This window comes from Lissotriton helveticus, chromosome 3_1 (assembly GCF_964261635.1).
Source record: "Lissotriton helveticus chromosome 3_1, aLisHel1.1, whole genome shotgun sequence".
Classification (NCBI taxonomy): domain Eukaryota; kingdom Metazoa; phylum Chordata; class Amphibia; order Caudata; family Salamandridae; genus Lissotriton; species Lissotriton helveticus.
The window spans coordinates 1,642,898,125-1,643,186,482 of NC_136061.1; the positions used below are offsets into that span (position 1 = coordinate 1,642,898,125).

The window sequence follows — 288,358 nt, forward strand, 5'->3', positions numbered from 1 at the left end:
TATTTATTGGTTTTGTTTTGTTGTAATTTTTAATATTTTTTAATTGTTAATTAATTAATTGGTAATTGGTAAATATTTTGTATTAATAGGTAATTATTTGTAATAATTTTTTTGTATTTTTTATTTATTAATTATTATATTATATAAAATTGTTAATTACTTTTAATTAATTTGTATTTGGTATCAATATTTAATTTATTTGTATTCATATATGAAGTATTTACTTTCCCTACTGTTGCACTCTCTGGAGTGGGAATAGTAATTGTTACCCCTCCACTATCCAACGCTTTCCCTACTGTTGCACTCTTTGGAGTGGGAATAGTTATTTTTACCCCTACGCTATCCAATGCTTTCCCTACTGTTGCACTCTTTGGAGTAGGAATAGTAATTTTTACCCCTACGCTATCCAACACTTTCCCTACTGTTGCACTCTGTGGAGTGGGAATAGTAATTTTAATCCTCCAGCTATCCAACGCTTTCCCTACTGTTGCCTTTCTGGATTGGGAATAGTAATTTTAATAAATAAAAATAAAAAACCTGTTGGAGGGGCTCAAGCTCCCCACACACCCCGGGGACTGTCACCTACCCGGATCACTAATATTTAAATTGGGGGGTCCGTGACAGACCCCCCAGCCCCGGGGACCACCACCCCCCGGGGCATTTAACAGGTGGGAGGGTGGGCGCCTGGCACCCCTCCTGGAGCCCTTGATGGCCCTTGGGACCGCCACCCCCCAGGGCAGGCTCCTGCAGTGTCCCGGTGTGCCTACCCCCGGGACACTGCTGTTTGCTATGGTAGGGCAGGAGCCTCGCAGCTCCCGTACTACCATAGCAAACTGCTTTGGTTTTTGAAAGAGAGAGCAGGAAACCTGCTCTCTTTCAAAAATAAAAGTGGATTGCTTTTCTGCATGGGGAGCAGCATGTTAGCTGCTCCCCATGCAGAAAAGCAATGCCGGCTCCCGCAGGATGCGGGGAGCCGGCAGGGACCGTGGGGGGCTTGGGGACCCCTCCATGTTCCCCAACGGAGAGGGCAGGCCCCGGGGGATGGGGTCCCCGGGGCCATAAGTTGCCCAGGAGGGGGGCCACGCAGCCCCCCTCCACTATCAAAAAAATATACTTAAAATAAAAAAGTTTGGCAGGCCCCGGGAGATGGGGTCCCCGGGGCCTCAAAGGGGCATAGGAGGGGGGCTATGCAGCCCCCTCCAGAAAGGCTGCGGCGCACAGACTGTCTGTTTTAGTGCCATGCAGGATGAAACAGGAAGAAAATCCACCGGAGACCGGGAATTGCACTCACCAGAGAGTAAGAATTGTGCAAAGTTGATGTCAAGCCGGCGGAATCCACTGGAGGATGTGATTGTTCAAGTGGCAAAGACTACGAGTCACAGGATAATGCGTGACCCACCAGAGATTGCGTTTCCATCAAGCAACCCACCAAAGGGCGTGTTCCACCTGAGGATATCTAAGAGTTAAAATGCAAGTACTTGTTTTCCCACTTGTTTGCAAGCCTGCTTATATCACATTGTGCCCGTGAGCAAGGAGCATTAGCTCTGAAACGCGTAGGGCTTAACATGTTAACAAATGCTGTGATGTCCGGTTTAAAGAACAATAAATGCTGCTTCAAGGTGCAGTGTTTGCCTGTTTCTTCAAGTGCGTCTTCTCTGGGGGACACCTCGCTTTTGCATTTAATTCGGCCAGTCACGGCCGAGAAGACTGCACTACCACTTAAAATAATGGTGAGCTGTGGCGCACAAACTGTTTGTTTTAGCGTCATGCAGGTTGAAACAGGAAGAAAATCGACTGGAGTTTGGGACATGCACTCACCAGAGAGTAAGAATTGTGCAAAGTTGATGTCAAGCCGGCGGAATCCACTGGAGGATGTGATTGTTCAAGTGGCAAAGACTACGAGTCCCAGGAAACTGCGTGACCCACCAGAGGGTGTGTTTCCATCAAGCAACCCACCAGAGCGCGTGTTCCACCTGAGGATATTTAAGAGTTAAAATGCAAGAACTCGTTTTCCCACTTCTTTCCAAGCCTGCTGATATCGCATTGTGCCCATGAGCAAGGAGCATGAGCTCTGAAACGCGTAGGGCTGAACATGTTAACAAATGCTGTGATGTCCGGTTTAAAGAACAATAAATACTGCTCCAAGATGCAGTGTTTGACTGTTTCTTCAAGTGCGTCTTCATATGTACACACACACACATACATATGTGGATATATATTAGGCCTGCCAGCATTGAGGTGGTCTCCCGCCAAAATTTTCTGCCTCTCCTCCTCCATTTTGCTAGGCTTATTTTTTTTTCCTTAGAAGTTGGTGCCCCTTGCTACTACTAACCAACGCTAAGGTGCTTGTTCTCACTCCCCTCAAACATGGTTACATTGACTTATACCAAATTGCCACTTTTACTTTACTTATAAGTCATTTGTTGAGTGATATACCATATACCCAGGGCCTGTAAATGAAATGCCACCAGTGGGCCTGCAGCACTTATTGTGCCAGCCATTTAAGAAGCAATTTAAAACATGTCCCAGGCCTGCTACTGCCGCCTGAATGCAGTTTTAAACTGCCATGTCGACTTGGTAATAAATTCTCCTTGCAAAGCCTTAAATTCTCTTTTGTATCACATTTATGTGACCCTTAATGCAAGCTCTAAGCAGTCCATGGAGTAGGGTGCCTTGTTATTGAAAGGTTGGACATGTACCTTTAAGTTGTACATGTCCTGGAAGTGAAAAACTCCTTAATTTGTTTTCCACTACTTTGAGGCCTACCCATCACATAGAATAACATTGGAGATTCCTCATTACATTTAATAAGCTGACATTTCCAATTAGTAGCAAGAGCAATATTATATTTAGAGTCTTTGCAATTGTAATGGAAAGCCCTTTTTAATAATAAAGTGGGTTTTTGATTACAAGTTTGAAAATACCACTTTTAGAAAGTTGACATTTTTCTGCCCATTTGTTCCTGTGGCTGTCATGGTAATTCCTCCAAGACAGCCATACAATAGAGGTATTTGGTATGCCAGAATGGGCCATGCACTCTAAAGCCTATGTCTAGAAGCTTCTCCCACCTCCCAGAAGGAAGTCACAAGGGTATAAAAATAGAACCTCAGATGTTAGCTCTTTACTTCACTCCTGAACCTGCAGAAAGACTCTCGGGGCCTGGCTGCTGCTTTCACCCGCTATGCTTCTGTAAAACTGCTTTGCTGTCTCTGGAAGGACTGCTATGCTACCTGGAGTCAGATTAAAACACTCAGGAGCTAGCCCTGCTGTTGAGCCCTGCAACTACACCTGAACCAATGACTGGCGTCAAATTCAGAATTACAGGGAAACAACAGGTTCCTACCACCTTTAACCCACACCTGGACCCAGCCTGACTTATTCCTCGTCCCTTGGTTGTGGTGTACAAGATGCCCCAATGCCCAAATCCCAAAACTGAGTACTTAGAAAATGTTTAGCCAGAAACTGCTCTTAGAACTATGAGAAGACCGGGACCAACCAGCTCACCTGTCTCGCTGAGGTGCATCATCAGTTGGATTGACTTTGCGGTGCCTTCCGCTACGTTCTCTGCAACAGCAAATACTGATCAGCAGTCCTTTGCCAAAGGGGTATCTGAGCTCCTGGTACTGCCTTCAGTTTCAGGTTGAATTGATAACTGTAACTGTATAAAAACTAGGGCTGGCAGGTCCCCGAAGAGTCTACCAATAGGACCTTGCATGATGTTACTGGATTTTTACATATACATTTGTGGGGATAGAGGAAAAACATATAGAAGGCCTTTGGCATAACATCTACTCCTGTGCTGCTTTTGATGGATTTAGTGAGCAGAATTGGGGAAGAAGTGATTTTTCCTCAGTAGCAAAGAGATTTAGCCAGAGCTATTTAACCACAGTGGTTATCATTTGGAACTTATTTGAATATTGGCTCATTGATATCAAGGAAAGGAAGATACTGTCCAAATGATTCACAAGTGTGTTCTCCCTCCCCAGTAGATCAGTAGGTGACAAAGACAGGGGATGGCTCCTTGCACATGAACTATTCTCCGATGCCAGAGCACCTAGCTTCGGTACACTGGTCCCTCCCTGGAAGCTTACATAATCTCTGGCTGCTTTGCTTGTCGTTCCCACTCTTACTTTCTTGATACCACTGGAACTCTTGGCTGATCTGTGGGCATACAGGCCTTTTGATTTTAAAGTCTTATGACTTTGGAGACCACCACTAAAGAAGATGTTGTACTAGAGTTATAAGAAGCAACCTGAAACCACCTCCACACATACTGCTATACCTCCTTAAACATTTAGACACTCCCTGGCAGAATCCTCTGCCTGTGCCAGTAGGTTTTAGGGATTTCTATTTCTGTTTTCTTGGAGACAAAAATTCACTTCTTCCAGATCCATACTGAATACGGATTTAGTGACCTGCAGCTGGTCTTTTGGCACCAAGTGGCACCTCTTTAGATGTATCCTTAAACCATGTGTTTAAGCAATGTTGCGTACTTTCTGAATATCTCTTTCATTAAATAGAAAAAGAGGAGGACCAATTTAGACAATCAACTAGGTACAGTTATCCTACAAAACCTCACCAGTGTAAAACTCCACCAATGGTGCTAATATTTTGGTGAAAACCCTTGGTACTGAGTTGATGCCAAATGGAAGGACCTGCACCTACAAAAGCTCTTCCAGTGCAAGAACCACAGTTTTTTTTGTTTTCACAATCTGAAAAAAATTGTTAATTGTAGACATAAGTTGGATTTTGACTGTGGTGTTGCCATATTGAACATTTGCTGTAGTATAAATGTAGTGAATTTTTTAAAACCAAGAACAGGTAGGTAGTCCCCTGAATGCTTCTGTAAGAAAGTTGGTTATTTCTTCCTTCCACTGGGAGCCAAGCATCTGCTGTAGCACTTGAGTCTCTCTGGGTAGTGAGGCAGAGCAGTCCAGGTCGGACTCAAGGAAGGTGGTGTGGGTTTATACCCCCGTCTATCGGCATGTAGCAGAGAACACCCAATAAATCATTGTCCAGTCTGTGTTTAATAATAACAAAAATGAAAAAAACTTTTTTTATGCACAACCTATTCAAAAGTGTGCATTAATTATGGAAATACCTATTGTAGTATCATCCTTATAGTTCACATCGCTAGCAAGACAGAACCTTGAAACCATGATACACCCCACATATACCAGGCACAATGTATTGGGGTGTTGTTATCAAAAGGCAGTCCTACTGACTTTATCAGGGTGTTACTTCTTTAACAAAGGCAGAAATGTATCATAGTAAACCAATGAAACACCATTAAAATCAATAAAGATAGTACCATCTTACAATAACATTCATTAAGGCATGTACTGATTTACTTTCAACTTTATAATTGTCAATAAAACATTGCATTGACCTTTATTATTACATGTAATGATTCACTGTTAACATTGTCATTGTCTTTTTTCGAATTTTATACATGCCGCAAAGCAGTTTTAAAACATACCAATAGTGGCCCTGTACTCTAGAGCCTTCATGCTAAAAAGCGGTATACAGTCCAAATATCGAGTTTTTAATATCGAGTTACATTAATATCGAGTTAAAAATATAGAATGGACACAATATCGAATGGACAGAATATAGACTACAAAAATATCGAATAGAATAGCATTAATATCGAATCAAAAAGATAGAATGGACAAAATATCGAATGGACAGAATATAGACAACAAAAATATAGAATGACAGAATATAGACAACAAAAATATCGAATGGACAGAATATAGACAACAAAAAAATCGAATTTGAGGTAAGTAAGTTAATATTAATTTTTTTAAGTATATTTTATGTTAGTATATGTGTGAAAAGTGTATATTTATTTTATAATTTATTTTAATTAATTAATTTTATGGTATTTAATTTTTGCGTAATATACTTCTGTAGCGTGTTGTGGGTTTATAGGGGAATAGGGTGGGAAGTAATTTAATTATAATTAATTAAATATGTTTATTTATTGGTATTTATTTTGAATTAATTGTTAATTAATAATGAATTGGTAATTAATTCAAATATAATTGGTAATTATTTTAATTAATTGATTAATTTATAATTATGTTAATTTTATTAATGTATTTTCTGTAGCGAGTTGTGGCTTTATAGGGGAATAGGGTGGAAAGTAATTTAATTATAATTAATTAAATATGTTAAGTTCTTTTTTGGTATTTAGTTTGAATTAGTTGTTAATTAATAATTAATTGGTAATTAATTACAATTTAATTGGTAATTATTTTAATTAATTGATTAATTGATAATTATGTTAATTATGTTAACTTTAATAATGTATTTTCTGTAGCGGGTTGTGGGTTTATAGGGGAATAGGGTGAGAAGTAATTTAAATGTAATTATTTACATTTTTAAATGTATTTATTGGTATTTATTTTGAATTCATTGATATTTAATTTTTTAATTGGTAATTAATAAAATATAATTGGTAATTAATTTTAATTAATTGATTAATCGATAATTATGTACATTTTATTAATGTATTTTCTGTAGTGGGTTGTGGGGTTATAGGGGAATAGGGTGGGAAGTAATTTAATTGTAAGTAATTAAATATTGTTATATATTTATTGGTTTTGTTTTGTTGTAATTTTTAATATTTTTTAATTGTTAATTAATTAATTGGTAATTGGTAAATAATTTGTATTAATAGGTAATTATTTGTAATAATTTTTTTGTATTTTTTATTTATTAATTATTATATTATATAAAATTGTTAATTACTTTTAATTAATTTGTATTTGGTATCAATATTTAATTTATTTTTATTCATATATGAAGTATTTACTTTCCCTACTGTTGCACTCTCTGGAGTGGGAATAGTAATTGTTACCCCTCCACTATCCAACGCTTTCCCTACTGTTGCACTCTTTGGAGTGGGAATAGTTATTTTTACCCCTACGCTATCCAATGCTTTCCCTACTGTTGCACTCTTTGGAGTAGGAATAGTAATTTTTACCCCTACGCTATCCAACACTTTCCCTACTGTTGCACTCTGTGGAGTGGGAATAGTAATTTTAATCCTCCAGCTATCCAACGCTTTCCCTACTGTTGCCTTTCTGGATTGGGAATAGTAATTTTAATAAATAAAAATAAAAAACCTGTTGGAGGGGCTCAAGCTCCCCACACACCCCGGGGACTGTCACCTACCCGGATCACTAATATTTAAATTGGGGGGTCCGTGACAGACCCCCCAGCCCCGGGGACCACCACCCCCCGGGGCATTTAACAGGTGGGAGGGTGGGCGCCTGGCACCCCTCCTGGAGCCCTTGATGGCCCTGGGGACCGCCACCCCCCAGGGCAGGCTCCTGCAGTGTCCCTGTGTGCCTACCCCCGGGACACTGCTGTTTGCTATGGTAGGGCAGGAGCCTCGCAGCTCCCGTACTACCATAGCAAACTGCTTTGGTTTTTGAAAGAGAGAGCAGGAAACCTGCTCTCTTTCAAAAATAAAAGTGGATTGCTTTTCTGCATGGGGAGCAGCATGTTAGCTGCTCCCCATGCAGAAAAGCAATGCCGGCTCCCGCAGGATGCGGGGAGCCGGCAGGGACCGTGGGGGGCTTGGGGACCCCTCCATGTTCCCCAACGGAGAGGGCAGGCCCCGGGGGATGGGGTCCCCGGGGCCATAAGTTGCCCAGGAGGGGGGCCACGCAGCCCCCCTCCACTATCAAAAAAATATACTTAAAATAAAAAAGTTTGGCAGGCCCCGGGAGATGGGGTCCCCGGGGCCTCAAAGGGGCATAGGAGGGGGGCTATGCAGCCCCCTCCAGAAAGACTGCGGCGCACAGACTGTCTGTTTTAGTGCCATGCAGGATGAAACAGGAAGAAAATCCACCGGAGACCGGGAATTGCACTCACCAGAGAGTAAGAATTGTGCAAAGTTGATGTCAAGCCGGCGGAATCCACTGGAGGATGTGATTGTTCAAGTGGCAAAGACTACGAGTCACAGGATAATGCGTGACCCACCAGAGATTGCGTTTCCATCAAGCAACCCACCAAAGGGCGTGTTCCACCTGAGGATATCTAAGAGTTAAAATGCAAGTACTTGTTTTCCCACTTGTTTGCAAGCCTGCTTATATCACATTGTGCCCGTGAGCAAGGAGCATTAGCTCTGAAACGCGTAGGGCTTAACATGTTAACAAATGCTGTGATGTCCGGTTTAAAGAACAATAAATGCTGCTTCAAGGTGCAGTGTTTGCCTGTTTCTTCAAGTGCGTCTTCTCTGGGGGACACCTCGCTTTTGCATTTAATTCGGCCAGTCACGGCCGAGAAGACTGCACTACCACTTAAAATAATGGTGAGCTGTGGCGCACAAACTGTTTGTTTTAGCGTCATGCAGGTTGAAACAGGAAGAAAATCGACTGGAGTTTGGGACATGCACTCACCAGAGAGTAAGAATTGTGCAAAGTTGATGTCAAGCCGGCGGAATCCACTGGAGGATGTGATTGTTCAAGTGGCAAAGACTACGAGTCCCAGGAAACTGCGTGACCCACCAGAGGGTGTGTTTCCATCAAGCAACCCACCAGAGCGCGTGTTCCACCTGAGGATATTTAAGAGTTAAAATGCAAGAACTCGTTTTCCCACTTCTTTCCAAGCCTGCTGATATCGCATTGTGCCCATGAGCAAGGAGCATGAGCTCTGAAACGCGTAGGGCTGAACATGTTAACAAATGCTGTGATGTCCGGTTTAAAGAACAATAAATACTGCTCCAAGATGCAGTGTTTGACTGTTTCTTCAAGTGCGTCTTCATATGTACACACACACACATACATATGTGGATATATATTAGGCCTGCCAGCATTGAGGTGGTCTTCCGCCAAAATTTTCTGCCTCTCCTCCTCCATTTTGCTAGGCTTATTTTTTTTTCCTTAGAAGTTGGTGCCCCTTGCTACTACTAACCAACGCTAAGGTGCTTGTTCTCACTCCCCTCAAACATGGTTACATTGACTTATACCAAATTGCCACATTTACTTTACTTATAAGTCATTTGTTGAGTGATATACCATATACCCAGGGCCTGTAAATGAAATGCCACCAGTGGGCCTGCAGCACTTATTGTGCCAGCCATTTAAGAAGCAATTTAAAACATGTCCCAGGCCTGCTACTGCCGCCTGAATGCAGTTTTAAACTGCCATGTCGACTTGGTAATAAATTCTCCTTGCAAAGCCTTAAATTCTCTTTTGTATCACATTTATGTGACCCTTAATGCAAGCTCTAAGCAGTCCATGGAGTAGGGTGCCTTGTTATTGAAAGGTTGGACATGTACCTTTAAGTTGTACATGTCCTGGAAGTGAAAAACTCCTTAATTTGTTTTCCACTACTTTGAGGCCTACCCATCACATAGGGATTCCTCATTACATTTAATAAGCTGACATTTCCAATTAGTAGCAAGAGCAATATTATATTTAGAGTCTTTGCAATTGTAATGGAAAGCCCTTTTTAATAATAAAGTGGGTTTTTGATTACAAGTTTGAAAATACCACTTTTAGAAAGTTGACATTTTTCTGCCCATTTGTTCCTGTGGCTGTCATGGTAATTCCTCCAAGACAGCCATACAATAGAGGTATTTGGTATCCCAGAATGGGCCATGCACTCTAAAGCCTATGTCTAGAAGCTTCTCCCACCTCCCAGAAGGAAGTCACAAGGGTATAAAAATAGAACCTCAGATGTTAGCTCTTTACTTCACTCCTGAACCTGCAGAAAGACTCTCGGGGCCTGGCTGCTGCTTTCACCCGCTATGCTTCTGTAAAACTGCTTTGCTGTCTCTGGAAGGACTGCTATGCTACCTGGAGTCAGATTAAAACACTCAGGAGCTAGCCCTGCTGTTGAGCCCTGCAACTACACCTGAACCAATGACTGGCGTCAAATTCAGAATTACAGGGAAACAACAGGTTCCTACCACCTTTAACCCACACCTGGACCCAGCCTGACTTATTCCTCGTCCCTTGGTTGTGTTGTACAAGATGCCCCAATGCCCAAATCCCAAAACTGAGTACTTAGAAAATGTTTAGCCAGAAACTGCTCTTAGAACTATGAGAAGACCGGGACCAACCAGCTCACCTGTCTCGCTGAGGTGCATCATCAGTTGGATTGACTTTGCGGTGCCTTCCGCTACGTTCTCTGCAACAGCAAATACTGATCAGCAGTCCTTTGCCAAAGGGGTATCTGAGCTCCTGGTACTGCCTTCAGTTTCAGGTTGAATTGATAACTGTAACTGTATAAAAACTAGGGCTGGCAGGTCCCCGAAGAGTCTACCAATAGGACCTTGCATGATGTTACTGGATTTTTACATATACATTTGTGGGGATAGAGGAAAAACATATAGAAGGCCTTTGGCATAACATCTACTCCTGTGCTGCTTTTGATGGATTTAGTGAGCAGAATTGGGGAAGAAGTGATTTTTCCTCAGTAGCAAAGAGATTTAGCCAGAGCTATTTAACCACAGTGGTTATCATTTGGAACTTATTTGAATATTGGCTCATTGATATCAAGGAAAGGAAGATACTGTCCAAATGATTCACAAGTGTGTTCTCCCTCCCCAGTAGATCAGTAGGTGACAAAGACAGGGGATGGCTCCTTGCACATGAACTATTCTCCGATGCCAGAGCACCTAGCTTCGGTACACTGGTCCCTCCCTGGAAGCTTACATAATCTCTGGCTGCTTTGCTTGTCGTTCCCACTCTTACTTTCTTGATACCACTGGAACTCTTGGCTGATCTGTGGGCATACAGGCCTTTTGATTTTAAAGTCTTATGACTTTGGAGACCACCACTAAAGAAGATGTTGTACTAGAGTTATAAGAAGCAACCTGAAACCACCTCCACACATACTGCTATACCTCCTTAAACATTTAGACACTCCCTGGCAGAATCCTCTGCCTGTGCCAGTAGGTTTTAGGGATTTCTATTTCTGTTTTCTTGGAGACAAAAATTCACTTCTTCCAGATCCATACTGAATACGGATTTAGTGACCTGCAGCTGGTCTTTTGGCACCAAGTGGCACCTCTTTAGATTTATCCTTAAACCATGTGTTTAAGCAATGTTGCGTACTTTCTGAATATCTCTTTCATTAAATAGAAAAAGAGGAGGACCAATTTAGACAATCAACTAGGTACAGTTATCCTACAAAACCTCACCAGTGTAAAACTCCACCAATGGTGCTAATATTTTGGTGAAAACCCTTGGTACTGAGTTGATGCCAAATGGAAGGACCTGCACCTACAAAAGCTCTTCCAGTGCAAGAACCACAGTTTTTTTTGTTTTCACAATCTGAAAAAAATTGTTAATTGTAGACATAAGTTGGATTTTGACTGTGGTGTTGCCATATTGAACATTTGCTGTAGTATAAATGTAGTGAATTTTTTAAAACCATGAACAGGTAGGTAGTCCCCTGAATGCTTCTGTAAGAAAGTTGGTTATTTCTTCCTTCCACTGGGAGCCAAGCATCTGCTGTAGCACTTGAGTCTCTCTGGGTAGTGAGGCAGAGCAGTCCAGGTCGGACTCAAGGAAGGTGGTGTGGGTTTATACCCCCGTCTATCGGCATGTAGCAGAGAACACCCAATAAATCATTGTCCAGTCTGTGTTTAATAATAACAAAATTAAAAATACTTTTTTTATGCAAAAACTATTCAAAAGTGTGCATTAATTATGCAAATACCTATTGTAGTATCATCCTTATAGTTCACATCGCTAGCAAGACAGAACCTTGAAACCATGATACACCCCACATATACCAGGCACAATGTATTGGGGTGTTGTTATCAAAAGGCAGTCCTACTGACTTTATCAGGGTGTTACCTCTTTAACAAAGGCAGAAATGTATCATAGTAAACCAATGAAACACCATTAAAATCAATAAAGATAGTACCATCTTACAATAACATTCATTAAGGCATGTACTGATTTACTTTCAACTTTATAATTGTCAATAAAGCATTGCATTGACCTTTATTATTACATGTAATGATTCACTGTTAACATTGTCATTGTCTTTTTTCGAATTTTATACATGCCGCAAAGCAGTTTTAAAACATACCAATAGTGGCCATGTACTCTAGAGCCTTCATGCTAAAAAGCGGTATACAGTCCAAATATCGAGTTTTTAATATCGAGTTACATTAATATCGAGTTAAAAATATAGAATGGACACAATATCGAATGGACAGAATATAGACTACAAAAATATCGAATAGAATAGCATTAATATCGAATCAAAAAGATAGAATGGACAAAATATCGAATGGACAGAATATAGACAACAAAAATATAGAATGACAGAATATAGACAACAAAAATATAGAATGGACAGAATATAGACAACAAAAATATCGAATTTGAGGTAAGTAAGTTAATATTAATTTTTTTAAGTATTTTTTATGTTAGTATATGTGTGAAAAGTGTATATTTATTTTATAATTTATTTTAATTAATTAATTTTATGGTATTTAATTTCTGCGTAATATACTTCTGTAGCGTGTTGTGGGTTTATAGGGGAATAGGGTGGGAAGTAATTTAATTATAATTAATTAAATATGTTTATTTATTGGTATTTATTTTGAATTAATTGTTAATTAATAATTAATTGGTAATTAATTACAATTTAATTGGTAATTATTTTAATTAATTGATTAATTGATAATTATGTTAATTATGTTAACTTTATTAATGTATTTTCTGTAGCGGGTTGTGGGTTTATAGGGGAATAGGGTGAGAAGTAATTTAAATGTAATTATTTAAATTTTAAAATGTATTTATTGGTATTTATTTTGAATTCATTGATATTTAAATTTTTAATTGGTAATTAATTAAAATATAATTGGTAATTAATTTTAATTAATTGATTAATCGATAATTATGTACATTTTTTTAATGTATTTTCTGTAGTGGGTTGTGGGTTTATAGGGGAATAGGGTGGGAAGTAATTTAATTGTAAGTAATTAAATATTGTTATATATTTATTGGTTTTGTTTTGTTGTAATTTTTAATAATTTTTTAATTGTTAATTAATTAATTGGTAATTGGTAAATAATTTGTATGAATAGGTAATTTGTAATAATTTTTTTGTATTTTTTATTTATTAATTATTATATTATATAAAATTGTTAATCACTTTTAATTAATTTGTATTTGGTATTAATATTTAATTTATTTTTATTCATATATGAAGTATTTACTTTCCCTACTGTTGCCCTCTCTGGAGTGGGAATAGTAATTTCTACCCCTCCACTATCCAACGCTTTCCCTACTGTTGCACCCTTTGGAGTGGGAATAGTTATTTTTACCCCTACGCTATCCAATGCTTTCCCTACTGTTGCACTCTTTGGAGTAGGAATAGTAATTTTTACCCCTACGCTAGCCAACACTTTGCCTACTGTTGCACTCTATGGAGTGGGAATAGTAATTTTAATCCTCCAGCTAGCCAACGCTTTCCCTACTGTTGCACTTTCTGGATTGGGAATAGTAATTTTTACCCCTACGCTATCCAATGCTTTCCCTACTGTTGCACTCTTTGGAGTGGGAATAGTAATTTTTACCCCTACGCTATCCAATGCTTTCCCTACTGTTGTACTCTTTGGAGTGAATATAGTAATTTTTACCCCTACGCTATCCAACGCTTTCTCTACTGTTGCACTCTTTGGAGTGGGAATAGTAATTTTAACTCTCCCGCTATCCAACGCTTTCCCTACTGTTGCACTCTCTGGATTGGGAATAGTAATTTTTACTCCTACGTTATTCAACACTTTCTCTACTGTTGCACTCTATGGAGTGGGAATAGTAATTTTTACCCCTACACTGTCCAACACTTTCCCTACTGTTGCACTCTCTGGAGTGGGAATAGTAATTTTAAACCTCCCGCTATCCAACGCTTTCCCTACTGTTGCACTTTCTGGATTGGGAATAGTAATTTTTACCCCTACTCTATCCAATACTTTGCCTACTGTTGCACTCTTTGGAGTGGGAATAGTAATTTTAACTCTCCCGCTATCCAACGCTTTCCCTACTGTTGCACTCTCTGGAGTGGGAATAGTATTTTTACCCCTACGCTATCCAACGCTTTCCCTACTGTTGCACTCACTGGAGTGGGAATGGTAAGTTTTTACCCCTACGCTCTCCAACGCTTTCCCTACTGTTGCATTCTCTGGAGTGGGAATAGTAATTTTTACCCCTACGCTATCCAACGCTTTCCCCACTGTTGCACTCTTTGGAGTGGGAATAGTAAATTTTACCCTGCCACTATCCAACGCTTTCCCTACTGTTGCACTCTCTGTAGTGGGAATAGTAATTTTTACCCCTACGCTATCCAACGCTTTCCCTACTGTTGCACTCTCTGGAGTGGGAATAGTAATTTTTCCCCTTACGCTATCCAACGCTTTCCCTACTGTTGCACTCACTGGAGTGGTTATAGTAAATTTTACCCTTTCCGCTATCCTACGGTAAAAATATAGTACATTTTTTCTTAATAATGTGTTTATATATATATATGTGTATTAACAAATCAATATGTATTATTTATTTTTTTACTTACATTAATTATTTATTATTTTAAAGTTATTTATGTATTTTAAGTATGTTTAAGTTAATTATATTTATAATTTAATTAATTTTTAATTAATTTAAAGCTTTTTCAAAAATTCGAAATTTTGACTAACTATATTTTTTACATCGATATTTTTGATTCAATATTTTTGTACTTGATTGGAGATAGCAGGTCGATATTTTGGTATTGTATATTTTTACCTCGATATTTTGGTAGGTCGATATTTTGGCATTCTATATTATGTCAGTGATTCCTAAAAAGCTCTAGCTTCAGGAGTGCGTGAGAAAAGAAACAAATTCTACCGGGGTCATCTATGTAAGCCCCTGAAACACTCAAGGTGACAATAGAAAGTTACATTGAAGGATTCAATGGGGTATACTGCACTTCTGGCAGCCCCCAAAGGACATTTCATCAGGTTGGTGGTGCCCCTGGTCACTGTAACAAAAGGAACAATTGATGGACAGAATGCTGAACAATGCAAGCATATACACCCAGTCACAAGGTTGTGGGTTTAATCCATTGTTCCTTTGCTCGCCACACCACCCCAGTTTGGACCTAGCCATATGCAAAAACAGTCTTGACCCTGTTCCCCATGCGATCAGTCCAGCCCGAACTGCTAAGCCAGGTCCTCCCTGGACCAGAAACAAGCATACTGGGACAGGTTTCAGGGCATCAACCCTCACCAGCCAAGCTAGCTTGAATCCAGTGGCTCACTGAGCACGGGACCCACGTCTGGGCATACCCTTCCAATTTAGGGCAACAAAAGGAACAATTGATGGATGGAATGCGGAACAATGCAAACATTCACCCCAGTCGCAAGGATTTGGGTTAAATCCATCACCGTTCTTTAGCCCACTCTGCCACCCCAGTTCAGACATGGCCATATGCAAATCAGTCTGACCCTGTGCCTCATGGGAACAGTCCAGCCCGAACTGCCAAGCCATGCCTTCCCTGGACCGAAATCAAGCTTCCTAGGACCGGTTTCTGGCATTACAGCCGTCTTCAGCCAGGCTTACTTGAATCCAGTGCCAAAGTGAGCAAGGGACTCAACGTCTGAGCATACCCTGCCAACTCATGGCAAACAAAGCGGTACAAAAGGGGGTGGTGATGGACGGAGCATCCGAACCAATCAAACACCCAGTCAACAGATCTGGGTTTAATCCATCACCGTTCTTTAGCCCACTCTGCCACCCCAGTTCAGACATGGCCATATGCAAATCAGTCTGACCCTGTGCCTCATGGGAACAGTCCAGCTCGAACGGCCAAGCAATGCCTTCCCTGGAACGGAATCAAGCTTCCTAGGACCGTTTTCTGGCTTTACAGCCGTCTTCAGCCAGGCCTGATTGAATCCAGTGGCAAAGTGAGCAAGGGACTCAACGTCTGAGCATACCCTGCCAACTCATGGTGAACAAAGCGGTACAAAAGGGAGTGGTGATGGATGGAGCGTCCGAACCAATCAAACACTCACACCCAGTCAACAGATCTGGGTTTAACCCATCACCGTTCTTTAGCCCACTCTGCCACCCCAGTTCAGACATGGCCATATGCAAATTAGTCTGATCCTGTGCCTCATGAGAACAGTCCAGCCCGAACTACCAAGCCATACCTTCCCTGGATAGGAATCAAGCTTCCTAGGACCGGTTTCTGGCATTACAGCTGTCTTCATCCAGGCTTGCTTGAATCCAGTGGCAAAGTGAGCAAGGGACTCAACGTCTGAGCATACCCTGCCAACTCATGGCGAACAAAGCGGTACAAAAGGGGGTGGTGATGGACGGAGCATCCGAACCAATCAAACACTCACACCCAGTCAACAGATCTGGGTTTAATCCATCATCGTTCTTTAGCCCACTCTGCCACCCCAGTTCAGACATGGCCATATGCAGATCAGTCTGACCCTGTGCCTCATGGGAACAGTCCAGCCTGAACTGCCAAGCCATGCCTTCCCTGGACCGGAATCAAGCTTCCTAGGACCGTTTTCTGGCATTACAGCCGTTTTCAGCCAGGCTTGCTTGAATCCAGTGGCAAAGTGTGCAAGGGACTCAACGTCTGAGCATACCCTGCCAACTCATGGCGAACAAAGCGGTACAAAAGGGGGTGGTGATGGATGGAGCATCCGAACCAATCAAACACCCACACCCAGTCAACAGATCTGGGTTTAATCCATTACTGTTCTTTAGCCCACTCTGCCACCCCAGTACAGACATGGCCATATGCAGATCAGTCTGACCCTGTGCCTCATGAGAACAGTCCAGCCCGAACTGCCAAGCCATACCTTCCCTGGATAGGAATCAAGCTTCCTAGGACTGGTTTCTGGCATTACAGCCGTCTTCATCCAGGCTTGCTTGAATCCAGTGGCAAAGTGAGCAAGGGACTCAACGTCTGAGCATACCCTGCCAACTCATGGCGAACAAAGCGGTACAAAAGGGGGTGGTGATGGACGGAGCATCCGAACCAATCAAACACTCACACCCAGTCAACAGATCTGGGTTTAATCCATCACCGTTCTTTAGCCCACTCTGCCACCCCAGTTCAGACATGGCCATATGCAGATCAGTCTGACCCTGTGCCTCATGGGAACAGTCCAGCCTGAACTGCCAAGCCATGCCTTCCCTGGACCGGAATCAAGCTTCCTAGGACCGTTTTCTGGCATTACAGCCGTTTTCAGCCAGGCTTGCTTGAATACAGTGGCAAAGTGAGCAAGGGACTCAACGTCTGAGCATACCCTGCCAACTCATGGCGAACAAAGCGGTACAAAAGGGGGTGGTGATGAATGGAGCATCCGAACCAATCAAACACTCACACCCAGTCAACAGATCTGGGTTTAATCCATCACCGTTCTTTAGCCCACTCTGCCACCCCAGTTCAGACATGGCCATATGCAAATCAGTCTGACCCTGTGCCTCATGAGAACAGTCCAGCCCGAACTGCCAAGCCATACCTTCCCAGGATAGGAATCAAGCTTCCTAGGACCGGTTTCTGGCATTACAGCCGTCTTCAGCAAGGCTTGCTTGAATCCAGTGGCAAAGTGAGCAAGGGACTCAACGTCTGAGCATACCCTGCCAACTCATGGCGAACAAAGCGGTACAAAAGGGGGTGGTGATGGACGGAGCATCCGAGCCAATCAAACACTCACACCCAGTCAACAGATCTGGGTTTAATCCATCACCGTTCTTTAGCCCACTCTGCCACCCCAGTTCAGACATGGCCATATGCAGATCAGTCTGACCCTGTGCCTCATGGGAACAGTCCAGCCTGAACTGCCAAGCCATGCCTTCCCTGGACGGGAATCAAGCTTCCTAGGACCGTTTTCTGGCATTACAGCCGTTTTCAGCCAGGCTTACTTGAATCCAGTGGCAAAGTGAGCAAGGGACTCAACGTCTGAGCATACCCTGCCAACTCATGGCGAACAAAGCGGTACAAAAGGGGGTGGTGATGGATGGAGCATCCGAACCAATCAAACACTCACACCCAGTCAACAGATCTGGGTTTAATCCATCACTGTTCTTTAGCCCACTCTGCCACCCCAGTTCAGACATGGCCATATGCAAATCAATCTGACCCTGTGCCTCATGAGAACAGTCCAGCCCGAACTGCCAAGCCATACCTTCCCAGGATAGGAATCAAGCTTCCTAGGACCGGTTTCTGGCATTACAGCCGTCTTCAGCAAGGCTTGCTTGAATCCAGTGGCAAAGTGAGCAAGGGACTCAACATCTGAGCATACCCTGCCAACTCATGGGGAACAAAGCGGTACAAAAGGGGGTGGTGAAGGACGGAGCATCCGAGCCAATCAAACACTCACACCCAGTCAACAGATCTGGGTTTAATCCATCACCGTTCTTTAGCCCACTCTGCCACCCCAGTTCAGACATGGCCATATGCCACCGTCCATCACCACCCCCTTTTGTACCGCTTATAACAGATGATCAGCCATGGAGGTTTATGCAACAATTATTAGCCTGAGGCCATGCTTTAATCTTTTTTTTTTTACTGAGTGACAGACCCCAAGCAGGCACCGGTGATCTCCCATGCTAGGGGCCAAGGAGTGAGCCCTAATCCCTCATGGCCACCACCGGCTCCTTCTCCCCCAGCCCAATTTCACTGGCTTTGGGTGGGAGCCAGCAGTTTTCTTTCCTCCCACCTGCATGCAGCCTAGATAAGAATAGTTGACTGGGTGATAATCCTGCTGGTCAGCAGAGTAATTAACTTAGCCATGCAGAGGGTCAAAAAAGCCAGGAATCTATGTAGGACTTGAGTCAGAGAAATGTTTCAACTCTAGTGCCAGACAAAAGTGACTAGGAATCTGCACTCAAGATCCATGTTTACCATAGGATTTTTGCTTCCTGCTAGTCTCTAGGCCTTACTATAGCAAAACTGTACTTTGTTACAGATTTCACTCACAATGTGTACTACAGTTAAACACACACCATTTTCATTCAAGCACTATGGATTTACAATATGAATGCCCACACCCATTAAAATGCCTACACCAGATCAGCACCAATCCCTGAAAATTCCCTTGTGAGTCAGGCTAACTGTGTGCAGAAACCAAACTGAGCTGTACAGTACTCCCACTAACTCATCCTACACAGTTGCATGCTCACATGCAGCCAACCCATAGCCTCTTACCCCACCTGTGCATCAGAAGGTTATGTTTGTGGGGGATAGCACTCCAAATCCATTGCTCTCTAAAGTTTCCAGTGAGTGAGACTTACAGTAAAAGTCCCAAAATCTGGAAAGCCAAAAGCAAAAAAATCCAGAGGGTTAAATGAAATGAGCAGCAGTCCAGATCTCTTTCCTCTTCCTGAACCCAAATGATTGCTGTGATTTCTTTTTTCAAAATCAGACTACCCTACCACAGGGCTTAATATCGATGAGCACAGCATGGACCTGGATTGCTATGTAAAGATTCTGCTCGTGGCTCTTGAAACAAGATTGTTTCGGCTGAATTGACTACCTGCAGTTCCTACTTGCCTACTACTGTTGTCTACTACAGTAGAATTCCCCAAAATGGAAAAATATTTTAGGCGACCACCCACTCTCATTGTGTGAGTCCTCGCATTGTCAAGATTTGAATGGAGGAGTGCACTGATTGAAGGAACCTTGCTGAGTTTTGTTGGAGTTTTGTTGGAGAGAGGCCACCTACCTCATGCCCAAAGCTGAGCAGAAGCTGAGCTGGACTACAGAAAAGATTTTTTATACGCAAAATCCTGCTTTTATAGCCGGATAACATATTGGGCTCATAGATTTACGGGCTTTCATTGATTTTTTTAATCGAATTCCTCTCACTGAGATTGAAATCATTTACATCAGGAGAAGGGAAGGTGCATGTTAAGTGCCCTTTGAGATGCATATGATTTCTAGGACTGCATCCACATATGCCACCTTACTGCAGTCAATGCACTACATGTGGTGGTCACAGCATATAATCTATCAAAATAAATATCAGAGAAAATATCCACCTTCTGAACGAGTGGCAGAGCAGGCTGATATCTTCTGTAATTGTTCTGACATGGTCTAAAAATTAATTTAATAATGACTGTACAATGTAGATGGAATGGTATTAGCGCTAATGAAGAGTTTAAACATCAAACAAGAAGTTTTGATTGCCAACCAACTTCAGCTTTTAAAAACCAGGGGTCATATTATCAAGAAAGTGCGATACAGTATCGCCGCTTTTATCGGCAGGAAACTGCCGCTAAAGCGTCGATAATGGGCTTGATAATATGCCCTTGTGAATTCCCATAGAAGCCCAGGTTCGGGTGTTAACCTGGGATCTATGGGAATTTACAAGGGCATATTATCAAGCCCATTATCGCCGCTTAAGTGGCAGTTTCCTGCTGATAAAAGCGGCGATAATGTATCGCCCTTTCTTGATAATATGGCCCCAGGTCTGATAGAAAAGAGCCCACATGAATAATGGCTTTCTGGGGAGAGAAGCCATTTATCAGTGAATTCCTGTTAATTACTGGTGGGAATTCTTCTAGAAAGTGATATAACAGATATCTTTTCAAGAAAAATATAGGGAATGTGGCATTTTTTGACCTCCTTCCACTCTCTGGTTAACAGTGGTGTACAGTCTTAGGTAGTGGTAGATACTAGGAATCTTTTCTTTTCTAGAGTTGAAAAATAATTCCTCTATTTCCTGGGGATTTGTCTAAGGAGATGGAATGATTGCATTAAATGCAGAAGCAGTTAGATCAGTTCTGGTTCTTTTACACATTTTTACACATTTGCCCATGCAGTCTTCTTCCTTTTGCTCATCGCCCTCTTCTATTTGAAAGTGAGTCTCTTGTTTTGAAGCTATTGCTGAAGCTTGTCCACTCATGGATTTTATAAAAGAGGGAGCATAGCCTGAAGAAAGGGGTTCTGCCTGATCTTCAGTGTCTACGTTAGAAAGAGGAGTCTCCTCCAAATAATGCCTTACACAAGATCCCTTGCATGGCTGTATTGTCAGGGGAATTGCAGGAAACGACCACACAACAGCAATACACACAGGAAACTGGCAGTCACTACCTCAACTGCTCCATTTCTAAGGCAATGGTCTAATGTGCCACCTATCGCTCTTGTGATATCCTTCTATGTTTGACTCAGGCAGACTGGCCCGCCCGATGCTTAGTCGTGGGTGAGGAATATTCCAACGCGTTGCTTGCACGTGGTAAAGGGATAATGATGCTTGAATAAATGGGACTGTCCACGAATCCATACCTGTACACCACACACAGCACATGAGACCGGCATCTACTTATATGTATATTGTCTTCGCAACCACTGGGGCAAGAACTTTTAGGGTCTTGTTTCAGCAGCACTGAGCTTGACCATAAACTAAAACAAAAAAACACTCAACTTCATACTTGGAATAAGCAAACCACCTACCAACAGAAGAGAAATACAGGATATATATCCTTTGAAATTATAATTGTTTTGTTTTTGTGTTTGACATACATTTGTGACCATGCTCAGTATTTCTCCTGAACACGACCCTCCAAGAACAAAGCTTATCAAAATATTGTCGCCATCACTGTCTATCCAACCACTAGCTTTGCGTTTAGATTAGGACAGTTGTGCACCTTCTACTTTCGTTATTTCCTAACGCTGCATATTGGTCTTTGATCTTTTGCATTTTTCACATTTTATATCCACACATACTGCACATTGTTGTTCATTTGTCTCGGCATGATCAAGTTTCAGCACCAACCACGATTTATAAATTTCCAAACAACTGATATCCTTAAGTAAATTATCCTATAAGTGATATGTGTTGGCTTCTTTGTGTGTTGATTTAGATACTGAGGGGCATATTATCAACAACTAGCGATATTTATCGCTAAATAGGCTTAGCGACATTATTTTTATCGCCGAGCATCGCCGGATTATATCGCAGAGATAACGTGCTGTTAGCAACGTTTATTATCTCTGAAGCGATAACATTTCCGGCGATAGCGGCGAAATGCATGAATATCGCTGTAAATCCAGCGATATTCAGGCATTATCGCTAACAGGGACTAAGGGGTCGATTAGGATCACGGACGGACTTGAGTCCGTCCGCGACTCCAGAGTAGGAGGGAACGTACGCATGGGCTGCAGCATTCCCTCCGTGCAGATTAGGATGTGACCGCCAGGGTGGCGGTCCCATCCCCTATCTTTAACAGTGCTGCGGGTGCAGCTTCAAGCTGCACCCGCCGCAATGTTAAAAATGCATGCACCGCATTTGCGTGCACAAAGCGGCAGGCATCGCGCATTGCCTGCTGCTTTGTTCATGCAAATGCAGGGGGGTACCATAGGTACCCCCCATGTGCACCCCCCACCCCCCCTTCACCCAGGTCCGTATGCATTTCCACAGCGGAAAAGCCGCCGCGGAAAAGCATACATTTTACGCAATCCTAATATGGCTGGTGGTGTCTGATAGACACCGCCAGCCATGTTAAAGCTTTTCTGCCGGGGTCGGAAGGCGACCGCGGCAGAAAAGCTGCGGACTGAATGCAAGACCCACCAGCCATCCTAATATGGCGGTGGGTCTTTCCAGGCTCCGTGGCGGTTTTCCCGCATCCTCCGGGCCAGCGGTGGCTTCCGCCGGCCCGGAGGATGCGGGAAAACTGCAATCATAATAGGCCCCTTAGTCTGAATATTCACCTCCCATTGGCTATACAGTGTAAGAACTGGTCTGAGCAGGCGTTAGGTTTGGAGATATTCGCGCTTTGCTCGAATATTTCCATCGCTATGCCTGAGTTGATAATAGGCAATAGCGTTGTTAGCGACTGCTTTCAGTCGCTAACAGGTTGGGTACGCCCACTTTGCATGCCATTAGCGATAAATAATGCTGACATGCAAAGCGGGCCCCACACCGCTCGCTATCGCCTACAAGCTGTCGCTAACTGCTGTTAGCGACAGCTTGCTAATAGGGCAATAGAACTATCGCCGCTTAGCGGCCGAAAACAGCCACTAAAGTGGCGATAATCTCTCATCGCCCGCCTTGATAATATGCCCCAACATTAATTAGAAGGGGTGATTTATTTGTCCCAAAAGATACGCTGTGACCGTTATAAATAATTGAATAATAATGCTGCAGTGAAGCAGTGCTGTCTGTTTATTATATACTCTAGGTTCCCGGGAAGCACATAGATTATCCCCTGTTGTGATAAACTACCAATGGGATTTTAGTATCCTATCAATGGTCTGCAACCACTTCGTATGTCACAGACCTTTATTGATATCTTTCCGGGTTCCAATGCTGCATGCCGTCTCTTCTTAGAGATTCGGGAGGCGTCACAAGGTAGTTATTGTATTTGCAGGTCACAGAGACACGTGGGACTTACATTGTCTCTTTTCTACTTTGTGCTTGTTGTTTTTCCACTCCCACAGTTTGCATTTTTTTTGTACTGCAGGCTTAACGAGGGCAAAATCCTTTGTTACCTCTGGTCAAATGTTCTGTGCAGAGCCTCCTCTGCTACTTAAAGCTGGGTAACGCTATAGCACATGAATGAAAAAAATGGTTTCATAAAAACAACTCATTAGGTATTTTGAAATGTGAGAATTTTCAAATTAAGAAAAATGTATGTATCTGTAAGCGCCTTTAATTAAACAGTATATAGTAGAAATAGACAATCACATTATTTCCTTGGTTTTATTTATTAGAACTTTCATATTCAGTTAACATAAAGTTTCACCAAAGCCAAGTGACAGTTCTGTCAAAATGTTTCCCCAGCCTGCTCCTCTGATAATATTCTTTTAAAAGGTAAGCAAAAGTTTAAAAAAATTTACAAACATGTTCACAATTTCAATTGTTACACCTCTCTTCTGGTCTGATTGAAAGTATTGCAATGAAGTCAGAGAAACAATCAATCCAGTGAATACCCTTAAGGTTCAAAACAGGAAAGCCATTGCTTGAACAACAGATATTTTTCTATGCGTAAAGATGATTTATATATTAAGCCACATTTATAAAAGTTGTGGAATATTTACAAAATTGCTGTACAGTATTCTCCCTTAGTGAAAACGATATTTCAGAACATTTCATGAAAACATGCCACTGCGTTTGGTTATAGAGCCAGTTTGCTTTGATGTTTGTTGAAGTTCTCTGGAGTTATTGACTTGTAGGACAAAAAAAATCATCCTGCCGCTAGTATGTCGTCTCCCTGCTTCCAATTGTCATAGAATTCACTGCTTTGCATTCTGGGACCTGTAGTCCGGTTTTATCTCATTACAGATTCCGAAGTACGAGAATGAAAAGCAAAATCTTGGAATGTATGAGCTACTCACACGTGGGCCTGGAAAACTTGAATATTCGGTCACTGTAGGAAATACGTTTTCAATAGCAATTGCGTTTGTATCTTGGACATTCAGGCTGAGCATAATTATGTGGCACACTGGACGCCAGCGTCTTCACTGTGATTACAGTTGTGGTCTCCCAATGGTCTTTTCGGACAATCGAAGATTGATGATTCCTGTCCAGTGCATTTGACATCATCTAACCAGATTTTCCCTGAACCTGTTAATGACGATTATAACAACACATTAAAGATTGTTTTAAAAATGTTTCAAATCACAAAGAAGCCATATTTATGAAAACCATGAATCTGAGAAAAGCATAATTTTCACAAACAGGTGGATGTCTCTGTCTGTGTGAAGAGGGTGTTGTAAATGATCTTTCCACTCGCCATCTTCTCTGACGCTGCTGGCTCAAAGAGGGGTGAGTGAGATGAATTCAGCCTGGATAGAAGGGGTCTGGTGTCAGTGTCTCCATGGGAGTTTGTAATGGGCTTCCCAACTTGGGGATAGTTTACATAGACTGACCTGGTGGTGCTGCATGTTTTTTGTTAAATTACATTTGCAACATTTGGGTCCTTATTTATAGTTTGGTGGATGGACTATTCCATCAAAACATGACAGATAATATTACAAATGCTGATGGTTATAAAGCACATATAGGGGCAGATTTATTAAGCACTAGCGTTGTCATTGCGTCACGCACGTCGACATAAGGCAACCCAAGATCGGAAGTGACATTTGCAAAGCCACGCAAATAGAGTTTTGTATTTCTTTCTGTCACTTTTCAGCCGCAGAGTGACACAAGGCAGCTGCTTGCGCTGCCTTCTGTTATCCTGTGTCAGTTGCGCGTTGTTACATTGGTGGAGCATGTGAGGTCCCTTGAATCCACCCATTTACTATGACACAATCTCAGGTTTACTAAAGTGGGTAAACTTGGGTTTGCGCCAAAATTGTGAGATCTTTTGGATAAACAGCTCTGTGAAGACTTCAAAGTCAAATAATGTACCTAAAAAAAGACTATAGAAATTTATGTCAAGACAGAGGCTCATATTATGTATGTTTAATTAAATAGCAACCACAAAATTTAACATTTTTAAAGCATGAATAAAGCAAAAACTAGAATACTCAGCACTCTCTAGGATAAAACTACCAAATGAAGTGCACAGGTATACCATTAACATCTTGTAAATAGGTGAGTCAGTCTCACTTCTTTCTTGCTACTCCTGCAGTCAGAGAGAGTTGTGTTTTTAAATTTGTTTCTATCACATTACAGTTCATATTGTTGTATTGTGCCTTTTTAGGTTTCACCTGCAGAGCGCTTAGCTGTGCTTGTTAAATCTATTGTTTTTAATATAAACTTAAAAGGGTCTTTCCTTGATTTTCTTTGGTTTTTGTGCTTGCCACTTCCTTTTCCTCTCTATGTATTGGCTGTGAGCATATTTTCATGCATTTACCAATGCTTGTTCCTAATCTGCTTCTCTTAAAGTGTCCCGAAGCCAAAATACTATTTATATCTACTTTGGTGGAACTATTTTTTCCATTAAGTTTGCCACCTTCTGCCTACCGCTTATTTATATAGCTCAATTTGACCACCCGAGAGATTAAGTGATTTTCCTTGGATCACAGGATGTTGCCTTACGGGAGACTCATACCGAGATCCCCAGCTCTGGAGTCAGCAACTGTGGCCTCTGTGCCACCTCCTCTCCACTCTCAGGAAACTTGTTAGGGAGCCCTTTCCTTCGTCCTGGACGGTGATTGATCAAAACAGCTTATTGTTCATCTCATTGGTGAAACCAATGCATTGCCAATGCCTGTTTCATCTGTAACTTTTTCAACAGGGCGCCTGAGCATTCGACTTTCGAGCATCTATGCAGGAGCCTTTCATCGGCTTTTCGTTTCCTGAATTCTTTTAACAGTTTCGTGGAGAGCTTACCTTCTGGTCTACCTAAATTTTAATGTCTATTTCCTCAGAACCTTAGTTCTGGCTCGTTTATATTTATATTGTCTTCAAGGTTCTCATGGCTTAAATGTCAAGAAAGAAAATAGGACTTTCTCTTGTGACAAGCAACTGTGGGGCATATTACCAACAACTAGCGATAATTATCGCTATGTTGGCTTAGCGGCAATATTTTGATCGCCGAGCTGTGGCGATTTTTATCGCTTAGGAACCTTGCTATTATCAAGGTTTATCTCCTAAGCGATAAAAATCGGCCGAAATGCATGAATATCGCTGAAAAGTCAGCGATATTCATGCATTACCGAGCTAATGCTCTTAGCCATGTTATCCACCTACCATTGGATAACATGGCTAAGAACTGATACCATTGGATAACATGGCTAAGAACTGCTCAGGGGCAGGTGTTAGCTTTTGGAGATATTCGCGCTTAGCGCGAATATCTCTAAAAGTTGGTAATAGGAGATAGCGATGTTAGCGACTGTTTCCAGTCGCTAACATCTCGGCACGCCCACTTTGCATGTCATTAGTGATAAATTTCACTGACATGCAAAGCGGGGCCCAAGATGGTAGCTATCTCCTACTAGCTGTCGCTAGCTGGTTTTAGTGACAGCTAGGTAATAGGGAGATAATTTTATCTCCGCTTTCTTGGCTTTTAAAGCCAAAAAAGCGGAGATAAACCCCCTTGATAATATGCCCCTGTATCTTTACTCGTTTCACAACCAGCAGAGGTAATTGGAGTACTTTCTTCGTCATTTGGTTCTACAGTGAGTGTTTTCATGGTCTCACAGTCTAGAGGCAGTAAGGATGATAATGAAGCTTGTTGCCCATTAGCTCTTTTTGTTAAAAGTAGAAGAGATAATGAAAACACTGATCCAGTCTGCTGGTAGTAGCAGTACTCTTGACTACTCTCAGCAAAGTCTCAAATGCTATCATGATGAATATATTGACATTTTCTGGAAAAATATATGCTAACCTAAAAGCCTTCCAATATAATCTGTAAATACAAGCCTCTGTTTTCTGATAGGTGTGGCACAGCAGGCAGAGTGGCTGACTCCTGAGAGTGGTGTTTATGGTTCGATCTCTGCCGCCGGGACAGCTTAGCTCAGCACCATGTGACTCTGGGCAATAGCTCACATAATCTCCCCAACAGCCCCACATGCCTTGAACCCTTACGGGGTATTTTGTTTGTGCTTTACAAATAGGAATTATAGAAGTACCTGTTGTGTTGATTTCCGACGTTATCTGTTCTATGCACGAGAATGCGCAGCTCTGCACAGAAGGTGGCTGTCAGGCAAGCCCAAGATTGTATTCTTATGTATATTTGTTGAGCTGGAACCGTATACAGTACTACTTAGAAATCAGTCGGAGTTTGAGTCAGATATGAATATGTATTCTCTCCTGATTCAGACAGGGACGCTCATGATGGCACAAGTTTAAATTGGTTTTGTCACAATAGATCTAAAGTATAGCATTACAGCATTCTTCCAAAGTTCCTCTATGCGAACTGGCCTCTTTTATATCAATGAAAACTTCAGGATGTGGTGAGTAAACTACTATTCAACACTTCTTTTTACTTTTTAACCATCTTTCGTTGACTACCATACCATTGGAGCTGATTATATCTGGTGATCTGTGAAATTTAGTATATTTTCATTTCATGTGGTCCCTGGCTCATGGAACCAATTCTCTTGAGCCCCAGAAAGTAGAGGTGAACTCCAAGAGTCAGTTGGCTGACTTCTTGTCACATTACCAGAGCCACAAAAGCTGAATGAGCCTGTTCAAGCCACAATCGCCTTTTCACCACTGATCGCAACCAATCGCCGACGGGCAGGCCATTTGACCAAGCCCTGAAGCTCAAAAGTTGCACCCCAGTCTGCTAGACCTGGGAGAGTCATCAGAGTGCAAATTAGTTGCCCAAGACAGACAGTAGCCTTGGCCAAAGATAACTGCTGGTTTTACGGTGACTTGAGACCAGTAGTCTAGTAGACACTGGACTTTTGGTGGAGCAAAGAGGACTTCAAGGGACATCGCCAACTGGGACCAAATTCGCCCCACCTGGACCATGGACCAATGAGTAGCTCCAGGAAGACCCCTGTCGACCGCACAGAATTCTAAGCAACTTACAGCATCTTCAGCATCCTGTAGCTCTGGCATTAGGACCACTCTGTTGAAGTCAACGACGGTTCGTCCATGGAGCCTGGAACTGGACATCAGAATGCCTTGGTGCCAAAGTAACTGCCCCAATGCTGCTCATTTACTCCCCTTCAACCTTCCTCTTGTTGCATTTGGTCATCCAAATGGGACGGAGTAGCCAAACACAACTCTTTAAAAGTTTACGTTTCCAAACTTTGGTGTTACCAATGATTGTTTGCATTTTCAAGTAAAAAGCTGAGATTTGCTTTTTACTGAAAAATCTTTATCTCTGGAACCCTCCAATGGATTTATGCTGTCTAAAAATTTATAAAAATAAGTACTAACTTTAGAACTTAGTATCAGATTTCTTTCATGATGCATGACTTTCTTATTTTGTTGTTTTGATACTTCTAAATATTTTACACTTTATTTTTTATTTAAGCCTTATTGCTTGAAACCCCAGCTACCCAGGGTTGAGATGAGACTGACTGGACACAATTTGGTTCCATCAGTGTATTTAACTGTGAGGTTGCACAACTAAACATTATAATACACCATATTTGTTCACATTCTTGCCTAGTGGGGAGAATAAGAACTCGGGGCCTGACCCAGAAAGGTCCGCCGCATTCGTGGAAAATTCTGCCAAATTCCGCCGAGTACTGCGAGCGGGCGAAGTTTTATAATATTAATTAAAAAAATGTATTTAGTATTTAGTATGTCGCTGTAAAGAAGATTTTCGCACTCTCTTGTTGTATATGTAGCTCATAACATTGCACACTAGATGGCACTGCTTCATTAAATAAATATGACTGCAAAAATCTATGAAGGTATAGGTGATCCCTCCAAGCGGCCTCATTTAAGTATTGTGATTGCTCAGGAAATCTGAGAATGGACGAAATTTGTGAAAGCATGAGGGAGTAGTAAATGCACACAATTGTATAACATGCATGGAGAAATAAGCACCTCTACCATTGTGGTGCATTTATCACCCTTACCTTCATACTGGTGAATGTGTTTCAAATGGTGATTTGCTGAATAAAATGCTTAGGGGCAGATTTACAAGCCCCCCTGGTGGCGCAGGGGGTTCCTCCATATTTACAAGGACAGGAAAAGCCACCCAGCATGACTTTTCCTCTCCTTGTAAATACGGCCCCTTCACACGCAGCACTTTGCGTTGAAGGAGCGTTCCATGGGTGTTCCCACGCAACACCCAGGAAACAAGACGCATCTCCAGATTTATGAGAAATCGTAAATCTGGAGATGTGTCTGAATGCTACGCCACCCTAGAGGCTACGCCACCCTAGAGGTGGCGTAGGGAGGCGCAACGAGGAGAAATGTTTTCATTTCTCCTCGTTTTTTCCTCTTTCAATGTGTGCTGCATTCTACAGCACGCATTGAAAGAGGAAAAAGCCTTTAGTGATTGTTTTTGTGCATGAAGGTGCCCCTTCCTGCACAAAAATAATCTCCCCATGGTGCAGGCATCCTTGCACCATGGTGCAAGGGTGCCTGCTCTGGCGTTTGGCAGCTGTTTGTCTGCCAGCACAGGAATGCGACATTTTCTTGTAAATATATCGCATTCCTGTGCTCTAAGAGTGCAGCCAAAGTGCTTGTAGATCTGCCTCATTCTCTTAAATTAAAAAACTTTCTTAGCAAAAACAGGATAGCATTTCTATGTAACAAAAACAAGCCAAATCTGCACTGAACGAGTAGAAGAAAAAACACTCAAGGGCAGATTTACAAGCCCTTTCACCTCATTTGCGCCGCTGTTGCGTCACTTCTGTGACGTAGTGGCGGTGTAAACCATGCACCACGTTGTGCCCTATTTACAACGTGATGCATCTAGGGAGATGTGTCACGTTGTAAAGCCCTGCACTACATGAAACCTGCGTCAGGTTTCATGTGGGCGTTCCGGTGCAGGGATGGGCGTTCCGGTGCAGGAACGCCTCGGAAAAGTGCTTGAGTGAAATCTACAAGATTTCACTCAGTCACTTTTCCGACACCGCCACGTCAACACCTTGCGCCTGCTTGAAGCAGGCGTGAGGCTTGACGCACCATGTTAGACATGGGCAGGGTTGAAACAGTGCTGGAGTTACGGCGTGCCCGCGGCACAACTCCAGCACTGCGCCAACCTTACACCGGCAGATGCGACACGCATCCTTTTATCCTTGCGCCATGACGCGCCGCATTGTAAATGGGGCGCATCTGTGGTGGCGCAAGGGTAAACTTGCGTGACGTATCTTTTGTGGCGCATCCCTGCTGTTTTGCAGGGATGCGCCAGGAAACGTAAATCTGTCCCTTAGTTAATAACAGAATTGATTCTAAAAGGAGATCTCAGTTGAAGAAATGTTAAACATGTAACTTGAAGTTTCTTTTTTTTTTACTACAGAAATAACTTTTTTCAAAGATTGGTCATTTCAGCAAATTAATTTGCAGTCAGAAAATAAGCACAAGACAGTTGTTTCATTTCACTTTCCCTACATCACTGAATCCATTTCCAATACGCATACCGGACCCTTCTTCCAGCGACCGTTCCTGGCCAGTGCTTAATACAGTGAGTGGGAACTCGGCCACGTTCTTCCTTAAGGTTAGGCAGATGGCTGATGTACTGAAATGCCTCTATTCGCGCCACTCTAAGGGAAAGCGGAACGTAGGCAATTTCCGTAGATCCCTGGGGCTCGAGGCACATGGCTGGTGGACATTTCCTATCGATGCTCCGTGCTCAGAAATGGCCCAGTGCCGACTGTCATTTCTCTCTCCCACCCCTTCTCTGGACCCCTCCTGTGATCAACCAGTGGAGAACAGATGACGTGGAGGCATCCACTGTGCTCCGATAACAGGCTGCACGAGACCTAACAACAGGCCTCGCCTCGCGCTAGTACTCATCCTCATGATAGTGACAGATGAAGGCCCGAACCCTTCAGATGCAGGTGGTACAAACTAGGCCTCATTTATGAGGTTTTGCCGTAGGGAAGCGCGGCAGGCCTTCCTGCTGCGCTGCCAACGGCAAGCATTCCTGTCCCTTTCCCCTGCGCAGGCGCACAATGGGCTGCTGCGCCAGCGCAGGCACCTTTGCACAATGATGCAACGGTGCCGGCCTTACAGGATGATTATTTTTGTACAGGAAGGGAAACGTCTCTGTACAAAAATAATCACAAGAGGCTTTTCCTCTTTCTATGTGCGCTGCAGAATGCAGAACACAAAGAAAAAGGAAAAACGAGGAGAAACCTCCCCATTGTGCCTCCCTTACACCTCCCCTGGGTAGGCGTAAGCTTTTGGCACTGCCTTAGATTCACGATTTCTCGTAAATCTGGGGTAGTGTCAAAAGGCCATGGATGTTGCTGGGAACGCCCCCAGCAACACCCATTGCACGCCCCTTTAACGCAGAACACTGCGTTAAAGGGTCTGATATTTATCAGGCAGCAGTACGCCAAAAAAGTGGCTTAGTGCTGCCTGATAAATATCACACAGGCTTTTGCGCCACGGGACTTCACAAAAAGTGAAGTGCCGATGGCGCAAGGGGCTCATAAATGAGGCCCTAGGGAGTTTATTACCAGCCCCTTGCGCCGCCAGTGTGTCACTTTTAATTTTGGGAAAAAGTGACGTACCGGTGGCACAAGGGGCTTGTAAATAAGCTGAGTGCAGGGTATGTGGTGGAATGGAGAATGAATCACGGAATCCTTGACCCCTCTGACTGCTGCAGCGAGGCTTGCCTTGGGCCTCCTGAAAGGTCTGGAATTGGAGTTTTAAGAAAGGTAGCATGATGAACTAGAACCCCTAGCTACTCAACTGGCAATAATAATCATGCCTGGTATTGCCAGCACATGTTATTTGGCTCTCTTAAGATGGTGTTTTACGTGTAAGAGACAACTCTGATTCAAAGTGGTGTTCCTATGAAGTACAAATCTGCTTTGCTCCCTAACTCGGTGTGGTTGCTCTCACTGCGGGACTTCAGCCTCTGTAACCATGACTTCAAGGCGAGCCTACCTTGGCCTGGCTGCTTCCCTTTCCGTTGCTCAACCTCAATCTGGGGGGGTGTCAGTGGACAGCCTGGAACAGGTCTGGCTGCTGCCTAAAGCCCTACACACCAACCGCTCGGTATAGTCCCTTCTTTTAAGTATTCACTCCCTGCTACAACAACATATAGTTTTATATATATTGCTGTGGACCTGCAGCTTTGAATCACCAAGGCAAAGCAACTGTGAGCATGTGTGTTTGGTCCTTAATGCTGTGGGCATTTAGCTTTTGATACCTGGCTATGTCTGCAAATTCAAGGCACTCTAAATAAATTAATTCTGTATGTGCGCAACGGCCTCCCTGTGTATGCCCGTTTGCGAATGCCTAGCATTGTTTCTACTGATATATTTGTGTACGTAGGGCTTACTGAATGCAATAGGGGCCTGCAGCTTTTAACACTGAGACGAACAGCTTTTCTGTGTATGCGAATACCCTCCATTGCTATATTGATACATATGTGAGTGTGCACATCCGCGACCAGGCTGCTTGGATCCACTGTGGTTAACACGTTTCTACATGTGTAGACTGGAGACTTCTATGTGCACCCATCTTGTGAGTACAACAAATCATTCTTTATATAGCACCTACAGCAAGGACATGTGGCTTTGAAGCACTGTCTAAATCGAGTTTGACGTACGTTTAGTGAGTGCAATGGCTTGTACAAACCCGGGAACAGAAAGGTGATAGTGGTAGGAGGAGATAGGACATGGTTTTAAATTAAATTTCAGCCTTGGGTCTCTGGCAGAGTGGCTGTGAGCCCATCCCCTCCTGGCTTTGAATAAGCCGGGGTGCAGAATGAGGTCAGGCCTGGTCCCAGCAGGGGCCTTGTGTTCTTCATTTGCTTCTACAATTGCTGCACACCTGCTGTACCTGGGAGCAGCCATCAGGTGTGAGTGCAGACGGGCGCACGTATATGTCCTGTCAGGCACATCAGCAGAATATGAATGTCTCTCCACTGCCACACTGTAATGAAACTGTACACTGAAAGCTTAATGTGCAGCCAGGCGTGGCAACTGCAGAAAACATCAGTAACCTGGTGTGAATGACAGCGGTCTGTAAATGTTCAATATGCCACAGTATTTGTCCATTCCACCACTCATCTGATGCACAGTATAAACGCTGTACTCCTTATTTCTTTTCACTTGGGCCTGTTGGCTCGCAGGTGAATGACGGTAAACACTGCCATACGGAGGAGTGGGGGTTTGCCAAACTCCGTGCCCCACTTGGAGTGTGGGGTAGCAAAACTAAGTGTCCCCCACCCGGGGAGTGAAGTTTTCCGCCCAGGCCTAGTATTTTCAAGAAACCCCTATGACCCCAAATTTCCCAAAGGCATTGTTCCTAGATAAGTTGATGGGAACGACATTGGAAAATGGATAGCATCCTATCAAAGGGCTCGAAGGATGGGAGGGGTGGGTGCCCAACACTGTGGCTCCTTGCTATGGGAAATGGTGCCACCAGTGGGGTATGTGACATTTAAGGACGAGGTAGCTGATTCTTATCCACACATGAAGAAGACACTCATTGACCTGTTTGGTCTTACTCCTGAAGAACAGAGGCAAAGATTTATGAACACTCACAAGAGGGCAACACAGACATGGGTGTAGTACTTTGTGGATGCCTCTTTGAGGTTACTGGAGGACTGGATAGAGAGTGGACGATTATAAAGGGCTCTATAATTTAACTGTCATTGAGAAGTTACACCAGCATCTGGAAAATCCCAAGCTATCTAGTCCCAGAGAACTGGGAAAGATGACTGGCGCATGAGACCCACTAGGGGGCCCAAAAAGTATGGTAGTGATCATAAGAACGGAGGACCTTTAGGGAAAATAAGGGGTAAGGATAATAAGTAGAGGTTGGTGGAACTTGCAGAGTTTCACTCTGCAGAAATCCACAAAGTTACATAACAACTCAGTGAGATTCCAAAAAGTTCTGCCAACAGGCAGAGAATATGCAGTTCACACTGCTCATACTGCAATTTAGAGGCAGTAGCGTGAGGCATGCTGAAAATTCAGCATGAACAACACCATGCATTGTGCAAAAGTGTGCACCCGTTGGCTGCTGCTCGAGTAGGAAATCTACTCAAGTGGCAGCAAATCCACTCAAGTGGCAGCCCTCTAACCATGCCCGCTCGCTATAGCCTGTGTTAAAAAATCATGCTCAGATACGCCAGTTCTCATTTTCATTTTCTGGAGCCTCGCAGTCAAAACATTCTACCACGTTGCAATTGCTGGAAATTGGCCAGAACTCCATGATAAAGAGTAAGGCTGTGTGACTGTTAGAAATGGGATCTCTGGTTGGCTAAAGCTTGTGCCAAAGCCAGGTAGAGACCACCACTCTAGTCAGAGCAAGGAGTTACACACCAAGATAACCCTTGCTCACCCCCTTGGTTGCTTGGCACGAGCAGTCAGGCTTATCTTGGAGGCAATGTGTAAAGCGTTTGCGCAACACACACACACAGCAGCAACGTGCTAGGCACACCACGAAAGAACTTCACACAAGGTTATTGTTAGATTTTGGGGTTGGGCTGGTTTCCCCCGCCACTTCTCTCTAAGGCAGGTTCCTGGCACTCCCTCTCAGGCTCCAGGTCCTCTTCAGCACCCCTACTGGCTGCCATTGACCGGGTGGTCACGCACGCCCAGTCAGGCAGATCCACCATCTTCAAGTGAGTACTCTTCTCCACCTTTTCCCAAGGGGAGCTCTCCAAATCGTTCCCCAACAAACAGTCAACCGGCCTGGTGAGCCTCACAGCTACCTGAAGAGTACCAGACACCCTTCCCACTCAAAGGGAACCTGAGCCATTGGACAATGACTCTCTGTGTTGTCGGCGGCAGCAACTGGGCAAAATGCATGTGGGATAATCTGCTCTAGAGAGACCAGGTGACACGTGACAGCTGTCACACTGGCTCCTGTATATCTAAGAGCCTCCACCTTTTGGCCATTGATGGTCACCCACTACCCATATTTCATTGTGTTCCTGGGCAGCTAAGCTTCTGAGACCATCTCACAGTCTCCTAAAGAGACAAGGGTCTTCTGTGCGGGACCCCACCCACCTTGGACATCAATCTCCTCCCCCAAAGCTACACTAGCCATCTGTTGGGGCAGAGCACCAGTGGGAGCAGGTTTTCCAAACAGGCGGCACCTGGTATTATTTGCCTTATGACCCAGGTCACCACACTTGTAACATTTCAGGGTCCTCTGGGGAACAGGACTACCTGTCGGGCCCCTTGCTTTTTCTTAGGAGGAGGCTGGGAACATTTCCCTTGGTTCCCTTGGGGACTACTTTGGGGCCCTTTGCGGAACTTCTTTTGTTTACCCTTGTCCCCCCCACTCTTCTGCTGGGGACCCTGCCCACCTTTGGCTGAGTCTCCCATGTGACCCTTGTGGACCCAGGTGCTGACCCATCGGTCCGCCTCCTCAGCAAGATTCCTAGGGTTAGTCAGCATGCTATCTATCAGAGGCTGACGCAGCTCTGGAAAACAATTATCAGACAAGTGCTCCCATGCAATCAAATCAAAGATACATTGAAAATCGTTAACCTTGCTGCCCTTCACCCAACCATCCAATGCTCTGGAAAAGAAAGTGACATATTCAACCCAGATACTGTTTTCTAACTTTTTGCATTTCCTTAACCTCTGTCTATAGAGTTCAGAGGACAAACCATATCTAGACATCAATGCATCTTTCATGTGGCTGTATGAATTGTGGACTTCAGAAGGCAAGTCTAACTATGTGTCCCGCCCCTCACTAAGGAACCTTCCCAAACAACCCCGCTCCCCAATCTCTCTCAGGGACCCAGTGGGAAGACATGGCTACCTCAGAGGCTCTGAACCACTGACCAATATCATAATGTTTGTAAAACTCCTTCACCACATCTTTGGGAATATACACACTACTTTCCATAGGCACTGAAGGTACGCTGCCACCAGAGGGAGTAACCTCTAAACGTTTGGTTTTAAACTCCAACTCCCTGAAAACTTTTTCATGCTCAAACTGTATTTTATTTTCTTCTATAACTAACCTCCTATTTTCTATCTCCAGTTGCCTATTCACCTTGAACTTGGTCATCTCCATTTCATGACTTCTTGATCTCTCTCTGTCCTCCAACTCCTCTGGTGAGAGACTCTTGCCAGAAGAAATGCTACCTGCGGGGGAAGGTACTTTCTTTCCTCTTGAGCCCAATGACTCTTCCTATTGTAGAACTGCCTGTTCATCCCCCTCCTCAATTTTAGGGGTTTTCCTTGCTTTTGCCCAAGCCCTCAGCACCTTGTAGGATTCTTCCTTCACTCTGAACCCAGAGGTGGAAACTTTGAACTTTCTGCAGAAGTACTTAAGCTGTGAGACTTTGTTGCTTTCCAATTTATCTTATTCCCATTCAAGATCAACAGAGGCTATGGATTCTGCTCTCTCTACTACAACTGAATCAGGCATCTTTCAAAAATAGGAAAAAAATGCAAACAGGAATCCACCAACAAGTATGTGGTTGTATTATGGTCTGCACTCACTAAGTAGTGTTCACCAATCACAGTACATGAGTCACAAATGCAAGTCCAGAATCCTCACCGCTGACCACCAATGTTATATTTGGGGGTCTCTCGTTGGCACAGGTAGGTACTTGCCTCTAGTCAGGATAAGGGGATTACACTCCTAAATAACCCCTGCTTACCCCCTTGGTAGCTTGGCACGAGCAGACAGGCTTATCTCAGAGGCAGTGTGTAACGCATTTGTGACCATATACAGTAACCCAGTGACAACACTACAGACGGACACCACACAAGGTTTTATAAAAAAAAAATAAGTATACTTTATATAGATTTACCACAAGACCATAAATGACTCAAATACATAATACTGTTACTTTAAGATGGTAGATTTAGCTTAGTTCAGTTCCGTTCTTAAGATGCAACACTTTGCGTCAATGTACCTTATGTTGCGTTGCACTTCCACGACAAGCAATGTTGCAGCGAGGGAAATGCGGCAAAGTTCAAGTGCAAAGAAAAAAAGACGTGAAGATCTTCCAGATGCGGCATGCTTCTCCGGGGATGCGAGAAGTTCTCGGTTCGATGCGTGGACTGCAGCGGCGACACCCTTGTTCAGAAGTGCGACGGCAACAGCTTCAGTTGCGACACTCCCACGATGCGTGAAGCTTCCGCACAATGCGACAACTACAGCGGCGACATCCTTGTTCAGAAATGCGACGGGAGCAGCTCCGATGGCGGCGCACTTCTCAGGGATGCGCGGCACTTTCCTCGATGCGGTGCAATGTGACAGTTCCAGCGGCGACACCCTTGTTCAGAAGTGCGACCGCAGGCACAGCGACACGCTTCTACCTCATTGCGAGACTCTTCTCTCGATGCAGTGCTGTGCAACAACTCCAGCGGCGACACCCTTGTTCAGAAGTGCGACGGCAGGCAGCAGCGACAGCGACATGCTTCCTCTTCATTGCGGCACGCTTCTCTCGATGCGGAGCAGTGCGACAACTCCAGCGGCGACACCCTTGTTTAGAAGTTTGACGGCAGCGACGGCGACACACTTTGTTTCGTTGAGTCACGCTTCCAGCTCCTTGCGACACTCGGTCCCACAGAAGGCCCAAAACAGCAGCAGGCACTTCCACAAGGACTCTGGGGAGCTGGGGGTTGAAGTCTGTTGTCCCTAAGACTTCAGCAGGAGCCAAGTTATTTTCCAAACACTTGGAGATCGTTCACAAGTTGAAAGCAAAGTACACAACGTTCCTTACTCCTTCCTTTGGCAGTAAGCCAACCACGCAGTCCAATTCCCCAAGCAGCACTTCAGCTTCGGAAAAGTCTCTCCTCAATTTCTTCAGGTTCCTCTCCTCAGAAAAGGTTTCTTCTTGTAGTCCAAAAGTGATCTAATTTCATGGGATCAGGGTCCCAATATTTATACCCAAAAATCATTTGTTCTCTGAAACCAGTTCCAAACCAGTTCTGAAGCACTCTGTTTACCAGACTTCTCCTTTCCTTTCACAGTGCAGGGCAGAAACATCAGATGCCCCACAGGAGGTGGAGCCAGCGGATCACTGACATAACCTCGACAGACCGAATATCGACTGGACAAAATATCGATGACTAATTATCGACAACAAAATTATCGATTGACTATACTTAAACAACAAACCTCAAAAATATCGAAACCACAATATCGACTACTAAAAACAACGACTACAACAATATCGACTAACAACATTATCGATTTCTAAAACATCGATTATTACATATTTATATGAAAAACAGTCAAAATATCGAATACAAGAATATAGATAACAAATTCATCGATTTTTAAAAATATTGCCATTAATACATCCTAGAATAAATGACTTTATTATTTATAAATTGAGTCATACTAATCATAATTATTCAGGTATTGTTTATATAAATAGATAAAATATATTATATATTTTCCTAACATTTACAACACACAATAAATACAAACATACATTTTATAATACATAAACAATGTTTCGAACCACTAAACATTTCTTACAGCAAATTATATATATTCCTCCACTTTACAAATATCAAGATAACATTACCTATACTAAATAAGGCCTTACACATTAAATAAACGTTAATTGGCGTCACCCATATAAGGAAATCAATTAGCATAACAGATAAAAAAATTCAAATCCACAAATAAAAACAGACTATCAATTTAAACAACCAATCCTATTTCTGAAACAATTAGACTAATACTATATAAACGAGATCACAGCAAACTAAAAATGCAGGATACATCTCCTAACTAAAGGAAGACGAAACTCTGCAGGATTTCTGAAAGAAAACTGATTGACTTCAACATAAAGAGAGCTACACATATCTAAAGTAAGTACTACTACATTATTAGTCAGCGAAAATGTGACTCTCAAACCTCACACCTATGTTTAAAAGCCAAATACCTAAAATATATGTATTTTTTTTACTACTCATCCTACAGACAAAAAGAAAATACAGAAGACCTACACAACACCTGGACATCAAAAGTTACATATAAATAAGTAAGTATATATTTGAAATGTAAATTCGACATTTAATAGATAGGTAGCTAAATAGAAAGTAGCTAAAAACCTCTATCAAAATATCATAAATAGTAATAAAATATTTGTACACATTTTCTCTACTTCCACAGGTACAAAAAGATATACACAGAAAATAACAGTTTGAAGAACATCAACACCTGAAAATAACTACTTGAAATCATCAAAAGATTTACAGGTAAATTAAAAATGTATTACACTGTATAATTTGATTAGAACATTATTTTTTCTAAAAATGTAATGACATTCTCTTTTAATTACCTCCTAGCACTACAATACAATCATGACTGAAGGAGCTAAATTCATTTATTCACAAAAAGGGAAAATGCTTCTTTGTTACATGGGATATGTCTACACTCAAGAGAAACAAAAAGATTTGAAAGTGTTTTGGAAGTGTACGAAATATTATACCAACAAATGTTATGGTAGAGCTATAACTCAGGAAACTACTGTTACTTATACTAAAGAACATAATCACCCACCCAATGTAACAGAAATAGAGATTAGACAAATGCTAGATTCCCTTAAAGAAGCTAGTACTAGAACTGATCAACCAACAACTGCTATTCTGAAACACCATTTAAGTGTACTTCCCCAACATGCTTTTAGCCAATTACCATCTATCGAATCCCTTAAAAGAACTGTAGCTAGACAAAAAAGAGCAACATGCACTACTCCTCCCACACCAAAAACTTTAGAAGAAGTCCAAATTCCCCCTGAACTCTCTGTAACTCACAATAAAGAAAATGTTATACTCTATGACAACAAATCTAAAGATAAAAGAATTATACTGTTTGCCACAGCAAACAACATGACTAAACTTACCCATTGCCAAACTTGGATGATGGACGGTACTTTTTCTGTATGCCCCAAACCTTTTTATCAATTATACACCATCCATGGTCATTTCCAAAATGCAAATATTCCATTCCTTTATGCCCTTCTACCAAACAAACAGCAAGCTACCTATCAAGAAATACTAACTGAAGTCATTCAACATACTAACAACTATTTTCCACAAAAAATTATCATTGACTTTGAAAAAGCAATGATAAACAGCATCCTTAAAACATACCCACACACAGCAATACAAGGTTGCTATTACCACTTTAATCAATGTATCTGGCGACATCTACAAAAATCAACCTTGAGTATCCAATACGCCACTGATAGCACATTTGCTTATCAAATCAAAAAACTCATTGCCCTAGCCTATGTTCCACTAACAGATGTAACTGAGCACTATAACTTATTAATAGACAGCCCCTACTATAAAAGAAACGAAGATAAACTAAGCCCTATGCTTGACTACTTCGAAGACACATGGGTAGGAAGGCTACACAGATCTGGCCATAGAAGACAACCCAAATACCAAATAGCTTGGTGGAATGTCTACCTTAGCACACTAAATAAGGAAGCAAAAACAAACAATGCAGTTGAAGGATGGCACAATGCCTTCCAAGCAACTACAGGCCGAGGAACGCCTACCCTTCACAAATTAATACAATCCTTACAAAAAGAACAGAGTTACCAGGAGCTCCGAATGGAGCAATCAGTAACTTTGATCGGACCTAAACTCACCAAAGAAACTAAACAAATGTATAACACACTCCAAAGTCAAGTTACCCTCTATCCAACTAGCAAAGGACTAGAATATCTATCAATGATTGCAAAAACAATTCTTTAAAACATTACATAACTATACACGTCAAATTAAGCATTTTTTTTCTAAAATCCTTGATTATAACATGTAACAATTTGCAATTAAATTATCAAATACATAATATTAACATATATAAAATGTATTTAGATAATGTATTTACAAAATGTTACATACAACGTAAGTAAAGCAAAATTTAAAACAGTTTCCCCACCCATTAAATGTTCAGAAAATACTTACATTTCTGTTGCAGCTTCAAACGTAATCCAATTCCAAGCAATCCATACGACACCATTGCAAAAACCCATACAATCCATGGAAGCCCAAAAAAAAATGCAAAAATACAAGCAAATCCATAGCGACTCCTTTCCACTTTAATAGACACGAGATACGATAGAAAACCCGAAAAACAGTAATGTAGAAAAAAAACGCTCCAGGAAAACTTGAAATCCCCAAAATTTGTGTGCAAAAATAAGAGTATATAATACTCGTCACACAACTCTGATCAAAAAAGAAGGAACTCCTCAAAAACAGTGAAACGCGACGATAACCTAGAAAAAAAAATACATACCCACCCACACAAAAACACCCATACATATATAAATACACATATTTGTACACCAAACATATTATCTTAGTAACATTTAAACATATTACCTCACCTCACACACCTACAACAAAAACGCGGTAAAAATCAAATATCGTACACTCTACCTAACACCGAACACACAATCTTCTCTTAATAACTCTATCTACATAAACCTAAACACATCACACATACACTAACAATAACTTCATTAACTTGTAAAAAACAATTAAAACAAACTTACCCTCTCTAACGCGAAGCAGCATCCAACCGCGATCTGTTGAAGCACCAAATAAGCCTAAGTAACATTACGCGGTTAAAAAGTAGTCCCTGTATACAGCAAAATCCTCTTTAATTTCTATATTCCAACACTTAAAAAAATACACAGAGTATTATATTAAGTGTAAATAATTATTTAAATTGTATAAAATTATTTCATAAATATTCATTACTTTGAAATAATTATTCAACTGTTATGTGATACTTTAAATAATATTTGATGATTTATAAATACATTTAGAAAATAATGTATATGTAAAAAAAAATTGCATATATAACTTTGTTACAAATAAATTGTTGTTAAAAATTGCAAATATTAGTTTAAACATTATGTATGTATATAAAAAAAAAAAATTGTGTTTATCTATGAAAAAATTAATATTATAAATATGTTCAATATTCATAATAATAATTTTAAAAAAATAACATGACTTGGTAAAAAACAAAAATGTTACTGTTACAAAAGAAATGTACATATTTTTCTATGACAATATATTCAATGTCTATGTGAATAAAATATGTGTTAATAAATAAAAAGTACATATTACCAATTTGTTTCTTTAACTATTTAAATTACAATATATGTAAAAAAACATAAAATTATGTTAATATCATTTATGTGTTAAAAACATATATATGTACTTCATATATTTTTTGGGATAATAAAAACTGTGTATTAAAAAATTTCAGTAGAAATAAAAAATTAATCTCTACTTACAATTTTTTTTTTATATGTTAATAAACTGTTTTTCATTTATTGCATTTAACCCTGTGTATGTTTCCTTCTTTATTATTGTATATAAATATTAATTCCATATGAAATTTTCTTTATAAAAATGCCTTATAAATTTTAATATTTGTAAAAATGTATTAATATTTTAAGTACTACAATAACAATAATTATAATGAGAAAATAAAAGTTCTATGTAATGTAAAAACTTTATTATATTATCCTACCAATAAGAAGTATTTATTTAAAAATTGTTTTCTTATTTCCACTGCACCAATTATAAACTCACAAAACCATACTACACATTAAAACCATACAAATTACAATTCCCATTTCACCAATTGTAAAGTCATGGAAGGTGCTGGACACTGAACCCATACTAATTACTATTCCCACTCCAGTGGGTGCAAGAGTAGGGAAAGTAAATACTTCATATATTAATAAATAAATAAAAAAATAATATCTATATAATATTTTTAACAAATGATTAACTATTTAATTTAACATAATAATTAATATTTTAAAATTACTAATTAACTATCATTATTTATATTACTTACCTATTAATAATAATTTACAACTAATTACCAATAATTTATTAGATAATTAAAAATTTATTTTTCAATTTTTTTCTATTTAATACAATTAAATAAAAGATGTATTAACTTTTAACACATACTTTTACAACGCATACCTTTACAACGAAACTTTAACAAAGCAAATACCATTACACCACATTAATTTACAACAAATATTTTTACAAAGCATATACCTTTACAACGCATAACATTACAACATAACTATTTATAATTATATAATATTGTGTTTAATGTATATTAATAGAAATATTTTTTATTAAATGTATTAAAAATTAACTAATTTAATGAAAATTTAAATTTACCTTATTTGTACCCTGTACCCCTCTAACCTAAAACCCCAAACTGACCCTGAACCCTAAAAACACCCCTTTACCCACAAACTGAAAACTGACCCTGAACCCAAAAAATACCCCTTTAGCCACAAACTCAAAACTGACCCTGAACCCTAAAAATACCCCTTTAGCGACAAACTGAAAACTGACCCAGACCCCTAAAAATACCCCTTTACCCACAAACTGACCCTGACCCCTAAAAATACCCCTTTACCCAAAAACTGAAAACTGACCCTAACCCCTAAAAATACCCCTTTATCCACAAACTGAAAACTGACCCTGAAACCAAAAAATAGCCCTTTACCCAAATACTGAAAACTGACCCTGAACCCTAAAAATACCCCTTTACCCACAAACTGAAAACTGACCCTGACCCCTAAAAATACCCCTTTACCCACAAACAGAAAACTGACCCTGAAACCTAAAAATACCCCTTTACCCAAAAACTGAAAACTGACCCTGAACCCTAAAAATACCCCTTTATCCACAAACTGAAAACTGACCCTGAAACCAAAAAATACCCCTTTACCCAAATACTGAAAACTGACCCTGAACCTTAAAAATACCCCTTTACCCACAAACTGAAAACTGACCCTGACCCCTAAAAATACCCCTTTACCCACAAACAGAAAACTGACCCTGAAACCTAAAAATACCCCTTTACCCAAAAACTGAAAACTGACCCTGAACCCTAAAAATACCCCTTTACCCACAAACCGAAAACTGACCCTGAACCCTAAAAATACCCCTTTACCAAAACACTGAAAACTGACCCTGCACACTACATATACCCCTTAATCCCCAAACTGAAAACTGACCCTGAACACTAAAACGACCCCTTTACCCAAATACTGAAAACTGACCAAGAACAATAAAAATACCCCTTTACCCAACAATCCAAAGCTATAACATTTTTTATTTATTTATATACTTACCAACACTTACGTTGTAATGGTATACAATGTAAAAATACCTGCCTAGTTAAAACATTTAATGTAAATACATTCCTTGCTATGGTTTTAGCGTTGTAAAAGTTTCATTGTAAAGGTAGTGCATTTTAAACGTTGTGTGCTAAACGTTTTATACATTATTTAAATATTAATATTTCCTTATTTATTATTATATTACTTCCCAATCTATTCCCCTCTAAACAAACAACCCACTCCAGAAAAGTACAAATGTAATGTAACATAATTAAGAATTAAACAATTAGATTACATTATTTAGCAAATATATTTTAAATAATGAACATAAATTTTTTAATGAGCAATTAATTAAATATTACTACCAATTAATAAAATTACATATTTAATTGATTATAATTTAATTACTTACCACCCTATTTCCCTATAAACTCACAACCCCCACATAACATAAATTACTTTAAATAACATAAATAGCAATTACTCAATTAAATTATATTATTTACCAATTAAAATTTATATAATTAAAATACATTATTTAATTAACAATTATTATAATATTACGACCAATTATTAATTTAAACTTTTGTAAATAATAATAATAACATTACTTACCACCCGATTCCCCGATAAACCCACAACTCGCTACATGACATTAATTTAATAAAATTACATAATTAGCTATTATTCAATTAAATTAATTACCAATTAAATTTATTAAAAGTAAAATATATGATTTACTGAACAATTATTTAATTTGAAATACCAATTAATACATTTACATATTTAATTATTTACAATTAAATTACTTCCCACCCTATTCCCCTATAAACCCACAACCCACTACATGACATAAAACATTAAATTTTACATTATGAACAATTATTCAATTTAATTAAATAAATTACCAATTAAATTATATATAATTAACATATTTTATTTAATTAACAATTATTGAAATATTAATACCAATTAATTAATTAACATATTTAATTAATTATAATTACATTACTTCCCACCCGATTCCCCTATAAACCCACAACCCGCTACATGACATAAATTATTTAAATGAGCATAATTATCAAATAATCTATTAAATTAAATTATTTACCAATTAAATATTATATATTAAATTAAATTTTAATTTAACAATTAATTAAATATTCATTCCAATTAATATATTTACATATTTAATTAATTATATTTAAAATACTTCCCACCCTATTCCCCTAAAAACCCACTACCCTCTCCTAGAAATTATTATAGTAATTTAATAATTTTTTTAAATTATTAATAATTTTTTCAATTATTTCTATATAAATAAATAAATAAATAAAATATATTTTAACAATAAATGTATTTATAAAACATTAAAACAGTGTACATTTAACTATTAGATATTATTTATATCCATATTAAGAGTCGATATCATGACAGTCGATATCATGACAGTCGATAACACAACTTTCGATATTTTTAAACTACTAAACAAATCGATATTTTTTACTAACGATATTACTTACTCGATATTTTATCTATCGATATTTTTTTACATACATAACAATCGATAAAAATTACATCGATATTACTTACCTCGATATTAATGCCATCTCGATATTCTGTAGTCGATATTATGTCCATTCGAAATAAAAAACTCGATATTAAGACTGTACACCGGAGCCAGCATTGTGGAAGGGAAATACAGTCCTGGAGCACTTTGTTGACAGGACTCCTTCTGTTCTTTCAGTGTGCAGGGCAGAGACATCAGCCGCTCCCCAGGAGCTGGAGTCAGCATTGTGGGAGGCAGCACAGCCCTATTCAAGGTTCAGGTGCAACTCCTCCCTCCCATCTAGATGCAGATCTCTCTAATCACCACTAGGCTGACTCATCCTGTGTCTTGGAATCCCCCAGCCCTGTCACTCACAATACCAGACAAAGGAATACACAACCTAGCAGAGGCAGCCTTGAAAGGTTAGGTAAGCAAATACCTACTTTCTAAAAGTGGTATTTGCAAACACAGAATGTTAAAACCAACTTCACTAAAAGATGTATTTTATCATTCTGAGTTCAGGCATACTAAACCCGAATTTCTACAATGTTCTCTGAGTCAGTTAGGATTATAAAATGTGATATTTCGAACAGCCCATTTTGGCCTACGGAGAACAGGTAGCCTTGCATAGTGAAAAACGAAAATGGCTCTAATCACTATTAGGACTTGACACACACATCGGGGCTGGTCCTACCTTATACTTACAATGCACCCTGCCCTTTGGCCTACCATAGGGGTGACTGATATGAAGAAAAGGGAAGGTTTAGGGACTGGCAAGTGGGTGCACTTGCCCAGTCAGCATGACAGTACCAGACTGCACGTAGGCTCTGCAATGGCAGATCCTAGACACATTTTACAAGGCTGCTTCAGTGGGTGGCACAACCAGTGCTGCATTCCCACCAGCAGCATTTGGATTTACACGCCCTGGGCACTCTCAGTGCACTAGACTAGGGTCTGACAAGTAAACCAAATAGCCAAACATGGAACCACTGATTAATACATCAATTTACAATAGGGAGCACCTGCACTGTGGCACAGGACAGCAGTGGCACAGTGCCCAAAGCATCTAACACCAGCAAAAAACACATGAGGCAACAGCAAAAATTGAAGGGAGACCCACGCCGATGGTGCCAGGTCTAACAGTTATATATAAAAATAGCCTTTGTATTATAATGAACACATTAGATCATATTCACACAATGTACACTGTGCCAACGGGTACCAGCAGTATTTACAGGGGATTATATACACCTGACAGGGCCAATTGGACCACTGTCAGAACCATCATAAGGTGAAATTAGCAAATGTAGAACATATACGAACTGTAGCACACCTTATAGATGTAGAATACAACCAGTAATTGTAGCACAAAGAGTAAAGGTAGAGCACCACCAGTAACTACTGGTGAAATACTGAACTGAGGCCTAGACCCTGCAACATAAATCACACTATGCAATAATCATCACATTAGGTATAAAGCACAAGATGTGCCAACCTCCTAAACACTAAATCACATTAGGCATAGGTATCACCAGTCTAGACACATTACGCAGTAATCAGTGCCTCACACCCTGAACCGGACCCCAGGCCAACTGGCCTCTCACAGTGGGTTCAAATGCCCAATGTCCAGAATGTCAGGGCTGGCTGCAAAAGCAGCTAAGCAAAGTGCGCAGTTGACTTGCCTAAATGTAGCAGCTCACGCACACAACAAACAATGAGAGTAGGGTCTGAGGGCGAGTTTACCGACCGACCAGGTGCATGCCCCAAAATACAGTATTATCACAACAAAATACACCTGGGGGTCACAAAAAAAGAGTCAAAACAGAGTGGATCACAACACCAATGCTACACAAAAGACACCAGTGAGGACATCATCCGTGTTAATAAAATGCAGGCCACGTTGAGGCTCAAGAGCATATGGAGAAATAGTTCCCATCAGAAGCCACACTGTACCGCCCTCTTTCTCATCATTTGGATTCTCCTCACCCAGGAGACAAAACGGCCGGTCAGATGTTACCGTGACCGATATGTGTGAGATAAGGGGTGGTGTATATAGTACAAAAAATTGGACGTGGCTACTGTAAAGGCAGTGTTAAAGTGGTAAGAGTGTTAAGTGAGGGAAAATGTAAAATTAGGTGATCAGGTGGACAAACAACATTTATTAGTGTCTCCCAATCCCTAAGGTTTAAAAAGCAAGTGTAAGTGCGGGTTTTAAATAATCACCGTACTCAATAGTGGTCAACATGTTTCTGCATTATATTGAACATAGTTTCAAAATGCATTCTTCAGGACCGAAAAAATAAAAACACTGCTGCTTAGATTAAAGAAAATAAGAACAATATCACCTGACCTTCAGGTACATACTCAACCGTATACTGTTGCATCACACGGTATTAGATCCACACGGCAAGACAGACAAAATAGAAAAAAAGAACATGAATATGTCATATTCCTATGAATTATATACTGTGATGAGTACACATTCACATGTATAAAGACAAACATTGCCAATTGGCAGACTCACCCAAATATGATGGTTGAGAGGCTCTCAACCATCATATTTGGGTGAGTCTGCCAATTGGCAATGTTTGTCTTTATACATGTGAATGTGTACTCATCACAGTATATAATTCATAGGAATATGACATATTCATGTTCTTTTTTTCTATTTTGTCTGTCTTGCCGTGTGGATCTAATACCGTGTGATGCAACAGTATACGGTTGAGTATGTACCTGAAGGTCAGGTGATATTGTTCTTATTTTCTTTAATCTAAGCAGCAGTGTTTTTATTTTTTCGGTCCTGAAGAATGCATTTTGAAACTATGTTCAATATAATGCAGAAACATGTTGACCACTATTGAGTACGGTGATTATTTAAAACCCGCACTTACACTTGATTTTTAAACCTTAGGGATTGGGAGACACTAATAAATGTTGTTTGTCCACCTGATCACCTAATTTTACATTTTCCCTCACTTAACACTCTTACCACTTTAACACTGCCTTTACAGTAGCCACGTCCAATTTTTTGTACTATATACACCACCCCTTATCTCACACATATCGGTCACGGTAACATCTGACCGGCCGTTTTGTCTCCTGGGTGAGGAGAATCCAAATGATGAGAAAGAGGGCGGTACAGTGTGGCTTCTGATGGGAACTATTTCTCCATATGCTCTTGAGCCTCAACGTGGCCTGCATTTTATTAACACGGATGATGTCCTCACTGGTGTCTTTTGTGTAGCATTGGTGTTGTGATCCACTCTGTTTTGACTCTTTTTTTGTGACCCCCAGGTGTATTTTGTTGTGATTATATAAATGTAGCAGCTGCCCACTAATTGTTGGGCAGCTGTGAAATCAAAGAAAAGGCATGGCCTGGCCCTCTGAACCCATGTCCAGAACGGTGCAGCTGACCTCTGTCTGGCGGGCCTGCTGGGAGTATGCAAATAGGCCCAGGCACACCTGTGCCCTCTGGGCCTCACTGGCGCTCTCAAATTAACTATGCCCCCTCGTTGGGAGTGGCCCGCAATGGCGGGACCGCTTAGGCACCGTCAATGTGCCTCGGTGGAGCCCACTCCGGGACTCTCAACATACTTTGCGCCCACAGGAAATGGCGCTGGCACTACCAGGCCGTGAGTCGCCCACTGGGACTCTTGAAGAACAAATGCTACCCCAAGTTGCAGTGGCCCGCTCTCCTGCGGGGCCGCTAAAAGACACAGGCACTGCCACCACTGTGCCTTATGGGCACTGAGAATACACCAGTTCTGCCCCCCCCCCCTCACCGGGGTTTAGCGGGACTCCTCTCGCTGCTCTCCCTCTCACTTGGGTTGTGTCACTGGAGCGCAGGGTAGGCTCCCTTCTGATTCCTCTGAACCCCGCCAACGAGCCTTCGTCCAGCCTCACCTCACTTCACCCGGGCCCCCTCCTGGGACCCGTGACTTTGCAATGGGAGCCCGTGAGGCTCCCGGACTTCCTCCTTAGGCCCCGCCCACAACCAGGCAAGGCCGCCGTTACCCGCATCGCAGCTGCGATGCTTTGTCTTCCCCGGCTGCGGCGGTGATTTCTGTGCAGATCGGGGCAATGCGGGGCCAATACGGGATAGGCTCCCATTTTTAGGTAATTACAAAAGCGGTGTGGGCAACCGATAAGTTTATTAAAAAAAAACAACAAGGCAGAGATGTGGGGTTTAATTTCATGCATAAAGCGGGGTGGGCTCCTGCCAAAGAGCACCACAATGCGGTGTGGGCACCCGCTTTTAATAATCAATCCCAAAGGTGGCAACAACGGATGCAACTGGTTTAGGGGAGCTTTGGAGAACTTTGTTTTGCTCAGCTCCTCTCTCCTTTGTCAGGTGGGGGTTCAGGGATCAGACGCACCACAGGGGGCAGAGCCAGCATTGTGGAGAGAAGGCACAGCCCTATTTAAGTCCCAGGTGCAACTCCTCCCTCCCATCTAGATGCAGATCTCTCTATTCACCACTGGGCTGAGTCATCCTGGCTCCTGGAGCCACCCACACCACCCAGCACCTGTCAACCACAAGCCAGACATGCAATCAGACCAGGCAGGCAGACACACAGCACACAGAAATGCCAACTTCTAAAAGTGGCATTTCTCCACCAGTCACCATACATCTGCACACACCATTGCACAGCATTTATTCTAACTAGTTCACATACTAAACTCGCCCCTTCCCTCCTCTCATTCCAGGAATTTCCATGGACACACATATCCCCCATGCGTTCCTATGGGCGAGCAGGCCAATCTCACCACACACACACTTTACACTGGGCCATAGTGCTAAAGTGTGCAGAGGCCAAAAAACTACTAATATCAGGTCACAGAAAAGGCTAAAAGCTTTAAGGGTGAACCTGCCAAAAGGGCCAAATCCAACAGTAACCAAAATTCCATCAATTCTGCAGGTGGAGTAAAACATTCCGCCCACTCCTAATAAAAAGAAAGAGTCTCCCAAAGAGTACCCAAACAATGCCTAAGCGGGGAGCCCAGAGCCACATTCCATTCAAAGGGTGGGGAGTCCTGGGAAATTATTTTGCTGGTGTGTGCTATGATTGAAACAGCTAGGGCATAAGAGGGAAGATGCTGTGTGCACCAAGAATTCACACACTGGAGACCATCCCAAAAGGCATTGTTAGTCTAGGGATGTCGTGGAAGTTCTACCTAGGAAATGCAAAGGGTAAACGGAGGCTACCTTAGTTTCCTGTCTACGGAGGAAGTTAAATTCTTGGCGCACTGGCCTCCAAGTACGGAGAAATATAGGCAGTGGCCAAAAATCAATTGGGTTGAAGTACAGGCCCTGAGAGATACAGGTGCTATCATAACCATGGATATGTACCAGCTGGTTTCTCCAGACCAAATACTCTCCGATGAAGGATACCGGATTGTCAACTCTGACAATGTTACAAAGTCACATCCCTTAGTATAGTAGAGAGTTGTTGGGAGGGACCTCTGGCCAAAAGAAGGTTGCTGTGTTTGCTGCCATCTAAATGCAATGTCATCTTGGATATTACTTTGAGACTTCCTCATGGGCAAAGGTGGAGGGAAGAACCCATGCAGAGATTCTGGGGCTTCCTGAATGGGCATGTGTCTCCACAAGAGTACAAAAGACCTCAGAGGGAAAATCAAGGGGTCCAGGAGCCAAGTGTCAAGAGAAAGGGAAGAAAGACTGGGGAGCCAACTTCCAAAAGTCATAAGGCCCAGAAGGAGCCTAACCCTGAGGGGGAAGGCCTGGTGCCCAAAGAAAAGGCTTCTTGAGTAAACCTTTCAGAGTTGGCAACACCCCAACCCCTTCTGATCCTTCAGCTAGCAAAGGGAGAACTGTGCTTGTGGTGTCTGGCATGTGGAAAAGTCTCTCCAAAGCCCCAGACAGAAGAGGTGGACTCCAAGATTCAGTTGGCTGACTTTGTGTTACAGCATCAGGACCACAAAAGCTACAGAAGCCCATTCTCTCCAGTCACTAGCCTCAATCAACTAATCAACACTGACTGCTGACATGCAGCCTGGATAACCATTACTCAAATTTCAAAGGATGCATCTGAGTCTGCTGGTTATGGAAGGGTTGCTGCAGTGCAGTTTGGTAACCCAAGACAGACACTAGGCGTCACCAATGGGAATCACTGGTTTTGCTGTGACCAGAAACCAGTAGTCTAATGGAAACTAGATTTTTGCTGGAACACAGAAGACTCAGAAGGACATCGACCCTTGTGGCAAAGTCACCCCACCTGGACCTTGGACCAAGGAGGACCCTGAGGAAGACCCACTGTCGACCGCTTAGCATCATTGATATCTTCAGCTCACTGTATCTCTTGAATCAGACCACTTTATTGAAGTCAATGGCAGTTCACCCATGGAGCCTAGACCTACAATTGAGACGGATTTAGTGGCTAGGTAAGTGTCCCACTACTCCTCATTGGCACCCAGACTTTCCCTCCTAGGTTTGATCGCCCAAGGTGGGGCGGAGTACTCAAAAACAACTCTTTAAAACTTTTACAAAGTTTCTAAACTTTACAGTCACCAATAATTGGTTGTGTTTTCAAGCGAAAAGCTGTGATGTACATTATATTTAATAGTATGTATATCCCAAATGCTCCAGTGGATTTTGTTAATTTTGGTGTCTAAAATTCATAATAAAAAATCTATTTTTATAAATTGGTGTTAGATTTCTTTTGTGTTGCATGACTTTCTTATATTGTTGTATTGGTACTGTTAAATGCTTTAAACTTGTTCCGTTGCTTAAGCCTGACTGCTCAAAACCACAGCTACCCAAAGTTAAGCTAAGGTTTAGCAAATGAGCCTGATTGGACCCAGGTTAGTTTCATGAGTGTATTCCAATGTGAGGTCGCACAACCACATTATACAATACATCACATTTACTCACATGGGCCTTCTTGGTTCTTCAATCCATGCTTTTCTTCCCTGCCCTCTCCACTATTAGCACCAGATAGAAGAGGAGAACTCTAAAAGTCAGTTGGTTGACTTCCTATTACAACAGCATGGCCACAAAAGTTGAAGAAGCCCATTCTGACTGACTGCTGATATGCAGCCCGGAAGGTCAAGATTGCAAAAACTGAAGATTCACCACCTGAGTCATGTGCTCAGTTGTTCTAATCTACTTCCTATATAGTCCTGGAAACAAATTAGTCTACATGATGTCTACATCATCTCCAGGCCTGGAACTAAAGGGAAATCTTCAATGGTGTCCTAAATCTACTATTAAAATTCAAATACCAATTTGCCTGGACAGGAGGGGTGGGGGGTGGGGTGCATGGCAGCCAGTTCTCAACTGGAGGTGTGTTTTCAGATAAGGAGTTTTCTCTGTACATTAAGGGGCATATTTACAAGGAAATGGTGGAGCGTGGCATTAGACACCTTGGCTTAACACCACTCTCTGGAATTTCTAAAGTGCAGGGCTGCACCATATATACACAACAATATGGTGCAGCCTGCATTTCCCCCTGTGCTGGTGCTAAATTTAGGAGCCTAGTGCCAATGCAGGCACCCTTGTACCATAGAGAAAGGGTGTCTGTGTTGAGGGGAAGATTGTTTATGTGCAGATAGGTGTCCCTAAATAAACATAAACAATATTTAAATTGTGTTTTGTAATGTCTGTGTGTGCTGCATAATGCAGCACACATAGAAGTGGCAAAATGTCACCTTCCTGCACTAAACAATCAATGGTATTGTGCTGTTTCTATGTGTGCTGCACAATGCAGAACACATGGTAAGAGCAAAAATGAGGAGAAATAAAGCATTTCTCCTTGTTTCAACTGTTTAAGACCAGGTTTAATTTTGGCGCTGCCTCCTAGTTATGTCACCCTTGTAAATAGGGGCAGTGTCCAAATCAATCGGCATTGCGGTGGAACTCCCATCCCTTTCACGCTAAGTATAGAGTGAAAGAACGCCTTATTTACAAGGCAGCGTTGAGCCACGTTAAGTGGCTTAAACCTGCCTTGTAAATAAGGCAAAGCACACATAGGGGCTCATAAACTTGCCCCTAAATGTGTAGAGCATCTTAGAGAGTCTTTTTCTCTCAAGGTCTTCACCACAATTCATGCCCGTTGCTCTATTTTATAATTAACGGACAATCCGATAACAGGAAAATGCATCAACAATTTTAGGGGCATTCATTACAAGGGTCTTTCAAGCCTGACCAAAACATTTAGGTAGTATTGTCTACACCACACATCTCAGTGACAGCAGAGTGTTTTCCAGGCCAACTCAACACAGTGGCAGCCATTCACATCATCTATGCAATTAAAGCAACAGGAAACTAATAAACAAGCAGGTTTTCCTCTATTTCACGAACATTTGGGTCCCATTTTCAGTAGCCCTATTTCTTCCAGACTCAAGAACCAACTTCCTGTTTTCTTAATTTGGAGACAGAGGGCCAGATGTAGGTAATTCTAATTTACCGATTCATAAATACCGAATTTTACCGATTCGGTATTTATGAATCGGTAAATAAGAAGGTGGGAGTTGTAGGTAAATTTTTATTTACATTTACCGAATCGGAAACATTAGTTATTTACCGATTCGGTAAATACCGAATCGGTATTGCCCATTGATTCCTATGGGCTGTGAAGCCCATAGGAATCAATGGGAAATACCGATTCGGTATTTACCGAATCGGTAAATACCGAATCCTGCAAGGGTGCTGGGGGTGTCACTTTGACACCCTCTAGCACCCAGACTACAGGCATGTGTGACATGTGGCACACAGACATGCCCTAAGGGCATGTCTGTGTGTCACATGGCACAGGTGTGCATGCACAGATGTGCATGCACACCTGAATTCGGTATTTTACCACACAATAGGATTGGGTGGTAAAATACCGACTCTTAAGGGCCTGTGGCACTTTTAGGAGTGTCACCTACATTTGGATTTACCGAATCGGTAAAAATACAGATTCAGTATTTTACAGAATCAGTAAATTTACCGAATCGGTAAATTTACTGATTCTGTAAAATAATGGCCCCTACATGCCGATTCCTAACTACCGGTCGGTAACGGCCGAATTCGGCCGTTACCGACCGGTATTTCCTCTCCTACATCTGGCCCCAGGTCTGCTAGCCCAGTCAATGAAGGAGTTTCTTCCACCGTGGAACCTGTGTCTTCTTTATGTCTTCCCACCTTTCATTGTTATCTCTTTTTGAATTTCAAAAATCAAAATGCACTTAACATCCCAGGTGACAGCGGCTCTGATATGTCCCTCTTAAATCTTGTATCCAGATCTCTGACATATGGCAGTGGATGTCTCAGTCTCACAGGTTGCTTCCACAACCATGGTTCTCTCAAGCAAGTTCTGCCTACTGGCTTGGATATTGCAAGTGCAAGGCCGTCTCAGAACTTTCATCACCTTTATGAGACTCATTGAAAGACAGGTCAACACACTTAAACGTCAAACATTTTACTGCAAATCTATATTACACGTTTCTGCAATAAATACGCTGTAAAACTGCATAATATGAGCCTCAAATCTTAAGATATAATGCCGATTTTTTAATGCATTAATGTAGGGAAGATTCAATGTTTTAAATGCATTGAGGCACGTATTATTCCACCTCTGCAATAATATCTCTTGGACCCCTTTCACTTCATATACCCTGATATGGATTGTACACATATATTTCTTGCCTTGGTTTCAGTTTCTACAATTGTCAGTGCCAAGGAGAGGACATCAGTAATTGTTCTCATTGGGGTATGTCATTTCTTCATCCTTTATCTGTTTCTGCATAAGCTCAGATTAATAGTTATATCAATAAAGAGAAGAGACTGACAATGACTCGCTTATTTATAAGACATTGATGATTCAAGGTCATTTGATAGTTCTATCCCAAATAGTGATGGGCATTGTAGCTTTTCTTTGTTCATACTTTCAAAATGTTATATTTTCCGTGCTGCTATTTCATTAAGTAGCAAGAAAGTAATAAATAAAACTGACCTCAACATCCCTAATAAAATTAGGACTTTCCTACATTAACAACTTGGAAAATCTGCATTTAAAACTGGGCTAAAACATTATGCAGCATGCAGTTAAATCCTGGAATATTCTCCTCCATAATGTCATCTGATTGAGCGCTCTTCCTAATTATGTCTATTGTAGCTGTTTTTTTTACTATTGCAGGATTTACTTTCAGTATTTTGGATGCCTGTTTGCAAGTCTTACAATGAATATTAAAACCAAGCACATGAAAAAAGTATACAGATGTAAGTCGCATCTGCCACATGTGTGCTTTAAGGAAAGCATTTGATTTAGAAATAGGCTTGTTTAAAGTGTTTTGAGACCTGTTGTATGTTACTTGTTTTTCATCATAATGTGCAGTGAGTTGCCATGAGATGAGTTTCTTCGGACAATATTCCTGCTTCTATGAAAACCTTTGAACATTTTTATTTTTTAGGGATTTACTAAGTACAGCAAACAGCAAGTTCAAAGGAGTGATTTTCTTTTACTCTATCCAAAATTAGCAGCAGAAACATGTATGGGTCTTAATTTACTTTGTACCTCGATATAGCCTTTTTAAAATGAGTTTTATCACCGTCTCTGGGTGGGGGACTAGCTTAATGGCTCTTAACTGACAGCCCCACAAACATGACCCAAGTTGAAGGCTTATATAATGTGGGGAAGTACAAAGACTCCACCCACAATCACTCATCTTTCGTATTCCAGATTTTAGTGAGGGATACATAAAGATGCATTGGAAAAATCATGATCCAAAGAGAAATGCTATAGTGTCCAGTTTATTTTTAAGAATGGAGTCTTTTAAAATTCTCAACTTACCCGGTTGTGCAACAAATGTTGAAACTGCTCTGGAAAATCCAAGCATTCTGCAAACTACTGTTCCATCATTGATATCCCACTCATCATCACAGATGGTTCCCCATTCATCATTGTAGTTTACTTCTACACGGCCACGATTTGAAGACCCAATAATTCTCACAACAGGGGGTTGAAACACTGTTTGAAGAAAGATAAAATGTAACACATACAAAAATGTTACGCAAATTGTAATGTCAGATCAGATCAAGATCAAGTCACTTTATTCAATTCATCATAATAAATTATAAAAGCAAATACAATAAATAGGTATTGAAAACAACAGAGATCAATAATTTTTTATAAACTGGAGGAGTTGAAAACTCCCGCTAAAAACCATGAGATATTAAAACATACTGTATGACTCTAAAAAATGGTTGATAAAGTAATCACACGTTGAAATATCAATTGAACTGATTGCTTGTTTCATCAATGTATCAAACATATCTGTGGGATTTGAAAGGACTCCATGAGTATTCTTTATTTGCTTTCTTTTTAGATCTAGCCTAGAGTTTAAATTGCCTCATGTTAAAAAAAAAACTAATTGTAAAAATACATACTTCAATGCATACATTCAGAAAAGCCCTTATCATCCATTTGTCAGTTCACATGTCATTTACATTTTAAGTCTGCCTAACATAACCTACAACACCGGGCAATGGGTCCTGCTACTTTAGCCATTGGCTTCTTGCATTGTGAGTGATAGCATCTTTCTGATCACTGTGAACAGCTGCCTAAAAAAGGAGTGTACTTCTTTACCATCTCTGGAGTTCCTGAACAACTAGGCCAAGCTTTAATTATTAAATATTTATTTTTATAGGTTTCTGTATTTGCTGCATGTTTGTTACTTATTTGCAAAATATACATGTTAGCAAAAACGACAACAATTAAAAAACACTGCACTCTTGCCAAGGTCAGACTTGTTTGCTTTGTCAATGTTTATTTCCATTGGGGGAACAATTAACCATTACAATAACATATAGATGTAAAAGAGAGACATAAGAACAATACATATTCTTGACTACAAGGAGGAACATATAAAACAGTTCCAGTGCTAAACCAAGCATGACACTCTGCACAAAGTATCAGCATATCTTCAAGTTTCATTCAATCTCCCTCTATCTATATATGTATTTGTGTGTGCATGTGCAAAGAAAAAGTTTAAAGTACAGTTATGGTAAGCTTTGATTATAACACCTCAATATATGTTTAAAAAAAAACTCAGAATCTTTGTCAAAAAGCCATTGTTAAAGTGGAGTTATATTTACGAAATAAAGCTGAAAACCCACTTAAATTCACTATGTGGTTAAGACCACAATTAATAATGCTATAATTTGAACGACAGCTACACAAATAATGATTTACAAACCAAATGCAAGGCTAGCAATCTCCTCCTTGATGCAAAAGATGTATTTGCAAATGACAAAAATAATCTTACAGATGAGATTATGCACAGACTTACAAATAGTAAATCTGTACTTACCAATTTAAACTAACCTGATTATATAGTTGTTGATATTTTTGCTATGATCCTAATAGGCGCTAGGGACCCCAACCCCAAGACCAAAAACATTCTCCCCGCAACACAGGCACCCTTGCACTATGGTGCAAGGGTTCATGAGTCGGCTCATGGCAGCCAATTGTGCACCCAGGCAGGGGAGCACAGGGATCCGTCATATCATTGTAGGTATGGCGCATCCCTGTGCTTTGAAAATGATTCAGTGCGGCACAGCAAAATGGCTTGCAGCACCGCGCTGAGTCACTTTCTCTTAGATAAGGCCCAAAGTCTTTGACTAATAATTGCTCAAAACTACTGAATGGCTGAATGGATTTAGACAAAATCACAAAAAGCACTCTTTTTGGTTAATGATTGAGCTTTCTGCTAATAAATGGAGAAAGCATGTTTTGGGGCCCTCCCATTGTATCGTTCCCACTTGATGGATCACCCCGAAACTTTCCGGGATGGAGCTGAGGTGAATCTCTTTTTTTTTTTTAGAACTAACTCCAAGGTGCTGATGCTCCTGCTAATATAGGGAGGCAGGTCTGCAATTAGTCATATCCTATTCACAATATCTCTGGGGATCATTTTTATCTTTTTCAATTACAGCAACAGCTAAGGTTGAGTTTGGGAGATATGTCAACTTGGTATAACAATTGACTACCAAGTTTCCTATAAATGCACGATTGGACAGACTCTAACTTTCTCAGTCTCAATGAGAATAAGAATTATTTCATGGTAATGGGCCAAGATTCCCATGGGAAATCCAATAAACAGACATCAACCAATTTCAATGTCAGCAACAGAGCAATAATCTCAGGGGACAGGTTTAAAATTGGAAGAGTAATATTCATTAAGAAGATTTCTGTGGCTCATCCAACCAACTAGTGATATCATCTATTAGTTGCAATCAATCTCAAATGAAAATAAACATTAAACAAGTCAAATCCCTCCTAAAGGAAAATCACAGTCCTACTGTATTAAGAGATACCTAGCATTAAGACATTGCAGGTTCTATATAGTACAACAATTGGCACTGTGACAGACCTTTCTTCCAGAAGACATGTCTCCTCTTTCTAGAGCGTGGTATATCCGTGGCCAGTGCATCAAAGGACCCATTATAAATCTGTCGTACTGTTGCAGAAAACTGGTCATGGCACAGCAACAAACTATTCGAAACATATATGTAAAATGGATCACCTGTATAAAAGGCGTTAGCTCAAGAGGATTCCAAAAAAGACAGAGGTTACATAATTCAAAATTGGGGGCAAAAGTTTCTTTACTTGTATCCTAATTAGCTCCCTTCTAGGCAAGTATTGTGTCATTAGACTGCACCAAGATAAAGTGGAGGCCCTATTATAGCAGGATCTCCCCATATGTGAACACAAAGATTTAGAGGACCATCAACTACCAGACATACATCACGACTGCATGAGAGCATCCCTACGTCATGTATGGGGCTCTGCTATTGGATTTTGTCTCTCTTGGCTGGAGAAGTGGCGATAACAAAAGGTATAGGAAGTCAGCTCATTTTCCCTCTGAAACAAAGAAAAAATTACCTCCTATTCTCAGTCCTCCACCACCGAACAATAGCACAAACCAGGCCCCACATGGCTGGTGTCTCCCATGCAGCCAACTACCATAGCAGGACATGCAGTGGAATTGTAGTAGAAGTTGGGAGAAGAGGGAGTTGCCCTCTTTCCCCACACCTTTTACTAAACCTCATCTGAGATGGGTCTTATATTGATGCCCTCAAGGGCCTCAATTGTTTACCTAGCTGTTTTTCCAGATATTCTCTACTGCCAATGATAGCAGTGATATTTGTGTTTTTGTCTATCTCATGGAAAACCTCCATGTCAGCATGCGGGTCACTATGTATATTGTTAGGATTTTGCCCTCTACAGTCCTCTTTCTCTTGCCATGTACACAGAGCCCATGTGACGCTAGGTGGGGTTAAAAGGCTGAATTTCCCTGTTTCCGGTGCTCGTTATCTAGCATTGTGGTTCCTGGTTCTTGCTGGGAGCTATATTAGTACTTTTGGGAATACTGATTTATTTCACGGGCTCGTGATATTTCCCTGTATTGTGTTCTTGACTCTATTTCCCCTTTTGGATTCCCCTGGTCTTGTCCCTTTGTGTTTTGTGTTTGTCTCTTGGTTTTGTTTGCTGTTAGCCTGTTTCGTTTCGTTTTGTCTCGTTTTTTGTGTAAGTTCCTATCGTTTGGGCATTGTGAGTCATTTTATCCCGTCTGGGATTAAGGAGTGGCTGGGGCTCCGGCGCTTCTTATTTGGGAATCGGTGGTCCGGCGGGATTACCCGGTGATTCCTGGTGTGGTTGTGTGATCTGACGCTGCCCTGCACTTCCGCACATTTTGCAGTCTCTCCGCATCGTTGTGTGGAGGCGGAGTGCCGGTTTGGGCGTTTCCGCGTTTGAGTCAGCGCGCAACGAAGCCTGTGTTGCGCTGTGCTTCAGCCCCTGTGTTGACCTGTGTTGGTCCCTCCTTTTGCTGAAGGAAAGGAAGACTCCTAGTGGACTTGCAAACGGAGGTTTTTTCAGTCGTTTTCACGACTTTTTCCTCCTCTTCCCCCCCCCCCCCCTGGCCCCATTGGTTTCAGTCTCCTGAAGCATTACCCCTGCTGCCTAGCCCTTTCTTCCCCTGGTTTCCCCCCTTGCCTGCCTGCTGGACTCTGCATACACTCCTGGACGGAGCACTCCACCCGGCGATTATCAAAGCTTTCGTGGGTAAGGAGGAGTGTTATGGGGTGGTGTGTGGGGGCATGAGAAGAGAAAGAGGGCTGGTGTATTTAGGATTTTGACATTGTGTTGTTTTTTGTGTGGAGGCGGAGTGCCGGTTTGGGCGTTTCCGCGTTTGAGTCAGCGCGCAACGAAGCCTGTGTTGCGCTGTGCTTCAGCCCCTGTGTTGACCTGTGTTGGTCCCTCCTTTTGCTGAAGGAAAGGAAGACTCCTAGTGGACTTGCAAACGGAGGTTTTTTCAGTCGTTTTCACGACTTTTTCCTCCTCTTCCCCCCCCCCCCGGCCCCATTGGTTTCAGTCTCCTGAAGCATTACCCCTGCTGCCTAGCCCTTTCTTCCCCTGGTTTCCCCCCTTGCCTGCCTGCTGGACTCTGCATAGACTCCTGGACGGAGCACTCCACCCGGCGATTATCACAGCTTTCGTGGGTAAGGAGGAGTGTTATGGGGTGGTGTGTGGGGGCATGAGAAGAGAAAGAGGGCTGGTGTATTTAGGATTTTGACATTGTGTTGTTTTTTGTGTGGCAGACGGTGATTCAGCCAGTCCCCTGTGATACAGCACGTGGAGTTACGTGGTCCTGGCAGAAGGACTCTTTTCCTTGGAGAGAAGACCTAGGATCCCTTGTCTGTCCTTCCCTTATTCCCGCCCCCTGTCCCTAGCCAGTTCGTTGGCCCATGGTACTATCTATGGTGTGAGCCACGGAGTGGTGGGTTCAGAGGAACGGGGTTATCTTCGCTCCTGCAGTGCATGGGCATAGGTGGGCAGGAGCCAACATATATCCTGACCCTAAACTTCCTACTCTATTCTGACATGCCCATTACTCTGCGTTGTCTGAGTTACATAATTGTTCCATAGTCTATTAGACTTACCTTGCCCTTAATCCATTGTGATGAATGCTTGAATTAGTCCATTACCTCACCCATCCCTGCCTCCAGATCAAGGAACTTCTGCTTCTTAGTACTATTTTGCTCTATCCTGCTTCCATCGCCATGGTACCGATACACCACTATGCCAGCTACAATTTCATTGTTGCTGGTCAATTGTACATGACATAATGTATACCTAGCCTCAATAAAAAGTTGGATAAGGAAAGCGTTTGGAATATTCGGCCCTTTCAGCCATGTATTGGCCTGAAATACGTCCTCATTTTATATTTTTTGTCTTCCCTTTGTCCTTCTTAACTACCTACCCTCTGTTGAATCACCCCCATATCTTGGACCCTGCTTGAATTTCTTAATAATACACGTTCATGGGAGGATCCACAATCAGTGGTGGTTCATGAAGTGTACTCCCTTCTCTCTTCATTCAAATCAAAGAATGAGGAATTCCTAGGCCTACCTCCAAAAACAAATCTAGAGCTCACCTTTATATTTGTCTGTATAACAAGGATTAGCTGTAACCAGTTTGAATGATGACTCTATTACTTTTCAGAACTACTCTCATAACTGTTCCTCCACCCATAATGGTGGCATCTAGGATTCATTCTCTACCTATTCCTCTTGCTCCAAGAAGTCAGACACATTCTCTGTCCTTCAATCCTTATTTGCACTCTCTGTCCCGTCCCGTCTATTTTATTTGTGTTTTCTTTTTGTGTTTTAATGTTGTTTTCCTTCTGTTAAAGCCTTTCATAACTGTATTCATGTCGACATCAGCCACAGACATTGAAGGGAATCCTATAGGATAGCTAGCAACTGATAAGATTAGGAGGAGGAAGGCTTAAGGGATAAGTTCTCCCATTCTAAAGTCTATACAGGTTGTAATTTACTCCTCTCTTCTCTAGGTGGTCATTGACACCGTTGCAATGCCACTCATCATGCAATGATGGGTTATGCTTGGCTCTGCAGCACTAACTTGGCTATATCTCCTAATATACTAAGGGCCAGATGTACGACCTCCCAATTTGCAATCCTGCAAAATCTGAACTTTGTTGGCATTCAGAGACTTTATCCCCATGTTTTCTCACCCATTAAAAAGTGAAAATGTACTCCTTCAAGAGTCAAAATTGGTTATCCCTGATTGGCATATTTGCTTTACTGGTAAGTCCCTAGTAAAGTGCACTGAGTGTGCCAGGGCCTGTAAAACAAATGCTACTAGTGGGCCTGCAGCACAGGTGGTGCCACCCACATGAGTAGCCCTGTAAAAGTGTCTCAGGCTTACCACTGTGGCGTCTGCACCCGCAGTTTGTAACCGTGATATTGGCCTTGGAATTGCACACACTTGCCAGACCCTAACATTCCCTTTTTCGTACACGTAAGGCACCCCTCAAGTAGGCCCAGGGTACCCCCATGGGCAGGGTAAAGTGTATGTTAAAGGTAGGACCGGTACTGGTGTGTTTTACATGCCCTGATAGTGAAATATTGGTCATTTTGTTTTTCACTACTGAAAGGCTGTCTGTTCCATAGGTTAACATGGGAGCTGTACTGCAATATCTTACAAGTGTAAGTTTCCATTGGGACAAGATATAGAAAAAGAGTTTAGGCTCCCTGACTCCCTGAACTGAGAGTTTTCTAACACATCTTTTAGTAACAGTGTTTTTAAAATTGTATGTTTGTAAATACCACTTTTAGAAAGTAGACATTTTCTTGTTCAAACATTCTGTGTGCCTCTGCCTACTTGTGTTTACGCTGTCTGGTTTTGGAGTGACAGGGCTAGGGATGTGCATTCACTTGAGACAGTCACAAGGGGGATTGAGGTGTGGCCCGACTTTGCTGGATAACTCATAGGTGGGCAGAAATGACCTGGTTTGCATTGAGAGTAGTGAGAGGAATTTCACTATTACCTTAATAGGCTGCCTCCTTTGCACAATGCATAATGTCTCCACCTTCTGTAGGGAAGCTGGGCCAGAGAGGACAGCATTGGTTTGGACTGAGCTCAGAGACACTTGCCACAAAGAGAAATAGAGAAATTGGGGTATAAGTATTGGACTTCAAACCTCAGAGAATTAGATCACTTCTGGATTCAAGAGGAACCTCTGCCAAGGAGAAGATCTAGAGAGCTGTAATGAGGAGTACTGCCCCTTTGCTGTGTGTGCTTTTCTGGGTTGGCCTGCAGTGCTGCTTTTGCCAAGGACAGAACAAAGACTGGAACTTTGCTGTGAACCTGCTTGAATCTCAAAGGGCTTGTGGATACTTGCCTCCTGTTCTGAAGTCTCAGGGACACATAACCTTCACCTGCAACCCACTGACCAGCACTTGGATTCCTCTGGGGACTCCTGCATTCAAAAGGGCATATATTCCAGTTCCGGGGCCCTGAAAATTGTGTTGTAGGTGTTGCAAAGTTAGAAGAACAACGTTTATGCAGTCAGCGACGCCACCAGTGACGCCACAACCTGCACCAAGGCCGGGGTCACGGCTCATGAAGTGCACAATGCACCGGCCCCCTTGCACCACAGCTCAGATGCCCATCGATGCCTGCCCACACCTGCAGTTATCGGCCTTCCTGATGTCTGCGCTTGCACTAATGCACTCACTGCCAGTGCCGATACCAAGTTATAGCTGAGCCAATAACCATTGAGGGTGACTCCACAAACTCTTCGAGGTTGCATCACTTGAATGGAACAGACACATCATTGCCTATGCTCACCTCCTCACAAACTTGATGCCTTACCCACCCTGTGGCAGAAAGGAACTGGCTTTTCCTCAGCACCGACGCATCATCTTCACAATGCTGTGCATCATCTGTTGACTTATTTTCCAAAGTTCAGTTATTTGGGGGTCTGTTTGACTCTGTGCCCGGCCCACACCCCTCACGGTCGCCGCCGTGATTTGGATTTGTGCCTGTAATGACGTCCTAAAAGCCCCCAGTGGAGCTATCTGTTCCTACAAGTTCTATTTTTGAAGTAACCATTTTAAAAGTGATATCCTGATACCTGTATGTTGAATTTATGTTGATTTGGTCTTGTTTGGTTTAGATCAAGATAATTTAGTTTTCCAAACTGGTGTGGTGTCCATTTGTGATGTTTTCACTGGGTTACTGTGTGTTTGGGCTACAAATACTTTACACATTCCCTATGGGATAAGCATGTGTGATCAAGCCAAGCTACCAAGGGGGAGAGCAGGGGTAATCTAAAGTGTGTAAGTCCCTCACCCTGACTAGAAGGAAGGGTCCCTACTTGGACAAAGGCGCATACCTCTGACAACTAGAGACCCCCATTTCTAACAGATATGCAAGGGAACACTTCCATATTTAAAGAAGGTATATGGGAAATTGTATTCACATAAGATAAAATTATTATCCTCTGGAGGAAAAACGGGCCTAAAAAATAATATGCCAACATATACAGAAGCCCTACACTGACAGATTTCCCAACAGTGCACAGACTGGATAAAGTAGGATACTGCGTGGTCTGCATCTAAACATTTACAAAATTCATGGCCCCTGTTCTAGAAAGATGTTGCTAATTGTGTGTGATACTTGCGCCTGAACTCCAAGAATCAGCCAGGGGTAGTTGAAGGGCAAGTCCCAGCAAAATCTTTGTGAATCAAGTCCATGAGTTGCTTAGCCTAATGGCTGGTCCAAGGGTGAAATACATAAACTCACTCCTACTGAGGTGGGCGCCTATCCAATATCATTTTATTTAAAATAAGGCTCAATTTCTCTGCATGTCATCCTGATCATTGTTGCAAGGCCAGATTTTTCAAGAGATTCTTTGAATTTCATTGTCAGTGTTAACACTGCCATACTCTTTTTAAGTGCTGCAAACTAGAGTTTGTGCTTGAGCTGGGATTCCCGGTAGTGCAAAACTAACACAATTTTTCCTAATGAAAACTTCTCCAGGTAAAATCATTTGGAATTTGCATGGAGAAATACTACAATAGTCTGACTTCCACAGAAGTCCTGGCCCCTTAAAATACCTCTGTAAAAAAAATGTTGTCCAGAGATTTTTATTTTTGATTTGTATTTTTGTATCTATAGCGAAGTAATTTAGACCGGGTAGACATTGCTAATCCGAGCTGAATTTTTCTGAACGACATTTTTAGAAATGGCGGATGTTTTGCAGTGATGATATAATATTTCAGGAAGCATGAGTCCTATATACTTAATTTTGGTGTCAAAACATAGGATTTGGGGGTCAGGTAGCCTTATAGAGACAGAAAATCACTCCTCAGAGCAACCATTAGGATAGGATAGGATATAATTTTGTAGAGCGCTCGAATGCCGAGGCATCTTGGCACTAAAGAGTGAGATTGGGGGATCGCAGCGGCTGTACCTGATTATTCATATTGGTAATTTATTTTAATATTTTTTTTGTTTCAGCTTTTACATTGATTTAAATTCGTAAACATGAGCAAAGAAAGTGCTGGCAGAGGATCTTTACCTCCTGACAGAGTGTTGCTAACTACAAAATTTAAGGACTCCTTCAACAAAGAAATAGGTGTCCTATGCCAAACTGATTGAAAAGAAAAGCTAACATCAACTGGGACTGGACAGACGAGAGTTCGAGATGCTATAGATATATGGAAAGACAAAGTTCACAAAAGATTGAACCTAATGGGTGAAGAGGATCAAATATTTTATAATTATAAAAACAAGTGCTACAAGTCCTATGCAATGGAAAAAAGCCTGGAAAAAACGTCTCAAAAATAGATGAAACTAAGTAGTCACAACAAGAATCCAAGTCTTCAGAGAAAGTTACAACAACCAAATCCAATGCCCATCCACTTAGAAGATCGGTGGCTACCCGTCGTCCACCTCCAACAACTGTTCAGAAAGCAGAGGATTTTCAAAGTGTTATTTGTGGTTTAGCCAGAACAAAGGCCAAAGAGACTGTCGAAAGAACAACGTACAGAGTATGTGAGTTTCATAGGGCAAACATGTTTGTTATCTGCAGCTAGGTTCTTCCAAGATTACGTTTTCAGCTGATTTGCTGATCTAAAAAGTGAAGAAAATGTATTTGCAGTGGATCTTTTTTTTTTTTTTTTTTTTTAACCTTTATTTTGATCAGTAGAGGTTACACAAATTTGTCGCCTACAACCTGCATGATCAGGCCGGCAGCCACTGCATCATCTTGGGAGAGTACTATACCTTAAGGAGATATTAGACTGACACAGCAAGCCGCCTACAACCCCTCAGGGCCGGCCGCGAAAAAAGGGCTATTGGGAGCTGTGTAAGGAAGCATTTGCAAACTACAGAGAATAACAATGGATATAGGAAATAGAATGCCTGAGGTTTCACAATTTTTACAGTTTTTCTACCCTTCTATACCAACTAAATCAACATAACCTTAACCAAAAAATCCGACAAACTCAGCGGCCTGTATTAGGCTGTTTTCCTATCTATAAACCATCCCATTAGCTGCAGCCTAAGCTGCTGTGTGAGTATGGGGACGGGTTAGGTGCAGCGGGTACTACTGTGTGCTACGTGCATGGCAAGTGGGTCACAGGGCACGTGTATAATCAGCTAGGTGGTTCTGAATACTATGACTGCCACGGGGGGTACAATTCGCAGGTGAGAGTGGAATGCAGGTTCCAAATTGCGCGGACGGGCTACTCTACTCTGGAAGTGCAAGACAGGAGTCTCAGTGTGCAGGGACACAGGAGGGGTTGTGTACGGAAGGTGCGGTGCTTGTAGTGGAGAGGGAAACATCGTGTACGACCCCTTAGGAGTGAAGTGCTATGTCTGGTGTCACAGGAATAGTCGCAGGTCCTGGCTCATCGTCATCCGACTGAGAGTCGGTTTGTAGTCGTTGAAGGTACGCAGTGAGCGGACCCCAGATGTCCTTGGGTCTCAACTTGTGTGGAAGTAATTCCGTGTAGTTGTGCAGCTGGTCTTGCCATGTAGTCATGACTGTAAGCCATTCCTTGAACTTGGGTGCTCAACCTCGACCCCAGCGGCACGCTACATGGCGCTTTGCCAGGAGGAGGCCGAGCGCAAAAAATTTACGATGTGCGGTCAGTGCGGGGCAAGCCTGCCTCAGCAGCGCAATCATCAGGCAAGGTGACACAGGCACGCCAACCATATCGGACATGGCCTTAAACACTTCCTCCCAGAACGTAGCCACCGCTCGGCAAGTCCATGAAAGGTGGAGAAAGTCCCCCCCTTTGGCCCTGCAGCGGAGACACCTGTCATTGTCCCGGAGATGAAAACGGTGCAGTTTGGCCGGAGTGTAATAGAGCCTGTGCAGAAACTTATAATGTACCAGCCAGAGGCGCGTGTTTCCCGTAACTGCTGTAGTGTGCGCGCAGCTAGCTTCCCACTGGTCATCGGACATAGGGGCTCCCAGATCAGCATCCCAGTCCCTCCTGGCTCTAAGGAGAGGAGGGGACGAGGCGGCCTGTGTATTGTTATAGAGCATAGAGACCACGTGCTTCGGAGTGTCAGATTGGAGTAGTAAGTGGAGAGGTTGGACTGTATCAGGTTCGTCTGGGAAGGCCGGGGTGACCGTCCTGATTCCCTGCCTCAGACGTACGTATAGGAATGTATCCATGACAGAGGGGGATTCGCCATCGAAGAATTGCGCAGATGTGCGGAAACTGCCCTGTAGGTATAGGTCCCCCCACGTGCGGAATGCTAATTGTGCGAGTAATTTACGGCCAATTTCCTCGCAAGTAATACTAAGCCGTGGGTCGTTCGCTAGGGTCATGAGTGGCGAGTATAAGAACGTCGTTCCCATGGCCGCCGCCAAGCGCCTTCAGGCCAGTACCGTACAGTTGACTGTAGAAGGGTCGCGATCAGTAAGTGTAGCCTCTGAGTAGAGGTAACCCGATGGTTGCATCGGTCTCATGTAGCCGTCCTCGACCGCCAGATGTGCCATGAAGGGGGGGGGGGGGTGGAGCCAGTACGCGGCGAAGTGGCCTTGCGCACAGTCATAATATCGTCTGAAGTTAGGGACGTCGAATCCGCCCTGATGGTACGGGAGCATTAGTGCCTGTAAGCTCATTCGGGCCTGCTTCCCGCCCCAGATGAGTCGCGACAGTAGCGAGTCCAATGTACAAAAAAAATTCGCACCTGGGTTATATGGTATGTTAGTGAAGAGGTATAGTAGTTTTGGTAGAACTACCATTTTAATAAGTGAGATGCGACCCGCCATGGATAATGGGAGGTGTATCCATCTAGTGACATTGTCCGTCAGTTTGTCAATGACTGTCCCATAATTGGCCCTGATGAGCGTGTCGCGTTTTCTAGTCACTGTTATACCCAAATATTTAATCTCCTCTGCCTCCCACACTAGGGGGTAATCTAGGGGAAACTGTGTGGTCTTGTCGGTGAGTGGGAATAGGGCAGATTTCGACCAGTTGATTTGTATGCCCGAAATCCCTCCGAATCTGGTAATCTCACGCAGCAGAGGGTTCAAGTTCTCCTGGGGTTTATGTACATAAAGGGTCATGTCGTCAGCATATAGTGCTATGAGTAACTGCCTGTCCAGGTAGATGAGAGAGTGGTGACTGTGGTATTGGCGCAGTTTGGCCGCCAGTGGTTCGATAGCAATAGCGAATAGGACAGGGGACAATGGGCATCCCTGTCGTGTGCCACGATGGATTTCAAAGGGAGACGATCGCGATCCATTAACATCACTGAGGCCTGAGGCTGTCGGTATAATAACCGAATCCAATCAAGGAAGCTAAAAGGAAAGCCCATTCTTTCCAGGAGCGCCAACAGGTAGTCCCATTCTAGCGAATCGAACGCCTTCGTGGCATCGAGAAAAATAGCGGCAGCCTCACAGTTGGGGGTTATGTCCTGTATCACGGCGTGAAGGGTACGCAAATTATGGGACGTCGCATGATTCGGGACAAAGCCCGCCTGGTCCGGCAATACCAGTCTCTCCATTAACAGATTAAGGCGCGACGCCAGAACCTAAGCCAGAATTTTAACGTCCGAGTTTAACAAAGAGAAGGGACGATATGAATCGCAAGATTCAGGCGGTTTGCCCGGCTTTAGTAGTGATGTTATTAGGGCCTCCCACATAGTGGCCGGTAGAATGTTTTCCTCCAGAGCAGCGTAATACACCTGCTGCAAGATCGGGGCTAAGATATGCATGTATGCTTTATAAAAATCATTCGGTAATCCGTCAGAGCCCGGCGCCTTACCCGATTTCATGGACATTATGGCGTCGGTTATTTCTTCCAACTCAAGTATATGATGAAGAAATTTCTGCTGGGAGGGGCCTAACCAAGCGAGCGCAGTGTCCGCCAAGTATGTGTTCAGGTTTATTGGAGTGGATCTATGGTAGGTGTACAATGTAGAGTAATGTTCAGTGAGGACCTTGAGCAAATCCGGCAGATTTCTGTGTGGGACGTCGTGGTCGTCCAGAAGGGTAGTGATGTAATTTTGATATCTAGGGGGGTTAACAGCGGAAGCTAGCGCTTTACCTGGCCTGTCCCCCTCCCCATATATACGCGCAGCAAAGGGCTTCCCTCGGAACCTGCATTCCTTTTCTGAAAGTTCTGCATATTCATTAAGTTTTTCTCGTAGTGTGACTTTTACCGAGTGTCCCTGCATAGGGTCACCCATATCTCTCTCTAGCTGCTTCAGTTCAATTTCCAATTTTCGCAGCTCGTCGCGCAGGGATCGGAGGACTCCAGCCCCCCTTAGTTATACACCAACCTCTCACCGTGACCTTAAAGGCGTCCCATACCGTGGTAATACTGGACACAGATGATATGTTGAGGTCAAAGAAATCTTTTATGTCCTGTTCTAATTCCGCCCTGAAGGCCGAGTCTGTTAAGTGTGCCGGGTTGAGGCGCCAGCTAAAGTAGGGGGAGGCTTCAAGGGGGACGCGCAAGGTCACTGACACTGGGGAGTGGTCTGAGAAAGTGCGTGCGAGGTGGGTAGCCTTAGCAAGCCAAGGGGAAAGCCCAGCCGTGCAGAGGATGTAGTCCAACCTTGCCCAAGAAGAGTGCACCGCTGAGTAGTTTGTGCCTTGCGCTTGCGTGGCATGAATATGTCTCCAGGTATCTAACAGGCGATGTTCTTCTACTATGTCTAACAGGGTACGCTGCGTTCGTGTATAGTGTACAGCCTGAGGGTGAGATCTATCCACCGACGGTTGTAATGCAGTATTGAAGTCCCCACCTAGTATGACGTGTGCGATCCCCATTGACTGAATCTTACCCCACAGCGTGAGGAGGGATGTGGGGTCATCTATGTTCGGTCCGTAATAACACGCAAAACGTATAGTGTGGGAATACAATCTGCCCCATACAAAGCAATATCAGCCTCCCGCATCAGTCTCTGTACCCGCGGGGGTAAACTGTGCACCTCGTTTAACAAGGATTGTGACCCCCCTAGCATAATTGGAATATGATGAAAACACTCTGCTAGTTGCCCAGCGAGATGCAAACAGTGGGGAACCGCCTGGACCTAAATGTGTTTCCTGTAGCATAGCGATGGAGATCCCCTGTCTATCTAAGTAGCCTAGAATCTGCCTCTTTTTCCTCGGGTTATTTAGCCCCCTTACATTCCACGAAACTAGCTGCAGCTGTTGGATTGATTGCGTGTTCGTTACGTCCCCCATCCCAACCAACGTGAAAATGTGCTATACACAAGCATGACAGAACAATATATACCAGAATCAAGGGCTGCAGCGGGCCCAGCAGCCTCAACACTCAGCCCAGCTACTACGATCCAAACTTCTGCCAGAGCCTTTATGACCGTGAGTATTAAATGTCGGAATACCCCCCACCCATACCAGCCACCCCAACCCACCGGGGAAGTAACATCCACCCACCCACCCCCACCAACAAGAACATTGAGAGATACCATCGTCTTAACAGAAAGAGCAGTACACACAACTCTACCCTCAGAGGGGAGGTGAAATGTAGGGGTTTGCCCATTGGGGGTCAGAACTAGGGGCACCAGACCTGCCCACCACCTCCCTTCTTACACCCACGTAGGACCGGGTTACCCCAGTCAGTTCATGTGGGACGGAGGTGGGTGACCGAGCAAATAGTGAGCCAGAAGACCCGCAGAGTTTTTAGGAGAGACCAGGAGGGTCTCTCGGTTGCACATGGGGGAAACTACACATTCCTGGTAATCAGGGGGGCCACGCTTTCTTAGGGCCCAGAAGATCAATGCATTGAGTTAGTCTTGCTGTGACATTGGTGATGGTGACCTAGAGCGATGGCGTGGAGACTCCTCCGCATGTCTGTCCCTCCTGTGCTGTTTTAGGAAATCCTCCACCTGTTGGGGGTTCTGAAACAGGTGTTGCTTGCTCTGATAGGAGACTTTTAGTTTTGCAGGGTATAGCATGTCATAAGGGAGCTCTTGAGTTTGCAGCTTCTTTTTAACTCCGGCGAATTTGTGTCGAGCCTCTTGGACAGAAGGGGTAAAGTCAGGAAAAAAGGACAGCACTGCATTGCCATGGTGTATGGTCCCCAGTTCCCTCGCGCGTCGCAACACCGCATCGCGATCTCTGTAGTTCAAAAAACGTGCGATAATGGGCCTTGGCTGGGATCCTGGAGGGGGTCGAGCCGCCAAGGATCTGTGGGCCCTTTCCACTATGAGGTGAGGAGAGAACGAGTCTTTTCCGAACATATCGATGACAAGTTTTTCAACAAAGGGCTCTATTTTCCCGGTGTTGGTTGATTCTGCGAGGCCCAAAATGCGAACGTTATTGCGACGAGACCTCGCTTCCAAATCCTCATTCTTGTCAGCCATTATTTTAAGCAGCCTGTCCAACTGAGTGATCTGTTTAGAGGAGGATGCAGCCCCGTCCTCCAGCGTTGAAATCCGGTCTTCGGTTTCCTTGATGCGTGTGTCGTGTTGTTCCAGCTTAGCCACCTCACTGTCCATACGTGCATTAATGGTGTCAATCTTGGAGTCTATGGTTGAGAGGCTTTGTTTCATGCCCAGCAATAGGGGCCCGCGTGGGGGGGCTGCCTCCATCCTCCGGCGTTGTTTTGGACGTTTTTCTGGTCTCAAATGGTATTTTGGACTGACTTGCGTCGCTGCGGCCCATGTCTCTCCTTGGCGTCCGCGACGCAGTGGAGGTAGTTGCCGCCAGGGTTTAAGAGGGCAAGGCAGATGGGGGGGGGGGAGTTGGCACCGTCAGAGCGTTATATTCAGATGCAAGCTGTAGAGCAGTGTAGTCGCTTAGTCCCAGTCAGGCAGGGAGGCGAGGGCAAGGGCCGAGGCGTCTCAGCCAGAGCAGAGGAGCTAGTGGTGGTCGCAGTCTAGGCGTAGGCCGTGGCGTTACGGCTAGAGGATCGGGACATAGTCTCCGGGGTCTCCTATGTAAGAGATTGATGTGCAAGCCCTCCGCACTCTCCGGGGAAGCGCTGTACAGCAATATGTCAAAAGCGCGGGATGTGGTCACCCCGCGGACCGATGTCCCACACGGGGGCCACAAACCGCGCCGGGGTTGAGCGCCTGGAGGCCGGGGCGTCCACACACCGCACCCGGAGCAGGAGAAGGCCCAAGTCAGTAGTCACAGTGGCCCGGCATGTGGGGGATCGACAAGGTCTCCGGCGAACCGGCGGCAAAGGTCAAGGAGGGCAGTGGTGTCCGCTTGCTTCCCCAAGAGGCAATCAGCAGGGCTCAAATCTTGTCCTCGCAGGCCCTGTAGGCCGTGCCACGTGGGAAGGTGGGTATGAGCCCGGAGAGTGTACGCGCCTGCAGTCACCCACAGGTTCCGACCAAAAGCAGGGCCCGGGAGTGATGAGTCGGCAGGCAGCAGGCACCGACCCCCCAGTCTTCGCTCCCCGCAGCTCAGACGCCACGCACCCCCGGCCGCAGAGCACGCCCGGCGGCCTCAAACGGGGAGTGTATGCAAAGTACGGCAGTCCCCAAATGCAGAGCGTTCTTTCACCCCCCGGTACCGCTCACCTATACTGGGGGCCAGGCAGGTTCAGCGTTGGTTCCGATTTCGTTCCGCCGTCGTGCTGCCACAGGTGTCCGCAGTGTCGGGAGGGAGAGGCAGGTCGTTCTCCGCCTCGCGAGTAGGCCTCTAATCCCCGGAGTTGCCTGGCGCAGCAGTCCGCCTCAGGGTCACAGGCACACCCGGGTGTTGGCGCGGCGCGGGTTTCTCCAGCAAATATTTCCGCCCGGAACGTTCGTCAGCCACAAGAAGGGTACCGATGGAATCAGCTCGGCTTCCCCGACACTTTGGGAAGGTGAGTGTCGGGTTCTAGCTGGTCATGATAACTGTAGGAGGGGTTATATTGCCCGGTCAGGCAGGAGCCTCACTCCAGTGCGGCCATCTTGGTCTGGCGCCACCTAGCGCCCCCGTATTTGCAGTGGATCTTTATGCCGACCCGAATTGCGAAAATATGAATGTACAATGATCTCCCAGCAACAACATAACCGCCAGCATTCAGTTAACTTTGCCTTTTTCAAAAAGCAAATGAAGTTTCAATGCCACAATTGAGTGCTGGCTAAGGGTTTACACTCAGTGAGATCAGATAAATATTGGTCAACATTGAGAAAACTGTATTGATCCATAATATTGAAATTAATATTTTTCTGGTAAGAATGTACGACTGAATTTCTTTTTGATGGTACAACAAAAATATTGAGACACTTATGACGTTCTCAGCTGATTTGACTCCTGAAGGTCCTGCTATCAAAATAAGATCACATGATGCAGTACAGTCAGCAGGAACCATTTTAAGAAAATGTCCTACAAGATTTAGATTTCGAACTTAATGATGCATTATGTGATGCCATAGAGCTCGGCTAATCATGGTAATCAACAACAATGCCTAATGTTGTCTAAACATTTTTTACACCATTGGTTAATATCAGCAAAGCAAAACTATTACAATCTAAACTACTTGAGTTCGGAAAAAAAGCCAAAAATATTGATGATGGCTTTAAAAATGTAAGTAAAGAAGTGAAAGACAATTACATGAAGCAACAGGCTTCTGCTGTGCAAATATACTGTATTTTACAAATAATGTTTTATTAATGACATCATGACATAAAGAAAACAACACCACACATGACGACTGCCCAAGAAATCTACGACAAGTGCAAAAGTAGAGAGCTAATAACTTCTATGAATTGGATTGGTGTACCAACACGTTATAATAACATAGTATGGAAGAGGAATTTGTTAGAAGCTCACGCTGTAAAGTCGTGGGAATCTGACAGCAGACAACTTCCAGGTCACTTTAACAGGAAAGAATTTGCTGCTCTTAATAATTTTGATTTTGAAGACAGCACTTCTTTGTTTGGGACATCCAGCACACATGCTACTGCCATGGTACTTTTTAAGACTGTACCAATGAAGTAGCTGCTAGAAAACAAGCTGTGTCAGCTGTAGGCATAATGTACCAAATGGTTTCAAAGTGGCTGAGGACATGGGTGTTCATCTACCTGATACTGCACTCTGCAAAGATGATTAAACTGAATTTATCAGGTCACTTATTTGGTGTGGACTGAAGGATGAAGAAAAGCCAGTTCCTCCGTGAGCTGAAATGTATTCTCTGATCTCCCGAAATACCATCCCACTGAAGAAGGTTGGGTTTTTACCAGTAATACCATCTCCAATTACAAGCTATGCAACAGTATACACAGTTCTAAAGAATGTCCAAAATGTGCGTCCTCAGCTTGAAGACAAGACTATCCTATCAGTTTGCTGCAAGGAAGGTGTTTACCATATAGTAGCTGACATTTTTATGAGCAATCCAGTAAACTTTGATGACCTTTATCCAATGATAGGCATTTTCCACATAACAAAAGTTGCATTGTGGTGTGCAGGAAGTTATCTAAGTGGATTTTGCAAAGACAATACACTTCTTGAGGCTGAAATCTTTGAAGGCAAAACTGTCCAGTCAATATTGAGTGGAACTCAATATGTTTATTCGTTACAAGGTATGGTCATCATATCTGAGGCTACAAAAACATGTGTTGGAATGCATTCTGGGACAAGAATTACAAATTAGGTTTTGCATATTTTATCTCAGAAGTGAACAAGACACAGGGTGAACTTCATCCTAAAGACATGATGCAAAGCTAGGCAATAATCGCCACTCATTTCAAAATCAGAACACCTGAAAAACAAGTGTGTAGACTTTGCTAAATAATGTAAAGAAAAAGCAGAACTTTATAAGTACGGGGGAATGTTTTACACGTGACAGCTCTAGTGAAAAACTTAGTACATGCTGATTGGGAAGGTGTTTGGGAGCTGCATGTGAAGACTGTGGAGTCACTGGTTACTTTATTTCGCAAATATAATTGCATAAACTACCCGAACATTGTTCCTGGTATTTGGAAATTGTGAAGAAGCTAGAGGTGAAAAAACAACCTCTACAGAAAAATAACCCAAAGACATTTTGTGGTGAAAGACAGAGAGGGAAGGATCAATGCTGTGGCTCCAGATATGAAACTGGAACAGATGATCCAGAGATCATATAAAACTCCAACAGAATGGTTGGTCAGACACGTAAAAGTGAATATGTTGCTCAATGGCAGCTGATTTACCATGAAGTCCTTTCTATTTGCAATGTTTTCAGAGAGATGACAAATTCAAAGTTAATGGACAATCATGAAACTGTTCCTTACCACAAACTTGTAGGAAAGAAAGGGTAACATTTTAATAAACATGTTGGCAACCATCTTCATTTCATGAAGCAGCACGAAAACATTTTTGAAATGACTGAGCCTGTGTGATCACACAACTTTGTGAGCAAGCAATATGTGTATAACGATATAAAGACAAGTCTACTAGATGTCCTGGAACATGGATTGAAGTTATACACAGAACTGATGCTGGAGAGATTTGTATTGGATGAGAAAAAGATGTTTGACATAATCACTAAAGATAAACTTCAACGCTTTAAACAAGATAGTAAGAGTGCTGTCCAACCAGCCACTACAGAACAGGTTACAAAACAACAACTTTCACAAGCACATAGAGAGATGGATGTAGCAACAGAAAGGAAAGAACTTATCAGGGACATTCTGTTGCATGATCTTCCAATTTGATGGAGATGCTGTAACCAAACAAGTGAAGCACAAACTCATGCAAGAGCTCGAAAAAAAATCTTTCATCCGAAGAAATTCATTTCAAATAGGTGTCCTCATTGAAAACTGCTGTTGTGGACTTTATGCCACAATTGCAAATGGTCAAGATATCATAAATGCTAAATTTCGCAGCGGTCATGCAGACTGTTCTACAGATATTATAGTTAGTGTGTACCTTGCAAGAACTGCACATTGTCTCTGACAGTTGTCTTGAATTATCTGTCAAAGAATGTAAGAGAATTAGACAAATGTCTACAAGTTGAACAATGAACATTGTCTGGATCAAACAATCAACACCTATACCAGTACAACTTGATAAATTATTGTCCTCAGCATCAAAGAAGACAAACTTGGAGAAAACATGGCTGGTGCTTCAGTGAACACTGAATTTCCAATTATTGCAAGTGGAAAGAGGAATGAAGTGGAATGAGGTCAGTGAGGACTTGGTGCCTGCACCAATATATTAAAAAGGTAGGGGACATATTGTTCAAGAACTTAACAGCAATTTGGAGGAAACTGACCTTTGTGTTGTGCCACATGTTGAGTGGGCTGTTTGAAATGGCTCCCTTCGAGTCATTGTACTGTCAAATGGCACAGATATTATTATTGTACTACTTAGATTTGTTGCAATGTTCATAAGTCAAGGATTGTCAGAGCAATGGATATGATATAGAATAGGTGAGAAAAGATACTTAATCCTGCTTCATATTCTGTACAAGAAACTTGGCCCAGAGATGCCCAGTGTTTTTATCAAAGCGATACAAAAGGGGATGATGGACGGAGCGCTTGAGCAAATCAAACACTCACCCCCAGTCAACTGATCTGGGTTTAATCCATCACCATTCTTTAGCCCACTCAGCCACCTCAGTTCAGACATGGCTATATGCAAATCAGTCTGACCTGTGCCTCATGGGTCACAATGCATTTCGGACTGAGCGAAGCCCTTCTTTAGGGGAACATTAAACATTAGTTTATTTATTTATCATCACTGATGTTGGTCATCCAGTTTTCATGTGAACAGCCGTCACCTGGAGTTATCAACTTTTTGACTGTTTGTTTCCTTTGGATATTTTCGCTTCATCTTTATTGTGAACAACTCAGTCCTTTTTTACTTTTCACCTAATTTGCATGATACTACCTGGTCACCTGCCTTGTTCGGACAAACCCATTGGTCTATTTAATTAGCAACCATGAGTCCGTTGTTTATCTTCTTTCCGCATTACTGCCGGGCTCTTCACCCGGGTTGTTAACAATCACAAAGATGTACTTTTTCATCCGACGCTGGTAAGCATTTAAAAGATACTTGTTTCATGTTTCATTTTATCTGTAGCCAAGACACATGTGATCACTCCTTAGTTTTCATGAACCTTGATACTCCACACTCATAAAACAAAACATATGACCCTCTCACATGTCATTTCTTGTCACGTCCTCTGACGTATACTACAATCACCTTGATCTTTCAGGTTCATTGTCATTTTCAGATTGCACCACTTCCATGCATGAAAACATAGCGTGACTAAACTAGTTATTAATCACTTAATAAGGCATCGATACTGATACACTTTTGTCTTGGCACACTTTACTTTATTTTTGGTTATCTTGCGGTGAACTCACTGTTTACAAGTCTTATTGCAGTTTTTCGCACTGGACACACAATTGCTACTGACACACAACACTCTGGGCTTACATACCCGATACCATCCCACTGCCATACTGTGACCAGCGTTTCCCTTCCTTCTTCTTTTTCCCAAATGGTTAATGTTCCCCTGATGAAGGGCTTCAGTCAGCCCAAAATTCATTCGGACCAATGACTGATTAACAATTTAGGAGCTAAAAATCCCTGCTACCACAAACTGAAATATGTGAAGTGAACATAGTGCATCAGCAATATTATGAAGATGAATTTATAACACCCTACAATATTCTTCTGAATGTGAATAGATGAAATTGTTTTTACAGTTGCATTACCCCATTTGTTGGATACTTTGCAATACAATTCAAATACTAGATGAGCACAATCTTAATTTCAATCTTTAGCATTTTTTAGGTATCCCCATGTAACTGACTTTCCCTTCCATTTGAATGTGACAAAATAATTCAGGGCTGACTTAGAGTTTGGAAAACAGGTTACGCCATCACAAATGTGACAAATATCACATCCGCCATATTCCAAATGCTAAATATCCAATGGCAGTTTTAATGAGTGTAAGGCAATATCCGTAAAAATGTGACAGACTAACAAACGCCCAACAAACTTTAAAACAGGCCCATAGGGCCAGATGAACGGCGTTTTGTGCATGCGCAAACGGGTTTGTGAACCTGTTTGTGCATGTAAAAACCAATAGGGGTATGTGATGAAGCAAAGCTTCGCATATTTTGCGGCTTGCCGAAGTCAAGAACCTCGTTTATGTGTAATAAGGTAACATAAGTATGTTCTACTAACGTTTATTTTTGTTTAGGCAAAATTTATGAAGCTTGCCTACGTGTATTTCTAATACACTTACCCCGTGTACTTTAACATGGCCGCCGCTTGTATTTTAGTTACTGCGCATGCGTCAGCCACACTCACGTGTCCTGACGCGTCTGCAGAAGTGGAGGGAAATTTATGCGCATGCGTAATTCATAGCTGTGCTTATCATGTGGTACTGCTCGTGCCACTGCTCTTGTACCCGTATCAATGTAGCTAACATTTAAACCGCATAAGAATATTTTATGATGATAAGTAGAAAGTACAAACCTTGTGATGTGTTTTCATGATGACATTATTATGTATTAATTTGTTTTCGCTTACTTTTCATGTACCGCGGGGAATGGGGTTCTGTCTGTACTGAAAGCCATCTTGGAGGTCCCTTCTGCGCAGATGCGACTTTTCGGGGACCTGACAACCTTGGCTGATGGAACATAGCCAGTTGGCAGTGATGGGCGAGATGCTCCTGAGAAAGTCACCTCTGCCCTGCGAGAACGGCGAATGTTGCTCCTCATATGATACAATGTTAAATTGTCATTGTGTTTCTGCACAGTTTCTCCTGGGAACCCCAAACCTGCTAGGCGGTACCCAAGTATGCTAATGAAGGCTTAAAATCTTGTGTTGTGATTGGTGTGTTACCCAAATCCTACCTTAGGACCAATCGAAATTGAGGGATTCTGACACTTTGCAACATTGGGGGGTGGTACACTGTCCCCAAACTGTATATCTACCCTGGGTTCACCTAGGGAGCCGTCCGACTTGTCTGGTTTAGCTGACCTGTCACTGACCCATCGTACTCAATAGGTGACTGAAGATACAGAGCGCTGCGGAGCACTCTGTCCGAATTTGACCATAGACTAAGGTTCTACTGAACCTTAAAGTGCTGGCGAAGCACTTTGCTGGGAGTTCGCTGACCCAATCGGGGTCTTGATCGATAACTGCAGAGCGGGTGGAGCGCAGGCGTTGCTTCCAAACTGTGGGTTCCGGTCCTGTCCTGAGCGGTCCTGTCCTGAGGGTTTGCTGTCCTGTCCTGAGGTCTTGTCCTGATTCCTAATCCGAGGGTATCCTGTCCTATCCGGGGTGTCCATTCTGCACCTGCTGTCCTTTGAAGGGTATCCTTCCTTGAGGGTTTCCTGTCCTTAACTAACCCGTGGCCAGGGTTTGGTTTCCACACCTTTCTAGGTAAATATTGATCTGAACCTCTTAAAATCTTGCACCTTCTGAATTTGTAACTTTTGCTTTAATAAAGTTCGCCATTGCATATGTTATTTTTCCATGTCTTTCCGCAAATATTGAAAGTCATTTGCATTTTTCACATAAGTTTGTTCCTATGTCTTCACACTTGTTAGAAATTATATTTTGCATTGCAGTTTGTCATTTTCTGATATGGTCTAGAACCTCATTGCCTAGATTGTTTAAAGGCCCGTTCACCTTAAGTGAAGCGTGTTACTCTTTATAGGCCCTCCTGTAGTTATACCTACATAGTCTGCCCTTGCTCAAATAATTCTGATTAGCATAAGTATTTTCTCGTTATACTTTATATCAGTATTTCAATGATTACTCTGTCATTGTTTCTTTACAGCTATATCATTTACGTTATCTTGGTTATTGATTGCCTTATTTTACTGTACCTCATACACGAAACAAATGAACTTTAGATAAACATTTTAAAACTTCCAGTTGTCCGTGGTCATTTCAACAGAATTTTGAATGTTATTGGTTGGGTTTGTATTTTGCTGCCTTTTCTTTACAGCTAGCTCCCTGATTCATTGTGGTCATTAGGTACCCGCATCAGTGGATGGTAAGTCGGGTGCACTGAAAATTAATAGTAGGGAACACACACACAAATTGGTAGAGCTCGTGAAGTCACCTGATCGATGTATATGGTGATTTGAAAGTATATGGGCCCTGAAGCCGGAAAACGGCGAAAACTATTGGTCGGGTGGCCTCGCGCGCTCTATCAGTTTTTCTGGTAGCAGAGGATGGTTAGGGACTAGCTAAAGGTCAGGCAGGATTAGTTAGACTAGTTGAGTTGGAAGCTGCTAGTACATTAATGCTGCTAAAAGAGCGGCTGTTCTAAGAGACCTGATCAATCTCTTGTGAATACGCACGAATAATATCTTGTAAAAACAATTCATGAATTGCTGTATTGTTATTATTCTTGTTCTTATATTGTTATATGTACTAATCCATGCATTTGTCAATCGTTTAGTTTCTTGTTGTCCGAACTCCCCGGGGAATTGAAAGGGCAAGTGGTGAATAGAATCCATTGTCCTGAGGTCACAGGCTCGAGGAAAGTTAGGTGCAGGTTAAGATAACCGGGAAGCACTAACTAGGGTTTTCTGAATACATGTGTGAATAAATGACAGTAACGGGGTTCATTGGCAAAATTCCCATAGTGGCGTAACCTGGTAAGGGTCACATCGGAAGAGTAGCAGGTTCCTCGGAGCTAGCGTGAAAGCAAAGGGGTCCGCTGGGAAACCTTAAACTCGGAATATATCCCGGAAAGAAGTGGATGAGTTTAGGGGAATAACAGGTTCACCGATGCTAAAGTGAAGGGTAGGCGGAAGAGATCTACTCGCAGCGAGTGAAAAGTAAATGGAAGTAGTTTACTTGCAGTAAAATAATTCTTTCTCTATCTAGACACTTGAGCACTGTGGTGAATGTGTATTTGTTGTAAAATAACCAAGCACTGAGCACTTTAAAAGAAAGAAAGTTTCCGTTACCTTGTGAAGGGAGGGAGTCAGTCGCGAAGCGCCTCTGACGTCACTCTGTGCCGCGCTGGGATTGGTAGAAGCAGCGGGCGGGTAGCGGAGCTGGTATTGTAAAGGAGGGGTGAGAGCCAGAGCGTGGGAACTGTCTCACGAAGGGGCCGCGCACCCATTGGCGGAGATTATTCAGAGTAGCGCACCCATTGGTCGCACGGATTTCTGAAGCGCGTTCTGATTGGAGGTAGTTTGTAAACAAAGTTTAGCGTAGAAGTCGTATGTGGCACTCGCAGACTACAGGAACTCGACCTGATCCAAGGCACCTAGGGTTTGAAAGGGATCAGTGGAAAACTAATAGATACGATATTATGTACGGAACAAAGAGAAAATTGTCCCTTGTAAGTAAGGTGAAAAATTATTTTAAAACGGACAAACCAATTCAATCTAGGGAAGGTGTTCTTGTCCCACCACCTAATACTCCTGCCTCATTTATGATGTTTGACCGAGGGTACAATACCTGTGTGTGGTTGGAGAATTGGGTGAAGTACACAAAAGATGATGGAGTATTGGCATTTCCATTAGATGGGACTTTCAATGGTAGGATCCTATTTAATTTAAGGACTCGGATGAACGAATAGACCGAGACTAACGCAGTATGAGGCATTAGAGGAATGGGAAATTGAGGCTTTTGAAAGAGAAAGACCCCGAATGGACAAGGGTTTGACCAAGTGGTACCCCAGGCTGAAACAGGAGTCCAGGGATAAAAGGATGAAACAGTGGAGGCAGAGCATGATTGTTGAGGGTTTGTTTCCCATGATGCCGGCATGTCATAACCCTGCAGCGGGTGAGAAAAGTACCGAAAAGTGTAAGCATTGGGGGGCCCCGGGGGAGTCAGATGATGAACTGATAGATGACATCTGTACCAGGAGTCCGCCACCTTATAACGAGAGAACCCGACGTATCCAAGTATCCAAGTAGTGGGTGTATCTAATCAATTGATTAGTACTCCTGTTACCGAACCAATGGAGATTTCAATTGGAAATTTTAAACAAATGCATAGGTTTGTTGTCTGTGACACCAGTCCAGTGAATCTACTGGGTCGTGATTTGCTGTGCAAAATGAACTGTACCATCTTTTGCACACCAAAAGGTGTTGAAATACAGACCCCGGATGAAGATGGCATTTATAAATTATTGTTACTTAGACCTGACTCAGAAATTAAAAGATTGACCCTGCAGGATTTGCCCCAAGAACTCCAGGAAGCGGTAAAGCCAGAGGTGTGGGATTTCACTGGAAAAGATGTGGGATTAATGAAAGATGTGGACCCCATACAGATAGCCATCAAGGACAATGCAGTATATCCTAACACTAAGCCCTACCGAATGAATGCTGAAGTGAAAGCAGGTGTCACTCTGGAAATACAAAAATTATTAGAAGGAGACATCATACAGGAAGTGATGAGCAGCCCATGCAACTCACCGATTATGGGCATCAAGGGCCTAGTGGCAAGTATAGGGTAGTGCAAGACCTGAGAAAGGTAAACAAAATTGTAGTTCCTTGCTGCCCTATTGTCCCGAACCCTGCAGTGATTTTGTACCAGATTCCTTGGGATGCTGAGTGGTTCACTGTGATTGATTTGTGTCATGCATTCTTTTCGATACCCCTGCACCCCGACAGCAAATTTCTTTTCTCATTTGCCTTCGAAGGTCACGTGTATTGCTGGAACAGGGTCCCTCAGGGGTATACAGAGAGCCCCTCTATCTTTAATCAGATCTTGAAGAAATGTCTAGAGACTTTGACCTTACCTGGGAACTCTGTCTTAGTGCAGTACATAGACGACCTTCTACTGGCGTCTAAAAGTCATAGGGACTGTGTAGTTGACACCATTGCCCTCCTAAATCATCTGTGTGAGAAAGGGCATAAAGTGGCCCCTGACAAACTACAGTTCTGTGCAAAATCAGTGAAATATCTAGGACACCAGATAGAAAAGGGTGTCAGAAAAGTCACATCAGAAAGAGTGAGAATAATTCAAAAGATGCAGTTGCCCCGTACTCAAAAAGACGTCAGAATGTCCCTGGGAGTACTAGGATACTGCAGGCAGTGGATTCTGGGATTTGCAGTCTTAGCCAGGCCTTTGATAAAAATGACCACGAGAGGAATGCCAGACATTGTAGAATGGGACGATGAAAGCCTAATGGCTTTCACAAGACTGAAAAACTGTCTGTGTACAGCCCCTGCGCTGGGAATGCCAGATTATTCCAAAGAGTTTGCCCTATTCTGTGACACTCGCGATAATTGCGCATTGTCAGTCCTGACTCAAGAACATGGCACGACCAGAAGGCCTGTGGCCTATTTCTCTGCCACCTTGGACCCAGTAGCTGCTGGGTTGCCAGGCTGTCTGAAAGCAGTAGCTGCTACCTGTGCAAGTTTGGAACAAAGTGAGTCCATAGTCATGGGACATCCTGTGACTGTGTATGTTTCACATGGAGTGGTAATTCTATTGACCAGAACTAAAACGCAGTATCTCACCCCTAGTCGGCTGACTAAATACGAGAGGATTCTTGTGGGTGCAGCAAATGTAAGCATTGTTAGGTGCGGTATTCTGAACCCTGCCACTTTACTCCCCGACTCCCTGGAAATGGAAGGTGGGGATGATGATGAACATGATTGCATTGATCTGACAGAGTTCAGCACAAAACTACGCCCAGACATAAAAGAAACGCCATTGCCTGAGCATGATAAAGAGCTGTTTGTAGATGGTTCCTGTCTAAGACATGAACTAGGAGGCCTGAGTGCTGCTTATGCAGTAGTCTCTTTAACAAAAATTGAAGAAGCAGGTTACCTATATAACATCAAGTCTGCACAAGTAGCCGAATTGATTGCTATGATAAAAGCTTGCAAAATTGGGAAAAACATACGCATAACAGTGTATACTGACAGTCAGTACTGTTATGGAGTTGTGCATGACTTTGGCCAATTGTGGCTACAGAGGGAATTCCTGACTTCCTCAGGTACTCCCATTCGGAATGCAAAGGTTGTGCATGACCTTTTAGAGGCCATCCAGTTACCCAAGGAACTGGCAGTGGTAAAATGCGGTGCTCATAAGAAGAGCATGGACAAAGTATCACTGGGAAACGATTATGCTGACCGAGTGGCCCAATGGTGCGCCAGAGATCGGTATATCGTAAATCCAAAACGAGGGGGGCCAGGAACCAGCTGCCAACTTCAGGTGTTTGAGGAAGTGCCTACTTGGGATGAAGTGAGAGAGTGGCAGGAGTCGGCTCCTTGGCAAGAAAGAGAGAAATGGAAGGAGGATGGGTGTAGACCGAGACGTGTGGATGGTGTCATCTTGGGCCCAACTGGTATGCCTGTATTACCCCGACACTTGCTTGGCACAATGGCAAGATTAATACATGAAGGATCACACATTGGTAGGGATGCCATGATTCTGGTATTTCAACAGACTTGGTATAGTAAGAAGTTCAGGAAAGTAGCAGAGTCCCTCTGCCAGAGGTGCCTGTCATGTCAACAGATGAACCCAGGCAAGAGGACAATGGTTGAACTGAGCAAAATTGGGAGATCAGGGGGTCCCTTTGTAAGGATACAGATTGATTTCATCACCATGCCCCGTTGTGAAGGGAAGCGATATGTCCTTGTCATTGTTTGCGTATTTTCAAAATGGGTAGAAGCTTACCCTACTCCCCAAAGTGACGCACTGACAGTAGCGAAGTGTTTACTAAAAGAACTGATACCTAGATTCGGGGTGCCATTCATTATTGAATCAGATAAGGGTGGACATTTCCAGAATGAAATACTGGCTGAACTCTGTAAGGCCTTTGGAATAAGGCAGAAACTTCATTGTGCATACCACCCAGAGGCTTCTGGAATAGTGGAACAAGTAAATGGAACTATCAAAAACAGACTAGCAAAGCTGACAGATGCTACTGGCATGACCTGGGTGAAGGCCCTGCCCCTGGTCCTGATGGGACTGAGAAGTGTTCCTGACCGCAAGACAGGCCTAAGTCCCCATGAAATCATTATGGGAAGAGTGATGAGACAAGCATGGGTGCCAGGAAGCAAACTGTTGAGTATTACTGATGATTTGGTGCTTGAATACTGCAGAAGATTGGGTGACCAAGTGCGTTCTATCTCTCGCCAGATTGGAGACGACGGCATCCTCAATCCAACGACTCCTCTCCACAGCTTGGTTCCAGGAGACTGGGTCAAAATAAAGAAGCACACTCGATCAAACTGTCTGGCACCAAGGTGGGGAAAGAAACGCCAAGTAATCCTGGTAACAACCACTGCAGTGAAGGTCGCAGGTGTTCCCCAGTGGATCCACGCTGGCCACACCCAGAAGGTATTACCAGACAAAGAATTTGCAGAAGAAGGGCAACCAGCAGAGGACTCTGCAGGAGCCAGACCAGAAGTAGCTGACAACGAGCAGCCCAGCACCAGTCAGGCTGCAGGAACAGCAGACGTTGGCCCAGGAGTAGTTGACTACGAACTGCCAAGAATCCAGCCTGCTGAAGAGGTCCAGGAAGCTGAGCCAGGAGTAGCTGATGACGAGCTGCCAAGCATATGGCCAGAAGAATGGATACCGATGATTGATCTGACTGAAGATCCTATCAGAACAAGAGAGCGACTTAGTGAAGGTAGAGAGTGGACTAGTCAGGAAAAGCAAGGCACAGGCGAAGAACCTCAGCCGCCTGAGATTCACATCAAAACTGAGGAAGGAGAAGGTCAGACAGGGACAGAACAGGTGTTCGATACACCTCCACTAACTCCTGATGAGGATAAGGGACAGCTTAGACATAGAGTGATAGTTCGAGCAGAAGAAAATCAAGAGATCGAAGTGCTTGAACAGGATCAGATAGGGTTAGAAGAACGGGTTCAGGAAACAGAAACAGAAACAGAAACAGAGACAATCGAAAGCCAAAAACAGAATATTCCTGAACTAGGCCAGATTAGTAACCAGGCAGAAGAAATTGATGATAGCCCTGGAACTAGCGAGATAAGGGAAGAAGAAGAAGAAGAAAGTGAAGCAGAATTGCCACAAGCTAAAGAGAATAAGAGGATAAGAGAAGAAAGTGAAGTCCAAGTACCAACTAAGAGACTAAAGAAAAGAAACAACCTTGAGCCTAGGTTCATAAAGAGACTAAGGCTAAGGATAAAGACGGTGGAAGAGAAACGTGCAGAAGCAAGGAGAAGTGCACGGATAGCAGAGCAAGAAGAAAACTCTTCCAAAAGAAGGAGTGAACGATTAAAAAGACAAAACAAGAAATACAAGTCTCCTGAATGGACACTCGTTTTGGAAGAACTTGAAGATCTTGATATAACTGACGTAAGCGACGGAGAGCCCGTCCCTGAGTACTTTGCTGAAGAAGAAGACGAACCACCGTGAATTTGCACAAAGTAAGCTAGCTGTGTAAAGACACAAAGAGGGGTCAAGAAACTTCTTCTGAGCCAAAATGTCTGATTCAACTGTGAATGGTAGACCTAGTTGCAGTCGTTTCAAGACGTGCTGCAAGGTGTGTATATGTAGTATAGTAGTACTGATAGTAATTTGGATAGGACTAACAATCTTTATACCCTTCACTGTAAGTAAAGATACTAACATTGTCCCTACTGAAATTGTAAATACCGACAGTGAGGAGTTGACAACACAGAGTGTAGCAAGACATGAGAGAGCACTGAGACAAACAAAACGAGACTTAGAAGCATCAGATGAGGGAGGACTACATTATCATGGAATTAAGAACAGGACACACTTAAATGTTTTTGCAAACTTGTTAATACACTATGTAGAGACTATGGAAATTGAAGATTGCTATGTCTGCATGAAGCTACCTACTTCTGTGGCTGAAGGCGTGACATACCATCACTTGCCATTAACATATGGAATTTCCTGTAGCATTTTAGCTAGTTTATTTTACAAAAGAGGACCGTTACAGTACTATTACTCTAATAATGACGTAATATTTTCTGAACTTCCTATACGTGGGAACTTGAATCCTGTACATACCAAAAGCGACACCATAAGATATATGGGAGACTACTTCTTGACCATAGGTAACATTGACATAGCAGATGCACACAGAGATAACTTGACTTGTTCTTTGCGTGAACAGGAAAAGATGTTCCTGAACATGGCAGAGAAAAGAAGAATTAAAATACAAAAGAAGGCTAATGACGAAAGTCAGAAAAAGCCAAAGTGGGCAGAGAACATGGAAGGCACCTCAAATGGTGGGGCGGGACCTGCTCTGTTGCTGGATTTTGAAAAGAAAGGCAAGCTATGTCTTCACCGCGAGAAGACTAGCTATTATAATAATGTTTTCATTGGTTCCAGTGAATGCGAACATAATTACAAGGTAATTGGAGGTTGGGGTTTCAAAAATGGGTCAGAGCCTGTGTTTCCTGGAATTTATTATATTTGTGGGGACAAGGCTTATTTCAAATTGCCGGATCACTGGTATGGAAGCTGCTATTTTGGCATTGTTTTCCCGAAAATATACCATGTGAATGGAAAAGCTGGAAGCAATGAAGATACTAATGGCTTAGTGCGTAGTAAAAGAGAAAGTATAGGTGAAATTATGGGTAGTATTTTCAGTGCACTGATACCTGGAGTGGGAGTGGTTCTGAACACTCACAGAATTTGCAAATTGTCTACTATAGTAGATGTGCTGTCTACTGAAACAGCTCATGGATTTCTGCTGGTCAATACCGAAATGGTTGCGATCAGATCAATGGTTTTACAGAATCGACTTGCTCTTGACACCTTATTAGCGAAAGAGGGCGGAGTCTGCCGGATGTTGAAGGCGCAACATTGTTGCACTTATATTCCGGATAAAAGTGTACAGATCAAAAGATATGTGAAAAACATTACTAATTTGACAAAGGAACTCAAACCACTCGAGGTTGATAGTGCCTGGAAGAGACTGGTAGATGGTCTCTCAAATGTAGGTCATTGGCTTGCTAGTGTAGGTAAAAGCTTGTTGTTCAAGATACTGATGCCAATTGGTATTATAGGTCTTATTATATTTCTCATTTTTATCTGTTGTAAATGCCGCAAGCGCACCAAGAAGCACGAGGTAAATGCAAGAGGGTTGAAACGGAGTGTGGATGAGATTGATTTGGAGGAAGTGAATGATCAGATATACAAAAAGGTGAAGACTTCTCACCCTACTAAAACTGAGAGAGAAAAGTTAGAACGATTGCTGGAAGAGATAGAGCTATATAAAGTGTGAAAGAAAGTTGGCATCTGGTTCCATTTTTGTGATGATAGTAAATATCATCAAAGAGGGGATTGATGAAGCAAAGCTTCGCATATTTTGCGGCTTGCCGAAGTCAAGAACCTCGTTTATGTGTAATAAGGTAACATAAGTATGTTCTACTAACGTTTATTTTTGTTTAGGCAAAATTTATGAAGCTTGCCTACGTGTATTTCTAATACACTTACCCCGTGTACTTTAACATGGCCGCCGCTTGTATTTTAGTTACTGCGCATGCGTCAGCCACACTCACGTGTCCTGACGCGTCTGCAGAAGTGGAGGGAAATTTATGCGCATGCGTAATTCATAGCTGTGCTTATCATGTGGTACTGCTCGTGCCACTGCTCTTGTACCCGTATCAATGTAGCTAACATTTAAACCGCATAAGAATATTTTATGATGATAAGTAGAAAGTACAAACCTTGTGATGTGTTTTCATGATGACATTATTATGTATTAATTTGTTTTCGCTTACTTTTCATGTACCGCGGGGAATGGGGGTCTGTCTGTACTGAAAGCCATCTTGGAGGTCCCTTCTGCGCAGATGCGACTTTTCGGGGACCTGACAACCTTGGCTGATGGAACATAGCCAGTTGGCAGTGATGGGCGAGATGCTCCTGAGAAAGTCACCTCTGCCCTGCGAGAACGGCGAATGTTGCTCCTCATATGATACAATGTTAAATTGTCATTGTGTTTCTGCACAGTTTCTGCTGGGAACCCCAAACCTGCTAGGCGGTACCCAAGTATGCTAATGAAGGCTTAAAATCTTGTATTGTGATTGGTGTGTTACCCAAATCCTACCTTAGGACCAATCGAAATTGAGGGATTCTGACACTTTGCAACATTGGGGGGTGGTACACTGTCCCCAAACTGTATATCTACCCTGGGTTCACCTAGGGAGCCGTCCGACTTGTCTGGTTTAGCTGACCTGTCACTGACCCATCGTACTCAATAGGTGACTGAAGATACAGAGCGCTGCGGAGCACTCTGTCCGAATTTGACCATAGACTAAGGTTCTACTGAACCTTAAAGTGCTGGCGAAGCACTTTGCTGGGAGTTCGCTGACCCAATCGGGGTCTTGATCGATAACTGCAGAGCGGGTGGAGCGCAGGCGTTGCTTCCAAACTGTGGGTTCCGGTCCTGTCCTGAGCGGTCCTGTCCTGAGGGTTTGCTGTCCTGTCCTGAGGTCTTGTCCTGATTCCTAATCCGAGGGTATCCTGTCCTATCCGGGGTGTCCATTCTGCACCTGCTGTCCTTTGAAGGGTATCCTTCCTTGAGGGTTTCCTGTCCTTAACTAACCCGTGGCCAGGGTTTGGTTTCCACACCTTTCTAGGTAAATATTGATCTGAACCTCTTAAAATCTTGCACCTTCTGAATTTGTAACTTTTGCTTTAATAAAGTTCGCCATTGCATATGTTATTTTTCCATGTCTTTCCGCAAATATTGAAAGTCATTTGCATTTTTCACATAAGTTTGTTCCTATGTCTTCACACTTGTTAGAAATTATATTTTGCATTGCAGTTTGTCATTTTCTGATATGGTCTAGAACCTCATTGCCTAGATTGTTTAAAGGCCCGTTCACCTTAAGTGAAGCGTGTTACTCTTTATAGGCCCTCCTGTAGTTATACCTACATAGTCTGCCCTTGCTCAAATAATTCTGATTAGCATAAGTATTTTCTCGTTATACTTTATATCAGTATTTCAATGATTACTCTGTCATTGTTTCTTTACAGCTATATCATTTACGTTATCTTGGTTATTGATTGCCTTATTTTACTGTACCTCATACACGAAACAAATGAACTTTAGATAAACATTTTAAAACTTCCAGTTGTCCGTGGTCATTTCAACAGAATTTTGAATGTTATTGGTTGGGTTTGTATTTTGCTGCCTTTTCTTTACAGCTAGCTCCCTGATTCATTGTGGTCATTAGGTACCCGCATCGGTGGATGGTAAGTCGGGTGCACTGAAAATTAATAGTAGGGAACACACACACAAATTGGTAGAGCTCGTGAAGTCACCTGATCGATGTATATGGTGATTTGAAAGTATATGGGCCCTGAAGCCGGAAAACGGCGAAAACTATTGGTCGGGTGGCCTCGCGCGCTCTATCATATGTACCATTCTAAAATAGCGAGTCACAATTTATTTGCGACTCGCTATTCTGGAATTGTGAGTAGCTATTAAGAAGGGGCGTTCCCATCCTAATTGCGAGCGCAACCCCATGTTCAAATGTTTTGCGACCGCTCCCCCTTTGCAAATGCAGGGGAAAATATATTTTAAGGGCAGGCACTGCCCTTAAAAAATGAAACAAAAACGTTACATTTAAAAAAAAATTCTAAATGCATCCCATTTTCCTTCAGGAAAAAAGGGCTGCATCAAAAAAAAAGCTGCTTTATTAAAAAGCAGTCCCAGACATGGTGGTCTGTTGAGCCCAGCAGGCCGCCATCCCTGGGAGGGCTGGCATTCCCAATGAGCTTGCAAATTGCGAGAGGCTCATTAATATTAATGAGCCTCGCAATTTGCAAGCCCATTGGGAATTGCAAAACAGTGTAATAACACTGTTGTACATGCATAATAGTGCCTCGCAAATTGCGAGTCGCAAAAGACTCTCAATTTGCGAGGCGCTATTTTGCGTGTCGTATATCTGGCCCTTAGTTTTAGTACTCTTTATCGTAATCCATAGCATAGTCCGGAATGATGATTTTGTTCTTTATTACCTGTAAAAAAGCAAGTTTTTGTCCAAATATATATCCAATAACTGTCTATAACATTTTGTGTAAATATTTTTCAACAAATATTTCTATGTCTTCTCATATCACCTAGTCCATTTATTCATCCATACTTAATAAATGGGTTTTGTGTTTTAATCAACACTTCGTATGGAGTTTATATTAAAGAAACGTATTCAATGATGACATAAAGCACAGCATAACAATTAAGCACTTGAAGAAGCCAAACATCTACAAAATAATTTTATCAAAATCATCCAGAAACACCATCGTATTCCCTTCATTACCATTCACTCACCTAGCTCCTTTCCAGCTGCCTTCTTAGTGTTGATTTGATTAAATGTAATTGCATAGCTTAATGTGCACCACCATGTGGATTCTTTGTACTTAACAAGCAAAACATTTGAGGTTCTGAAAAATGGGCTGTCACAAGAAAGACAGGCTCCTTAAAACATTTGAATAAGAAATGTGTAATAGCTCTTCAGAAGGCCAGCAGACTAGGGGTTTGTCCTAACTATATATTCCACATCTAGGATTGTGAAGAAGGTAATCATTTTCTGACCTTAGGTACTTCTGTCAACCGTAGTGCTAACGATGGCAAACACTATCAACTGCGTCTTTTTATAGAAGCTTTTGCGAGTCATACACAGTGCATGGAACTATGGTTCATTACGATGTCAGCGGAAAAGAACTACCCGACCATAAGTCGGCGGTTCTGACCACAGAATTAGGATGAGACCGCCCACAGGCCGGTTAGAAACAACCATTCTACAATAGCAACATGTGAGACAGGCAGAAAAGCGTGCAACACAAGCTGCCATTGTAAAATGGATGTTTTCAAACACCCCTGCACCGTGTGGCGGGCACCTCAGAGCACCTGCCACATAGTGCAGGGATGTTTAAAGAGGCATCAGGCCGTAGAGGGCCAGTGGGTGAGGGGGCCCTGCTAGGGGCCCCAAAAGTCACTTTCCGTCAGCCTTTCCATGTCATAATGGCTGACATGGAAAGGCTGTTGGAAACTGACATTGTAATTATGACGATAGAGCCAAGACTAGCTCCACCAACACTCACTGGATTACAATTCCCTTTCTATTCCGACAGGCTCACAGAGCTCATCGGAAGAGGAATGGAATCCCCCCGCGGGTTTCACTCCGACCGCGATCATCATAATAATACTCATTGTTTGCAATTTAGAGCCTGTTGAGATGTATAATCCACCCGAGGAGTATCAAGGTTTCGGTTAAAGTTATGTTTCCTCCTAAGATGCCCCTTATGGTGTTTTCCTCAGACTTCCAAAATTCTTTTAGCTTTGGACATGTAAAAAAAACATGTACATCGTTGGCCTTTGGGTGGTTCCATTTTTTACATCTTGGCACAGGCTGTAACACAAATTTGGATAATCTTTGTGGTGTCCAGTACAACCTATAAATAACAATAAAATGGTGGCGTTTAAAATTTGCTGGTGTTACTATAGCATAGAGTAGTTTTACAGAGTCTGTCCACAGTGATTCTACACTACCCTCCTGCAATATATCTGTCCAGACCTCTGATAAGACCTTCATTTTCTATTCCTCTGCCTCCAACAGATATCGTACAATGTTGCGACTTCATTAACTTTCTGACCTAAATCCTGAAGCGAGGCCTCAAATTCCCAGTTACCTCCAACTTACTCATCTGCAGCCAAAGCCCATGAAGTAAGCTGCAGGTACTTGAACCTGGAAAGGCAGTTTCCTGTCTTAATGTTGAGGACCTCCCATGGGACCAATTTGCCTGTTGTTATTAGATCTCCCCATTTTGTTATCCCTGCCTGCTTTAAAGTCAGGCTCAGAGCATCCTACAGACATTTTGGTGTTCCCATGGATTCCCAGATTGGGGCAAAGTTAGAGAAGTAGCCAATCTTTAAGGTCCGTCTCACTGCTATCCAGAGACTTAAGCATGCTTTCAACACCTTTAGCCTTACTTTTTAAAAATATTTGTGGGCTTCAAATTTGTATAAATAGGCTCCTCCCACTTCTTTGGTCATTTCACCAAGTATTAGGCCCAATGTGGTGTTTACAGGCTCCCCTGCTAAAATGCGAAAATTCTTAAATTGAAAGGCCATACAGTACAGTCTGAGGTCTGGTAGTGCCATCCCCCCACCCCCTCTTCTTAAGACAAGTTTTAAGTTTTTTCCAGGAGAGCGTATCTCCCGGGATGCCCAAATAAGGCTAGATATCTTCCCTTGTATTTTACTAATTTCATCTTTTGGGAAACTGAGTGGTATGCAGTTATAAAGATAGGTTAATTTTGGAGAAGAGACATTTTTATTAAGTTAACCCTTCCATATATTGACAGGGGTGAATTCTTCCACCTGGCTAGTTTCCTATCTACCTCCTTGATCACTCGTTTCAAGTTATGAATAGGGATCACATGGATTTTTTCTACAATTGTCATCCCCAGATATTTCATCTCTGAACAAACTCTGCCACTCCATCCTGCCATGTTCCTGCTCATTACTTCTGTTTTTGAAATGTTGACCAAATATCCAGAAAGTACACCAAATTCCGTTGTCAATTGTTCTATCCTCATCAATGTTTGCACTGGATCGGAAGTAAAAACTACCAAATCGTCTGCATATAGTGCAATTTTCCTATGCGTTGGAAGCTGGTGGATAGGGATGATCTGCTCATCTATTCTTAACTTGTGCGCAAGTGGTTCCATATAAATATAAAAAAAAAGGGGGGACAGGGGACACCCCGGTCTCGTCTCCCTGATAATTTTGGAAACTCCCTTTCAATGTGCCATTTAGCAGAATTTTGGCCGTGGCTGCTCATATAGTTTTTGCATTGCCTGAATAAAGTTGGTTCTGAAACCCATTGTGTCTAGGACTGCCCAAAGAAATGACCACCTGACACGATCGAAAGCTTTGGCAGCGTCGATAGTAATCACCGCCAAAGGGATCGATGTCGCGACAGCTAGGTCTATAGTCCCAATTAGTGAGAGCGTGAGTTCTTGCATTTGTCTCTTGGGGACAAAGCATTTCTGGTTGATGTGTATCAACTGGGGAGCCACCTTAGCCAGTTTCCCCGCTAATATGCCTGTATACATTTTTAGATCTGCATTTAATAAAGAGATTGGTCTATATGAATTAGCATTTCTTGGATCCCTAGTTGGTTTTAAAATTAACATAATTATATCCTCATTCCATGGATTCAGAATCCGATCTCCCTCCTCATATACAGCATTAAAGAGAGTCACCATTTCCGGTACAATCTCCTCCATTATAAATTTATAAACCTCAACCGGAACTAAATCAGGGTCTGCCACCTTACCAATCTTCTTGTGTTGAAGTTGTTCTCTTATTTCCACTGCCGTAATTGGAACGTTCACCCTGTTCCTCCCTTCTGTAGTTAAAACCGGGAGACCAATGTTGTTTTACCAATTCTTTGAGACCTCTGCATCCGGTCTTCCTGGTTATGCATACAATTCTGAGAAGAGTTTTACTATGTTTTCCTGAATTTCCTCCTCATTATTTTGTAACATCTCCCTCGGGATTAATGACCAACTCTCCAATAAGGTTTCTCTCCCTATCTGCCCGTGCCTTCCAGGCTAGTTGTGCTCCAGCTTTTTCACCATACTCAAAATGTTGCATACAGCTTGCTTCCCACCTTTCTCTGCTCTTTGTTTCTAGTCTCAATCTATAATTCAATCTGGCTTCATCCAACTTTTTTATCATCTCCTCACTATACTGTGTGTCGTGCTGTATCCTTCCTTCTAATAATCCAATCTCCTCCTCCAACTTTTTTAATTCAGCTCGCTCCACTTTATTCTTATATGAGACCTGACTTTGCAAATACTTCCAAATATAGGCCTTGAAGGTGTCTCAAATAATCCCAATTGGTGCTGAGTGAGCGTTAATCCGGAGGAATTCTACCGTTTTTTCCTTCAAAAGGGCATCCATGTCCAAATCCGATAAAATGGTTCTCTTCAGTGTCCATCTTACATTATTCCTAACACTGATCTCCCCCAATGTGATATTGACCATTTTATGATCCGAAATGTGTCCCGGAAGTATATGCACCTCTTTTATTTTCCCAGCCCACTTTCTGTCTACCAATATATAGTCCAGCCGTGAAAAAAAATGATACTTTTTACTATGAAGAGTGTAGGCTCTTTTCCCTTTCATTAGATGTCTCCAAAAATCAACCATTCCCAAGTCCTTTAACATGCTTTTTAGGGCCTGCCTTGGTTTTGGTACTTGGGCTTGGGCCCCCTCCTACTTGTGGATCTATCCAATATTGGGACCAAGAGAGTATTAAAATCACCACCTATTATTATAAGTGATGACACCCCTGCTAGTCTTAATTGAATGTCCACTATATACCAGGGGTCATCCGCATTCGGTCCATGGAGACTAGGGGTGGGTGGACATTTCCATTCCACCCACGGAATGAACGAAAATTTGCACTTTCCCCTTCAGCAAAGGCGGGGCAAATTTCTGCCCATTCGCAGGCGGAACGGAAGTTGCCTGCCGGCCCGCCTCCAGCCTCCCGCCCGCCTTCTTAATTAAAGAGGTCGCGCTGCCAGCGGGCTGTGACTTTTTAACTTGCCTTTATTGTATTTTGGTTACTTTTATTTTACTTCTCCCCTGTTCTTAACTTACCGCTCTGTCTGGGCTTCTGTCCCCATACTTGCATTTAATTTGAGGAACACGCACTGCCATTCGGCGGGTCCGGGTCCCGGGGCAGGATTCCTGTGGGCGCCATCTTAGTTTGGGGTGAGTGTGATCTTACGCGGGCGCCATCTTGGAGCGTCCCGACGCTCGAGTTGCTCAGGGAGACGCCTATTTAAGGCGGACTCGTGTGATACTTCGGTCTGATCAGTGCTGCACTAGCGCAGGTCGCGCTGCCAGCGGGCTGTGACTTTTTAACTTGCCTTTATTGTATTTTGGTTACGTTTATTTTACTTCTCCCCTGTTCTTAACTTACCGCTCTGTCTGGGCTTCTGTCCCCATACTTGCATTTAATTTGAGGAACACGCACCGCCATTCGGCGGGTCCGGGTCCCGGGGCTGGATTCCTGTGGGCGCCATCTTAGTTTGGGGTGAGTGTGATCTTTCGCGGGCGCCATCTTGGAGCGTCCCGACGCTCGAGTTGCTCAGTGAGACGCCTATTTAAGGCGGACTCGTGTGATACTTTGGTCTGATCAGTGCTGCACTAGCGCAGGTCGCGCTGCCAGCGGGCTGTGACTTTTTAACTTGCCTTTATTGTATTTTGGTTACTTTTATTTTACTTCTCCCCTGTTCTTAACTTACCGCTCTGTCTGGGCTTCTGTCCCCATACTTGCATTTAATTTGAGGAACACGCACCGCCATTCGGCGGGTCCGGGTCCCGGGGCTGGATTCCTGTGGGCGCCATCTTAGTTTGGGGTGAGTGTGATCTTTCGCGGGCGCCATCTTGGAGCGTCCCGACGCTCGAGTTGCTCAGTGAGACGCCTATTTAAAGGCGTCCTCTCCCGCGCAGCGGGAACGCGCAGAGGGACGCCGTCGCTTAGCCGGAGTCGTGCCAGAGTCCTGCCCGTCTGCGCTCGTCCGCGTCGAGGTAGCGGGTGCGGGCTATGGACTCTGGCTCCCAGCCATTATACCATCATGTGTAATACAGCGACGTTCAGGTACAATCGCGCCGATCTCTTTTCCATCAGAGACGGTATTTTGGAGTGTAGTCATGATCCGTTACCTCCTCTGTCGGGACCTTATGACTGTGTGTGTGGCAGTTTTTCATTGGCCTCCCCTATTGGGGTGCGCTCTATTGAAAGGACTGCCCAAAGTACGCATATGGACTGCTCTGATCGAGTACTCAGCATATGGAGCTTGAATGTCAGATCTTTGGTCAAGCACCATCAGTCCCTCCAAGCCATGATAGATAAGGACTCTCCTGACATCATTTTTCTCACCGAGACTTGGCTGCAGGACGCCGACACTGCCATAATAAATCTGGCGTTTCCCTCCACCTATGCGGTGTTCACTTTGAACCGCACGTCTAGGGGAGGTGGCATAGCCATGGCGACTAAATCCTGCTTTCCGGTTGATTGGAAAGCTCTTGATCTGCCGATGTGCGAGAGCGCTTCTTTTAAGGTCACTGTCAGTCATCATTTCACTCTCAGCGGCCTGCTTATTTATCGCCCACCAGGGAATGACACTGCCTTCAAGGTCGCCCTTGCTGATGTGGTTAGCTTGCTTGCTCCTAGTTGCGCTAATTTTAACATCGTAGGTGACCTCAATATACATCTTGATCAGACGTCATCTTTACCCATCAGCTCCTTGTTAGCGGACCTTGAAGCCATGCAATTAATCCAACTAGTTACCTCCCCCACCCACATAGGAGGTCACATACTCGATCCCTTCTTCACCACCTTGGTTCGGGCTAGGACATCTGACCCGATGGTGGTAGGATGGACTGACCATCTGTTGGTTAAAGTGTCATGCCCCTTAGATGACCCACAATTTAAACCTGTGGATAGACTGATCCTTAAAAGAAACTGGCGTAAACTCAAACTGGAGGAGTTTGTTAAGATATTGGATGCACAGCCCTTGGGCACTCTGCCGAATGTGGGACAGGGATACGAGCAGTTTTGCAACTGGGTCCTGACTGCCCTCAATTCTCTTATACCTATGCGCTGGTTGAAATGCCACGTCAAAACGCGCAGCCCATGGTATAATGAGGCCCTTGCCGAGCTTAAGAGATCATGCCGGCAAGCTGAGAGGGCCTGGAGGAAATCCTTTGACTCCACGTTAAAATCGGTTTATTTTGCCCAGCTTAAAACCTATCATAGAGCTATCTGCCAAACCCGGGCCGCATATTATGCCTCTGAGTTTTCCAACAGCCCTAACCCATCCAAACTAATCTTTAAGGTGCTCAAAGATCTGATGGGGAAACGGGCAACCTCGCTGGAAATCTGCACGGACTCTCACTGTGAAAGTTTGGCATCCTTTTTCGTGGAGAAGGTGCAGGCAATCTACCGAGGATTTATACCATCTGTACTCGGGGATGAACCTAGTGACGTGAAGGTTTCGGTTTCCGAAACTCTGTCCTCCTTGCCTGTCATGTCTGTTGAGGTTTTTGACACTCTGAGCCTCAAAATTAAATCTGGCTCTCCCTTAGATCCGCTGAAGCCGGAGCTTATGGCTCTTCTCCCGCCCCTCTGCCGCGAGCCCATACTGGACTTAATTAATCTTTCGCTCAGCGAGGGCGTGGTTCCTTCCTCCTGGAAGCAAGCAATGGTTAGCCCCATTTTGAAGAAGCCCAACCTTGACCCCCTGCTTCCTGAGAATTATCGGCCCATCTCTCTCTTGCCTTGGACCGCCAAGGTCACTGAGGCACACGTGAACTCCATCTTGTCTGCCCACCTCTCTCGTAACAATATTCTTGACGAGAGTCAGAATGGTTTTCGCGCACAACACAGCACTGAAACTGCTCTGCTCTTTATGACCGAGCACTTGCGTTCAGTGCTGGATACGGGGCAGACAGCGGCGCTCCTCTTGTTAGACCTGAGCGCCGCGTTCGACACGGTGTCTCATGACATTCTGATGCGGCGCCTAGAGGAAGTGGGTATTGAGGGGAAGGCTCTTCAATGGTTCCGCTCTTTTCTCTCGGACCGGTCTTTCAAAGTGGCCATTCCACCTGGTCAGTCCTCTTTCCATCCTTTGGGTCTGGGAGTCCCTCAGGGCTCTGCGTTGAGCCCCACTCTGTTCAACCTGTATGTGAAACCGCTGGCTGCTGTCGTCAGACAATGTGGCTTAACCATGACATCGTATGCCGACAACACGCAGCTGGCGGTGACACTCAGTGGGGACCCTGAGGTGACGGCGCCCAGATTCCGTGCAGGACTAATAGCTGTGGCAAACTGGATGCGTAGTAATTGCTTACAGCTAAATGCTAAGAAAACCGAGGTCCTGACTCTAGGGAAGCAGGCGGAACTTTGGGGAGATCAGTGGTGGCCTCCTGAGTTGGGGGTGTCCCCCGTCCCAGCGGCCGAAGTTAAGAACTTGGGGGTCTGGCTGGATCTAGCCTCTCTTTTACCAGCCACACAAAGAAGACTGCAGCCACCTGTTATGGCATTCTGCGAGGACTGCGACCAGTCCTCAAATTCTTCGACCTTCCTACTCGGCAACTGGTGGTCCAGGCCTCCATCCTCTCTCGGCTGGACTACGGGAGTGCACTGCTGCTTGGAGTAAATCAGGCTGAGGCTACTAGGCTACAGAGGGTGCAGAATGCCGCTGCGCGGGCCAATGTTGGCCTCCCGAGACGGTGTTCTGTCTCTGCAGTCCTGACATCCCTTCACTGGCTGCCAGTCAGACAGAGAATCAAATTCAAGGCTCTCTGTCTGACATTTAAGATCCTGAAACTCTCGTCGCCTCCTGCCCTTGTGGGCCTTGTCTCTCTTTATGTCCCCACGCGGTCTCTCAGGTCTGAATCTCTTCTTCTGGCGATTAAACCCAGGTTCAGACTGAGTAGGATAGGAGGTCGTTCCTTTTGTGTTTTGGCGGCTGGATTATGGAATTCCCTCCCTGTCCATATTCGTGCCCTAAATAGCCTGACTCTCTTTAGACGCGCTATAAAAACCCATCTGTTTGCCTCCGCTGACTGATTCCCTCTCTTCTCAGCATCGATCTGTTGTGTTGTGGTTCTTGATCTGGCGCCAGGACGCCCCTTTGCTGGGGCAGCTGTGCGCCTAATAAAAGTTATTAACATAACATAACATAACAAATGTAAAGGCTAAATTCACAACTTAAATCAAACTTACCATATTGCGCCACAATCTTCCCCATCGCGGCTTCATCCTTGGAAACTGCGCATGCGCAGGAGCCTGCGCATGCGCAGTTTCCAAAGATGAAGCCGCGATGGGGAAGATTGCAGCGCAATAAGGTAAGTTTGATTTAAGTTGTGTATCTAGCCTTTACATTTAATTTAAGTAGTCGGCCGGGAGGCGGGCGGGAAGCCGGCGGGCGGGCAGCTCGCAAAACGGAAATATTGCAGAGAGGCACGGAAATTGCTTTAATCTCCGTGCCTCTCCGCGATAGTCCTTTCCGCGACTTCCGCCCACCCCTAATGGAGACCAGCACACACAAACTCAAAACACATACTTTTAAGAGTAGCCATAACCCATCTACCTGAGTTACGAGTATTGGAAGTAATCATTTCTACTCCTGAACCCTTCCGGCTACACCTTTCGAGTATTCTGGTTGATCTGATGTTACGTGGCACCCTATCCATCTTTGTTTGGTAAAAAATTCCCTACTTTCACATGCCGTTAAGTGGGTTTCTTGTATGAAACACACTTGAGCTTTCGATTCTTCTAAATAGTTCATTATCAACCTTTGTCTATTTTTTGTCCTTAACCCGTTTACATTCTACGTTACAATTCTAACTTTATTATCCCTCCCTGCCATTTATGTTAATGTGTTGCAGGCGTTAGACTTGAGGATCTCTAGTTCTTTATTAAAAAAAGGCCAAGATAAAATATATAGTGTGTCTAAAATGTTTAATGATGACTTATTTTTTATTTTCTCCCACTGCACCCCACCCTGTGTACCCTTGACCTCCCCCCTCCCCGAACTATTCGGCAAAGAGCCAATTTGAACCATCTAAAGGGAGGAGCCCTATCTATAACTATACTTGAATCTCCCCCAACCCCTCAGTGATAACTATGTATCTAAATTATTTTTATGTGTTTTCCTCTCTATTTTCTCTTTTTTTTCCTTCATACATTTTTTAATATTTCAAAAAGCAAAGAGAAATTTTGTATTTGACTTTCGCACTCTTAGCTTCTTAAATTGACAGAATCGCCAACTCAGGGGCGCCCTTCTTTCCTTATTGATTCGATCAAGCTATCTGCCTCCTCAATAGTTTGTAAATTATGCATTTGATTGTTCCACATGACTAGTAGCATAGCTGGAAATTTTAGTTGAGCCTTAGCCCCCAGATTATTGAGTACCCCCATTATTTTGCCCTGTCCCATTGTTTCAGTTGCATGGGATAAATCTGATCTAAAAGTGAACTGAAGGCTTCGCGTTACATAGGGTCCATTCCTCAATGCAGCCAGCAGAATGGCTTCCTTTACCGAGTATGAAAGAAAGTTAATCAAAAGTTTTCTCTGCTTCTGATGCTGAGGATTTCTCCTAAATGGATCTCTATGGACCCTCTGTATCTCTTGTTTCAAGTCACTATCTGACCTGTCTTTCAGGGCTATCTCCAATAATAGTTTAATCACAAATGCCTTAAGATTTGACCCCTCTTCCGATACTGGAATATCCAACTTTTGTGCAAGAACTGTGCATGAGGTTTGTATATCCGCTTAGTTCGCCTCTGATACCTCAAACTGACCTCTGAACTCTCTCTTAAGATCCATAAGTATAGAGGCCAATGTGACATCTGGGTTTTTCTTGTACTGAGCCGGGCTGATGTGCCACTGGGGGACCCACTGGTGCCTACATACTTGAAGGTGCTAGCACATTTTCTACCTGTACCATGGTGTCTCTGCCCCCGCTTGCCTGGTCTGTCTCCACCATCTCCGAAGTATCACTCCCCACGCCGCTCGTCTCTCCTCTAGGACCCGTGTGTCACCGAGGGTTCGCAGCTGGTGTGCCCCGGGTTTGCTTTGCCTCCTCTCAGTATTTTTTTCAACTTCTGTTTGCTCATCTGTATTCTCTTGCTCGCCTGTATTCTTAACTTGGTTTTTTAACTGTATTTACTGTGCCCTTGTGGATTGTTGGTGCTCCTTGTGCGCCCCTGCCCTCAGTGCCCCCCCCGCTCCCTGATTCCCGCCGCTGCTCCCACGCGGCCCGCCCACTTTTTCCTTCTGTTTCCCTGAACGCCCGCCCATTGACCACCCCGCTCCTGCCTCCCATCTGCCCCGCCCTCCCTTTTCGCCTATTATGGAGGTCACTCAGCGGACGCGCAGTGGCCGCGCGCAGTGGCCGCGAAGGTGCCAAAGGCAAGCCGTCTGCGCCTGTCTGCACCTGGACCGCGCCCACACCAGAACCCCTGGCCCCAGCCATGACCAGGGCACCCGCCTGACGTACGACACCGCCACCCTCACCGCACTCAACCCAGGACGACCTGCCGCCTGCCACGAGCCACCCCAAAGCGCACCCACGGAACCTTCACCTGCCAAGCATGCACATTCTCCTGCCTTCGAACTTGCACCCCGCCCACCGAACACAGCAACAACAACAACAACCACCTCAAGTGCATCCTCCTCAACACCTGCTCCGTCCACAAACACGCCGTCGAACTCTGGGAACTCCTTGATACAACAACACCAGACGTCACCTTCCTCACGGAAACCTGGATGAACGCCTCATCGGCCCCCGACATCGCCATAGCCATCCCGGACGGCTACAAAATCACCCGGAAGGACCGCATCAACAAAACGGGAGGAGGAATCACCATCATCCACAAGAACACCATCAGCATCACAACCAGCGCCAAAGACACACTCATCGTTGCCGAACACCTACACTTCCAGATCAACATCAATCCCCAGACCACCCTCAGAGGAACGCTCATCTACAGACCCCCGGGCCCACGGACACAATTCAGCGAAACCATTGCCGACTTCATCAGCCGCACGCCCTAGCCTCACCAGAGTACATCCTCCTAGGGGACCTGAACTTCCACCTGGAGAAAAACAATGACAACAACACCACCACCCTGCTCGACAACCTCGCCAACCTCGGACTCAAGCAAATGGTGGACACGCCCACCCACTACGCCGGCCACACGCTCGACCCCATCTTCTCTGCGAGCAGCCACATTGCCTTCAGCCACTCCACCGGACTACACTGGACCGACCACAGCTGAATGCACTTCACCTTCAAGAAGAACACGTCCCACCACCGCATGCCACAGATCCCCCGCAGGTGCTGGAGCAGAGTCACCACTGACCAGCTGACCACATCGCTATGCCAGAACCCACCTGCCGACACCCCTGACACCAACGACGCAGCAGACAACCTCACACAGTGGATCACCGACTGTGCCGACGACCTCGCTCCACTGAAGAAGCCCCCAGGCAAGACCAGCAACAGAAAAACCTCATGGTTCACCGACACCCTCAAAACCGCAAAGAAATCATGCCGTACCCTCGAAAAAGCCTGGCGCCACCAACGAACATCAGAAAACATGACAGCCCTAAAAAGCGCCACCCGGGAATACCACTAGATGATCCGCACCACCAAAAGGACATCATTCAAAGAGCGGCTGGACAACAACTCCCACAACAGCAAGGAACTCTTCAGCATAGTCAAAGAGCTCTCCAACCCCAGCGCCAGCAACAACGACATCACACCGTCACAAGACCTCTGCAACTTCCTCGCCGCTTTCTTCCACCGCAAGATCGCAGACATACACGACAGCTTCGGACCCCTGACGCCGCCCCCAGCCACCAAACCAACGTCTCCCACCACCAGTCTCAGCGGATGGATGCCCATCAGCACTGAAGACACCACCCGCGTCATGAACACCATCCACTCCGTTTCCCCCGCCGACCCATTCCCTCATCATATCTTCAACAAAGCTGACACCATCATCGCACCCCACCTCCGGAACATCATTAACAGCTCCTTCACATCAGGCACCTTCCCTGGAAGCTGGAAACACGCAGAAATCAACGCCCTTCTGAAGAAACCAACAGCGGACCCCAAAGACCTCAAGAACTTCCGCCCCATCTCTCTTCTCACCTTCCCGGCCAAAGTCATCGAGAAGACCGTCAATAAACAGCTGACTGCATTGCTCGAAGCAAACAACTCGCTCGACCCATCCCAGTCCGGATTCCGAGCCAACCTTTGGACCCACGTGAACGCGAGTGACATAGATAATCCTTCGCCTCTCTAAACACAAGCCGTGTTTATTTTGCACGCCAGCAAGGAACCCCATTGCGGACCTGCTTAAGAAATCCCCCGGTAAGACTACGCTGACACCAGGCAGATCACATTTATGATCTCACGCCCATTCGCGTACTCGATGGTTTACTTATTTAATTATTATTTTTCTACAGATATCGAAACGAAGGCATTTTCCTCTCGGGTAAGCCCTCTAAATAGAGTAGCCTTGCCTTCTTGCTTTTATGCCCATGTATAGCCCCGCCTAACCTCACCCCTTTCCCTTAGATCTGTGGCATGCAGAACTGGACCCTTTTCAATCGGTAAGATGCACCCCGTTGGCCGTTTTTCATTTTATTAGTCCACCTACCCGTCGATGATTTAATCTAACTTTTCCCCATTCCCTCCTCTGCCCGCAATTAATTGTAGAAACCAGCCCTATCTTGCGGTTTGCGCTTCATCTCTTCACAGCCCCACTCCCCTGGTAAGCTTGAGTGTACTCACTGTCCCCTGTACCGCCAATCCTCGCCACTCTATCCAGGTTGATTACGTTCAAACTCACAAACCTGATTAGAACTCACCTGAGCCATAACTATTCACTTCACCTAGTCCCTGATTTTATTAAGCATGAGAAAGTCTGTATCACCATGTGGTCGTGCCTCTCAACTCGTTTCAAAACACACTGCCTGTTCGGAGCATGGTTCACACCTCGTTGCCGCCGACACTTTGGCATGGTATGAGTCATGCATTGTATAAGCAGTTGTTTTAAGGGTCCTAATTACTGACATGATTATTCTTTTATGTTTCCCTTTCTTTCTTTCCTAAAAATTCTTGACATGATATGGCATATTGTTTTCCATGCAGTGAAAAAATCCTTGATTGCATAACTCTTTAGGCAATTATTTCTTGTCCTGAGGATGAACCTATATTGTTTACGGTTCGAAACGTCGTCGACCTGAAATGCACTAAATGCATAACTGACACTAATTGTACATGCATATGTGTATTACTTTGGATTGTCTGTTGTATGATTTACAATATTCAGATGACCATTTTGTTACCTGTTTAAAAGTTTTTCCCTTGTTTGTGGTTCTCTAGTGTGGCAGTCAGACATCGGCTGGTGTCCTGCTTCTATCACACTTCTTGTTTTATTGTTTCATGACTGTTTCTATCAGAATAATAAATTGCCCGGCTGGGCAATTCTTGTGAATAATATAGTTCCATTTGGTCTATATTTATTTTTCTAAAAATCCCTTCACTGTCTAAGGACCGTTGTCTTTAAAAAATTAAGTTCCGAGCCAACCACAGCACCGAGCCCGCCCTCATCGCAGCCACCGACGACATCAGGACCCTGATGGACAATGGAGAGACAGCCGCTCTCATCCTCCTAGACCTCTTGGCAGCCTTTAACACCGTCTGCCACCGCACCCTAACAACCCGCCTCTTCCACTCTGGGATCCGAGGAAAGGCTCTAGACTGGATCACATCCTTCCTCTCTGACAGAACCCAGAGAGTCCGCCTCCCGCCCTTCCGCTCCGAGGCCACCAAGATCATCTGCGGCGTCCCCCAGGGCACATCACTCAGCCCAACCCTCTTCAACATCTACATGAGCCCCCTCGCCACCATCGCACGCAAACACAACATCAACATCATCTCCTACGCTGACGACACCCAACTGATACTCTCCTTCACCAAAGACCCTCTCACCGCCAAAGCCAACTTCCAGGACGGAATGAAAGAGGTCGCAGAATGGATGAAGCACAGCCGACTAAAACTCAACTCGGACAAGACGGAGGTCCTCATCCTCGGACAATCCCCATCTACCTGGGATCACTCTTGGTGGCCCACGTCGCTGGGCACCGCACCGACACCCACGGACCACGCTCGCAACCTGGGATTCATCCTGGACTCCTCCCTCACGATGACCAAGCAGGTCAACGCAGTCTCGTCCGCCTGCTTCCACACCCTGCGCATGCTCCGAAAGATCTTCCGATGGATCCCCACCGAAACCAGGAAGACGGTCACCCAAGCCCTCGTCACCAGCCGACTGGACTACGGGAACGCCCTATACACAGGAATGACAGCCAAACTTCAGAAACAGCTTCAGCGCATACAGAACGCCTCCGCACGACTCATCCTCGACATCCCCCGCCACAACCACATATCCGCCCACCTGAGAAACCTGCACTGGCTCGCCGTCAGCAAGAGGATCACATTCAGGCTGCTCACCCACGCACACAAAGCACTCCACAACAAGGGCCCCGAATACCTCAACAACCGCCTCTCGTTCTCCACTCCCACCCGCCAGCTTCATTCCACCAGCCTCACCCTCGCCACCGTCCCATGGATTCGCAGAACCACCACCGGAGGTATATCATTCTCTTACCTGGCTGCCAAGACGTGGAACTCCCTCCCCGGTCACCTACGAATGACCCAGGACCATCTCACCTTCAGGAGACACCTCAAGACCTGGTTATTCGAGCAGTAGTGGCACCCCCCCCTCCCGTCAGCGCCTTGATACCCTCACGGGTGAGTAGCGTGCTCTACAAATGTATTGATTGATGGAGTGATTGATTTTCTTGAAAAATGCTGAACCTATTCTGCGTTGTTTCTTGAAACCCCACCCCCGCTACCCCATCTTCTTGTATATCTTCTTGTGTTTCGTGTGATTTTGTCTCCCTTGCTTCTCCTCTCCTGAATTAGTTACAGGATTAGCGGGTTCAGCAGGCTCCAAACAACTGCCCTCTTGTTCGCATAATCGCTTCTGCGCCCCTTCACTCGTACTCGGACCACCTTCATTACCTCCTGATGCCATTACTTGTGTCAACACTTTTAGTATGCTTGTAATGAAGGGGTGATTTTAGCTTGTAAGGGGGAGATCTTTTTCTCCCTACCCCGGGGGCTCTTCCCCTGATGCCTGGCAGCTTTTCCTACTTTTTTAACTTAAGAGGGGGCTCTACCAGCAAATGTGTCCCCAGCTGATAATAAACGGGAGTTATCACTTACCCCCGTTGTTCTTTCCACCACTCCAAGGGCCCGGTGCGGAGCGTGTACCTCGAGATCCGGTCCAAACTTACAACTGGAATCTCACCTTTCTTTTTATCTCTCTTCCCTACAGATATTGAGCTCTCCTTCTCCATTGCGGCTGAAAAGCGTTTTGTATGGTTCTCCCTCCAGCACCTTCTATTGTTTTCATCCGGCTGGGGCTCTATTCTGCGATGAATTCTAGTTGAAACCGCTCTCCGGTGGCTCTGGGGGCTCAGAAACGCCATGTAGGATGCAAATAGGCTTATGCTGCCTCTTCCCTCTGTGCACGCACGGCTCTGAGCTGCTGCAGTGATCCCGCTGCCTTCAACCACGTTGGCGTAATCCCAGCGTCTCTGATGCTAGGGGCGCCCTCCCTGATTTGCCGCAAGAGTACCATCAGATTCTAGTAAGTTTTCTTTTTTTGAAATAACAAGGCTAAAGTCGTCCCGTTGTGCTCAATACATGCTATGAGCAAATTCGGGTGAAAAAAGAAAGGAAACGCGGAGGCTCAAATCGCTCCAATCTCACATCTCCTCCCTCAGCGGTCCGTCACCGTCTACATCGCGGCCACCATGTTCCCTCTTCCCCTCCGCTGTCCCTTTTGTGTTTGATGTCTGATAGAATATCGATAGAAAAAATATCGTAAAGACTGAATTTCATGTCAAAAATATCATTGACCAAATTATTGAGAAAGTAAGTGAAAATAGGTAAGTATAGATTTCTATTCTTAACTTCACATTTATGTGCCTTGAATATATATACATATCATCAAGGTACGTATAGGTGGGAATGTATGATGGAATTCCAAATGTGTTTTTCACGCAGGTCTTTGGAACTCCGTCATTTGAATAAATGCGTCTTTAGCACGCATTTCTTGTGCACACAAGTCACTTTAACAACTTGCCTGAGGGGTGAGCTGGATATTGGAATAGTTTAATTGATTATTACAACTCCACTCTGTGCAACAGTAGGAAAGGTGTTGGACTTTAATTCCAAATCCACTCCACCATTGCACACCCCTCAAGCAAGCCATTGTAACAACTTGCGTGCATAACGGATGCATGCTAAAGACGCATTTCTTGTGTTGTCGGCGCAGTGAAGGCACAGCATGATTCCGGCTTTGTCCTAAAGGACGTTTCCCAAAGGTGGAATTAAGTCTAGTAAAACTTTGCTTTCCCATAGAAACTCACCTCCACAACATTTTGGTCCTCGATATTCTTGGCATGATGTTTTGTCCAATAAAAGTTCCTTTCTGCAGCTGGCTGACACCTGATCAGATTTTTGAGGATACAGACCATCCTTACTGCATAGCTCTTGGTATTCTGTAGACTCAGGGGGCCTGAATCCCAAAGATAAACTTACACTTGTGTGTAAGTTTATGATTGTTTGCTATTCACAACGGTATTTCACAAGTAGTATCGTTATCACAGTGAAATCTCACATAAATAGATAGGACTGTCCCATCTTTTTACGTGTGGAGACTCCACAGCTGTAAAAATACTACTAGTAAAATACCGTTGTGAGAAGGGAATGACTGTAAACTGCACTCTTCACTTAAACAGATAGGATAGACCCATCTTTGTTATGTATGGAGATTCCGCAGTTGTAAAGATACTACTAGTAAAATACGTTTGTGAGCAGCAAACAATCGTAAGCTTCCACAAAGTGCAAGTTTTGTTTGTGAATCAGGCCAATAGTGTTAAAGCTAACTCTCTTGATACTGCATCTACATGCTAGATGCCTTTGGCGCTTTCATCATTTCCATTCCTGATTAACCCTTGTCTTTCTTATCTTCCATTTGTAGTATTTAAATGAAACATCTCTATTCAATCAAATTGATTTTGTCATTTAATTTGCAAGATATTCATTTTCTAAATCCAGTAGCACTTTATTTATGAGAGACATTCTGCATAGTCCCTTCCTCTGTCATTTCATTATTTGTTTCTAAAAATATCGGCATGAAATGTCTTCCTTGCTTTCATGAACCTGCATCTCTGGCACTTTTTGACCACACTTTTTGGTGGAGAAGGGAGGCTCAATGGTTAAAATGGCAGACCCTGATGCAGAGGTCTAACCTGGGACCATGGTTCAATTCCCTGCCTCGGCTAGTCTTGGGCTCAAAATTCCACGGACCTGATAATTCTCGCCTCGGTGCCTATTCCAATCATGGAGTCCCACTCTGCAACTCTGGGCAATAGCTTGCTTAATCTCCACAACGGCCCCCACAACGCTAAGGATGCCTGGCCTCCACCTTGGGGGTGTCCAGGAGTGGACACCTCACAGGGAAAGCCAGGATGGGTTCCACAGCGGTATTCGTACAAGCGTCTTGAGACCCTTGCGGGTGAGTAGTGCGCTATACAAGTACCAATTTACAATTTATTTACCACTGTGAAGTGAGACATTACTTCTTTAGACATAGTAACTATTTTAGAAAAAACAATTCCATATCAGTATTATAAACTGGATTATTTATGTTACTTTTAAAGAACACCTATCACGGTAGGGCATCTTGGGGCTGGAAAACCAGCCAGGATACAACTAACCTAGACCCAAAACCCCAAAACGAAGATCAGAAAGCTGGAAAAATACACATCTTCAAGTCCTCCTGAAATTCGACAGAGTTTTAAGTTCTTTAGGACAGGAGCATTCTAGTATTTATTTTGTGCCACTGTTGAGAATTCTCGGCCCCTGATGATTGTATGATGCAGAGGCGTAAGGAAGGCCCCTATGTTGCAGATTGCTCCTAACAAGCCAGGGCGCCCCAACTATTCAAGGGGGCCCCAGTCAGCCCAAGGTTAATGAAGAGCTTTAAGATATGGGAGACTGTGCCCCCCCCCAACACATTCTGCAGGGGCTCTCGTCGTTTTGAAACATGCAACTGGTGCGAAGACAATACTGATGCCTGTATGAAGCAAACTGTTCAGATAAGAGTGAGGGTTTGGGGCTGAAAAGGGGCTTGCTTATATTTCAGACAGAGGGCTCTGAACACAATGTGTGGCTTCGCCTGAAGCCAATGAAGGGACGCCATGGAAACAGAGATTGAATCTAATCTTTTTAGACTAAGCCATTCGGCGACCTAAATGTGCACTGAAATTAAATGGATGTCAACAACCAAAAGCCCTTTGCGGATTTCATACCCGACATATGGGGCAGGAACAAAGCACGCGAGCTGTGTGGCAGCCTTGTGGCAGCCCTGTGGCACTCCAGATCGTGCCTGTGTCCGCGTGGGACGTTTGTAAACTAATGCCCTGTTTAGTGTTTAAAGTACTGATGATGTTAATCAGACAACTGTCTGTGCGCCTTGTAGCAATCGGCACAAGACACATATTGTTTACCTTTAAAATATGTACGTTGCACCCACTGAGTACTTTCTTACACTTTGGCAACGTGGCGCAGTTTTAAAAGTCTATTTTTACCTTGGGCTTCTGATTAAATGATATACTTCAAGGTCTTTGGCTAATTTCGATTTTTAATTCAATTTTTGCAATGATGACTTGGAGGACTGGTGTTTTACTTTCTGACTAGCATCTATTGCCTGGCAGGAATTCCCGCCAGGCACACGTATTTTATTTCCCTCACACTTCCTTTAATCCATGTAGTGTGTGAAAAGGTGTGTCTGGCTCATTTATATGAACCACTCCCTGAACAGTAGCCTTCCTCAGCTCAGACCCTCAGTTGTTTTGCAGCTCTCTGTCACAATGGGATACTTCTTATAAAATGTAACAAAGATGTTTATCCAGCTTCAAAATTGGTCAGCGGACTAAAAAATCAATACATAGTATAAATTGTAGATTAAATTAACCCTGAGTTTTTTAAGTGACATTATATACAGCTTGTCTCGCCTAATCTATGATGTCTCTCAAATCAAATACATCCCTTGACACACCGATTTATACTGTTGTCATACCTGTGGTCCCTGCCGTTCCATTGGCTCCAGGTTCACCCTTTAGGCCAGGAATTCCAATATCTCCTTTGGGTCCCATAGGACCTATAGGGCCTTGTGTACCTAAACAGAATGCATAAAGTGTAAGCAAGAGGGGTACTGAGTACTTTAAAAAGTGAAAATCAGCTAGCAACAAGGCAAAAATTAAAAATACTATTAGGAGGTAGAACCCACATCACTTCAGAGACTCCTCCTCTCTGGTGAGCTGGATTTTCAATTAACCAACCTATCATGGGCAGGGCTAGGCACACAGATCCACTCAGCGCCTAGATACTCTCACAGGCGAAGGGGCACTTTATAAATACACATAACATGTTTTTGATTTCAGGATGTGTATACTGCTCTCAGCTTGCCAGAATCAGCCAGGTATTTTCTCATTCTACAGAACATTGCCCAACTTTTACCAGTGACTCTTTCTCCATTCATTATCTTTTTCTGCATGTTTGCGGTCGTACAACTTTAGGAAAGCATGAGAATAAAGCCACTACATAACATTGGCCCAGCATACCTCAACAATCACATCGGCTTTCACAAACCTTTCAGACACCTCCACTGGCTGGACTCCCACATGCACAAATCACTCATATGAAAAACCAGAACTGGTGGTCAGGCTTTCTCCTACATCGATCCTAAAGTGTGTAATGACCTGCCGCTCCACATAAGATCCTCCCCTTCACTTCTTGAATTCCACAAGAATCTGAACACCTGGCTTTCTGAGCAGTCCCACAAGGCCATAGGAGAGGCAAGACTCACACCTGCTCAGTGCCAGGATACCCTCCTGAGCGACAGTGCGCTCTACAAATCTCCATAACATAATATAATATGCCCCCAAATGAGCAGCCTCCAATAGGCTGCTTGCAGTACAGTGCTTTGCACTTTGATGTTGGAATCCATTGCACTTTGTAGGATTGTCAATTGTTCAAATAAACAGTGGCGGCTGGTGAAATTTGAAAGTGGTGAGGTGTAAAACAATTGTCGAACATCACTGCGGCGAGCGAGGGTAGCGAGCGTGCCTGAACCACTCTTTTGAATAAAAGAGTGGGCATTAGGTGCATTTTCAAGCAAACCAGAGGGTGTGAAGAACAGCTCAGTCAATACTACCGTTTAGAGTTGTGAGAGTTAAGAAACCTTATAGAAGTTTGACACATAATCGGAATGCTCTGGGAATATGGAACTAAAATGAATTTACAGAAAGAGTTTCACTTTAAGGGTTCAATAATATACATTGTGGCTTCTTTATTCATGGACAAAAACAAAGTGTTAGACCTGGCACCTTGGCGTGGGTCTCCCTTCCAATTTTGCTGTTGCCTCATGTGTTTTTGCTGGTGTTAGATGCTTTGGACACTGTGCCACTGCTGTCCAGTGCCACAGTGCAAGTGCTCCCTAGTGTAATTCGATGTATGGATTAGTGATTCCATGATTGGCTGGTTTGGTTTCCCCGTCAGACCCTAGTACCGTGCACCAGGAGTTGCCAGGGCTGGTAATCCAAATGCTGCTAGTGGGCTTGCAGCACTGGTTGTGTCACCCACAGAAGCAGCCTGTAAAAGTGTGTCTAAGGCCTGCCATTGCAGAGCCTGTGTACAGTCTGGTACTGCCATGCTGACTGGGCAAATGCACCCACTTGCCAGTCCCTAACCCTTTCCTTTTTTTTATATCAGACACCCTATGGTAGTCCCAACGGCAGGGTGCATTGTAAGTATAAGGTAGGACATGCCCTGGTGTGTGTGGCATGTCCTAATAGTGAATTAAAGCCGTTTCCGTTTTTCACTATTGCAAGGCTACCTCTTCTCCATAGGCCGGAATGGGCAGTTAGATTATTACATCCTATAATCCTAACTGACTCAGGTAACAGGGTAGAAATGCGAGTTTAGTATGCCTGAACTCGGAATGATAAAATACATCTTTTAGTGAAGTTGATTTTAACATTCTGTGTTTGAAAATACCACTTTTAGAAAGTAGGTATTTTCTTGTCTAACTATCCAAGCCTGCCTCTGCTAGGCTGTGTATTCCTTGTCTGGAGTGTGAGTGACAGGGGCTGGGGGATTCCAGGAGACAAGGTGAGTCAGCCCAGTGGTGAATAGAGAGATCTGCATCTAGATGGGAGGGAGGAGTTGCACCTGGGACCTGAATAGGGCTGTGCCTTCCCTCCACAATGCTGGCGTCACCTCCTGTGGTTTGTCTGATGTCTCTGATCTGCACAGTGAAAGGAGAGAAGGAGTCATGTCAAGAGAGTGCTCCACGGCTGTGCCTTCCCTCCACAATGCTGGCTCCACCTCCTGTGGGGCGTCTGATGGTTCTGCCCTGCACTGTGTAAGGAAAGAAGGAGTCATGTCAACAGAGTGCTCCAGGACTGACCAGAACTGGTTTGGACTAGGCAAAGGCCTCTATGCCTTCAGAGAACAAAGAGAAAAGTAGTATAAAAGAGGGGACCCAAACCCAGAGAGTTAGATCACTTTTTGACAACAAGAAGGAACCTTTGCTGAGGAGAGGAACCAGAAGAAACTGAGGAGAGACTATCCCTAAGCTGAAGTGCTGCTTGGGGGATTGGCCTGCTGTGGTTGCCTGACTGCCAAAGAAAGGAGTAAGGACGTTGTGTGCACTTTATTCAACTTGTGAAGGATCTCCAAGGGCATGAGAGAAGAGTGTGCCTCCTGCTGAAGTCTCAGGGACAACAGACTTCAACCCCCAGCTCCCAAAGAGTTCTTTCCAAGTGCCTGATGCTATTTTGGGCCTTCTGAGGGCCCGCGTGTTGCAAGGAGCTGGAAGCGCGACTCAAGAGGAAGAAGCGTGTCACAGCCACTGCCGTCGCATCATGGAGATGACGCCGCTGTAGCTGTCGCATTGCACCGCATCTCAAGAAATGTCCCGCAACACAGAAGAAGCATGTCGCCGTCGGAGCTGCTGCCGTCGTATCACGGAGATGACGCCGCTGTAGCTGTCGCATTGCACTGCATCACAAAAAACGACTCGCAACCTAGAAGAAGTGTGTCGCTGTCGCAGCCGCTGCTGTGGCATGGCAGAGTTGACACCGTTGTAGCTGTTGCATTGCACTGCATCACAAGAAGCGCCTCCCATCCACGGAGAAGCCTGCTGCCGCCGCAACCGCTGTCGTAGCATGATGGAGCAAGGGTGGCGACGCTGGAGTTGTCGCATCGAGCGGAAGCGTCTCCCATCGTCGGAGAAGAGTGTTGCATCACGAAGGAAGCACTATCTTTATTTCTTTGCACCAGATCTTTGCTGCATCTCCATCTCTGCAACACTTTTGTTGTAGAAGCGTGACGCATCGTAAGGTACATTGACTCAAAGTGTCGCATTTTAAGATCTAAAGAGAACTAAACTAATTCTTCCATTTTAAGTACGGTATTGTGGATTTTTGATGTTTGTGATCTTTATATCAAATTTATATAAAGAATACCTATTTTTAATATACAACTTGTGTGGTGTCCAGCTGTAGTGTTGTCACTTGATTACTGTATGTGCTCACAAATGCTTCACACACTGCCTCTGAGATAAGCTTGTCTGCTTGTGCCAAGCTACCAAGGGGGTGAGCAGGGGTTATTTTAGGAGTGTACCCCCTTACCCTGATTAGAGGCAAGGGTCCCTATTTGTCACAAGTACCTACCTGTGCCAACTAGAGACCCCCAAATCTAACATTGGTGGTCAGCGGTTAGGATTCTGGACTTGCATTTGTGACTTATGTACAGTGATTGGTGAACACTACTAGTGAGTGCAGACCAAAATGCAACCACATACTTTTGGTAGATTTCTTTTTGGGATTTTCTATTTTGAGAACTTTCGAGTTTAACCATCATGGATAGAGCAGAATCCATAGCCTCCGTTGATTTTGATTGGAAAGAGGAGAAACTAGAAAGCTACAAATTAAAACAGCTGAAGCACTTCTGCAAGAAATGTAATGTGTCCATTATTGGGCTCATCAAGAAGGAGGAGTTTTACAAGGTGCTAAGGGCCTGGATAGAAGCAAGGAATACCCCTGAGAATGAGGAAGGGGTGAGAATGCAGAAATGCAGCTGAATAGACCATTGGGTCCAGGAAGGAGTACCCCCCCCCGCAGGTAGCAGTGTTTCTGCCAAGAGTCTGTCTCCAGAGGAGCTGGAAGACACAGAAAGATGCAGGAGGCAAGAGTTGGAGCTGACAAAGCTCAAGCAAAATGGGCAGTTGGAATTGGAAATCCAAACTATGAAGTCAGCCCTGGAAGAAAAGAAATTGCAGTTTGAACATGAAAAGGTTTTGAGGGAGTTGGAATTGAAGGCAAAGAGCTTAGAGATTACTCCCTATGGTGGCAGCACACTGTCAGTGCCTGTGGAAGCTAGAGTGTATATTCCTAAGGATGTGGTGAAGGAATGTTATAAGAATGATGATATTGCGCAGTGGTTCAGAGCCTATGAGGTAGCCATGTCTTCCCACCGGGTCCCTGATAGAGATTGGGGAACAGGGTTGTGGGGGAGGTTCCTTAGTGAGGGGCAGGACACACTGTTAGACTTGCCTTCTGAAGTCCATAATTCTTATAGCCACACACAGGATACCTTAATGTCTAGGTATGGTTTAACCCCTGAATTGTATAGGCAGAGGTTTAGGAATTGCATGAAGATAGAGAGCAGTACCTGGGTGGAATATGTTGCTTTCTTTTGCAGAGCATTGGATGGTTGGGTCATGGGCAGCAAAGTTAATGATTTTTAAGGTCTCTTTGATTTAATTGCATGGGAGCACTTGTCCAGTAATTGTTTTCCAGAGCTGTGCCAGCACCTGATTGATAGCAGGCTGACTAACCCTAGGAAGCTTGCTGAGGAGGCGGACTTCTGGGTGAGCACCCGGGTCCACAAGGGTCACATGGGAGACTCAGCCAAAGGTGGACAGGGTCCTCAGCAGAAGAGTGGGGGGACATGGGTAAACAGAAGGGGTTCCATAAAGGGCCCCAAAGTAATTCCCAAGGGTACCTAGGGAAAGGTTCCCAGCCTCCCCATGAGAGAAAGCAAGGGGCCCTGACAGGTAATCCTGTTTAAGGGGGACCCCTGAAATGTTACAAATGTGGGGACCTGGGTCATAAGGCAAATGATCCCAGGTGCCGCCTATTTGGAAAAGCAGCAGCCCCTGGTACTCCACCCCGGCAGATGGTGAGTGTAGCCTTGGGGGAGGAGATTGGTGTCCAAGGTGGGTGGGGTCCCGCAGAGATGTCCCTTGTCTCTTTAGGAGACTGTGAGGTGGTCACTGGGACCCAACTGCCCAACAACACTAAGAAATATGAGCAGTGGGTGATCATCAATGACCATAAGGTGTAGGCTCTTAGAGACACAGGAGCCAGTGTGACAGCTGTCAAGTGTCACCTGGTGCCTCAAGAGCAGATTGTCCCTCATGCATTTTGCTGAGTTGTTGCCCACAACAACACAGAGAGCCATTGTCCAATGGCTTAGGAGGTTCCCTTTGAGTGGGGGGGGGTCTCTGGTACTCTTCAGGCAACTGTGAGGCCCACCATGCCTGTTGACTTTGGGGGACGATTTGGAGAGCTCACCTTGCGGAAAGGTGGAGTGGAGTACTCACTTGGAAATGTTGGGTCTGCCTGACTGGGCGTGTGTGACCACCCGGTCAATGGCATCCCGTAGGGGTACTCAAGAGGACCTGGAGCCTGAGAGGGAAGCACAGGAACCTGCCTTAGAGTCAGAAAGCAGGGGGTGCGGGAAACCGGCCCTAGAAGTTCCCATGGTCCAAGAGGAGGTAGACCCTGAGGGGGATGCCCTTGAGCCTACTGGGGAACAAGTAGCTGAACTGGGGGACCTGCCTGAGCTGACCCATTGGCAGCAGGAAGAGGCCCCTCCAGGGAAGAATTTTGAAAGGAACAGAGAGAATGCCCCTCTCTCCTGGGTTTTCGGCAACAGGTTGCAAGCAAGGCAGCAGGCGATTAATCTGGATTACATTGGATCTACTGGGAGAACGGTCTCCTGTAGAGTGAGCCTAAGGTTGCTAAGCCTGGGTCAGCCTGTGTGATGGGGTTACCCCAACGCTTCAGAACCTTCCTACTGGGGCTGACTCATGATGTGCCATTGGCAGGACATTTGGGGCAGGACTAGACCTTTCAGAGGCTTGTCACCCAATGTCATTGGGCTCAAATGTGCAAGAGCTTAGACACTCATTTCAGGACATGCCAGACTTGCCAGGCAAGTGGAGAAAATGGGAGGAAGAAGAAGGCTCCTCTCCAGCCATTTCCTTTGGTCAGCACCCCCTTTGAACGGATGGGTATTGACATTGTGGGGCCACTGGACCCCAAGACAGCCATGGGCAACAGGTTCTTCCTGGTCTTGGTGGACCATACCACCCGGTACCCGGAAGCCTTACCTCTGAGGACAGTGACGGCCCCCGTGGTGGGACGAACACTGATGGGAATTTTCTCCTGAGTGGTTGTCCCTAGAGAGGTAGTGTCTGACCGGGAACCCAACTTCATTTACAAGTATATGAAGTCCCTTACCACCCAAAGGAAATGGGTTGGTTGAGAGATTCAACCAAACCCTGAAAGTCATGTTTATGGGTCTTGAGGAACCTATGAGGCGTAAGTGGGACATCTTCTTACCATGCCTGTTGTTTGCATACTGTGAGGTGCCACAGAAATCTCTAGGGTTCAGTCCCTTTGAGCTTCTCTATGGCCACCCACTGCGAGGACCTCTGAGTCTGGTCAAGAAAGGCTAGGCACAATCTACCAGGAAACCTCCTCAGGATGTATATAGCTACATGCTGGCCTTCAGGAACCAAACTAGGCATTGCAGGCAACTCGCTGAGTTGAATCTGGAAGCTGGTCAGGAGGAGATGAAGCAGTGGTACAACCAGAATGCCACTCTTGTAGAGCTTCAGCCTGGTCAGAAAGTTTGGGTCATGGCCCCCATGGAGTCCTGCGCGCTCCAGGATAAGTGGACCGGACCATTTGAAGTTGTGGAGCGCAAAAGACCTGTTACCTACTTGGTGGACTTGCGGTCTCCCAGAAACCCCTTGCAGGTCCTGCATGTCAACCGCCTGAAGCCCCACTTGGAGAGGCCCGAAGTGGGCATGCTCTTAGCAACAGATGCTGGAATGGAGGAGGAGACTGTGCCTCTTCCTGACCTCCTGTCTGCAACAGAGCAAGATGGGTAAGTGGATGGAGTAAACCTCTCTTCCACCTTGCCCCTGAGCAACAGAATGACTGACTTGCTGGGACAGTTTACTGATCTGTTCTCCCTGGTTCCTGGTGTCACAGATATGTGCTTCCATGATGTGGGACACAGGAGACAGTTCATCTGTGAAGCACAAAACTTATAAGGTGACTGACAGGGTGAGAGCTTGCATCAAAGAGGAAGTCTCAAAGATGCTTGCATTAGGGGTGACTGAGTCCTCTAACAGCCCAGTGGTCTTGGTCCCAAAGGCTGCCACACAGGGTACCACACCAGAACTCCGGTTCTGTGTGGACTACCGAGGGCTCTATTCAGTCATGAGGACTGACGCGCACCCCATCTCCAGATCTGATGAGCTCATTGATCAGCTAGGGGCTGCACGGTACCTCAACATGTTTGACCTAACGTCTGGATACTGGCAGATCGCCTCGACCAATGGGGCAAAGGAGAGGTCAGCATTCTCCACACCAGATGGGTACTTCCAGTTCTGGGTTATGCCCTTTGCAATGAAGAATGCCCCTGCCACCTTCCAGAGTTTGGTCAACCAAGTGTTGGTTGGACTGGGCGAGTTCAGTGCCGCCTACCGAGATGACATCGCAGTGTTCAGCACCAGTTGGGAAGAATATCTGTGCCACCTCTGGGAAGTGTTGATGGTGCTGCGGAAGGCAGGCCTCACGATCAAGGCGAGTATGTGCCAGATTAGGCAGGGTTCCGTGGTGTACTTGAGACACCAGGTTGGGAGCGGCCATGTGATGCCCCTACAGCCCAAGATTGAAACCATCCTAGCTTGGGAGCCCCCCTAAAACCCAGACAGAGGTGAGAGCCTTTTTAGGACTCACTAGGTATTACAGGAGGTTTGTCAAGGGGTATGGCAACATTGTTGCACTCTTGACAGAGCTGACTTCCAGGAAGCAGCCCAAGAAAGTGATTTGGATTGACACCTGTCAGAAAGCTTTTGAGGCCCTGAGAGCTGCCATGTGCACGGCGCCCATGCTCCTGGCACCCAACTTCTCCAGAGAGTTTATCGTTCAGACAGACTCTTCAGAGCATGGTGTGGGGGCTGTTTTGTCACAGATGAATGAGGAGGGCCTAGATAAACCTGTTGCCTTCATCAATAGGAGGTTATTTCCAAGGGAACAGAGGTGGAGTGCTATTGAATGTGAGGCCTTTGCTGTGGTCTGGGCACTGAAGAAGCTGAGACTATACCTGTTTGGGACTCACTTCCGGATTCAGACAGACCGCAGGCCCCTCAGGTGGCTGATGCAGATGAGGGGTGAGAATCCAAAGCTGTTGAGGTGGTCCATTTCCCTACAGGGGATGGATTTCACAGTGGAACACCGCCCTGGTACAGAACACGCCAATGCTGATGGTCTGTCCAGATTATTCCGCCTTAGTGATGAGAACTCCCAGGAGGTAGGGTACTTCTCCCCACATTTCAGCTGGAAGGGACACGTGTTAGACCTGGCACCTTGGCGTGGGTCTCCCTTCCATTTTTGCTGTTGCCTCATGTGTTTTTGCTGGTGTTAGATGCTTTGTGCACTGTGCCACTGCAGTCCAGTGCCACAGTGCAAGTGCTCCCTAGTGTAAATTGATGTATGGATTAGTGATACCATGATTGGCTGGTTTGGTTTACCTGTCAGACCCTAGTACCCTGCACCAGGAGTGCCCAGGGCTGGTAATCCAAATGCTGCTAGTGGGCTTGCAGCACTGATTGTGTCACCCACAGAAGCAGCCTGTAAAAGTGTTTCTAAGACCTGCCATTGCAGAGCCTGTGTGCAGTCTGGTACTGCCATGCTGACTGGGCAAATGCACTACCCTTTTCTTCATATCAGACACCCTATGGTAGGTCCAACGGCAGGGTGCATTGTAAGTATAAGGTAGGACATGCCCTGGTGTGTGTGGCATGTCCTAATAGTGAATTACAGCCATTTTTTGTTTTTCACTATTGCAAGGCTACCTGTTCTCCATAGGCCAGAATGGGCAGTTAGATCATTATATCTTATAATCCTAACTGACTCAGGGAACATGGTAGAAATTCGAGTTTAGTATGCCTGAACACAGAATGATAAAATACATGGTGAAGTTGATTTTAACATTCTGTGTTTGAAAATAGCACTTGTAGAAAGTAGGTATTTTCTTGTCTAACTATCCAAGCTTGCCTCTGCTAGGCTGTGCATTCCTTGTCTGGAGTTTGAGTGACAGGGGCTGGGTGATTCCAGGAGACAGGGTGAGTCAGCCCAGTGGTGAATAGAGAGATCTGCATCTAGATGGGAGGGAGGAGTTGCACCTGGGACCTGAATAGGGCTGTGCCTTCCCTCTACAATGCTGGCTCCACCTCCTGCGGTGCGTCTGATGTCTCTGCCCTGCACTGACTGTGAAAGGAGAGAAGGAGTCATGTCAGCAGAGTGCTCCAAAGCTGTGTCTTCCCTCCACAATGCTGGCTCCACCTCCTGTGGGGCGTCTTTATGGTTCTGCCCTGCACTGTGAAAGGAAAGAAGGAGTCATGTCAACAGAGTGCTCCAGCACTGACCAGAACTGGTTTGGACTAGGCAAAGGCCTCTCTGCCTTCAGAGAACAAAGAGAAAAGTAGTATAAAAGAGGGGACCCAAACGAAGAGAGTTAGATAACTTTTGGACAACAAGAAGGAACCTTTGCTGAGGAGAGGAACCAGAAGAAACTGAGGAGAGACTATCCCTAAGCTGAAGTGCTGCTTGGGGGATTGGCCTGCTGTGGTTGCCTGACTGCCAAAGAAAGGAGAAAGGACTTTGTGTGCACTTTATTCAACTTGTGAAGGATCTCCAAGTGCATGAGAGAACAGCTTGCCTCTTGCTGCAGTCTCAGGGACAATAGAATTCAACCCCCAGCTCCCCAAGAGTTCTTTGGAAGTGCCTTCTGCTGTTTTGGGCCTTCTGAGGGACTGTGTGTCGCAAGGAGCTGTAAGCGCGATTCAAGAGGAAGAAGCGTGTCGCCGTCGCAGCCGCTGCCATCGCATCACAGAGATAATGCCGCCATAGCTGTCGCATTGCACCGCATCTCAAGAATCCTCCCGCAACCCCAAAGAAGCATGTCGCAGCCCCTGCCGTTGCATCCCGGAGATGACTCCGTTGTAGCTGTCGCATTGCACCGTATCACAAGAAACGTCTTGCAACCTCGAAGAAGTGTGTCACAGTCGCAGCCGCTGCTGTCGCATCGCAGAGATGACGCCGCTGTAGCTGTCTCTTTGCACCACATCACAGGAAGCGCCTCGCATCCACGGAGAAGCGTGCCACCGTCGCAACTGCTGTCGTCTCATCTTGGAACGAAGGTGTTACCGCATGCAGTTGCCTCATCGAGTGGACGCGTCTCACATCATTGGAGAAGAGTGTCGCCGCAAAAGCCACTGTCGTCGCATCACGGAACAAGGGTGTCGCCGCTGCAGCTGACGCATCAAGCCAAGATCTCTCGCAACATCGGAGGAGCTTGTTGCATCACAAAGGAAGCACCATCTTTATTTCTTTGCACCGGATCTTTGCCGCATCTCCATCTCTGCAACACTTTCGTTGTAGAAGCGTGACGCATCGTAAGGTACATTGACTCAATGTGTCGCATTTTAAGATCTAAAGAGAACTAAGCTAATTCTACCATTTTAAGTACGGTATTGTGGATTTTTGTTGTTTGTGGTCTTGTGTTAAATCTATATAAAGAATACTTATTTTTAATATGCAACTTGTGTGGTGTCCATCTGTAGTGTTGTCACTTGATTACTGTCTGTGTTCACAAGTGCTTCACACATTGCCTTTGAGATATGCCTGTCTGCTCATGCCAAGCGACCAAGGGGGTGAGCAGGGGTTATTTTAGGAGTGTACCCCCTTACCCTAACTAGAGGAAAGCATTCCTATTTGTCACAAGTACCTACCTGCGCCAACCAGAGACCCCCAAATCTAACACAAAGGACATGTTGTTCCTCCAACTTTGAAAGAAGCCTTTAAGGAAGTAAATACTGTGGATGTGTTCTCTCTATGTGGCTGACAGTTTGAGCCTTGGCTGTACTTATTAACATAACAGGCTCACGTCCTTGGTCAAGGAGGTATGCTAGTTCTCGTTTAGCTCACAATGAAACAGCAAAGAGGAAGTGGGGAAGGAAGCACTCCGCAAGTAACGAAAAACAAGAGCACACATACCTGACGAATATGCACTCTACTAACTTTAGTCCAAAATCTTTTTACCCTCCTTTTTCCCTCTTTGGTACATCACCCACCCACAATTCGAATTATGTTTGCATTGTAGTCTGCAAATTGAATCATTTCCAATTTCAAAATCAAAAGAACTGCAGCGTGTTTTAGAGATATTTGTGTTTGCCCAATGAAAGCAGAATGTGACCCAGTAGAACTCTTGTTGCTCTCAGGGACCAACTGAGGTGTTAAAACTTTTCCCATTGGAATGTGCTGGCGAAATGTATCCTGTTGCCCGCCTCTTGTCTGCACCTCCGCTTCACGGTATCACACTTCCCGCTCAATGGCAGCTGCTCGGGTTACAGCCGAGGAGGACAAAGGCTCCGGGCTTTCTTCTCACGTAGGTGGAACAGGCGGAGAGTGTGAGTGAGGGGCCCCAGCAGCAGGTGAGTGCAGTGGGAGTGGCAACAGGAAGGACCAGTTTCACAGGAAGGTGTTATATGTCATATCGGTACCCTGATATAGGTCCAGGGAACATCGTACACTTTCACTACATCATCTCCCCTTCATTTCATGTGAACGAGCCTTATAAGGACATAACTCCAAATAAGGACAGAATGCCTTCTATGGACATAACGCCTTATAAGGACTGTAGCCTTTTATGGACTAAACCTTTCTCCTAATTACATGCCGAGGATGGGTTTTCCCAATCGATATTGCTAAGATGTCATCCTTAGCACATATGAATAATTTATGAGTACACTCTCCAGGAGGTACACTTCACCTCTCCCATCGACGCACAAGGTTTAATCCCCAACATCATCCTCATACTGAGCAATGGGGAACATACGCACATAGACTGTATAAATACAGCACCTCTTGCTATCAGTAAGCAGGAGGGAACTGAGACTTCAAGGCCGACACACTTTCCAGAGTCGCTGCGGCTCCGGCATGCCATCACTCCAGCTGACAATGGTCTGATGATCCCTTGCGGTGTGTCCAGCTTAAGTCCAGGACAAAGTCCCACACTCTCACTATTCAGGTATGGGGGTTCGACTAAATCCTTGTGGGATTCTTGGCTCTTAGACTTAGGCTCTTAGACTTAGGCTCTTAGGCTTTGGCTCTTTTGCACCTACTCACATGCTAGGTACACTAAGGTACATCAAGACCGACATCTTAGGAGTATGCACTTTATTTTATAAATGTATTTCATATTCATGTATGTGTTCTTGACTTTTGCAAAATGGTAGAACAATACTATTTATTTTTATTCATGGTAATGCTGGTTCTAAATCTCTGCTACTGTGGTGTTACAGTTGTAGCAGCACACTTATTTTACATGAGAAGAACAATGGTATAATACATTCTTAGTGTAAACACGCTCGACTGCTTCTTCTGTGTATCTCTCTGAGAGCAAAACAAGCAAGCACGAGTGGCTGTGTGAAAATAGTATATCGCTTCCACGTGTCTGAGGTTCTTTATTCTGAGGTTGCCAAAAACTAATCTCTCTGATAACAGGAGATTCTAATGGCACTGCAAGCTAGCTAATGAGAAAACATAGGCTGACATATTCGGTGGGGGTGTACAGAGTCAGTTTGCCACTAAGTCCACAGTATATGTTATCTGTAAACAGCATAGGTCCTGCATGAAAGGGTACTCTCGGAACTACACTACAAAGGAAGGGTTGAAGCTGCACATGACGGATGGTTCGGGGGAGACAGGTGAGCGATGGATGGGAGGGAGAGTTTGTCTCCCAGGAAGGAAGGGGTGATGGCGGCGAAGGACCGGATAAGAGTGATGCGTATGACTTGTAGGAGAATGATGAGTGAGAGGACCTAGGAAAGCAAAGGAGTAGGGGTGTCAGGTGGAAGTTGTCTCATATTAAGCTAAGAAAATGTGACTGCTTGGATTTTTATTAGTGAGGCGCAACAATACCATTACTGGAGAGCTTCAAGGCGGGAGTCGGATAAAAAAACGTACCTTCCTCCATTCCCCGACCGCATCACGAACCACCTCAGCTCCTGCTGCTCCTGGCGTGTTGCCGGCAGCCTTCCTCCTCCTGCTCCCCTAAGCCAATCACAACGCTGCAATGACAGTGTTGTGATTGGTGAGGCACAGTGGAGAGCGCCCCAGCTGGGCCATGTTCTCTATATAGGCTGCATGCAGCAGCCTACATAGAGAACATGGGGGAGTGCGCATGACTGCTTTGTTCGGCCCTGGGGTCGACCAAACAGTCAGTACCCACAACAGCGGGCAAAGCCACTCCCCCTTGCCCTCGAGCAGGACCGCCCGACCACAACCAGGCACTCCAGGCACTTCTGCTTTCTCGCGGTCCGAGAAGCAGAAACATAAAATGGTAGTTGTACCATTTTATGTTTCTGCCTTCTCGCACTGCGAGAAAGCAGTGGGGCGACGCCCCAATGAAGAAGTCGCTACTGCAAAAGAACTGTTCACAATGAGACAAAAACACCCAGTAAAAGGGCTTATATCTCCTTGTGAATAGTGGTAAATGCTAAAATGGAGTCCTACATGGAACAGCAGATCTCCATCCCAGCATTTATATTTGTAATGTTGTAGAATTGTGACACCTGCTTCTTACAAAACAAAGTTCACAATGCTACAATAGTGCATATTGGGAATTGCACACTGAGGAGGGTATGCACCTTCCATTGGACCACTCGTTGCTCATCCTAATGTCTGTAGCCTGCAGAAAAACAATTCAAGCTGTCAAATATTGACAGGCTACACTTTGTGAATGATGATGCCTGCGATTGGCAGTCAGTAGCTATACCATGCTTTGTGATAGCATTGTGAGTCAAGGGGGTAGGACACGTCCCTTTTAAGTCCCTTTTTTAATTGGGATTTGCAATGATTTGCTCTGCTTGCATTGTTATGTGGTGCTAAGTGTCCTCATTAAGCACACAGCTCACAGGGAGGGTATCCTGGTAGCTACTGCCCCGACCTCAAGGACAAATACAAATCTCTTCTTAAAGAGTACAAGAAAGCCATTCTTGTGACCAAGACCAAGTACTTCTCCAAACAAGTAATCCTCTCGGCTAACAAATCTAAAGAGATCTTCTCCTTGGTCAACAACTTGGCCACTTCTGATCGTGCTTGCCCTAACTTTATTCCCTCCCAGGCCCTCTGTTCTTCTCTAAACGACTTCTTCATCGAGAAGATCGCTAAAATTAAATCCAACATTTCTATCACTCCTTTTACTCCACTTCATTCGGTCCCCTCTGTGTCTAATTCTTCCTTCTCCTTTTTCCCGCCCCTTTCCCTGGATTCCTTCTTAGCTCTGCTCACAAAAATCAAGTCTGGCTCTCCCACCGATTGTGCCTCTGCTCGCATTCTTAAAACTCTCTTTTCTTCTTGTCCCGCTACCCCTCTTTCTCTCCTTAATGCTTCTCTTTCCACTGGATCGGTCCCGTCTTCATTTAAATCTGCCATTGTTTCCTCCATTCTTAAAAAACCTGGTCTTGATTCCTCTCTCCCTTCTAACTTCAGGCCCATCTCTCTTCTTCCCTATCTTGCTAAAATTCTGGAATCCTACGTCACTTCCTGTCTTTCTACTTATGTTGAGCAGAACCAACTTCTTGCTTCTCATCAAGCAGGTTTCCGCTCGGGTCATTCGACCGAATCTGTGGTGCTCGCCGTTCTCGACGAGCTGAAAGCCAAGGCTGACACCAATTCTCCCCAAGCTCTGGTTCTCCTCGACCTGTCCGCTGCGTTTGACACGGTCGACCATAACATTCTTTTGGACCGTGTCAGCGCAGCGGGCATTCGAGGCTCTGCCCTTTCCTGGATCACGTCCTTTTTAACAGGACGTTCTCAAGCTGTCCACCTCCCCGGATTTTCTGCTCCCCCCCTCCCGGTGCCCTCTGGGGTTCCCCAAGGCTCTTCCCTCTCTCCTCTTCTTTTCAACCTTTATATTCACCCACTTATTTCTTCTCTCCTTCAGCTGGGGGTCTCGGTGTTTAACTACGCAGACGACCTCCAGCTTGTCTTTGATCTCTCTTCTTCTTCTCACTCCCTATCCTTTTTTCGTTCCACCATGGTCTTTATTTCTGGGTGGATGAGCGCCAATCACCTCAAGCTCAATCCAGATAAGACTGAGCTTGTCCTGACTGGCGGCTCATCCAGCCCTTGGTCCTCTGCTTTTTGGCCCCCTATCCTTGGCCCCCCTCCCACCCCGGTTGCCTCTGTTAAAACATTGGGCATTAAGGTCAGCCAGGACCTGTCCATGCATGGCCAGGTCAGTGCTGTAGTATCCTCCTGCTTCCTCTCCCTTCGGTTGATCCGAAAAATTTCTCGTTTCTTTTCCCTTGAATCTCTCAAAATTATCATTTCTGCCCTCATCACTTCCCGCCTTGATTATGGAAACAGCTTGTTCGTGGGTATTCCTGCCTACGAAACCCGCCGCCTTCAAGCAATCCAAAATCAGGCTGCCCGTCTCATCTTTCACTTGCCCAAAACTCACCATATCACTCCTGTCCTCAAATCCCTTCACTGGTTACCCATCCTGCAGAGATCCTTGTTTAAACTAGGTTGCCTTGTTTATCGGGCCCTTGATCGCTCTGCACCGGCGTTCATCAACTCTCTGATTTCCTCCCACACCCCTGTCCGCACTCTCCGTTCATCTTCCTCTGCCCTCCTCACTGTTCCCCGTTTCCGCAAAACTCGCACTGGTGGGACTAGATTTTCTGTTCTTGCACCCCGGTTTTGGAATTCCCTTCCACTCTCTATGCGTTCTATTCCTATCTTTTCACACTTCCGTAAAGCGGCTAAAACATTCTTGTTTGCCCTGGCCTACTCCTGTTAAATCTCCTTGGCCCTGTTTGTTCTGTTCCCTAGAGCTCTCAGCGCCAGGAAGCCGTTTGGCCACCGTGCGCTCTATAAATAATTTCATTCATTCATTCATTCATACTGATGCGTGCTGCTCTCTCTGAGTTCTATGTGAAGAGCTTAGATTTCAGTTTCTTCCTGAATTCTAGGACTGAGCTGCAGCATTATTTTGAAAGGTTAGTACAGTCCAGGCTTTAAGAGCCAGGTGCAAGTGGCCACTGGCTCTTTTAGTGCAGGTGACAGTGGCAAGCAGAAGGTTTTCTGAGCAGAGGTGTCTGGTGGGTGGCTGTGTGGAGCTGCTGCGGTTGTTCAGGAAGATAGGGCCTTAATTGTATAGTGCTTTGTATATGTGAGTGAGTAATTTGAACTGTCTACGATTGTGTATTGGGTGCCAGTTGAGGTTTCTGAGGAGGGGGAGATATGGGTGCATGGAGGGCGCTTGAGTGTGAGTCTAGTTGCTATATTCTGAATGCTCTGGAGCCACTTGGTGAATTGGGTGGAGATTCCACTGTAGAGTGCGTTTCCATACTCTAGCTTGCTGGTGATGAGTGCTGGGATAATTGTCAAGAGGAAGCCACCTTACAATCTTTTGGAGGATCTTGAGCTCGGGTGGGTGGAACTCGTGGAGTTTTACTCCGCAGACTTCTACATAGTTACATTTAAAAAAATCTGTGCGATTCTGCGGAGTTCTGCGAGTGGGCAAAATATGGCATGTTGCGCTGCTCGCACTGATTTTTAGCACTGGGGGCTTGTAATGCACTATAAAATAATTAAACAGCACCCCTCGGTGCACCAGAGGGAGCTGCTTCCTTCTGCCACTTGAGCAGATTTTCCACTTGAGCTGCAGCGTACTCAACACAAACGGTTGAGACCTGCAGCAACCACCTGCATTGAGCAGATTTTCCACTTGAGCTGCAGCGTACTCAACACAAACGGTTGAGACCTACAGCAACCACCTGCATTGAGAGATCTCACTGGGAAGTATTCTAGCACCCAAATATCATTTATGGGGATGCAAATTCTTGCTCACCAACTTAAAGTTGGTGAGCTGCACATGAGAAAAAAACTCCACCATGTGGCTGTTACCAAAGTTTTGCCGGAACTCTGCATTCCAAGCACAGCGTGAAGTTGGCAAAACTCTTCAAACTCCACCAGTGCAGTTTTGAGGGTGGAAGCAAGAGGAGGGGAACAAGCTGACTTGGCCTGGCCATCGATATTTTTTGTTGGCCACAATCCCCAATATCCTGGCTTGGTTGGAAGGGGTTGGCATGGGACCAAGTTCTGTTGGCCACCAGGATGATGACCATAGATTTGGGGCGGAAGAGTACTATCTTCTGTCTGAGCTGTTTCAGGCAGTTGGAATTCATCCCGAGTGCAACTTCTGACATACACAAGATGATGTCTTTGAAGAGGATTAGTTATATTCTGAAGGCTCTAGAGCCACTTGGTGAGTTGGGTGGAGGTTCCGACGTAGAGTGTGTTTCCGTAGTCTAGCTTGCTGGTGATGAGCACTTAGGTGATTGGCGGGTGTCAATAGGGAGCCACCTAGAGATTTTTCTGAGGATATTGATGGTGTGGAAGCAGGAGGAGGTGAACGAGTCGACTTGGTCTGGCCATTGATATTTTGTTGTCAACCACAATTCCTAGGTCCGTGGTTTCGCTGGAAAGCATGGGACCGAGTTCTGATGGCCACCAGACTGAGGACCATAGAGTTAGGTCTTTCCTGAAGGGTACTACCTCACTCTGAGCTGAGGTTCAGGCAGTTGTACTTCATCCAGAAGGCAACTTCTGACAGGGACTAGATGATTTTTGGGTGTTGATGATGTCTTTGAAGAGGATTAGTTGGGTGTCCTCGGTGTATGAGGTGATGTTGATTCTGAAGGTTAGAACAATGTAGGTGAAAGGGGTAATGCTGATATGGAAGAGAGTATGGATGAATGATGATTCCTGGCAGACTCCATGGGTTCGTATGTGTTGCAGGGTAAGCTGACTTCCTGTGTATGTCTTGTGAGCAAGAAGCTAATCCATTAAAGGGCTGTTTCACAAATTCCTAATTGGTGGAGGCTGTGGCTGTTGATTGAGTGGGAGATGATATTGAATAGAGGTCAAGTGGGATGGTAGCAGTAGTGTTGCCTTGATCCATGATGGTCCTGCTGTCGTCTGGTGCAGTGATGAGGCCTTCTTTTGTTGCTATGTTTAGGTCTGATACCTGATTGGGAATGGTCCAGGTGATGGTTGTTATCCAGGTGGTTAACTACTTTATTATTAATCAATTTCTCTAACATTGTCGGTGGTTAGGGAAGCAGTGAGATTGGTCTGTAGTCGGCTGGAGAAGAAGGGTCTGCAGTGGGTTTCTTCAGTAGTGGCAGGATGGTGGCAGGTGGTGATCCTGAGTTTGAAGTTGACAGTAGAATGTCCTGGTGTACCGGATGGTTGTTTATCAGTGCTGTGTGCTTGTTTTCTTGGGAGACAGAAATCCTATTGTAGCAGGTGGTATTGGGTGGGGTTGTTTGATGGTGGTTGAAGTGAATGTTAAAGTAGAAAAGCAAATGGACGGTGCAGGTGAGAGGGATGGGCTTGTCCACCAAGATATCATCAAAGTAAGTAAAGATGGGATCTAGCTGTTGGCTTGCAATGTAGTTGGGGTCTTTCACCCACTGTGAGAGTGTGAATGTGCCAGGCTTTCGAAGAGTTGGTGGTGTTCAGAACGGTGAGGTCCTCTAGGTGGAAATTGAGGTTGCTGAGCAGGATTAAGGAGCTGGAGTTGAGTTTGAGGGAGGTGATGATGCCTGTAAGAGGGCACCAGGGAAGTGTTCCTTGAAGATGATTGCAGTTCCTTCTCCGAGTTTGCTTGGCATGTCCCATCTAGTGATCTTGTATCCTGGGGGAAATGTCACTAGCAATGTTGGTGGCTGATGTAGGTTTGAGCCATGTCTCTATGAGGAAGAGACAGTCCGGGAGAGCTCGTGAAGGACTTTTGGCAGAGTGCTTGGTGAGAGAGCAGGTGTTAGTAGGGCGCAAGCCAATGGGGGTTGGATGTTGTATGTTTCTGTGTTGCAAAGTCCGGGAGTGTGAATGCAATGAGTGTGATTGTGGAGTTAGAGTAATCACAGGAGAAACAGTAGCCTGTGCAGGAGAACGCAGCTTCTGTGTTGGTTGGAGCCGTCCAACAGCACCACTAGGAGATGCGATCTGGGTTCAGGGAATGCAAGGATGTGGCGAGGTAGCATTTTGGGCTATGCTGTGAAGGCATAGGACCAGAGGTCATAGCAATGGGCATGGGCCTGTGTTTATGGATGTAAAAAGGCTTACTTTTGGTGGATGCCACGGCATGCATGTGCTAAATATCAGCTCTGCAACTGTCATTGAAAAGCTGTGGGAGAACCTGGGGGTGGTGGGCCCGGCTTCGTAAGGCGTGGGCGAGTGGTAGGAGAGAGGAATGCCGTGGCGGCAGGAAGGAGCAGGCGAGAGCATGGCATGGGGAGCAACAAAGCAGGAAACAGAAAGGAAAAGTTAGAGGATGCAAAAGTAGCAAACAAATATAAAGAAAAGTGGTGAAAGTGGTGCAAAAAGGAGGAAAAGATAGTGGGAAAAGGTAAAAAGGGAGGCTAAAGCGAGTAAAAAAGTGTGAGAGATTGCAAGATTAGTCAACTTGAGAAGAGCGAGGCAAAAAGGACCGAGCACTAAACGTCACAAAGAATAGAGGAAAAAGTGACAAAAAGTGAAAAGAGTGGGGCAAAATGAGCAAAAAAGCACTAAAAGGCACTAGGAAAATGAAAGAATAAGTGCCAAAAAGGTGTGAAAGAAAGAGAGAGAGTGAAAGCATACAGAGTGAAGTTGGGCCTTGGGAAAAGCAATAGCAGAGATGTGAGGTCCGAAAACGGCGTGCCTGGCCAGAGGGTCAATGCAATCAGATAAAGCTGTTCGGCCGAACAACACCTTCATAATCCCTTATAGCGACTGCGACTAAAAAAGCACTTTGTGTGGACTGCAAATCCATTTTGCACTGTTGCAAATGGCTTAGAGAGCATTACTAATATTATCGCCTTTGTGCCAGTGATGTTGCAGCTATGACTGTTTTGTATTTCTCAGGTAGAGGCATTCCAAATTGACAAATCCTGTTTTATGTTACTGCTGACAGCCTTACTTCATGCACGGAAGTGATCACAGGTGCTAATATTGTGAAGGGTGGCAAACTAGTGTAATATTGTCTGACGTGTCTCTATTACAATACTACAATTGTGATAGTATTAGTAGTTCAGAAGGATTTTCATTGAACATAAGTAGCTCTTATTAAAGAAAAGGTTGGAAAGAGTAGCCTTTGTGAGGATACTTTCAATGAGATGAAGATAAATGGAATAAGAGGTTAAAGATAGCTACTTAGATAGGTAGGAAAAGGTAATGGAGGGAGCTCAGGGGGGAAGCGAGGGGAGATTTTGTGTGGTATGACTCCAGACCCAAGGCATTTTCTTAATGGGTGGAAGGGGACTCAAGGGGAAGGAAGGAGGAGACATAAAGAGAAAACTACATCCTAGCCTTGCGGGCAGATCAGGTGTGACTGATTCATACGTAAACACATTGTCAATAACATACAAGTAGGGTAAGAGCTGGACCGTTGCTTCTACCCATAGTAAATGTAAATGTCAAGGTATTTGTAGAGCGCACTGCCACCAAGCAGTTTCCGGGCGCTATTACTCATACCGCTGTGGAACCCTTCCTGGCTTTCCCTGTGAAGTGTCCACTCCTGGGCACCACCAGGGTGAGACCAGGCATCCTAGCGCTGTTGGGGCCAGTGTGGAGGTTAAGCAAGCTATTGCCCAGAGTTGCAGCGTGGGGCCCATGATTAGAAACATTCTCTACCTGCAATGCCCTGCTCTCCTTTTGCTCCTTGTGGCCCAATCGGTCCTGAAATGAGAAATATTAACAGCCATAATTATAGGTATGCTAAATTTGTAACCTCTAAGCCTTTTTCACAATCATTTTTGTTGGCGGTGCTTGTTGTTATATTTGGCATTTCTAAAAGCAAGACAAAAACAATGCTGTGAAGTATTTTGACCTTCATAATTCTATTTATGACATTCAAATGAATATGCATTTGAAAAACTATAGCTTTGCTGTTACTATATGAAGTTCTTGCTGCAGTTCAGTACCTGCTGCAGTAATTATCCTCAATAGACTGCACTTAGGCAAAATATAAGATTTTGAATTTATTTTAGAAATATAGGGGCCAATTCACAGAACTATTCTAAGATAAAATCCTAAACTTACTACTCGTGGTATTCACAGAAGGCATTTAGTAATAGTAAAGTGAGGACTCCTAACTTTACTACTACTAAACTGAGACAAAATCCTAACTTTGAAACTTTCGGTATTCTCAAAAGGCATTTAGTAGTAGTAAAGTTAGGAGTCCTAGCTTTACTACTACTACTAAATGCCTTCTGTGAATACTAAAAGTAGTACGTTTAGGACTTTATCTCAGATTAGTTCTGTGAATCGGCCCTATAGAGTAACTGAGCAGAATAAAATAACTGTCAAAAAACCTTCCCAAACCCAGAATTCTGAAGAACTTGCCAGGTGTACATGTGCAGAGCTGGGTCAAGAGTCGTGAAGTTACTTTTTTTTAAATATGCCTAATATGGCCATCATTAACTCGGTGCCACACATGGAAAATATATAGAACCATAGATGTATAACACTAAATAACAGAAATGTTTTTCAACGAAGATTTCTGAGTGACACCAAACAGATAACGAGAGCAATTATCATGTCTTTGAGTAAAATGTGAAAATTATCTCGTTTATTTACTGTTAACCATCTACAATCTTTGTTCTGTATGACCCACCCAAATCGTCTGCCCTCCTTTCAACAGCTGTGCAGTGGTCGATGCACCACACAGCATGGCTTCAGCTGCCAACAAACATCTGCCCAGTGTTACATCTGGTGTCCTGAGGCTACCAAGCAGTACTTTCTTCAACCAAATATTTAAAAAAAAGCATGTCTTGCGTCCTTTCACTCACACTCACCACCCTGTGTATTTACCATCCTCGCCACACCAACATTTCAGTTCAGTTCAATTACTTTATTCGGATGGGACCTTATCCACAAAAGTCCAAATCACACTGACATTTACAATAAACCTGCTATCCTGCCACCCACCACACCCTCTTTTTCACCCACTCATTCCATGCCAAAATATTTTTGAATAAATCCTTGTCTCCTGCTCCTAACCCCACCGCCCTCTGTGCCTTACCTTCCCTTCACCCTCTGTGCAGTCCCTTCTCCTCCCCACCTGAAGCTGTGCCCTCTTCTCTCCATTGCAGCAGAGAGCCAACGCCACACTGACAGCTTTTCTGAGACCCAAGTCAGCATGAACTGGAATTCCTTTATGGAACAGCAAATGTGGAAAACAACTTGTGTTTTCCACTGTTGCTAAATCATAGCACATTTAGAATCTGGTATCCAAAACCGTACATAACAAAAGCAATATGTGTCTATAATAATCTCTACCATTCTCTCTTTCTCTGCCTCACTCTCTCAGTTTGAGACTGATTTGATTTGCACTTCATTCGTGAATTACACAATAGCATCAGGTAACATCCTCAGTATATCCAGTAATCCATAAGAAACAGTCTTCCATATCCATTGGGGAAGAGGGTGGCCCTATATATGTTGGGCCATGACCTAGCCCAAAAGAGCCCAACCCGCCATGCAATCCTCCAGACTGCACCACTTCCCCAAGGACCCCTGGGGGACAGAGGGGGGTGGAAGGAGAGGGGGGGCAGATCACCCTTCGGTCTGCTGCACCTAAATCCCCATTATAATCCCTGATAGGTCTCTAAGTGTCAGCGTCACCCTGTCCTCATGGTTTCTCTATACATATGATACACTCTTCCACCCACTTTGGCTGGATTCAGAGCCATGGTCCATTTCTGTTACCTGTATCTCCTTTGTCGCCCTTAGGGCCCTGAGGTCCAGTCCTCCCTGGAGCTCCTGAAATAGAAAAGAGGACAATCAGTAGGGAATTGCCTCACTGAACAAGCATGATGTCAGAACTCATGCAACAATGTTCTAACAAAAGCCAGGTACCTGCATCTCCCTTCCTCCCAGGAAGGCCTGCCTCGCCCTTTCCTGCTGCTGCTCCAGGCATACCAGGAACACCCGGCGTGCCTTCAGATCCCTTCTCCCCAGGATCACCTAATCATTGATGTAAAAGAACAGGAGTGAAAGGTATGAAACATCATGTAGGGGTGAAAGTCAATTGTTTGAATGGAGTTTACATTTTGACACAGTGGGCTCCATTCTCTCCACCATATGCCCACCTACATTCACCTTAGATGCAGAAATTGCATGATTTACAAGTGAGAATTCACTTTTAGATTTCACAAAATGTCAACTGGCCCTCCTAAAAGTATTTACTCAAAATGATATGATTCCATATATTGCAGAGGTCGTGAAGTGCCTCCTACCTCATGATTATTAATGAGACAGCAGTTTTTTGTGACTTCCAGTGAATGCGCATTTTGCAGTGCAACTAAATAGACCAGCATGTGCATCAAAAATGAAATCTTGGTTGCAAAGCAGTCACTGTGCAAAAAATACTGGTTTGATACAGTACTTGGCTTCACTGGCCACACGGTGCGTAGGTCACCCCTCCGCCTGCCACCCCAATACCCACCACTTCCCCCAGTGATATAGGTGTAGAGTTCAATTTTGGAGATCTTTCAGCATGAACTCTGAGTGTGGTGGAAGCCCAATTACTAAAACCAACAAAGAGGCCAAGGACATAATGGGCACAGATACAGTAACGGACTTCATAATTTGCACTGCAAGTGGCCACTTTAAAGAAGCAAATTATAGAATTGTTACCGTGATAAAAACTCTTATTCTGTGGTCACTGTCAAAAGACCATGGATAGGAAGGGCCCAGAGAAAGATTCTCCTCTTATCCTGTATATGGGCATTACATAGAGGCCAAGAAGAGAATAGGTACAAAGGCTGACTCTAGATCCCTGTACCCACACTGTAGTAGTGGAATGGACACATATTTAGTTTAACATATGTATACATATTGTGACATCGTAAAAAATTTCTTTGGTGTGCAAGTAATGGCTTGCATCTCTATTACTCTGGTTATGGATTGCGTTCATGACCATAACCTACGAATTTCAGTGGCTTCCCCAATTTAATTTGCAATCAAAACTCCACTTCAACTGTGTTTTTCAAGTGAATTTCTAAGTTTAAAAAAAATTAAACTTACCTTACTTTAAGATGGTATAACCAAAACTATGCCTTCACTTTAACCTCAATTTAATTTTTTGAGTGAACCTTTCCTTTTTTTTTATCATATACCAAAGCATCATTTTCCTATGCCCATCTCGCTGTATGCAGCCAACACCTGCTGCGCAACAGTTGTGGTGTGTGTTTGGGTTTTTGTGGCACATTTGAGTTAAATAGGCTCATAACTAGAGAAGAGAAGCTGCAATGCTGCATGTCTTGGAATGTGCTGAAGGATGCACATGAATTTCAGTCTGCAGATATGACAATTAACACGCAATTGTTTATAGCATAATGCACGCATCGACGTATCTCTATTTACCTTTCTCCCCTTTCTGCCCGGGAAATCCATCTTGACCATTGACACCTAAAATATACATATGATGATAGCTTTAATATAAAACATTACTAGGTATATTGTGATAGTACAATTTAGTTTGATCACTCAGCTCAAAGAACGAATAACATCTAGAAGTGAATCCTGAAATGTTGTTTCAGCTCTCTTTTATGAGCAATCTCCTGATTTGAACTAAGTTATTTTCAGTGAGCAACTACCTACCGTCTAATCCTGGGTCCCCCTTTTCACCCGGATGTCCTGGAATGCCATCAAGACCTGCAGGTCCAGTGTTTCCCATTGCTCCTTCTTCTCCCGGTATTCCTGGAATACCTGTTTTTGTTTTCAAAGACGATAAGTAATTTATTGTAGGACCTTTAATCTTTAAATGTGTGGGCTCTAGATTGCAAGAGAAAACAACAAAATACTACAGAATATGGATTTGTGATCTCACCTTGAGCCCCCTTTTCTCCCTTATTTCCCGGTATGCCAAAAAATCCACGCTCTCCTTTGTCACCTGAATTGAAAAATACATAAATTGAAATATAATCCCTACTGATTTAGGTGATCACTTGCAGAAATGTAAAAAAGAGGCTAAAGCATAGGGTTCTATGATAGTTTGATGAAGATAAAGCAGAGAGATAAAACACACTATGGACCGTAAATGGGCACTGCTTTTACCCCGCCAAACTCGTAGTTCACCTGTCCAAATTAGAGTCAGAGAAGCACTGTTTTTACACGGGTGGAGTTTCTGCTGCCTTGACCAGTGTAATTGTTTCACCTGCCACTGAGAAGCCAGTTCACAGTGACGCTCGTCCCGCCACACTGATTGCAAGCCAACTACCACTCATTTTCCCTGACCATGTCTGCCATGCAGAGCCTGTAGAATGGTCCCAATATGCAGGGAGATAATTGCCTAAGCATGCGGGCTATTTGTTTTATTTTATCATAGAGAACAAAAAGCTTGGCTTTAGGCTTTTGTTTTCTCTAGCAACAACATTTGCTGACCAGTTGCTTTAAACATTATGTCCAGTCATCAATCCTGTAGCGCTATGAGGGCAGGTGCTCCCCTCAAGGGATGGACTTCATTTGGAGGAAGTCAGGGTTTGCAGCCCTGACCTCTAGCTTGCTCCCCGCTACTCCTGGCACTTCCTTTGAGACCTCTGGCCTCAGGGGAGGCAAAAACCCTGACCCCTCTGAGGACAGGGGTCGCAAAGGGAGTGCTAGGAGTAGCGGGGAGCAAGCTAGGGGTCACAGCAGTCACCCATGACTACCTCCAAATGATGTCCATGCCTCGCGGCAGAGTGATCTTCACCAGGAAGATGGACATCTCTAAATAATGCCGACAGTGTATCATCATGGTGGTTGAGGCCATGGCTGCTGCCCCCTGGGCAGCCTTGCAGACTATCTGCCAGGTTCTAAATGACCACCTACATGATTTCTGATCTAAGATTTTATTTTTATTTGCATGAAATGATTTAGAATGCTTTACTTAGAAAGGGGTGGTGTAAGGTAAACTCTCCTGCCTTCCTGGTGACCTTTGCCTATAATCTGGTGACAACCTGGACCTCACCTCCCTCATTTATTGCTGTTTTATTACAGTTGGTCTCTGAAGGTCCTTCCAAGACACCAAGAGGATGTCTAATCCCAGAAAGCGGTCTGCTTACACAGCTGATTTCCAATTAATGTCTCTAAAGAACATTTTTTTTTGGGTGTAGGCTGCCATCTAGCCCAAAGACTTGTAAAAAATTTGAATTAACTTTACATTGAGATCTGCTTGAATTTTCTAAAGAGGGGTTCTCATCATACACTACCCATATTATAAGAAATAATCCAGGAAAGTCAAAGGAAGAAAGTGGTCAAAAACATGTATATGTGACCTGACTATGCTCCCACAATAACCTAGTTCAAAGGACCTTCCAGAGGCACTCGTCGAAACCTATAAATATCCCTTAGTTTTAAAGGCCAAGCTCAATAATTACATTATGATTTTAGAGTGGTTCAAGAATGCAACAACTCAAACATCAACACATCTAAATAAATTGGGCATGTCAAGAATAAATTAAGTTCCCAAAAATAAAAAAGTACTAATCACTGAACCCAAAATAATTCAAAAGAATAGTTTCTAGAAGGCTCAAATCCCTAATCTATTTGGCTACAAAAAGACATACTCACAAAAATAAAACTAGCCTCCTGGGGGGAAGACTACCTACTAGCCAAAAAACTGTTTTTTTATAAAAAGTTATTCACTTAAATGCCTTAGAGTACCAAAGGTATTCACTAGATCGCCTCGGCACTCCCTAAGTGTTTATGCAGGCCAGTGAATTGGGGGATCAGTCAGTTCCAGTGGGAGATGCCTAATGGTACATTATGGTGGTGTTTTCCTTGTTCAATACTCATACTTCCAAAATAGCCTTCCCCCTTGCTTTAGTGGTTCTTCTGTACCAATAATAATTTGGCCTGGTGTATAAAAATTGGGATTCAACTATCAAACTACCTCAGCCTGGTTGCCAAATGGTCAAGCCCAATCAAAATGTCTCACACTTCTGCTGTAGAAACTGCATGGCAAAAAGGCCCAGGCAAGTCGTTTTCAAGCTTACAGTAGTGCGTGGCTACACTCTTTTGAGTCTGTGTTCACTTTCTTCCCAAGTGCTTCTAAGGCACACTGGCACTCTCAGCACCAGGGTCACATACAGAAGGCAGCTGGACAAAACAGCTTAATTAAATCTCCACTTGTCTCATGATTTGGCTGTTGTAGCTGAGGATCCTGCTGGTCCATCTCTTTAAGCCACATTCAGTCCAATAGGCATAGTAGCACAATTAAGACCAGGCCTATTTTGTTCGCTTCAGAAAGTAGGGAACTTCATCAAAGATCCAGACTTCATAATGGTATGTTCCTGATACAAAATCACCAGCCTCCTCCTTTTTCTCTCTCTATAATGTTCTCTTTGTTCTGACTCCTTTGTTTTTGCAAGAGTGTTCAATTCCTGTGACATAGGATTTTATTGGAGTCCACCGTACTTTAGATATAGTAGCAAGAGTTATAGAGCCCTGACACTCTATAGAGCTAGAGGCACTATTGTGGTCTGACACCACATGATGACCTTTGAGTACCATCATTTTAATTGTTTTTGGTGTGCTATTTTATGTTAGTCTGAATATACGACGTCCTGCATATACCTTGTTTCCCTTGAAGGTGTCTTTCTTGTAATCTTGTAGTCTTACAGTGGGAGCTGTCACAGAGTAGAACAGCTTGCCAAGGACAGTACGTGTGGGATGTGCATTTGAAAGCATGAGAGAGAGTGAGAGGTATGTAATGTACTTTTTGGTCTCGAAGTGCAGTGTTATGAGCAGTGTTGCACAAATGTGCATTGTGTTGTACATTGAGAGACGAAGTATGTGATTCTATAGACAGTGGTACACAAATGTGCATTGTGTTGTACATTGGGAAGTATTATGAAGTTCTTACGATTGGCTTTGACATGGCCTCATGTCATACTGAATTCTGACTCTGCCTTGCTTGAATTTTTCTGCGAGCACAGACAGGCCCCCAGAGTGTTTGAAAGTTGTTTGGGTTACTCACATTCAAGGTTGTTTTGTGGAAGACTGTGATAAAAGCTGAACATGTGAGAATGTAGAGGGAACGTGGGAACTCCCTTTGCCCTGGAATGCTTGCATGGAAACTGGCCAGTTCCAGTAAGTCTCCTTGGCGCAGAGGAAAAGACTCTTGAATCTTCTTGTGTGTTGTGAGACTATAAAGCTGAGGCTTGTTGACTTAGAAACCGGGACTTTGGAATCCGGATGTGGACGGATGTGTCTACTTCGGTACAGCGGAACCCTGGTTGCTGATGCTCTTATCCCCAGCTGTCAAATCCCCCGGGCTGGAGTTGGCTAAGATACAGTGCTTGCACCAGGTGAAGTTTTTGAATTTTGATTATTGCCATTGTGATGTGTGGCCAGTGGCTATGATCATTTGAGGTGTTTTCTTTGTGATGTGTGAGTGAGTCAGAGTGCACATTCAAAGTAATTATTTGATGTATTTAGTGTATATGTATATTTCTGATTTATTGCAGGACGTCCAGTATTATTTGCTGCTTGTTTATTCATCATTATTATTCATGCATTTAACTGTTGCATATACCAAGTGTGTTATTATTCCTTGCATATAAATATATATCTCTATATACATTTGAATGTTGTTCATTTAACATCTGGGAAAGCTTTTCTGTTGGAATAGCATTGCATTATTAAAACCCCAAGCCTTATTCTAAAAAGAGGGTCTATGCATTTTGTAAAGTGAAACCCCTTTCTAGGTGTTATTGTGTGTTATGTCTTCTGCCTCGTTGTGTTTGGGCCCCCGTGTGGGGTGGTATTATTATTTTGAAGGCGAGTCAAGACACACTTCAGGGTCATGCTAAATAGTGTGTCCACATTTGCTATCGTTGGCACAAGGCAACACTGCGCCAAAGTTGATGTGCTACCTTGGGCAAAGGCAGAGAGATGAAATGTGCCATATCTACTAAGATATAGTGCATTGTTTCTCTTCTCCAGAGCTGATACACTTTAGGCAGGCATGGACCAACACGCACACCCTTGCACCTTAGTGCAAGGGTGTGGACTTTCTCTGAAGAATATGTTTTTTATTGGTAGTAATCTACAAAAACTATGCTTTAAGGCTTTTCCCACTTTGTATGTGTGCTGTCCAATGCAGCACACACACAAAGTTGGAAAATTGGGTAAAAATGAAAATATTTCGCCTCATTACTCCAAGGAGGCATTAGATTTAGAGCAAATCCGTGTCTACCAATGTTTGAAGGTAAGATTTCCCATCAAAACCCATGGGTAAGTGCATGGTAACACCCATGCACAACCCATTGAAGGCCCCTTTGAAGCAAAGCAATGCCAAGATGTGTATAGCACACCTTTGCATTACTTTGGCATATTATCCAATGCAAATATTGATTTATGTTGGATAATAACTCTTTGCGCTTGATTTTTATCACAAAAGTGACACAAACCTGGTACAGAGCATTAATAAATCTGTGCCATATGTGTTTTCCATTCAAATGCAGGATCAATGACAACCAAAATCATCATCCTAGACTGGATGTGATATTTTCTAATTAAACTTTTGCTCTCATGGAAGCGAACAATATGGGATAAGGCATTATTCTCTCCCTTCTTCAAAGAACAGAAACAGGCAAAATTGAACAGTTCCTTGCCAAAGGTAGAATGTCAAAAACTCTCACCATAACAAGACGCTCAAGTCTACAACCAACACCATGGCCTTGGTTAAGAAACGAAAATGCTGGAGGAATCAGACCTTGAGATATACAAAAGAGTCTCGAAAAGAAAAAAGAGAAATAGAAACCTCAAAAGAAGATGGTTAGGTTTATGTGCATGTATGTAAGCTCTATTATTGCATGAGTCTGTTGCAGCATGCTAAATGGATGCTGGGCAGTTGAAGTGCATGACAGTCTTGTTGGCAGCCGCAGATGAGCAAGAGCGCACTTTTTGAGGCAAGATGCACTCTAAGCTCTGCTCTTATTGCTCATATTTTAGAGTAGACTGAATCCTGTGCTTGTGATCAATGATGCTCAAACGTCTTTAAGAGTGACTTATGAAAAGAGATGGAAAGTGAGTGCAGCTGGATGCATTTGAGCTGGCTAAGCAGTGAAATTGCGTGGTTCTTCGTGCGCTACCGATTTTTAATGTGCTGGTTGCCACAAGTCGCATGGGGACTTGATTGAGTAATTAAAGCAATAGGAAAAGTGCTCTCAAAATACTTGTAGTTGCAGCAACCAACCCCTCCAGCGAAGAGCTGGTTGCTTTAACCAATGAATTCACTGGAAGTTGCCAGCTAGTTCAACCAATGAAGTTGCTGGCAGGTACTGGTTCTTTAACCAATGAAGTCACTGGGTGGTGTTACATCTAAAAACTCCAGGTGGGGATCTGGATTTTCTGTGAGCTTCTCAGTACAGACCACTTTAATAAAGTCCCCAGTCAACAATAAATAGCTCTGTTTGGGGGCACCTTAATTCCATACTGTAACTTGACCTCACTAGAAGTAATCGCCGGAGTAAAACCCAGTGTACAAATCCTTTCCATGAGGAAGTAAATGCAGGTTTTGATTACACACCAACAAGAACATGTCTAAATCAATGTCCCTGAAGTGGCATGATGGGACCCATGGAAGATGCTTGTCTTTAATCTTAGTGGGGTTAAAGTCAATTGTGGTCCCAGGCTCCATTTGGAAAAATGCTAAACGTTTCTAAAAAGAGTTAAACATCACAATTGTAGCTCTAGGAATAGCTCTAGGAATAAGTGCTTTATTCTTGTTTATGAAAAGGATAACATTCCCAAATGTCAATAGCGTTTTTGTCAGCTAAGGCCTTTTGCAGGAATTTCTTTCACAACTTTCGACTCACTTTCAAACATTGCAGCTGCTTATTGAGGTGAGAACAGTGCATCGCCCCTCTGTTCAAACGGAAAAATAAAATGATAATAACAACCCGTTATTATCATTTTCTTTTTCCTATTGTAATAAGTGGCGGGGCAGGGCGGGCCACAGCAGGGGGCGGACGGGTTTGCACTCCCTAACTAAGGGGCTCATTAGGATGGCGGACGGACCTGCGTCTGTCCGCCACCCTAGAGGAGGAGGGACCGTCCGCAGGGGCAACGGCGGTCCCTCCAGTGCAATTAGGATGTGACCGCCAGCCTGGCGGTCACATCCTCAACATTTAACATTGCGGCGGGTGCTGCTTGAAGCAGCACCCGGCGCAAAGTTAAATATGCATGCTTAGCATTTGAATGCACAAAGCGGCAGGCACCGCGCGGTGCCTGCCGCTTCGTGCACGCAAATGCAGGGGGGTACCAAAGGTATATGCGCCCCCCACACCCCAATCACCCTGGGGGCCCGCAACGGGCCCCCAAAGAAATCATCGTATGCCTTTCCATGGCGGAGAATCAGCCGCGGAAAGGCATCTGTTTTCCACCATCCTAATATGGCTGGCGGTGTCTGATAGACACCGCCAGCCATGTTAGAGCTTTTCCACCGCGGTCGTAAGGCGACCGCGGCGGAAAAGCTGTGGACCGATTTTGAGACCCACCGCCATCCTAATTTGGCGGTGGGTCTTTTGTGCCTCCCCAGCGGTTTTCCCGCATCCTCCGGCCTGGCAGTGGCTTCCGCCGGCCCGGTGGATGCGGAAAAACCACGATCGTAATGTGCCCCTAAGTGTGCATGAACTGTTTGGCCGGCTGTCTTGGGCAAACAAAACAGATATGCACACTTTGCAAGTTCCCCACTAGGCTGCATTACACAACCTGGTGAGGATCATGAACAGGCTCCCTGTTCCCATCTGAGTGCCGAACCACTGCGCTCAGACCGATCATAATGCTACATTGCGGGGGTGTGATATGAAATTGAAATTGAAATTGAAAAGGAACTTGCTAGAGCGCACTGCGGCCAAGCGGCTTCCAGGCGTTGGGGAGTCGGAATCTACAGTGCTATCGAAGGGCTAAGCTGGGAAGGCCTGGAGAAAAAGAAAAGTTTTTAAAGCTTTGCGGAAAGAGGAATAGTTGGGAACAGACCGAATGGATAATGGGAGACTGTTCCAAAACTGGGGGGCCAAAACCGAGAAACGGGTGCCACCGGTCCGAGATTTACGAAACCGGGGAACTTGGAGAAGGAGAAGGGATGAGGAGCGAAGGGTACGAGTCAGAGTGTATGGAATGACTAGAGAAGCAATAAAGAGAGGAGCGTATGCTCAGGGAAGCCTGTGTGCCCGGGTGCTTCCTGCTGCCAGACTGGACGGAAAAAAGGAAGAGGATGAAGACGAAGGACAGGTGACAGGTCAGCTAAATATATATATTTTTTATTTCATTCCTCCCTCCTGCCTCACCCCCACCATCCCTGTCCATTAGCAGCTGCTACTCAGTGAGAATAGGGTTAACCTAAAGATTCTCAGTCACGGTCTCAAAACACATTGGAGTACAGAAATGCTACTCTTCACTATCCTCACTTGCTCACCCCAAAACTATTTGACGATGGAGTAAAATGATACCTTACTGATTCGACCAAATGTACTCCTTTTCTCTTCCTCCTCCCATCAAAGTTGTTTTTAAGTCTTGCCTATGAGACAGCAATAGATGTCTCGACAGACTTTACTTTGTTTTTTCTTTTAATCATATATAACATACATATATAGAGAGGCTTTTGGTGAGCAGGCTTCTTCCTTCGGTCTGTTAAATTGTCATTCACATTTTGCTTCCCCCCACTAAAGCATACAGACTAGGGCAATGGGTCAACTGTCTCTTTTCACTTTGAGTGACTGCACAAAGCCTGTGCACATTGCAAACTTCCATCTAAAAATAGTTCATTTCTCTTCAGCGATAAACCTGGTTCCAAGTGACTTTTTTTCTTTTTAGCTATTTTTATATATTAACTTTAAGTAGTCCTATTTATAGTGCCTGCATGTCTGGTGCCCAGTTTGATGGTGATTTATTTTCGGACTCCTTAAAGTTATAAAGTATTTAAGTGACACTGCAACATTGTAATTGTGTGCAGTTTGAGTGCGTGGATAGCTGATAACTTTATTTTTGTCTCCTTTACAAATAATAATAAAACACATAGTACAGTTGAAATGCTTTTATATTAAAAATGTACTGGTAAAACAGCTATTTCAGTGAATGTTTTTTAAATATAAGGGTTTAATGCAAGCATGTGGCAGGATGCCACGTGTTTTAGGTTTTTGCTTTTTTTGACGCAGATTTGCTACAAAACAAATAAGAAATTAACCATCTCACTAGCCTGGCAAGGTGAGCCCTATTAACTTTGCGATGCTAGTCCATGATGTTATGCTCAAAACCCACATCAGCTGTTGCTGGCCTTTTTCCCCCTACATACTCCTTCTGCTCTCCCTCTCTTAGCTTTCTCCTTTTATGCATATTACTGTATTGTGCTTTCAAATTATGTTTGCACCATAGCCTAGTAAAGCCCAACTATGTCTTAAGTGAAATCTTGCAAAAGTCGGGAAGGATGTGTAGGAAAAAATATACTGACAACGCCAACACTGCACATAAGACACAACTTGGTCGCTAGCAAAAATCAATGATTAAAGAATCGCAGTACTATTTTCATAAAATGGTCAGGAAATGGGTCAGCTTGCCATGCAAGCCCTTCTCAATAGTACAAGGTCTAACACTCCCCAAAGGCACAGACTCTTTTGATTTTCTCTCAGTCTCTTTGTCAACATTTGTCAGATGTTTTCAGCTCAAAACTAAAAAAAAAACACTTGCATCGAAGCGACTGGTAAATGTTGGGCCAGTCTGATTATTTTGCCTCTCCCCTGAAAACTCCAGGTTTAAAGGGGAATGGAAGAGGAAGGAAAACAGAGGGCCTGAGTCACAAAGGTAAACTCACATGTTTGAATATGTTTGTCCCTTTTCAGTATTCACTACTGCTGCTTGAGCGGGTCCGGTTCTCAGGGTGGGCTCCCTGTCCAGTCGCCATCTTGGAGTGGGGTAGTGCTGAGGTCCAGCTCCAGCGCGCGCCTGAGTGCGCAGAATCCGGGGTGAGACGCCTATTTAAGGCGAGCTGCTCCCTGGTTTCACCCTGACAAGAAACGCTACTGCTGCTAGCGCCTGGCGCGTATTTACAAGCATCGTTTTTAAATTGACCCGTTTTGTATTTAATTTAATTGTTACTTTGCTGTTCCCCTGCTTTTAGAATCCCCCTCACCTGCACTGTAATCGTGACTCCACCGCTGCTTGAGCGGGTCCGGTTCTCGGGGTGGGCTCCCTGTCCAGTCGCCATCTTGGAGTGGGGTAGTGCTGAGGTCCAGCTCCAGCGCGCGCCTGAGTGCGCAGAATCCGGGGTGAGACGCCTATTTAAAGCTCCCTGCCAAGCGCAGCAGTACCGCGCAGCGGGAACGCCCTCGCTTAGCCAGAGTCCTGCCCGTCTGCGCCCGTCCGCGCTAAGGTCGCGCCGGTCCGGCGGTGACTCTGTTCTATTACATCTATGCATGATGCTCAGCTATACCAGGGAAGCCCTTATGGCGGTTAACCACCAGCTGCCATTGTGCGATAGATCTCGTGTGCACCCTTTGCGTGGCCCTTACCGTTGCGCATGCAGAAGGCTGCTGCTTGAAGCACCCTTCCCACTTGGAGCTAATGGAGTAAAGTCTGCTATCAGCAGCATTAGCCCCTTAGGTCATATCACCATCTGGAACCTGAACGTGAGGTCGCTAGTCAAACACCATCAGGACATTGCTGACCTTATGGGCAGGGAACCTGACATATTTTGTATGACAGAAACCTGGCTTCAGGACTCTGACACAGCGGTCCTTAACCTGGCGTTTCCCCCCGAGTATTCCACCTATACGCTTAATCGCTCTTCCAGAGGCGGCGGAATAGCGCTTGCAGTAAAATCTTGCTACCCCTGCATCTGGAAAGTTAAAAAAATTGCGGGCTGCGAAAGCGCCTTGTTTAAGGTCTCTGTCACACCTCACTTCACTTTCACAGGCTTGCTTATCTATCGCCCGCCGGGCAGTGATGTGGCTTTTCGAGAGTCTCTTCCTGAGGCAATTAGTTCCTTGGCAGTAGGAAGTGCTAATTTTTCCATCGTTGGAGACTTGAACCTCCATTTTGATTCATCTGCCCTTCCCTCAGTGTGCAGGCTGAGGGCCGACCTGGAGGCCCTCCAATTGGTTCAATTGGTCTCAGATTCCACCCATGTCGGGGGACACGCCTTGGACCCCTTCCTCTCAAATCTAGGGGGGGTGGAGGTGGCCCCCTCCCTTCCTTTGCCTTGGACAGATCATTCGTTGGTAGCGATTCACTGCTCTGTGTCAGAGGCGCTTCTTAAGTCCTTGCCGCGAGCACTGCCCAGGCGTCGCTGGAGCAAACTGAAGCTGGAAGACTTCCACCGCCTCCTCACGGAAGATCCATTGGGCGTAGTGGAGGATGTGGAGTCTGGTTACGACCATTTTTGCGAATGGGTAACTAAGGCCCTCGACTCCCTTATCCCGATGACAATGAGTAAGTGCGGTCCTCGTGATCCCAGCCCTTGGTATAATGGCACCCTGCGCGCACTGAAAAGTTCTTGCAGACGTGCAGAGAGAGACTGGCGGAGGGAGTATGACCGAAGCAAAAAAACCTTGTATATGGCCACTCTCAAGGTCTACCATCGTGCTGTTTGTAGGGCCCGGGCTGCGTTTTACGCACTGGAATTCCGCAACAGCTCGAATCCGGTTAAAACCATCTTTAAGGCATTAAAGGACCTTGTGGCAAAAAAAACAGCGGCGGATACCATCGGTTCTAACGCACACTGTGAAGTGTTGGCGGCCTTCTTTTTGGAGAAGGTGCATACTATCTATAGAGCCTTCCCAACTGGGGTGCATGCGGAGGCCGAGCCGCTTACTGTGCCTGGACAGGTGGTATTAGACTCTTTCCCCTGTCTTACCCCGGAGACTTTCAAGACTTTGGCTCGTAGAGTCAAATCCGGGTCTCCGGCCGATCCACACAAGCCAGTAATGTTTAGAGACTCGACACTCTCCCACCCGGTTCGTGACTTGATTAACATCTCACTTTCATCCGGCCGGGTGCCCCCGAGGCGGAAGCAGGCTGTAGTGATGCCCATCCTAAAGAAGCCAACTCTCGACCCTAGTAAATCGGAGAACTACCGTCCCATCTCGCTTCTCCCGTGACCAGCCAAACTTGCGGAAGGGCATGTTAACACCGCCCTTTCCAACCATCTGTTGCGTACCAATGTTTTGGACACTACACAGAATGGTTTTCGGGCTGGTCACAGTACGGAGACAGCTCTCCTGTTTATGGTCGAGCATCTGAGGGCAGTGCTTGATGCAGGTCAAACGGCGGCGCTTGTTTTGTTAGATGTGAGCGCCGCCTTTGACACTGTCTCGCACGACATTCTCCTGCAGCGCCTCGAGGAGGCAAGTGTGACCGGCACTACACTTCAGTGGTTCCGTTCGTTTCTAGCGGATCGATCCTTCTGCGTGGCTGCCCCGCCCTATCAGTCTAATTTCCATCCTCTGTCGTTCGGGGTTCCGCAGGGTTCCTCGCTGAGTCCCACGTTGTTCAATCTTTACGTGAGGCCGCTGGCTGAGGTCATGAAGTGCTGCGGCCTGACTATGGTGTCATACGCAGACGACACTCAGCTAGCGGTCACGATCAGCGGGGACCCCGAGGTGGAAGCCCCCCGATTCAGGGACGGACTTCGGGCGGTGGCCAGTTGGATGACGTCCAACTGTCTCCAACTGAACGCCAATAAAACAGAGGTGATGGTCTTCGGTAAGCGGACGGATCTCTGGGGAGATATCTGGTGGCCCTCTGAGCTTGGCCCTACCCCCACTCCGGTTTCGGAGAGTAAAAATCTGGGTGTATGGTTGGACCCCGCGCTCAGTTTTGTCGGCCATACGAAAAGGACGGCAGCCTCCTGCTTTGGCATCCTGCGTAACCTGAGACCTGCACTCAAATTATTTGATGCCGCAACCCGCCAACTTGTGGTTCAGGCGACGGTGCTAGCTCGGCTTGATTATGCCAGCTCCCTCTTTATTGGGTTAAATCAAGCCGAGCTAGCTCGTCTCCAGCGAGTGCAAAACGCAGCAGCCAGAGCAGTTGTAGGCCTACCTAGGTTCTGCTCAGTCTCCCGCACCCTAAGTGCTCTCCACTGGCTGCCGATTAAGCAGAGGATTCATTTTAAGGTGCTCTGCCTGGCTTTTAAGATCTTAAAGGGCCTATCCGCCCCCATATTGCATAATCTTATGCGCCCATATACCTCAGGTCGCTCCCTTCGCTCCTCCGACCTGGAACTGGCAACTGCCCCGCGATTCAAACTTAGTCGAGCTGGGGGTCGTTCTTTTAAGGTGCGGGCAGTAGCTTTGTGGAACGCACTGCCTCGCGAAACACGATCTCTTGACGATTTACTTTCCTTTCGTAAGGCCGTCAAGACTCTCCTTTTCCTCAGTCCTGTTAAAATTAGAATTTTAAATAAATCTGTTCCTCCGTTATGTTGTGTGGCTATCTTGTCGGGCGCCGGGACGCTCCTTTGCTGGAGCAGCTGTGCGCATTACAAATTTCACTAACATAACATAACATAACATAACATAACTAAAAAGTATTTTAATAGTATGTTTACGAGTGCAAAGACTGCAGTCGGGGTGGAGAACTCTGCACATAAAAAGATTGGACAGGCCAATCATTTCATGTGCAGATTTCTCCTCCCTGACTGCAGAGTCTCTGCACTCATGAACTTACTATTAAAATGCAGTTTTGTGAATACTGAAAAACGGTTAACTTACACAAACGTGTACGTGGATCAGGCCCACAGTCTTTAACTAATGCCATTGGAATTTTGAACAATTTAATATAAAAGATTATGCCTCTAATTAAGGCATCATTTTCACTCATTAGAATCCGATTGTAATCTTTTACACAGGTAAAATGGATCAGTTTGTTTTAATGTGATGTGTATCTTCAGGGCTATGAATGTATAGACCATGAAGGAGAAGTGAAGAGATGGTCAAGGCAAAAAAATGTCTTAAAGCCGCAACTTTAAATTCTATGTTGAAGTAGCAGGTAATGCAGAGAAGGTAGATCCTACTGAAAGGAATCCAGCCCTTGTACCTTTGCAGCCAAGGCACAGCCACTTTGTCCTTAAACTCTCCCTACTTGACATCTTATATTGTAGCTCTCCAAATTAAGCACATTTACACAGTAGTATAGCATTTCAAGATGGCAAATATTGAGAATGAGACGGTGATTTAGTGGGACAAAATAAAGATGAAGCAGATGGAGAAGAAGAAAGATCGGGGAAAGTTTAAGTTTCAGGACCATATGTTCTCCACCGGTTCTGTTACATTTTCTAATTTCTTTACTTTCCTATTTGGACACATTGGTGTGTGTTATTGGTTGTCTCACAACTGTTTTTTGTTCCTTCAAGGGTTGGGCAAGGTTTTTATTGACTGGCATATTATGGTTGTACCTCCTACCTCAATAATAAAAAGAGAGGAGTATTGTGCAAAAAGTTTTTGCTGTTGATGGTAAACCATTAATATATTCAAATTTCTATGCCTTTTTGATCTAGGTCTTGTTTTGTATTCATATAATTGAGTGGAGGGTGACCTATGATCAACCCTTTTTCCCTCTAAGCTCCTCTTTGTTTACTACATTTGAGGCCGTGTCAACTCTGTTGATCTTCCCCCTTGCATTCCAAGTCCAGAATGGAGATGAGCAATGTAGGCAAAGTTGTGTTGGTATTTCTGTCTACTTGTGAGTTAGCTAGCGAGATTCACAAGCTCAGTTCAGACGAGAAAGCTGCAGTGTGCTCAGCTAATTGCCTTCAGGGTACAGGAGTGACTGAACTTTCTATTTTACAGTATGATTTCAAGAACAATGAGACCATAAAAAGGTCACATGGATCTTGGGATACATAAATGCATTGTACAAGTAAGAACTTTGTGGTTGAATGTATGGAAAAACTGGAGATATTTGCCAGTAGTTAAGAACTTTCTGGATAGTTGTTCAGTGGATTTGTGTGACAATCTTGCTAGGTAGTGGACAGCAACTTAAGCAAGAAAACAATTGCAAAGAGTCACCTCAGACTCCTCAAATTGTCTTTCTGTTTCCAAGGATGCAAACCAGAGAGTAACCCATTAGAAGTCACCTCACGCCTATAGCTGCAAAGAATTCAGAGCCCAAGCCAAGAATGCCAAGTACCCTCATAGCTGCTGGGACAGTGGAGACAAGACTGGCATGAGTGGTCACTCTAAGCACCCCAGAAAGACTTCAAATATATAGATGACCAATCTGGTGTTTGACATTAGTCAGTAATTAGAGGTTTTTCCCTCTGAGGGAGGCATGCAATCCTGGGACGTGTGGAGTGGGGACATCAAGGGTTCCCAAAACAGTGTTACTGGAGGTGTAACCAGGAGATACTACTGCACCAAATTAAATTGCAGCCATATTACCACTATCTTTCCCTAGCACAAATCCCACCTGCGTAGAGCAGGTGGAATTTGTGAACAGAGAATGCCAGGAGCTTTGGAAAAATACAATGAGAATGGCCTGAGGTACATATTATTCACCATTCTAACCTCATACCTGTAAAGGCCTCTAAATGGTGGCAGCAATACTGGCCCAGTATTACCAGCCCATTTTACCAATACCTTGTAATGAGGCCCTGCTGTGGGGAACACACATGCTCCCTGTGACAATGCTGGTTTTACTATTTCAACTTTTTGGGAGAACCTACATGCCATTTGAGGTACCCCAAGTCTTTATCAAGGATGGCAAGTGAACAGGCCCACCACCACCCTCATTGGCCTGGGAGCTGAAAGAAATGTTTAAAAGCTACACTTCAGAGTCTTATGATCCCTCCTTGCTGAGCAGAGCATCAATATTCAGCTGGCTTGCATCCCAGCAAAATCAAACAGTACAAAAAGAACCAGGTTGTTCTTATGTGTACCCTTTGTGCCCAGGAGACTACATCTCAATTTCCTCTAAGAATCAGGGTATATGCCTACCCCCTTCATTACCACAAGAAGCCTTAATGCAAGGTCACTGGCACCTTTTATTTTAGTGATGAGATATCCAAGTTCAAGGTGCTAACAATCTACCCTCAAATCATGACGCAAAGAGATTTTCTTGCCTATAGCTTTCATCTGCACTCTCTGAGTAGCAAGCCTATTTTCCCGAAGGGGCTGCTTCATTTACTATGTGGATTTAATGTAATTCCCCAGGGGTTATGTGTATAGTGTAATCCCTAGAGAATATGACCAACTAGTGAATGTGAATACCTTTTTAGGGAGTGCTGTCCTCTATGGATTTAAAATAATTGTGAACAGCACAGTTTTTGTGGTAACTTAGTGAATGTAAACTGTGTACTTTTTGGGTAATTTGGATGTCCCTTATTGCAAATTCATTGGCCATTCAATTTATTTGTTAATTCATTTGATTGATTTTGTTTGTTTATTTATGATATATCTATGATATTTACGATATGTATATCTACTTATAGCTACACATTTAATGTTATGTTTTATTACTATTCATTTTAAACAAAAAGAAAAAACATTCTGGTATTTTTTTGGTATGATAACTATGTTGAACTATATTTAGTCTCCAAACTCCACATGCGCCCTTAAGAGACAGGCTTTAACTACTCATTTCATTTAATTCATTTAAAAACTTTAATCGGCTGCAAACAGCCATGGAAGCACACAAAAACGACAAAGACAATTAAATACAAGTGAATAAATACATTGATTCAATTATAATAAAGAGATTCAGCTTCAAATACATAATCAATGAAAAGACATAAGGGAGTACTGAGCAGCAATCTATGATACATACAGTCTGCAACATCTGCTAGGTGATGCAGCCAAATTGTATTAAAAGAGCATTGATTCAGGTGAGCAGATTGCTGCATGAAGAAAGAGCCCCAAACACAAACATGTCTCTTCATCCACTAGTAGTTTGGGAAAATATTAAGCTTTAGCACACTTTCGAAAATGTCTTGCTTTTATCAAGTTTAGTGAAAACATTTGGGTAAAAGCTTTCTAAAACCCTCAGAAGAATAAAAAATGCATCATTGATTGTTTTGAGGTTCCATTACACTGGTAAATTCTCAGTTCGAGATAATGTTGGTACCCAGCTGGAAGGCAAAATGAACTCTTTAAGTGTATCTGACATAAATCGATAAACTAACGAACAGTCCCAATTACTTCTAGGCTTCCATATATAACTAGTCGAGAAATAGGCTTTGGTGTTAAGGCTCAGATAAGTGACAACCGGTGGTTTCAGAGATTCAGCCTTAATCCTAGCTTCCTCTAAAATGGACATTTTTGCCCACTTATTATTGTGGTGGGATCCGTGAGGGCATAGCCAAGACATAGGCCTTCCAGGGCATCACTAGCCCCTTATCGCAAGCTAGGGAGTCAGTAATTATATCTCATGTAAGTGATAGTTCCTCCGACCACCAGATAGATGACCACAAAATGACAGATCTCATGCAAATAAAGTCACTCAGGTATGTGTGTTGTAACTCTTTATGACAAATATAATGATGTGTTGATATAGGAGCCATCAGAATTTTTCTACAAAATCTATTTTCCTCTCTGCAATGCAGACCAATCTGAGTTACCCCAAATTCCTGCCAATATGATGCAATCGGTATATATTGTGCATTTTATAACTGCACCAGAGGGGTCAGAAACCTTCCCCCCAAGGGGCTAGGGAGGCTCAGAAGGGATCCTATCGCTCATATGAGCTTTAACCAGGTTTGGGAGATATGAGGAGCCCAAGTTCAAGTAGCACTAAGAGTAATGCTCAAATATGGTAAACTATCTGTATTTAGCAATCTATTGGAGCAAACAGCAATGCTAGCAAAGCATGAATGCTACAAACCACAGGCCATAATATAAGATAAAAAAAATTAGTCATCAGATCTAGATCAGCCATAAAGGTCACAAATGAATGAACTAGTTGGCATAAAGAGTTTGGGGTATGAGCCATTAAAATGGCATCCTCTGCATAGTATAATTCAGGAAGAGAGGTGTCGTTGATTTTGGCTATGTCCTGCATGCTTCTAGTCAGATGTGAACTGAGGTTGTTAATTTATAAAGACAAAAGAAGAGGAGCGAGCACACAACCTTGTCTTATGCCACGCCCAATGTTAAATTTGTCTGTGCCTTCGGCCCCCCTGGCCAAACCTCACCCTGGTATTTGTATTTGTTTGCAGTACGACTAGCATATATACAAGGTCACCATCTAGACCCATTTATAATGGACTTTTCCATAACTTTGATCTGTTAATGCAATTGAATGCCATGGCCACCCTATATTTCGCTATTATGAAATTTAGATTCAGGCACTGTTCTATTGTGCTGATTCTAACACGAAAGCCATACTGGCTAATGTGCAGAATACTATTGTCAGTGGCCTATTCTTTGATTCTATTATATAAGACCCCAAAGAATCTTTTCAGGGATGTCTATTAATAAAATGGGTCAGTAGCATCAAGGTTTAAAGTGCCTTACACCTCTCATGTGAGCTCATGGAGCGATAACGATTAAATTCTAAAGTTCTTAAGATATAAAAGTGGTATATTTTTCTACTCCCATAACAGGGAACAAAGGAGAGTGTTTGTGATTATCAGACATATGTACATTTATTCTATCACCCATTGAGGTGTTACAGGGATCGTTTTTTTTGGTACTGAGGAAGAAAGCCAAGGGGATGGCTTCTGAAACATGTCAACCTTGTAGGAGGTGACTCATTATAGTACACCACCTACACCTCCCATTTTACTATTCACAGCCAGGGAAGACAATAACGTATTTTCGTTCCTCTAGCCAGGGAATTTTTAACCATCTCACATTTTCTTTTCACAATCCCACGCACTACACATACTCACCAATCACTGAATAAAGTGCTCCTGCGTCTACGTAAGTCATAGCCCGCCCCGTCCTGTAGAGGGGCAGGAAGACCCCAATGATGAAGCATGACACTGAATCAAGTTTCAGTGTGTGAGGGGTATTTTACAATTTTTTGAAACATTGCTCTTCCCACAAATTGAGAGTAGGAGCTCTGATCCTTTTGCACCATTTTTCTCGTATGACTAGACACTTCAAATAAAAATAGCAGCACACACATGGGTGCATATATATTCACATATTAAATGGTAGAATCCCTATGTTTGATATTAATAAAATGGGTCAGTAGCATTGTGGTTTAGAGAGGTCCCCCTTCTTTAAAATTGGTACTATTTTTGAACTTATCTAGGAGCTAGGGACAGTAGACTCTGTGAAACTATTATAAACATTAGTTAATAAAGGGGCCAAATATCTATGGTTTTTTTTTCAATTCGAGCCCCATCAGGTCCTGTGGCTTTACCCCCGGCCCCCTGTGATATAGCCACAATCACTTCCTGTAAAGAGACCTGTACTAGCTCAGAAAGGGACTGCTGCTTCAATATATTATTTGTAACATTTTCCTCAGAATTGTGGGCATATTATCAAGAACTGCGTTAAAATTATCGACGGTTTAGAAGCAGAAAACTGCAGGTAAAGTGGCGATAATGGACTTGATAATGTGCTCTGGAGAATTCCAATAAAAGCCCATGTTCACACCAGAACATGGACTTCTATTGGAATTCTCAATGGCATATTATCAAACCCATTATCAGTGCATTAGTTGCAGTTTTCTGCTGCTAAACGTGCGATAATTTTTAACGAAATTCTTGATAATATGCCCCTAAATTTGTGAAAATGGGTTATCCAGACCTCATTGTTTATGTGGCAGCTAATATGGATCAATCTTCGGTCTAATGTACGCATTTTTGTTACTGCTCCGCAGAAGACTTTGCTATTTTAGTACAGGCTGTATGCCTAAGTGTCTCCCATTGCTGCATTAGAATTTCATTCCATCTATATCTCAATACCAGCTAATATGGCTTTCACAGGACAGTAATCAGAACTTGATCCCTGGGCTTCATTACTAAGGCATTATGCAATGTGATGTGCTGCTTGCCCTGGAACATTCGTTTTTTAAACCATCGAGTAATCTGGAGTGTCGGACCAATTGGCTTAGATAGTGATTTTCTTATAGTATTACATAGAGCCTTAAATGAATCAATCATCTGCCCTTTATATACCTCCTCTGATAGGCATTTAAAAATTAAATCAATATTCTCCCTGATTATTTTTCTCAGAAGTATAGTAGGATCTGCAATTTACCAACATACTCTAAGGTTATCAGTCGGCATAGATACATCTATACACTTGTGCAGATATCTGCACTGTACTTACTGTGAATGTTAGTTTGGTCTATGCATTTGAATGGTTGTGAAGCGCTCTGATACCCCCTGGGTCTGGCTAGCGCTATATAAAACTTCATAATAATAATAAATAATAAAATAACAAGTAGGCACAGTCTTGAACTCTTTCCGGGAAGGTACAGCAAGCTCAAGTTCAACTGGCTTATGATCACCAAAATTGGTGTCAATAATTTTACTTAGGAATGGAGATTGTGTAAGACTGTGGGAAATTAAAATGTAATTGATTACAGATGACAGTTCCTGCCCCTGAAAGTCGGTATGGCTAAGTTGTTAGCCCCTGCCCAATCCATTGTTTTTAAAATGTCGGCTGCAGGGATTAAAACTTTCCAATTCCTTGCCTCTAATATCCTCGTTGCCTACCCCTTCTGCCAATGTATAACTGTGTGTGCCTGCATTTTAGCATTAAAATCTCCTCCCATGCATAAATACAAATGGTGCCCCTTTTCAGATATGTGTTCCACAAGGGAGATGATATATTCGAGGAGCTTTGGGAATATATGGTTAGGCACATTGAGGAAATCATTATTATAGAAATGTATTATATGCACCGGGAAATCATTCCCTGGTGCATTAATGGCCTCTGCATTACCTTCAAGTAATACGTTAATTCAAATTGCTAGACCTCCTGATGCTCTACCTGCATGAAAGGGAGTGGCCATGGAATTAAAGCAGAGAAAACCATTAAATCTATAGGATCCATTGCCCAATGACTCCTGCATTAGCAGGATATCACAAGAGCTGATTAACTTATACGAATCTGGTAAAGCCACCTTATTCCGGAGCCCCGCAATATTCCAGGTCATTATTCTTAGGGGTCGCTGATGATTTAATATAGGGATTTTTGGAACTTAGATTTTTAGCAACCTAGGAATAGCTACACTGGAAGTGCTGCCCATAGACACTGGCAAGGCTGTATCAAAAGGGGTAGAAACTACTGCCTGGATGATTCCTCCTGTCAGTCAACATCATTACAGTCCTGTAGGGGATAAGCGTATCGGGAGTCTCTGGTGTTGTTAAGAAAGGTGGGTAAAACAAAGTGTTTCTTTACATTGGCAGGCTTATGAAAATATCCCAAGGGTAACTGTTAGAAGGTGGCTCTGACACTATGGGCCACCCGGATTTTTCACTTTTTGAGCACTTAATTGTTGAGCCTTTACTGTGGGGGAGACTCATAATTTGGGACTCACCCACAGTGATCTCATGATGAAAGATGAAAGAGACTGCTTGGGGATTTTACTGGTGTTGCCCTGGCTTGACCAGGCCACTGTGCAGCAGCTAGAGTAAGAGACACCGGGATGGTTACATGCAGACACATGCATGTGCATACGTGTAGGGGCTGCGCAGGGGACATTCCTAGTGTGCACAACCAAAGAGCAGGTGCAGATAGACTGGTGTGGCAGGACTTATGCAGAATGGGGTGGTAACATGGAATAGGCTTTATACACTGGGAAGAAACATGCCAGGGAAAGTCAGTGTGTTTTACTGTTTTTCACTTCATTATGCCCCTATGGGGATGTGGAACCCATGGGCTAGATTAACTTTCCTAAGGCCTACAGATTCCAGACAGGCACTAATGTCCACTGTAACAGGTGTGAGAATAAGTATTCTGCAGAGTCCAAAGTCATATTTGTACTGCTTTTGGGTCATCCAGAAATGTCATATTTCTCTGAGTCAGCCATAAACAGGGCCTGGCTGAGGTCTAACCTCAGCAGGCTGGATTGATAACCTTTCTTCCACGAGCTACGGCCTCCTCTCAAAGGAAAAGAAGATGGGTGGAGCTACAGGCTCATCCATCAGCAGCTATCACTGGGTGCAGGCACCAGGCTGTACCAGGGAGAAGGCAGCTCTGGGGGAAGGGGCTTTTCAGAGACCATGTGGCCAGAGACCCTGGACGACGCCATCTTAAACCAACCCAGAGGCATGGGCAGGAAGGGGGGAGCTGGGGCAGGGAAGTGATGGGTCACTGTGTGATAGGGCCAACCGAGACTTCCTGCCAGCCCCCTCCCTAAACTTTAAAAAGTGTTTGCAAAGGAAGAGAAGCTCTCTCTGGGGTGTGGTCTGCCAAGGCAGAAGGTGCTGGAGCCTGGCCCAATGGGCAGTTGGAAGGAGGAACCCCCTGATTGCTGCAGAATCCTGAAAAGCACCAGGAGAAGAGTCCAGGACCAGTGTGCAGAAGCAGGGGCCTCTGGGCAGAGAAAAGAGAGGCCCAGGAGGAGAGCCAGGTGAAAGGCTGGTGCAGGGAGCCAGTGAAGACAGCACCCTGCAGAATCCACCCACTGTGTGACCAGGAGGGAGAGGGAAAGTGCTACCAGTGGCTGGGGAGTGCCAACAGGAGCAAGAGGAGGTAAAAATGGTGCATATCAGCAGCCTGGGAGTCTAGATATGCCCCCCAGAAGGTAGGCGACCTTTGACCTCCAAGAAGACCGACAACGAAGCATGTGGAGCCCTGCCGCCGGTCTTGAATGGGCCCTCGGGGTGGGTGAGGTCCCGGGAGCTGCCCCCGCAAAGAAGCTGTTAAATAGAGGTGCCAGGAGCCCACCCTTGCCCTGATAAGAACTGGAGCAGGGGAGCGTGTCGCGCCCCCCAGGGAAAAATGCCAGGGGCCCGGGATCTCAACTGCAGGCCCCGTGTAGCGTCAGGCTGCCCCCCGAAGTAGATGCTGGGGTCCGGGATCCCAACTGGTCACAGGCCAGGTCGCACCCCCACCACGCCAGCACCATCCTTGCTGCCCCCTTGCTGCCTCTACTTTCCCGCCGTTTTTCTCCCAACACCCGCTCCCGCCGCTGCCTCCCCTGCGGCCCGCCTCCCGCGCGTGATTGGACCCCCGCTCTCCCTCCCACCTGCTCCTCCCTCCCTCGCCCCTTCTTAATGGAGGCCACTGCGCGGCCACGCTGCTGGCGCGCCGTAGGCGTACCAAAGGCAAACCCGTCTGCGCCCATCCGCGCCTGGACCACGCCCAGCACCAGAACCCCTGGCCCCCGCCGAAGCCAAGCTGCCCGACTGAGATACGACTCCGCCGCCCTCAACACACTCAACACCGGACGACCACCCGCCTGCTACCAAGCCACCCTGAAGTGCACCCATGGGCCCTTCACCTGCCAAGCCTGCAAATTCACCTGCCTCCGTACCTGCACCCCACCCACCAAACACAGCAACGACAACAACAACCACCTCAAGTGCATCCTGCTCAACACCCGCTCCGTCCACAAACACGCCCTAGAACTCTGGGAACTCCTCGACACAACAGCTCCAGACGTCGCCTTCCTCACGGAAACCTGGATGAACGCCTCCTCGGCCCCCGACATCGCCGTAGCCATCCCGGACGGCTACAAAATCACCCGGAAGGACCGCGTCAACAAAATCGAAGGAGGAGTCGCCATCATCTACAGGAACACCATCAGCGTCACGACCAATGCCGAAGACACACTCACCGCTGCCGAACACCTACACTTCCAGAACCACACCGACCCCCAGATCACCCTCAGAGGAACCCTCATCTACCGACCCCCGGGCCCACGAACACAATTCAGCGAGACCATTGCCGACTTCATCAGCCCACACACCCTAGCCTCTCCAGAGTACATCCTCCTAGGGGACCTGAACTTCCACCTGGAGAAAAACAACGACAGCAACACCACCACCCTGCTCGACAACCTCGCCAACCTCGGACTCAAGCAACTGGTGGACACGCCCACCCACCTCGCCGGCCACACACTCGACCCCATCTTTTCCGCCAGCAACCACGTCTCCTTCAGCCACTCCTCCGGACTACACTGGACCGACCACAGCTGCATCCACTTCACCTTCAGAAAGACCACCTCCCACCACCAGACACCACAGATCCCCCGCAGATGCTGGAACAAAGTCACCACGGACCAACTGACCGCATCGCTGAGCCAGAACCCACGCGCCGACACCCCCGACACCAACGACGCAGCGCATAACCTCGCACAGTGGATCACCAACTGCGCCAATGACCTCGCCCCTCTGAAGAAACCCCCAGGCTAGACTAGCAATGGAAAAACCGCATGGTTCACAGACGAAATCGTGCAGAACCCTCGAAAAAGCCTGGCGCCAAAGCGGACACAAGAAAACATGACAGCCCTCAAGAGTGCCACCCGCGAATACCACCAGATGATCCGCACCACCAAAAGGACATCATTCAAAGAGCGGCTGGACAACAACGCCCACAACAGCAAGGAACTCTTCAGCATCGTCAAAGAGCTCTCCAATCCCAGCGCCAGCAACAACGACAACGTCACAAGACCTCTGCAACTACCTCGCCACATTCTTCCACCACAAGATCACAGACATACACGACAGCTTCGGACCCCAGACCCCGCCCCCAAATACCAAACCAACGACCCCCACCTCCAGCCTCAATGCATGGACCCCCATCAGCACCGAAGACACCACCGGCGTCATGAACAGCATCCACTCCGGCTCCCCCTCCGACCCATGCCCTCATCATATCTTCAACAAAGCTGACACCATCATTGCACCCCACCTCCGGAACGCCATTAACAACTCCCTCACGTCAGCCACAGTCCCTGAAAGCTGGAAACATGCAGAAATCAATGCCCTACTAAAGAAACTAACAGCGGACCCCAAAGACCTCAAGAATTTCCGCCCCATCTCTCTCCTCCCCTTCACGCTAAAGTCATTGAGAAGACCGTCAACAAACAGCTGACAGCATTCCTCGAAGAAAACAACTCGCTCGACCCATCCCAGTCCGGATTCTGAGCCAACCACAGCACCGAGACCGCCCTGATGGCAGCCACTGATGACATCAAAACCCTGATGGACAACGGAGAGACAGCCGCCCTCATCCTCCTCGACCTCTCGGCAGCCTTTGACACCGTCTGCCAACGCACCCTAATAACCCGCCTCTACAACACTGGGATCCAAGGAAAGGCCCTAGACTGGATCACATCGTTCCTCTCTGACAGAACCCAGAGAGTCCGCCTCCCACCCTTCCACTCTGAGGCCTCCAAGATCATCTGCGGCGTACCCCAAGGCTCCTCACTCAGCCCTACCCTCTTCAACATCTACATGAGCCCCCTCGCCGCCATCACACGCAAACACAACATCAACATCATCTCTTATGCTGACGACACCCAACTGATAGTCTCCCTCACTAAAGACCCCCTCATCGCCAAAGCCAACTTCCAGGACGGAATGAAAGATGTCGCAGAATGGATGAAGCTCAGCCGTCTGAAGCACAACTCGGACAAGACGGAAATCCTCATCCTCGGACAATCCCCATCTGCCTGGGACGACTCCTGGTGGCCCACGACGCTGGGCACCGCACCGATACCCACGGACCACGCACGCAACCTGGGATTCATCCTGGACTCCTCCCTCACGATGACCAAGCAAGTCAACGCAGTCTTGTCCTCATGTTTCAACACCCTGCGCATGCTCCGAAAGATCTTCCGATGGATCCCCACCGAAACCAGAAAGACGGTCACCCAGGCCCTCGTCACCAGCCGACTGGACTACAGAAATGCCTGTACTGGCTCCCCGTCAGCAAGAGGATCACGTTCAGTCTGCTCACCCACGCACACAAAGCGCTCCATGACACAGGCCCCATATACATCAACAACCGCCTGTCGTTCTACACTCCCACCCGCCAGCTCCGCTCCACCAGCCTCGCCCTCGCCACCATCCCTCGGATTCGCAGAACCACCACCGGAGGAAGATCGTTCTCCTACCTGGCAGCCAAGTCATGGACCTCCCACCCTGCACACCTACGACTGACCCAGGACCATATCACCTTCAGGAAACACCTCAAGACCTGGCTATTCAAGTAGTAGCGGCACCCCCCTCCCTTCAGCGCCTTGAGACCCTCACGGGTGAGTAGCGCGCTTTACAAATTGATTGATTGATTGAACTCCGGGCCCAGGAAAAGCCGGGGAGCACAACAGCTTCTCGCCCCCTACACTCGCAAGGCGGGGGGCCAGGAGCCCACCCTGGCCCCCTGCAGAGAAGTTAAGGCGGGAGCACCGTCGCGTTCCACGTGCAGATGTCCCTCCGGCGGGGAGCCATGAGCCCAACCTGGCCCCCACCGAAATAGACAAAGGAGGGGGCCCAGGACCCCACCTCTAGGCCCCAAAAAAACGAGGAGTACCATCGCACTCCCCCCGTGGCTGCGGGAAGGTGTGAGTCTACGTATCTGCCAGCAGAGCGTGCAGGCCAGAATAACAGTGCTGGCTCCCGCGGCCGCACCTGAGGGTGCAGGCCAGGCAGGGAGCCAGTCGGAATGCCTAGAGCAGCCAGAGGTGGGCTCCCTGAGCTGCCTTGGACACCAAGAATCACCGATGGTAGCAGGGGTCCGGGTGGGACCGGACCCCCAATGTGAGGCAAGACAGGGTGACCAGGTGGGACCTGGGACAGAGAAAAAGTGAAGAGCAGCCGGGGGTGGGCTCCCATAGCTGCAGAAACCCTCACCCTGGGGAAACAGGGGTCCGGGTGGGACCAGACCCCCAACGAACGGCAGATGCAGCACCAGGCCGCTAAGAAAAGGCTGTTAGGCTCTCCCCGGCACAGCGGGAGAGCCGCTGTTATGATATGCACGCTCTGGCCACAGAGCGCCCTACAATGCCTTGCAGGCCCTGACCGGCCTGCAAGGAAAAGCAGTGTTTTCTCCGTTCGTGGTGGCCCCAGGAGGATGGGGTCACCACCAAGTGAGTGCTGAGGTGAAGGCGCAACGCAGTCTACCCCAGCACCCAGAGGAAAAGTCTCACCCTAAGTTTCTAAGGGACCTAAAAGACTAACCCCTCAAGGGCTCTGCACAAGAATTAATAGCTCCTGGGCGGGAACTTTCATTCTATAGCTGGGGGTGTAATGAGAAGTGCATCACAGAGTGAACAGGCAGAGCTGGGGATGTATGGAGAAGGCCATCCCCTGGAGGTGGAGAGGTGTAATTGCACCAGAAGTGCATTTACTAACGTTATTTCTTTCAGAGGGACTGAAATTCACACGTGTAATTGGAAGTACCAGTGTAAAGGTGATGTCAGAAGCAAAGTTGGGTTATGTGGCCAGACATTCCTGCTATGGTGTCTGGCTGTAAATGCGTAATTATGTGATGCCTATAGGGGCTGTAATTGAAATACAGTCTAATGAGCCACAAATGTGATGAGTACTGTCCATCTAAAGTGATCCGTAAACATGTATTCTTGCTTCTGCGCTTAGGTGAAGAACCCAGACTGCTAGCCCTTAAGATGTAGAGGTGTATACTTCATGGTCGGTAGGAATTGCTCAGTTAGGGTTATGTGTCACCAAGGCAGGGTTACCTATTTTAAATGCTTGTTGAGATAATGGGGTGGGTCGCCACAGGGATTGTGCCAATGCGCATGGCCCTTGCTCCAGGTTATGTTCAACTACCTGCATTGGGGCCAAGATGATGTGCATATATGGGAGTGGTTCTACTAGACCCCACCCCCCTGCGGGTAATGTCACAAAGTAGTTCCAACAGCTTATGTATATTTGTTAATTGGTGCATAGTATTGAGTAGTGAGTGTGTTTAATAAATGTACTCTTACTTTCATAAAACAAAGTACTGACTGGACGATCAAATATTGAGTGTTATTTCTTAGTACCTGCAAATGGCGATTACTACCCCACACCACCTTGCTTGAGTAAGCCTTAGACTGCTCTGCAACGCTACCCTCTGAGAGTCAGGCACTGCCCTAGGGTGTTTGGTTCCCAGTGAAGGACAAATGTCACATGTTATTTTTGCAGGCCTCACAGATACTGCCTCGTTTTCCAACAGCAACATAACTACAGTGGAATTTAAGAATGCTTACCCCCAATTCATCATTTAACAATCTCCGCACAATACTTCAGGAGCATGACGTTCACAACCATTCAATCACCTTGAATATCCTTAGGGTCATGCCCAAGCCAGCCAACTCACCAGTCCATTATAAGATCTTGCCCTTCAATTGTCAGTAAGATGCTTGCTTGCTTTTAATGAGTGTGCAGCCTTGTTCTGGGCCTGTTCCCAGGATTCAGTTTGAGAAATCTTCAAAGGAAGTAATCCCGCCAGTATTAAGACACATGGGCAACATTCCGGGAGTAGATTTAGGATTTCAGGATTGGGATTAGCGATTTCAAGCCCAGCCTTCTCTTGAATACTGGCCCCTTTATCCTGGTTAGTGGGCTCAAGAAATGAAGGTTGATAGGATGTGCATGAGTCGGCGTGCCCCCTATCTTGTAGCATTACAGAAGTAAGCCCTCTCCCTGCTGTCCATTTCAGGTCGTGAAGCTGTTGAATTAGGGGAGTTTGGAGGAATGGCAATATCTGGCTGACCTTAGTTTTCTGTTGTAGACTTAGACAGCAAGGCGCTACTGTTATTATCTCCTGGTGCAGTGCATTTGTGATTGGTGCAGTTAATGCTGTGAGAGGATTTAGCCTTCAAATATCCCTTGATTTATTTATTTATTTTAATTATTTATTTATTTTAAGTTTTCTATAGCGCGAACAAGACCCTTGGGTATCAGAGCGCTTAACATGACACTAATATGTGAAATTGCAGTAGAGAAGTTCGATAGGTGTGCTTCCGCTCATGCTAGATGAAAGGAAGATAACAAAGAAATAAAATAGGCAATGTACAATACAAGAACGATGACGAATATACAAAGATCTGAGGTAGGATCGGTTATTAATTATATTCTCCTGTATAAGAAAGTTTTAATGACTTTTTCATAGTCCCTTGTGTTTTTCAGACCCAGAATTAGTATCATGTCGACCGCTCGTATCAATATAGAGTTGGCGATTTACTATTTTCTTCCCGTATGGTTGTCCTCTCTAAGGGGTCCATTATGATATCGGGCAGAGGCAATCCGCCCGATTTCCCCCCCGCCATATTAGGATGGCAGGGGGGACCACGGCAGACGGAAAGACCGTCCGCCGCTTTTCCGCCCCGGTCGCCTTGCGGCCGGGGCGGAAAAGGAATAATATGGTGGCGGTGTCTCATAGACACCGCCAGACATATTATGATGTCAGGTTTTCAGTGCCTTTCCACGGCGGCAATGCCACCACGGAAAGGCATGCGGTCTTCACTCTGGGGCCCCCCTGCGGGCCCCCAGAGTGAAGTACAGGTGGGGTATGCACATGGGGGGTACCTGTGGTACCCCCTTCATTGTCATTTACAAAGCGGCAGGCACCGCGCGGTGCCTGCCGCTTTGTAAATGACAATCTGAAAGTGCATTTTCAGCATTGTGGCGGGCGGTACAGAGAGCACCGCCCGCCACAATGCTTCAAATACAGGATGTGACCGCCACTGTGGCGGGCACATCCTAATAGCACCCCCGGGGACCCCCGCACTTATGGTGGGTGGTCCCGATTTACAATGCGATGACGGGCGGGCAAAGTCGGCCCGTCATCCTAATGAGGCCCAAAGTCGGGCTTAGATGATGATCAGTTTGTCTATGGAAGGAACTTGCTCATGAAAAAGATCTTTGCTTCCTTCTTAAATGTTGCGGTGTTCGGAATTTTTCTAATGATCGGAGGGAGAGAGTTCCAAATTCTGGGGGCCGCTCCTGAAAAAGCTCTGTCGTAGGTTTTCTACTTCTTGAAGATGGGTGGTCTCTGCATCAGTTCCTTGGCCTTCCTGGCCGGTCTGTTTCTTCCCGATATTTCAATTTTCTGAGCTAGGTATCTTGGTGTGTTGTAATGAATCGCCTTGTGGGTAATACATGCCATTTTTAGCTGAATTCTAGCTTCGTAGGGTAGAAAATTTAAAGATTTCAGGTGCGGGGATATATGGTCGAATTTCCTCGTTCCTGTGACCAGTCTTGCTGCTGCATTGAGGCAAGCTTTTAGTGGTGCTGTGGAGATTTTTGGTAAGCTTGCTAACTTTGTACACCCATATTCGATCCTCGAGATTACCAGAGATTGTACTGCTAGTTTTAGATCCGTCTCAGTTAAAAATGATTTAATTTTTCTTAAGTAGTTCAGATGAAAACGGGCGTTTTTTGCCATTGCTTTGATGTTCGCTTTCATGTCTAGGTTCTCATCCAGTGTGATTCCAAGTGATTTAGCCGAATCAACTAGCGTGGGGGTGCAATTTAACGCTGTGATCATTTTGGGCCATTCCTTCATTTGTGATTGGTTCTTTTGTGGAGGGATAAGTAAGAATTCTGTTTTGTGTGCGTTTAGCTTCAGATGATTGGTAGTTAGCCATTTTAATGTCATTTTGAGGGCCTCGTTCGTTAAGATGATGTCTTCCATGTCCTCGATCTTGATGTAGATCTGCGTGTCATCCGCATGCATGTGGTAAGATATTTTGGAATTTCTCAGAATTTCTGTGAGAGGTTCGATGTACAAATTAAACAGTGATGGAGATAGTGTAGATCCTTGAGGTACTCCTATTGTGTTTGGACATGAAGGTGAGAGAGATTGGTTGACCAGGAATCTCTGACTTCTATTTTGTAGGAAGGACTCGAACCATCTCAGTACTTTGCCAGATATTCCCATCCTGTCCTGGAGTCTCTTCATCAATTTTTCGTGGCTGACTGTATCAAATGCAGATGATAAGTCGAGGAGGATGAGTAGACAAGATCGGTTTTGATCTAGTGCTTGGAGTGCATCATCGACAATGTGTAGGATTGCCGTTTCTGTACTGTGACCTGTTCTAAATCCTGATTGGCAGTCATCTAATAATGAGAAATTGTCGATATGTTGGCTCAGCTGATTCTGTACACATTTCTCTATTACTTTGGCCAGAAGTGGAATGTTGGTCACTGGACGATAGTTGTTTGGATCTGTTGGGTCCATTGTAAGTTTTTTGAGGATTGGTACTACTTCACCTGTTTTAAGGCATTCTGGAAGGACCCCCTGGGAAAGAGGGGTGTTTACGATTTCTGTCCAAATAGGGATCACGATATGCTGATTTCTTTTAGGCATTTTGCCGGTAGTGGGTCATTATAGTGGTAGTTCGGTTTGATGTCGGCTAGCGTTTTAGCAATGTCGTACTGGTTCAATAATTTGAAGGTGTCCCAGTGTGCTTTGTTTTTTATCTTAATGTTCCCATCTTTTGGAGTAGTCTTGTAACATGATTGTGTGTGGTGGTCAGGGTTGTCTGCTGCATTCTTGAGTTCTCTTTCCAGCTTGTTGGCTTTGTCGATGAAAAAGTTGGAAAATTCTTTGCAGCCTATTTGCGTTTTGATGACTTCTTGGGCAGATTTGGCTTGCTTGTTTGATTGTTGTTCTATGATCTCAAATAGTTTCCCTGGTCTGTTTTTAGCGTTATGTAGTTCTTTTCTAATAAACTCCTTTTTTGCGTTGAGGATCTTTTTGTTGTATTCATTTCTGATTCTTCTGAGGGATTTCAGCTCAGGGGATGATGGATGTTGCCTCCATTTTCTTTCCGCACATCTCAATTTTCGTCTGTCTTCATTCAAAGATCCATTGAACCATGGGTTTTTATCCTTTTCAGTTACTCTTTTCAGTTTTAGCGGCATGGTAGAGTTGACAATTTTCGTTACTGAAGTAGTGTAATGGTTCGTGAGCACATCCACATTTTGCACGTTGATAGGTAGGTTTAAGTCTTTCTTGCATCTTTCAATTAGTAGTTCCATGTTCGAGTCTCTGTTATCACGCATCCATCTTTTGATTTTGGTTGGTTGAATGGTCTGTGTCTTCATCCATGTAGGTATCATGAAGGTTATGGCATGGTGGTCTGACCAGTCGCAAGGCTCTATTGCGAGAATTGAGATATTTTCCTATTTAGAGATTATCCAGTCCAATGTTGCTCCCTTCGAGTGTGTTGGTTGTAGGCATGCTTGGGATAGGTTTAGTTCGGTTAAGAAGTCTTTCAGAGTGTTGACCTGTTTATCGTTGTTGTTGTTCCAATGGAGATTAAAACCACCTAAAAATATGTTATTAGCGTCGGTGTTAGTGTAAGCCGTGATTATCTCCATTAGCTGATCAATGAAGGTCACATTGTTGTTTCCCGGTGGTTGGTATAGTGCATGTAGGATGCAATTTGGTTTGTTAGCTGATCCTATATTGAGACCTAGGTATTCGCAAGCCTCTAAAGGGTCGGATTGAATTTGTCTAATTTCTAAGTCCGATCTGTGTATGCAGGCTATTCCACCTCCTATCTTCTTTTGCCTGTCAAGTCTCACAATGTAGTAGTGGGGGGTACCAGGAGGTCCATGACTGGGGACGACGATTCAGATAGCCATGTTTCCGTGAGGATTGTTATGTCAATTTCCTGGTTAATAATGATGTCGGCCATGTCAGATGCATGTTTAGCTGCAGATCGACAGTTGAGCAGGAAGCATTTGAAGGATTTTTCTGTTGTACATGAGTTTATATTTTGTGATTCGGTGATCAGTTGGACTTTTTGCAGGTTGTTGAGATTAGGGTTCCTTCCATTCAGCTTTGGCATTCTATTGGCATCTATCGGAACTCTTTTGATTTCCTCCCCTCTAATGTGGTCAGTAGGCTCGTAATCGCGGATTAGGGCTTGGGTCTCTTCTTCGGTTAAAAAGTTCTGAATCCTATTTGGTCTGTTTTGTCTTTCTGAAATTGGCATGGCCTTCTTCTTGCTCTTACATTGAGATGAATGTAATAGTTTTCGGATGTGCTCGACTTCTGCGTGAGTTTTTCCTGTGATATCCAGAAGTCTTTCTATTCCTATGAGGGTGCTTAGTAAATCCCTTGACAGTTCATTTGTGTTTGAAGCTCTGTGATCTTTCTTCTCATGAACCCGGGTGACGTTCTGGGATTGATCATCCGCTCATTTCGAGGTTCACGACTTCTGTTCCTTAGTTTAATTTTTGAGCTATTTTCTTCTCCAGTGCCTCCGACAATAAGACACGCATATTATCGACATTGATGGGGACCAAAAGTGGTGCTGCTTTTCTTCCTCCTGCCAGTGCATGGCTTAATTGTGACTTCCTGTGCACAACACAAGGGGATGTCTTTTACTAGGCCTGGACAGAGTTCGTGGAGCTTCTACACTGAACTCCACAAAGTGACCAAAAACTCTGCTGTGCTACGCAGAGTTCCACAAGCAGTGGAGTATGTTATTTCTCGCCATTAGTGCCTTTTTTTAGTACTGGGCATTTGTCCCGTGCTGTAAAATACAATTTTACAGCAGGAATGGCTTGACATGCAGTGCAACAAGGTGCTGCTTCATTCTGCTGCTTGAGTAGATGTTCTACTCAAGCGGCAGCTTCCTCAGTGCAAATGCAAGTTTCTCAATGCCAGCGGTAGTGACCATCCGGGACTGCCCATGTTGAGAAATCTTGCTGAGAGGGGGTCTGGAGTAATATTTTCCTTTAGAGCGGGGAAAATCTCTGCTTCGCTGAGTTTTTTGGAACTCCACATGCTACACGGAGTGTGAAAAACTTGACAAACTCCGCGAGCTGGGTAGAAATGTCACACCAAGGCCTACACCATCAGTTTTTGGAGAGGAATTAGACCTTGTTATGCTTTTAGAAACCGAGAGACTACCAATAACTGTGCTCAGCTTTCATCCATGACTTGAATCAGATGAGCTTTTGATGTGAGTGTCATCTCCTAAGGTTGCGTGTGGTTCTCTGCAATTGGGTCCGTGCATGGTGTTGTCACTTAGTCCCAACCGATCTACTGACTTGCCCACACAACTCCCCTGCCCCATGGATAGCCTTCATTCAGTCAATGCGATATCCGTACTGACAACTCCAATCACTCTCATGAGCAGTGTCAATCCTTGTTGGCTTGTGGGGCTGTGAAGGGTGCCCATTTAATTTATGCTTTACAATATTAACTCAAAAATCATAACAATATTGAGTCACTCCCACATTTTCCGAACAGTATGGCATTGCATATGTTTGGGGGTGGCCCTGCCTAGCCTCTTCTGGTCACTTAAGGCTTGGGAGAGGACCGCCCTTGGCCTAGCCTTTGCCAGGGTGTGCCCCACACAGTGGGAGCAGGGCGTCCTCTTGTGTGCTGTCGAATCAGGGAGTCATGGGTAATGTAGTCTCCCCAGTGGTGTCTCCATCGACACAGGCTCACTCCCAATGGCATCCTCACTCACACAGCCTCCCACTGCCTGCAGGTGTGCTGCATCCTTATATGTGCTGTAGTGCTTTAGTCATTAAAAACAGGCTCTGTCTGAAGGAGTGTGACGTCCTCTTATGAGCTTTAGAATCGGGGAGTTGTAGGAAATGTAGTCTACCCAGCGGTGCATTGACTGACACAGGCTCACTTCCAATTGCATCCTCACTCAAACAGACTTTAACTACTGAACCAAGTTAAACGCAGAAATACCCTATGCACACACAAAGTATTGATGTACACGTAGGTGGTGGTACACACAAAAGTGAACAATAATCGTTGCAGAGAAACAGTAAATATTCAAAGGAGAAATACAAGATAACGTTCTGTCAATCCTTGGTTCTTTAATTTCTGTATGTGTTACAACAGCCAGCCGACACGTAGAGGTAACTCCCAATCTCCTCGAAATATAGTAAATCGTGTGTATCTGATAGCAGCGCTGAGTTGAAGCTCCCGGGTCACCGTGTTCCTGGTAGTGGACTACCTTTTTCCCACCCTCCGTTTGAACTCACATACCGAGGTGAGTGTACATCAAACGAAAGATATTAGAATCACAATGTGATGTTGTTAGCTTGAACTTTTCATTATCGACACCAGTTTTCATTCCTTTTAACTTTGATCTACAGAAGACGTTGTCCTTGGAGTTATCCGCTCCACTATACTTTCAAAAGAATCAAGCTCCCGGTTTACATGCTGCGGCCTAGAGAGCTTCCAGTATTTCGACTTCACTTCTACATTAGCAATTGAATTGGTCTAGGGCCCCATCGGGTCGGAAGTATCACCGGCAGAGCGACCTTTGGCATATACGCAGCCACTTGAAGCCCTGAAGATTCGCGCAAGCGATGAAACACGTGTCGGCTGGCTGTTGTAACACATACAGAAATTAAAGAACCAAGGATTGACAGAACGTTATCTTGTATTTCTCCTTTGAATATTTACTGTTTCTCTGCAACGATTATTGTTCACTTTTGTGTGTACCACCACCTATGTGTACATCAATACTTTGTGTGTGCATAGGGTACTTCTGTGTTTACATTGTTGTGTTTTTCCAGTTTTCTGGTTTAACCCTTGAGTGGTTATTAGGTTTTCCACTCACCCAGTTGCACCACTGATTTTGCTCTTTAGTGCTTCTATAATTGGCAGTGCGCCCAGTGCTTTATTGACACAAAAAACCTTTCTGTCTTAATTAATCAACCAAGTTACACTGGAGAATCTGAGTCCGAGTTCGAGTATTTGGAGACCTTCCAGTCCATATTATTCTGCTCCATATCTTCCATGTGAGGCATGGCAGATCTGGCCAAGATAAAACAAGAAGGTCCTTAACGCAGAGGGGAAAAAATGCTTTGGTCATTAGGCAGAAACAACTCCCAGCTTAGTGGGATATTTTCTGAAAAATACAAAACAATGCTGACAGGCTGTTATGAAAGTCAACCTTACATAGCAGATTCAATGAAATTGCCCTGCTAATGTGTTGGGGAACTCTCATTTCAGTTTGATGGGCCTTGAGTGTTGTGTGATCTAGCTTGAATGGAAAACTCACAATCCACTATTGATATTTATTTGTTTTTCAAGATAAGGGCCAAGGCCCTGACTTCACTTAATATAATTCAACATTTGGTGTAATGACTTTCTGTCAGTGATATAATGAGAGTGCCTGATGGGCAAAGAAATGTATAGAGAGCAGTATAGTTAGGCAGATACAGTAAGTTAGGGAGGAAAGGACACCTTCACTTTTGAGTAGAATATTTCTTACCTTGAGGGCCTGCCTGACCAGGGTCTCCTTTGCTTCCCTTCAATCCAGGAGGTCCTGAAATCAAGTATGTCAAGTATTTTAGTTGATTACTAATCTTCATACTTTCCCATGACCAAGGTTACAGTTCTATAAAATATTGTCATTATCCATTTCAACCATTTGTATCACAATATTTACATACCTCTACTGTGGCATCACCCCTTTAGTTGCAATCAAACCAGCTGCCTTCCATTTTCCTTATTTTATTTCTAATTGGGAATAAATGCTTTCTACTGCAGTGCTAACTCATTTCAATATAATACTTAGACCTACTAATTTTCCTGTACCTGTCACTACGATATCCATTTGTAACTTATAGCTTTTATTGTTTTACTGTTGTGCAGTTTCCATTAATCCGTTTGTGGACAACATAAACTTTGGGTGAGGTGCCTAGACTGATTTCAAGCACCCCCGCAAGATATGTTGGACTACAGACCAGCTAGCTCACAGTGCACCATAAGTTCCGCTAAACAGGGAGTGAATGGTTTCTGGCAACCACTGAACATGACAACCCTGCCCCTCAGGGATTGTGGCAACAGATCAGAACCCTTCTCCTTAGTCACTTGTACACTTGTGTTCTCAGAGAAATATACAGAAAATACACAATGGAACGTTTACAATATATATATTAAACCAACAATATTCTTGTATAGAATACATGTGTTGCGATAACCAGTAGACAGAAGCAGATGAAACTGATTACAAGCATCAAAAGAGTAAATAGCAGATACAGTTCCACCATAGTGCTAAGACAGTGCATAAAATGCAGGCATAAAATACAAGATAGTAATCAGGTGTACTCTACTATGCAATCCCTACTCTGTGTATGTCTAGATTGTATGTAGGTGTAGAACCAAGAATCCCCCACGGGAGTATCCACCCCCATTACCTGGCCAGAGAGAATGTAGGATCCTGTCTTGGTCATGAATTGGACACCACCAAGGAGATGTCAGGTAGCTGCTCTGCAAAGCCACAGCATACAGGAACCCTCATGTCAGATGAAGGGTCTCCTCTGCTAACCCACAGAAATGCTTTTTTATTTATAATAAAAAGCATCCTTGCGATGTACACACAGATTAGCATTGTAGTGGATATGTAGAAAGTCCTGTTGCACCATGAGTGAAAATGGAAAGACATTTGTACATCATGCTGATAGGCCTTGTACTTGGTGTTCGAGGCATCGTGATACTGTTGCGTCAATCCAGATGTATAAGCATAGCAGTTTCAGAGAAACTAATCGCATATTGTCATGCACGCGAATATGTGCAAAAGGTCACAGCAGTAATGTTAAATGTGCAGAAAAGAGGACAATGTAAGAAGACTGACCACATTGCTACATGGACCCAACCTGGTCACATAAAATTATTCTTCCCTGTTTTTCAAAGTGCACACCCTGCACAAGAACCCACACTAGCAATAGATCATCAGGTAAAATTTCATGGTACAGGGCAGTCCAAATGCTTCTGCATTTCTAAAGAAAAAGGGGCAACCAAGTAACCCTGGGATCAGGGTAAAACAATTATTAAAGAAACAACCAGTCCCTAAGGGAGAAGTGTGAGCCTCAACATCCGAAGCAACATATATTACCAACCATCAAAGGATTGGTTCAACTTGTTACTGAAACACAATTTATTCAATATATTTCTTATATTCAATTTTGTCAAAACAAGCGAAAACATAAGGCACTCCAATAAGTAAGATGGTGGGAAGGATTTCACTCCAGTAATCTATTTTCCAGGCCCATACTCGTCGGTGAGCTTCAATGTCATTTTAGCGCTTGAACCTTTCTTTATCTCAACCAGACCTGATATCTTAGGGATTTCCACCCGTTCTATTTACGATTACATTCACTTGGCCTGACTTCTACTCTGCTTAAGCATCCCTTATTCTCCTGTGACCCTGGAATTAGATCGGTGCCTTGAACCCATTATGGCATCGGGACACACGCTATTGCTTTAAATGAATCCAATTCATCCTGCATTATAGTCTTGAAATAGCTTACCTACACTTGTGCCTTTTTCATTCTGTTACTGGAAGATCTCCAGTGGCCAAGCCTTGTCTTGCTTAGTTTTCAGCCTGGACAAGAAACTCAACATGTACTAGAGCCCTGTTTTTGTAATGTTGTTTATGTACCATGAACATTGATGGCTCTGTAGGACCACATATCAAATATGACGAACTCTGCACCCTGATGAAGGAATTAGAACATCTGGGACTTCCGTAACGCGCATTGGCACATTCACTTTTGTTTTTTCGTTTGTTGTAATTTGTTTATACTTAAATGTGTCTTCTCTATAACAAATCTTTTGTTTTTCTTTGCATATGTTCATTTTAGGTGTTGTGTCTTTGTGTATTGTCATATTGCACATGAGTTATAAGTCTGTCATTATCATATATGCATGGTTGTTTTTTGTTTAGTATTTACTCAGGGCTTCATTTTGTTTAGGATGTATACATTTTTTTGTGATTTTCTAGTATATGTGGAAGTGTGTTTTTTAAAACATTACTTTTTGAATTAACGCAAACATATATGTATATATAAAAGTGAAAAAATATGTAAATTATTGATAATAAAAAGATTGAACATTTATATATTCTGTGGGTGACATTTATATATTGAGCTACGGCTTATTTATTTGAATATTGAGTGGGGGATTCTTCTCTTGTTTTGTACTGTACTTTTCCCTGGATTCCTCCCCCCTCCTCCCCCCGAACTTGGCTTTTTTCTCAGGGTCCCTCTTCTGTATATATTATTTTTTTTAACAGTGATAGGTCCTTTGACTGAGAGAGAAAGAGTGCCAGTGTAATTCGGTTTATGTCTAAAGGTTGGTAATGCTGCACTCTTGATTCAGGCTTCTCCTAAATGGCCTTTGAGGGATGTTGATAATTTCAATACTCTCCTGAGTAGAAAACAGGAGTGCACTGGCTCCCTTTTGTCAGTTCTTGTATAAACAAAGGCTATATCATTAGTTCTTCTTACTAATTTTTTTGCGAATGGCAGTAAAAAAAAGGTATTTTTACCTCTGCGTTGTTGAATAATAGTGCCCGTTGGAGTATTTATTGATCAGATTTGGGCCACAAAATTGAGGAGGCTCCTGATTAGACATCGTATGGCTCATATTTAACTTTGGGTCCAATATCAGAGACACATTGCAAGTTTCTTTCATCATAATGAGATGTTTTCTTATGCTAATTATAACTCCTCTAATCATGGTGTAATTTTTGGAATTCCTTCTTTTAAGAGTCATAATTTATGTGTAATCTGGTCTGCTTGAGTGATATCATCATCATCATCACAGTATTGTCACAACCATTGCTATGAGTCTGAGAGCTATTTCTTACTTATTGATGAGATGACAGATACCACGTGTAATTTAAGTGTCACACGCCTTTTTTCAGGCCCACTGCCATGCCATGTTTTTTCTTCAACTTTTGCTTAGCCTAAAGTTTGTTCACTTCATCCACATAGGAAATATGATTATGCCATATCGACTGAATCTAACGCTATTAGAGGTATTAGCTATAAGCTTAAATAAGACACATATCAAAGTTAAAATAATACCTTTGCCTCTTATAAAGGACATCTTGGTGTCAGCCCAAGCAGCACAAGTCTTTTTCTAAACTTGGTATACAGGAAGTTTATCATTTGTTGAGTATGAAAAGTCCCTGATGTATCAATTGGAATGTATTCATCTCTTGAGATTATATTTTGATCTGTTCAAGGAATTTTGTGGTACATTGAGAACATGTGAGTTTTGGTGTTGGCAAGACTTCAGCAACATAATTTGTCCTGTAAACCCTAAGAATGTGAGTTTGAGAAGGAAGATGTTGAATATCTTGGATTTCAGCTGAATGCCCCTGACCTTTTTATGGATCCAATAATTGTATCAGCTATTCTGGATAGTGCCCAACTCTATTGTTGTCTGGATCCCTAATGCTGATTTTTGTTGTAATAGGCAAAAATAGACCATGCCTGTACACCATGACATAGTCTAGTCCAGGGGACTCCAACCAGTCGATTGCGAGCTACCGGTAGCTCGCCAACAACCCACCAGTAGCTCGCGGTCCGATGCTCACTTTTATACCCTGTCACTGTCATTATGTTATTTTCAGGCCCTTTTGAGCTCTTGTCTGTTCGTGTCGTTCCTTCCAGTATTACACTGCTGCCATTGGCTATTAAGTTAGCTGGGGCGGGGAGAAGCGGGTGAAGCCGGCCTGTCAGCAGCATGGTTAGATTTTCGCCGCCCTAGGGGGACCAACAATGCACATTACAATTCGGCCTTGGGGCTGACTACGTGATTCAAGCAAATGGAGACTCACTCAGCCCTGCAGTGGCCTCCTTGATACCACGTGACCTGTCATAGCATGAGCATCACCGAGCAGTGCCCTCCCCCTATGATCACGCAGGGTGTTTGGACAACGTCGACACCAGCTTAAATTTGCCCTTCCTGGTGCCAGCCGCTGCTAGGCTCAAGTAACACCTTTTAACCATGTGGGCAGAGGAAGTAATGCTCTTTGGTGCCACATGGACTAGGCATCGGAAGATGTGTCTTTTATTCCTGGGGGCCACCCCACCCGAAGCACTAGCAGACAATGACTGCCGCCCAGTGAAAACAGGAGGAGCACTGACCTGAGCCCTCATGCGGGAGGTGGAGGGTGCATAAGGCACACTGTCGTCCAAATTGTAGAGATGGCCCTCTCCTGACGGGCCTGCATGTTGAAGAGTGTTAAGCAAGCACCTGTTGTCTAATCACGCTGTTCCCAGCAGCGCTGAGCTGTCTTTAAGATGACTGCTGCTGTTTAAAAGACATCTCTGCAGCCACGGTAGACCAGCATTGCAGGCAGCGTGCCCTCTGCTGAGCCCCAGGCCCAGTCAAGAGAGCAGTCTATGCATTTTTGCCTAGCGTGACGCCAGCAGCAGAGCACCAGCATTGACTGAGGCCACAGAGGGATGAGTGATGCCTGCAGCCAGCAGTGTCCTTGACATGATGCCACTCGACCTGCAGCAGCATGCCCCCTTCAGAGAGAGCGCCTCTGCCCCTGTTGAACGTGTGATGCCAGCAGATTAGCACCGTAACCATCAGCAGGAAGACCAAGTTATGGTAAGTCTACAAACCTTTTCATGTCTCAGACGGGGACAATTTGTAATATTTATTTGTTTCCATGGTAACTATGCCTAAATGTCATACGTAAGCAACCTGAAAACGTGGCAGCTGTGAAGTTGTTCCTGGCCCCAAACCGGACCCAGGAACATCATTTTACATTTATTTTCATTAACATTTTATGAAATGATGAGAGAAAGGTATAATAACTTCCTGGTTTCGGTTTGAGCCTAGGGCCAACTTGCAAGAGGTGCCTTTTTTTTTTTTTAAATCCCTGAAAAACGCTGCTTTGATTTCATGAAATAATGGGAGAAATTTAAAATCAAGTGTTAATTTTATAGCACAATGAGCATAAGGATCAACACCTCACTTATGTATCCCATTTGAAAAAAGTACCTAACCAACCCCTGTAGTGACTATATTTTTGTGAGGCCAATGAACATGGAAAGCTGGAACATAAATCAAAGCTTAGGTGTATGGCCCCATCTTTGCACGAGCACAGGTTTTAAAATATTGCAAATGATGACACAAAAGTCATGGAAAAACGGTATCCTTTAAAAATTAATGTTCTTTTATTTCTCCAACACAGAGAAGCATTTCAACTGAGCATCAAATTACACCACTGCATTAAGAGGCATTTATAAAAGTGATAGTTTTTAAACATGAAACAGTCATGGACTGCCACCGTCCCTTACGTCATGACAATGCTATATTAATGTACTAGAAGGCAAGTCATGTGTAACAGCTTCATATTCTCTTGGGCGAGATTTTTGCACAGTGCACACCCTGAACTCAAGCATTTCAAGTTACAGTTATGTGTAATAATAAAGAAAAATTGTTGTATCGCAGCATTTATATTTTTTTAAGAGCTTATTATCCCTTTGTGGGGCACTCAGTTGCTTACATATATGGCCAACAGGCTATGCCATGTAGGATGTGTCGTTGGTATGGTGTTGTCATTGTTATGTGATCCTGTGTGGAAGTGTTTCTGTGTCATACTTGATGACCGCCGAGGTGCCTTTACTGTGTTATGGGACGGAGCAGTGTAGTTGATGACCAGGAATGAGAGGCAGACATTCAGTTTATGGTTTTCAGCATGTTGGTAGCTTTACACAGCTCTGCAAGTCCCTATAATTTTATGATTTAAGTGTGCTTTGCTGGTGACTGCAAAGGCCAGGATCACACAGTCTGTTCAACAGGGAAGCTGGAATAGGTTTTTTGGTTTCATGTTGTGCTTTGCATATACTAAATGGGTAGCTCTTTCTCTGTTGTGGCCTTTTAGTCAATGAAGCTGTGTGTGGGGGGACTCTGGCAACAATTCACGAGTTGCTCGGCCTTTAGTAGCTCACGACTATTTTCACTGATCAGAAGTAGCTCTCACTACAGAAAAGGTTGGAGACCCCTGGTCTAGTCTCACAGATTGTGTTGCTGTTAGACAGGGAGTTGCGCCTAAAGCGCTACCCTCATAATGGTGAAAGGGTAGTGCCTTCATCATGAGTTAGGAAGCATAAGTGCAGCAGTGGCAACATACTGTGTAGTCATCAGTAGGGGTGAACAGGCTTTTATTAACCTTTGCCACTGGAGTGAGGCATACAAGCACACTCATCTTTACAAAGTTCAGCTTCTGGGTGCCTAACTTCCCCTTGGCCTACATCAGTTAGACGTCGAGTGATGTGCAGCACAGGAGTGGGGACTCTGCGTTGGATGCATGTATGCCTGAGAAGGGTAGAGTACAGGAATAGAGCAGTACTGTCTATGGGTGTATGCATACCAGAGAGGAATACATTACATGAGATATGTAGTGCTGTACAGTGCTTGCACAAAGAAAGCATGTGCTAGATGTTTGTGTACTTGCGAGAAGTACAATACAAGAAGGGTGATGTGTTTTGAAGTTCACACATGGGGAATGTGTGTACTAGCAATGGGTTTGTTTGCATGTAGTACACCCTGGCACAATACAGAAAAGATACAGTACTGAGCAGTGCATACATACTAGTTGTGCATGCTGAATCTATGTGGCCTGGGGTGGCACAATACATGGGTGTGACAGCCCTGAACAGCAAGTGTGCCTGCAACAGCACTTTACATGGAATACCCATGATTCCAGTTTGGGGAACCCAGGCCTCCTTGATGAAGGCCTGAGAAGAGGGGAATCCCCCCCCACAGACAGATTTGTATATGGCTGCATTCCTGTAAGGTGGGTGGGGTACACTGGAGAAGACAGAGAAGGAGGGAGAGCCTCCCCCTGTACACTCAAAGTGTGCTCTTTGATTTAGTTAGAGATCACAGGGGAAGGGGCCCAGACCCATCTCAGGGTGGAGATGGGGCTTATAATGAAATCATAAAGAGTAGTTCTGGGAGCCTGAGATTAACCCCTTGATGTACATATCACGGTGGTGACATTCAAGTGTGAACTCTAGTCCCTCCCATGATCTGTGTTGTGAAACTTTTGCTTCGGAGACTCTTCTGCTGTGACAGACAGCCTTTCAAGAGCAAGAAGAGAATAGAAAAGTGTGCACTTCAAAAGAAGCAGAACTCCAAAATAAAACTTCAAAGGCCCATATCCAAAAACTACACTTGGTGTATGGAAATGGGCGATAAGACGGGGAGGTTGAGCCCCCAAATATTTTTCATCTGAGAAGCAGCCCGAATTGAGGAAGGAAGCTCTGCAAGACTTCTGCCTGTGACTTGAAGAGGGGACCAAAACTTGCATGTCTCTGTGCTGGATGAGGGGACATCACCCATGGACACAAATACCACCTACTCTGGAGCCTGTAGCACCAGAGCCTGCCTGCTTGCCAAGAGCAGGCTGCCCTGTGAGGAAGAGGAGATAATTGGAGGGAGCAAGCTCCAATTGGGAGCCCAGCTATGTGGACTCCTGTTGTGAGGAGACATCTGCTGCACCTATCAAGTTGTTTCCCATGTGCAGACTCCAATCAGTGACCACTGTATGCCAAGAGAGGGCCACCATGACGATAGGCAAGAGGAGAGTGCTGTGCTGGGCATGGGAAGCCTATGTGGCACCGGTTGCAGTGACCCTGTATACCAGAAGGGGCCGAAGTGCAAGTTGTGCCAAATATGACGGACTAAAGCTTGTGCAAAGCTTAGCGGCGACCCCGTGTGCCAGATGGGACCACTGTGGTACAGACTAAGCATGGGCGGAATTTACAAATTCGCGATACGCAAATTTGCGCGAATTCATAATCGTAATTCACAAACATCCGCGAAATTCTGCGAGCTTGCGAATTATTTTTTTTTGCGAGTTTGCAAGATTTTTTTCACCAGTTCGGAAACGAGAACTTGCGCATGCGGTCGCAACGGCTGCGAACATGTTATTTCCACTTAACCACCCTGCTCGCAATGCCTTTTCCCTGTTTCGGGTCGTAATGACGCGTTCTCAATTTCCTGATTCGGGTCGCATGACGTGTTCGCGTTCGCAATTTCTTGTTTCGGGTTGCAATGATGTGTTCGCGATCGCAGCGTCGCTCGGCCAGCTACCAAAATCTCGCAGTGCACGCGAACAGGGAGGAAAACTCATAAGCGAACGCAAAATCATTGTAAGTCAATGCCACGTGCGCAAGATTGTATTTTTGAAGCGCAAACAAACAAAAAATCCGCGAATTGTGGATTTTTGGGCAATTTTGCACGATTCGCAGATCGCGAAATTGCCAAAAATTCGCAAAATCCGAAAGCGGAACACATTTTCTGCCCATACTTAGTACAGACTACTGTGTGCTGAGGAATAGAGCCTTGGCTAGTAGAGTTATGGCAGCCCTGTATGCCAGGACAGTTTGCTGATACCCACGTTATTGCAAGGATCGGGCCATCGCCTGAGAACTCTGAGTTGTGACCTGTAGGCCACCCCGAAGCATCAAGGATTGAGTCTGGTTTGCCGGCATGAACTAAAGAGGACACTATGGGTGCATCACCTCATCACCAGGACAGGAATCCAAACCTTCCCCACTGGGGAGCACAAGTCTTACCATGCAGGAGGAGAACCGGAGCAACTCCAATCGCTGCTCAAGCTGACCGTGTATACTCAGGAGAGAGCCTGAATGCAGTTGACTCTCTGAGCACGACGAGAGCAGGGTAGGTGCCCGCACTTGTGGAACTATCTGGAACATTGCAAAGCCTCCGCGCTGCTGGAGTGGGTAAGATGGGTTACAGGCCTGTTAGGCCCTGGGGGACTCGCTGCTAAGAGTGCTAACGTGCCAAGACATTTTTGACTATTTTGCAAAGAGTCAGAGAGGAGTCTTGAGTTAGGACTTCTAGTGAGCATTCCTTGGATGAAGTCACTAGTGGATGGGTATGGGTTATCCACATTGTGAAGAGCAGGTGGGACAGGGATTTGTTAGTGAAACACTAGAGCCCTGACGTCAAGGGAAAAATGTGTGACTGTCTATGTGTGAAGTAACATTGCTTTCAATGCATATGGTCACAAATAAAAAAGACTTCTTTTCATTATAAAAATAAGTATTTAACGGTACATTGATTTAATGACATGACTGTGTGCCTCTTTGAGGTACGAGTCATGTTCACTGACCCATATTTATGCTTCCCCCCAAGAGAGCCTTGGACTGCTCGACCATAGCTACCACTGATAGTTAAGTGCAAAAGAGGTACTTGGTCCAGTTGCTTGGGAACCACAGTAGGTCGAGTTCCGGGACATCATGAGTAAAAGGCCTCAAACCTACGGACAGGCCCATTAACCACTGCATGCCCTGTGACCCTCAGAATAGGGTTCTCACAAGGTACCAAATATCTTGTCATGATCCGGGAAAGCTGAAGTTGAACAAGCTTTATCTTCTGGTAATTATCCCAAGTGTAAATTGGAAACAGAGTGAATTAACCAAGTTTTAAAGAAATATTAAGTAGCTACTTTAATGCAACTGAAGACATATGGGCTTCTTTGTTGACCCAATTGTGTAAAGTTCTAACAATAATGAAATATATAGTACTTTTAATTTGTTACCTTTCTGTTGTATGCAAGGATTTTTGAAATATTATTCCATCTTTTCCTCACATTGAATATTTCAATCCAGCAGGTACTGATCACTAAAACCAGTTATGGAATCATATACAACTTTCTCAAGAAAGTTTACATCATTTTAACATCATGATGAAGGAATATGATGAGAACTCAAGATTAAATTCTGTTTCCTTTTCACCTAGAAATAAATGTTTTCTTCCTTTGTTTTTTTTCCCAATTCACATATTGACAGTTAAATTTCAACCATGATTTTAGGTCCATTTGTGATAACTCATCAAATCAACTCAGTGGCTATTTGCTTGATGTTGTGTTATACATGAAAGGTTCATTCTATTGTTTATTCAACTCAATTGGAGCCATATGTTCTGGTTTCATATCATTGATTTGGATCTGAACCTCGCCAATTATGATACAAGCATAACCTGTTTATAAGGTTCACAAAATGTGTTATCTGTGATGATTCAAGGTCAGCTTCATTTTTTTTACCCATTTGCAGAATTTCACATTATGGGGCCGATTATGATTGCGGATAATCCGCATTCCCTGGGCCGGCGGTAGCCACCGCCGGGCCGGAGGATGCGGATTAACCGCTGGGGACTGAAGAAATACCCCCCGTCAGATTAGGATGGCGGGGGGACATTTTTTCCGTCTGCAGCTTTTCCGCCGCGGTCGCCTTCCGACCGCGGCGGAAAAGCTCTAACATGGCTGGCAGTGTCTATCAGACACCACCAGGCATATTAGGATGGCGGCGGTTCTATGCCTTTCCACGGCGGCATTTCCGCCGTGGAAAGGCATACGGTCCTTTCTTTGGGGGCCTGTTGCAGGCCCCAAGTGGTGAAGGGGGGTGGGGGTTGCACATGGTGGGTACCTATGGTACCCCCCTGCCTTTGCGTGCACGAAGCGGCAGGCACCACACGATGCCTGTCGCTTCGTGCATTCAAAGGTCAACATGCACTTTTTAACCTTGCAGCGGGTGCTGCTTGAAGCAGCATCCGCCGCAATGTTAAATGTAGGGGATGTGACCGCCAGGGTGGCGGTCTCATCCTAATTGCCATGGAGGGACCGCCGCTGCCCATGGGGATGGTCCCTCTTCCTCAGGGGTGGCGGACAGACGCAGGTCCGTCCGCCATCCTAATAGGGCCCTAAGAAAGCAGTTAGGGCTACATTTATTAAGAATTCATGCAATGCAGCACAGTGCAGCAAGGCAGTTGCTGCTGTGCGCTGTATGAATGGGCGAGAGCTAAAGTTATAGTGCTCTTTAGCTCTGGTTCACTAGTGGCTGCCTGGCACCAAGGCTGCAAGGGTGATTGCATTATGGGGAGGGATACCTTTATGCACAAAAACAATCCAAAGAGGCATTTTCCTCTTTCTATGTGCAATGCAGAATGAAATTAACATACATAGGAAGTCTGGAATGGCATGAAATCCATGTGGATGCATGGGAACACCCATGCTTCACCTGTGGAACGCCTACCACAAATAAATGTAATACAAGGCAGCACACGCCATTGCGTTGCAATACATTTATTTACAAATCCATTCAAGGCCCTGCAAATCAAGCCGTTGTTGCTTTGTAAATCACAAATAAGCCTTTTGTGTTGCCCTGCATCTTAGTAAATATGGGCCTTAGTTTTTGACAGATGATTTAGAAAGCTTTGTGAAACTGAAATGGCCATAAAGTTATTTGGGGCAGCAATATAGTGCCACTGATGTAAGCATATGTTCCAAATAAGGGAAAACAAGTATATAAGAACAGAAACGCTACCACCTTAAGATAGGAACCCCAGCAACATAAGCAAAAGTCTGCATTATGGGCAGGGTAATTCAGATAATTTAATAATGTGTCAGATTGACTCGTAAATACATTATCTCTTACTGTTTCCATTACAAAATATGATTTGCAACCCATACAACCCTGTTAACATACTGATATTTTGTTAGCAGCAATGCAGATATTATAGCTAAAAATGCTGAAATAACAAAAAGCAAAACAAAAAATTAAAACAGAATAATTTTAAAATTGAGACAGATGGATAAACCATTATTGAAAATGAGGAAGCCAAAACGAAATTAGCTCATGTCAATGATGGATTTGAAGACACTAGTAAACTACAATTTTAGTAAAAATAAAAAAATAAAAAGATTTACCTGGAGTCAAGGTGAGGTTGTCCATTCTTATGAATAAGCTGTCACATTTTGTCGTAACAATCTTGAAAGTTTCTTCTAAACCTTTGATCTTTGGAACATCTTCCCATCCAGTAATGCTCGTGGTACCATTTAGCTGCTCGTATAATGCTTTCAAATATTCAAGAAGGATTTGTGTTTCTCTGGGGGCTTCATCTCCCAATTGCAGGAAATGGCTTTCTGTGAGAGTTAGGGGTCCCGTTTCTTGATTACTGAGTATCATGCTCTGCAGAAGGAACACTAGGAAAAAATATTACAATAATTGATTGCTTCCAAATTTTAATCGACTCTATCAGAGGGAGGGGGGAACAATAGTCAAACTGTGGTATGAAGATTTCGTTCGGCAAATAACAAACCACCAGGCATTGTTATTAAAGATATTAATAAAATCTGAAATCATAAATCATCCTACGCAAAATCAATAGGATGCCACTTAAATTTATTTTGAAATGCATCTTTTTTCCAAAATCAGTAAAAGTAAGCAACAACTCATTCTGATTTGCAAGACATCTGTTTACAATAGAACATAGTGTATGTGTACGTGCGGATATGAAGTGTAATAGTTCTTATTATTGTCAGTGGAAAATGATTATGCTAAGAGAAAGAAAATAAACCAAATATAGAAATATGTACATAAACTAAATGATTAACTAATACATTACCTTGATTATGTGAGACAGTACGCAGCCGTTTCTCACATTAGTTGCTCTATAGTATCGTGATAATAAATAGTATGACCTAGCTACCTGCATTAAAGGTATACCTGTTCTTCCAAGGCAATGCACTTCCCACATTCTGTCAAGGCAACTTCCCCTTATTCTAAAAGGAAGGAGTGAATAACCCACAGTTTTCAACCAGTGACACCAGTGGCTTGTGCATGGGCATACAGAAACATTTTTCATGAGTAGGAGGTGGCTTTGAAAAGCAAGCATTGGCAAATCAATAGATCTGGCTTTAATGCACTAACACAAGCCAACACGTATGTGCATAAAGGCTATCTACATGTGTTCGCACGAATCACTGACAAAATATCGAAGGGCACAATATCAACCTACAAAAACATTGCAGCAAAAACATCGAAGTCAAGAATATCGACATCCTATCTATATTGTGGTAAGTTAAAAAATATAGAAAAAAAATATCAAAGTCAAAAATATCATTGTTAAAAATATCGAGGCATATTAGCAAGGGCGTTATCGCCGCTTTAGCGGCACTTTTTGCCGATAAAGCGATGATTTTTTTATCGCCCAATTACCAAGCTGTCACTAACACCAGTTAGCGACAGCTTCCAAGCGTTAGCGACCGGTTTGGGGCCCGCTTTGCCTGTCAGCGATATTTATTGCTAATGACATGCAAAGTGGGCGTACCCAAACTGGTAGAGACAGAAAGCAGTCGCTAACACAGCTATCACCTATTAGCAATACCCTCGAAGCGATAAAATAATGCATGCTAACCACAATTAGCACCAGGATTTTACACCTGGTAAAAACCTGACTTAGCCTTAATAGTCAATGGGAGGTGGATTCTACGGCTAAGTCCCCACCTGCCTATTGGCGAGATTTTCCTTAGCGATAGTATTTTTATTGCTGGAAATCTCGCGTTATAGATGGGATTCGCTGCTATCGCTGAATTTATTATCGCTGATGAGATAAACGTTGGTAATACTGCGTTATCTCCGCGATAAAACCCAGCGAGAGGAGGCGAATAAAAAATCGTGCTAAGCACGGTTTGCGATAATTATCACAGGTTGTTGCTAATATTCCCCATCGTTTTTTATTTAAGTAAAAAAAAAAAAAAAATACATATAATTAAAATAAACAATAAAAGTATTTAAAAATGCTTTAACATTATTTATAATATATTTAGTTAAAAACTACATTAAACATATACATATAATATATATACTTACTTATTAATATGCTTTAATATTTATTTTAATAACTTATACATTGTTATTTTTATAAATTATAAATACATCTATACACAAAACAATATATGTACCAAATTAAAAAATATATATATATTTAATCTTTTTAAAATTAATTATACATTACATTAGCTAAAAGAATACAAAAAATATTAGATAGCGGAGGAAATAGAATTACTATTCCAACTCCAGTGACTGCTGCACCAGTAGGGAAGGTGTTGGATAGCGTATGGGTAAAAATTACTATTAACTCTCCAGTGAGTGCAACAGTAGAGACATTGTTGGATAGGGTAGGGGTTAAAATTACTATTCCGACACCAGTCAGTGCAACAGTAGGGAAAGTGTTGAATAGCGTAGGGGTTAAAATTAATATTCCCACTCCAGTGAGTGCAGCAGTAGGGAAAGTGTTGGATAGTGGAGGGGTAAAAATTACTATTCCCACTCCAGTGAGCGCAACAGTAGGGAAATTTATGGATCGCAGAGGGGTAAAAATTACTATTCCCACTCCAGTGAGAGCAACAGTAGGGAAAGTGTTGCATAGCGAAGGGGTAAAAATTACCATTCCCACTCCAGTGAGAGCAACAGTAGAGAAAGTGTTGGATAGCGAAGGGGTTAAAATTACTATTCAAACTCCAGTGAGTGTAACAGTGTGGAAAATGTAGGATAGCGTAGGGGTTAAATTAACATACTTATCAATTACATATATTTTGTAAAATAAATAACATATGAATAATGATGGAACAAAAAAATTATGAATAAATACCTATTAAATTAAATTAATATTTACTTAACATTAAATTACTCCCCACCCTATTCCCCAATAAACACATAATGCGCTACACATAAAGAAAACACAATTAATTTCATTATCAATTAATCAATTAATAAAAATTAATTACCAATAAATTAATTAACAATAACAATAAATAAAAGCATATTAATTAATTCATTATATTTAAATTACTTCCCACCATATTCCCCTATAAACCCAAAACCCGCTACACATGAAAAATAGCATGATTAATGTAATTATCATGTAATCAATTAATAAAAAAGAATTACCAATTAATTAATTTACAATACATTAATTAACAATAACAATAAATAAACATTATTATAAATTAATTATAATTATAAATCAACCAATTAATAACAATTAATTATTAATAAATGAACAATAAATACAAACATATTAATTAATTAATTGTAATTAATTTACTTCCCACCCTATTCCCTTTTAAACCCACAACCCAATCTGATACTAAAACGCAAAATTTACTTTAGAAAAATTACTATTTTCTAAATATTTAATACATATATTTAAAAATAATGAAAAAACATTAAAAAAAGTTAAACATACATATAAAATACATGCTAAAATACATAACACTAAAAAAAACGATATTATTTACAACAATATTTTTGCTACTGATATTATTTACTTTGATATTTCTTACTTCGATATTAAAAAAAAACGATATTACTTCCCTTGCAGTCGATATTCTCGTCAACGATATTCTTCACTACGATATTCTGTCCATATGATATTAAAAACGTGATATTAGTGTAGGTTGAATTCTATATTTTGACTGCACAACGTTAGCACATTAAAGTCAGACCTCTTTTGTCATTGTCAATGCTAGATGTCCCAAGAGTAGAGAGAATGCTCAGTATTCTGAGATAAATTATATTTTGCAGTTTGGTCATCCTTTTTCCTTCAGCACCATGGCCTTTTTATGTTATTTGTTGAAATTTGGCACCATTTTGGGGCCATTGTTGTGGCACTAGTAGGCACCTGTGTACAATTGCCTCAGCATAGCAGCACACCGGGATGGCTCTGAGCAGATGATGTGCATTGCTAGCACTGCTTTCCTTAAAGGAAATTATAATTACCTTGGGGCACAAGTCATAATTATTTGAGATAACTATAGCTAAAACTGGTACATTTCTGTGGTTTTTAGAGTTTTAATCATTACATTGTTACCAAACTTTCCACCTAACTATAATCTTACTTTAATGTTCGGATTTTTCTACAGTCTTTCGCCGGTTTGTACGTACGGTTGTTTTGGTGTGCATTGAAAGTTTCAGGGTGATCCATCCAGCAGGGGCTGACAAAAAGGGAGGTCCGAAAAAAGTATGATTTTCTATGTTAATTGCATTGAACTTTTAGATACACCTGTAGCCAAAACCGCTGAATGGAATTACACCGAATTTGGTAGGAAGGTAAATTTGGTTATGCAGATCATGCTTTTAACTATCCAGTGTAACTCCATTCAGCAGTTGTTGAGAAATTTAAGGGCAAAAAAATTAAGATATCTGTGCCCGCTGCAACTTCGCGAATAATAACGTGCTCATGCAAGGAAATGCAGAGCTCCTATTGGCTGCCAAGACTTCAACCAAGAAGCGTTGACCGCCATTTAGGGATTGGGCTTCAGCCAAGTCCTAAAAAGTAAAACTTACAAAAAAAGAAAAGGGGGCAGGGTAGGAATACCCTGACCCTCAGGCCTTGCTCTTGGGGCAAGTTTTAATTATATTTTTGCTGCCAAATCACAACAAATGTGCAAATTCACAGCAAAAATTACCAACAAATGAGCCAGGTCCTGGGGGCATGTGGGAAGAAGACAAAAAGGAGGGGGGGCCCGTCCTAAGGCTCTTTTTATCCCCATGGACCACCACCTCCCCAGGGCCTCCCTCGTGGTGGCACACGTGCAGGCACAGGCAAACGTCCTATGGCAGGCCAAGCTGTGGAGCCGCGGATTGGCTCTCAAGAGTCAAACCTGTTAAATCTCCGGCTGATTGGTGTGGAAGAACATGAACACTAATGTTTGGACCTGGTAAGTCAAACAGACCTGGGCAGTGGGCACATGAGGTCCCCAGGCCTCTATGCTGGCCTAGTGTCCCCTCTCAATATCTCAGTGGGGTAACCACTAACCTGGAAGTGGCACCCTGCTGGTCATTGGTGCAGATTCTCCCAGACGGCATTGACACCATACTCTCATTGTTAATGATGTCTGAGCCACTGATTGAGCTGGCAAGCCTTTGGTGTGGCTTGTCATACAGCGCAAAATGTACTTTTCTATGTGCTCGTCCCAATAGAGGCAGTAGAGATGGTGAGTCCCCACAATAGCTTCCTAAGATGCCAGTGCTGGAGGAATTGCAGAGCTCTTCTTAGTGTGATGCTTGGAGGACCCATCCACTCTGACAACCAGTTGCACCTGTGACTCTTGGTGCTCTGTACGGTGGGGAGTGCGTCCCTTAAAATCCTTAGAGGCAGTAGAGATGGTGAGTCCCCACAAGTGCTTCCTAAGAGGTCTGCCCTGCAGGATTGCAGAGCGCTTCTTACTCCAATGCTAGGAAACCCTGTCCCCTCTGATAACCAGTTGCACCTGCGCCTCCTGGCTCACTGTATGTTTTGCCCATCCCAATGTATTAATGCTGTATTAATACTGACTGCTAATAGAGCATGTTACTCTCTTACACTCACTCACTGACCTAATCAGAGACTCACGCACAGATACAGAGAGCCACTCAGAGACTCAAACACACACTTACAGACTCATGCATCCATACACAGACCCATTCAGACACTCATGCACTCACTCACAGATTGACTAACATACTCAGACAGGCACCCACAAAACCGCTCAGACACTCTCACACCCACTCAAAAACCCACTCAAATGCTCACTCAGACACTCATGTACCCCCTCATGCACCCAGTGAGAAATGTATGCAGCCACTCAAAGACTCACTCAGATACTCACACAGCCACTCACACACCCATTGAGACACTCATGCACTCACTCTCAAAGGTTACAGGTTACAGATAGGAAATACAATTATTTAAAAAACATTTGAAATTCACTAAAAACCAAAGGTAACAGAGATGTTATAGTTAGGAAATGACATTAAAAAATGTAGAAATTCACAAAAAAATCAAAGGTTAAAGGGATGTTATAGTTAGGAATTAACATTAAAAAACCTTAGAAATTCACTGGGAAAAATGGCTGCAAGAATGTTGTAGTTAGGAAATAGAATGTATAAAAACATTTAATTCACTAAAAAATGCCAAAAGTTAAAGGGACATTATAGTTAGGCTCAGATTTCACTCGTAAAAAATAGAACACTCTATACACGGACTGTATGACCCAGTAGAAGGCTTCGGCCAAAGGCCGAAATGTGTAGGTCTGTTTGGCTTTTTTGCAAACGTGCACTTTGCTTAAAAAAGCTCAATAAATACTGCAGCACAAACTTCCAGCCTCTAATTGTGCCATCTTCCTGTGTTGCCCGTCTCTGATTTATCTGATTGATTGCTGGATTGTCAGGTCAGTATATGGGAAAAAAGTATCCCATATGTATATATATAATTCACAAAAAAAAAACATAAGTTTCAGGGACGTTATAGTTAGTTGGACATTTCACTCATACAAAATCAGAGAAATTCGTCCGTTATAGCTAGTGGAGCTAACTATAACTCGCACCCCCACAATGCACTGCTGATGACGTCACATATTACATCATTCATGACATGGTCAGTGACATTACTCATGACATCAGTGATGACATCTCAAATGACTACCCCTCCTATTACCTTCAGTAAGTCCCACACAGTGGGATTGCTAAATTGTGCTAGCAGGCCACACCTCCTGATACCTCCAGTATGCCACAGAAAGTGGGATTGCTGACAGGTGGACACAGGCCACGTTCCCTGTATCCACCACATCTGCAAACGCGCCTCTTGGCACAATCTTAGTTGGGGGCAGGGGCAGACTGAGAACCAAAACTGGCCCTGGCAAAGAGCTCGACCGGCCCCCCTGGGAGCGGCCGAGCTATTTGCCAGGGCCGGTTTTGGCCGATTTTGTTACAGGGGACGATTTTGCAGCTATGCTGCAAAAACGGCCCTGTAACATTAACAGCCCCCAGGGGCCCAACAGGGCTCCATTAAGCCCCGCAGAGCTGGATTGCTTAGACTGGTCCAAAGCCACACACCCTTTTTATACCACTCTGCAAACGCACCTCCATGTGTACTGCTGCTTGGGGGATGAAGTCCACTTTAGTCCTGAGCTCCTCAGGACACAAGAGGACCTCTTAACCCCACCAGCAATTAAAAAAAAAAAGTATTATCACGGGAGGGGGCCATGTGGCCCCCCTTCCCTGGGCCACTATTGCCCATGGTGACCCCATGCCCCGGGTCCGGTCCTCACATTGGGCACTATGGGGGGAGCCCCGATGCCCCTGCGGTCCCAGCCCGCTCCCCGCCTCCTACGGGAGCCAGCATTTCTTTTGGCCAAGGGATGTTTTTGACATGCAGCTCCCCTTGTCCAAAAGTAATACTGCTTTGCTTCATGGAAGAGAGAGCAGGTTTCCTGCTCTCGCTTCCATGGAGCGAAACAGAGTTTGCAATTACTGCTCCCACCCTGTCATTGCGTACTGCAATGTTCCGGAGGTGGGCACCCCAGGGCTAAGGAGGGCTCCTGGAGGGGAGCGTACTACCCCCTCCTAACTTATGAAAACAGCCCCCCTGCTTTTTTAATTAGTGGTCCCGAGGCATGTGGGGGGCTCTAGCTCCCTCACACTACTTTATTTTAAGCAGAGCCCCAGGGAGGTGGCAGTCACAGAGGCTGCGGGGGCCACATGCCCCGTATTTGTTAATTAACGCCCCGGGGAGGTGGTGTACCCTGGGGCTGCGTGAGGGGGCAGGAGCCCCCATACGCTTTTATTATTACTCATAAAGCCTTGGGGAGGTGGCAGTCCCTGGAACTGTGGAGGCCCCTGCAGGGCCCCCACATAAACATACAGAAATGCCCCTGGGACGTGGCCTACCAGGGGGCTCAATAAAATGAAGAGCGGCATACCGCGCTTCTTTTTTTTGGTTTTTCTCGGTGGAATTTGTGCACCCAAAGCAACTCCGGCCAAAAAATGTCATGCTTTTTTTTGGGCCCTGGGAGTCTCTGGGAGACTCCCTGACCAGGCCTAGGGGGACAAGTTGTTTCCACCCAGCCCCCTTGTCTTTTTATAAAAAACATTTTCCTGCCTTTTTTCTTGTGACTCAGTTTTACCGAGTCACAAATGGCTGCCAACACTTCTTGCTTTGGAGTGTTGGCAGCCAATCAGAATGAAGCTTGTTCTTGGGAGAGTTTGCGAATCCACCACAGTCACCAGATATCAATATATATATATTTTTTAATTTCTCAGGAACTACTGAACGGATTTACACCATTTGAAAAAAAGGTCGCTTTCTGAACCAAAATCTACCTTTGTGCCAAATTTGGTGTCATTCCGTTCAACAGTTCGGGCTGTGGCTTCGACTAAAGTTTCCTATGGAAATTAACATGGAGAAAACGTGTTTTGGGCCCCCCCTTTTTTCTCAGCGCCCGTTTGACGAATCACCCCAAAACTGGAGCTCCCCATTAGTTTTGAAAATTTCACGAAGATTCGTCAAACGGCGCCAATGATATTGGTAGAAGCAAAATCGCTTTTTGAATACAAAAAAGTCCTAACTATAACTACCTACTGGCCACCGCCAGTAGGTAATGTACACATATATATATATTTCAAAATCTCCCAAAAGAATTTTTGCGCACTTAGGAGTCTTATTCACATATTGCACCTTTATAGGGCCCTGAATGGGCTTTTCATAAAGTGGCATAGTGCTGATTCAAACTGCTACAATCCTGCTGTTTCTTACTGTTGAGTTTCTGTGCCAGTACCTGTTACTCCACACATCTGGTCTATCTAGAGTCTCTTTAAAGTTGCAGTGCAGGAAACATCAAATAAAGCGACTATGTGCGCCAATTTACCCTATTGTGGCTTATCCTATATAATCAAAATATTGTGAATGAGAATAGAGTAAGGCAATAAACTCTACACTGGTTCTATATGTATTTATTTATTTAATTGCCTCACTGCTCTACAGGTTTTCTAAGGTTCTCTAAGAGAAAAAGGTTTTTTTTTATAATCTGGAGATTTAATATTCTCAATGAGATACAGCATTCTATCAATGACTCAATGTTTGAGGAGGAATCTTTACATGCCCATGCAGGGCAAGAAAACAATATTGTGAGTGTATTAACATATTTTAAGCTACTATATGTTCATCATAATGCAGGATTGCTGTATATTGAATTGTATTAACGTGAAGTAAATGTTGCTCTACGATTGTAAAACTTTAACCAATAGGAATCTAAAATATTTAAAATTGGTGTATTGTTAGACGAGAAAGGTATCTGGTGAGGCAAGTATAATACTCTTTCAAAATGGTCGCAGGGCCGGACTGGTGATTTCGGGCACCGGGCAATCCCCCGGTAGGCTGGAAGGGCTGGGGGCCGGTTTTCAAATAGGGGGCCGGTTTTGTGTTTGGGGGGCCGATTTTCGGTCCGACCTTCACAGCGTTACTCACGTCAGTCACCTGGTGTCGCGTGACTCGTGTCTGAGACTCTCACAGTCTCGGGCTTCCAAGTTCCAAGCTGCAGTGCACAGGCCTGAGTGAATACTAAATAATACTAACGTCGTGTCCGCAGCAACTGCAAGCCTGATTGACCCGTGACCGTGTGCACTGCAGTGCAACCTAAACAAACGTTTCAGGAGGAGGAGGAGGTGCCTGTGCGCAGCGCGCAGACTTATGCCCTATCTCCTCCTCCGGCGCGTCTACGCGCCTCTCTAGGGTGCGGCTGATATAATTCCCGCATGCGCAATTGCGCATTGGGCAATTAAAACTGCGCGTGACTGGTGCCCTACAGGCTGCAGCATCACAAATGACGAGAGCGAGAGGAGCAGACCGGAGCGGCCATAATTTAGTCTGACGTAGCCCCCCCCCTGTTTCTGCCACTGCCACCAACAGCAGGAGGTAAGTGTTTCCGCCCTGGGCTGGCCCTGGCACCAAATCAATTAATCATGACATGATGAATGTTTGCCTTCACATTCACAAACAGTTGGCGGGCGTCGCACGGTGGTGGTGGTGTCTGGTCTGGAGAGTTCAATCTGACAGTTACCAGCATTGACCGTATATGCACAGCTCTGTATGTTACGCCGCTCGCCAGCTAGAGCCTGCCCTTATTCAGCCTTGCTTGCTTCTTCAATTAGCTAAAGTTACCCACATCCTCTTGATCAGGCAATGCTCCTATTTGTCTTTGCCGGGCCGCCCTGGTCTTTACCCAGCCTGAGTGATGAAGCATGGTTCTAATCTCCGCTCCGGAAACAGTAACCGGGTCACGGTGCCCGCAAGTCACATCACCCCAAATCTGTTCTTAAAGTGCTCGCCTAAATCCTAAGAACTTAACAAGCCCTCACCCAAGGGGCAAAAAAAAACCGCGCGGTTACTCATTCTTTAGACCTCGGTGGGATGAAAGAGTGAATGGGCCCTGTGGGTTTCCAAGCATGTGACTAGGTGGCGAAACACATCACTGCAAAGCATGCATTGTCCACTAAGAACAGATGTATTTGTAAAACTGCGCCGTAAAATGGATGGCGTGACGTCTCACTATTCTTGGGAGAAAGGCCACAGAACAGGGTCAACAACAGCCACTACTATTTCTATGTGAACTCGCCCTAGAGCATTTCCCGGTTTGCAGGCGGTTTGCTTTTAAATGCCACTAGCCTGTCCATCCCTAATAGTTTGTTATAGGTTGAGTTTTGATACTATTAGTATACGTTATTGTTGGATTAAAGAATTTCTCAGAATCGACCCACAATATAAAAGTATTTTTGTTTGGGAGCGTGACTGTCCCCAAATCGCCATAAATTCTTTAACAGAAACCGTCGCTGCCTTGTCAACGGTGCTTTTTCAGTATTGGAAAAAAATAGGGAATGAGGCCAGGGGCTGAGAGACAGAAAAGTGAGAAACAAGAGCGCAAATGTGTGCGTGGGTAGGAGAGAGAGAATCAGAGAGAAAGAGAAACAAAAAACAGCCACTCGTGCAGGGCCTGGAAGCACGCGTCCTGTGCTGGGGAGGCTGCGACAAAACAACTGCTCTCTTCAACCTCACAAGCAAGGCCATCACTGGTGCTGTGTGTGATGGGAAGAGCATTGTGTGGCTGCAAGGAACATAACCATGAGCACAGGTCATGGCAAGGCTCCTAAATGAAGTAACACAGTGATTGGCCATGTTCTCGGGTACCCCCAGCCTCAGTGCTGACTGCTGAGCATCGGTCAGCGGGAACATGCCTACCTCAGCTACGGTGCATACCAAGATAGGAGGAGTGAGGGGGCAAATGTAACGGCCGCCATCGGGGAAGTGAAGTCTCTCACCCGCCCTTCATAAACGTGTGAGCGTGTATGCTGGTAAGGTAGATCGGCGGCTCAATGCACCTGCAGCTGGCGACCCGAATGGGCTGGCACAGTATTATTCTGTTGAAGAACTAGTGTTATTGAGCGTGGAGAACAATAGAGCGCTTCTTGTCAGGGCTCATGCTACCAATCTGACTTACAGCATCTGTCGTCACTACATCAACCAGTCTGTTAATGATATGGAAATTATCATAATTTTGACAAGGCTGCCTACATCTTCACTAAACGTATCTCTAAGATGGAAAAATATAGAGACAATCTCGCCTGTGAGAGGTATTGGCAGGCCCGGACTGCCCGTTGCGGGCACCGGGCAATCCCCCGGTCGGCCGCAAGGGTGGGGGCCGGTTTTGGGCCGGCCGAGCACTTTGCCAGGGCCGGTTTTGGTTCCCAGTCCGGCCCTGGGTATTGGCTTTGTCTACGTTGTTTAGCCATGTCACACAGCAGTGCGGCTGCAGAGCAGCATGACTGAAAGTTAAAAGAAAGTAGAGCAATACGACATTGTACTTTTATTTTTGTGAGATAGGGCAGTAAGAGAGACCACGAGGGAGGAAGGATGAGCATGGAGGGCAGCACAGACAATGCAGTGTGTGAGAAAAAAGTGATGATGCAGGCAGCAGCGCCAGCGTTATAGTGCATTTTTTTGTTATTGTGGGTGGAGGAGCAAAACAGACAACAGAGGAGCAGGCACAACATGGACAATGGAGGTAGAGACGGTTATGGCTAACATGTGCAACAGTCAGAGAGAGGGCAGGTGAGGGGTTGAGACATGGACAACAACAGAGTGCAGTGGCAACACAGAAAATGGAAAGGCAACACAACCATCAGAGTGGAGGGTGTGTTTGGGGTCAATACGGAGAACAAGGGGGTGGTGGGTGGAGGGCGCAGCTTGGACAATGAAGGGAGAGCAGGTGTGGTGAACATGGACATTGGCGGGCGAGCGGGTTCGGGCAACATAGGCAGTGGACAGAGGGCGGGTGGGAGGTCAACACGAATAATGAATGAAGGAAGGGCAGGTGCCCACATAATAAAAATAACAAAATGTAAAGTTTTAAAATAGTACATAAAACAGCAAGTACTCAAATCGATTATTTTTTTTAGCATCGGTTTTAACCATGAAATAAGATATGTACCGTTGCTGATCCATCCCGATATGTGATCTGTGCAAATCACAACCCTGCGTTGTGTCACAAAATGGTACGTAAATAACAAATGTCCCAGAGCAAATTTTAAACATCGGAGCAACCCTAAAATAGGATCTAAACCAGTGCAGGTCCCCCTCAATATAGAATCTGTGCAAATCCCAACCATAGGTTATGTGCAAATTACAGAGAATCTTAGAACAATTACTTCATGAATTTCATAAGTTTGAAAAGATTGAAAAGAAAGTTATAACTTTGAGAGAATTAAAAGATATTTAATAGGGTGAGCATAATCTCTAAACTACTGCTTGTCAAATTTTGCTTTTATTGTACCAGACAGCCTGTAAAAACTTGCCCACAGCAAATACAGTTGTGGGGGCAGTGTTGCTTTTTAAAATGATGTTCGCCAAATGAGTGGGGGTATACAATATTCGTCTCAGAACTCCGACCTTCAGCTAAAAAATTGTCACCACTGTGCACCAGACACTCTTAGTCCCAGAGCTACTTCAGCTGCAAAAATGCCACCACTGTGCACCAGACCCTCTGGATCTCCAACAAGGAGGTGAACAACTCCCACCTCTCACCAGCAGTGACTACTGTCTGCCACACTGTTGCCAGTTTCATGGCAGATGCGTGGGTGGCAAACAGCTCAAAGATGTCATTGGGGAGCCGGCCCCTTTGCTCAATCCAGGGCCACTGTTGGGCCACGGGAGGTCAAAACAAGGCTCTAGACTGTCACATAGCCCCAAGCGGCACCAGGTGGGGCCAAAGTCACTGAGTTGTGCACTCAGCTCAGGAATGGGTATCTCATTGAAGCAAGACTGAACAAGGCGAGTCCTTATTTATTCATGGGACATTTTAAAGTGATACCTGACGTCCCTGGCAAGAATAATAATTGAGTCTCGAGGCTTCACAGAACATCTCAGTAACCTTATCTTTTCATACATATCCAGGGTGACCCGGCCATCATGTCCCCTTCATCATTAGGCCTTCGCTGAGGCCGTGAATTATGGCGCGGCACATCATATGACTGAGTGTATTTATTGCAATCCATACTGTTTATACTAAAGATATTGATTTGTCAACAACTAAACTGCAATATGGCTAATACATCACCTGAGCGTGTAATAAGTGTGAATGTAAACTGCGCAGTAGGGGCGAGGAAGGGATAGAAAGAGCCAGGGGGGTGGGCACTTGGAGGGGACAAAAGAGAGTGGGAAATGTACACAACGAATATACATTCCTTGTGGTAAGGAGCCTGCCTGAAAAGAAGGAGTGGCGTAGCTAGGGGGGGTGGTACACCCTGAGCGGCACGCGTATTGGGGTCAGTGGCCTCCATCATCTATCATCTGCTGGCAGTCTCGGGGCGGCAACACCCCGCTCCTCAATGCATTTGCCACAAGGGGGCAGCAGAGGGCGAAAATACTCGCCATCATGTACACACATAGCTGTGCATATACGGAGGGTGCCTGAGGGTGCCGAGCCCCTCAGCCTGAGTTGTGCGCGCAGCCTCTCACAGGACTCCTGTCAGAGGCTGAACTGAGCGCACAACTCAGGCTGAGGGGCTCGGGCCCCCTTCGTATTTTCACAGCTCTGTGTGTACATGCTGATGACAGGACCGTCGGGGGTGCAGGCAATAAATCAAAAATTTGAAATTATGACGATGAATCCATCATCATGATTAACATTTTTGATTTGGTGCGCTGTGCACATGGTGTGGGCGGCCAGGCCGGCAGGCCGCAATTAAAGTAGGAGAACTGAAGTAAGGTAATGCAGCAGGCTGGCTGGCTGCTTTGTTCGTTCTCCTACTTTAATCACGGCCTAGACATGGGTTGAATTAATATTAGTGATCAGCAATTGCTGTAACTTTGAGGGATTGGGCATGGAATCTGTAGGCTGCACCGAGCTATTTTTGCTCTTAGTTTGAGAAACTATTCAGTGAGATGCATTGCAGACCCACTTTATTGTTGTAAATCACTGGCAGAGCCAGAAAGGCCATCTTTGTAGTACAACTGTACACGGCGGTGCATCCTGCAAAGCTGACCCCATGGTGTCCATTGAAATTGCCATATCATGTGCCTTAGTGATAACTCCTAACAGTGAAATCTACTTATTTTTTACTAAAAACCCAGTTGTGATTAAACCTTGGAGATAATCGTATGATCACACATTTGTTTGCACTTTGCGGTGCAAAGGAAAGTTAGGCTGACAAACGTGATGTAAAAAAAAGTTGTCTCTTCCTTTGGATCTGCTGCAGTTTACAAGTTTTGAAATGCTGACTCAGAGGCGTCCAAGTTTGGTCCGGGAAGGCTGGATCCTTGGCTGGTGTTCGGATAAGCACAGACTGTGTAATGTGTTCCATTTCAGACTCAGTGGATGTGCATTTATCTCATGTCCATAACCTTAAAACGTCTCTTTGACTATGGAGCTTTTGGTTTAATTGTTGCCTTCTGTCAATATTGGGAGGTACAGGTAGCAATGTCGTGGTCTGTCTGGCATGCATGTTGTGTTGCCCCATAGGTGGCTGAAGCAGAGCCAGTCGTGGGTGTAGAGATAAAAGGAAGAAGAAAAGACAAATGCGGACAGAAAAGGGAACAGTGTGATCTCTCTCTCTCTCTCTCTCTCTCTCTCTCTCTCTCTCTCTCTCTCTTTCTCTCTCTCTCTCTCTCTCTCGCCCTTTCTCTCGCCCTTTCTCTCTCCCTTTCTCTCTCCCTTTCTCTCTCCCTTTCTCTCTCCCTTTCTCTCTCCCTTTCTTTCTCTCTCTCTCTCTCTCTCTCTCTCTCTCTCCCCCCAATCTCTCTCTATTCCTCTCAATCTCTCCCTCTCCCTCTATCCCCATATCTCTCTCGGTTCATCTCTCACTCTCAATCTCTTTCTCTCTATCATTTTTTCTTTCTCCCTCTCTATCCCTCCCTCTCTTTTTTCTATCTCTGTATTTCTCTCCCCATTTCTCTCCCTCTCCCCTCTCTCTATTTCTCCTCTCTCCCTCCCTTCCTCCCTCTCTCTCTATTTCTCTATCCCTCTCTCGCTCCCTCACGCGCTCTCTATCCCTCTGACTCTCTCTATACCTACCCCTCTCTCTCCTCCTCTCTCACTCCCTCTATCCCCCTCTCTATTTCTCTTTCCCTCTCTCTCACTCCCTTCACGCGCTCTCTCTCCCCTCTCTCTATCTCTCCTTTCTCTCCCTCTATCTATCTCCCCCTCCCTCTCCCCATCTTTCTCTCATTCCACTCCTTCCTCTCTCTCATTCTCTTCCTCTTTTACTCCCTCTACTTCTCCCTTTCACATCTTCTGTCTCCCTCTCTCTCTCTCCACGTAAAAACATAGCCAGACCTAATTGCCGCAGTCAGTGCTTGTTCATGCTCCCAGCTAGTAGCAGTTGCTCACTTCGCTTGCTCGCTACACACCATGTGGGGGCTGGTTTCACTTTTACTTTGTTCTCTCTGATTCACTACTTGTGTCGGATTTTGGTGCTCTCTGAAAGAATGCCTATGGGTACATATGACTGGGTGGGTAACCCGATGTTCTTTAAGGTCATCATCTACTATTTACTGTGCTTTGAAAGTTGATACAATTTGAATATGTAATGAAAAAAGTGTTGTAAAAGTCACCATTTTGGTCTGTCGTTTTCCAAAATTTTCTTGGGGGGAGAACCCCCCCAAAACCCCCTAGTGGCGGTCGGGGGCTGGTCTGGCAAAATTTGCCAGGGCTGCTTTCATTTCCCAATCCGACCCTGAATGGTCGTGCCAGTTGCACACATGACTGATACAGCATCTCCATTTCAGACTAGGGTAGGTTGAAACAGTTTTAAGCTGCTTCCGGAAATGAATAGATATGTGCCCCTACATTCGCACATATGAAATACAGAGCATACTGGTGCATTGAGTACACATTGCTATTGCAAAGACTTTGGAATAATGGGAAGTTCCCTACATCGGGTTTGAGGCCAAATAGACCTGTATTCGAAAAAAATACATTCACAAATAGCATCCTATTATAGCGTGCAAGGAAAATTGAATCACGACATATTTCAATCTAAAAAGAAAGTAAACTATAAAACCCACTTCATTCCTGCGAAACACTTACCTTTGTATGCCAACAGCCCTGTCCCACAGGTGAGCAAAGCCAAATATACAAGGATAGCAATCAAAATATAATTTCTAGGTGAATTTTTCGTGGTTTTTGATTCTGAAAAGCATCCGCAGGAAAAATGTGTTAGTTTATTTTCTTCAGTAAGGCATATACATTTTGTTCTCTTTTCGTGGCTTAAACTCACATTCAATTCTCAAAATGCACAGACTTCTCCAACGAGCATAATGCCACATGAGACAATTCAGCAAGACCCTTAAACAGCCCAAAGAACAGAACTTTTAAAAATAAGTTATATTTACAATCCCACAGTGCTAAATTACTGTAATGAAAGTGGAAGCAGACAATCTGGAAACATCTGGAAGAAATAATATATTGGCAAATGTATCTATAATCATTTAGACCTGTAAATCTTGTGTTTATTTTGAAAAACTATTTTCTTTACAGTAAATTATTTTGCTCTTCATATTTTCGAAAACCCAGAAGCTTGCACTGTTTTTCAACAAGGAATGATATAAGAAACATGTAAGTGAATCAGTATTGCACCCTTTTACACGTCCGTGTAAATGGGAAGTGCAAATACAATTCAGCTTGCATAGTATTTGCTTCGGGATTCTGGGGTTATGTGTACCGAATGTACACGTTAGCATAGCGTGCACAAACAGTTTTACTCCCGTTTGACTGCATTATCACCATTTCTGCACAATTTTGCCTGAGTAATTACCACTAAGTGGAACCTGGTTACAACTGTTTATATAAAGACAAGAGTTGGTGCTCACTATAACGAGTGCAACTGCTAAAAAAAGACGTGAATAAATTGCACCTGAACTAAGCACTTGTATCCAGGTCGAAATATTCAAAGATAAATGATAAGGGAACGCATTTTCCATAAAAAAGAACACTCTGTGGGTTGTAAAATTAATAATAAACATATTTCCTGACACATTTAATTCATATAATGTTATGTTTTAGCTATCTTTGTTCATGTTTACATACAAAACGTCAATCAACATTTGTAGTTTGACCGTTTAATGTTTTGTAAACTTACACTCTACACAGGGGTAGATTTCGATTTATTCAGATCGCTGCGCAAACCCGTTATTGTTCAGGTATTGGAATTATAATCAATAAGCAGAATTCATCACATTAGAGTCCTCAGGTTTATTTGGAAGACAAATATCGCAAACCCATTCAAGGCACTCATATTCGCAGCCAAATCGCAAGCCTTTATTTCTAATATTTAAAAAAACATATATATATGTATATATAGAAATACTTTACCTTTTATCTCAAAAGGAGACATTGTGGAAGAAAGACTCGTCCTTAAGTCGGTACATAGAGAGGTTTTGGAATCATTAACGTTGGTATCGTCCAACCTTTCCATTTCAGTTTTCCATTGCTTGTGTGATGCACTCTTGTGCGTCCTTCTAGGGCAACTGAATGTAGGAAAAGGGTGAGTTCCTAGTTTCATAGCTCCAAATTTCGTTGACCGCGCATTTTCTACTCGTGACCAGTTGCATTTACTACGTGTGTGATAATGAAATAGCGAAAACTCACAGATAAGAAGGAAGGACGTGGTTGAACACACTTAACCACATGTAAAGTACAATTTTGCCTGTTTAAGTAACCTGGTGAAAACTGCTGCTTCCGAGTAAAGTGGCACACTGGGTTTTCATTACCCCACACTTTCGGCACGTGCATTGGCTTACAATATTTTATATGTATTACCTAATGGCAGGCGCCAGTAGGTAGTTATACTTGCTAGCACGTTTCCATAGGAAAATTTTTTTTTGACAGGCCTATATGTTTGGCACCGTAGGTTGAATCTTCACAAAATTGGCTAAAAAAAAGTGCGCCAGTGATTCTTGCTGTGTATGAAAACTTTGGGGTGATCCATCAAGTGGGGGGTGAAAAAAAGGTTAAGGTATAAAAAATGGTTTTCCAATGTTCATTTCTATAGAGAATTTTAGACACCACAACAGCCGAACCGCTGGATGGAATTACACCATATTTGGCAGAAAGGTAGCTCTTGGTCTAAGAAGAACGTTTTTTGTTATTTGGTGAAAATCAATTCAGTAATTTTGGGGATATACATTTTTTTGGTATATATAGGGCTGCATAACTTCAGAGAATCTGTCAGTCCGGATGTACGACATTACAACGCATGCTTTTACATTGCATGCTTTTACAACGCGAGTTTTACAACGCATACCATTACAACGCATAGTGCTTTGGGCGCTGGATAGTGAATTATTTAATTTACTATTCCAACTCCAGTCCCCGTGGATAGTAGGGAAGGTGTTGGATAGTAAATTAAATCTATTCCCTATCCTAGAGCGCCCCCCAGCGCAATGCGTTGTAATGGTTTGCGTTGTAAAAGCTGCGATGTAAAAGCATTGCGTGGTAAAAGTTGCGTTGTAAGTGATGTTTCCCGTCAGTCCCCATGCTGAAATTCGATTGGTTGCTAACCCTTCAACTAGGAAGTATTGGCATCCATTTTGGGACTCGGCATAAGCCAAGTCTCACGAAAAACGCTTAAAAAAAAGAAAAGGGGGCAAGATAGGACTAGCCTGACCTCCTAACTGTGGATCTATGGTCCCCTGTGACCCGGACAGGGCCAAAAAGCCTTTAAAAAAAAACATTGCTGTGGGAACACAGTGGAACTGTGAATCTGGGGCAAAATTAAAAAGAAAAACAAGTGTTGTCTCCCGTGCTTCTTTACATGATAGTCCCTGGGTGGACTTGGTCCCAGGGGTTTGCAAGCTATTTAAAAATAAGGAGGGGGACACACGGGGCCCGTCTACTTGTGCCTAATTATGCCCTGGGAACCACTACCTACCCAGCGGTTAATTTTAATAATGCTGGAGCCGCTCAGACACCCTAAGCCCTGGGAACCACCACCTCCCCAAGGATAAATACGAAAAATGGGGTGTCTTGCAAGTACCACCACATTCCCAGGGCTATAAATAAATTGACTAGGGCGGGCCACAATGACCACCCTGGGGACCACCACCTCCCTGGCGCTTAATTAAATATGGAGCAGGGGGGCCATGCGGAAACCCCTGTGCCCCGGGGACCACCACCTCCCTGGGCTTTCTTTTTATAAAAAAAGGAGTGGGGAAGCAGCCCCCTTCCTGGGCCATTCTCTGCCCTTGAGACTACCACCTCCCCGGGGTGGCCTGTGCAAACAGAAGGAAGGGGCCACGCAGTTCCCTTCCTGAAGCCATACATGGCCCTGGGGACCACCACCCACCCAGTGCAGGCTTCTGCTATGTCCCAGAGTGCCCACCCCACGGGCCACAGCTATTTGCTTTTGTTTGGTGGGAGATATGACAGCAAACATTCAGTTTCCAGCGGGTGCAAACTGTCAAAGTCCTCCTGCCTGCTGAAAGTGAAGGTCTCATCTCTTTCCCTGCCCACAGACACTGGAAGGGAAAGAAACAAAACAATTACTCCTGCAAGGAGGGAGGTGCACTTCCAGCAGCTCCCTCTGTGCAGCAGCAATGCTGGCTCCTGCAGGAGGCAGGGAAAAGAATGGGGCTGCAGGGCTCTTCAGGCTCCCCCACACTCCCGGGGAAAGGAGCAGAAAGAGGCAAAATAAAGGTCAGAAATAAGCAGAAAGAGGCAAAATAAAGGTCAATAATGAGCAGAAAGAGGTAAAATAAAGGTCACAAATGAGCTGAAAGAGACAGAAAAAAGGTCAGCAAAAAGCAGAAAGAGGCCAAATAAAGCTGAGAAACAAGCAGAAAGAGGCAGAATAAAGATCAGTAATGAGCAGAAAGAGACAAAATAAAGGTGAGAACCTAGCAGAAAGAGGCAAAATAATGAGAAGCAATGAGCAGAAAGAGGCAAAATAAAGGTACGAAATGAGCATAAAGAGGCAGAATAAAGGTCAGAAAAGAGCAGAAAAAGGCAAAATTAAGGTGAGAATAGAGCAGAAAGAGGCAAAATAAAGGTGGGAAACGAGCAGAAAGAGGCAAAATAGAGGACAGAAACCAGCAACAGTGGCAAATTAAAGGTGGGAAACAAGCAGAAAGAGGCAAAAATAAAGCTCAACAATAAGCAGAAAGAGGCAAAATTCAGGTGTGAAATACTCAGAAATAGGCAAAATAAAGATCAGGAACGAGCAGAAAGATGCAACATAAAGGCAAAAAACAAGAAGAAAGAGGCAGAATAAAGGTCAGTAGGGAACAGAAAGAAGCAGAATAAAGGTCAGAATGGAGCAAAAAGAGGCAAATAAAGGTCAGAAATGAGCAGAAGGAGGCAAAATAAAGGTGAGAAATAAGCAGACCCCCTCCATATTGTATAATTGAGCCCCATGAAGGTGTTGGTCCCCGGGGCTTCAACCAGCCTCAGGAAGGGAGTCTGCGCAACCCCTCTTCCTTATAAAATATGACGCTCAGTCGAGGTGGTGGCCCGCAGGGCTCAAATGAGCCAATGGAGGGGGGCCAGCGTGACACACGTCCAATCAATTGAATAAACCCCGGGAAGGTAGTGGCCCCGTGGGCTAAAATAAGCATTAGGATAGGCCATGTGCTCCTCCTTTTAAAAAAAAATTATGCTCACATGCCACCGGGATCTTGCCCACCCAGGGGCTATGGTGTAAACAGGCGCGGATGACTTTTGCCATGAATTTACAGATCCATCTGCAATTGCACTACAAAACTGCAAAAGAAAAATAATTTAACTCCTCTCCCCATCACCATATCTAGGAGGTAAGGATATTCCTACCCAGCTTCCTTTTCTTTCTTTTTAATTTTGATTTACAAGACTCGGCTGAAGTCAAGTCTCGAGATGGCTGCCAACACTTCCTGGTTAAAGTGTTGGCAGCCAATTAGATTTCAGAACAGAGACTGTTTGATCCACGGAGGATCCATGCCCCTAGATATACAATTTTGGGGCATATTATCAAGAAAGGCGATAAGAGATTATCGCCGCTTTAGCGGCCGTTTTTGTCCGCTAAGCGGTGTTAATTCTATCGCCCTATTAGCAAGCTGTCGCTAGCAGCAGTTAGCGACAGCTTGTAGGCGATAGCGAGCGGTTTGGGGCCCGCTTTGCATGTCAGCGATATTTATCGCTAATGACATGCAAAGTGGGCATACCCAACCTGTAAGCGACTGAAAGCAGTCGCTAACATCACTATCGCCTATTATCAAAGCAGGTGTAGCGATGGAAATAAGCGCGAATATCTCCAAAACCTAACACCTGCTCAGACCAGTTCTTAGCCATTATATCCAATGGGAGGTGGATATTATGGCTAAGACCCTATTGGCGTTAATGCGTGAATATCGCTGTATTCTCAGTGATATTCACGCATTTCGCTGCTATCGCCGGATATTTTTTCGCTTTAGAGATAAAAACAAACTCGCTAAGCCCATTTAGCGATAAATATCACTGGTTGTTGGTAATATGCTCCTTTGTTTTTCATTTAATATCTCCAGAACTACTGAACGGATTTACACCAAATCACAAAAAGCATGCTCTCTGGAGCGAGAGCTAGCTTTTTGCCAAATTTGGTGTAATTCTGCTCTGTTCAGAGGTTCGGGCTGAAGTCCTGTTCAAAATCTCTATTGGAATTAACATAGGGAAAATATGTTTGGAACCCTCTCTTTGTCCCAACCCCCACTTGACGGGTCACCCTGGAATTTTCCAGACAGCAGCTGAAATGAGCATAAAATGTTTTGGGAAAATTTTGTGGAGAAGATTCGTCAAACGGCATTAAAGATGTAGGCAAATTAAAAAACACGTTTCCTATGAAAGCATGGTCCTACCTATAACTACCTACTCGCAACCACAGTAGTAATATATATATATATATATATATATATATATATATTCACAAAAAACATAGGGTTCAGAGACGTTATTGTTAGAAATTAGCATTTAAAAAACCTTTTCATGGGTGTTATAGTTAGCTGGACATTTCACTCGTACAAAAACCATAGAAATTCCTCCGTTATAGTTAGTTCTGCTAACTATAACTTGCGTGCCCACAATGCACTGCTGATGACGTCTAATATTACATCACTTATGACATTATCAGTGACATCACTCATGACATCACTGATGACATCACTGATGAAATCATCCTAGTGATAGAGTGGCAGACCTCCTCTCACCCTATTATAACCTTTGATACACACACTCTCAAATACAAAATACCATTTTCAAAACAATTGACAAACCAATAACAGTTACAACATACCCATTCACTAATTCCAAGATCTACACACACATCCACTCATTCACTAAAAGTCCTTTACAGTCATTCTTGGGAGTCGGGCACCCAAAGCGTACCTATCACGGCGGGTGCATGTATTCTAACCGCCATTTTGGAAAAGTTGTGAAGGATCCACATACAGTGTGCGATGGGTGCGTGTTTTTCAGTTATGTCATATACGTATAATATTACGTGGTGTGCGCGATTCGTATGCGACCGGTGTGCGACTCCTGCTCCCGTGTGTTCGCGACACATGCGCAGTAGGGTACGCAACGCTTGCGCAGTGGTGGGCCCTGCATGACGTCATATATGTGCTGGGGCGCGCTGGGTGTGCAACTCTCGCAACATTTTTTATATTCTAAAAATGATATATATGTCTCTTTAATGTACATATTAGGGAAAGAGATTAGCTAATGTATTCATAAAAATAATATATTTCTACTTCATGGAGTCGCATCGGGTGGGTTCTTTGTGCGCTCTGGGTGTGCGACTCCCATGTGATCTCAAAAAAAGGATTTGATTGGTTTATAACATTTCCCATTGTAACTATTGAAGGACCCCACCCATTTCAATCATTCTTCTTGGAGCACCTTAAGAGGAACATCTTTTGTCCCAGGAGAACATCTTTGGATTTTTTTGCAGTGTTCTTCTAAAACTGACAATAAAAATGGCAGCAGCACAGCAACAGCAGGAAGTATCTTCGGATGAAAAAATGTTGGAGGAGGCACCACGTAAGCAGAGTCCTGAGTCTGTTGTGTGGAAATGTTTTACTTTTCCACCTGGCGAACAAAAAGTCATTGCGAGGAAGGTGATCTGTAAGATTTGTGAAAGGGTCCTTTCAAGAGGAAGTGAAAATAATTACTCTTGTGGCACTGCTTCAATGTACCAACATTTAGGCACATTACATCCACGTAATCTTGCTCAGGAGGAGATGAGGAGAGCTGCTTTAAATACCAGCAGCTGGAGCAAGTACTTCAGGAGCATCTACATCTCAACCTCCGGTAGATATAAGGGCTGGTTTGCCCTTTTGGAGCAGCACTGTATCAAGTGCAAAAAAATTGTTTGCTACGGAGAGCAGTCAGTGGATGCTATTTGTGATGCTCAATGCAACCACCGATGTAAATTTTTTGGATTTTTTGTTCGTTTTTGGAATAATCTTTAATTTCAGAAGTTACCTGTTTATTTTTTTCATTTTATTGTTCAGTTTTTGGAAAAACACCAAAAAAAGTACAAAACCGTGAAATACAAAAAAATATAAAACAAAAAAAGAAGAAAAAAAACTATTATTGCATGGTAATGTCTGAAAGGTTGGTTGAATATATGTGTAGAGCATGATTGACTGAAGAATGCATTAGTAGTATATGGTGCAGGTATAGGTGCAAATCTATAAGGAAGTGCTGCAGCGTGACACTACAAGCTCTTTAGCTGCACGCAGGGTGGCTTTTCCTCTCCTTGTAAATATGGAGGAGTCCCCGGTGCCATCACTACGTTACAAAAAGAGAAGTACTGGTGGTGCAGGGGGCTTGCAAATCTGCTTCATAAGTGCTTACGTATTGATAGAGTGATACAATGTGAACATAGTGCTGGATGGGTGATTGAAGAACTGCATAAGACTGACAGGAGGTATCCTAGGCTGCATGGCTACTACTTCAGTATTTAGTGGAAAGAACCAATAGTATGTATCTGCTTAGAGGTTTGTAAGGAGTGTGCACAGAATATTGTACGTGTACTTGTGTTGGTGACTAGGTCATTTTATAAAAACATCACTAGTAACTTCAATAATGACAGTGCTGCAAACAGAGTGCACAGTTAATTTATAAGTGCGTAGGTATAGGCGGAGTAATAGGTTAAGTAGATATTGTAGCTGTACTTGTGTTATTAGCTAGGCCATTCCATAGGTTCATGACTAGAAACTAGAATAATTACAGTATTGCAAATAGAGTGTATAGTGAATTTCTAAGTGCTTAGGTATTGGTGGAGTGATAGCATACATAGATAGTTCTGGATGACTGAGTTGAAAAGTGCACGAGACTGACTTGAAGATTTCTGCATTGCATAGGTATTAACTGGATAATTACTAGAGTGTGTGAATAGTATGTAGCTGGTTAGAAGTCTGACTGCATAGTGCACAGAATATTGTAGCTGCACTTGTGTTAAAGGCTAGGCCATTCCATAAGTATATGACTAGTAACTGGAGTAATGTCAGTGCTGTAAAGAGAGTACATGCTTAATTTATAAGTGCTTAGGTATTGGTGGAGTAATAAGATAAGTAGATAGGGCTGGATGGGTGATTGGAGAAATGTATGGGACAGGCAGGAGTATTCTTACACTGCATAGGTACTAACTGGGTATTTAGAAGAGTGTATCAATAGTATGTTGCTAGATAGAGGTCTGCATGCATAGTGTACAAAATATTGTATCTGTACTTGTGATAGTGGCTAGGCTATCACTTAAGTATATGACTAGTAACTAGAGTAATTTCAGTGCTGCAAAGAGAGTGCATGCTGAATTTATCAGTGCTTAGGTATTGGCGGAGTAATAGGATACGTAGATAGTGCAGGATGCGTGATTGGAGGAGTGCATGGGATTGACAGGAAGATTCCCAAGGTGCATGGGTACTACTTGGGTATTTAGTGCAGAGTTCCAATAGTATGTTTCTGGTTAGAGGTCTACATACATTCTGCACAGAATGTTGTAGGTATACTTGCATTAGTAGCTAGGCCGTTCCATAAGTACATACCTAGTAAGTGGAATGATTACAGGTTGTCTGGTGAATTTATAAGTGCTTAGGTATTGGCGGAGTGATAGGATAGGTAGATAGTGCTGGATGGGTGATTAGAGAAGTGCATGGGGCTGACAAGAGGATTCCTAGGCAGCATGGGTAGTACCTTAGCATTTATTAGACTGTACCAATAGACAATCAATCAATCAATCACCAGAATTTGTATAGCGCGCTACTCACCCGTAAGGGTCTCAAGGCGCGGAGGGGGTCGCTACTGATCGAACAGCCAGGTCTTGAGTTGTTTCCTGAAGGAGAGATGGTCCAGGGTCAGCCGTAGGTGAGTGGGGAGGGATTTCCATGTCTTGGCTGCCAGGTAGGAGAAGGATCTTCCTCCGACGGTGGATTTGCAGATTCGTGGGATGGAGGCGAGGACGAGGCTGGTGGATCGGAGCTGGCGGGTGATTGTGTAGAATGTGAGGCGGCTGTTGAGGTACTTCGGGCCCGTGTCATGGAGAGCCTTGTGTGCGTGGGTGAGGAGTCTGAACGTGATCCTCTTGTTGACGGGGAGCCAGTGCAGGTCTTTCAGGTGGGCAGAGATGTGGCTGTGGCGGGGGATGTCCAGGATGAGTCATGCTGGGGCGTTCTGAATGCGCTGGAGTCTTTTCTGGAGTTTGGCTGTGGTTCTAGCGTAGAGGGTGTTCCCCTAGTCCAGACGGATGGTGACGAGGGCCAGGGTGACCTTCTTCCTGGTTTCGGTGGGGATCCATCAGAAGATCTTTCGGAGCATGCACAGGGTGTTGAAGCAGGATGACGAGACGGCGTTGACTTGCTTGGCCATCGTGAGGGAGGAGTCCAGGATGAAGCCCAGGTTGCGTGCGTGGTCCGTTGGCTTGGGTGCGGTGCCCAGGGCAGGGGGCCACCAGGAGTCGTCCCAGGCAGAGGGAGATGGTCCGAGGATGAGGACTTCCGTCTTGTCTGAGTTCAGTTTCAGACGGCTGATCTTCATCCATTCCGCGACGTCTTTCATTCCTTCTTGGAGGTTGGCTTTGGCGGTGGCGGGGTCGTTGGTGAGGGAGAGGATCAGCTGGGTGTCGTCAGCGTAGGAGATGATGTTGAGGTTGTGTTGGCGTGCGATGGCTGCGAGAGGGCTCATGTAGACGTTGAAGAGGGTGGGGCTGAGTGAGGATCCATGCGGAACGCCGCAGATGACTTCGGTGGCCGCAGTTAGGAACGGGGGAAGGCGGACTCTCTGGGTTCTTCCGTCGAGGAACGAGATGATCCACTCCAGGGCCGCTACTTGAATTCCGGAGTTGCTGAGGCGCTGTATCAGAGTGCGGTGGCATACAGTGTCGAAGGATGCTGAGAGGTCCAGGTGGATGAGGGCAGCAGTTTCCCCGTTATCGAGCAGGGACCTGATGTCGTCGGTGGCTTCGATGAGGACGGTCTCGGTGCTGTGGTTTGCTCGGAAACCGGACTGTGAGGGGTCGAGGGATCCGTTGGTCTCGAGGAAGGCGGAGAGTTGTCTGTTGATGGTCTTCTCGATGACTTTGGCTGGAAAGGGGAGGAGCGAGATAGGGCGGAAGTTCTTCAGGTCTGCGGGGTCCGCGGTGGGGTTCTTCAGGAGGGCGCTTGGCTCGGCATGTTTCCAACTCTCCGGGAAGGTGGCGGATGCAAAGTAGCTGTTGATGATGTTCCGGAGTTGGGGTGGGATGATGGCGTCGGCTTTGTTGAAGATGTGGTGTGGGCAGGGGTCGGTAGGGGAGCCGGAGTGGATGGTGTTCATCAGGCGGGTGGTGTCTTCGGTGCTGATAGGGTTCCAGGTGCAGAGGGTGGTGGTGGGGGGTGCTGTTTCGGTGGTTGGGTGCATGGTCAACGCGCCGAAGCTGTTGTGTATGTCGGCGATCTTGCGGTGGAAGAACGAGGCGAGTGAGTCGCAGAGGTCTTGTGAGGGTGTGATGTCATTGTTGCAGGCGCTGGGGTTGGAGAGCTCTTTAACGATGCTGAAGAGTTCCTTGCTGTAGTGGGTGTTGTTGTCGAATCATTCTTTGAATGTTGTCTTCTTGGTGGTACGGATCAGCTGGTGGTGTTTGCGGGTGGCATTCTTGAGGGCGGTAATGTGTTCTGCTGTCTGGTTGTGGCGCCAGGCTTTCTCGAGGGTGCGGCAGGTTTTCTTGGAGTTTTTGAGGTCGTTGGTAAACCACAAAGCTTTCCTGCTGCCGGGTGTGCTGGGAGGATTCTTCAGTGGTCCGAGTTCATCGGCGCAGTTAGTGAGCCACTGTGTGAGGTTGCGGGCTGCTTCGTTGGGGTCTGTCGTGTTGGTGGGCGGGTTCTGGCTGAGGACGGTGGTGAGCTGGTCGGTGGTGATCTTGCTCCAGCTTCTGCAGGGAACCTGTTGCGGGTGGTGGTGGGTCGTGGTTCTCCTAAAGTTGAAGTGGACGCAGCTGTGGTCTGTCCAGTGTAGTCCGGTTGAGTGGCTGAAGGAGATGTGCTTGCTGGAGGAGAAGATGGGGTCGAGCGTGTGGCCGGCGTAATGGGTGGGGGTGTTCACCAGTTGCTTGAGTCCGAGGTTGGCGAGGTTGTCCAGCAGGACGGGGGTGTGGCAGTCCTTGTTGTTCTCCAGGTGAAAGTTGAGGTCCCCTAGGAGGGTGTAGTCTGTGGAGGTGAGGACCTGCGGGCTGACGAAGTCTGCGATGGCTTCGCTGAATTGTGTGCGTGGTTCGGGGGGTCTGTAGATGAGGGTGCTTCTGAGGGTGGTCTTGGGGTCATTGTGAATCTGGAAGTGAAGGTGCTCGGCGGCGGTGAGGGTGTCGTCGGAGTTGGTCGTGATGCGGATGGTGTTTCTGTGGACGATGGCGATGCCTCCTCCGGTTTGGTTGACGCGGTCCCTCAGGGTGATCTTGTAGCCCTCCGGGATGGCTATGGCGATGTCGGGGGCCTAGGAGGCGTTCATCCATCTTTCTGTGAGGAAGGCGACGTCTGGTGATGTTAAGTCGAGGAGGTTCCAGAGTTCCGACGGCGTGCCTGTGGACGGAGTGGGTGTTGATCAGGATGCACTTGAGGTGGTTGTTGCTGGAGCTCGGCTTGGCGGGTGCGGTGCAGGTTCAGAGGCAGGTGAATTGGCAGTCCTGGCAGGTGAAGCGTCCGTGGGTGCGTTTCGGGGTGGCTCGGTAGCAGGCGGGGTTCTGGCCAGCGTTGAGTGCGTGGAGGGTGGCGGCGTCGTAAGTTCGTCGGGAGTGTTGGCATCGTCGAGGACCAGGGGTCCTGGCGCTGGGCGCGGTCCAGGCACGGAAGGGCGTAAACGGGCTTGCCTTTAGCGCACCTTTGGCGCACAATTGGCACGTCCACTGCGCTTCCGTACGGCGACCTCCATAAATGGCGAAGTGGGAGGGAGGAGCAGCTGGGAGGCGGGAGTGGGGAGGCCAATGGGTGGGGTACAGAATAAAAAAGGGGGCGGGCCGCAGGGGAGCAGCGGTGGGAAACAGGCGCGGGCACATGGGGATGGAAAAATTACAGGGCAAAGCTAAGACAGAAACAGAGAGACTGGAAAAAATACAGGGGCACAGGCTAAGAAAAAAACAAAGAAACTGCCACAAGTCACACGCAACAGTCCTGGCAGGCAGGCACTCAGCTGGAGCGAGGGAGCAGCTGAGGGCTCACGGCAGTAGCGGAGGGGTCAGGGGTCCTGGCACTCACGGGGGAGCCGCGCGGTGTGTGGAGCAACTGGTCCTGCAAGCAGGGACAAGGTCACAGCTCACCATCGTGCGGCGACCTCCATAAATGGCCAAGTGGGAGGGAGGAGCAGCTGGGAGGTGGAAGCGGGGTGGCCAATGGGCGGGGTACAGAATAAAAAAGGGGGCGGGGATGCAGGGGAGCAGCGGCGGGCAGCGGGGAGGGGGAGAAGCGGCGGGAAACAGGCGCGGGCACACGGGGACAGAAAAATTACAGGGCACAGCTAAGACAGAAACAGAGAGACTGGAAAAAATACAGGGGCACAGGCTAAGAAAAAAACTAAGAAACTGGCACAAGTCACACGCAACAGTCCTGGCAGGCAGGCACTCAGCTGGGGCGAGGCAGCAGCTGAGGGCTAACGGCAGTAGCGGAGGGGTCAGGGGTCCTGGCACTCACGGGGGGAGCCGCGCGGTGTGTGGAGCGACCGCTCCTGCAAGCAGGGACAAGGTATGTATGTGATTGAAGGTCTGCATGCATAGTGCATAGAATGTTCTATGTATTCGTCTCCAGGACATTGCATAAGTACATCTCTAGTAAGTGGAATGATTACAGTGCTACAAACAGGGTGCCTGGTGAATTTATAGGTTCTTAGGAAATTGACGGAGTAATAGGATAAGTAGATAGTGCTGGATGGGTGATTGGACAAGTGCTTGGGAGAGACAGGAGGATTCCTATGCTGCATGTGTAGTTCTTTACTAAGTAGCTGGTTAGAGGTTTATATATATATATATAGTGCAGAGCTGAATGCAGTAGTGCATTGATAGTGTTTGGATTACTTAATCTTACCTTGACAGTAGTAGATATCAAAAAATGCTTTACATTTTTTTTGGTTGTTTTTTATAATTTACATTTCTCAGAATGTTATACTTTTGAATTAGGATCTGTGAAAGAGAAGAAAAAAAAACAGTTTTAATACATAATATATTTTTTACAACACAACATATTTTAGCATTAAATCAATTATTTTGTTTTTGCTGTTCTCAGAATATATTGAATTTCACTATAGATAGTGATTTCAATGTTACTACTCATCATATAACAGCGGGCAAAAAAAAACAATCAATAAGATTGTTGAAAAAAAACAAATCTGTGTCAAAAATATTTTCAATATAGTCAGCTATCTTTGCACATTCCATAAAAACAACATCCTTAACACCATCGCTGCTTGAAGGTTTCCCCTGCTGTGCTGGACAGCAATGAAAACCGGTGTGGTCCTGACGAGCTCAGCTCGTCATGAGCACACGAGCAGTGTACCTCATGACGAGCTCAGCTCGTCATGAGCATGGAAGAGGTTAATAACATACCATATTATACAAATCACACATATGTAAAAAGCTTCTTTCTAAGACAATTTTGTTACTACAATATGAAAGAACCAAAACAATAAATCAATCAACAATTGTTTATGCCTTCCCTATACTCTAAATAATGTTCTTTAAAATATACGCTGTCAGAATATCCAATAAAAAGTTCTTAATTGATATACAAATCTTTCCTCTAGGCCAAATGATATTCCTGAAATCCTGTATACTGAAATTGTCCATAGTAATCGTATTAATACATTTTAACATATTCCCAATAGGCCAAATTATGTTCTTAGAACTTTGGCTTTAAAAACATTAGGTAGGAATTTGGTAATTCATAAGGCAAACGATGTCTAAAAACCAAATGAGCATCATTACAATATGTCCATCCTTTATTACATTTTAAATAGACAGTGTAATGTCCAGATGGTGTAGAAGGACCAACGTGGAAAATGATTGCTACTGCTACAAATGTTCTTCCTTATATTGATAGTTAACTTGCTACAAATTGTTTAATTAAAGTTTCCAATTTTCTTCCATCAGCTGTACAACGTTGTATCATTAATATTATATAGTGTCCAAATCTTTGCATAAATAAAGTTGATAACATTTCTGATTTGCATTGGCTACACTCCATGTTTTGATTTGTTGCTTTAACTAGTTTGTTGAAAGACACTGTTTTACAGTCTGGTATTGTCAAATACATGAATCTTTCTGTGTCTATGTTAGTAGTAGAAGTAAATGTACACATTCATGTTTCCATTTATAACTAACTCCAAAAAGAGTGTCAATTTCTATTCCTTCATTTTCCAATACTGCAAGCATATACATTATAAATTCCTGAGAATCTTGTTGGACATTCTGTGTAAATTGTGTAGAGCCAGAACATATATCTTGAAGATTCAGAATATCAGAAACACTTTGCATTTTACTTTTATCGGTTCTCAATTTTTCATAAATACAATGCAACAAGGAACTAAATCTTTTTTCCCGATTCTTCATAATTTGCTGCTGCAGACTTTATAGAAAAAAACAACATTTACCACTATAGTAACATAGCAGTTGATACCTGAACTATTTTCTAACTGATACCTGACAATCGCTTCAATAGTATCCTTTTTCTTTTTGCTTGCAATCTCAACATTATCTTGATTTCCTTCTCTTTAACTTCACTACAAATATTCTCATATCTTCTTTTTCGACCTACTTCACGCTTTTCATATACAGAATATTCACCTAAATTGGGAGCATACAATCTTCTTAACCTATTATACTCTCTTAACAATTTGCATCTGTACTAATCTTTCTATCATCAAAATCAATCAAATGCAATCCGGATAAAGTTCTGACTCTGGACAAAGCAACATATGCCATACCCTCTTTAAATACGGTACCAATGTTTACCAAAGCATTGTCTACACTTAAACCTTGAGATTTATGAATAGTCACTGCATATGCCAGAGAAAGAGGAAACTGTTTCCTATGAACATAAAAATCTTTAACAAGCAAAAAACGTACCGAACAAGGACCAATTTGTTTTACTGCTTCAATTTGATCAAATTTGATTTTCAAATATTCAATTCCATCTCTATTTGATAATTAACAAAATCAACAATTTTACCCATTGCTCCATTTACTAAACCTTTTTCCACATCCAAATGAAGCCGTAAAATTACTCGTCAGTTTACACATAGATATAAATTATTTTCTAAACCAGCAGACTTAGATATAGATTTTTCTAAAGAATCCAATTTTGTTTTACATTTTTCCGTCAAAATATTAGTGATTCCTTCATGCTCCATTTGATCAATGGCTTCCATTTTTACTATTTGTTCATTTTCCTGCTTTAAAAGTTCTTCATTGAATGTAGAATACTCGCGCAGTGTTGGCATTAAGCTGATTATAGATTTATTTTCAGCAATTATTTTGTATATTTTTTCAGAAACTATATTTTAATTCGGAAACAAGTTTCTAAGTAATCAACTTTGCAAAGCTTGTTTGCCATGTTCTGCCAGTACTCCAATTCTTATATCTTGAAGAATACTTCCATAATCAACATCATTTGCCTGGCGCATATTTTTAATGAGTTCTTTGATTTCAAAATATGACCAAATGTTAACGTTTCCAACACTTCCCAAAGACTTTTTGGTGTCTTCATGAACAAGCGTTTTTAAATACTGGTTTTCCTTTTACAGGAGTGAGTTGCAGTAGATCTCCAAAAACTATTGCATGTTTTCCTCCAAATAAAACATCATATTCTGTTTTTAGAATTGTATGCATTCTTAAATGCACAAAGGCAAGCATTAAGTTTGAGACCATGCTCACATCATCAATAATCAGAATTTTCATTTTCTTTAGCACTCTTGAAACTTCTTGACAAAGCCTCCCAAGATAGCTTGTGATATTCCAATTTATTTTCATGCTCTACAGGTAGCATTAGCAAACGATGTAATGTAATTCCTTTAATTTTGTGTGCTGCCAATCCAGTTGGAGCAATTACAACACAAGACAAATGTGAGTCAGTTGTTTTCTGTTGAAAACTGGTCAAAACTTTAACTAAGACACTTTTTCCTGTACCAGCTTGACCACTGACATACATTTGAATTGATTGAAATGATGTGCAAGTGCATTCTTTGTTTTCATGAAGAACACCATGGTCGATCTGTTGTCTTACTTGCTGATATATTTCTTTTTGTTCAACATTTAGTTGTTCTTCCAAGTTTCCTAAGTCCATAATATCTTCTTGAGCTTGATGCATTGCTGTTTCCACTTCATTCATGGTGATTGCTGCTTCATTTTCAAGAATTAGTTGTCTTAGTGGATCTTGACTCAGTGGAGCAGAACTTTGACTATCTTGAGAACTGTCTCTAGCAATCTCAGCTGCAATAGTAGCTTCTTGATCAATTTCTTCATTCAACATTTTTAGATAATTTGCAAAAACTGTGCATTGAATGCTATCTTTATATGCATTGAAAGAATCTTCATAGCACTGAAAATCTCCAAGTAATTCCAATTCTGTACGCTAATGTTTGAAGAGTTGCAAAAGTGCTAAATAGTAAAATTCTCTTCTATCAGGAGTATCACAAGTCAGTTTTCTGTGATTAATCAGACTTCCTTTGCTTTGTTTTACCAAACATCCTTCTAAACCAATCACTGCATATTTTCCTTCATTTATGTTTTGCTGTAGTATTTCTCGGAAAACGGTAATATTGCAGCACTTCATAGAGACATATGTTTTCAAGATGACAACTTCTATTTGGATAGTATGTATCCAATATGATTGTTTTGACAATATCTGTACTTTCCGATTCATTTACTGCTAAATATTTGATTTCTTGTATAGATCTAAGTACTCAATTTTGTGTTGCACCAAGATCTAGACTCACCTAAATGATTCTTCTAGACTTTGAGTATAAACTTGCAGATGATAACCAATCCGAGCATTCATATGCTCCAATCTCTCGATGGGATAACATCTTCAAACTAAAACTGTACAATTTCTTACTAAGACTCTTCTCCTGGGAAATTTCTTCCCACATTTCTTTCAACTCCGTCTTTTCCGATTTTGCTATGCAAGATGTCACAAACCAGGCAACAGCAATAGAATTATCCGCAACATATTGGATATCCATATTAGCATTCCACATTGAGAGAATAACTGGATTATAATCATTGATATACTTTGATTCTTCACTTCTTCTCAAATTGTATGTATTTTTGGGAGATTTTCTAGTGATGGTATGTCTCACAGCTGACATGAAACTGTTTACTCTTCCTTTGGATATTACTGGATGTGGAAATCCAAAACGACATTTGGAAATAAACATTTTCCTTGGACTTCCTTGGACTTCTACTTTCATCAACAGTATTTGCCACATCGATGACTTTGGAATTGTAACACTTGTTGCCTTAAGGTGTTTTCTTCTGTGCTTTCATCTGAATCAGTTCCAAATTTAGGTGCATCCTTGATCCATAACAGCAATCGTATATGAGGAGCACCTCTAGCTTGATACTCCTTTCTCCAAAAGAAATCAATAACTACTCCAAGAGGAGGATTCTTTTTATTGCAGATAAAAGATATCATAGCTTCAAACCTATGATTTAAATACCTGCATACATTTACTGGATCCAAAGAGCGCAATTCTCCTTGTGTCTTGTATTCAATATTTTTAAAATTGGAATTTACTTCTCAAAGAAATTCTAGTAAATCATCCCAAGCGTATTCAGCACAGCTTAGGGTAACAAACCACGTAGGAGTGCCTAAGTTCCTTAGCATGCATTTAAGTTCTCTATGACGATGATGCCAGTACTCAACAGTACCACGCTGACATGTCATCAAATGAATCAGTTCAGATTCTAAATGATCGTCTCTCTGATGTACTTTATCCATAAATTCCTTTGCAGAAACATTTTGAAAATGTACTCCTGTTTTTAATATGTGGTTGACTACATATGAAAGTCCAGATAAATCACTCTCAAACAAAAGATTAAATATATATGGGATACATTGTCGAAATCTTGTATCTTCTGCATACAATCTTGTTGTTCGATATTCTGATGCAGGAAGCTGCACTGATCGTTCATCATATCGACCACCTTTTCCAGTTGGAAAAAGCTGTGGAAAACAACGAGCTTCCAAACTTTTTTCCCATACACTCATGGGAGTCACCTTCGCTTTCTTCATTTCTTCTTCATTTCTTCATTTCCCATTACTTCTTATGAATGAAGTGGATGAACACTATAATGTTCATACATTTCTTCACTTTTGGACATGTCCACTTTTTCAATTTGACCACTTGACGTTTTACTATCAACTCCTAAAAGTATTTCTTCTTCTTCCACACACACATTTTTGTAGTATTAATTGTTTTTATCAGATATAATGTTGCCTTTTGCACTTTCCTGACATCCACTAATTCCTGCAAGATTTTCTTACTCTTAGGGGCCGATTCCGATCTCGTTCGGAAGGGCACCGAACGCGATCCGGCCCGGAAAAAGTACGAGCCGTACATGTGTTTTCTGCCCGACTCACACAGCTGTACGAGCGAGCAAGTACGATGCGAGCAACATGAAATTCACTGACCGAGTTGTCTCCGGGTCTGAACCGCTCCATAAGACTCATCTGTAAGTGATCTGTGGCGTGCAATGGATGCGATTTACGACCGAGCCAGTACGATGCACGCATCGGACAGCCGGTGCCAGCCGAAGTGTCCGGCTCGCAAAACGTCCGGGAAGTTGCCTTCGGGGATCCGCGTCGGAACCCTGTCACCCGCAACCTTTGAACTCGGATGCATGGGGAGACTCAAGGGTCTTCATAACACAGGAATGTACAGTGCAGATGGCACCGACGCATATCCACTGTAGGGGGCGCCCTCGTGCGAGACGTACAAATTCAGTCAAAGGGAGCCCATGTACGCGTCGTACAACTGACTCCCATTGACTTCTATGGGAGTTCAACCGAACCGAGTCCAGCAGCACGCGGCCGCATCGTGCTCGCTCGGTCGGACGGCAGGGCTCTGGCTCGTTTGGAAAACACTCCGGATCCGGCTTGGTCGAAGAGCTTTCTGACCCAGATCGGAGTCGACCCTCAGTAGGAACACCATTAACTAGAATAAATAGTGGTTCACTTTCTAGATTCTCTACCCCAATAGTTTCGATATTTTTCTTTAAATCTAGAGGTAAATATGCAACTCTTCCTTTCAATCGTCTCTGTAAATCTGTTTGAGGCAATTTACCTGTTTTATTGCTCCATACAAACAACAGCCTGAAATGGGTGAACACATTGAATCAGGATAGACTCATATGTGTTTAAATCTATTAATTCTGCAGGAATAGTTACTAACTAAAGATTATTATGACAGCTCTAGCAGCTATTTTATTATCATCTAATTTGTTATAACAATATTTACATATACGCTGATCAATCAATCAATCAATCAAAGCATTTGTATAGCTCGCTACTCACCCGGAGGGTCTCAAGGCGCTTGGGGGAGGGGGGTCCGCTACTGTTCGAACAGCCAGGTCTTGAGTTGCTTCCTGAAGGAGAGGTGGTCTTGGGTCAGGCGGAGGTGGAGGGGTAGGGAGTTCCACGTCTTGGCAGCCAGGTAGGAGAAGGATCTTCCTCCCGTTGTGGCTCTTCAGATGCGGGGAACGGCGGCGAGGGCGTGGTTGGTCGATCGTAGCAGGCGGGTGGAAGTGTAGAAGATCAGACGTTGAGGTATCTGGGGCCTTGGTTGTGGAGAGCTTTGTGTGCTTGGGTGAGGAGTCGGAACGTAATTCTCTTGCTGACGGGGAGCCAGTGCAGGTCTCTCAGGTGTCCGGCGATGTGGCTGTGTCGGGGGATGTCCAGGATGAGTCGTGCTGAGGTGTTCAGGATGCGTTTGAGTCTTTTCTGAAGTTTGGCTGTGGTTCCGGCGTAGAGGGAGTTGACGTAGTCCAGTCGGCTGGTGACGAGGGCCTGGGTGACCGTCTTCCTGGTTTCGGTGGGGATCCACCGGAAGATCTTGCGCAGCATGCGTAGGATGTTGAAGCATGACGAGGAGACGGCGTTGACTTGTCTGGTCATTGAGAGGGAGGAGTCCAGGATAAAGCCCAGGTTGCGTGCGTGGTCCGTTGGTTTGGGTGCATTGCCCAGGGCAGGGGGCCACCAGGAGTCGTCCCAGGCGGAGGGTGATGATCCTAGGATGAGGACTTCCATCTTATCTGAGTTCAGTTTCAGGCGGCTGTTCCTCATCCACTCGGCTACGTCCTTCATCCCTTCATGTAGGTTGGTTCTGGCGGTTGTGGGGTCGTTGGTGAGGGAGAGGATCAGCTAGGTGTCGTCGGCGTAGGAGATGATGTTGAGGTTGTGCTGGCGTGCGATGGCTGCGAGGGGGCTCATGTAGACGTTGAAGAGGGTGGGGCTGAATGATGATCCTTGTGGTACGCCGCAGATGACTTCGGTGGCCTCGGAACTGAACGGGGGGAGGTGGACTCTCTAGGTTCTTCCGGCGAGGAAGGAGATGATCCACTCCAGTGCCTTCTCTTGGATTCCGACGTTGTTCAGGCGTTGCACTAGGGTGCGGTGGCAGACCGTGTCGAACACTGCGGAGAGGTCCAGGAGGATAAGGGCCGCTGTTTCCCTGTTGTCGAGCAGGGCTCAGATGTCGTCGATGGCTGCGATGAGGGTGGTCTCGGTGCTGTGGTTGGCCCGGAAGCCGGACTGCGAGTGGTCAAGGGATCCATTTGTCTCGAGGAAGGCGGCCAGTTGTCTGTTGACGGTCTTCTCGATGACTTTGGCAGGAAAAGGAAGGAGCGAGATGGGGCCGTAGTTTTTGAGGTCGGTGGGGTCCGCTGACGGTTTCTTCAGTAGGGCGCTGAGTTCGGCGTGCTTCCAGCTCTCTGGGAAGGTGGTGGTGTCGAAGGAGGTGTTGATGATGTCCCAGAGGTGGGGTGCGAAGACGGCGTCAGCCTTGTTGAAGACGTGGTGAGGGCAGGGGTCGGTTGGTGATCCAGAGTGGATGGAGTTCATCGTGCGGATGGTGTCTTTGGTGTTGATCGGGGTCCAGGCTCGGAGGGTCGAGGTGGGGGGCGTTGGTACGGTTGTAGGGTGCGTCGGCTGTGTGCTGAAACTGTTGTGTATGTCTGCGATCTTGCTGTGGAAGAACGAGGCGAGCGAGTTGCAGATGTCGTGCGAGGGAGTGATGTCGTTGTTTCCGGCGCTGGGGTTCGAGAGCTCTTTAACGATGATGAAGAGTTCCTTGGTGTTGTGGGCGTTGTTGTCCAGTCGTTCCTTGAATGCGGTTTTTTCTTGGTGGTGTGGATCAGCTGGTGGTGTTTTCGGGTGGCGTGCTTGAGGGTGGTCATGTTGTCTGCAGTCGGGTCTCTGCGCCATGCTTTCTCGAGGGCCCGGCAGTTCTTCTTGGATCTCTTGAGTTTGTCGGTGAACCGGGATGCTTTCTTGTTGCCGGGTCTGACAGGGGGGGGTCTTCAATGGGGCGAGGTCGTCTGCGCAGTTGGTGATCCATCTTGTGAGGTTGCTGGCGGCTTGGTTGGGGTTTGTTGAGCTGGCGGGAGGGTTCTGGCTCAGGGATGTGGTGAGTTGGTCGGTGGTGATCTTGTTCCAGCTTCTGCGGGGAAACTGTTGCGGGTGGTGGTGAGTGGTGGTCCTACTGAAGCTGAAGTGGACGCAGCTGTGGTCTGTCCAGTGGAGTTTGGTGGTGTGGCTGAAGGAGATGTCCTTGCTGGAGGAGAAGACGGGGTCAAGCGTGTGGCCGGCGTAGTGTGTGGGGGTGGTCACCAGTTGCTTGAATCCGAGGTTGGCGAGGTTGTCCAGCAGGGTGGTGGTGTTGCGCTCGTTGTTGTTCTCTAGGTGGAAGTTAAAGTCCCCAAGTAGGATGTAGTCAGCTGAGGGGAGGGCGTGCGGGCTGATGAAGTCGGCAATGTCTTCGCTGAATTGTGTGCGTGGTCCTGGGGGTCTGTAGATGAGGGTGCCTCTGAGGGTGGTCTTGGGGTCGGTGTGTATCTGGAAGTGCAGGTGTTCGGCGGCTGTGAAGGTGTCGTCGGAGTTGGACGTGATGCGGATGGTGTTCTTGTGGACGATGGCGATGCCTCCTCCGGTCTGGTTGACGTGGTCCCTTCGGGTGATCTTGTATCCGTCCAGGATGGTGATGGCGATGTCGGGCGCTGAGGAGGCGTTCATCCATGTTTCCGTGAGGAAAGCGACGTCTGGTGATGTGGAGTTGAGCAGGTTCCATAGTTCCACGGCGTGTCTGTGGACGGAGCGGCGGGTGTGGTGCAGGTCCGGAGGCAGGAGAACTTGCAGGATTGGCAGGCGAAGGGTCCGTGGGTGCGTCCTGGTGTGGCACGGTGGCAGCCGGGGATTCGGCTGGTGTTGAGTGCATTGAGGGTGGCGGTGTCGTAAGTCTGGTGGGTGGGTTGGCAGCTGCAGGGGCCAGGGGGTCTGGCGCTGGGCGCGGTCCAGGCGCGGACTGGCGCAGACGGGCTTGCCTTTGGCACGCTTTCGGTGCACAATCGGCGCACCCTCTGCGCGTGAACGCTGCGCGTACGCGCAGACTCTTCCATAAATGGCGAGTGGGAGGGGCGGAGCGAGGGAGGAGCAGCTGGGAGGTGGGAGCGGGGTGGCGAATGGGAGAGGGACCAGTTGGAGAGGGGGCGGGGCCACGGGGGAGCAGCGGCAGGGAAAGGGGAACGGCGGCTGAAGCGCTAGGGGGTCAGCAAAACAAACAAAGCCAGGGGGATAACAGCGGACAATCAGGGGCACAGCACGATAACAGAGGCAAAAAACAGCAGAAATACAATTACGAACGCAGAGATACAAACGCACAAGAGCAGAATCAGGGGCACAGCGGAAGCAAGGTGGCAATGAGCAGGCGGTGGCAGCAGGGGGACCAGGTGACCTCGGAGGAGCCAAGCGGCAGGTTGAGCGACCGGCACTGACGAGGTCAGGCTGGTCACAGCTCCCCGTCGCACGGCCGAGTCCTTAAGTGCCCAGTGGGAGGGAGGAGCAGCTGGGAGGTGGGAGCGGGGTGGCGAATGGGAGAGGGACCAGGTGGAGAGGGGGCGGGGCCGTGGGGGAGCAGTGGCAGGGAGCGGGGAAGGGCGGCTGAAGCGCTAGGGGGTCAGCAAAACAAACAAAGACAGGGGGATAACAGCGGACAATCAGGGGCACAGCACGATAACAGAGGCAAAAAACAGCAGAAATACAATTACGAATGCAGAGATACAAACGCACAAGAGCAGAATCAGGGGCACAGCGGAAGCAAGGTGGCAACGAGCAGGCGGTGGCAGCAGGGGGACCGGGTGACCTCGGGAGGAGCCACACGGCGGGTTGAGCGACTGGCACTGACGAGGTCAGGCTGGTCAGTACCCAAATCAAAGCAATCCTCCATCAACAAATAAGTTGCAGATTCTTTCCACTTATCATTATATTCTCTTTCACTTTTATAATATGAATCAACATTTCTAGTCTGATTTCTATAGTGAGTTCGTCGGCAACAAATACAAGAATAATTTGGCCTTTCACATGAAATCCCCTTAAACTTTGTAATTTGTTCTTCAAACTTTTCTGTAGTAATATTTTCCACATTTTCTTCAACATCTACTCCTATTAATGTCTCACTTTCTCTACTGTCTTTTTCAAGACCAAAGTAATGAAACTCTAATTCATCACAAACCTTTTTATATCTGAGACTAAGCCACACAAAAGAGCACTGTTTAACTCATTTAAAATTATTGCTGGACTTTTTGCATAATACAATCTTCTGACTAACTTCCGCGTTTGAGAATGATGTACTGCTAACATTCTAACATGATGAAAAACACTTTGACATACTTTCCTAGAAAGACAAGGCAGAGAATGACCTTGCAAACCATCATTTTTTCTCGCTCTGCAAGGATCTAGTCCTTGCAACATCTTAATCTTTTGTTTAACGCTTTTCTTACTTTACTCTCCGGAAAAATTCCTGTTGTATACTACAAATACTACTACAATCCCAAGTATACACTGGGGCTATAAGACATCTCCCTAGAACTTCATTAGCTATCACTTCTTCTACATTTCTGGGAACCATCTTCTCTTTCAAAATTGGACAACCATTTTTAACCTCATAAGCTCGACCACTAGTATAAACTGCAAGCAATAATATATTGGTTTGAAAATATCTCACCTCATAGAAAAAAGGCTCTGAACTTGAACTGTTTGTATTCACCCAAAAAAAATCACAAAATTTAGTTCTGTTAATTACTCTTTTCTTCTTACTTTTGGCCTTCATAAAATGTATTGGCTTATCTAGTGATTGAAATCTGTTAACTAAAATGAATTATTTCCTTTTTAATTCAAAAGCCTTATCAATAATAGTTTCAATTTGTTTCTTCTTTTTATAAAATGCTGGTCTTCTTTTGTATTTCTTCACATCTTTCAACAATTTAAAGACAACTCTATTGTAAAACATCTTCTTTCTAATTTCTTCATACTGACTTTTCCTCCCCTTACCATACATTGTGTCTTTTGAATGTGATTTCTCATTGTTTCTTTTTGTCTTCTTTTTTTTTGTTGTTGAGGCGTTCTTTGTACTTTCCAAAATGTGCACACTGTCTCTAGGCTTTGAATTTTTTAAAATAAATTATTTTGTTTTCTTACCGCAAGACTTTTTCTTTTTCCCACATGTTGTTGTTCATCTGATTCTTGCTGTTGAGGTTTTTCAAATAATAGTCCTTTTTCTATTGTTTCCTCTTCTCTGTTTTTCTAGCCATGAAAAGTTTATTTTAATGTTGATGAACAATTTCTGTTAAAAAGTAAATGCATATAAAATTATTTTAATGAATCTATAAAATATCGCATTCTATTACTAAACAAACACTTTCTACATAAAAACTATTAAAACACTTCCTTTTGAAATTGCAATTAATTTACTGAAGTACACAGGTAGTAATTGAATAATAATTGGAATGAATAAGTGTTACACAAATGCATAGACAGGGAATGAGTACCTAGAGTGCTAGTCGTTCACAGCAAGGCTTGTTTCACTGTCTGAGTCATTCTGTAAGTCCATAGAGAGTGACTGGGTTCGCAGAGTAATAGTGGGTGACAGCAGGATAATTTTATAAGCGGTTATGTTTCAGCAGAGTGATTCAATTAGGATAATGCTTCTGTCAGGATGATTGTAGGAGTGGACACAGACACACACCATGATTCCAGACAAGCATGACTATTACCTGGACTTCTGCAGGACTGACTCAGTAGTCTGCAAGGGGTTAGGGGACCGCATACATTGTGCACATTTGATTGTACCACTGCCTGTGTCAATGCCTGAGTCATTCTGCAAGTGCATAGACAGTGACTGGATTCCCAGAGTGCTAGTAGCTGACAGCAGGATAAGTTTATAAGCGCTTATGTTTCAGCAGAGTGAATAGATTGGGAAATGATTCTGTCAGGATGATTCTAGGAGTGGACACAGACTCACACTGTGATTCCAGACAAGCATGACTATTACTCGGACTTTTGCAGGACTGACTCAGTAGTCTGCAAGGGGTTAGGGGATCGCATACATTGTGCACATTTGACTGTACCTCTGCTTGTCTCAATGCCTGAGTCATTCTGCAAGTGCATAGACAGTGACTGGGTTCCCAGAGTGCTAGTAGTTGACAGCAGGATATGTTTATAAGCGGTTATGTTTCAGCAGAGTGATTAAATTAGGATATGCCTCTGTCTGGATGATTGTAGGAGTGGACACACACTCACAGTGTGATTCCAGACAAGCAATACTATTACTTGGACTTTTGGAGGACTGACTTAGTAGTCTGCAAGAGGTAAGGGGACCGCATATATTGTGCACATTTGAATGTACCACTGCTTGTCTGTTTGCCTGAGTCATTCTGCAAGTGCATAGATAGTGACTGGCTTCCCAGAGTGCTAGTAGTTGACAGCATGATACGTTTATGAGTGCTTACCTTGCAGCAGAGTGATTAGGTAAGGACATGCTTCTGTCAGGATGATTGTAGGATTTGACACAGACTCACATTGTGAGATTCTAGACAAGCATGACTATTACCCAGACTTTTGCGGGACTGACTCAGTAGTCTGCAAGGGGTTAGGTGACCGCATACATTGTGCACATTTGACTGTACCACTGCTTGTCTCAATGCCTGAGCCTTTCTGCAAGTTCATAGACAGTGACTGGGTTCCTAGAGTGCTAGTAGTTGACAGCAGAATACGTTTATAAGGGCTTATGTTTCAGCAGAGTGATTTGATTAGGACATGCTTCTGTCAGTTTGATTGTAGGAGTGGACACAGACAAACACTGTGATTCCAGACAAGCATGACTATTACCTGGACTTTTGCAGGACTGAATCAGTAGTCTGCAAGGGATTAGGGGACCACATACATTGTGCACATTTGACTGTACCTCTGCTTGCCTCAATGTCTGAATCATTCTGCAAGTGCATAGACAGTGACTGGGTAACCAGAGTGCTAGTAGTTGACAGCAGGATACGTTTATAAGCAGTTATGTTTCAGCAGAATGATTAAATTAGGACATGCTTCTGTCAGGATGATTGTAGGAGTGGACACAGACTCACAGTGTGATTCCAGACAAGCATAACTATTACCTGGACTTTTGCAGGACTGACTCAGTAGTCTAAAAGGGGTTAGAGGACCCCATACATTGTGCACATTTGACTGTACCACTGCTTGTCTCAATGACTGAGTCATTCTGCAAGTGCATAGACAGTGACTGGGTTCCCAGAGTGCTAGTAGTTGACAGCAGGATAAGTTTATAACCGCTTATGTTTCAGCAGAGTGATTCGATTAGGACATGCTTCTGTTACGTTGATTGTAGGAGTGGACACAGACTCACAGTGTGATTCCATACAAGCATGACTATTACCTGGACTTATGCAGGACTGACTCAGTAGTCTGCAAGGGGTTAGGGGACCGCATACATTGTGCACATTTGACTGTACCACTGCTTGTCTCAATGCCTGAGTCATTCTGCAAGTGCATAGACAGTGACTGGGTTCCCAGACTGCTAGTAGTTGACAGCAGGATAAGTTTATAAACGCGTATGTTTCAGCAGAGTGATCACATATGGGTTGACTGGGTTCCCAGAGTGCTATTAGTTGACAGCAGGATATGTTTATAAGCACTTATGTTTCAGCAGAGTGTTTAGATTAGGACCTGCTTCTGTCACGTTAATTGTAGGAGTGGACACAGACTCACAGTGTGATTCCAGACAAGCATGACTATTACCTGAACTTTTGTAGGACTGACTCAGTAGTCTGCAAGGCGTTAGGGGACCGCATACATAGTGCACATTTGACTGTACCACTGCTTGTCTCAATGCCTGAGTCATTCTGCAAGTGCATAGATAGTGACTGGCTTCCCAGAGTGCTAGTAGCTGACAGCAGGATACGTTTATTAGCGCTTACCTTTCAGCAGAGTGATTAGGTAAGGATATGCTTCTGTCAGGATGATTGTAGGATTAGACACTGACTCACAGTGCGATTCTAGACAAACATGACTATTACCCGGACTTTTGCAGGACGGACTCAGTAGTCTGCAAGAGGTTAGAGGACCGCATACATTGTGCACATTTGCCTGTACCACTGCTTGTCTCAATGCCTGAGTCATTCTGCAAGTGCATAGACAGTGACTGGGTTCCTAGACTGCTAGTCGTTGACAGTAGGATAAGTTTATAAGGGCTTATGCTTCAGCAGAGTGATTCGATTAGGACATGCTTCTCTCAGTTTAATTGTAGGAGTGGATACAGACATACACCGTGATTCCAGACAAGCATGACTATTACCTGGACTTTTACAGGACTGAATCAGTAGTCTGCAAGGGGGTAGGGGACCGCATACATTGTGCACATTTGATTGTACCACTGCATGTCTCAATGCCTGAGTCATTCTGAAAGTGCATAGACAGTGACTGGATTCCTGGTGTGCTAGTAGTTGATAGCAGGATATGTTTATAAGCACTTATGTTTCAGGAGAGTGTTTAGATTAGGACATCCTTCTGTTACATTGATTGTAGGAGTAGACACAGACTCACAGTGTGATTCCAGACAAGCATGACTATTACCTAGACTTTTGCAGCACTGACTCAATAGTCTGCAAGGGGTTTGGGGACTGCATACTTTGTGCACATTTGACTGTACCACTGTTTGTCTCAAAGCCTGAGTCATTCTGGAAGTGCATAGACAGTGACTGGGTTCCTAGAGTGCTAGTAGTTGACAGAAGGATACGTTTATAAGCGCTTTTGTTTCAGCAGAGTGATTAGATTAGGAAATTATTCTGTCAGGATGATTGTAGGAGTAGACACAGACTCACAATGTGATTCCAGACAAGCATGACTATTACCTGAACTTTTGCAGGACTGACTCAGTAGTCTGCAAGGGGTTAGGGGACCGCATACATTGTGCACATTTGAGTTTACCACTGCTTGTCTCAATGCCTGAGTCATTCCCAGAGTGCTAGTAGTTGACAGCAGGATAGGTTTATAAGTGCTTACCTTTCAGCAGAGTGATTAGGTACGGATATGCTTCTGTCAGGATGATTGTAGGATTGGACACAGACTCACAGTGTGATTCTAGACAAGCATGACTATTACCCAGACTTTTGCTGGACTGACTCAGTAGTCTGCTGGGGGTTAGGGGACTGCATACATTGTGCACATTTGGATGTGCCACTGCTTGTCTCAATGCCTGAGTCATTCTGCAAGTTCATAGACAGTGAATGGGTTCCTAGAGTGCTAGTAGTTGACAGCAGGATAAGTTTATAAGGGTTTATGTTTCAGCAGAGTGATTCGATTAGGACATGCTTCTGTCAGTTTGGTTGTAGGAGTAGACAGACACAGACTGTGATTCCAGGCAAGCATAGCTATTACCTGGACTTTTGCAGGACTGAATCAGTAGTCTGCAAGGGGTTAGGGGACCGCATACATTGTGCAAATTTGACTGTACCACTGCTTGTCTCAATGCCTAAGTCATTCTGCAAGTGCAGAGACAGTGACCGGATTCCCAGAGTTCTAGTAGTTGACAGCAGGATAAGTTTATAAGCGCTTATGTTTCAGCAGAGTGATTAGATTAGGACATGCTTCTGTCAGGATGATTGTAGGAGTGGACACAGACTCAAACTGTGATTCCAGACAAGCATGACTATTACCCGGACTTTTTCAGGACTGACTCAGTAGTCTGCAAGGGGTTAAGGGATCGCATACATTGTGCACATTTGACTGTACCTCTGCTTGTCTCAATGACTGAGTCATTCTGCAAGTGCATAGACAGTGACTGGGTTCCCAGAGTGCTAGTAGTTGACAGCAGGATAAGTTTATAAGCGCTTATGTTTCAGCAGAGTGATAAAATTAGGACATGCTTCTGTCAGGATGATTGTAGGAGTGGACACAGACTCACAGTGTGATTCCAGACAAGCATGACTATTACCAGGACTTTCGCAGGACTGACTCAGTAGTCTGCAAGGGGTTAAGGGATAGCATACATTGTGCACATTTGACTGTACCTCTGCTTGTCTCAATGCCTGAGTCATTCTGCAAGTGCATAGACAGTGACTTGGTTCCTAGAGTGCTAGTAGTTGACAGCAGGATAGGTTTATAAGCGCTTATGTTTCAGCAGAGTGATAAAAATAGGACATGCTTCTGTCAGGATGATTGTAGGAGTGGACACACACTCACAGTGTGATTCCAGACAAGCATTACTATTACCCGGACTTTTGCAGGACTGACTCAGTAGTCTGCAAGGGGTTAAGGGATAGCATACATTGTGCACATTTGACTGTACCTCTGCTTGTCTCAATGACTGGGTCATTCTGCAAGTGCATAGACAGTGACTAGGTTCCCAGAGTGCTGATAGTTGACAGCAGGATAAGTTTATAAGCGGTTATGTTTCAGCAGAGTGATAAAATTAGGACATGCTTCTGTCAGGATGATTGTAGGAGTGGACACAGACTCACAGTGTGATTCCAGACAAGCATAACTATTACCTGGACTTTTGCAGGACTGACTCAGTAGTCTGCAAGGGGTTAGGGGACCGCATACATTGTGCACATTTGACAGTACCACTGCTTGTCTCAATGCCTGAGTCATTCTGCAAGTGCATAGACAGTGACTTGGTTCCTAGAGTGCTAGTAGTTGACAGCAGGATAAGTTTATAAGCGCTTATGTTTCAGCAGAGTGATTAAATTAGGACATGCTTCTGTCAGGATGATAGTAGGAGTGGACACAGACTCACATTGTGATTCCAGACAAGCGTGACTATTACCTGGACTTTTGCAGGACTTACTCAGTAGTCTGCAAGGTGTTAGGGGACCGCATACATTGTGCACATTTGACTGTACCACTGCTTGTCTCAATGCCTGAGTCATTCTGCAAGTGCATAGACAGTGACTGGGTTCCTAGAGTGCTAGTAGTTGACAGCAGGATACGCTTTTTAGTGCTTATGTTTCAGCAGAGTAATTAGATTAGAGCATATTTCTGTCAGGATGATTGTAGGAGTGAACACAGACTAACAGTGTGATTCCAGACAAGCATGACTATTACCCGGAGTTTTGCAGGACTGACTCAGTAGTCTGCAAGGGGTTAGGGGACCACATACATTGTGCACATTTGACTGTGCCACTGCTTGTCTCAATGTCTGAGTCATTCTGCAAGAGCATAGACAGTGACTGCCATCCCAGAGTGCTAGTAGTTGACAGCAGGATACATTTATAATCACTTACCTTTCTAGAGAGTGATTAGGTAAGGACATGCTTCTGTCAGGATGATTGTAGGATTGAACACAGACTCACAGTGTGATTCCAGACAAGCATGACTATTACCCAGACTTTTGCAGGACTGACTCAGTAGTCTGCATGGGGTTAGGGGACCGCATCCATTGTGCACATTTGACTATACACTGCTTGTCCCAATGCCTGAGTCATTCTGCAAGTTCATAGACAGTGACTGGGTTCCTAGAGTGCTAGTAGTTGACAGCAGTATAAGTTTATAAGAGCTTATGTTTCAGCAGAGTGATTCGATTAGGGAATGCTTCTGGCAGGATGATTGTAGGAGTGGACACAGACTCACACTGTGATTCCAGACAAGCATGACTATTACCTGGACTTTTGCAGGACTGACTCAGTAGTCTAAAAGGGGTTAGAGGACCCCATACATTGAGCACATTTGACTGTACCACTGCTTGTCTCAATGACTGAGTCATTCTGCAAGTGCATAGACAGTGACTGCCATCCCAGAGTGCTAGTAGTTATTATTTTATTATTATTATTAAGCTGTTTTATAGCGCGCTCAATTACTCCGGAGTATCCTGGCGCGAAAAAGAAAGAGGAACAGTAGCAGCAGAGCCCTAGACCAGCCAAACGACCTAGACAGCTATTCTGAACAGATGAGTCTTCAGCGCTTTCTTAAAAGCAGTGAAGTCGTTGATGCTACGCAGAGCCGCAGGGAGAGCGTTCCATGCGCGCGCGGCCTTTACTGTCACAGAGTGGCCTCCCAGCCGGACACGCCGGACACGCCGGAAGCGCGGGACCAACAGCAGATGCTGTGCTGCTGAGCGTAAATCTCTGTTAGGGAAGTACCGCGTGAAACGTTTCATCAGATAGGCAGGACCACGCCCATTGATGGCTTTATGGGCCAGAGTCAGAATTTTAAAGGTGATTCGATGCTGCACCGGCAGCCAATGCAGGCTCTCCAGATAACTTCTAACACTAATCCGCCTGGAGATATTCCCCAAGAGTCTGGCGGTGGCGTTTTGGATAATCTTGAGGCGCCCGATCAAATAGGCCGGTGAACCACTGAACAGGGCATTGGCGTAGTCCAGGCGCGAGAGAATTAAAGCTCTCGCGACTGACTCGCAGGCCGAGGCAGGCAGATACGGGAAAAACTTTCTGAGAGACTTCAAAGTCCCAAAGCAGCCACCAGTGAGCCTCTTGATGTGCCCCTCAAAGCGAAGGTCTTCCCCGAACCAGACCCCAAGGTTTTTATCCAAGGTGTTTGAGGCACATGGTGTAGGGAAGCCCTCCGGCCACAATAGGGATCGAAAATCAGGGGGGAACTGGCCGTAGAGCAGGATTTCAGTCTTGTCCTCGTTGCACTTCAATTGAGCTGACGCTAACCAATTGAAGACTGAGGACAAACAGTTCTGGATCTGCTCAGTGTCCAGCGCCTCTCCAGGCCAGGTAAACAACAACTGCGTGTCGTCCGCGTAGGCTATAACTTTAGCTCCCAGATGTTCCGCTAGTTCAATCAAAGGGGTCAGATATATATTAAAGAGCAAAGGGCTCAAAGTCGAGCCCTGGGGGACTCCTGTCACGAGTGGTCTAGCCGATGAAGAATAAGGGGGGAGCCAAACCTGTTGGGATCTAGCCGACAGAAATGAGCTCAGCCAATGTAATGCAAGATCACCAATGCCAATGTCGGCAAGCCTGGTCAGGAGGCGTTGGTGGGGAACCGTGTCAAACGCGACAGAGAGGTCCAATAAAATTAGAGCCGCTCTGCCGCCACCATCCAAACACTCCCTGACCGCCTCCGATATTTCCACAAGAGCCGACTCTGTGCTGTAGGCAGCACTGAACCCGGACTGTGCCTCGTGAAGAGCTCCGGAGCTTTCCACAAACTTATTAAGCTGCTGAAAGGCCAGTCTCTCTCCAATTTTAGCCAGGGCCGGAAGCAGCGATATCGGACGGTAGTTTGTCAGAACCGCCGGATCAGCTCCGGTCTTTTTAAGCTGGGGCTGAAGTTTAGCTTGTTTCCACTCAGAAGGCAGGCTGGCTGATTTAAAAGAGAGGCCGACTAAGTGTGACACCTCCTGTGCAACTACGTCGGCAACAGCCGCTAACACTCTTGCTGGACAAGGGTCCGATGGTGACCCGGATTTCAGAGATTTAATCACAGCAAGAGTGTCAGTAGTGGAAGGAGGGGCAAACTCCGTCAACCTGGCCGCTGGAGCCCTCAGAGGAAGAAGGTGTGTTAAGGCATTTGAGGGAATTATAGCAGCGAAGTTAGACTGAATAGCCGCGATCTTATCCTCAAAAAACCCAGACAGACTCTCACACCAATCTTTAGAAGCTGGAACTATCCGCTCCTCCGCACAAGGGGCCAGAAAGCTGTTAACAATTGAAAAGATCTCTCGGCTGTTATTGTTGGCTTTGGCGATCCGATTGGCGTAATAGATGCCCTTTGCCTTTTTGATACTGGCATAATAGTTTCTCTGTTCTTTACGCAGTATTTCCTTGGCCAAAGGGCAATAAGATTGACGCCAATCACGCTCAAGTTTTTTACAGGCCAATTTGTGGGAACGTAACTCCGGGGAGAACCACGGTTGAGAGGGGGTAGAGCGCAGTCTGCCTCCCCTCCCTTTGGACGAGACTGAGATCCCCGACACCAACCATTCATTAAAGGATGATACCGCTGTGGTAAGGTTACTACCCAACGTAGGGCGATTCTTAATCAAAGTAGCCGCTAAAGTAACGTTATTGATTTTATTGGTACATAGTGTTTTAGCCCTCGCGGTGGAAGACCCCAGGGATGGCCAAGTAAACCGAATCAGCTGGTGGTCGGACCATGTCAGAGGTTCAGGAGCTTCAACCTGGAGAGGAGAATTAGAGGAGATCACATCCAGGGTATGCCCGCCCAAGTGCGTGGGTAAGGAGACCCACTGGGACAGGTGCGCCAAGTCCAAAGCATCGCGCAAACCTTTACTCTCTGGCAGATCCGCCTCCTCAACATGAATGTTGAGATCGCCCAGCAGTAAAAAACTAGGGAATCTGAGTGCTCGGGGGGTGATAAGATCACTCAAACCCGAGAGGAACGATCCCACCGGGCAGGGAGGCCGGTAAATAAGGGTGCCCCCTAGAGTGAAATGCGGAGAGTGAACCACAGAAAAATTCATCGCTTCGCCCCCATCCAAGATTACCGGGGGATCAGCATGAAAAGTCAGTGAGTCTCTCAAAATGATGGCAACGCCACCTCCTCTTCCCAGCGCTCTGTCCCTCCTGTGAATTTTATAGCCACGGGGGACAGCTAACTCGACAGCCGGAGCGCTGGACACAGTGAGCCAGGTTTCAGTCACAAACAAGAAGTCGAGTGAGCTGTCAGACAGCAGCTCAAAGATGTGAGCCGCATGTTTACACATCGAGCGCGCGTTAACTAGGGCAGCCGAGAAAACATGTGAGGCCGGCACCTGGGGAGAGGGGGAGGAGAGTTGACAGCAGGATACATTTATAATCACTTACCTTTCTAGAGAATGATTAGGTAAGGACATGCTTCTGTCAGGATGATTGTAGGATTGAACACAGACTCACAGTGTGATTCCAGACAAGCATGAATATTACCCAGACTTTTGCAGGACTGACTCAGTAGTCTGCATGGGGTTAGGGGACCGCATCCATTGTGCACATTTGACTATACACTGCTTGTCCCAATGCCTGAGTCGTTCTGCAAGTTCATAGACAGTGACTGGGTTCCTAGAGTGCCAGTAGTTGACAGCAGGATAGGTTTATAAGCGCTTATGTTTCAGCAGAGTGATAAAATAGGATATGCTTCTGTCAGGATGATTGTAGGAGTGGACACAGACTCACAGTGTGATTCCAGACAAGCATGACTATTACCCGGACTTTTGCAGGACTGACCCAGTAGTCTGCAAGGGGTTAAGGGATAGCATACATTGTGCACATTTGACTGTACCTCTGCTTGTCTCAATGCCTGAGTCATTCTGCAAGTGCATAGACAGTGACTTGGTTCCTAGAGTGCTAGTAGTTGACAGCAGGATAGGTTTATAAGCGCTTATGTTTCAGCAGAGTGATAAAAATAGGACATGCTTCTGTCAGGATGATTGTAGGAGTGGACACAGACTCACAGTGTGATTCCAGACAAGCATGACTATTACCCGGACTTTTGCAGGACTGACTCAGTAGTCTGCAAGGGGTTAAGGGATAGCATACATTGTGCACATTTGACTATACCTCTGCTTGTCTCAATGCCTGAGTCATTCTGCAAGTGCATAGACAGTGACTTGGTTCCTAGAGTGCTAGTAGTTGACAGCAGGATAAGTTTATAAGCGCTTATGTTTCAGCAGAGTGATTAAATTAGGACATGCTTCTGTCAGGATGATTGTAGGAGTGGACCCAGACTCACATTGTGATTCCAGACAAGCGTGACTATTACCTGGACTTTTGCAGGACTTACTCAGTAGTCTGCAAGGGGTTAGGGGACCGCATACATTGTGCACATTTGACTGTACCACTGCTTGTCTCAATGCCTGAGTCATTCTGCAAGTGCATAGACAGTGACTGGGTTCCTAGAGTGCTAGTAGTTGACAGCAGGATAAGCTTATTAGTGCTTATGTTTCAGCAGAGTAATTAGATTAGAGCATGTTTCTGTCAGGATGATTGTAGGAGTGAACACAGACTAACAGTGTGATTCCAGACAAGCATGACTATTACCCGGAGTTTTGCAGGACTGACTCAGTAGTCTGCAAGGGGTTAGGGGACCGCATACATTGTGCACATTTGACTGTGCCACTGCTTGTCTCAATGTCTGAGTCATTCTGCAAGAGCATAGAAAGTGACTGCCATCCCAGAGTGCTAGTAGTTGACCGCAGGATACATTTATAATCACTTACCTTTCTAGAGAGTGATTAGGTAAGGACATGCTTCTGTCAGGATGATTGTAGGATTGAACACAGACTCACAGTGTGATTCCAGACAAGCATGACTATTACCCAGACTTTTGCAGGACTGACTCAGTAGTCTGCATGGGGTTAGGGGACCGCATCTATCGTGCACATTTGACTATACACTGCTTGTCCCAATGCCTGAGTCATTCTGCAAGTTCATAGACAGTGACTGGGTTCCTAGAGTGCTAGTAGTTGACAGCAGTATACGTTTATAAGAGCTTATGTTTCAGCAGAGTGATTCGATTAGGGAATGCTTCTGGCAGGATGATTGTAGGAGTGGACACAGACTCACACTGTGATTCCAGACAAGCATGACTATTACCTGGACTTTTGCAGGACTGACTCAGTAGTCTAAAAGGGGTTAGAGGACCCCATACATTGTGCACATTTGACTGTACCACTGCTTGTCTCAATGACTGAGTCATTCTGCAAGTGCATAGACAGTGACTGGGTTCCCAGAGTGCTAGTAGTTGACAGCAGGATAAGTTTATAACCGCTTATGTTTCAGCAGAGTGATTCGATTAGGACATACTTCTGTCACGTTGATTGTAGGAGTGGACACAGACTCACAGTGTGATTCCATACAAGCATGACTATTACCTGGACTTATGCAGGACTGACTCAGTAGTCTGCAAGGGGTTAGGGGACCGCATACATTGTGCACATTTGACTGTACCACTGCTTGTCTCAATGCCTGAGTCATTCTGCAAGTGCATAGACAGTGACTGGGTTCCCAGACTGCTAGTAGTTGACAGCAGGATAAGTTTATAAACGCGTATGTTTCAGCAGAGTGATCACATATGGGTTGACTGGGTTCCCAGAGTGCTAGTAGTTGACAGCAGGATATGTTTATAAGCACTTATGTTTCAGCAGAGTGTTTAGATTAGGACCTGCTTTTGTCACGTTAATTGTAGGAGTGGACACAGACTCACAGTGTGATTCCAGACAAGCATGACTATTACCTGAACTTTTGTAGGACTGACTCAGTAGTCTGCAAGGCGTTAGGGACCGCATTCATAGTGCACATTTGACTGTACCACTGCTTGTCTCAATGCCTGAGTCATTCTGCAAGTGCATAGATAGTGACTGGCTTCCCAGAGTGCTAGTAGCTGACAGCAGGATACGTTTATTAGCGCTTACCTTTCAGCAGAGTGATTAGGTAAGGATATGCTTCTGTCAGGATGATTGTAGGATTGGACACTGACTCACAGTGCGATTCTAGACAAGCATGACTATTACCCGGACTTTTGCAGGACGGATTCAGTAGTCTGCAAGAGGTTAGGGGACCGCATACATTGTGCACATTTGCCTGTACCACTGCTTGTCTCAATGCCTGAGTCATTCTGCAAGTGCATAGACAGTGACTGGGTTCCTAGAGTGCTAGTCGTTGACAGTAGGATAAGTTTATAAGGGCTTATGTTTCAGCAGAGTGATTCGATTAGGACATGCTTCTGTCAGTTTAATTGTAGGAGTGGATACAGACATACACCGTGATTCCAGACAAGCATGACTATTACCTGGACTTTTACAGGACTGAATCAGTAGTCTGCAAGGGGTTAGGGGACCGCATACATTGTGCACATTTGATTGTACCACTGCATGTCTCAATGCCTGAGTCATTCTGAAAGTGCATAGACAGTGACTGGATTCCCGGTGTGCTAGTAGTTGATAGCAGGATATGTTTATAAGCACTTATGTTTCAGGAGAGTGTTTAGATTAGGACATCCTTCTGTTACATTGATTGTAGGAGTAGACACAGACTCACAGTGTGATTCCAGACAAGCATGACTATTACCTAGACTTTTGCAGCACTGACTCAATAGTCTGCAAGGGGTTTGGGGACTGCATACTTTGTGCACATTTGACTGTACCACTGTTTGTCTCAAAGCCTGAGTCATTCTGGAAGTGCATAGACAGTGACTGGGTTCCTAGAATGCTAGTAGTTGACAGCTGGATAAGTTTATAAGTGCTTATGTTTCAGCAGAGTGCTTAGATAAGTACATGCTTCTGTCAGAATGATTGTAGGAGTGGACACAAACTCACAGTGTGATTCCAGACAAGCATGACTATTACCTAGACTTTAGCAGGACTGACTCCATAGTCTGCAAGGGGTTTGGGGACCGCATAACTTGTGCACATTTGACTGTACCAAACACAGTGCATAAAGAATTTATAAGTACTTAGGTATTACCACACTGAAGACAATACCTGCTCAGCAAGCAACTCTTTATAGAATAAAACTACTGCATAAATCTCACGTGCTACATTACCTTTCTACAAGTACTTTTAATATTACACGGAGCCAAATAAAAAGCAGAAACCTTTCACATTTTTCTACGATAACTCTCACCATATCACTGAAAAACATAAATGAATATCTCTCTACAGAACTCTATCTACACCACATAAATTCACAATACAAGCTTCAAATTGAAACCAAACACCAAAAATGATGTCGCATATGTTAGCTATACCTCTGTAGACACTTAAAAAAACTACTCTCATCACTAATACCTTAATTCGACATATACATGTCCAATTTGAAATCAACAACTAGAATTATGCTATAATACTAATGTACATATCTGCACATCAAAACAATCAGTCATAATCAGCAATCCCTATTCCAAAACACACATACTACTATGCAAAGTGTATATTAAATATCATTTAAACACATTACAAAAAACTGCAATAAATCTTTTTTCATTAGAAAATATATCACTAACTTCAAATTTTTTAACTATGTTTTATGTTTAAAAACAAAGGCACCACATAGTACACCTCACAAATTAATAACTCACCTTTCAAATTGATTTGTAGATTATGAAGTATCTGAATCACACACCAGATTTTCCTATGCACACATGAATATAGTGCACTGCTCTTAGCAAAACCAAAGAAAATGGCAAAGTTTCCCTCTCATTCTGCACACATATACGTGTAAATATCGAATCACATTGCTTCCCAGATTAATTCAAATTCTAAGACACATTTCTATTGGTTACACATATCGGCCCTTGCCAACTGACCTCTAAATGAACCAAAATTGCTTCTGGAATTTTCTGGAGTCGCGCCTAGTCCGTGCACCGTAAGCGATGGAACCACGGATCCATACAAGACTTCAAAAGTATATTACAAATCCTTTTACCATTTTTTTTCATAACACACTACCTCTAACTATACCATTGACTTGGGAAATCTCACTGCAATTAAATTTTACTTTAATATTTATAACAAATACACATTTTAATACCACACATAACTTCCAACCCTACCCACATTCTGCTTAATGTCTGTTTCCATAGTAACAGTTCATGGAACACTCTCCTGAACACAGAGGTCACAAGTTCAGCACACAATGTTGCAAATTCAAATAGCAAGTGTGCTTTACTTTCCAAAATATCAGCTTATCCAATCTAATGTACCTTTCAAACAGTTTTTACTAACCAATAGGAAACATGCTTTTTAAACAAAGAAACATGCACCCTATTTTTCACTCTATAATGTTCTCAAACAGCCAATCATTTCTCTTCTTTTTTTAAACTGCATCTTGTCGACCATTTTAGAGACCTCTTATTTTATCAACTGCCCACTTTACCTACAGACATCTTTTGAGTGCATCCAGACTTCCCTTCAAGATACTTAAAATGTGGATTTTGGGGGCACAACTATATTTTCTGGTGCAAAAGGTATGCTGAAACAGAGGTATTGACAAAGACCCAGCTTTGCAAAATGTAGACATTAAATGGATTGGACAGAGAGGATTAAAATGGCACCAATTGATGCCATTGGTTAAATCCTTTTTGCATTTCCAACACCCTGACCTCATAATTGTGCACTGTGGTGGCAATGACCTAGGCACTTTGACTGGGGTAGGTCTGGAAATGCTAATGAAGGACATCTTTGCAGAATTGATGTTACTTTTCTCCCAAACTGCCTTTGTGTACTCTAATATTTAGCAAAGACAGACTTTAGACTCTGCATAGGCACTTACATGTAGGTATCAAAATCTCCCAACAAACACAAGGGCTCTTTATAGAGCCACCCAAGATCCAAACATATAACCTAGATTTAAAATAAAAAAATCTTACCCAGCGCGTTCACACCAGGGAGCCGCGCACCCAGCACGTTCACACAAGGGGGCTGCACTGAGAGCCACGCACCCAGCGCATTCGCAATGGGGGGCCACACTGAGAGTTGCACACCCAGCGCGTTCACACCAGGGGGCCGCGCTGAGCGTCCTGCTAGGGCCGTGACTCCAAATTCCCCTGGGGCCTATACACTTCCATGGGGACCGTGGGGGAGCCCCAATGCCCCCACGGTCCCACTGGCTCCTCGCGACCACCAGGAGCCGGCATTGCTTTGCCACATGGGGAGCTGCTAACATGCAGCTCCCCGTGAGGAAAAGCAATTCTGCTTTGGATTTTGAAAGAGAAGGCAGGTTTCCCTGTTCTCTCTTCCAAAATTCAAACCAGAGTTTGCTACGGTAGGACGGGAGACGTGCTCCTGCCCTACCGCAGCAAATAGCAGCGACCCAGGGGTGGGAACCCCGGGACACTGCAGGAGCCGGCTCTGGGGGTGCCCAGGGCCATAAAAGGCTCCGGGAGGGGGGCCAGCAGCCCCCCTCACAACATTTGCAAAGTCCCAGGGAGGTGGTGTTCCCCGGGGCCGGGGTTCCGCTTCGGACCCCCTAATTTGAACTTTAGTGCCCCGGGAAGGTGGCGGTCCCCGGGGCTTGTGGGTCCTCCAAGGCACCCCAAACAAAAAAAATACAAAGCCATGGGGGTGGTGGTCCCCGGGGCTGCGGGGGGCCATGAGCCCCCTCAAATATTTATAGAAAGCCCCAGTATTGGCGGTCCCCAGGGCTGCGGAGGCCCCCGCTATTACATTTTAAAATAGCCCCGGGACTTGGCCCAACCAGGGGTTAAAATTAACATAGCCCTTGCTTCGTTTTATTTGTATTTTTCATTTGGATCCGCGCACCCAGCACGAATACCACTGTTTTAAAAAAAAAAAAAATTGGGGGCTCTGTGGGTCCTTGTGGGACCCCCTGAGTAGGCCAAGGGGGTCAGAATGTTTCTACCCTGCCCCCTTTTCTTGTTTTCTGCCTTAGTTTTTCTGTTTTCTTGTGCCTCGGTTCTATCGAGGCACAAGATGGCTGCCAACACTTCCTGGTTTGGAGTGTTGACCGCCAATTACTATGAAGCTTGTGATCAGGAGGGTGCGCAGATCCACCGCACCTCTATATATCACTAGTTTAATTTTTTGATTTTCTCAGCAACTACTGAACAGATTTACACCATTTACCAAGAAGAGTTCTTTGTCAGGCAATGGATACCTTCGTCCCAAATTTGATGTAATTCCGTCCAGCAGTTCGAGCTGTAGCAGTGTCTAAAGTTTGCTATGGGAAATGCATTTTTTTTACCTCTTTTTTTTAATTTCTCAGGAACTACTGAACGGATTTGCACAATTTAACAAAATGAGTTCTTTCTGAACCAAGGGCTAACTTTTTGCCAAATTTGGTGTAATTCCGTTCAGCATTCTAAAATTCCCTATGGGAAATATCATTGTGAAAACACGTTTTGGGACCCCATTTTTTATCGGCCCCCGCCTGCTGAATCAGCCCAAAACTTTCAAGATAGGAGCTGACCACAGCGCCCCATGAGTTTTGAAAATTTCGCGAAGATTCGTCAACCAGCGGCAAAGTTATTGGCTAAAGAAAAAACGCCAGACACGATGTTCCCGCACTTCCACTTGGTCTGCCACTAAAGAGGGCGTTGGCCCAAAACGCGTCTGGCAGGAAAACAAAAAAGGACTTTGTTCATGGCTTGTGCCCTTGCTCTGGCGTAATCTCCACCTGGGAGTGCATCCCACCTCGGGGCAACCCTTCCTTTTTTGATGTATAGCGGCCAGCCCGGTCACGGGATTGCACCATTGTGAAATACTTGCGGGTCCGTGGCTGCCTCATTTGGGCAGCTAACTGTGGAACAGGAGGTGGCTGTTATTTGCGGGGTGCCTGCGGGAACATTGGCAATCCTTTTAAAGACATTTTTTAATGTGAGTCTACTATTCCCAGAAAGCATTGCTTCAGGTGGTACACCTGCGCACAATTATTGTGAGGATTTACTGGTGGTTGCCGCATGCCGTCACGTCACATGGTCTGCCACTGAAGAGGGATTTGGCCCGAAACCTGTTTGGCAGGAAAACCAAAGAGGGCTTTGTTCATGGCTTGTGCCCTTGCTCTGGCGTAATCTCCACCTGGGAGTGCATCCCACCTAGAAGCAACCCTTCTTTTATATATATATATGTAGATATATGTATATATATATATATATATATATCTACATATATATATATATATTCACTGAAAAAACCACAGGTTATAGACCATATATAGTTAGGGAATAGCATTTAAAAAACCTTATTTTACTCACACAAAACCATTGAAATTCCATATATAGTTAGTTGTACTAACTATATATCACGCACCCGCAATCCACTGCTGATGATGTCACATATTACATCATTCATGACATGGTCAGTGACATCACTGATGACATCACTGATGACATCTCAAATGACATCACTGATGACATCACTGATGACAACATCCAGTGACTGTATTTTTCTGTAAAGTTAAAATATGTCTTACATATTTATGAATGAGTCGATGTATAAGTGTCTGGACGATGGATTTAGTAGGTGCATGACTGAATGTATGAGTGAGTGATTAAATGTGTCTCACTGAGTGCATGGGTTAGTGACTAAACTGTCTTAATTTGTGCATCATTATGTCTGTTGTTCTGTAAACTGCTGCATGTGTTGATCAGTAGCTATATGAGTAACTATATGGGTTATTGATTGGTTGCCCAAGCATTTGTATGGGAGACTGAGTGTGTGTATGGGTGGCTGGGAAGTGTATGACTCTGTGCATAGATGTATGGGTTCAAAAGTGCATGTTGGAAACAGCTGTATGGGCGGTTGACTGTGTGCATGACTGTATTGGTGAGTGAATAGATATCTCAGTGCTACATGTCAAATTAAGTACATATGTAAAATATAGTACATGTGAGAGTTGACATATATAAATAACTGTGCATAAGAGCCAGTGAATGTGTGAGTGGCTGTATGGATCATTGTGAACTTGTATCCAGGATTGTATAAGTGAGTAAATATGTTTTAGTATATGTTTGAATAAGTAAGGTGTGTTTAACTGTATAGTTAAGGAAATGGAGGTGTGATTGATTGTTTGCATGACTGTCTAGGTGTGTGTGTAACTTCATGGATGAGTGACAATCTGTGAGTCTGTGTTTACACTGAGTGTATCTAAGGTTATATTAGAGTCTGAAGAGGTTCATCGTATTATCACATGAATGATTTTATCAGTGATGTCATCAGTAATGTCATTTGAGATGTCATCAGTGATGTCATCAGTGATGTCATTTGAGATGTCATCAGTGATGTCATCAGTGATGTCATTTGAGATGTCATCAGTGATGTCATCAGTGATGTCACTGACCATGTCATGAATGATGTAATATGTGACATCATCAGCAGTGGATTGCGGGTGCGTGATATATAGTTAGTACAACTAAATATATATGGAATTTCAATGGTTTTGTGTGAGTAAAATAAGGTTTTTTAAATGCTATTCCCTAACTATATATGGTCTATAACCTATGGTTTTTTCAGTGAATTTTTAAGGTTTTGTAAATGCTAATTCCTAACTATATATGGTCTATAACCTATGGTTTTTTCAGTGAATTTCATTGGTTTTTTAATAGCTAATATCAAAACCTTTACAATGTATTATTCTTTAAAAAGAAAAATATTTTTTACATGTTTTTAATACAATTTTTAAAAAATTTTTTTTTTGGTTTCGCTCCCAGTACACGTACCGGTTAGCTTCCCGTTAGCTCAATTCGGAGCCGCGACCCGGTACGCGAACCGGTAAACGTTCCTTTTGCGCACCTCTCGCGTTACAAAACAACATCGTGACGCGTCGCGTCAGCATGACGTTTCGCGTTCTCGCGTAATACGTCATATGACGTGCTACGTTCGCGTACCCGGAAGCGCAGCGGTACGCGAACCGGAAGCGATCCGCGGCGCGGCGCCGACCGCGTAACGTAAACACAGCAGGTCATGTGACTCGGTAATAACACTTTTCATTGGTTCATTTCACTTTTGGTTTCCTAATGATGTAATACTAGGTCATGTGATCTAAAATGAACACTTTTCATTGGTTTAGAACTTTTGTTTTTCCCAAATGATGAAAAACCCTCCTTCTTTCCTCACTCTGACTTTCATCTTGGTGAGAGAAAGACCCTTTATTGAGACTTTGAGATGGCTTCATTAGTAGCTTCAGCTGGTGCTAACCCACCACCTCCACCAAATCCAAGAAAGAGAGGACCACCTGCAGAAGTAATTTTGCAAGAAGAGGAAGAACAGGAAGAGGAGGAAGAGGAGGAAGAGCCAAGGTTTTTGCCAGAGGAGCCCAGGAGGTACAATCGAAAGGAGAATTACATCTGGCAATTCTACAGAATTCCTGAGGGGCAAAAAAAAGTGAATGCACGCTACGTGTTTTGCCGTATATGCGGTGATAGATTGTCAAGGGGCACTGATAAAAAATACAGTTATGGCAATCATACTATGCATCGGCATATGAGTAGGTGGCACCCAAATAATTATAGTGCTGCCCAGCTACGTGACGAACAACAAAATCCCCTCCCAATGGCAAGAAGATCGGTGGTTCCAGAGGTGTCGGGACCAGAGGCGAGGGAGATGATTGCAAACATCCAAATGTTGTTTGGGCACGTAAAGCAAGTGTGCGTGGAATGTGGCGATTTCATCTGCTACAGAGAAAGTAGCATCACTTTGATTTTGCGAGCAATTCAAAATCATGTTAATGTTTGTACGAAACGTCCCAAAAAATAAATTCTTTTTTTTTTTTTTGCTCCTGTTGAGCCCTTTATAATGGATCGTTTTTGTTTCCCCCCCCCCAAAAAAACCAAATTTTTTTTAAAAACGTTCAGAAAATACAAAAAAAGTAAAAAAATGTTCAAAAAATACAAAAAAAATTATAAAACAACAAAAACATTAAAAAAAAAGTTCTTTTCAGAACTACCTCCCCATTATAAAAAAATTGGTAGAATATTTGGCACTCTGCCAACCTCTATTTCTCTTAGTTCGCTCCCCGGGGCGCTACCCGGTACGCGTACCGGCAGCTAACCAAAAAAAATATTTTTTAAAAAAAAGAACAGTAAGTATAAGGTAAGCAAACAGACAGTTATGTGAAAAGAAAGACAGCGTTAGGGAGTAAACAAGAGATACTGTTACCTACAATCCACTGCTTATGATGTCACATATTACATCATTCATGACATGGTCAGTAACATCAACAGCAGTGGATTGTAGGTAACAGTATCCTTAGTTTACTCCCTATAGCTGTCTTTCTTTTGACATAACTGTCGGTTTCCTTCCCTTATAGTTACTGTTCTTTTTTAAAAAAAATTTTTTTGATCAGTCATAAACAGTGACATTAATAGAAACAGAGAGAGTGAACAAGAGTGAAGAACTATGGTCCTCCTCAGCCACCCTCAGAAAACCAAGGGGGTCAAGATACATCTACCGTGCCCCCTTCTACCCATTCTGAACATTATTTGCCCTCCATTTTGTATCTTGATTCGACCGAAACACAAAATGGTGGACTCCCATAACGCTGCTGGTTTGCGAACCGGGCAACTTCCCGGGAAGCGGTCCAAAAAAAAAAGTTGGGAAAGTAATTCACAGACACTAAGAGTAATAGAGATGGAGTGAGTGAACAAGACTGAGGAACTATGAGAACAGAGGGACTGAGAAAAAGAGTGGAAGGAGTTGAGTAAGTAGGTAATAGAGAAAGGAATGAGGAAAGTAGCAAAGGCAGGAAACTGAGGATTAAAGAAGTGAAGCAGTGGATCTAAAAGTAGGTGAATGTGATAGAAATGTAACGAAAAGAGTACAACTATTTACCTTGTAATTGCTGTTAAATTAATCACATTTTATTTTTATACTTTCAATCTGTGAAAGAGAGAACCAACATTTGAAAAATATTAAAACATGTATTTAAAAATTACAAAAGACAAGGGAAAATATTGAAGGACAAATAGTTTTTCAACAACTTTGACACTGACAGAAGCTTCTGCTTCTCCAGGTCCTCTACACAATCCTAAAGATATACATTTTAAACTAACAGTATCTTGATGCAGATGAAGTGAGGCCTATCTTAAAACATGGTGCATCTTTTGCATTGCTCTTGTTTCAGAAAAGTGTCGCTTCAGGATGCCAATAACATGTCTCCTATCCAGAGATTTGTTTGAGGTGAGGCCTACTCAGAGTTCAAGATGAGATTTACACTTGTTGAAGTGTACAGAGGAGATAATATCTGTGAAAGTCTACCAATGAAGTGAGTCATGTCCACTGCACTCTTCAACAAAGTAGAAACCTCCTATGTTTCCCTGGACAGACCTAAACTTGATCTGCACAATGTGATTCGTAATGATAGGAAACACAGGTGATGTAATTGAAATATGTGCAATTTATTTTGCTCATTTCACAATCACATCACTTGTGTTTCCTTTGCTTAGGTATCTCATTGTGCAGATGTAGTCCAGCATATGAAAGAATACGTAGAAGTGCAGCACTGCATGCAATAAATTTAACACTTACAGAAAACTCACCTTCTCCATGCCTCCTACACAGTTCTACATATACATCATAAATGCAAACAGTACAGAATTAATTATACATGTTAAATGGTTTATTTTTGCTGTTCTCAGAATGTATCAAAATTCACTAAAAACAGTGACTTGAAGGTATTCATCATGTAACAGCGGGGAAAAAAAAACACAATCAAAATGATTGTGTTTAAAAAACCCATACAACATCAGAAATTTAAATTCAGAACTCCTTAAAGTTAACTTACTCTCCATGACGTCCAAGGATGTCCTATGAACAGCTTACACTCTTTTGTGCTGTTATTACTTTCAGCCCGCCACTTTCTGAAAGAAAACCTCCATCGTTTTTTAAAACACGTTACATGCAATAAATGACTTCTTGCTCTGTACCACTATTTTCCACAAGGCCAAATCTAGTCAGAGATATTTATAACTCTTGGATTTCTTGTAAGCCAATCCCATCATTTGGCATTTCCGCAACTTTCACAATTAAAATGTTGAAGATCATTTTCACAATCCTGGAATAGTAATATCTTCCCCTTCTTGCTCAGTCATGTTCTACATTTCCTATGACACTGATACTGCTTAATATGAAGCAGACTTACACTACCTCTATGAGTAGTACAATTATTTAATTCTCTACATCACTTTTAATCACAAAGCAATGTAAAACAGTAGACAGCATTGCAGACTTACATTCCCTCTACTCCATGTTTTGATTGGCTGCTTCAATTAGCTTATGAAAAGAAACAGTTTTTCTGAACTCATTCAAAGTGCACATATATCTCCATGATGTCCAATCCTATGATTAGAAGTTATGTCTCTGAACTACACTTATCCTCAAGGCCAAATTGTGTAGGAGCCATTAGAACTTCTTGAAATTCCACAGAGCACATCCTGAGATTATTTCCCTAAAATTTTGGTTTTAAAAACACCAGGTAAGAGTTTTTAAGGTCATACGGCAATTTTTTTTTGAAAATTAAAACAGAATCATTGCAGAATGACCAGCCATTTCTAGACTTTAAATAAGCTGTGTAATGTCCTGATGATATTGAAGGGCCGTCATGATATATAATTGCTGTAGTTACAAAAGTCCTTCCTGATATTGACAACTGCGAAGCTACAAAATTTTTTATTAAAGTTGTCAATTTTGTTCCATCAGGCCTACATCGTTGGAACATTAAAATGACGTACTGGCCATATGTTCGTATAAATAAAGTGGACATCATTTCAGATTTACATTGGCTACACTCCATGTTGTGATTAGCAGCTTTTACTAGCTTATTAAAGGAGACTGATTTACTGTCTGGCAAAGTTAAATATATAAATCTTTCTGAGTCTACACTAGTAGTACTTGATACCATACAGTTCTCGCAGTCATGCTGCCATTGATAAGAAAGCCCAAACAGCTGATCTACATCTACACCTTCAGCATGTAATACATCAAGCATATACATTAAAAACTCCTGACAATCTTGCTGAATATTTTGAGAGAATTGTGTTTGGCCTGAACATCTATCTAACAGATTTCTAATTTCAGACACACTTTCTATGTTTCTTCTATCAGTGGTACATTTCTCTAACACAGAATTTAACAAACTGCAAAATCTTTGATCAGAATTGACCACAATCTCTTCTTTTACATTTTTTAGAGAAAACAAAACATTAATTACTACATTAGCATAGCAGTTGACACCAGAACTGTTTTCAAACTGAAAACCAACAACATCTTCAACAGAATCCTCTTTGTTTCTGCTTGTAATTTTAGGTTCATCGACTTTTCGTCTTTTTGCTACAACCTCCCCAGTATTGGTCACATTTCTTCTTTTCCGGCCTACCACACGTTTCTCAAACAAAGGATACTGAGGCAAATGTGGCGCATACTCTCTTCTTAACCTATTGTATTCCTTAACACAATCTAGATCCGCACAAATGTTTGTGACATCACACTCAATCAAGTACAATCCCGATAAAGTTCTAACTCGTGACAATGCCACGTATGCCATACCCTCCTTGAACACAGAACTGCCAATATTCACCAATGCACAGTCTACACTTAAACCTTGCGATTTATGGATTGTCACCGCATATGCCAAGCAAACAGGAAACTGCTTACGGCGAACATATAAGTCTTTCACAAGCAAAAATCTAGCAGAGCAACGACCAATTAGCTGTACTTCCTCAATGCCATCAAATTTAATTTTTAAAAATTCAATTCCATCTCTATTTCTGTATTTTACAAAATCAACAACATTACCCATTGACCCATTTACCAGACCTCTTTCAACATGTAAATTCCTTCTTAAAATTATACGGCAGTTCAAGCACACATTCAGAGTCTTTTCAAAACCTGCAGTTTTAGATATAGTCTTCTCTAATGAATCCAATTTTGTTTTCAGATTCTCAGACAAAATAATTGTTGATCCCATATGCTCTACTCTGTCAATAGCTTCCAGTTTCACAATCTCTTGCTTTTCTAAATTCAACATTTTGTTGTTGAATTTGGCACATTCTGCAAGAGTTGGCATCAAACATATTCCAGATTTCTTATCAGTAATTTTCTGAAAAATATTCTCAGGCACAACATCTTGTTCTGGATACAAATTTGACAGTAATCGTGCATGTAAAGCTTCTTTCCCATGCTCGGTCACTTTTCCAATTCTAACATCTTGTAGAATAGTCTTGTAAACTTCATCCTTCGCCTGACGCATATTTTCATGCAGTTCAGCATAATTGAAGTTTAACCATATATTGACGTTGCCAATGCTGCCTAGGCACTTCCTGGTATCTTCATGCGTGAGCATTTTGAACACAGGTTGCCCTTTCACTGGTGTCAGCTGCAGAAGATCTCCGAAAACAATGATGTGTTTGCCACCAAATAACACATCATACTCTGTTTTGAGAACTTCTTGCATCCTCAAATGCACAAAGGCAAGCATGACATTGGAAACCATGCTTACTTCGTCAATGATAAGAAGTTTCATTTTCCTCAAGATTCTTGAAACTTCAAAACAAGCATCTCCAGATAGCTTGTGATATTCTAATTTGTTGTCATGCTCCACTGGCAGCATCAGTAAACGATGTAAAGTAATCCCTTTAATATTATGTGCTGCCAGTCCAGTTGGAGCAGTGACAACACAAGACAGCGATGACTCTGTCCTTTCCTGCAAATAGCATGAAATTGCTTTAATGAGGAAACTTTTTCCAGTTCCCGCTTCTCCACTCACGTACAGTTGGACAGGCTTCAACGACGTACATGAGCACTCTTTCTTATCATGACTTAATCCATGATCAATTTGCATGGTAACTTCGTCATATATTTTCCTCTGCTCAACGTTGAGTTGCCTTTCCAACTCTTCTAAGTTAACCGCATCCTCTTGAGCATGTGCCATGGCTCTTTCCACTTCATTCATAGCAGTGGCAGCTTCATTTTCAATAAGAGGTCCTCCTAGTGGATCCTGACTCAATGAAGCAGAACTCTGACTGTCCTGAGAACTGTCTCTGGCAATCTCGGCTGCAATCGTTGCTTCCTGCTCAATTTCCGCATTCAACATTTCTACATATTTGGGAAAAGCAGGACATTCTATGGTCTCCTTGGCGGCATTGAAAGAGTCTTCGTAACAGAGGAAATCTCCAAGCAGTTCCTCTTCTGCACGCCAAGGCTTGAAAAGTTGCAAAAGTGCTAAATAGAAAAACTCCTTTTTTTCAGGAGATTCGCCACTCAATTTTCGATGGTTTATCAAGTGGCATTTTCTTTGCTTGACCAGACATCCCTCACTTCCTATTACAGCATACACTCCTTTCTCAGTATCTTCTTTGATGTTCCTCTTGAACATGTAATTTTGCAGAACCTCATACAGACAAACATTCTCTAGGTGACTGCTTCGATTTGGATAATATGTATCCAACATGTTTGTCTTCAAAATGTCGGTACTGTTTGGCTCCTTTTCCGCCAAATACTCAATTTCCCGCACAGGTTTGAGAACTCGATTACGCGTTGCAGCAAGACCAAGACTCGCCCAAACGATACTCCTGGACTTGGCATAGAGACTTGCTGAAGACAACCGGTCAGAACATTCGTACGCTCCGATTTCTCGATGCGACAACATCTTCAGACTGAAACTGTACAACTTCTTGCTGAGGCTCTTTTCATGGGAAATGTCCTCCCACATATCCTTCAATTCTGTCTTCTCTTTTTTGGTGATGTAAGACGTCACATACCGAGCCACAGCCATACAGTTATCAGCCACAAACTGTATATCCATGTTAGCATTCCACATGGACAAAATCACCGGGTTGTAGTCGTTGATGTACTTGGACTCTTCGTTCCTCTTCAAATTGTAAGTGTTTTTAGGTGATTTCTTCATCACATTATGTCGCAGCGAAGACATCAAACTGTTTACTCTTCCTTTAGAAATCACCGGTCGTGGAAAGCCGAAACGACATTTGGTGTAGAACTTGTCTTTGTTTCGGAATTTACGACGGCAGTACTTTCCACATCGATGGCTTTGGAAACGCAGAACTTTTTCTCTTAGGCTTTTCTTCTCCTTTGCGTTTGGAACAGCACACGTAGAATACTGTTGGATGAAACTCATCACTGAGTCTTCTGGATCCGTTCCAAATTTAGGTGCATCCTTGATCCACAGCAACATATGTATATGAGGAGCACCTCTTGCTTGGTACTCCTTTCTCCAGAAGAAATCCAACACCTCTCCAAGAGGTGGATTCTTCTTATTCATGATGAAAGACATCATAGCTTCAAATCTATGATTGAAGTACCTACATACATTGACTGGATCCAAAGAGCACAGTTCTCCGGGTGTCTTGAATTCGATGTTTTCTACGTTAGCATTTGCCTCTCGTAGAAATTGAAGTAAGTCTTCCCAGCCATACTCGGCACAACTCAGAGTGAGGAACCATGTGGGAGTACCTAAGTTCCTCAGCATACATTTTAAATCACCATGACGACGGTACCAGTACTCATTAGTACCACGCTGACACGCCATGAGATTAATCAGGTGAGAATCCAAAATACTATCTTGGACATTCACTTTATCCATAAAATCACTTGCCGAGATGTTTTGCATGTGTATACCACTTTTCAAGATGTGGTTCACTGCATATGACAGTCCAGACAGATCGCTTTCAAACAGGAGATGAAACAAATAAGGAATGCATTGTCGAAACCTAGCATCTCCTGCATACAATCGCAAAGTCCGGTATTCAGAAGCAGGAATTTGATGAGGTCGCTCATCATATCTTCCTCCCTGACCTGTTGGAAAAAGCTGTGGGAAACACCGAGCTTCCAAACTTTCCTCCCAAACACTAATGGGACTCCCTTTGGCTTGTTTCATTTGAAACAACTCAATAGCATTCCCCATGACTTCCTTCGAATGCAAAGGATGAACACTATAATGTTCATATATTTCCTCACTAGTAGAGGGTTCTACTTTCTCAATTTGACCAGCACACAAATCGCTATCCTCTTCCTCACTTACTTCCTCTTCTGCAACATATACATTCTTATAGTATTTATTATTTTTTTTCAAATACAATGTTGCCTTTTTAACTTTCCTAACATCTACTAAATCTTGCCATATTTTCTTATTCTTTGTCGGAACCCCATTAACTAAGATAACCAGAGGTTCCTCTTCCACTTTTTCTACTCCAATTGTGTTAATGTTTTTCTTGAAATCTAGAGGCAAATAAACAACTCTTCCCTTTAATCCTCTCTGTAAATCTGATGGAGGCAATTTCCCTGTCTTTGGCTCCATTCTTACAATAGCCTGAAAGGGATGGATACTTTGAATCAAAATAGATTCATAAGTATTTAAGTCCTTCAATTCAGAAGGAATCTCAACCAATTCCAGATTATTATGAACTGCTCTAGCAGGCATCTGGTTTTGTTTTAATTTGTTACAACAATAAGTACACACACGTTGATCCAATCCCAAATCAAAACAATTTTCTACCATCAAGTATGTTGCAAAATCCTTCCATTCACTATTATTTTCCCTTTCACTTTTTGCATATAAATCCACTAACTTAGTCTGATTCTTATAATAAGTGCGTCTACAACACACACAAGTGAAATTAGGCCTCTCACTTGATTTCATGTCAAACGTCGCAATTTCCCTCTGGAAATTATCTGTACTGGAAACATGTACACTATCTTCCAAATGACCCTCTACTTCTTGCTCAATTTCAACATTCTCCTCTTTACTTCCAAAGTAACAAAACTCAATTTCTTCACATATATTCTTCACATCTATTTCAGAACCATGCAAAAGAGCAGCGCATAATTGTTTCAGCATAATTGCTGGACTCTTAGCATAATACAACAGTCTAACTAACTTCCTCACTTTGTTATGATGCACTGCTAGCATCCTGAAATGATGAAAAACACTCTGGCATACTCTCCTGGATAGACAAGCCAGTGAATGACCATGCAAACCTGTCACTTCTCTTACTCTGCAAGGATCTAATTCTTGCAACAACCTCATTTTCTGCTTCAAACTTTTTTTGTTAAATGACCGTACAAAATCACAAAGCAAATTGATGGAATCCTGTCGCACACTGCAAATACTACTACACTTCCAGGTGTACACAGGACCCTTAGCACGTCTTCCTAAAACCTCATTACCTAACAACTCTTCTGCCTCTGTTGTCACAAGTTTTTCTTTTTCAACTGGACAACCATCTTTCACTTCATAAGCACGACCACTGATGTCAACTGCATGCACCAAATCATTATCCTGGAAATAACTCTCTTCATTAAAAAATGCCTCACAGCTTGAACTATGTATCCATTCTCCAGAAAAAACTTCACAAAAATTACTACGATTAACTATTCTCTTCCATCTACTATTTCTTTTGAAATCAAAAATTGCCTTGTTTAGCTTCCTAATTCTATTGATTATCAAAATAAATAACTTACGTTTAATTTCAAATGCCTGATCAATAACTTTCTCAACTTTTTTTTTTCTCTTATAAAAAACTAGTTTCTGTTGACCTTTCTTAATATTTTTTAACAAATTGCCAATTATCCTGTTACGGAACATTCGTTTACGAATCTCCCTAAACTGTTGTTTCCTTCTACTATCATGCACAGATTTATCTCTTGCTCTAGCAGTAACATTTTCATTTGTCCTTTTCTTTCCATTTGATTTACTTCTCGTGTTATGGATTGAAACATTTTCTGTAGTAATATTTTTTTTATTACAAATATTTCTTATGAAATATTTAGAGCTCTTACCCGGTGCTTTCTTCGTGGCTTGAGAAATCTTTTTGTTAGAGGACTGCTGCGTTTTTTTTTTCTCCTGCTGTCTTTGACGTTTTGCAGCCTTTATCTGTCTTAGTATTGTAGGCATATTGAAATCTTGAAATGATCTGCAGTTGAATCTGAGGAAAAATATAATAAAAAATTTTAATAAACATTATTATCAAACAGTAAATCAGTAATAGTGATCAAAAACATAACACACTACTTGACATTTTAATTTGAAGATTTTTTAGTCATTGCCATTTTTACAATACAGAAATACCAGAAAAGAAATTACATTTATATTTATGTTACCTATGCTATTTTATATGTGAATCTGATCTAATTTTATGAGCATATTTTAATATTTTATTGAAGACACTACACATAACCTGTTTTTGAAGGTGTCTTTATTTTTAAATTAAACGGTTTACCTTTTTACTTTTTATTGATTATAAATTTTAAAAATAAATGTTTATAATTCCAAAGGCTCAAGCAGGTCAGCTTCCCATCCTATATCATATAATTCGGACAAATCTGCATCCTCATCACGCTCTTCTTCATCCTCAGGATTTAAATCATCCAATGGATCAACATCCACTGATGTTTCAATTACAAGTTCAATGATGAGGTCAAAATCAACTGATTGCAGATTGTCGCTCATGTTGAGGTTGTCTTTATCTTTAAAGAAAGATAACAACAATGAGATGTTGCAGAGTAAGAGACAAATCTCACAGATTATAATAGTAAAATTATTTAACAAGAGTAACATTTTGCAGCTATTATTTAGCCATGTCCAGCGATGCTGAGCAGGTGAAGCCTATGTCTAATTTTTCACTGAACAGGACTCATCTGTTCTTAACCTTGGATAAGCCTCAACGACTCTGTGTCCCCTGCACATACTCAAATGTTAAAGTGCAGATTTATATTAAATGGCACATCCCCAGGCATGCACCAGTTAATGTGCACCACTGCTTTACCACCCATGGTGTGCCGCATTTACAATCAGATAGGAGAAAGCTGCTTCAAAACCCTGCGCCTGCTTGAAGCTGGCATAGGTCTTGACGCAGCATTGTAGAGATGGGGCACCCCTGAGCCTTGCTGGAGCTGCATCGCACTTACGATACAACTCCAGCAATGTGCCACCTTTACGGCACAGATGCGTCACGCATCTGTGCCGTTTTTGCCCCATGCTGCGCCGCATTGCAAATGCAGCACAACATGGGTGGCGGAACAGTGGCGCAGGATGACTGTCACATCCCTGGTGATGCGCCACTCATCATAAATCTATCCCTAAGCTTCTTATCTTGTTACAGATGAACTGCCATATGTATCATCAAAATATTTTACATTTTCTAAATAGCGAATTTTAAGGAATAAATAGCGATTCTTTACCATTCCTAATTTGCGATGAGCAAATTGCTAATTGCAAGTTACCCATTCATTTCCATGGCCTAGGAGGCTAATATGAATGAAGGTTTAATTTGCGATTAGCAATTTGCTCATCACAAAGTAGGAATTTTTCCAAGGGTGCAGGGGTGTCTCAAGAACACCTGCTGCACCCCTGAAAAACAAATTTAGGGGCATATGGCACACATACATGCCTTAAGGGCATGTGTTGGCGTCATATGGCACCTTTTCTTTTTTTGAAAAAAAGCTTTTTGAAAAGAATTCACAAATTACCACTAATTTACCACAATAGTTTCCAAATCCTTAATGTCATTTTTTACATAGTTTTTGTTTGATACATTGCATTTAAGTAGTCACAAAATTTACAAATGCTTCAGTGCAATCGCAAAATAAGGAATAGCAAATTTTGCTACTCCTTATTTTGCATCAAAGTTGTTTGATACATACCATTTGTCTAATTAACATTCGCAAAGGCCGAAATTCATAGAATTTTGATCTTTGCAAATGCTAATTAGCTTGATACATATGGCCCCAAGTGAGGCCTGTCTTGCGACATGGTGCATCTTTTGCATTACTGCTGATTGGGTTTTATGTGGTACGTTTTTTTTTACACTATGACATATCTGCCTAAATGCATCAATTTTTAATGTTGTCACCTCATAGCAAATATTATGCACCACCGCTGCATCATAAAAGTGACGCACAGTGGCAGAAAAAAGGCATACACCTATCATAAATCTATCCCTAGCATTTTAAATGATTAATCCAGGATGACAATAAAGTGTGTCCTATCCAGAGGTTTGTTTAAGGTGAGGCCTACTCAGGATTGCAGATTAAAGTTACGCTTGATGAAGAATACAGAGGAGATAATACATATAAAGGACTACCAATGAAGTAAGTAATGTGCACTTTATTGCGCCAGTCATCATAAATGTATCCCTAAGCTTCTTATCTTGTTACAGATGAACCACCATATGTACCATCAAACTATTTTGCATTTCCTAAATAGCAAATTTTAAGGAATAAATAGCGATTCTTTACTATTCCTAATTTGCAATGAGCAAATTGCTAATTGCAAATTACCCATTCATTTCCATAGGCTAGGAGGCTCATAGGAATTAATGTTGCAATTTGTGATTAGCAATTAGCTCATCACAAAATAGGATTTTTTTCAAGCGTGCAGGGGTATCTCAAGAACACCCTGCTGCACCCCTGAAAAAGAAATTTGGGAGCACATGGCACACCTACATGCCCTAATGGCATGTATGGGCGTCATATGGGACCTTTTTTTTTTTTTTGAAAAAAATGCTTTTTGAAAAGAATTCGCAAATTACCACAAACTAGAAGTTGGTGGTAGTTTCCAAATCCTTAATATCATTTTTTACATATTTTTTTTTTGATACATTGCATTTAAGGAATCACAAATTTTGAATTATTGACATTTTAAGTAATTTCCACATGTGCAGTGTTTTCAAAATATAATTTGAAAATCGTTTTTGGGGAAAAGTAATGGTTTGCAAATTTATGACAAGGACATAATGGTGTATGCTTCTCTATAAGGCATTTCAGTATCTCTAATGTCATTTTTCCCATATTACATTATAAGACCTTTCCCCATGAAGCACATTCCTTGTAAATATGCTCCCACCTGTGCATTGCAAATTTAGATTTTGACTGTTTCAGACACATAGCCATGTTGAAAGTGACCCAAAAAAATTGCAAACGTTTTAAAATAACACATTCATGTGTCTTAAGGACATTTTAAGTCATTTCCCCATGGACAATGTTTTCTAAGTGGCACAAAAGAGGTATACACCTATCATAAATCTGTCCCTAGCATTTTAAATGATTAATTCAGGATGACAATAAAGTGTGTCCTATCCAGAGGTTTGTTTAAGGTGAGGCCTACTCAGGATTGCAGATTAAAGTTACGCTTGATGAAGAATACAGAGGAGATAATTTATTGTAAAGGCCTACCAATGAAGTAAGTGATTTCTACTTCATTGCACCAGTCATCATAAATGTATCCGTAAACTTCTTATCTTGTTAGACATCAACCGCCATATGTATCATATAACTATTTTGCATTTCCAAAAAAGCGAATTTTAAGGAATAAATAGCGATTCTTTACCATTCCAAATTTGCTTTGAGAAAATTGCTAATTGCAAATTACCCATTCATTTCCATGGGCTAGGAGGCTCATATAAATGAAGGTGCAATTTGCGATTAACAATTTGCTCATCACAAATTAGGAATTTATTCCAAAGGTGCAGGGGTGTCTCAAGAACACCCTGCTGCAACCCTGAAAAAGAAATTTGGGGGCATATGGCGCACATAAATTTTAACAACATTCCTTTACCTCAACAACGATTTTCAAATCATAACTTCAAAACACTACACATGGGAAAATTACTTAAATTGTCCTCAAGACACATAAAAGCGTTTTTTGATTGGCTTTCCTGCATGGTAGGGTCACTTTTAACATGGCTATGTAACACAAACATTCAAAATCAAAATTTTCCATGCACAGGTGGGAGCATATTTACAAGCAGTTTGCGCCACAAAGAAAGGTCTTACATTAAAATGGGAAAAATAACATCAGGGACAGTCAATTGCCTTATAAAGAACCATACACCATTATGTCCTTCTCATGAATTTAAAAACAATTCCTTTTTCCCAAAAACGATTTTCAAATCATAATTTCAAAACACTGCACATGAGAAAATGACTTAAAATGTCATTGAAACACATGAAAGCGTTTTTTGATTGGCTTTCCTGCATGGTTGGGTCACTTTTATCATGGCTATGTAACACAAACATTCAAAATTAAAATTTTCATGCACATGTAAGAGCATATTTACAAGCAATTTGCGCCACAGAGAAAGGTCTTACACTAAAATGAGAAAAATAACATCAGGAACAGTCAATTGCCTTATAAAGAACCATACACCATTATGTCCTTGTCATGATTTTATAAACAATTCCTTTTCCCCAAAAACGATTTTAAAATCATAATTTCTAAACACTGCACATGGGAAAATGACTTAAAATGTCATTAAAACACATGAAAGCGTTTTTTGATTGCCTTCCCAGCATGGTTTAGTCACTTTTAACATGGCTATTTAACACAAACATTCAAAATCTAAATTTTCCATGCACATGTGAGAGCATATTTACAAGCAATTTGCGCCACAGAGAAAGGTCTTACACTAAAATGAGAAAAATAACATCAGGGACAGTCAATTGCCTTATAAAGAACCATACACCATTATATCCTTGTCATGAATTTAAAAACAATTCCTTTTCCACAAAAACGATTTTCAAATCATAATTTCTAAACACTGCACATCAGAAAATGACTTAAAATGTCATTAAAACACATGAAATCATTTTTTGATTGGCTTTCCAGCATGGTTGCGTCACTTTTAACATGGCTATGTAACACAAACATTCAAAATCAAAATTTTCCATGCACATGTGAGAGCATATTTACAAGCAATTTGCGCCACATAAATCATAATTTTCTCCTTAAAGCACACTATTCTCTATCTAAAGTAAAGAAATATTTTCTCACCTTAGCAAATACTTTCAGTTTGAAAACAGTCTAAGAAACACACCAATTTGTCTTCAGCAGAGCAAAAGGTATGCACTCCAGAGTCTGCAGCTATCAAAAGCACAGAAATGCTGTAATTCTTCACACATATTTCTCATGTCACCCAATCAAAACTCTTCCCTCACTTTTTTTCAAATGAAAACCCTTCCCCCTCTGCCCTTTCTGCCTATTTTCCATAGCAACCACCTCTTGGAAAAACTCTGGTGTTTGCAAGTTCACACAACAATGTTGCAATTGAACTCTGAACTCTCAGTGCACCTGCATATCCAGTGCTTTCTTTCATTTAATGATTTTTTATTGACCACTCAAAATACATCTTTCAAACAACACATCTGTACACCCTAACTTTCTGTTTTCATCAATCAAAATCCACCAATCACTGTTACTACTTCATGAACACAGAAACTCCACAGTTTTTTTCATTTCAAACTCTCATTTTTTCAACTGCCATTTCATTGCCACACTTCATCTGACTGCAGGAGAACCTTCTCTCACCATGTTTTCTGTCTGGATTGTTGGTCATAGTTATATTCACTGGGCTCAAAGGTACGTTGAAAGCAGGAATTTACCTAACCTCAATTTACAAGATGTGGAAATTAAGTGGTTTGGCCACAGAGGATTAAAATGTCACCAATTGATACCATTGGTGAAAACCTTTATGCATTTGCCAAAACCTGACCTGTTAATTGTGCACTGTGGAGGTAATGACTTGGGCACTTTGACTGGTGTAGGTCTGGAAATGCTTTTAAAGGACACCTTTGAGCAATTAATGGCACTTTTTCCTCAGACTGCCTTGGTATATTCAAATATATGCCAAAGACAGAAATGGAGGTGGTCAAACCAATTTTGTCCACAAATTGAGAAGTCGAGGAAGCATGTAAACAAATCTGTTTCAGCTTACATGAGAGACCATGGAATGGGCTCCCTGTACAACAATAACTTGCGTTACTACATGCAAGATATCTACAGAGGAGATGGAGTTCACTTCTCAGATGAGGGCAACAGAGTTTTCACTCTGAATTTAAGAATGTGCATTGGTACCTACTTATAAGTACCTAAATGTACCATAAACCCAAAAGCTCTTCTCAGAGCTACCCTACATCTAATCACTCACAATTATTATTTTACTCTAACTTTTTTCACTAATTTTCAACAAAGTACACTCCCTGGGGCGCTACCCGGTACGCGTACCGGGAGCTAACCTCGCGAAATTTTTTTAAAAAATGGTTTTTTTTCGCACATATAAGCCTCCTCAGCCACCCTCACAAAACCTAGGGGGTCAAGATAACTCTACCGTGCCCCCTTCTACCCATTCTGAACATTATTTGCCCTCCATCTTGTATCTTAATTCGACCGAAACACAAAATGGTGGACTCCCGGAACGCTTAAGGTACGCGAACCGGGGCGCTCAACGGTTCGCGTACCGGGTCGCTCCCTGGGAAGCGCACCATCAAAAAAGGTGGGAAAGTAGTTCACAGAAAAGCCACTTGAGACAATTTTACCAAATATAGATTAGCTCATACTACATACCAATCCCTACCATTTTCACAAATTTGATTGGAATTCCATTTAGCCATTTAGCCTGTAGACCTCTCTAAATACCGTGAGGTAAATTACTTCACAAAACACATCTGAAATGTTGGAATTGACAACCAATTAAAATGTTACTTTCATTTTCTACTTTTTTTACCTGACATTTGATTGGTTATGTACCCGAATATATATAAAGGAAGAGAAGGAAACACAGCCATTTTGACTACTACTTCCTGGTGTACATTTCAATAGGATTTTCATTAATAACTTCAACTTCTTTTTAAAGGTAAGTTGTTATTTTTATAACTGAAGTATATTTTGCACTTTAAGTTAATATGGCAAACTTTTTCTGTTAGTTATATACTATCCCTCTGTAGTACTTATAAATTTAGATACACTTTTTTATATTCCTACTTCCACTCTGATACTATACACTGCCCAAAGATAAATTCTCTGTTAAAAACTGCCTATCTAAAAATAATCCCAACAGTGCCCTACCTCTACTAATATATATTTTTTTTATGCAAATTTCAGGGAAAATGGAAAGTGAACAAAACATTTCATTTGAAATTGTCCTTCCAGAGTCCAACACAGAAATCATTGATCCAAATGAGATTGAATTTATGGATGAAACTTGGGACCAAGAACTACTGCAATGTGTACAAGCAGTAGATAACCTCCTTGCAAATGAGGACATTTTACAACCTCAGAGACTACAATCTATATTCCATGATTATTATGAAATTTCTGACAATGAAATGTTAGAAAGTTTAATAAATTATGAAACACAATAAAAAAAGCTTAAAAAATAAAAAAAAATAAAAAATAATCAACAAAACCAACAATCAATTAACATACAGCATTTGAAAAGTCTATCATTCATTTTTCATTGTGGTACGCTCCCCAGAATGCTTCCCGGTTCGCGTACCGGGCGCTAACCACGAAAAAAAACAAAAAAAAAATTTGTTTTTTTTGCTTCGCGGGGCCCCTTTAAAACCTCCACATTAAACCTAGGGGGTCAGCGAGGATCTACTATGCCCCCTTATAGTTATTTCCCCCTTTGTTTTGGCCTCCTCTTGTCTCTCGATCCTACCGAGAGACAAGATGGCGGCCGCTCCGGACTGTTTAGAATGTTGACAGACACCGGAGAGCCAATCAGCTTCGCTACGCGAAGTTCCGTTACGCGTCAAGTACGCGAACCGGGGCGCTGCCTGGTCCGCGCTTACAGATATATATCTTTTTTTGAACGTTAATTTCTCAAAATCCACTGCAGCACATATATTGAGACCTACAAAAGGCACATCGGGCTACCAGTCCCTACAATTTTGCCAAGTTTCGTGCAAATCCATTCAGCCGTTCGGGCTAAAAGTGAGGCTAACCGCCCTATGGAAAACTCAATGTTAAAAACACGTTTTGGGACCCCCCTTTTTTCTCGGCCCCCCCTGGACCAACTCCCCCCAAATTTCCAGGGGCTGCTCAGAAACAAAATGTTCCATTTTGCTGAAAATTTCAGCCAATTCCGTCCACAAACGCCAAAGTTATTAGACATAGAATTTTCAAAAATCCCATAGGGAAAAAATCCTAACTATATATACCTACTGGCGACCGCCAGTAGGTAATATATATATTCACTGAAAAAACCATAGGTTTTACACACGTTATAGTTAGTAAGTAGCAATTAAAAAACCTATGAAATTCACTGAAACGTTATGTCATTGATGTCATGAGTGATGTCACTGACCATGTCATGAGTGATGTAATATATGACGTCATCAGCAGTGCATTGCACGCGCAAGTTATAGTGAGTCCAACTAACTATAACGTGGGAATTTCAATGGTTTTATGCGTGTAAAATTTCGAGCTAACTATAACTGGTGTAAAACCTATGGTTTGTTCAGTGAATTTCATAGGTTTTTTAAATGCTACTTCCTAACTATAACGTGTGTAAAACCTATGGTTTTTTCAGTGAATTTCATAGGTTTTTTAATTGCTACTTCCTAACTATAACGTGTGTAAAACCTATGGTTTTTTCAGTGAATTTCATAGGTTTTTTAAAGGCTACTTCCTGTCTATAACTTATTTTTTTTCATTATATTTCATTGGTTTTTTTAATTGCGAAATATAAAATATTTTTTTTATGTATTCTATAGTTTTATCATAGATTTTCGAGAAATTTTTTCATAGTATTACAAACTTTTCTTCACTGTCAGAATTGCTTGGGGACTCCTTGTAAGTCTCAAAAGGTTTACAAAATCTTTACCTTACCTTCATTTTACCGTTTTCAGACTTGTCACTAAATGTTGAAAAACGTACTGAGGTGCGCGACCGAGTGCGCGCACCCCGGTATTTTGAAAGAATAAAAAAGGTTTGAAACTTTATCGGCATTGTTCTTGTGACCCCATATGAAGGTATTTAACATTTGAGAATGTATACCTTTCCTCCTTTTCACATTTTAAAACTTCATTAAATTAGACCGATACTTCTAATTGACGTAGGTGTCCGGAATACGTCACCGCGTATACGTCCTAATACGCGCATGTCAAATCATGTGACTTGTAAAGAACACTTCCTATTGGTTCATAGTAGTTTCTATTCTGCAATTTTCCAGAAACCACCAACTTCCCTCACTATCTATTTGGCGCTGAAGAAAGAAACAACCTTTATCATCTTTCCTGAGACTTCGCTGAAATGGCTGCCGCACGCAATTCATCTTCGGAATCTGAAGAAAATGTTCATCTTCCTTTAAAAAAAAAGAAGGAATCTTTCATTTGGCAATTCTTTACCTTTCCTCAGGATCAAAAAAAAGTAAATTCTCCGAAAGTAACTTGCACAATTTGTAGCTCAGTACTTTCAAGAGGAAATCCTTCCAAAAAATATTCCTTTTCAATTCATACCATGAAGAGACATATGAGCCAAGTCCACCCTGTGCAATATGCACAGGCAGCGACAAGAGCTCTGGCAACAGAACTACCACCAGCCGAGGCCAGTACTTCATCGACCAGACGACCTACATCTCCATCTACTGCAGAGATGGAGTTGAAACCATTTTTGTCGAAAGTGCATATACAATGCAACAAGTGTAAAGGATTGATTGTGTACGGGGAGCAGAGCCTCATTCTTGTTGAAAGAAGATATAATGACCATGTAATATTCGAATGCAGCTAATTTTTTAACAACTTCCTATGTTCCTGTTTTACAGTTCAAAAATGTGGTTCCAGTTTTACAAATTATAAAGAATAAAAAACTTTTTGAAAACAAAAAAAAACAAAAAAAAAGTTTTTTTCAGAACTACCTCATTATACCAAATAGAGCTCTATTCTTAAGCTAAAGTATCGCCGCATTTTCAGAACAATAATTAAAGAATGCGGCAATACTTGGGGCATATTATGAATGATACGTGATAATTTATCGTCGCTTTTATCGGCAGAACGCAGTAACAAAAGCGCCGATAATCGCCTTCATAATATGAGCCATATTATCAAGGACGGACAATACAATATCGCCGCTTCTATCTGCAGGAAACTACCGATAAAACGGCGATAATGGACTTGATAATATGCTGTATGGAATTCCTATCGAAGCCCATATTAGATGTTTTCACATCTCACATGGGCTTCGATAAGATTTCCATACGGCATATTATCAAACCCATTATCGCCGCTTTATCGGCAATTTCCTGTCGATAAAAGCGGCGAAAATGTATCGACCGTCCTTGATAATATGCCCCTATGTTCTAAAAAATTCAAATTGAAACGTATGTTATAAGCCTTTATATCTAACATAACGTTCGACTGCAATTTATAAAGCATATTATGGACGCCGTTTTCGCTCCTATATCGGGAACTTCCTGCCGTTCAAGGCAGCGATAAAGTCTTCCGTATCCTTGTAAATGTTCCTGAACACCTTTGTTAGAACGTCATAACACCGCCTGCGGTAAAAGCACTTTGCATGTGTGCAGCACAGACAGTTAATGACATGCATAGTAGGCGTATGTTAAACTACAAGCAAAATCTCTATGAAGGCGAAAATACTATCACGTACACGGCTATTGTTAGGAAAACAGTTTAAATAAACTTGTTTATCGTACGAGTTGCACGGGCTGCTTTGATAAAGCATTTGGCAGCATTAACATGGAGGTGTGGAAAATAAAACTAAATCAACCCCCTCTCCTAATTACAAAGCACACATTAGTGCATAAAAACAACGCTTGTTTTCACGCGGTAATGTTAACATGCACTATCATCACTAGAAGTAAAATCATAGTCATAGTCTATTTTTATTTAATATCCCGTTTGTTGTGTTTAGAAATCTACTTACCGTAAACAACTAGCAATAATTATCACTATGTTGGCTTACTTCCAATAATTTTTCGTCAACCAACGGCGATTTTTAACGTGTTAAAATGATCAAACTTTATTTCTAAAACTACTGATTCCCAAACTGTGCACCGCGGCTCGACAGTCCGCCGTAATGAGGTGCCAAGGGCACGGCGCACACTTGGGTGACCAACCGTCCGTAAATTCCACAGACGTCACTACCCTGTTATGTGTAACTGTATCCATCTCAGAGAGCTGCGCGCTCCTCCCCTGTGATAAGGCTCACAGCCCATGCTAGAACGGCCTTGGATTTAACTGCACCAGAAGCACCCCTCCCGCACATTGGAATTCTCAAAGGAGCTTCCTGCCTTAACGAACAGAAGGCATTGCCTTAGATAAAAAAAAGTAAAACCACCAGCATGCCATATTAGGAAACACTAAGGCATATTACCAAGCAAAAGCGATAATTATCGCTATTGCGTGGTTAGAGACAAAATTTTACCGCAGAGCTGCGGCGTTTTTTATCGCAGATAAACATTGGTATTACCAAGGTTTATCGCAAATGCGATAAAAAACGACCCGATGCATGAATATTGCTGGAAAGTCAGCGATATTCATGCATTACCGAGCTAATGCTCTTAGCCATGTTATCCACCTCCCATTGGATAACATGGCTAAGAACTGCTCAGGGCAGGTGTTAGCTTTTGGAGATATTCGCGCTTAGCGCGAATATCTCTAAAAGTTGGTAAAAGGAGATAGCGATGTTAGCGACTGTTTCCAGTCGCTAACATCTTGGCACGCCCACTTTGCATTTCATTAGTGATAAATATCACTGACATGCAAAGTGGGGCCCAAGATGGTCGCTATCTCCTACTAGCTGTCGCTAACTGGTGTTAGCGACAGCTAGGTAATAGGGAGATAATTTTATCTCTGCTATCTTGGCTTTTAAATTCAAAATTGCAGAATAAAACCCCATTGATAATATGCTCTAAAGTTCTGTAACACATATCATTTACCTGTAATGTTTTGACACATCCGCATTTGTGAACTAACTCACTGAAATGTTGCTGATTTCTTAAATTAATTTTTAAGAGGCTCCTTGTGACCGTGCAGCCAATCCTCCATGGAAGTGCTCACATAAAACACAACACTAGTATGACCAGGATACTCAAAGAAATGACACAGTGTTGAAAAAGTATTTTTATTATTTATACTTACCTAAAAAATATTAATAAAGAAAAACTTAAAATCTTTAAAAAACATGGTATCTGTGGAAGGAAAGTACAAATATGGTTATAGTGTTATTTTATAAAACAAAACAAAGTAGAAGTGAATGAAACAGAAAGTGAAAGAAAAGAAGACTGAGGGACAAAAAAAGACCGAGACAGAATAATTTGAAAGAAATAATAGCACTCCAAGAATGACTGTCTAAAGGAAAGTAAAGTGAGAGACAAAATGAGAGTATGATCACTGATAATACACAAAACAAACAGTCTGTGAACTAAACAGACTAAGAGTAGCTAAATATCTCAAAGACATAGATAAAATAAAGAAACAACACTAACAGAAAAAGAGTGAAAAAGGTTGAGTAACAGAAGATGAATGGAATACAAACAGACATAGAGTGTAAGAGAGACAGATAAAGAGAAAAGAAGTAGGGTGAGAGAACTAAACTATAGATTTTAGCTTGGAAATTGAGTATAATTAAAGAAAGCAGAGTACGGGAACAAATTGTAAGGTACAGTAAGACAAAGAAGTTAAGATACAGGAAACAAAGGTGATAAAGGATCAATAAAGGTGACTCTCTTTAAAGCAACATAAGTAACAAACTGAAGAGTAAGAAAGACTGAATAGAATACTAATGGAAAATATGTAAGAGAATAAGCATGAGTTAAAGGGAATAACCAAATGTAAACACCACTAACAAAGGAAGAGGATGAAAAAAATAAGGATAATGTAAATGTAAATGTAAATGTAGGATACTTGTAAAGCGCACAGCTGCCCCAGCAACGGGGCGTCCCGGCGCTGTATAACTCTGGGGAACCCGTCCTGGCTTTCCCAGTGGGATGGTCCCTTGCTGGGAGTCCCCAAGGTGGAGCCAGGCATCCCCGGAATTGGTGGGGCCGTTGTGGAGATTAGGCAAGCTAATGCCCAGAGTTGCCGAGTGGAACCCCTGATTAGAGTAAGCACCGAAGCGAGAATTATCGAGTCCGCTGACCAAGGTCCACGACCCTGCCGCGTCGGGAATTGAACCCTGGTCCCAGGCTGACTTCTGCTCTCAGGCCTGCCGCCTCTAACCAGTGAGCCACACTACTCCACGAGAGAGGTACACGAAACTCTCAGATATGATAAGTTGTTCTTACCTTAAAAATGTAATATCTGTGGAAGACAATAAAGAAATCTGTTATAATACATATTTCTAAATCATATGTAACAAAATAACTTAGACAACATATTTACTGGTTTATTTTTGCTGTCCTCAGATAAATTGATTTTCACTATAAACAGTGATTTCAATAGTAATCATCATGTGACAGCGGGGGAAAAAAAAACACAATCAAAATGATTGTATTTAAAAAAACCCGTACAAGATCTCTATACATACCATAAATACCTAGAAAAAAACATGTCTTAAATGTTTTTCTCTAAATCGCAATTTCCTGAGTAAGCACAGCACATACTCCACAATTACAAACTAATTAAAGTATACCAGTTACTTTTAAATACCTCTCCACAAATAACCGTGCAACTATGTTCTTAAAACATTTATCTCAAGTCAACATTTTGATATCTAATTTGTTTCCGCATGGCCAAATACTATGAGTTAAGTCGTTATTTTTTGAGTACCTCTCAACAAACTTGCGAGTAAGTATGTTCGAGAAACATTTATCTCAAATCCAGATTTAGATATCTCATACTTATCCGCATGGCCAAATAGTATGAGCTAATTAGTTTCTTTTGAGTACCTCTCAACAAGCTTCCAAGTAAGTATACTCTAAAAACAATTATCTTAAGTCCACATTTTCATATCTCATTGTTTTCCGCGTGGCCAAATAGTATAAGTTAATTCCAACATGTCCTCTACCATCAACATTAAGGAAACCTTACCTTATGCTATCTCTTTGGCACATAAAAGTTTCATTTCTATATTTGAACACCCTTAAACACATGATATTTCTAAACAACACATTTTCATATCTTCAGAGTATTACTCTGACTAGACCAAGTAATTTCACTGAAATTTTGGTTGCAAAAATATCAGATAAGAATTTCTTAACTCAGAAGGCAAACGATTCTTAAAACTTAATTGACTATCATTGCAGAGCGTCCAACCAGTTGGACACTTCAAATAAGCTATGTAATGTCCTGATGATATTGATGGCCCTTCATGAAAAATAATTGCTACAGTTACAAATGTTCTTCTAGAAATAGATATTTGAGAAGCCACATAGTTTTTAATTAAAGTTGACAATTTACTTCCATCAGCTCTGCATCGTTGAAGCATTAAAATTACATACTGTCCATATCTATGGATAAATAAGGTTGATAACATTTCTGAATTACATTTAGAACAAACCATGTTCTGATACGCATCTTTAACTAGTTTATTAAAGGACACTGTTTTACAATCAGGTAATGTTAAATATATAAATCTTTCTGTGTGTATGTCAGTACTACTTGTAAATGAGCAATTATCGCAAATATGTTCCCATTTATAAGAAAGGCCAAAAAGACTATCAATACCTACACCTTCTTCTTCCAAAACTGTAAGCATATACATAATAAATTCCTGGCAATCTTGCTGAATATTCTGAGAAAATTGATTTAGTCCTGCACATATGTCTAAAACATTCCTTACTTCTGAAACACTTCCTACTTCACTATTACCACTGGTACATTTTTCAAACACAGAATTTAAAGAACAACAAAATGTTTGCTCCTGATTTTCTCTAATCTGTTGCTGTAAACTTTTTAGAAAAAAAACACATTAACCACTACATTTGCATAGCAGTTGACACCAGACCTATTTTCAAATTTAAATCCAACAATCTCTGTAGTACTAACCTTTTTCTTACTCCTACCAATGACAGTCTCATCTTTTTTTCTTCGTTTCTCTACTACTTCAGTACATTGTTCCTCATTTCTCCTTTTCTGACCAACTATACTCTTTTTAATTAAAGGATATTGAGGTAAACTTGGAGCATATTCTCTTCTTAACCTATTATACTCCTTCACACATTTTAAATCTGCACTGATCTTTGTCTCATCAAAATCAATTAGATAAAGGCCAGATAAAGTTCTAACTCATGATAAAGCAACATATCCCATACCCTCTTTGAATACACTATTTCCAATATTGACCAAAGCACAATCTATACTTAAACCTTGCGATTTGTGAATAGTCACTGCATATGCCAAACAAATTGGAAATTGTTTCCGACGGACATACAAGTCTTTCACAAGTAAAAAACTACTTGAGCAGCGACTGATTGGTTGAACTTCCTCAATTCCATCAAATTTTATTCGTAAAAATTCAATCTCATCTCTATTTGGGTAATTTACAAAACCAACAACATTACCCATTGCTCCATTCACCAGACCTCTTTCTACAAGTACATTTCTGCGTAAAATAATCCGACAATTTAAACATACATACAGATTGTTTTCTAAACCAGCAGTTTTAGATATAGATTTCTGTAGACTATCCAATTTTAACTTTAATTTATCAGACAAAACAATAGTACTTCCTTCATACTCTATTTTATCTTTTGCTTCCAGTTTCTTATTTTCTTCATTTTCCAACTTCAACATTTTCTCATTGGAAACTGAGCATTCTTTTAGAGTTGGCATCAAGCATATGACTGACTTATCTTTTACCTCTTTAGTATATATTTTCTCAGGTACATTATCTTCATTGGGAAACAACTTACAAAGTAATCGAGTTTGTAGAGTTTCTTTTGCATCTTCAGTTAGTCTTCCAATCCTTATATCTTGAAGAATATTTCCATATTTAGTATCCTTTGCCTGTCGCATATTTTGTATCAGTTCAGTATATTTGAAATGTGACCATATATTAACATTTCCAATACTGCCAAGGCACTTTCTGGTGTCTTCATGTGTAACAGTTTCAAATACAGATTGTCCTTTCACAGGAGTTAGTTGCAGTAGATCTCCAAAAACTATGACATGTTCCCTCCAAATAAAACATCATAGTCAGTTTTGTTGTAATACTTTATTCGATGGACATACATCATAAAAGTACAAACGTACAAACATATAAAAACAAATAATCTATAGTACTGCAATTACATCTCATGGATCAGAATAAAACAGAAATTGTTTTAAGAAATTAACTTCCCCTTTCCCAAGATTTACACGTTGTTCACCAGTCTGGAGCGTAATAGCCACGCACCCCCCAAATATTTGGCCACCCCGCAAACAATGTACAAAGAAACCGTGTTGGTTGTAATAATACGTAGGGCTGACATACAGTCTTTTATCCCCAACTCCCTACATACAGGTTTCAACCATTTAGCTCTAACAACTTTATATGTTCGGCAAGCAAATAGGAAATGGGGAAGGGTTTCCTCGGGACATTGGCACCCTGGACATTTTAATTCAATACCCCCCTTAGAATTCCATTTTCCCACAAAACCATTAAGGGGCAGGGTGCCATACCTTAATTTCAAAAATAGAGTTCTATGGCTGGCTATTTGGATGAAATCTAAGAACGGTTCTAGCTTCATATGTGGTTCATGAGCAAGAAAGTTCGTTGTTAGCGTTCCCAAGTTTGAACTGTTATTAATTTTGGACTCAACCCAATCCCAGTACAATTTTTTTACACTTTCTTTTGGGGGTGGATCCTGAGACGCCCAAGACTCCCCGAGTCCTAATGACACTACTAGTTTTTTGAGGTTGTTAAGCCATTTTATTTGTTTGGAAACATTGAGAGTTATTAGCTCATCCAACACTCGAGCGTACCCCCTTAGTTCCTCGGTTCTTCTGAGGCGGACCCAAAATAACAAAGGCCGAAGCCGAACTTTGTCCGCGATTGATTTTTTACCCATATCAAAAAATAGGGGTAACAAGGGTGAAGAAATCGGAAGTGACACTAAATCTCTGATAAACTTATTTTCAGCAATTACCAGTGGCCTAGTGTTTTCTGCCCCCCAAAGTTCGGCGCCATAAACTGCCGAAGATAAAGCCTTCCCCTCGTAGACTATTAGGGCCGGGGCTACCGGACGGCTTATGGAAAGTCGCTGATTTTTTGTTATTGCACCGGACACCCTTTTTAGATTCAATACCATCTTAGAAATATGGGAGTCCCAAGTCATACGGTTAGACAGTCTCACCCCCAGGTAGTCAAACTCACTCACAACCTCCAGGGGTGAACCACACTGGATCACATGTACCTTCCTCATCCTACTATTGGGGGTTAAGACCATTAGTTTGGTCTTCAAAGTATTAACAGTTAACCCACGGTCATCACAAAATAGAGAGAAATGGTCAAGAAGCGTTTGTAGACCTTTGGGGGTTTTAGACATCAAGAGGGTATCGTCAGCAAAGAGGAGGGTCGGGGTTTTCTCCCCGGCAAGAATGGGGGCATCTGCCGGAACCTCCCTCAAATGGTCCACCACCCCATTTATGAAGAGGGAGAATAGTGTTGGCGCCATCACACATCCCTGCCGTACCCCCCTGCTGACTGGAACCCTCTCTGTCAATTGGCCCTGCCTTCCCCAGCGTATTCTTGCATAGGTGTTCTCATGCATTTTAATAACTAATTGGAGTAGAGGACATGGAAACCCCATTGCTTCAAGAATTTCCCATAGCTTGGCCCGAGGAATAACATCGAATGCCGTTTTTAGATCAATGAAAGCCAAATACAGGCAACCCTTGGTGATCGATACTGTCTTCCAATATACGGCACAAAACCGGAAAACTTGGTCCATAGCACCAACATTCCGCCTGAAGCCAGCTTGAAAATGCGTAAGGATGTCATTGTCCATTAACCAGGTTTCTACTCGGTTTATGATGACCCTACCAACTACCTTTTGGATAGTGTCAATCAGACTAATTGGTCTGTAGTTGGCAGGGTCCTCTCTATCTCCTTTTTTGAAGATTGTGAGTTTTAAGTATCTGCTGCATTCTTAAATGTACAAAAGCAAGCATTAAATTGGATACCATGCTTACTTCATCAATAATAAGAAGTTTCATTTCTTTAAGAACTCTAGAAACTTCATAACAAGCATCTCCAGATAGCTTGTGATATTGTAATTTATTTTCATGTTTAACTGGCAGCATCAGTAAACGATGTAAAGTAATACCTTTAATATTATGTGCTGCCAATCCAGTTGGTGCTGTTACAACACAAGACAATGGTGACTGAGTTCTTTGCTGTAGATATGTACTAATTCCTTTAATAAGAAAACTTTTCCCTGTTCCAGCTTCTCCACTTACATATAGTCGAATAGGTTCAAATGACATACATGCGCATTCTTTTTTGTCATGACGAAAACCATGCTCAATGTGCTCTGTCACTTCGTCATATATCTGTCTTTGCTCAAGATTAAATTCCTTCTCCAATTCTTCTAAATGTATTATATCCTCTTGAGCTTGCTGCATTGCTCTTTCCACCTCATCCATGGCAGTGGCTGCTTCATTTCGGATAATTGGTTCTCCCAGTGGATCCTGACTCAATGATGCTGAACTTTGAGTGTCTTGTGAGCTTTCTCTAGCAATCTCCGCTGCAATTGTTGCTTCTTGCTCTATTTCGTCGTTCAACATTTTAAGATAATTACTAAAAACAGGACATTCTATACTACTTTTAGATGCATTAAAGGAATCTTCATAACTAACAAAGTCTCCAAGTAGTTCCTCTTCAGTACGCCTTGGTTTAAGGAGTTGCAAAAGAGCTAAATAGTAAAATTCTCTTTTGTCTGGATTTTCGCAACTCAGTTTTCGGTGATTAATCAAATGTCCTTTTGTTTGTTTCACCAGACATCCTTCCTGTCCAATTACAGCGTATATACCTTTTTCAACATTCTCTCTAATATTCCTTTTAAAAGTGTATTTTTCAAGTACTTCATACAGACAAATATTTTCAAGCAGAGTACTTCTATTTGGATAGTATGTATCCAACATATTTGTTTTCAGAATGTCTGTACTATCTGGTTCTTTCTGTGCTAAATATTCAATTTCTTGCACAGTTTTCAAAACACGGTTTCGTGTTCCTGCTAGACCTAAACTCACCCACAGGATACTTCGAGATTTCGCATAAAGACTTGCTAATGATAATCGATCACAACATTCATATGCTCCAATTTCTCGATGTGATAACATCTTCAAACTGTATGTATACAATTTCTTGCTTAGGCTCTTTTCATGAGAAATATCTTCCCACATCTCCTTCAGTTCCGTCTTTTCAGATTTCGTGATGTAAGACGTTACATATCGAGCCACAGCAATAGAGTTGTCCGCAACATATTGTATATCCATGTTAGCATTCCACATGGTCAAAATGACAGGGTTGTAGTCATTTATATATTTGGACTCTTCTCCTCTTCTTAAATTGTATGTATTTTTGGGTGATCTTCTTGTGATATTATGTCGCAAAGATGACATCAAATTGTTGACTCTTCCTTTTGAAAGCACCGGTCGTGCAAATCCAAAACGACATTTTGTATAGAACTTATCCTTTGATTTGAATTTTCGCAGACAATATTTTCCACAACGATGTCTTTGAAACCGTAACACTTTTCCTCTTAAGTCTTTATCAGTTGTACTGTTAGGTATGTCACAAGTGGCATATTGTTCAATAAAAGACAGTAGAGTGTCATCGGAGTCTTTTCCAAGTTTGGGAGCATCCTTGATCCATAGTAACATATGAATATGAGGAGCACCTCTTGCTTGGTACTCTTTTCTCCAGAAGAAATCCAAAACTTCACCAAGCGGTGGATTCTTCTTGTTTGTAATAAACGACATCATTGCTTCAAATCTATGATTAAAATATCTGCAAACAATAACCGGATCCAACGAACACAATTCTCCTGGTGTCTTGTAGTTTATATTTTCAATATTTACATTCGCCTCTCAAAGATATTCAAGTAAATCTTCCCAGGCATACTCTGCACAGCTTAGAGTTAAAAACCATGTTGGTGCTCCCAAGTTTCTTAGCATGCATTTTAAATCTCCATGACGACGGTACCAATATTCATTAGTACCACGCTGACATGCCATTAAATTAATTAGGTGAGAATCCAAAACACTATCTTTCTGTTGCACTTTATCCATAAAATCCTTTTCTGAAACATTTTGCAGATGCACTCCACTTTTCAAGATATGGTTTACTGCATAAGAAAGACCAGATAAGTCACTCTCAAACAGAAGATGAAACAAATATGGAATACATTGACGAAATCTGGGATCTTCTGCATATAATCTTGAAGTCCGGTACTCAGATGCAGGAATCTGCATAGGTCGATCATCATATCGCGCACCTTCACCTGTTGGGAATAACTGTGGGAAACAACGACCTTTCAAACTTTTTTCCCACACACTAATAGGACTTCCTTCTGCTTTTTTCATCTGAAATAACTCAATAGTATTCCCCATTGCTTCTTTGGAATGCAGTGGATGAACACTGTAATGTTCATAAATTTCTTCAGTTCTGGACATGTCGACTTTTTCAATTTGTCCAATAGACAAATCATTATCCTCTTCATCACTTCTTCTTCTACATACACATTTTTATAGTATTTATTATTTTTGACTAAATACAACGTTGCCTTTTTCACTTTCCTAACATCCACTAAATCTTGCCAGATTTTCTTACTCTTTGTAGGTACACCATTAACTAGAATAACAAGAGGTTCCTCTTCTACATTTTCAATACCAATTGTCTCCATATTTTTTTTTAAATCAAGTGGCAAATATACAACTCTACCCTTTAATCCTCTTTGTAAATCTGTAGGATTTAATTTCCCAGTCTTAGGCTCCATACGAACAATAGCCTGAAAAGGATGTATACATTGAATCAAAATAGTCTCATAAGTATTTAAATCCTTCAGTTCCGATGGAATATTTATCAACTCAAGATTATTATGAACAGCTCTAGCAGGCATTTTATTTTCATTTAATTTATTATAACAATATTTACAAATACGTTGCTCAAAACCCAAATCAAAATACTTTTCTACCAGCAAATAAGTTGCAAACTCTCTCCACTGAGTATTATCTTCATCTTCACTTTTTAAATATAAATCAACTAACCTAGTTTGACTTTTGTAATGAATGCGTCGACAACACACACAAGTTAAATTTGGTTTTTCACCTGCAATCACCTTAAATTTTGTTATTTCCTGTTCAAATTCTTCAGTATTAAATTGTCCAACATTTTCCAGCACATTTCCTTCTATAACTATATCAGTTTCTATATTCTCTTCATTTTGACCAAAATAACTTACCTCAATTTCTACACAAATATTCTATACATCTAATGCACATCCATGCAAAAGAGCACTATTTAACTCTTTAAGTTTAAGTGCTGGACTTTTTGCGTAATACATATTTCTGACTAATTTTCTCATTTTGGTATGATGCACTGCTAACATCCTAAAGTGATGAAAAACACTCTGGCATATTTTTTTTGACAGACAAGCCAGAGAATGGCCTTGCAAACCAGTTTTTTATCTCACTCTGCAACGATCTAATTCTTGCAACATTACAATTTTTTTTTAGACTTTCCTTACTGTACTTACGTAAGAAATTGCGAAAGAAATCAATTGAATCCTGTCGTACACTGCAAATACTGCTACAATTCCAACTATAAACAGGAGCATGAACACGTCCCTGTAAAACTTCTCCACCTATTTCCTCTTCTGTATTTCTGACCTCAATTTTCTCTTTCTCAATAAGACAGCCATCCTTCACTTCATACACTCGACCACTGGTGTCAACTGCATGCAACAAATCGTTACTTTGAAAGTAACTCTCTTCATTAAAAAATGGCTCAGAATTTGAAGTATGCATCCATTTACCAGAATTTGTTTTACAAAAATTAGTTCTATTTATGTGTCTCTTCCATTTACTCTTAGCTTTTAAAACTCTGATTGCCTTATTTAGTGTATTTATTCTTTTAAGCACTAAAATAAACAATTTGTTTTTGTCCACAACTTCCTCTATATATTTCTTTTTCTTTTTCTTATAAAAAGCAGATTTCCTTTCAGAAACTTTTTCCTTTTGTAATAAATTTATAACAACTCTCTTATGAAACATACGTTTCCTTATTTCCGCAAACTGATTCGTACGTCTTTTACTGTACATACTTTCCTCACCACTGTTTTCAGACACCGTTTTCTTTTTTCTTCCATTTCTCCTTGTAGATACTGAAAACTGTTTTTCCTTTTCAACATTATCCAATTGGCTTTTCCTTTGACACAATTTTTTTTAAAAATCCTTGCTGCTCTTACCAGGAGCACTCTTGTTTTTCTCCGTCCTTTGTTGATTCGGTAAATCTTGTGCCTCTTTTCTCTTCAAATGGTATGTCTTTTTATACAGCTTTCTTTTTTCATTTCTCGTTGGCATAGTGATTGATGTTTGTGATATAAATGACAATCTGTTTGGAAAAAAGTAAAAAAATATTATAGACCCCTACTACCATATAACATACAAATTATAACCACTGCTTGATTTTATAACTTGAATAAAGACAAAGAAACAGTCTCCGGTCAGAGTAGAAGATCCTATAGTGAATATTGTTTCTAAATTTATGACACTCCATATCTGTGTTATCATTACACATGTATTAAATGAATGTAATTTTTCAGGCATATAAGTACTATTCTACCTTTCAAGCATTGTAGTTGTTCCTAATGCTTTTTATTTCTATAACTTTAATCTTTTATGCACCTCATCACAACTTTTACTGTCTTTCTCAAAAAAGAGAATACCGATTAATAGCACAACAATAATGTTTTGAAGGTTTTTTTTTTAAAGAAAAATAATTTTATTGATTTAATAATTCATATTACAGAAGCACATGTAGCATCATTTCATCAGATACTTCATTATTGTTTTCCTCTTCCAAATTCTCTTCTTCTTCCACCATTTCTAAATATGCACTATCAAAAGTGCAGTCCAAAAACTCCTCATTTTCTGGTGTATTTTCCTCTTCAAATAGTCCTTCTATTAATTCTTCAATCAGTTCAGTTGCCATTTCAAAATGGACATTCATATTTTCTGAGTAATCTTCCATTTTATTTTTTATTTTCTATCTTCTGTGTCCTTTTAAAAAAATATAAAGACTAAATTATATCTTTTTTATGATTAGTTAACCAAAAATTACCTTAACTAATCTTTGAACTACATACATTTTCATACTTTTTAAGACATTAACTACATTGATTAATATAGGACCTACCTCTTTATTTTAGAAAGAAACTGATACTATGATCCTAGACATTAACACTATCCCTTTTAATTTCTTTAATTGAAATTATGCTATAAAAACACATTTCAAAGTGACATTTGTTTTCTGCATTTCAGTGCTGTAGAACTATGTATACACTTTCTAATTTAATTGTAGAGATCTATTTTCTAACTTCACCACTACAAACTGTGATTCAAACTATATGCAAACTGAAGAAGTGACTCACAATATACCAATTAAACATTCACTAAACAGATTGCTACTTCCCACAGAGGCAGTTGTTTTTACCTTTAACAGCATACTCAACATGTAAATTTCATCTAATGGAAAACATTTCATCATAACCATATGAAACCATATTCAGCCGCAACTCGTGGAAGGAATTATGGTGGGGCAGGCAGACGAGGAGGGGGAGGTCTACGGTGGAGGGACCTAAAAACCAGGATATAGATAATTTGTAGTAAGTACGTAATTTAATTATTTAAATGAATTTTGCAGTGTGCACTGCATTCCAAAATGCGATGTTGTGTACACTAAAAAATTTATTTTATTAATTGAATTGTATACTTTCCTGAATTTATCTATAGGCCACATTTTAGATCTCTCCACCCTACACCTCCCCCTCCCTCCCTACCTGCCCCACCGTAAGTCCCTCCATGGCGTCCGACTGACCTCATCATAATACACCTGTGCAAATGCATATAATAGAGTGCAAATAGATAGTACAGTCACAAAAATGCATCCGAAATGCCCATCACGCCAACAGCCATGTCATAATACACCTCTATAATTTCAGTAAAATGACTGTACACAAATGATACAGCATAAGTTAGAGACATAATGATGACTTAGCAAGAATTAATCCACGTAAACAGCAAACTCTTACAGTCAAAGAATAGATGAACCAAAACTGCATAGAAAATAACACATGGACCCGACCCATAAAAAGGTTGTAGCAATAAACAATGGAACCGTATTTCAAAATAATTATCTACTACAAGCATGTACAGACATGTTTATAATAGAAATTAAAATCCTCCTGCAAAAGAGAAGCAGTGTAAATATTCTTAAAAAACATGCATATTATGGTAATCTGCTCAAAAATTAAATTATCATTTAAAAATTATCAACTCACCTGTAAAAAAGTATTTTCTGTTTGTATACTCTCACTTTCACCTCAGGTTGTTGCTTTTCAGCACCAAACACTCTTTAAAAAAAATAAACAACTGAATTTTACTTAACATAATACAGACATATGTATTAGACAACATACACCCATTCTACCAAATATCATGCCTAACAGATACATTCCCTAATTTTCTATCCAATATATATCGTAAAGCCTAAGTTTCAGATTTCTTTGTGAACCACATTTATTTACCAAATTTTTCACCCACATTTTTTTAAAATCAATCATCATTTACAATATAATCTACCATACATTACCAGGATACTACATGCAATATTTTTGATATGCACTGCTACAAAATCTTACTTTCTATATTTATTTCCTAAATACATAGGGGCAGATTTATGAAGGCCTTGCGCCGCCGGTGCGTCATTTTTAACATGGGAAAAAGTGACTCACCGGCGGCGCAAGGCCTTCATAAATCTGCCCCATATAGATTATGTGCTGGGTGTTTTTTAACAAAATGGCGGTCAACACTTTCTGAATCCCCCCCGAATTGAATCTTTACTGACGTTAAACAGCAAATCACAATGCCATTCACGCACACCCGCATAACTGACTAAAAAGGAAGAAAGAGTGTCTATGCATTGAATGTGCAAAACCGAGAAACAATCCTGTGTAATGAAAAGGAAACGTGGTTTATAATTAAAATTTAATGGTGCAAAAGGAGAGGAGACATGAAGATAGTTTTAGGTCTTAAAGTTTTATAATTTTGCCTTTTTTTCCAAATTTGCAAAAATTTACAGTTAGCGGAACTATAATTTGCTGCTCAACGTCTGTCAACATTCGATTCGGAGGAAATGAGGAAGTGTTGTCCGCCATTTTGTTAGTGCGAGTGCATATATTCTACCGAACAAACGGTGAGAACATGGAAAGAGAAAAAGGTTTAAGCGAGTACGTTTTCTCAGGGGCTGCAGTATAGACCCTGAATGCGAAAACAACATTTTTTTTTTCTTAAAAAGTTACGGGATGCGCGCACTCAGTCGCGCATCCCTATTTACAAGACTGTGATTCACGTGGTTTATAAATAAAATTTAATGGTGCAAAGGCAGACGACACTTGAAGATAGTTTCAGAACTTTACGTTTAGTTATTTTACCTATTGTTTAAAATTGCAAAAATATACAGTTTACAGAATTCTGATTTGCTGTTTAACGTCTGTCAACATTAGAATCGGAGGAAATCAGAAAGTGTTGCCCGCCATTTTGTAACTGCGAGTGAATTTATTCTACTGAACAAAGGGTTAGAACATTGAAAGGAGAGAAGGTACAGATTATCTAACCGAGTAGGTTTTCTCAGCGGGTCCAGTATAGACCCTGAACGCGAAAGAAACATGTTTTTCCTCCGTAAAAAGTTACGGGGTGCGCGCACTGGGTCGCGCACCCCTATTTACAAGACTGTAGACTATTGCCTTTTCTCACAGATTATTAGCTGCACATGTTAAATAAACCTTAATTTACTTATCTCACTAATGTTTATCAAACTTCAACTTACAGTCCCGCTGACACTATAGCAATATTCTCATACCTAAGTTTGTTAAAAAATAAAAAGTATTCCATACTAAATGGAACTCTCTTTAAAGGTTTTCCGTTCCGTAACTACACTACATTCACCTAACATCATTTCATTGCGTCACTTCTCCACTACTCATAAGTACACAGTGTCAAAAATATCAATGCTGCACATAATCGTTCACATCCAGGCACTACCAATTGCATGACTTAATTAACAGGAAGTGCTGTAATGTTGCATGTGTTTTCAAAGGTACACCGGTATCTCCTATAATGCCGAATTTTACCTTGACACTCAGCAGTAATTATTTATTTTCAAGCAATGTCAATTACTATGACTTTTTAAACGACAAGCTTTAGTCTGTAATAGTCACTCTGCATATGCCTCTCTGTAAAAATAAACTTCATCCACCCATGCATGGGAACCTTGATGTTTCCATCTGGCCGCAAAATACGGCCTTGAACTCAAAGTTCCATCCCAAGACTTGAACAACAGCCTTATTGTCCCAAAATTAAGCTACCCAAGCATCTGTTCACAAACATATCTCATTCACTTAGCTAACACTCGAAAAAAACTGCATACCTTATTAAATAGTGACCTTCCTTTACAATTTTCTAAGGTGACTCTCATAATCTTTAACGCTCCTCCACTTTCCAGCTGCACTATTTTTTTTGCAACTACTAACCAATGGTTTGGTGATTTTTTTGCACCAAATCATTTAAAGGCATTTTGCTACTCTCACTCCATACTCTCAGATCTATGTTTCTGAACTTCCTCATCTACTACCAGCAGCTGCAACTTTTGTATTCCTATTTTCGTTATTACAAAATGGATGTCCGTTCTGCCTTCGCAAACGAGCTGGAACACTTAGAACTATTTCGCCACAGGATGCTTGACCAGTATGGCATTCTGCCACTCGCGACTTTGAGTGCATCATATGGATTATCGTTTCGATTTTCCTATTTCACCTGTGTGCAGCCTGTATTTCATTGCCTGAGCTGTGATTTCATGTGGGCCCTGGACTTATGTCTCTGCAACTCCGTACCTCCTGAAGTGAATTACAATCATCTCATGAATCCGTTACTTGATCATGAACAGCTTTGTTCCGACGGAGGGATTATGGCCTTTGCAGCGATACATGGAATTCTGGGTCATTGGAATATTTTCACAGCGGCGCAAGATTTCTTGGCACACAGCTACATTGAAAATTCACCGAGTTCTCCTCTGATGCTACTAGAGGCTCCGGTAATTAATGGCCATGTATGTTCATTTCCACTTTTCAATTGGATGGCTGACTTGTTTTCGGATGATAACAATGACTTTCTTTTAGAAGCGGTTGCCACTTACTTTGCCTATTCAATGGAAGGATAACTGTTATGCAAGCCATTGATATCTTGACTGTTTTTTCCCTTCCTAATTTTTCTTAATATTTTTTTATTTTTATATTTTATATAAACAGACCTATTGGCTTTACTGACATTGGACATTGCAATTTCCTGCTGGTGAGATTTTTTTTATTTTTTGTGGAGTTAATTTTTTTTTCCACACCTACTCGATTTTCTTCAAAACATTTCATGATGCTCTAATTTCAACAAATCACTACCTTTTGTTATCTTATCTGATTTGAAATATTCTCGAAGCAATTCTGCGTAAAATATGGTTAAATGTGCCCTGATAAATGTGTATAGTTACAATGACTTTTTAGATCGTTTATCACCATTTTCCCTTTCTACTCCAATTTCCGCCTTACACACATATGTGCTGTTTTTGTTTTATGCCTATTGAAAGATTTTTGATTCATAACTGAAAAGTATATGATTACACGGATGTTACCCATGCTTATCAACCTCTATGTTACATCGAGTACTGAAACCTTTCAAAAAATTATCTCAATACAGTAGTTGTTCTGAGTACTAATTTTCAAATGTACCGGCAGATAACATACATGCACCTCCAGCCAAGTTCTCGCTTTTGGCGCGTTTTTCATTTCCTTTCACAATACCATACAACAAGCTTGTTAGTGCTTCGTATGCAGAAAACTAATTGTTAATGAGGTGATGTTTAACCACTAGCATTTTCATATATAATTACTGAACTTAAAATCAAAAGACACCTTCTTCCATGCAATATAATTTAATATATTTGATTGCGGGGCTGTACAATATGTTTTTTAAACGTTATTCATTTTGCTTCATACTACATTTCCATCATTTGTGTTGTATGGACTAGTAACTATGCCCACTACTTTCTTTATAATATGTTTACTTGTATTACATCAAAAACTTCGCTTCAAAGCACTGCATCAGTGAATAAAAGTTTGAAATATATACATTCCCTCTTTTATCCAATATTCACAACTGAAATAATGTATACTAAAACTGTATTCATGTGTTTGACGTAATCTCAGCTGTACTCAATTCATGTTTTCTTTTGTCAACCTGAATTATTCATAGTTCAACCCGCTGGCCTGCGACGGTCACTCAAGCCTTTCTTTGCGGGTTGTGAACCAAAGCATCAATCGTACCTCTGGCAAAAAAATTATTTATTACTGTAACCAAGCACCGCCGCAGTTGTGGTTCACTCAGACTGTTAATCACTGCTCCCCCGCTTCCACAGAGCACACGCTATCTCGTATTTCAGTACTTATCACCCTTTCATCTCCACTATAACAAACACTTTTTTGCCAGCCATCAGACAACAAAGTGAGAAACCAAACGGACTAAGAAGAGAAACACAACATATCCTCAGCTCTGTGGAGCCCACCGAGCGGTAATTCTGAAACTCGACATACACTGACTAACGCTTCCAAAAGCCATCTCAAATATATAAATAATATTTTCAAAACCTGCCAAGTACTTTGATGTGACTATCTGTGTCTGCCTGCAGAACAAACTTCCAGCCCAGACTGAGCGCACACACACACACACACACACATACACACACTAAGATAACACAAAGCAACTGATACGGAAAGCAGGAGTGAGATGAAAATACAGTTACACGGCGGAACACAGAAACCTCTATATATATTTGGTCTTCTACATCAATTTATGAAGGCATATACTCCACGAACCTGTGTACAACCTCATGGTCACAATTTTTCATTTGATTGTACTGGGACACCTCTCCTTCTCACCCTACCCCCACCACTGCATCCCTCAGCCGCAAACCACACTGTAATTTTTTCCTCAAACTTAAAGTTTAAAATACCTAAAGCATTCCCCCTTTTTGTCGACGATATCACATATAATCTAATATTTTTCTCTCTACCTGCATTATCAGTGTCTCTGCTAATTATTTTTTTTGATCTGTAACCAACTTTACAAATTATGAATGAATGAATGAAGTAGGATTTACACATGCGCGACTTAGCCCAATGGGCATCAAGGCGCCTAACATTTATCTAGCTGAGTCAAAGGATGGATAGAGCTTACTGATATGCGTTAGCAAAACACCAAGTTTTCAGAGCTTTCCTAAAAAGATCCAATGAGGGTTGTGACTTAATCTCTAGGGGAAGTGAGTTCCATATTTGGGGTGCCAGGATGGAAAAGGCCTTACTCCCCCATCTAGCCTTCATGGAGCGAGGAACTACCAGTTGATTAAGTTCTGAGGAGCGTAAGCACCTACTCGGAACATATCGTGTAAGCCGAGATCCAAGAGCATCAGCAGGGCCAGCCATAAGGGCACGATATGTCAGGCAAAGAAGTTTAAAAGATACTCTAGAGATGATGGGGAGCCAGTGAAGACTCTTCCTTGCCATAGTCGCTGACGGCAGCCAGGGCAGGGCCAAGACAAACCTTGCCGCCGCATTCTGTAGGACCTGCAAGCGCTGCAGAAGGCCCTTGTTGGCTCCGGCATACAGGGAGTTACAATAATCGAGCCTTGAGCCAACAAGGGCGACTACAACCTGCTTGCGTGCCTGTGGGGGGAGATAATGTAGGATTCTCTTCAGAGTCCTAATAACACCCCAACAGGTGGCCACAGTTTTGTTGACCTGGGCTTCCATAGATAGCCGAGTGTCAAAAATGACCCCAAGATTCCTAGCAGATTGAGTGGGAATGGGGCAGTTGCCTAAAGATGGAGGCCACCAATCACCAGACCATATGTCCTGGTCTTTTCCAAAGACCAGGACCTCTGTTTTGTCACCGTTCAACTTTAGAGAGTTGAGAATCATCCACTCTGCAACAAGTTGCATACAGGACCTAAAGTTAGAAGCGGTGACAGTCACAGAGTGGGTCATAGACACCATGATCTGCGTGTCATCGGCGTACGACACTACCTCCATCCCCTGAGATCTTACAAGTCTAGCAAGGGGGGCCACGTAGATATTAAACAGGGTCGGACTCAATGCCGACCCCTGTGGCACCCCACATTGCAAGAACTTGGCAGGGGAGAGGAGATCACCAAGCATCACACGCTGCTCTCTTTGTTGTAAAAAAGAGCTCAGGATTCTGAGGGCCAGTCCTGTTACTCCTGCCTCCCTTAACCTAGATGTTAATATAATGGGAGACAGGGTATCGAAAGCTGCCGTAAGATCTAGCAATACTAGCACGGTGGTTTGACCCAAGTCTACTTTCCTACGTATGTTGTCAGTAACCATAGTCAGAGCAGACTCCGTGCTATGAAGCCTTCTAAAACCATGTTGAGACCCATCCAAGAATCCTGAGGCATCCAAAAAGCGAGAGAGATGACAGTTTATGTGGGCTTCAAGCATCTTAGCAGGGGCCGGCAAAAGAGATATAGGTCTAAAATTCTGTAGGATTCCTGGATCCAAAGTGGGCTTCTTAAGCAAGGGTTTCACTATGGCTTTCTTCCAGGCTACAGGGAAAATACCATGTTCCATCGCATCATTCATGATTTTCAACATGGGAGGTAGGATAGTATCCCTGCAGGCCTTAAGCACTTTCAAAGGGACCGGATCTAAGGGAGAAGCAGACTTAGTTCTTTCCAGCAAGAGGTTCAGTCCTTCCAGCGAGAGTGCAGGAAAGTGATTAAGCACCTGGGGAGGGTCATCGACCCAGGCTTCCAGATGTCTAACTCGAGCGGAGTCCTCTTCACTCAGGAAGCTCCTCTGAGTTTGTAGAGCCAAATAGATATCATCTATTTTTTTTAAAAAGAAGTCCGAGATGTTGTTACAGAGCTCCTGTGAGACTACCACGGGGTCAGGGGCCTGGAGAGAGCGGAGAGAGCTCACGATCTTAAAGAGCTCTTTGGAAGATGTAAGAGAACTGGTTAGGTTGGTAAAATAATCCTGTTTCTCCTTAATGACTCTGCTTTTATACTCTCGTATCTGGCACCTGTACACTTCCCGATCAGTCGGATCCCAGGATTTGCGCCAACATCTTTCCTTCCTTCTACATTTTTGTCTAAGAAGCCTCAGAGTATCGGTGAACCAGGGGGCTGTAGGTTTTTGTCGCGCAACATATTTGAATGAGGCAGGGGCTAGCTCATCCGCCGCTTTGGAGAGAGAGTCAGCCAACTCTTGTGCTGCATCATCTACCATCAACTGGGATATGCTATTTACAGTTTGAACAAAAGGTACCAGTCCCTCATTCGTAATATTTCTAACATTTCTTTTAAGACAGTTCTTAGTGATAACCAAGTTACCTTCCATATTGGGCATATTTAGATATAGTGGTACTGCTAAATGATCAGACCAGACTATCGGCAAAGGAGTGCCGACCGTTAGCCTGGGGTCATTAGAAAACACCCCATCAAGGGTATGACCCGCCTTATGCGTCGGAAAGGACACCCTTTGGGAAAGCTCACCTGCGTCCAGGGCATTAACCAAAGAACTTGTATCCGAGGATGACCGGTCATCTAAATGAAAGTTCATGTCACCAAGAACAGTAAAGGAGGATCTCCCAAAATAGGGTTCCATAATTCTGAATAGTTCAGGGCAAAAGTTAGCCCTGGGACCCGGAGGTCTATATACCAAAATTCCGGTAAAGGAGATCGAAGAAGCACATATAAAACAAAAGTATATAGCCTCAAAGGGATCAGAGGGAACAGACAAAGGTTTTATAGTACAGGAGAGGGTAGTTTTATAGAGGACTGCTAATCCCCCCCCCCCTGCATCGCACTCTGTCCAACCTGAGAAGAGTATATCCTTCAGGTATGGCCAAAAGAAGATCGTGGCCCGAGGACTCAGAGGCCCATGTCTCGGTCACAAAGACCCAATCAGGTTGCCTTTCACTGACGAAATCATGAAACTCTATATTATGTTTGATGAGGGATCGTGCATTAATCAAAAAGCCCTGTCTAAGTTGAGAGGGTCCCCCTCCGTCATGAGAAGGGAGAACAGATTTCGTAGCCGCACATGAAGTGAAATTAAAACAGGATTTACATGAAGAACATACCAGAGCTTGACGCAGGATTTCAGGGCGGAGCCGATGGTGGCATGACTGCACGGAAGGTCTATAAAGCAAGAGATCGCGTGACAGATTTTCCGGAGGCATTGAGACCGTCCTATCAGGAGTCCCAGGGTCCAGCCCGTCCTGCAGCGCGTCCTCAGCGCGGACGGGCGCAGACGGGCTGAACTCTGGCGTAACTCCGGCGTCAATCAGGCGTCCCCGCAGCGCGTACCCGCTGCGCGTCAACATGGCTCTCCTTTATACCCGCCTAGCGTCCTTGTGACGACTAGAGCGTGTAGGCTGCCAGAATGCGCCGGAAAGCGGCACCGCCTACCCCCAAGATGGTGCAGCTGTAGGAAGAGACGCCGGGAAGCGGACCCGCCCAACAGCGCTGGATGATACAAAATTATGGTGCAAGTAAGGGCCAAGCGCGTTATAAAATCATGTGCAAACGCTCCCAAATCTCAATTTATTTCTGTCTATTTTATTACATTTTATATTCCGTTTATTCAGTATACCATAAATACATTCAAAACTATAATTCACACTTGAAAGAAAGTGATAAAATG

The 288,358-nt window shown here is 43.4% G+C and overlaps 1 protein-coding gene across 1 annotated transcript; it reads right to left on the reverse strand.

Moving 5' to 3' along the window:
• Nucleotides 1–23,672: 23,672 nt before the first annotated feature.
• On the reverse strand, nucleotides 23,673–202,762 carry MARCO (macrophage receptor with collagenous structure). The gene is made up of 13 exons (XM_078682381.1): nucleotides 202,584–202,762; nucleotides 201,300–201,401; nucleotides 184,827–185,102; nucleotides 172,548–172,601; nucleotides 137,338–137,400; nucleotides 137,109–137,216; nucleotides 136,872–136,916; nucleotides 135,363–135,470; nucleotides 135,213–135,266; nucleotides 133,137–133,181; nucleotides 112,094–112,192; nucleotides 56,934–57,110; nucleotides 23,673–24,550 (listed from the first exon to the last, which is right to left on the reverse strand). Exons 1-13 carry the CDS (start codon nucleotides 202,684–202,686, stop codon nucleotides 24,417–24,419), a joined length of 1,368 nt encoding a protein of 455 aa, XP_078538507.1. The 5' UTR covers nucleotides 202,687–202,762; the 3' UTR covers nucleotides 23,673–24,416.
• Nucleotides 202,763–288,358: the final 85,596 nt, after the last annotated feature.

Bases quoted from the DNA above. Each gene is read 5' to 3' on its own strand.
- MARCO (XM_078682381.1), bottom strand. From the start codon at position 202,686: ATGGAAAGGTTGGACGATACCAACGTTAATGATTCCAAAACCTCTCTA. The intron at 136,917-137,108 runs GTAGGTAGTTGC...TGTATATTTTAG, and splicing joins GGGGGACCCAGGATTAGACG to GTGTCAATGGTCAAGATGGA. The intron at 135,471-136,871 runs GTAAATAGAGAT...ATCAATGATTAG, and splicing joins CGGGCAGAAAGGGGAGAAAG to GTGATCCTGGGGAGAAGGGA.